Source organism: Oenanthe melanoleuca, chromosome Z, assembly GCF_029582105.1.
Source record: "Oenanthe melanoleuca isolate GR-GAL-2019-014 chromosome Z, OMel1.0, whole genome shotgun sequence".
NCBI classification, from domain to species: Eukaryota; Metazoa; Chordata; class Aves; order Passeriformes; family Muscicapidae; genus Oenanthe; species Oenanthe melanoleuca.
In genome coordinates this window covers 75,039,382-75,247,562 of record NC_079362.1, presented here as the reverse complement: position 1 = coordinate 75,247,562, position 208,181 = coordinate 75,039,382, and the positions used below count along the sequence as shown (strand labels likewise).

Sequence of the window (208,181 nt, the reverse complement as noted above, 5' to 3'; positions counted from 1 at the left end):
GGGGCTCCAGGAGAGCTGCACAGGGACTGGGGACAAGGCATGCAGGGACAGGACACAGGCAATGGCTCCCAGTGCCAGAGGGCAGGGCTGGATGGGATATTGGGAAGGAATTGCTGGTGGGAGGGTGGGCAGGCCCTGGCACAGGGTGCCCAGAGCAGCTGTGGCTGCCCCTGCATCCCTGGCAGTGTCCAGGGCCAGGCTAGATGGGAATTGGAGCAGCCTGGGACAGTGGAAGGTGTCCCTGCCATGGCAGGGGGTGGAATGTGATAAATTTCAAGGTCCATGGCAGGGGGTGAGGTGGGATGATCTTCAAGGTCTTTTCCAGCCCAAACCATTCTGACTCCATGAAAACAGCTGCTCCCAGCTGGGCAGTGGCACCATCTCCCCTGTGCAGCTGCAGACCTCCCAGGAGTTCTCTCTGGTTTGTGGGTGCCAAGGCAGAGATCCCCAAAACAAGCCAGTCTGGGCTGCAGTGCTTCCCTCTCCCATCCTCACCCCGTGTCCCCCTGGACCTCCCAGCTCCCTGGGCCCCTCCTGGGGCTGAGCAGGCTTCCCACATGGGTGCATCTCCCATGCTGAAGTGGGTGTCCAGGAAAAGGAATTGTACTCTGAAGGGGTTTTTCTCCTCTCTGAGACCCTCAGGAGACACTGAAAAATTTTAGACCAGAAATCTAGCTTTCTTCTGCCAAAACAGAGGTGAATGCCATCTAATGCACGGTCCAGCCAGGCAAGTGCCAATAGTGAAATAAATGTTTTCAATCAGTGTCAAATGGTGTATGAGGCTCTGAGTTTTTGCTGCCCAGCCTGGAGAGCAGAGCTGAAGTTCCTTGGCAGATGCTGGAACAGAAATCCACACTGCCCTCAGGGGTGCCTGTAATGGCATGGGATTTCTGTACATTACAGCATTCCTTTAACACCATGTCATCTAATGACAGACTTGCTTCTCTTTTTTGGGGGGTAGGGAGATAGAAATTAGGTTTCTTACATGGTTTCTTCCCTCTTAGCTGTTTCTCAGTTTAGTTTTCAGTTAGGCCATGGACTATGTGTTAACTGTGAATAAAAAAAATTAGTTCTGCCTGGCAGTAGGTGCCCTTTGGAGTGTGGGAGGAGCTGCACCCTCTGATTGCCAGTAGCTGAACTGCCCTAGAGTAATGACACAGAGAGGTAATAACCTGTGAGTGAGCACAGTTGTAGCTGGGTAAACTGAGGAACAGGGGTGGCACAGGTGAAAAAGAGTGTAGTGGAGCAGAGAGGGCACAGGAGGTGGCAGGGTGGGGCTGCCAAGGGTGAAGGGTGGCAGGAGGAGGAGGAGGAAGAGGAAGAAGCAGCAGGGAACCCCCAGCACCAGGGAGCCCAGGGAGGCTGAGACTGGCATGGTCTGAGCAGGGCAGCACCAAAGGCTGAGGAGTTACTGTGGTTATTGTGAGCCCTGAAATGTCCCCTGTGCTGGCACTGCTGGGACACCTCCAGTGCTGGGCACAGCTCTGGAACCCTCAGGACAAGAGAGACACCGAGGGGCTGGAGCGTGTCCAGGGCAGGGACAGAGCTGGGGAAGGGGCTGGAGCCCCAGGAGAGGCTGAGGGAGCTGGAAAGGGGCTGAGCCTGGAGAAAAGGAGGCTCAGGGGGGACCTTGTGGCTCTGCACAGCTCCCTGACAGGAGGGGACAGCCGGGGGGATTTGGGATCTTATCCCAGGGAGCAGGGACAGGAGGAGAGGGAACGGCCTCAGGCTGGGCCAGGGGAAATTTTTGTTGCAAACTGGGGAAAATTTCTTGCCTGTGAAGAGCTGTCCAGCCCCAGCACAGCTGCCCAGGGCAGTGGTGAGTCCCCATCCCTGGAGGGATTTCAAAGCTGTGTGGATGTGGCACTTGGGGACATGGGACACTGCCCTGGGCCGTGCTGGTGTCACAGTTGGACTCACTGGTCTTGGGGGGCTTTTGCACCTAAACAATTCTGTGATTTTATACCACATATTTTATATTAACACGTATTTCCCATTGTTCAACTGCAAGATGCTCTGGAGCTGTGGCATGGCTCACATCCTTTATCCCAGGGCTGCATCCCAGCCGGTGCTGATGGGGACAGTGGGTGTGAGCTGCAGCAGGACTCTGTAGGCAGGGAGGTAGCACTTAAAATAGTTCAGGTGTACAGAAAATGAGTCCTTTCTTCTGAGACTCTGAGTAGTTTTTCGTTCCCGGTAAGCCAAAGCAATTAAGAGAGCTTTACTTAATCTAATTTACCACATTTTTCTGTAATGAATATGTTGCAGAATAGTTTAACAGTCCGGACCGACTTTCAGAGCAGTACCCATTTGCTTGCCTGCTGCCCTGCAGACTGACCTGGGACAGAGGGAGACGAAGCGCTGAGAGCCACCAGAGGGATCGGGGCGATGTCACGGTGTTCCCAGCTGTGACCCAAGAGACCAGGACCTTGCTGCCTGTCCTTTTCATCACAGGAAGCGTCCAAGGCCAGCCTGGATGGGGCTTGGAGAAACCTGATCTAGTGGAAGGTGTCCCTGCCCATGGCAGGGGGTGGGACTGGATGGGCTTTAAAATCCCTTCCAGCCCGAGCCATCCCAGCATCCTGAGATCTTCCCAAAGCACCAGTGCTGGTGGAGAAGCCCTGAGAGCTCTGAATTCCCACTGACACACACCCTTCGGAGGTGAGAATACCCTTTGTAGGAGCCAGCGAGATCTTGAGAAACCCGAGTTGCTGACTTCCTAGCACATCACCATAAACAGAGAATAATTGTAATAATAATAATAGTACTTAGCCTGTAGGGACAATGGCTGTTGGGGCCGTGAATGGGATGGATCTCGCAAAGATCTGTTTATGGTGCCTGTGATATCAGAAAGCTTGGCAGGAGGTCTGCTGCTCGGATTTCTTAAGGGCTTTAGGAGGTGATAATTGTCTCACTTTTGCTTTAAATACCGTGTTAATTATGGTTTTAAACAATGGTTATAAAGTCATCCTTTAATTATTTGTGAAGTGCTCTTCTCTGTGATTTGGGAGGCAGGTGAGTGCTGGAAAGCTTTGGGAGGAGGTCACAATTAAGTACCCTCACAAGGACCAGCATGAAAATAAAAATCTTCCTAATTTTGCTGATTGTAATTGATACATTTTAAGGTATCTCTCTGAACCAGAAGGCACAGTGAGCGTAGGATCCATTACAATGAACTTTTTCTCTTTGCTGTAAATCAATTTTCTTCTCTATTCCATATGTGGTATTGGATGGTTTGACTTCATCATTAAATTATGTCAGCAAACCACCAAAAAAATCATAAAATGAAAAAAAAAAAAAGAAAAAAAGAGTGTTTCCAATGCATTTTGGGTGTTTCAGACCAAAAGTTACTTTTATATCTTTGAAAAAACCTCAAATATTAACACATATGGGAGATGGTGAGCCATGTTCTGCGATCTCTAGAAGAGCCACAGGTACCTCACTCAGTACAGCTGTTCTTACCTCCTCGCAGAGAATGTAAATTTTCCTCTTAAATGAAAAGAACAAGTCTGGGCCTCTTTTGGATTAATCATTGCTATCAGATGGCATGCCTTCTTCCCTCCAGATAAAAATGAATGTGCAGGTTTGGGTAATGTGCTTTTGAAAATCCAATCTTTAAATTACACTTTACTTCTAATACTTCTTATTTTTCTTCACTTTATGCAATTTGGATTGTGAAATCAGGTAAGCCCTGTAAGTTCCTGTCCAATCCTATATTTCTTGTTTACCTGAAACTGCCTCACTTGAGGTTGAAAGAAATTTTCTCATCCTGAAGGTAGTACTATCAGACAGAGTTTCAGTTTTATTTTTGTGCTAGCTACTCTCCCATTCTCAAGCAATTTCCATCACTTGGAAATTTCAGAGAAAAAAAAAATCAATTCCCAGCAGGTTGCTTTTCCTGGAACTAAGCCATGTGCAAGGCTGTGATGAAAACATTTCTGTTTGGTTTAATATTTGTAAAAAGTTATTAAAGAATCCCAACCCTACATTTAGACAAATGAGGACTTTTCAATTATCTGTTTTAATGCACTGGCTCTACTAATTCATAAATTGTCGGGTATGAAGAGCTGTTCCTACTGTCTAGACTACCCACCTGAGTAACTCGGGGCAGAAGGACTCCCTGCACCCGTACAGGTTTAAACCAGCTGCAGCTCATCTGCTGAATACCACCAAAACCTCATTTCACAATTATTATTGACAAAACATCCACCACAACCAGGGGTTAATTACTCCACCTGGATCATTACTGCTGAAAAACGATGCTTCACTTCTCAATTGTGTCCTCCTAGTACAGCAACTACCTTTTCTTTTTTTTTTTTTTTTTTCACCCATGCAGGTATATCATGACTAAGTCATTGCAGATAAAAGACATTACTTGCCTCAGCTGTCCTGATTTTGAAGCATCTTTTAATTATTTGCACGCTTCTTCTCCCTTCTCTCTCACACACCTCAAAAAGGTGTATCACATATAAATCCAAAATAATTTTATCTAGACCTATAATGCTCCCAGAGAGCTGGAATATAAAGAAACAACTAATAATTTTGTTATTGTGAGTATTTGTCTTGGGTTTGAGGACAAGAAATCCAGACTGTTCTTTGAAGCAGACAGTTGTGCAGTGTAACTGTGATACTCCACATGTAAAAGGTCAGGGCTTCATAAAGTCCTTGATTGCAGATGTCTGAGAGTTGGATTATTTTTTTTTTATGTCAAGCTGTAGGTCAGAAAGAGGAGCAGTGATGCTGAACAACTCACCATAAACATGGGAATTTTCTTTTTACAACAGGCCAGTCCTTGTCTCTGACTGGACAAAATTCCCATCAGCGTCACTGGGAATTTTTCTTGGTAAAGTCTGTGAAAAGCATAGGCTGTTACGTTGCCATCTGTGAGGACATGACTAATGTTTGAGGGAGAGAAATCAGCTCCACAGTGCATCTGGCCAGGCCACTGCAATAAATACAGAGAGACACATAAATGATGGTAAGGTTATGACCTATCCCATTAAAAAGGAAGGAACTCCAAAATTACACCCCTACCTGCCAGCAATAGGAAATACAGAAGCTGGAGTTTTTCCTCTTGCTTTGCTCGCTATTCTCCCATCCCTTTCACAACTATTTCCTTCTGCCAAAAAGGGTTTGGGGTGGTTTTGTTTGATTTTGTTGAGGGCGCTGTGGGCTCCTCCCGCTGGTAAACTGATCTGCGGGGCAGTGGCACCTCAGCCTCCTTTCCTGGGCAAGGGGACGGGCACATCCCTGCCTTGTGGCAGCCCATCTCTCAGGAGCTGATAAATGCCCCTAAAGACAGAATTCAGGGATTGGCTTGATAACATTAGGGCTGAAAAGCTGCTTTTAAGTGATGGACACCCCACCCTTCCCCAGTGCTCCTGGGCATTGGTGTTGCAATGTTGTTCATGCCAGAGTCCAGGAGGCAGTGGACCCTCACTTGGGATGCACCCTGAGGTCCTAGAATCGTGGAAACACAGAGTAGTTTGGGTTGGAAGGGATCTTAAAGATCCTCTGGTTCTAATCTCCCTGCCGTGGGTAGGTCTGCAGGCAAATGTGGCTGAGAGCAGAAAGTCTCTGTCTCCTCTGAGGTGTCAGGAGGAGCAATCATAGGGTAAGAAATACTCCTGTTTCTCGTGTCAGACCCAGCTCTTTCCATACATCCCGTTGTCTGGTCCAGAGATCCCCACAGGTAACTACAAATAAAACACTGCAGTTCATGCACATGTACTTGTTTGAAATAAAGAGGATTTTGATTAACACTACCAAAACTGAAATATTGAAAGAGGGACACCAGCTGTACTGTCCACATGTGCTTACCTTCAAAGCATTCCAGCAGAGCCACTTTGCTGTTACAGAAAGAAAAAATTCATTTTTTGAGAGCTTGCACACCAAAACAAATCTGACAACTTGTATTGCTAATTTGCACATCTGAAACATGGAAGTACAGGTACAACACAAATGAAGAGTTACAACTAATGCATTAACATTGCATATTTTATATTAATATTGTGTTGGACTCTTGGTAGATCCTAAGGAGCTAGGTGCAGGCAAATGCCAAAGGCACTGGGATTTCTTGGTTGGTCTGCTGAGGAAGGAGCCAGCCTTTTTCTCAGCATAGCATGTCCTAGCTAAAGGGATTTCCAAGCTTTCCTTTATCTGTAAAATCAAATATTGCAGCTGTCTCCATTCCTCCCTTTCACATCTTCCCTCCAACAGCCCTGTCTCTCCTCTGCCTGGCCTGTGGCTCCCAAATGACACTGTGTTCTCCTGCCCAGCTCCACCATCATCCCCTCCCAGACTGTCTGACCTAAATCCCTCTCACCTCCTGGTCATAAATCCCACTGGTGACATTCACCAGGAGCTGGGCTGACCCTTGGCCCCACTGGTGACCAAGCACTGCTCCCATGGGTTATCTGAGGGACAGAGGTGTGGCAGCTCTGTGGACACTGGGTATGCCAGTGAGTGACCAGCAGAGAGGCCACGGAGGGCAGGCAGTGCTCCTGTGGCCCACCTTGGCTTGTCATGGCCATGGGACACCAGCTCCTTTTTCCTTTTTGCCAGCAGCATTTTCTCTCTGGCAGCAGCCTGTGTTCACTCCTCCTTTCCCTGCAGCACAGTGGGTCCTGATCCCTGCACCATCCACACTCCTCTCTGATGGATGGAGTTACCCCAGCATCTTACATTGCAAACAGCAAATTCTCCTACTAGAACTAGAAAGACATACAGTTTTAATATCCACTTATATATATAATTTCCTTTATGTTTGCATAAGGGAGACTGCCCTGTGTTTAACCCCTTTCTAGCTACCAAACCTAAACACTACAACATCTGTGTGGTCAACTCATAAAGCTTAACAGAATGTGAGCCAGAAAACCATATAGTCAGAGTCAGGCATGTGTGAGTGCCCTGGTGAATCAAAATGTTCCCATGTTGGAATGACCCCACCAGGAACAGCCCTGGTGCCTGTCACAGATACTGGTGGACATTTGATTTGGATGGCCAAACCCCCAGGGCTCCAGAGAGGAATGGTTTTCCCCACAGCTGGTAAGCACTGGCAAGGATACATCTCATCCAACCAGGCTTTTTTCTCATTTTTCTCACAGAACAGTGTGGGCTGGAAGGGACCTTAAAATTCACCTCATTCCAACCCTTTCTTCCACGGGCAGGGACACCTTCCACTGTCCCAGGCTGCTCCAATTCCCATCCAGCCTGGCCTTGGGCACTGCCAGGGATCCAGGGGCAGCCACAGCTGCTCTGGGCACCCTGTGCCAGGGCCTGCCCACCCTCCCACCAGCAATTCCTTCCCAATATCCCATCCATTCCTGCCCTCTGGCACTGGGAGCCATTGCCTGTGTCCTGTCCCTGCATGCCTTGTCCCCAGTCCCTGTGCAGCTCTCCTGGAGCCCCTTCAGGCCCTGGCAGGGGCTCTGAGCTCTCCCTGGAGCTTCTCTTGTGCAGCTGAGCACCCCCAGCTCTGCCAGCCTGGCTCCAGAGCAGAGGGGCTCCAGCCCTGCAGCATCTCCGTGCCTCCTCTGCACTGGCTGCAGCAGCTCCACGTCCTTGTGCTGCTGGAGCCCAGGACTGGAGGCAGCTCTGCAGTGAATTTCCCTTGTATCCACTTTCACTAAATCTTTTCCAACAGTCCAGCCTTGGATTGGCCACCAGCAGCCAGGAGCCACCAGCACTGAAATGGTGATTTAACTCCCTGGGCTGTGTGACAGGAGTGAGCATGAGATCCTTGTCTCCCTGTGCCACTCACCACACAGAAAGGTTGCCTGAAGAACTCTTTTCTCTGCAGATCTTGGGTCTCATAGCTTGAATGTGCTCTCTTGACATGAGCTGCTGGAGTGGAAGGAGACTGGCTACGGCCAAAAGGGCTTCATAACCCAGACTTTGAACATTGCTTGAGAGCTGCTCTCAAAATAATGCATAAAAATAGAAGCAGGGCCACAAGCTTAGCTATTCCTAATGTGCACAAAAGGATGGGAGAGTGCCAGGAGCCAGCCTGTGCTGCCTCTGCCCTGCCTTCAGCCTGGCTTGTTCTCTCCTACCTCCCCTGACTGCCTTTTCACTGCCGTGAAAAGGAGACACATACCCCCAAAAGAGCAAAGTGTGTTTGTTATTGACCCTCGCCTGGAAAGTGTATGAAGAGGGATCAGCTCTGTTTGTTTGTACCCGGTAATGATGTCAGGAAAAAGGATTTTTTTTTCCCAAGTCTGGTTTTATCCCCTTTGTTGGAAGTGCCTTTGGTGAGTCTCACACCCTGGTGCTGTTAGCAAAACAATTAGGTTAACAGTGCCTTGGCTCCAACTGTCTGTCAAAGGCTGAATTGCAATGCAAATTAACTCGGCTTTAGCTCTTCAAAGCCAGCTGGGTTCAGGAAAGGTCCCCAGAAACCCCCATGAGAATGGGGGTCTGGGGCTGGGGAGGGTGGGCTCGGCAGGATTTTACATCCAGGACCTAATGTGTTGCAATGCGTTGTGCAAACACGTTGTACAAATGCAACACTTTTTATAAATCCTTTCGTATTCAAAAGGGGCTTAGAAGAGAGACTGGGAGAGAGTTTCTAGTAGGGCCTGAAGTGACAGGACAAGGGGTGATGGTTTTAAACTAAATTAGGGGAGATTAGGGAGACTATGGAGAAGGGAAAAAAATCGTTGTCTGTGAGGATGGTGAGGCTCTGGCACAGCTCTGAGCTGTGGCTGCCCCTGGATCCCTGGAAGTGTCCAAGGCCAGGTTGGACAGGGCTGGAGCAACCTGGTCTGGTGGAAGGTGTCCCAGCCCTGACAGACGAGGTGGAACGAAATGAGCTTTAAGGTCCCTTCCAGTCTAAACAATTCTTGAATTCTGTGACTCAAACATATTTTATTTCTCCCCAGAAATAAACAGTGCCCTTCATGCATTTCAGGACAGGTTTCTGGCCCAGGGTGACATTTGAGCAATGCATCCAGAGCAGGGCAGGCTGTGGGTATCACCCTGCTTTCCAGTGTCCCCTCAGCCCAGGTCCCATTCCCATGCTTATCAGATTCATTATGCTTATTTCTGTATTTTCCATATGGGCACACACATATGGTCTGTTTAAACAAGTTTGCAGGGTTAATTAGAAAGCAGTTCTTTATCAGTTATTTAATATTTAGCACTTCTGGGGCAATTTTCACCTGCAGAGATCACAAAACCAGGCAAGTGCTGATGGTCCTGCTGTACCTGTGGGAAACCAGAGGTGCCAAATCTCGGGTCCCTACCCACAGGAAAGGCAGGTGCCCAAGGTCGCCTGGAAAACCTATGGCAGGGTCGAAAAATTATATTAACTCCTGGACCTCTTTCCTGTCCTTCTCCTCCTCCAGCTCTTCACAGCATACACCACACTCTGCTTTTTTGTTGCTTCCTTCATGACAATAAAGTAATTGTCAGTGCTGAGGCAAGTGGAGCTACAAAGAGGGAAATAAAATGTATCATATACATCACAGGGTAAATAGATTGGGGTTCTCTGAGGAAGTGAGGAAATCAGCCTCAGTGTATGTGAAGTCACTCCAGAGCCCATATGACAAGATATTGAACCAAAAATACTACTCAAATTCCGTTTTTCAGGGAGCAGAAGGAATAATTTAAAAAGCAATGGGACTTGTTTGCGTGTGCAGAACCAAATGCTGATGCAGTTCTGATTTGGCCCCTGCTATAACCCAAAGACTGTAGGGTTGTGCCCTGGGCTTCCCTCCTGCTTTTTATTTGGAGGTGAAGCAAGGAGTCAATTGCCCTCCTCAGCCTCCAACTTCTTAGTGAGGCTTCCTAAATTATTCTTTCTGATACCAACAAATAACATTCTTCCCCTCCCCAGTGTTTTTCTAACTATTTATCTGGATTTTGAGCAGATTTTATACCTGGCCAGGTATGGTCTGCTTAGCATTTAATAAGCCTGCCCCCAAATCTACTCACTTTCTGCCTAGTTTAGATCCAGATTCTGCAGGTGCCAGGCCCATTTTGTAGCATGCCTGACCTGCTCATGTGAATACATGCACAACTGGGTACTTAAATGATCCCTGCCCTCCTGCCTGCCTCAAATTCAGGCATCCAGGACGAGCACCAGGGGGATGTGCCTGTTAGTTTTATGCGTGCTCTACCTGGTGTCACGTTTAGTCGGGTGCATTCGTTTCGGATTTGGCTTTGGCTTTGGATTTGAGCCGGACTTACTTGCAGCAACCACGATTTAAGAGTCCCGGCTCCTACTTCCGACGCGATAACTGCCTCGGAGAGTGACCTTAAAGCAACTCATCCGCCCGCAGTTATCCTGTGAAAAGGGAGCTGCTCCTCCGTGGGAGTGCGTGCAGGACGGGGACCCCTGGGGAGTTGCGCTGCCCTGCCAAGCCTGGCGCTAGGAAGTCTGGCCGGACTTCCCAGCTCGGCCGCAGAGCGCACCAAGGCTGGACGAGAGCGCAGCCTCTTGGTGGCTCAGTTTTCCTCACCCTCTGCAGGTCCAGAGTCGGAACGGGGGAATCTGCGGAGCGCCCAGGGTGCCAGGGGTTGTTACCGCTGGTGGTACCCGCGGCGAGAATACCGGAGCGCTACGTGCCTGTCATTTCTGCTCCGTGTTTGGAATCGGAGCGAGCCGAGCCTCCATGGTGTGTTTTCCTGTCCTTGGTGACAGGTGCTGTAAAAGCACAAATTATTATTATTATTATTATTACTATTAATATGATTATCATCATCATTACTACTGTTATGGCTTTTTTTTGGTGATGTGCCTTCTTTCCATGGGCAGACCCGCATCGATTTTTGAATTTTCACGCTGATTTGGTTTAATATTCTAATATTTACAGTGAGCCCCGGCACAGCGCAGCCCCGGGAGGAGCTCCCCACCCGGTGCCCCGCGGGGTGCGGGGTGGGGGGACACCCCATTCTACCCGCACCCCCCACCCAGAAACAGGTAGGAAAAGAGGCACCGAGAGGGGCGGGGGGATGAGAAGGGGACACACACACGCAGAGACCCACAACCTCTCGGCAACCCGAGCCGCCTCTTGCGCAAGGGCGGTTGGAGATAAATATAATATATAGATATATATATATATTTTTTTTTTTTTTTTTTTTCCCCGGAGCGACACGGTGTCTAGACGCCCACGTGACGGGGCCGGGGCCGGGCCGGGCCGCTGCGCACTGCGAAGCCGCCGCCGGTGCGGGGGGAGCCGGGGGAGGGCGCAGGCACCGCGCCGCCGCTCCCGCCCCGCCGCGCCCCGCGCCGCTCCCCCCGCACGGCCAGGCGGAGGTGCGGGGAGGAGGGCGGCTGACTGCGGAGAGCGGAGGGAGAGAGGGGAGGAGAGGCGGGGAGAGGAGGGGGGGGGGGTGAAAAAAAAAACACCACCACCCCACGAAAGGAGGAGGAGAAGTAGGAGGAGGAGGAGGAGGGGAAGGAAGGCAGGAAGGAGGAGTGAAGAGGAAAAAAAAGGCACCGCGGCAGAGGCGCCGGCAGCAGGGAGAGGGTCGGCGGCCGGCGGGCACCCCCGCACCCATGTAAGCTCCGCCGGGAGCGGCGGGCCCGGCTCGGCCCGGCGCGGCTGCTGGGGAAGGCAGGAAGGAAGGGACATAGCCCCACTTTTCTCCCTTTTTTTTTTTTTTTTTTTTTTTTTTTTTTTTCTTTATTTCCTTTCTTTCTCTTCGTAGCAGCCGGATCAAGACTCCGTGTGGATTAAACCTTTGGAAAGAAGGAGGGGGAAAAAAAATAAAAGCCCACCCCGAAACCCCCACATCAGGACGACCTGGGCTTTTAAAAAGGGATACAACACTCTGGATGCGCTCGTTCGCCTCTTTTGTGACAGATGCTTAAACCGACGTCCAAACCTTAGGGTTGGTGTTTTGGGGTTTTTATACCTTTTTTTTTTTTCTCTCTCTCTCTCTCTTTTTTTTTTTTTTTTTTTTTTTTTTTTTTTTTTTTTTACCCTTTTTAACAGACGCCTTTTTGGCTCGCTCTTTCTGTTTTTTTTGCCGGCTGGCTCTGCCCAGCGCCGCATCCCAGCCGCCGCGCCCGCTCCCCGGCGTGGCGGGTTGATGGGCGCCGCGGCCCCGGGGCGGCCGAGGCTCCCCCGCGGCTCGGGCCGCGCTCCGCACCCGCGCACGGCGGCGCGGCGCCGGCAGCCCCCGCCCGCCTGCCCCCGCCACGGGCGCCGCGGGCTCTAGACGGGGATTTTTTCCCTTTTTTTTCGCTTTTTCGGGCAAAGCCGGAGCGAGCGACGACTCTCTCCCTTCCCTTCCCCCCCCGCGTTTATTTTTTCCTTTTTTCCTTTTCTTGATTTTTTTGATTTTCTCGGTTTTGGTGTTTTTCTTCTCAATCCGGTTTTTCTGTAGATTGTCTCGCAGCGGGCGGAGGCGCGGCCGGCGCATCCCCCCGCGGGAGGCGGCGGGACCCGCGGCCCCAGCGCGGAGACTGGCGCATGCCACAGCCCGCCTCGGCTCCGCTGCCCCCCGCCGCTGCCCCCCGCCGCCGCCGCCGCCGCATCCCGCCTGCCGGCCCCTTCATGCTCGGCGGACGACATGCCCGTTTTGTAGCCGGGGGCCCCTCCTCTCGTCCCGCATGTTCAGGACCAAACGCTCGGTGCTCGTCCGGCGGCTCTGGCGGAGCCGCGCGCCCGGCGGCGAGGAGGAGGAGGAGGCGGCGGCGGGCGAGCCCGGCGCGGCGGCGGCGGTGGCCGAGCCCCGGGCGCACTTGGGCGGGGGGCGCGGGTGCTGCCCGGGCAAGGCGGGCCGCGGCGGGCGGGCGGCGGCGGGCGCGGAGGCGGAACTGAAGGCGCTGACCCACGCCGTGCTGAAGCGGCTGAAGGAGCGGCAGCTGGAGGGGCTGCTGCACGCCGTGGAGTCCCGCGGCGGGGCGCGGACCCCCTGCCTGCTGCTGCCCGCCAAGGCCGACTCGCGGCTGGGACAGCACTGGTACCCGCTGCCCGTGCTGCTCTGCAAGGTGTTCCGCTGGCCCGACCTCCGCCACTGCTCCGAAGTGAAGCGGTTATGTTGCTGTGAATCCTACGGCAAGGCTCACTCCGAGCTCGTCTGCTGCAACCCGCACCACCTCAGCCGGCTCTGCGAGCTAGGTACGGCGGCGGGGGATGGGGGGGATGGAGGGGAATGCGGGAGATGGAGGGGTTGGAGGTGTGCAGGGCTTGGAGAGATGTGGGAATGCAGGGGAATGGCGGGCACGCAGGGGTGCAGGGGATTCAGGGGTGCAGAGGCTGGAGAGCACGCGAGAGATGGAGGGGATGCAGCGGTTCGGGGGCTGAAGGTGTGCAGGGAATGGACGGGATACAGGGGTGTAGGGGATGGAGAGGATGCAGGGGTGCAGATGTTAGAGAGAATTCAGGGGCTGGAGTTGTGCAGGGGCGGAGGAGATGCAGGGAATGCTTGTATGAAGGGGATACAGGGATACGTGGATGCAGCCCCACTCACCCCCCGGCCCACAAAACTTTTTCTTTTTCCTGTCTGGAGGAAAAGAAAAAACCCAACAAAAACCCCAAACCAAAACAAAACCAGCCCACAACAAAACCCAAAACACGCACAAAAACTTTCCATTGCCGGGGTCTATATGTATTTCCTTCTGTATTTAGGGGAGGGGGCGACGCCCCCACCTCCGGGACCCCCTCCCCTGCCCTCCCGGGGGCCCCGGCGCTGCCTCCCCGCCGTCCCCGCGCGGTGCCGGGGGATTAAGGGCCGGGCGGCCCCGGCGCTGCCGCGGCTCCGCCGAGCCAAGGAGGCCCCGATCAGACAGCCCGAGCGGCAGATAGCAGGGAGACTGGCGCCAGACGGCCCCTTTTGTTTATCTGACAGCTAAATATCAAGGCAATCACCGCCTCGCTGCCCTGCCTCCAACCCCCAGAGCTAAGACAAACAGTTTTGCTAAAAGAATGCCACTGTTATCATAAGTTCCTATCTTTTTTCTTTTTTTTTTTTTTTTTTTTTCTTTCTCATGGCTCTGCCTTTATTTTCTCTGTACTTCTCTAATTCCAGAGTCTCCCCCTCCACCCTACTCCAGATATCCAATGGATTTTCTCAAACCAACTGGTAAGTAGACTTTTTTCAATGCAAGTGTAAGAGATAAAAAAATGGCAAAACAGCCCCTTTATCAGGGAAAACCGTCTCCTGCCTTTGTCATGCTTTTTGCTTTTGGGTTGCTTGTGTGCTTCTGTGCCTCCTCCTACCCCTCTAAGAATTAACATGTAATTTATCTGAGCCACCTTGTGCACAATGTAGGATTTTAAAACTCTGGCAGGAAACTTCAGGAGGGATTGCAGTGCAGCTCAGGCCTGTGCTGCTTGAGTCAGCCAGGAAAACCATAGGCTCCAGTTGGAAATGGCAGTGCTTCTGCACCCCTGGGTGAATTTTTAGGGACTTGGGTTGGGATCCAGCACAGCATCTCCCTGATGCCTGGGAATCCCTGTGAACTTTGACAGATGGACTGTTTGGTTAGAAATCTCTGAGTTTTATAGGAGCCTAATCCTACCTCATTAGGTCGAAAAAATAAAAATAAAAAAAAAAAAGGGAAAAGAGTTTGAAAAGTTATTTTTTAAACCTTTTCAAAATCTAAATTTCTTAACACCGCTGTGCATGCCTGTTGCTTGTAATTGAATGTCAGGGTGCCAGGGGAGAAGCCCATTTGAGGCTGGCACCAGCTCTTCTGCGGTTGTCTGCATAAACTCTTGGTTGGCAGGGAGCTCGCCGGGTGTGAGATAAATGAGGCTGGGAGAGGGAGCAGAGGTGGGGAGAGTCGGAAACGCGGGGAGCTAGGGAGGAGCAGCTCCTGCTTCCTGGGGATTAGTGGCTCTGGAGTGGGCTGGAGCACGGTGGTGTCTGTGGCACTGCAGGCTGGCCAAGGTAGATGTGCAGATATTCCTGAAGAACGCTATCAGGTTGTTCGGTTGGGTTTTTTTTTTTTTTTTGGCCAAAAGAAGGCTGTCTGTAAAATTACCTCTCTCCAGGGTGTCAGGGCTAAAAGAAACCCCAGCCTTGAGGCTGCTTTGGTGCACTGGTGGGGTCCCATCCTGCCAGCTGCTCCCTTGGAGGCTGGACTGTTGTTTTCTCCCTCTGCAAACTCTTTGGGAACACTAATAAGTCTTTTTTTTTTTTTGTCTTGCGGAAATAAACAAAGATATTTAACAAACAATTGGGTTGCAAAGCATGAGCTATCTTGCCTTGTGTGAAAAAAAACAGGAGATAAGGGCTCATGAATGAAAAAGGGACATCAGGAGTAGGTTCAGAGTAGGTTCAGCATCCTGAGCACGTGCTGGGAGGCAGAAGGGTTGTTCTGTAATAGACTCTGAGGGTCTGCTGGGTCATGAATTTTGTGGGTTTCGCATAATTTTTGCCGTGTGCTCCCCCAAAAGTTCCTATTTCTGCCTTTATGGCTTTTCTCTGAACTCATTGATGATCCTGGCATGGGATGCAAAGGGGTTTGGAGCTTCGGGAGAGAAGGGTTAACGCTTGGTTTTGGTTTCCTGTAAAGATGTTAGGATGAAATCTATTAGCAGGATTTAAACATCCAATCTGCCTCTGCCAGGATCTCGTTTTCAGTTAGCCGAATGATATATTTATTCATTAGCAAGTGTTGACATAAGGTAGCAAAATGTGTGTAAACAGCAAAGCCGCAGAGCACGAATGTGCCGTTTCGAAAGGAAAAGTTATTCCTATCGGCCAATAGGAAGTGATTAACACTGCCCATCGGAAATACAGCAACAACTGGGTTACTCACCAAAAAGCCCTCCTTTTTTTTCCTTTTTGAAAGAAAAATCCACTTGGCAGCTGAGCTCTGACTAACGGGGCTGTGGCAGGCACCAGAGGAGCCTGGAAGTCTGTGGTGGCAGGTGGGTTTTGCAAGCTCAGGGTTTCTCAGCATTTCCTCTGCAGGGGGACTGAGGGTTTCCCGTCCCAGCCTTGGTGTCATCTCCTGTTTTGAGAACTGTGGGAAGGTGTGAGGGTTTTTTACCTGGCTGATGCCCATCAACCATCTTCTCACCTGGGACCTTGGATGGGAACCTGTGTTTAGTCTCTGTGTTTAGGCTCTGCCAGTGGAGCTGGAAATGTGCATCCAGCAGGGAACTTCTGCTTTTCCATCAAGCATGGTAGTGGTGGTAGAAGTTTTTTAGGAGTTTAGTGCCATGTCTTGTAAGTGCTTCATATGGAGATACAGGCAGATAATAAACCTGGACTGGTGTAGGCTCTGGCAGAAGTTGCCAGGTCAGAGAATCAAAAACCAGTTTATTTTGGAAAGGACCCATAAGACTATCTAGTCCAACCCTTCTGCAATGAGCAGGAATATCTTAACTAAACCAGGGTGCTTCCAGCCCCATCCAGCCCATCCTTGAATGTTTCTGGGGTGAGGGATCTACCATCTCTCTGGGCACCCTGTGCCAGTGCCTTACCTGACCTGCCATCATTAACCATTTCTCTCTTCAATCTCATCTAAATCTCTCCTCTCTTTTTGTTTAAAACACTTAACTGGAGGGGATTAAATTGGTTTTTCTGGAGGTGATGGAGGCTGAGATGGGCTGGAGGAAAGCAGGGATGGACAAGGAGCTGGGAATCTGCTGCAGGCAGTGAAATGCCACAGCAGGCTGTGTTGGTAGGATAGATCTGGTATTTGTGTACTTGTCATAGAACAGAAAGATCTGCCCTCAATGCCTGAGTTACCTGAAGGAAGGCTGTGGGTCAGCCTGGCTTGGTCATTCATAGAATCACAGAATGGTTTGGGTTGGAACGACCTTAAAACTCATCTCACTCCAACCTCCTGCCTTGGGCAGAGACACTTTCCACTAGACCAGGGTTCTCCAAGCGACCTCCAGCATGATCTTGGACACTCCAGGAGTGGGCAGGACTTTTATCAAGGAGAGGATTTTCCCTCTTCCTCACAGGGGATGTTGGCGGGGATGGATGATGGAGGTGTGTGGGCACTCAGCTTTCCTGATGTCCCTGCTGGAGCTGCTACTAGCACTGTGCTGAAAGTGAGGTGGATAGCAGTGCCCTCAAATAACTCAGGGAGGTTTTTGACTAAGCTTTAAGTGGGATGAGGGGCTGCAAGTGGCTGCATTGTGCTCCTGCGTGGCTGGACCTGGTGCTGCTGGTGTGAGAGCGCAGGAAACGCACTGAGATGTGGCTGCGGGGCCGAATGCCCTCCTGTGGTGTCAGCTTTCAGGGGAGCTGGAGGTTTGGCAGCTCCCAGGAGCTATTTGACACCTTGCAAGGTTGGGCTGGTGGCCACAAGGAATAACTGTGTGTCCCCGCAATGGTTTTGTGCTGTGGGGAGGCAGCGCTGGGAGATTGATGTGAGCCAGGCTTGGACTAAGGTCTGATCCTGAGACCTCTCTGGGGCTGAAGGTAAAACCAGACCCAGTTTCCCCCACTAACGAGAGCCCTGGGCAGCTCTGTGGGCGGTAGGAAGAGTGCAACAATTAATCCAGCCACACACAGGGCAGAGACCCCCTGAGGGCTCTGCCTTTGGGCTCCTCACACCAGGCTGGTCCAGGGCTGAGCTGCACCACTCTGCATTTTGGAAAGGGAGTTTAGGGGGTGATTTGAGTTGGTCCAGGGCTGAGCTGCACCACTCTGCATTTTGGAAAGGGAGTTTAGGGGGTGATTTGAGTTGGTCTAGGGCTGAGCTGCACCACTCTGCATTTTGGAAAGGGAGTTTAGGGGGTGATTCGAGTTGGTCTAGGGCTGAGCTGCACCAGCTCTGCCTTTTGAAGATGAAGTTCAGGGGGTGGTTAATGGATGAAGGGAATTGTCTTTTGGGTGGTGAGACATGGGAAGGAAGCTGAGGAAGAAGTGTGGAAGCACATTCCCCCCATTGCTAGGGTTATGTATTTGAGGTTTGGATAGGATTCTGTCCTGCCTGATGTGGTGGCAGAGAACCTGGTCATGTAGGATCTCTAGAGCAAGGCAACAGGGAAGGGACCATGTATGTCCCTTTTCCAGAGGAACTCCTCAGAGAGCTGTAGCTGCAGGCACAGGGAGCCCATGGCAGGGTAGAGTGGTCCAGCCTGTGTTCAGAAAGCATCTGTAGCTCAAGCAGTTGAAGCCATCCCAGGGGAATGAGGGGGAAATATCTTCTCTGGACTAGAAAGGGTTAAAAAAAAGTAAAAACCCTATTTCTTTAAAGCATAGAAAGCACGACAAGGCATTTAGAGAGCGTATCATATACAGTATTTCACAAGTAAGTCTATTTCCTGTCTCCCCTATTGTTTTCAGTTTGATTAAGTATATCCTGTTAAACTGTATATTCCTGTTAGGGCTTTTACTTTACTCTGATAAAATGAGGTTATGCAGACAGGAATTTCTTATTCACTGGTATTTCAGGGGTGGGATCTGGCAGAATTGCTTTATCAGAAGGGAGAAAATCAGCTTGGCTCTCCTGGTGGTTGCCCTTGCTTTGGGATAGAGATGCAAGCGAAATGAGGGCCCAAAGTCTCTGAGGACCAGAAGTTTGTATGAAGGTTTTCTCAGGCTTGTTCTTCAGCTTTTTGTCCCACATGGTAGTGACCAAAAAGCTGGAGTTGGTCTGTAGGACCAGGAGATCAGTGTTGGCTTCTGACTGTTGTCACCTGGAGGAGAGCAGGCTTAGGACAGAGAGGTCCAAACCTTGATCTCCAGCACCTGCTTGCACTGGGGGAAACCTCTAATGGAGCAGCCTGTCTTACCCTGCCCATTGGTGGTGCACAGAGGGGTAGATCCAGCTGCCCAGCAGGCAGCAATAAGGTCTGCCAGCAGCTGGTGGTGACCAAAGTTGAGCAGGGCACCACAAACTCAGGCTGTTCACTCCAAAAGGGCAGCAATGAGACGTTTCCCTTTCAGTTCCCATTTTGGTGAGTTACAGGTTTTGGCTAAATTGGGTGCACAAAGCCACGATTTAAGCATTTTTGGAAGCTTGCTTACATCAGAACGGAGACAACCTAGATCTCCTTAGCCGGTGACTTGTCCAGAGAGGTGGCAGCCAGCCTGTAATTTCTGCTGGTCTATAATCAGCGCTGGCTGGCGATGAAGCGCAGCCTTGACTGAGACAACGAGTTAGGGTGGATGCTTCTTGATGAACTACCGTCTCTGCACGGACAATTAGTAATCGCTTCCTGCTAAGCCCTTTGGAATGTGTGCTCTGCTTGGGGCAATGCTGGGAGCCTGCAAAGAACCACCTATATACTGACTTTTTTTTATTTTTTTTCTTTTTTTTTTTTTTTCCTTCCCCTCTCTGTTCCAGCAGATTGTCCAGACTCTGTGCCTTCCTCCACTGAAACAGGGGGAACTAATTGTCTAGCCCCTGGGGGGCTCTCAGGTAAGACATCTCTCGTTGCCCTTGATCTTGGCCGTGGGTCGGATCGCGTTGGCGGAGGGTCCTGACAAAAGGCGAAGTGATGCTGGGGGAGTTTTGGGAATGCACATCCCTGAGAAGGGAGTGCTCAGAGGGGGAGTTGGGTTTCATTTCAGTAGCAGCCGTGTACCTCTTGTGCAGAGGATGTGTTGAAATCCCAGACAAGGTTCTCCATCCCTGAATGCTTGTATTTCCTTTGAAATCCAGCCTTATGCTTCATTCAGTTTTTTTGGGCTAAGGCAGGAAGAGTTAGAAGGACTGAGGCAGGGGAAGGCTAAGCAACATTGGTTTGCTGTTTGTTGAGGTCTGTGGGTTATGGGAGCAGGTGCACTCATACTTTAAAGAAGGATGTGGTGTTAAATCCTTGGCTTGGTGGTGGGGACATCTCATCTCTCTGGGATGAGGATTCTGCTCAAATTTTACTCCTGGTAAGATCACCATCCTCCCTCATCTGATGCTTAGGGTGCATGGGGAGGAAAGGTGGCCTGTTTTTTTGTAGAAGATGTTGCAGAGAGAGCTGATGATGTTTTTGTAAACCTTCCTGATATATTCAATGATTTCCATTGTTTTCCTATTTGCCATTTCCTTCAGCCTCCAGCTGCTGTTACAGGACGGAGGCTTGTAAGGTCTGGGCTGTAAAGGACCTTTGACGGTCACTTAGTCCAACTCCCAACCCCATTTCCAAGGTGTGATGTCTCCAGCACCTCATCTCCCACCCCAGACTGGCCACCTCAGTGTCTCTACCAGGATTAAAGTGTCTGAAGCCATGTACCTGCAGGTACTGGCTGATGTTTGAAGGTGCTTGCCTTTGTGGGGATGTCTCCTTGATTTATGATTTATTCATCGCCCTGAAACTGGAATTCAGAATTAGGTTGGCGGCGGCTGCACGCGCGTGCATCTGCCCCTGCCTCTCTCCAGGAATTGCGTTTGGTGTGGATGTGATGTCTTTAAGTGAGCCTTGTTTGTTTTTCTTTGGGTGTAATATATACCCTGTCTGTTATTTGAGAGGGGAGCATATTGTTTGTTTAAAGGCCCTAATGAGAATTAATCAAACGAAGGGGGAGAGGGAACAGGAAAACTTGTTGGTTTTTTGGTTTCTTTTTTTTTTTCTCAAGGCAGAAGGATTTGCATTTTTTAAAAAATTTTTTTACCATTGGAGCCTATAGCTTCAGGGAATTAAAAAAAAGGGTCTGTAGAAAGAAAAAAGACAAGAAGCAAAACAACACAATAAGGATGTTGTTAGATCTTTTTTCTTCTTTTTTTTTTTCCTTTTTCCTCCTGAAATACACCCTTTGCAGAGGGGAGGAGAGAGTTCAGCTCCACAGGATACCACATGAAATAAGCAGAGGAAGTACTCGCTTTTAAAAGGGGGCTTTCTGTAAGGTTCAGCCTATTGATAACATCTCGTCTGGCAGCTCTGCTCCCGAAGGGAAGGCAGGAGGTGGGGGCTTGGGCTGCAGGAAATAACATGGCTCGTTCCTGGTGCCTCCCAAAGGGCCGCGGGAAGGGGACCCCTAGCTCCTTAATTGAGCTTCTTCCCCAAATGAAAGCACATTTCCACCTGAAAGTACATTTTAACTTACTTTATTCCATTGTTACTATTTCATTGGATTTGATTTTTTTTTTTTTTTTTTTTGTCTCCCTTATCAAAGGTTTCCCCCCTCCCCAAGCCTGGAAACAGAACCTTTTTACGATCATTAACCACTCTTTTTTCCTCCCCAAATGTAATTGTAGCCATTTAGTTTAATGAGGAGCTGATAGGAGAGTTGATCTTGAAGGGATATGGTTAGCTACCCAAGCCCTGAAACAAAGCCGAATGCCTCCACATGAAAGAGCATTTGTTTTGAATTTGCTCTGATTTACTGGCATCTCCCTTCCGCGCGCAGAAGTGCAGTGCTGAAAATTCCCAACTGGAGAGACCCAGTCAAGAAAGGAAAATAAACGCACTTTGGAGAAACCCTCCAAAGCTCACTTTCTCCTCCTTTTTTTTCCCTACCCCCCTCCTGCATATTTTAGTTAGCAGAAGAGTGTGTTTGAAGAGGGATTTAATGGGTTATTGGCAGGGTACCTGGCCAGCGCTTTGGCTTGGTCTTATCTGTGTTTGGGCAGATAGGGACGGGTGATGCTGGGTGGAGAATCCAGCATCCCTTGTCCCCTCCAGACCTGTGCAGTGTTGGATTTGCAGCTCCTTGATAAAGGGATGGCTTAAGAAAAGGCGGGGTGGGAAAAGCAATTATTTTGGTAATTTGGAAACTGGAGTGGGTGCATGAGGAAAAAGACATCACAGGTGGATGTTGGTGGAGGTGGGATCCTGCAGCACTGCAGCCTTTGGTCATTAGTGACCTGTGGTGGGTGCTGGTGGAGCAGCAGGGTCACTAGACCTGCTCTGTCTTGAAGAGCAGGATTTGGCAAGAAAGATCACTCTCAGTGCTGAGAATTCGGGAATGGGGCCAGCTGGGGTTCACGACCACTGCGGCGGGGGAATGCACCGAGGGGTTGAGAGGATGGTGGAGCACTGAAGGGGCTCAGTGAGCGTCCCTGTGGCTCTCCCCGAGGAGCCTTTGATGAGGAGGAGTCTCAGATCAGCCACTGCTGGGCTCTGTCTCTTGCTGGGGCTGCAGGCAGTTGTGTTGATGGAAACCAGAGGCTCTGGAGGATGTGTGGCGGGGGGAGCGGCGCGGCCGGGGGATGCACGGGGAGTGTTTCCCCCTTGCAATAACTACTCTGAGCTGCTCTTTCCCTCCCTCCCTCTTCTTTCTGTTCTCCTTCATCACCCAGGAGTGCAATCCTGGGTAGCCCTCCACACCATGCTGGTTTCTTCCCCTCATCCCACCTCTGCTCTGCCTTCCCCAGCCACCCCATTCTCTGGCTGTTGTGCCCCTTGCTTCCCCCAAGGCACTGGCTCTCACTTCTGTATTCTTGGCTTTATTTATTTTCTTATATCACCTTTATTTTTATCAGTGGTCAGGCTGTGGGTAGGTCAGGACTCCTCGCTCACGTTTTCCCCCACTGGCATGGCTGTGCTCAGGTATAGCCAGATCCTTTCTGTCCTAAGTGTGGTTAAAGAGCAAAAATATCCCGTTGGAGATAAAAATAATTCCTGTAAATAGGAGACAGAGGGTGGTTTTCCTGTATTTTGAGCTGGCTTGTTCTCAGCAGATGTGTTTGGTTGTGACTTCTTTCAAACAAGCAAAGCCATGCTTGGAGAGCCTGTAGGTGGCTGGCCCCTGGTTTGGTGGTATGAGATTGGTGGGAGCCAATCCTCATGACCCTAGAGAAGCCCTGCTCCAAGGGTAGAAGTGAGCTAGCTGGTGGAGCTTGGTGGTGTTAGTGCTGGGTCTCCATGGGATGTGATCCACCACTCCTGGACATCTCTGTCCTGCTCTGTGTGAGGCTCAGGGCTGGTGGCAGGCTGTGGTATCCACAATGGGTGAGGAGGTGGCTCTCCAGCAGGACAGATGAACAGTGCTGGGATCTGCTGGCAAAGCAAAGCTCTCAAGAAGTCCAGAGCTTGTCCTCAGAGAGGGAGAGCAAGCTGAGCTGGCTTCTGTCCACTGCTATTTTATATAGGCTGCTCCTAAAATACCAAACCTGAGAGGTTGTCCAAATTTTGGTCCCATTCTGCTGATTTGCCCAAACTGGAAGCACCTCACGGTCTCCAAGAGCCAGTGGATGCTGAGTGATGATGCTTGATGGGTGCTGGATCAAGGTTTTGCAAGCCTTGAGTCTGGGAAACCAGCAAGGCCCTTTTGTAGCAAGCACAGACTCAGTTTCTCCCTCCCAGCTCCACACCAAAAACGCAGGGAAAAGTCTTCCCCAGGCTGGAAGAGCATTGGCATCATTCCCTACTCTGCCTCTCTGTGCTGTGGGACCTTGTCTGGTTTAAGGGACCTCTTGGCTGATTGACATTTCATTCCAAAATTGCGGGCAGGCCGGGAATGTTTCACTATGCCTCTGATCCCTGCTGGTATCTGCTCGCCAGGGAAGAAGCACCTTGTCCAAATCCGGAGATATTTGCCCCCCAAAGCGGCTTCCCGTTGCTCTCCCCTCGCCCATGTAAACAGGATCCTGTGCTGTTTCTCCGCCAGAGCCCTGCCTGTGTTTTCCCGTTCCCCCTACTTCCACCTCCCTCCCCTACGGAGTTTATAACCTCCTGTGAAATGCCTTTATTTACAAATTGGCATCCTATTATAATCTGAAATTGAGACATCTTCCTGTGGAACTAGGATTGTATATTTGTCCCAGGGATAAACAATTGCTTGGGAATTTTTTTTTTTTTATTTAAGTCACTTATTTTTGGTTTATTTTTGAGCTTACGTCGTTTTAACATTTTTTTAATTCGCTTTGAGCGCCCCAGGGCGTTGCACCCTTTCCTTCCCAGCCTCGCTGGGAGACGTGACCCCCTGCTCCTTGCTTACCTAAAAACCACAGTCCTGTCCTGGAAAGGACAAGGTTATCAGGGGTTAATGCCAGGATGACAGCACTGGAGCCTCTGGAGCAGAGCAGGCTGCCTGCCAGACTAGGAGCCTCCCGGCTCGCCTCGCACATCATCTGACCGTGGCCGACTGGGAGGAGGGAGCTGGTGCTTGGCACCGACCCCGGGCTCTTGGCTTGGCCACCCTCTCCGGTTCCTTCAAGCCCCGTGAGGGCTTTTTTTTTTTTTTTTTTTTTTTTTTTTTTTTTTTTTTCCTTTTTTTTTTTAAGGGCTTCTCACCCTATGGGGACCCCCCTGGGACACAGCTGGGATCCTCCTCCCGGCTCCGGGCGTTTCGCCGATTAAAATCCTTCCAAAGCAAATAGAATCCATTTAATAATTACTTTTAAGTGCTCTAGAGCCTCTTGAGCTTTTCCTAGATACTCTCCTACCATGTGTTTTTAAAAAGAAATGATAGCAGAGGTGCTGCCCCCATTAGATAGTTTCAATCCATACCTGTAGAGCTTCATTAAGCCCATTTTTCCAGACGCCAGTCGATTTTTCCCAGCCAAATGCTGCCTTTGGAACATCTGATGACAAAATGCAGGAGACCCCAGAACCAGCAAGTGGAGATGGTAGTGGGAACAGTGATGGGGTCACCTGCTTTTTAATCCCATAACCTGGCACTTTTTGGGGGAGAATGAGGGTAGGAAGGTGAATTTTGGGAGTTGAGTGTCGGTTCAAACCGCGCTCTGCTCGCGGTAGCTGTCCCGATGGGCAACTTGATCACTGGGGACATTTAAAACTCGGTGTGACAAAAACACTCGTAGCGAGGAGCAGCCCCAGGCTGGCAGGGATGCGGGCTGCATCGTTTCCATCCCCACTGTCTGCCAGCGGGTATCACTTACACTGAAGGAACCAGTAACATTAGCCACACGCATTTCCCTGCCACGGGCATGGGGGTTTGCCTGTTTCCAGCACCGTACAGCTCCCTGCTGGCTCACAACGGGGTGCAGCGCTTTTTAGGGTGCCCAGGAGAGCTTTGTGAGTAGGCACCCTGTCCCCAGCCCTAGCTGTGCCCCAGCAGGGGGTGACAGGCTGGGCGGCCAGTGGGTGCCAACCCCTCTGCCGTCCCCCGCCGGCGTGAATGACCCACGCCGCAGCCTGGCCGCCTGCCTACTGTCACAAAGGAGCTTCCTTCCCAGTTTATTTTCAGCGCTGGGATATTATTAACCGCCGAGGCGCAGTCTCTGCTCCAGCCACCCTCGCTTTTTGCCTAAATCGCTTTGTTTTCGCCCGCCGCCGGCGCGGCCGCGGTGCCGCCGCGGTACCGGCTGCGTCACGGCTGCTGTTGAGGAACAGAGGGCACGGAGGAGCCTGATCCTGCACGGGGCTGGGCAAGGGAAGGAGCTCGGCTCACAGGATTTCCGCCTGCTGGCTTTGGATTAGCCCCTGGGTTTTTTTTTTTTTCTTCTCCTCTATTCTTCAACTACTTTTAATAAGTGCAACATCTTGGGTGTTGCTGCCTGCCTCTTTCTATGCAAGTTATTTTACTTTATTTTATTTCTGTCTTTTTTTTTTTTTTTGGCCTTTTTCCTTCCATTTTCTTTTCCTGCTTTCCCTCTTTGATCTTCTGTTTTCCTTCTGCTTTTTCTTCTTTTTTTCTCTTCTTCTCCTTCTTTTTCCCCTTCTCCTTCATTTTCTCCTTCTTCTTCTTCTCCTTTTTCCACTTACCTTCTTTACTTTTTTCTTCTCTTTCTTCTTCTACTTGTTTTCTTTCTTCCTCCTGTTCTCCATCTCCTTGATGCCCTTCTTTTATTTTCCTTCTTAATGCAAGAAAAGAGCTTTTCTGGGCAAGCATTGCAGGGATTTTCCATCCCCATCCAGGGCAGGGTGGGGGCTTGGATCCCCTGTGCACAGACCTGCTGCCACTCTTCGGGGGGTCTTTGCCCATGGGCTCAAGTAATCAGCTCCAAAAAGTTTTTTCCAGGGTGTTTTGTGCTACTGGGGATGTTATGTGGTGTTTGCTAACAGACAGCAAACTCTTCCTTCTTTTTTCATTTCTTCTTTGTTTTTCCCCTAATTTTTTTTCCCCTCCCTTCTTTTGGGTTGCCATTTAAATACGTGATGATAACTTTCACCCTGTTAATTAACAGGAAACATTGGGACAAGACAGGAAATTACATCAGTCTTTTATGAGGAAAGAGCCAAGAAAAAAAAAAGCAAGAAAACATAGTTATTAGTGAAAGGAAAGAAAGTGCCAGGGGAGGGAAAAGAAAGAAAAGGAGGAAAAACCACCATCTCATAGGCCCTGCTTTTCCAAGGGAAGCTGCTCCAGTACTTGATTTTATTTTTATTATGTTGAAAAATATTTGACTAGCAGGGTCACCTTTGCTTGAGCGCGACGGTCCAGCTTCCCGAGGAATTTTTTTTTTTTTTATTTTCATGCTTTTTCTCAGCTTCCTTCCCCAAACTGTGAGGCCTAGGAAGCTCTTGGCCGGGAGACTAATTTTGGTTTGGCTGCTCAGCCCTTCAAATTGGTCCCCACCCAGTGTCATTATCTTGGTTTTAACTTGCAAGGGGAAAAAAAAAAAAAACAAAGCAACAAAAAACCCAGAAAAAAACCACCCTGTAAGAGCTGGCTCAGCCCTTCTCTACCCTTTTAACCTCACTACATAAAAAACCTACCAGATTCAGCCTCCCTGGCTGGGCTGTGCTGGCAGTGCTGAAGTTGCAGGGGGTCCTGGTGATGCTCTTGGTGATGCTCCCCTGTGTGTGATGACCTGTGCCTGGCTCTGTGGTCCTTCCTCATCCTCCCTCAGCCTGGGATTCCTGTTGGGGTCTGGGGTTTGGTGAGCCAGCTGTGGGGTGAAGTCCTGCCCCCTATGACTTTTCCCTGAGCATGTGGAAAGGCAAATTTTGCCATTAAAGGAATAATTCAGAACTGCTCAGGCTCTTAAACCTAGTTGCAAATATATATCTTGTAGATGTACCTAGTAAGTGTGACTGTGGATGGTTAAATGTTGAGCAGAATCTATTCCATCTCTATGTGTAAGCTGAGTACACATAAGTATGGATGTAAATAATTCAATATAGATATAATTATGTAAGATATAGTCAACATACAATGTTTATATTATATAGATATATAGGTTGAATATATTGAATATTGTCATTGTATACTGAGTATATTCCATATTTGTATAGAATTCTACATAGTAATTGCACAGTTAAGGAGATTTTGTTCATAGAAAGCAGAACTTCATCAATAAGAGGTGACTTTGTGGTGTTGAAACATGGCTGTTAGGAAGGTGGTGGAAATTCGGGTGTGTGTCACTTTTGCAGGTGGTGGGTTGGCTGTGGATCCAATGATTTTTGGTGATGGAAAGCTATGGGTGGAATTTATGTGTGATAAAAATTACCAGGCGTCCCTGCTGAGAGGAAACCCCCTGCATGGTGGGTAATCCAAAATAATTCCAGAGGAGTTGAGTGTCTGTTTGCACACTGGTGTGCAAGGTGAGGTTTTGAGTAGAAAAGCAGGGGAAATGGCAAAACAGTCAAGAAATTAAGCCATGGGATGAGGTTCTGCTCACCCACACAGGATGGCTGTCAGTGACCCCACGGCCAGGCTCCAGCAGCACCTTCCCAGGACAGAGTCAATAACTCCATAAAATCATTCTTCAGGCAGGAATCAAGTAACAGGAGTTTTATTTGGAAAAGGAGCTGGGAGCCTGAAGTTACATCACTGCATTTGAACTGATGAATTCATTTTCTTTGGAAGGCAGTCTGAGAGTTTTTAGCTCACGATAAGGAACAAACCCATAAATCATAAGCATGTAGTTTTACTGTTCTTTGTCACAGCCAAGCATGGAAAATGTATCCTGGGTGTCAAGAGCATAAAGCTTTGGCTCACCTGAGAGCTGCACTGCAGTTATTTTCTGGAGAAGCTGGTGTGGTGCTGGGCTTGCCAAGCCCCAGATTCCCTGGGCTTTATCCCTGTGTGAGGATGCTCCTGGGTCTTAGTGGTGCCCAAATCCCTCAGGTTTCAACCCCATGGGAGGATGCTGCTGCATCCCAGTGATGCCCAGTTCCCGTGGGCTTTGTCTCCATGTGAAGCTGCTGCTGGTTGTTGGTATCACCCCAAATCCCCTGAGTTTTGTCCCCATGTGAGGATGCTGCTGGTTGTTGGTGACACCCCAAATCCCCTGAGTTTTGTCCCCATGTGAGGATGCTGCTGGCTGTTAGTGACACCCCAAATCCCCTGAGTTTTGTCCCCTTGTGAGGATGCTGCTGGCTGTTGGTGACACCCCAAATCCCCTGAGTTTTGTCCCCTAGTGAGAATGCTGCTGGCTGTTAGTGACACCCCAAATCCCCTGAGTTTTGTCCCCATGTGAGGATGCTGCTGGCTGTTGGTGACACCCCAAATCCCCTGAGTTTTGTCCCCATGTGAGGATGCTGCTGGCTGTTGGTATCACCCCAAATCCCCTGAGTTTTGCCCCATGTGAGGATGCTGCTGGCTGTTGGTGATGCCACCCTTGTCATGGCAGTTCCCCACTCAGGACATGTCTCTGCTGTTGCCACGATGAGTTCTGGGGCTTTTTTTTAACCTGTGTGCTGCCGACCTGCCCTGTTTTATAGCCTGGGGCAAACCTCTGCTGGCCTCTGTCTGTGAAAAGGGGGTGCCAGCTCCGCCGGAGCGCCGGGAGGGTTAATTACTTAATGAATATAATATTCTCTATAATTGCTACGCATTATTAATCCAGAGCAAAGTGAGAGGCGAGGGGAGGGGGGTGTGTGTGTGTGTGTGCATGGCCAGGCTTGTGAACTCCTTCCCAACGCCATCCATCCTGTCTGTCTGTCCCGTGGTTGCCCCCTGCCCTGGCTGTGCTGTCCGTGTGTCCGTCTGTCCATCCCTGTGTACCTGTGTATCACACTGACATGTATAAATGTGTGTATCCCGTGCACGGCGTGCTCCGCCGCCCGCTCTCAGGAACAGGCGTGATTAGATTATGAAGGCAGACAGAAGTAATGATTAACTTTTTCAGTCTGCCTGCTGTCTCCAGTCTGGCGCTGGGTGTTTTTTTTTTCCCCCTAAGTAGGCCCTGGCCCCGCGTCGACAGGGTATTAGGTTGTAAAGAAAGCCAGGAGGAATGAAGGCAAGGGAGGGAGGGGAAAGGGGAGGGAGGGAGCCTTTTCCATCGGATCCGGGACTGGAATTTATTGGCAGGAATGCAGTAAATGCTCCAAATGCCAGCCCAGCTAAACAGTTTTCATAATTGTTACGGAGCGGGGCACGACGAACGTGAAAAGGACTTTTGTTCCTACTCTGCTTTTTCCATGGGTTTACATCCCTGCGAGGGAGATGCTGCTCTGGGAAAAGTCGCTGGGGGATGTGGGCTTTCTAAATTTTTTTGGTGTGGGAAGAGACATGTATACATTTATTTATGTCTGTTTTCAGTTTTTAGGGGAGAATTCTGGGTCAGCATGCTGCAGGAAGAGGTGGTTTTTTTTTCTTTTTTTTTTTTTTTCCCCCAGTATTGGAATAAGAACTGCAGTGATGTTGTGTTTGTGTAATGCACTTAGAGGGGGGAAAAAATCCTAACACGCATCTGTGTATCAGGTATCCATTTGGAAATTGTAGACTGCTCTACTTCAGCTTTTATTAAGGTTTTAACAAGGTTTAAATGTGTAAACCACATGGCTACATGTTGTCAGCGGAGGGCTGTGGCTGCCCGGGGAGCTGTACCCCTGGATGCTGGTGGCTGTATCCCTGCCTGGCAACAGTGAAGCTTTATTTTTCATTGAAAAAGCTTTATAAGGTCATCTAAACCCGCAGCTGGGTGATTGCACGGAGGAGGGCTGTGACCCCATGGCTGGCACGGCCCGGTGGCCTCTGGTGGCTTCAGCATGATTTATCCCAGAAAGGTGATGGGCAGGATGCTGCCACAGGAGCCTCCAGCACAGCCCAAGCCGGGAGAGAGATTTTTGGCAAGCTCATGCTCACATCTGATTTGCATTGCAGCAAGTCAGGAGCCCTTTGTGCGCTGGTTTCTCTTTCTCAGAAGGTTTCTGGTTGGGATCTGGGTTGGGCATGGGTGGGGAAGAGGTGTGTCCTGGTAGCTGCTGAGGCTGGAGCATGGAGGTGGCTGCTCCTCTCTGAGCTGGGCTGTACCAGCCCTGACTCACTCCGGGCTCCCAGCATCTCAGGCTGAGTTTTCCAGACAAGTCTCTCGGCTGATTTGTCACAAAAGTGAGATTATTGTTGGGCTGCCTCGAGGAAGGGGAGAAGGCTGGAGAGTGCACAGGGCAGTGGAGCACCTGCACCACCTCCTGAGCGAGTCCCCACCAGCACAGAACAGCAACGGGGATAAAACAGCAAAAATAGCATTTCTGGGGGGGTTTCCACATGGGTCTGCATGCCCTTGTGACTCTTTGGATGGCCTGGGAGTCTTATAAACCCCATGGATTTTGGCAGGGCTGCTCTGGAAGGGTCTCACCTCTTGCATCATCCCTTTGTCCCACCCAACTGTCGAGTTGGAGCTTGGGGAAGGGATTCCCGTCCTACTGCTTTTTTGAAACAAGGGAAAAGTTTTCCCACACCTTTGAGGGGTGCAGAAGGAGAGGCAGATAAAGAAGGTTCTTTAAATTAAAACTTCAAAAATAATTAGGCTGACTGTATACTAAACAACAGCAAAGAGGCCCATTTACTGTAAATATTATGAATGGATTTGGCTGGCTTCTTCATCCCCACCCTTCCTCTAAGGCTTTTCTCTGAGCTGAGTCGAAATTCGGCCTTCAGACAGCACTGTACTCTATAATTTGCATGGCTGATGAGGCCTGAAGCCTGGTATGGAGGAAACTGGAGTCAGCTGGCTCCTCTAACCACTGGAGACAGGCAGACAGGCATTTTTGGTGTGTGCCTGCATATTTTTTCCCCCCACACCCCACCACCTTGTAGCTCCAGCCTTGCTTGGCTTTTAAAGAGAATGGTCACAAGAAAAGGGTTCTTCTCTTCTAGAGTCTTTTTTAGCCAGGGTAATTGATTAATCACCGTAATTAGACAGTAGCAGTGACTAATAGGATGTTTATGAATCAAATTTCTGGTTTGGTGGACTCCGTGAACTTGCCAGTTTCACTTGGGTTCTTTCTCTGCTGCCCTGTAAATGCAGGGGACATGGATCACCCTATATTTTTTAATATGTGTTTTAATATTTTTGGAAATTACTGCAGGTCCAGCCTTGGCATCTGCCATAGTGGTGTTTGCTCTTGAGTCTCTGTAGCTCTGCAACAACATGCTTGCAGGGCTTGTCTCTTTCTATCTTTCTTTCTTTCTTTTTCACTTTTATGTTCTTGCTGAATCAACCCTCCAAAAGGTCAGGGCTGGGTTCCAGGCTGGGGGAAGGCTGACTCAGGGCAGCACCAAGCTGGGGTGGGAACCTGAGGGGATGTCCTCAGGGGTGAATCATCTCTGCCCACCATCTCACCTGACCTCATTTTTGTCCTGATTTCACAAGGGGGATTCCCAGCTGTGGGGAAGGTGATGGCAGTTTTTGGTTGGGTCACCTGGGGACTGAGCAAAGCCCTCCCAAATTTTCAGGTCACCCTTAATACTAACCTGAACCAAAGCCCAAGAAAAATGGGGAAATATGAGAACCCTTCCCCTGATGGCTTCTGCCATATTTTATCCTGCTTGACCTCATCAGACTCAATCTTAGTAAACATCAGCAAATTGAAATCTTGCGGTGAAACTTTAACATTTATTTTCATGCAAGGTTGACTGATTTTGCAAGGAACAAGGAGCCATTTGAGTGATTGATTGGACAACTCGCTAATAAATTAAAAAAGTAATCTTAAGGCTCTTTAGCCTGCATGACTACCATATATGCTGAGTAATAAGAGCCGTCTAATTAGACATAGACACAAATTTATGGTCTAGCCTGTCAATCCGCGGATTAAGGGCTGCATAAGTACCTACTGACACGATGGGCTGTAATGGCTCCTAAAGAGATGTTATGGTCTATCATGTCAATAATCCACAGATTAAAGGCTCCCTGAGTAGGTGTTGACGTGGCAGGCTGTCTCAGCTCTTGGGGGCTCTTGTGCTGGGGAGCTGGGGGGACCCCACGGCCCCCAGGGCAGTGACATCCCTGCAGAAGGTGGGAGTTTGTTTCTTCTGCTAACAGCAGGAGCTTAACACAGGGCTGTGCCTGAAGCTGGGCTTTCAGAAACCATCCCAGCCACCAGAAGCTGGGGTCCTGGGGCAGGTGAAGCCCTTATGTGCTGGGAGATACAAAAGGTTTGGGGCAAACCCTGCTATGGGTGGAGTCTCCAGGCTGCCCACAAACTTTGTTAAAGGCACAAAGCTCCTTTTCTACAGCAGTATATATCCTTTAATGTGGATTTATCCTTTAACTGGGACTTGTTTTTTTCCTTTGCTTTTCTGGAAATAGAGCTTTTAGGGATTTTTCTTTGTTTTGCTTGTTTGTTTATCTATTTGGTTGGTTTTGTTCTGTTCTGTTCTTACACCCTGAGAGACTAGAAAGGAAAGTGGGATTACCCTTTTGGGTGCCCATTTTCCTTTGTTTTGATGAGCACACTGCTCTGTGTTCTCCCCACCTTGATATAATGCCTTTCATTTCTCAACTCAGCGGTCAGGGGGATATTTTTCCTGAGACCCTACAAAATCAGCAAAATCCTGCCAGTAACAGGAGAGGCAAAACTGAAACTGGAGAAGTCCTGAGGACCCTCCAGAAGAGCATTTAAAACTCGTGAAAACCTCTGGGGTTTGTGTCTCCATCTCCTGCATCTCTAAGAGTAGGAGAAGATGAGGGTCATGGAACTGTCCTGGACACACAAATGCCACTTAAGGTCAGCCAAGAGAGATTATCAGGTGCTAGACATGCTGAGCTTGGTCTCAGCCCTGGCCCAGCCCAGCCAGACATGTTGTGCTGACACCAGTCCAGACAATTTTTTTTAAGCACAAATGCCCTCTGTGTGTGCTGGTGGATCAAGGAGGAAGAACTGCAGCGTGTTCACCTGCTCCTTGGCAGTGCCCATGGCTCTTATTTTCCAGCAGAAAGCTCTCTCCTAGGAAGCCAGGCAGGGTTCTGTCCAGGTCTTGGAGTCTCCCAGCAGCACAAGGACGTGGAGCTGCTGCAGCCAGAGCAGAGGAGGCACGGAGATGCTGCAGGGCTGGAGCCCCTCTGCTCTGGAGCCAGGCTGGCAGAGCTGGGGGTGCTCAGCTGCACAAGAGAAGCTCCAGGGAGAGCTCAGAGCCCCTGCCAGGGCCTGAAGGGGCTCCAGGAGAGCTGCACAGGGACTGGGGACAAGGCATGCAGGGACAGGACACAGGCAATGGCTCCCAGTGCCAGAGGGCAGGGCTGGATGGGATATTGGGAAGGAATTGCTGGTGGGAGGGTGGGCAGGCCCTGGCACAGGGTGCCCAGAGCAGCTGTGGCTGCCCCTGGATCCCTGGCAGTGCCCAAGGCCAGGCTGGATGGGAATTGGAGCAGCCTGGGACAGTGGAAGGTGTCCCTGCCCTGGCAGGGGTGGAACAAGAGGGTCTTTAAAGTCCCTTCCAACACAAACAATATTTAAAATGAGGAGACTTTTGTTAGCAGTTCAGGGTAAATGCTACTGTGGTGAGTATTGTGCCAGGGTTGATGTTTGATGGGAAATCCAGACCCTGGAATGAGGGAGAGGAGGGGTTGAGATGGTGAGAACGTTAGGAAGAGTGTGAGAAGATGCTCAGGATCAAAACTGCTTTTTGGAAAAATGAATGTATATGTACATGTATTACAAAAAGTGTACATACATAGTTTTGAACACTTCCACGTTTGGGTAGTTTAATTTGTCTCTAAACCTGATGTCATTGATGAAATATCCAGTTACAGGCATTTAAAATCCTCATCAGTAAGGCCATTTTATTCCCATTTTCAGCGCTGAGTTTTTGTCACAGACACTGGTAATAATAATTTTGACAGCCCTTGATGTGGTCAGCTGGGGGCAGTCCTGGTGGGTCAGATAGCTCAGTGTGTGCAAAACTTGCTCTTTTCTTTCAAGGTTGGTTGACTACAGGAAAACCTTTAGCTAAAAAAAAACCCAGAACAAAACTGAAAGATTCCCCAGCCTAGCTCCCCTTCACATTCATGAACCTGGCACAGGGACAAGGCTGAGATATGAAGGACAACAGAGATCTAAAACAACCCCAGGACAGGAGCTGTGTTGTTTTGGTTTATGATTATTGTTTTTAAAATTCAATTTTGATAAAATGCTTTGGTTCTCTGTGAATTAAAAAAAATAGAGAACTTCCCAAACTCTTAATAAAACTGCTGGAGCTTGGAATGACATGCTTTCATCAAATTAAAACTCACCTTGTGATGGAGAGAAAAGCCACACCAGAAATTTCCTGCCACTTCCAAAGGAGGTGAGATGTGAGTCCTTCTGCCATAGACTGGAAGAACCAAGTGTGGGACTCAATAAATTTGGGTGTTTCTGTGGTGTGAATGTCCCATACCCACTGCTGTTTCTGCAGCTGTCAAGTTTTTGGGGGTTACTGCTTTGGTATCCCATCCTCCTGGGTTTCTGTAGGATGGAGGATCAGCAGGAGCAGGATCATGCCCTGAGCCCACAGGCAGATGGGCAGCCCCAGTGTGGAGAAATCCTGACTGTGGTCTTTTATTGAGAAAGTTCAAGCAGGACTTGATGGTTTTGGGGGTCAAGGCAAGTGGTGGGGAACCTCAAAGCCTCTTGTGCTAAGACTTGACTGGGATGGTGCTTTTATTGAGGACATTGCCAAAACTGGGGCAGCCCCTCAGGAAAATCCAGGAAGGTGTGGAAAATATGGAAAGGAAAGGAGTTTTCCATTTGGAATGAGATATGGTGTGGGGCATCACTAGTGATGAACTAAAATTACCAAAAACATTATCCCAAGGGGCTTTGGGGTATTGCCTTGGTTTCTCCCCTCTGTGAGGAGCTGATGTGAATGGATGTTCTCTGTAGACCTGACTATGAGTGATCAATACAACTAATTCCCTGAATTCCTGAGGGCAAACTCGCTTTATTTTCAGTCATTTCCATACTATTATTTTTTCACAATGAGCTTGCACAATGTGCCGAGGGGAGCCTGCTGGAGCCTGCAACGGAAACCATGGAAAATCCTAAATAACCCAGTGATAGCAGCAAATGGAGGGACCCTTAATAACGAAATAATAGTGCAGATGTTTGTAGCATTAAACATTATCATTGTTTGCTGGGATATGGGAACGCTCCCAGTTTGCTGGGAGTTCTCCAGGCGTTTAGAAAGGGATCTGTTAGTACTGAGTAGCTCGTAAAAATGATGCTTTTAACTCAAAACAGGGATCCCAAGGGGTTTGCAGCCCTCTCTGGGCTGTCACACACGAGGATGTGGCTGTGGGTTTTCCTGGGTTTTTTTGTGTGTTTGCAGGGAGTTGGATGGTAGGTGCCTGCCATGACCCCAGGTTGCACAGGGTGAACCCAGCAGGGTGGTTTTTTTTTGAGCATAATACTTCTGTTTGCTTCGCTTGCACAGATCCGTGATTACTGCCACCAAAAAAAGCCTCTTGGCAGAAAAAAAGAAAAAAAAAAAAAGAGAAAAAAAAGAAAGTCTGTCACTGTAGGAAGCGTCTCCTGAGTCACTTTTTCCTTCTCTCCTGCCACCTCCTCTCCTGTCAGTGATGCCACTGGCTTTTCCCACCCCTTTTCCTGGCGGATGCCAGGAGCAGGGGGGTGGGTGGGGAGCAAGGGGGCTCCTCTGGGGTCCCAACAACTGCAAAAGGCAGCTTTGGTGGTGGCTGGCAGGGAGGCTGAGCCTGTTTGCCCGAGCCCAGCCCTCATATTCTCATGGATTTTTGACCAGACGTGCAGTCAACAGCCGAAGCCCGCAAACGGAAGAGGCTCTGGCATATTTATACTGTGTGCTGGCATCAGCTCCTTGAAAAAAAACTCAAACATCCCGGATTACCTAAGATTCGTCCTTGAGGTCTGGTCACCCCATGTCATTCAGATACCTAGTGGGATTCATTCATGAACTTCCAGCCCTCTATAAAGGTCTGTTCATTCATCGCCAAGGCAGTTTTCTATTTTTTCTTTTTTTTTTTTTCCTTTTTTTTTTTTTTTTTTTTTTGTAATTATTGGTAGGTTTGGGGTTTTTTTTTTTTCTTTTCCTTAAATGCTCTAGACATTAAATAGCCCTCTGTAAGGAGCAGTGAATTAGTTGTTACATGGTCTTCACTAATGCAGGCATAAATACCAGGTGAAAAAGTCCTTTATTTCCCCCTGCCACCTCCTGAAAGGGATGCTTTTATGTTCAAATCGATGAAAAACTATAGGAATTCCATCAGGGGTCTAGTGGATCCAAAATTCCCTCAACTGCTGCAAAACAAAGCCCAAAAGCCTCTGCACATTGCAGACTGACAGTGAGGAGAGAGTGGGTGGTCAACAGAGATCCCCTTTGGACTGAGGAGCATCCTTTCCCTGGGTCCAGAAGCATCCCTCCCAGATTCTTCTCCCTCCCAGGCAGGTGGTGGAAACTCCATCCTGGGGTTGTTTCTTGCCCCTCTGGATGCACTTTTGGATGGAGGGCAGTAACTCAGGGAGGAAGTAACGCAGACTGCCCTCCCTGCCCCTCCTCAGCCCCAGGTCCCAGCAGGACAAAAAATTACCCACAGCAAAGGCTTGGGACACACCCAGAAAAAGGAGTGGAAGCACAAACTGGGGTGCACCTCCACAGGTGCTGTCCCAGGAACCACCCCAGCATGACCAGAGCCCCCATCCCTGCTTTAACCCTTTTTTAAAGGGAATGAGGGTCCCTATTTTGAGACATACACAGTCAGGCCCATTTTTAGTAGCTGCCTCCAGCAACTGGAGAAATATTTTCCTCGCTGGCGTAGAAATGAGGAAATTAAAAGTGTGTGGCTGGGCTTTTTTTTTTTCTTTTCTTTTCTTTTTTTTTTTTTTCCTTTCTCTTCTCCTCTCTTAAAAGCACAGCGCAGGGCTTGAACAAGATGGGAGGAAAACTGGGAAAATGGGCTTATTAACAGCAAAAAATAGAGAGAGCAGGCAGCCAGCATGTTGCCCTGGGGAGGGAGGGGTTGGGAGGGGCTGCAGGAAGAGTTTTGGTTGCTGGGTCACCCACCATCCCAGCTCCAGCAGTTTCTCTCATAGTTCAGGGGATTATTTTGGTAGTGCTCACTAACTTGCACTCCCAGCTTGATTTTTTTTTTTTTTTTTTTAAATACTGTTATAGAGATGAATAGTTCCCAGGTCTTAACATGCCCAGTGAGGCTGGAAGGAATTACCCAGGGAGCAGAGCCAGGCTGTTTGGGATCCTCCTTCAGGAAAAGGGGCTTTCTCACATTTTTTCCCTTCTCCTGCCTTGCTTTTTCCTCCTGCATCATTGCCGTGCTGTATGGGGTAACTGTGGGAAAGGGAGTAGAAAGAAGGGCTACACTAATGAATTTCTATGTGTTTTTGCAAGTTTTCAGGCCAATTTTGTTAACACAATATTGTTCTTTTAATACAATTGTGTGAGGTGTTTTGGTTCTCTCTACCTTTTGGTGCTTCCCATAGGTTGGGGTGGCATCTCATGTCCTCATACTGTCTCTCACCCAGGCCCTGAGGGCAAGGAAAAGCCCTGTGGACCAAAGCAGTGAAGTTCTCATCCCCTGTGCTCCTGTGGGGTGACTTTCAATGTGGTTTTCTTAGCAGCACCTCATTTTTTTCAGTGTCTGTGCACAGTGGATTGTCGTTTATGTAAATAAATCCATCATTCAGTAGGGTGTAAGTCCGGGGGTTCAGGTGTTTGGTTGCAGGAGCATCTCACCTCTTGTGTTGGCGCTGGAGGTGGTCCTGGTGTTGGTCTGGGTGAGGTGGCTGTGTCATTGTCATTGACTTTGTTGTTCAGGACCTGTAGGACTAGAATTAGAACCAACTAGAACCAGGCACTGCAGCTACACAGGAGATGTTTTTTTGGAAATAGTAGATGAACTGTGGACATTAATGCATGCAGAAGACAAGGGCAGGCAAGGTGCTGCTGGTTTGTGTTCATTCCCTGGATGCTAAATCTCCCTTTTGTTGTTTTTCCTGCTGTTGTGCAGATTCTCAAGTTCTTCAGGAGCCAGGGGATAGATCACACTGGTGTGTGGTGGCATACTGGGAAGAGAAGACACGCGTGGGTCGGCTGTACTCTGTCCAAGAGCCCTCCCTGGATATCTTCTATGATCTACCTCAGGGGAATGGTTTCTGCCTCGGACAGCTCAACTCAGACAACAAAAGCCAGCTGGTGCAGAAGGTGCGCAGCAAGATCGGCTACGGCATCCAGCTCACCAAGGAGGTGGACGGCGTGTGGGTGTACAACCGCAGCAGCTACCCCATCTTCATCAAGTCAGCCACACTGGACAACCCCGACTCCAGGACGTTGCTGGTTCACAAAGTGTTCCCAGGGTTTTCCATCAAGGCTTTTGACTACGAGAAGGCGTACACCTTGCAGAGACCCAACGACCACGAGTTCACGCAGCAGCCGTGGACCGGATTTACTGTCCAGATCAGCTTTGTGAAGGGCTGGGGCCAGTGCTACACCAGACAGTTCATCAGCAGCTGCCCCTGCTGGCTGGAGGTTATCTTCAACAACCGGTGACTCGAGACAGAGCGAACTCACCACATCTATACTACTTTGCTGCTATTACTTCCTTCTGAGTGCTTGCTTTTCATGCAGACTTTTTTTTGTTTTTGTTTTTGTTTGTTTGTTCGTTTTTCGTTTCGTTTCGTTCGCCCTTCTTCGTTTTTTTTGAGAAATAGCTTATGAAAGATTTTGTTTGTTTGTTTGTTTTGTTGTTTTGTTTTTGTTTTTGTTTTTTTTTTTTTTTGCCTTTGGGGTATTTTGATAAATATATATCTATTTTTTAAAAGTGTGAATGACCAATAACTCTCAGAAGGGCGAGAGAAGGGTGCAGTGGGGATAGATCACACAAGATAATTACTTCACGCCTCTCGAAAGGATTATCCAATGGGGATCGACGGATTTGAAAGCCACTAGCTCTATGTTACAGCTCCTTCTCTTGGACAACACAAGGAGATGACTGTATTTTTGTAGCACCACCTTCCCAGCGACGGCGACACCCTGACCCCTTCCCCAGCAGTGCCGACCCCGCGTTGCCGCCGAAGGATGGTGCAGGACCTTCCCAGACAGGTCTCTTACCGACCTTTTGTGTTTCTCTTGTTGCTGGGTTCATGTCTTGTCACTGTGTTCATTGTTCCACTGCTTTTTTCTATGTTTTTTATGACCGTGGATTGGTGTGAGGGGAGAAATAAAACAACAGTGGAGGGACTTCGGGCGTGCGGCCCGTGCTTGAGATCGTTTGAGCTGAGAATGCCAAGTGACAGAATTTTAAACCTAAAGTAAAAGAAAATAAATTAAAAAAAAACAAAATTTAAAACAAAACTAAAGAAAAACAAATGGGGAAAACAAGAGAAAAATTGTCCACAACAGTCGGTGTGTCGTAACCTGCTTAGATCAGGTTATCCAGGTACCATCTTATCTGGAAATGCAGTTGTGCTTTCATTTCTTCTTGAATTCATACACGAGTATGATACTTTTACACTGTTCTTAGCTCAATGAGCATGTTTAGACCTTAACATAAGCTATTTTTCTAAATATAAAGGTTTAATTGAACAAGAGAGCATTCTTCTTGGAACTTTAGCATTGTAGTGCTTTGGAAAAACACCCACACAAAAGAAAGGACTCCTTAAAAAACCCTGAGATTTATTAAAGAAAAAAATGTATTTTATGTTATATATAAATATATTATTACTTGTAAATATAAAGACGTTTTATAAGCATCATTATTTATGTATTGTGCAATGTGTATAAACGAGAAAAAAGTAAGAAAAATGCACTTTGCTTTAATATAAATGCAGATAACAAATGCCAAATTAAAAAAAAAAAAAAAAAAAAAAAGAGAACACAAGATTGGTGTTTTTTCTATGGGTGTTATCATCCAGCTGAATGTTTCTTTTTCTAAAGGAGTCTATGTTCCATTAAAAAATAAAAATGTACACTTGATCCCAAACTGTGCCAAGTGGCTTTTTTTTGTGGTGTGGATGGGGCAGACTGGAGAGATGCTGGTCTGACTGGGTGCTGGGCTGGGGAGAACCTGGGGTGGGATCATCCTGAGCCTTGGGCTCTGCTGGCCTGGTTTGGCTCCATGGCTTTTGGCTCCCCAAATTGGATGCACCCTGAGGCTGGAGGGACTGGCTGCCCTAAATCCACTGGGTTTTTTTGTTGTTCCTATTTCTGCCAACTTCAGCCTGAAAGAGCCCAGTGCTGGGGACACAGCTCCCCTTTGACCCTGTCCCTGTCTCACAAATGCCTTGTGCTCTCTGCTGGGACACTGGTGGCCTGTGCCAGCAGGTGAGGAGGACAATATCAGGAGGAAGCCAGGTTTTCCTCAACTATTTCCTACCTTTTTTATCTCCTATGCCTCTGGAAATAAAGGTGGTTATTCCTTTTGCCCCCCTCACCCTGCTTTTGAGTCATTCCCTGCTCCTCATCCTCCTCGCTCGTGTGGTCTGCCAGGAACAGAGACCCTGTAAATGGTTCCTGCCTTCTGTGGAGCAGGACCTTGAGTGGAAACCACCAGAGACTGAAGAACATGGGCAAGAAGAACATCCAGATGGGCTTGTGAGCTCCCACTCTACCCTAGAAATGTGGTTTCAGCCTCTGCTGTGCTCCAGGGCTGGGCACATCAGCAGGTCAGTCTCTGTGAGCATCAGGTCACAGCACAGAGGGATTTACTGACACAGCATTTGGCTCCCTCCAAATGGACTGTTCCTCCAGCTGGACCATGGTGCTGAACACATGAACCAGCCCCAAAATGGGTGGGTTTCAGTTTCCAGGTTCTCTCCTCATCCTTCAGGTGGGGATGAGCATGGAAAGCTGAGGCAGGATGGATGCACCCATCCTGCCTGGCTTGATGTGCCTAAGACTCACCTGGGAGAACAGGAGTTGAAACAATCTCATCTGTGCTACAATTTGGCTCATTTCCATTCTGAGCTCCCAAATTTGAGCTGTCCAGTCACACCATTCCTGGGTGGTGCAGAGGCCAAGCTAGCAGTGGTGACATGCACCAGAAGCTCCAGGATCACCCTCAAAGGCACTGCAGGGGAAGGATGAAGCAGACAAGTGCCTCACAAAACCCCTTTGCTGTTTTGTAGCACTGGTCTGTGTGAGCAGGTCTCTGTGGGCAGAAAGATCACTCCAAGCCTAGGTACATATGGCCAGGTGTAGGGCCATGCTGGGGTTAAAGCCAGCTGCCTAAGAATCACAAAAATCAGAAAAATCATGGAATGATTTGGTTTGCAAGGGATCTCAAACTAGTTCCAGCCCCCTGCCCTTCCATTATCCCAGGGTGCTCCAAGCCCTGTCCAGCCTGGATCACTTCCAAGCATGGGGCAGCCACAGCTGGGTATGTTTTATTCTGGATTAACAATGATATAGGGAATATTTGGTTCACTTGTGCTTCTTCCAAATCCAAGCTGGGCTGCTGAATCTTAACCCGGAAGAGAAGAGATGAGAGCTTTGAATCTGAGGCATGGCACCAGCTGAGCCCCATGGACAGCCACAGAACTCTGCATTGCAGAGGTGTTTTCATGTGTTTCACCTTGTTCCATGAGGTACATACTGTATCCTGGTGGTCAAGGCCCTGAAAACAAATTGTAGCATACATTGCTTTGTCCCTTGAATTAAAATCTGATTTTAGTCCGTGAGATGTGACCAAATCATTTAACTTTCCTGTTTTCCAAGACTTCCACTTGTGAGGTACAGAGGTTATAAAAAGTTGTTCATCCTGAAAGCTGAAAGCAAAGGATGAAAGTACTGTACCCCTAAACAAACTTTTCACATTTCCAAAATATATCAGGTTACAAAAATACTCCCAGGGCTGGAGCCCCTCTGCTCTGGAGCCAGGCTGGCAGAGCTGGGGGTGCTCAGCTGCACAAGAGAAGCTCCAGGGAGAGCTCAGAGCCCCTGCCAGGGCCTGAAGGGGCTCCAGGAGAGCTGCACAGGGACTGGGGACAAGGCATGCAGGGACAGGACACAGGCAATGGCTCCCAGGGCCAGAGGGCAGGGCTGGATGGGATATTGGGAAGGAATTGCTGGTGGGAGGGTGGGCAGGCCCTGGCACAGGGTGCCCAGAGCAGCTGTGCCTGCCCCTGGATCCCTGGCAGTGTCCAGGGCCAGGCTGGATGGGAATTGGAGCAGCCTGGGACAGTGGAAGGTGTCCCTGCCCATGGCAGGGCTGGAACAAAATGAGCTTTAAACTGTTTCATTCTATGAAAATGCAAAGAAGAAAAATGATCCAACAAAGCCAGAGTGTGTTTGTGGAGATGTGCCCATCATGGGTGCAGTGCTGGGTGGCTTTTGGGTCATTTGCAGGGTGCAGTCAGGGTCTAGAATATCCTCCACACCCCTCGCTTTACACCCTGCCCTCTGTGACTCCCCCTGGCCATGGCTGGGACACACTGAGCTGTCTGGACCCTCAGCTGGACAGGACTTTCCAGGTAAATATTATATAATCTGGAGAATGACCTGAAAAGCCTGGCAGATCACTTTATTCTAAGAGATCATTGCTTGCATTCATCCATCAAAATACAAGGCCAGGCAATGCTGTTCACAGTAAGAAAGCTGAGAAATAATCAGCAAAACTATGGCTTTTCAATACTATGACAGTTTTAGCTGAAATGTTCCAGCCCTCACCTCCTGCTGAGCTAATTTTAGCCCTCATTCAACAAGAAAAAAAAATAAATTAAAACAAGACAGAAGGATGCTGAGCACCAGTTCATGTGTGACCCCATTCACTCGTTCAGCTCTGGGGCTGGTGGATGTGGGGAGAGTGGGAGGTTAAAATAGAGACTAGAGGTTAAGCAGGGAGGAATTTCCCCTTGTCAAGAGTTTTCCAATGCTGTAATTCCATCTGTAGGGCTCAGAAAAGCTGCAGCCACACAAAACAAAGTGCTGATCTGGTATAAACCTGGTCTGAGCAGAAGCAGAAGGAGCTGTGGACAAGGGCAAAGCCAGCTCCTTCCAGAATGAGAACACTGATGTCCAGCTGGCAACATGATGGGACAGCAACATGATGTCCTTCTTGCCTCGAGCCTCCAGCACCTAAATTCAGGCACTCTCCTGCTCCACATGCATCCTCCATCAAAGCAATGCTGGCCCTGGGACCCCACTTACCATCCTGCTCTGGACAGCTTATCTGTGGATTCCACTCTTCCCTCCCTGGCAATCATCTTAGAGAAATCTCATCTGCTTAAGAGGCTCAGACATGAGGTGGTTGAGACAGTCTGAAGTCCAGATTTCCCAGAGGATGGCGGGACATGTCTCCCTCCTCTCCTCCTTAGAAAATAATTTCTCTGGGAATTTGGGATGACTGAAACCTGTCTGTTCTTGCTAGCTGTATTTTTTTTGCTTTGGACCGTGGCTCCAGAACCATAAGTGCTCAATCTTCTGATGATATACTACAATATGTTGAATTGCAGCACAGTGGGGTCTTATTTCCCCAGTGCTGCTGAGCAGTAATTGAAGAGTTCAATAAAGAAGGGTCAAACGATGCAATTTTTGTCCTAAATCACACATGAAATATTGTCAAAGTGTCAGCTGCTGAAGTACTGCAAGGGTAGGTGGTAAAATTCCACCCTCTTCAGATCATGGTTTTCCACACAGGATTTGCAGGTGGTGCAGAGCCATGATCCCAGTGCCAGGTGATGCTCACACCTGGCTCACTCTTTAGGTACCTGCAAGCCCACAGGGGGAATGGGTTCTTCTGCCCATGCAGCCCTCAGCACAGTGTGGTGGTTATGGGCTGGCTGCTCCAGACAGTTCAGACCATGAATCCTTGGAAAAACTGAATCTTTGTGCTGGTTGTGGTTCCACTGGTGTAAAGCTGCCCCACTGGATTTTATCAGCTTGTAAATGGTAGCTCAGTTGGATATTTCTATCTATCTATCTATCTATCTATCTATCTATCTATCTATCTATCTATCTATCTATCTATCTATCTATGTATTCATGCCTTGGTCTGAAAGGTCTTATGGAGGCAAACTGGAGAAAAATTGGCTTAAGAGGAATAAACAAAACACATAAAGCATTTTCTTTGTGCTGTCTGCATGCATTTAAAAATTCAACTTACTTTATTGGGTGTATGCTGGAAAGAAGATGCCAGGGTGGGGGCACACCTCTGGTGGTTTGATGGAAGAGGTTAAAATGGGCTGGGAGAGCCAATTGTGAGAAATATTCAGAGCAAGAAGTGAAGATGGAGCTACTCCTGTGCCATTTATCTGCACAGTAGCACAGACTCTCACGGGTTTTTTTGACCAGACATTTTGTAGACCTTGTAACAAAGAGCAATGAGAGGTGATGTGCTGGGGGGTGGACAGCAAAGCCAGGACTGGCCCTGAACAGCTGTGGTTGAACAGCCAGCTCATGGCTGGGCAGGTTTGTCCCCTGTGACCTCACCAGACTTTGACAGGAGCCCTGCTCAGCCTTGCACAGAGGAGGCAGAGGAACATCACCAGCCCCTCCAGCAACTCATACAAATTTTTGTGTGGCTTACAGATGAAATGAGTAAAGCCCCAGAATGCTTGTGAGGCTCTGGTGGCTGTTGTGGTTAATGGGGAAGTTGCTGCTGTGCAATGTTTATCAGCCAAGGTCCCTGTCATCAGCTTCACTGGAAAAGCCCAGGATGCTTCCTCTTGTCATGCCACCATAAACTGCCAAAGTGATGAATTTGACCATCCTCTTGGGTTATTTTTCAGAGAATTTGGTTTCTGAAAACCAACAGGCTCTGGTGCTCACACACTACATCTGGCTGCCAGCTGCACACGTGGCTGGACTTGATGACCCTGGAGGCCTTTTCCAGCCTCGAGGATTCTATGACTCTAGATGTCTCCTGAACATGGTGACAAGGTTCAGGTCTGAAAATGTGGAGGGAATCTGAGAGTGCATTCAGTTCCCACGTCCAAAAACAACAAAGGCTGGGTGGAGGGAGGAGACCTGAATGAGCATCTGTCCTGTAGCAGAGGCAGCTTGAGTTGTGCTGTGCCTCATCCTCCTCAAGGGACCCTGTGGTGGGAGCAAGGGTGAGCTTTGTCTGGGCTTTGGTGCTTTGGTGTCTGGGCTTTTGGGATGCCCACTGAGCAAGGAAAAGCAATGCTGAGCAGGAGCACAGACCCACCTCAGTGGTGAGGACACCCTGTGCAGGGGGACCCTGGTGTTCCTGTCCCCACCCTGTGCGTGCCCAGCGCCATCTGCAATATGACAGAGTTATATTTGGGCTGAAAGAGGAGGATAGGGGCTTCCCTTCACCCTCCACACACTGCTCAGCCTGTAGGCACCGTGGGGAGGCTGTGGGAGCTCTGAGCTCCTTCAGCCAGGAGCTGTCAAGCCCCTTTGAGCTCAGGCAGTGCCCGATGTCGTGGGCAGCTGCTCGAGGCTCTTGGCTCCATCCCTTGGAGCAGGGTCAGGGCTGAAGGAGGGGGGAGGCTGAGGCCCACAGGGTTTTAGATCAGCTCTGAGAGTCAAATCTGGGTGGTTTCATTAGCTTTCAGCGTGGTGAAGTGTTTGCAGCCTTTTTTTGTACCAGACGGGAACAAAGCAGCGCGAGTCAGACGTCGTCGGTGCGGGCGCTGTCGGTTACCAGGGTTACAACACGCATGGGAAAAAGGGAAAAAAATCCCACATATTGCAAGGAACTAAGTACTAATTTTGCTGTCGAGGCGATACATAGGACTGGCATTACCATGGATGTATTTATATCCTCTGCCCTGTAGCAAATATGTAAGTTATTCCGAGGCATATCCGTACTCTGGGTTTGGAGCTGGACCACCAGACCTCCAGGGAGTTGTTGTGTGAGAGCTGAGGGGGGTCTCTTGTTGTTCCCTGCAGCTGCCCAGATGAGAATGTCAGCATGAATATGCTTAAAATAGGAAAAAAACCCCCACATTCTAACCCCAAAAATATCTGTTTTGCACAAGGCATGCTGCAAAGAAAGGAGCAGGACAGCTCTGGCTCCAACCTTCAGCCAGTGAAGGGACATAACTGGGCCCCAGTAGCCACAGCTACCAAAGCTTGTTAGCTCAGTTTAGAGCCCATCTCCAGTGGAAAATGGGTCAGAAAACAAAAACCAAAACCTGTCATCTGCAAGGTAAGCCAAGGCTGACTGGAGGAAACTACAAAATGAAGATGGTGGAAAAGGGGTCCAGTGAAAGAGAGTGGAAACCAGATCTGATGAAGGTGAGAGAAGGGAAACCAACCTTCTGTTGGGAGCTGTGTGGTGGAGTCCTGCAGAGCAGTGGGGGCAGTGCAGGAGCCACAGGGGAACACTGGCACAAACAAAGCCAAACTCCTGGAGATGGTCCAGCACCCCAAAATGCCCTGCTGGAAGTGGTATTTACTCCTTCCCTGGAAGCTCAGGCGCTGCGGTTTGGTTCTTCCAGCCCAGGAAGCTGGGATGAATTTCACGGTTGGAGAATTTTCTGGTTTTAATAACTGATCAAGAGCAAGCAGTGGGATGGAGAGGCCTCGTGCAGAGATGTGGGCTCACCAGCAGAACCACTTCCAGCCAGCAGCCAGCCTGGAGTGGGGAATTGCCTCCACCAGAGGGGCTGCTCAGGGCTCCCACCTCCCCAGCCGGGCAGGAGGGTTTGCTTTCATCTCCCTGCCTACAGCATCTGCAGCCTGGGCTCGTAAAGCTTTCAGTGATGTTTTAACCCTTCAGGGCTCTTCTTTCTTTTTCTTTTAGGGAGTTTTCTGGGGACAAAAGGCTGCAGTTGGAGCATTACAAAAGCCATGCAGCAGCACCCCGAGCTGGAGGAGCTGCCAGCTCCGTCTGCTGCCCGTGGAGAGAAGCACAGTGAGACCTCAACCCACAACTGGGATCATTCCCTGGGGTCCTCTGGCCTGAGAGAGACTGCTGGACTGGGACAGCATTGGTGGTTTAGTGTGCATACTGTAAAAATAACTTTTCTTGGGACTTTTTTTTTTTTTCAGAGGTGCATCACCACTCTTGGCAGCAGCAAGGCTCCAGGGTTGGATTGATTTTCAGCACAGTCAAGCTCAATGCTCCTAATCCAAAGTCTTTCAGCTCTTGGAGGTCACACTGAGTTCAGGAGGCAAATTTCTCACCTGGGGCATATTTTTGTTGCAGGAAAGCAGATCCCTAGATAGGGACTGGCTTTGTTAGAGGAAACTGATCTCAGATACAGAGCAGCTCGTAGCTTGGGAAACTCCAGGGAGATGGAGCCAGACTGATTCTGGTGTTCAGAGCTCAGCAGCTTCAAATACACCCATCCCCTTCCAGGGAACATGAACTGTCCAGTAAAACAGCCTCAGCTGGGGCAATAAGGAACACTGGATAAGGATAAAACAGAATTTGAGGAATGTCCAAAAGGGACCTGAAAGTGGAGGTGGTCAGCATGAAGAGCAGGAAACCACAAGGAACAGCAGCAGGTCTTGGTTATACATCCCAAAGTCTCATCTGGTTTTTGAGGCTCCATGAAAGGTTCTCACTTGTGGGCTCTGCTTGGTGTCTCCTGACTGGGTGCAAGAGCCTCACAAGCATCTTGTGAGCTCCAGGAGTTGTGTAAGAAAGTGGAAAGCACAACTTTCCAGTCCTCTGAGTGCAGGAAAATTTTGACAAGTGCAGTAAGAAGACTTGGAGCCTGGATAGGTGAGAGGGGAAAAAAAGGTTATTGGGAGTTATCATGGTTATCATGACCTTTAAGTCAGCTGAGGATGTACGTGATTAATTATTTTTTAATGGTTGGGTTGGCAGGGCTTCCTGGGCTCTGGGACTCCTGCAGGGAGTAGCTGAGGGACAGCCCCAGGTCTGACAAGCTCAAGAGTGTGCAAAAGCTCCTCCATCAGGCACTGAAACATCCAAACTCGAATAATGTGAGAGATTCAGCCAGTCCAAGCTATGTGAGGCTGAGCGTTGAGGGGAGATGGGTGATCTCACAGAGATCTCAGAGAAGTTGTGGAAATAAATAGAAATTTCCTCACATATCCATCATTTCCTGAAGCAACAGATTTCTGCCCCTCTCTGGCTTTGCTTTAAGCAGCATCTCAGGATCCAACCTAGAACCCTAAAAGCTGCACTTTAGGCTTGGGTTTTGGTGTGTGGCCCATGGGTGTCAGCTCTCTCCCTGCTGGCCTCTCTCTGCCACCTCCTCCAGCTCCTGCACCATTCCAGCTGCACCCCTGAATGGGGTTTACCTGGAGTTTAAGGTAAATTAATTGTGCTTTGACCTGAGCTTGACACGTCACAGAAACTGAATGACCTCAAGCAAACTGCTTCTGCCTCAGTTTCCCTTTCCTCCAGTTTTTCCTCCCAGTTACCAGCCCTGGTGCCTTTGGTGGCATCTGGAGTGACTTCCCCCCACCAGCAGGGTTTAGTTTAGAGGCTGGGGGTGGCTTCTCCACTCACACACCCGTTGCCCAAGCCAGTGCCAGAGAGGAAAGCTGAAGGAGAGCACAGCACTGGGAGGGGAGCTGCAGCTGGGACACGAGTGCTGGTGTTTGCAGCTCCTCCACGCCAGGAGACATCAAAGAGGGCATGGCACCCTCAGCTCCCAGGAGCAAAAACACCCTTCCAGTTCAGGCATGCCTCACTGTTTGCTAAAAAAAAAAAAAAAAAAAAAAAAAGCAACAAACCCAGTTCTTATTAATCTGCGATTGAAACTGTAATTATGTCATCGCTCTGAACAGCCCCATCGACAAGTTCAGGCAGGGGATGGGGCTGAGCTGCCGAGGCTGGGCTGCCTCTCCTGCACCTCTGCTGGCCTTGCCTGGGCCACTGAGTGCTCTGCAGAGGGGACAAAACCTGCAGTGCCCTCCTGGGAGGGCAAAGCTGCTGCTGTGTGTCCTCCTGCCCTGCTCCAGTCTGGGTGCCTGTCCCCAAGGCCAGACCCTTCCACTCCATCCCTTTGGGAATGCAGGGCTCAGCTGCTTCTCCAAGGTGTTTAATCCAGGCTGCAGCCCCTCAGTGCATCTCAGCTGGGGTTTTGTGTCACCAAAGAGCCTCAGCTCATGATGCTGCTGGTTTGTACCTCCCTAAATGTCACCTGGGTGTCCCTGCACAGGGCACAGCCCCAGGAGTCTCTCCCACCCCAGGGATGCTCAGCCCTGCTCCACCCTGCAATTGTCCCAAAACCACTTTTCTCATCCCAGAACCTTCCCCCTCTTCCTCATACCCCACACTGCACCCCCAGCCCCACACTTGCCTCTGTTTGCTCCGAAAATGCTGGTTTCAGCTCTCATTGCACTCAGATGATTTTTTGGGCCTTATTAAATAACACTGCAAATGTTGATGTTAATTAAAATTCCTCCTAGCCACTCCCTGCTCACCCTCCTCTTGTAACCCCTCCTTAAAACCTCATTCATTTTTGGGATCTTCCCAAACAGAGGCTCTCCAGGCCCAGCTTTTTCCGTGGAGTTTCTCCATGCCACATCCCTCCTCTGTAAAAAAGCTCTGGGGGTGCAAAGCACTGCTTGCTTTTTTCCTTCATTGCTGTTTTCCCATAATTTTGTCCATTCTTGGAGCTTAAGGAGGAAGTTCAAAAGGATTTATCATGTTTAGGCTGATCTTTGTGGCAGGGATGGTATCAACAGACTCAGCATCTCATGGGAACAATCTTCTCAAGGCTGGAACACCTGACTGGAAGATAACATTTTAGGAACTGAGCTCCCACCTGTCCAGCACTGCACCTTGAATATTTGGAGTAATGTCAAACACATCCCTGGGTTTTGCTGTTAGTGGTCCCTGCTCCAGGTTCATTGCCCCCCTTTGGATATTTGGTGTCCTTGCTGGAGGGGGACGAATCATCCCTGCAGGAGGACTGGTCTGAGGAAAATGCCAAAGTGCCAAATTTCAAAACAATCCAGCCAAGGAAGCAAAATAAACCCAATTTATAGAAAATGGTGCTGGAAGAGAGCACTCTAAAACAACTAACCCCCTGCCAATCCCAAGGGCAATCCAGACATCCTTAAACTACCTGCAATCACTGTTTTCCAGCCCATTCTTAAAAATCTTAAATGCAGCACTACTATGTTTTTTTTCTCAGGCAGTTTTCCCAGGCCTTTATTATCTGTCTGTCACCTTGGCTGTATCTTCCTTCCTGCAGGTTAAGCCACAACTTCTCAGCCCTTCTTTTGAAGGGTTTGTTTCCTTTCCCTCAGCAGCTGTGTTTTATGATTTACAATATCCCTTCGTCTTTTTTTTTTAATTCTTTGGACTAGATAGCACCAGGTCCTTCAAGCTTCCTTTTTAATTTTCTGAGCACTTTACACACCATCCTCCAGACTGTCTCTATTACTAGTTTACCACCTTTATTAGTAAGTCATTATCCAGGATTCATTAGACGCCACTTACTCGGCTAAATGCTGTTTATTAAAATACTTTTTTCTTCTCATTATTCCAGAATGTAATAGCTATCTGCCAGCTCTTCATGGCTTTGCAAAGGTGAGGGATGGGTGTGTAAGGGCAGATATTTTCAGCACCAGGCTGCAATAGGTGCACAGGGAGCTTGGGGCATTTGACAAGGACCAGCTCAACTTCCCAACCATCCCTTGGGTGTCTTTGAGGACCCCATTCCCAAAGAGATACAACACCCACCAGAAATCTGGGGTTCCTCTGAGGTCTGTATGGTTTGGGAAACCTGGACTGTCCAGTTCCAGCTCACAGGATTCCCTGGAAATTCAGAGTGAAGTCTCCAGGGTTGTGCTGGGCAGGGAGCAGCCTTTAAATGAAAATGGGTCAAGTACACCACAGTTTTATCCATTCTGAAATGATGGGTTTTTTCCACAAAGACATTTTGATGTGGGAAAGCATTTTGTGATATTTATTGTAATTATCTCTGATGATGCAGTTGACTCTGCTGAAGATAAGGAGGACCTTGGAATTCCAGGAACAGCATTACCAGTGAGATAAGCATCAGCCACAAGGGCACAGTGGCTTTCCCTTTCAGACAGAAGACATCAGACCCCCAAGCAGAGTAAAAATCTCCAGCCATACACAGCCAAACTAGGAATGTTTTTTCCAGTTGAAGACCTCACCCTGGGATCTGTGTGGCAAAGCAGTGAATTTTGAGCATGAACTCCATGTCTGCTGAGAGTGTTTTAAATGCAAGGATAAGACAGTGCACTTATTTTCTGCTTGAAAGTTCTGCACATATTGCAGACATTTTGGTCAAAGAGCTCTATTTACTCTCCTTTATTTTTTAATTCAGGCCATTTGAGAATAAAATACACACTGAAATACATTTAATTGTGTTTTCATGAGTGTTTAATGAAGTTTGCTTCATCAAGGGTGATGGTCAGAGAAACACAGAGTGGTTTGGGTTGGAAAGGGACCCTAAAGATGCTCTCATTCTTGCTCCAAGCCCTGTCCAGCCTGGCCTTGGGCACTGCCAGGGATCCAGGGGCAGCCACAGCTGCTCTGGGCACCCTGTGCCAGGGCCTCAGCACCCTCACAGACAGCAATTCCTTCCCAGCTTCTGATCTAAATTCTAAATGTTCTTGAATCCAACTTTCTGAGGCTCAGTTTCAAGCCCATCATGGCTTGAAGGAAGCAGTGGCAGAAGGTGAGGTGTGCAGGGAATGCAGGAACACTCTGGAGCCAAGACACCTCCACTGATGATGGGCAAGGCAGGGAGTTTCCCACAAAGCCTTGCTCTCTGCAGCAAACATTTTGGCTCTGGGGGAGGTGACCCTGGGGCAGTTTGGACATATGTGGTGCTGGATTGTGTCCTGTGAGCCCCTGACTTGTGAGGGAGAAGATGCTCTGGCATTAGGGAATAGAGGGGGAAATGTGGGGGTTAGAGGTGTGAACGTCCCTGGGGGATCCTGGGGGTGTTTTCACTCCTTGTTTCACTTTTCTATCTCTTTTTTCTCTCTTTTTATCCCCCTCAGGCCAGGACAAGGCTTTTTCCTTTCTAAGTTGCAGACACCTTTGTGAAGTGACCCTTAGACCAGGTTGTCTGAGGTGAGCAGAGCCCCTGCCAGCCACTGCTGATTAATTATTACATCCAACCTCCTGCTTCTCAGCCTTGGGAACTGCTCTGCATTGGGTAACTCCTCATTTTTCTCCACCCCCCCTCCCCTCAAGTGGGCAACAGTCAAAATACAACTTGCCCCAGCTTTAAAAAAACCCCACTTCCCACCAAAAGTGCAGGTCAGGGACAAGAGCCCCTTTTGGAAAGGAGCAGAAGGGTGCCCAGGGGGATGTCCCTCCTCAGAGGCACAGCAGCTCCAGGGAGTGAGAATGTCTGGGAGTGAGGTTCTGTGGCAATGGCAGAGCCCTGGCAAAGGGACAAGGTGGAGCCTGGCTGTTTCGACACCGAGCACTTCAGCCCTCGGCACGATTTCCATTGGCACCTGTGCCAGCACCGGCAGGGAGACCTTTGCTCAGCTTCCTATTAACCATTTAGTTTTAATTAAAGGCATTCAGCTGCCACTGACCAGCTGGGAGGACAAATGGGTGGTCCTAAACCATCACCTCTTTCTGTTTCTGTCGCTAATCTGGCAACATTTGGCATTGCAAGGAGGGGAGGAGATGGGTGCCAAGGGGAAAGGAGGTGTGAGATTGTGTTTTGGGGAGGAAAGGGAGGAACCCACAGGGATGAGAACAGAGTTATGCAAAGCCTCTCTTAGCCCTGAACTTGAAAATTCTCTGTGTGAACGCCCCAGAAGGAGGTGAATTCATCACCTCAGTCTGCCCCAAGTGCTTCAGCCCTGGTCCCCCTCAGCTGTCCCAAAAGCCTGGGGACCCCTGGGTGCCCATGCCACTCCTGCCACCAGTGCCAGGCCTGCTCTGACAGCGTCCCCCAGCGCTGGCACCTGTCCCCTGTGAGTCAGGGTGACCAGCCTGTGGCTGGCCCTTATCTCCTTTCCTTGTCTTATCTCCTTCCAGCAGAAATTGGATTGGGATCGGGCGCCCCGGGAGCTCCAAGTGGAGCAGACGATGCAGGCAGCTGATAATGGCATTTCCTGGAGGCAGAGCTCTTGGGCAAGGACTCCTAGGAATAGCTCACAGGGAGGGCAGGGCTGAGAGGGCTGACATTAAAAAAAAACCCTCTGCAGCACTGGGTTACTCATCTGCCCACCAAACAGCCAGTGCTGAGATCCCACTGGACACCCTGGGGGCAAAAAGAGCGACCTGGGGCCTGGGATGACCCCGGGAGGCTGAGCAGGATGGATGATGCTGGTGGCCAAGCTGCAGCTCATGTGAACTGGGGGTGAACAGAACATCCCCTGCACCTGGAGCAGCACAGGGAAGTGAGCCACAGCTGAAGATCCAGACTTGTCCCAAAAAAACCTCCCACCCCAAGGTATTTACCCCTGGGGTGAGCCTGGTGGATACAGCTCGTGGGCAATCACAGGAATGGTCCCTTGGGACACAGCTGGGATTCACTCAGGCTGCCCACTGCCATGTGGTGGGCTCAGCTCACCCCATCGAGGCTTTGGGCTGATGTGGGGCTGGGGTTTGCACGCACAAGGGTGACAGAAAGGGACAAAGGCCACCGGCTGTCCTCCGGGGACCCCGGCCGGGTGCCCTGGGCGGAAAGCACGGCGGTGCCCTGCCGTCTGGGCTTCCTTCCAGGCTCATCATGGGACTCCCAGCAAATCCCCTGGGGCAATCTGATCTCCTGGACGCCAGGCACCTATCCCTCCCTCTGGCACGTCGGGCTTTCCACGGTTTAAAGTGCCAAAGTTCATTGAGAGCGGCGGCTCGGGCACACCCACAGCCCGTGCCACCCTCCAGGGGACACGCAGGTCACCCTGCCAGGAGGAAAGAAAACCAGGTGCAGTAGGGAGAAAGTCACTTTGCTCCCAGATATAGAACCATGCAGGGAGGAAAGAAAAAACATCACCCCTGTGATATGTCCTATAAAAACCCCAGAAATTGTGGGGCTGCTGGTAGACATTAGCCAGTTTTATTTCACAGAACAGTCAGAATTGATGATGAAACTCTGTCTGAGGCCTCACAGAGAGAAATGACAAGCTTCTCAGTAGTCCTTGAATGGCTATCAAATGTGTCATAGTCAGAAGCCAGCCTGGAGGGACTTTTCCTCCAGTGGGTTCTATTCCAGGAAATCAGTCTGCCCTACGAATTCCCTAGATGTGTCTGTGATCTAGGAGGCATCTTTGTTAAAAAACTGCTGAAGTTTCTGCAAACTCTTGAGTAATTCAGGAGGTGAAAAACCATGTGGTAGGAGCCTCCTGCCTGTTCTGGGAAGGGATGGCTCATTGGGAAGCACACCTGGCCATGGAGGGATGCAGTGCCACTCTGCGATGGGTTTGGTGTGAAACCTCCACTCCCACGCCCTTGTGCTGCTGCTTTCATCACCCCCTGGCCCAGAGGGGACTGCTGTGTCCCCAGTGCCAGGTGCAGGGCCCTGTACGTGCTCCCTGCACCACCCACACAGCTCTGCACGGGGCCAGCAGCTTGCACAACCACGGGGTCAGGGACAGGGAGCACAGCTCTGGCTCGTGGGTCCCACAGCCTGTGCCCACGCCAGCAAACCCATCTCCACTCTGGGGTGGCCACAGGAGAAATGAAGATTAGGAGAAGTGCTGGCAGTGCTGGAAGGTTGTCTGGAAGCCCAGGGGGTTGGCATGGGACGAAAATGTGCCCAAAATCCCTTGAAGCATCTCCAGTGCAGACTGCTGGGGTCCTTCTGCAAGTCCAGATTTCCCCTTTGTCCTGTCACCCTGGGCTGGGGCAGACACAGAGCTGAGCTAGGGGAAGGCTTGGTCAGCCCTGCACCAAACTCCTGAAATGGATTAAATCACACCTGAAAAGGAATAAATCCTGTAGCAGTGTTTGAGCCACCACATCACCACCTTGGATTAGCAATACCACGAGAGAAGCCTTTCCCGTCTGAGGAGGCAGTCAAGCTAGAGTGAAACCACAGAAAGACCAAGTTAAAATAAAATAATCATAATAAAATAATCCTATGCCCCCCACTCGCCTCCCTCCTTGTGAACTCCACTGAACTTTGAAAAACTAAAACAAAACAGGGCTGAGTTCAGCCTCAGTTCAAGCCGTAGACAAAGTTCAACCTACTTCTAATTTCATCCTGACAATTCCCACCAGAAAAGAGGCTCCAGCACAGCACCCAGGGGTAAGGCAGCCCTGACCCTCACCAGCCCCTCTGGACGTCCCCAAAAACTCCTGCCCACCTGCAGGTGGGACAAGAAGCACGAGGCCAAGTGTCCCAAACACCCCAAGGGAGCATCCTCCATGGTGCATCCCTGTGCCACAAGGCTGGCTGTCCCCATCTGTGTCTGGGACAGGTCTCCAAGGGACAACTGCTTGTCAGACTGCTATTTATTTTTTATTTATTTATTTATTTATTTATTTATTTATTTTTTTTTTTTTATGGGTTTTAAAATTTTTTTTTTCCCCATTGCTTCCCTTAGGAATGTCACTTAAATCCAGCAGCACTGGAGGAATCAGAGCTGGAGAAGAGGGTAATTAGGGGAGAGAAGGGGCTGGAAGCACAAGAGGAGATGAGGCTCCCTGCAACCTCCTCCTGGCATTTACAGGGGAACACGAGTGGTGGTGATTCTTAGGGGGATTTTGGGATGCAAATCCAGTGCATCCCCAGGGAAAACTGAGGTTATGGTACTCCCCACTCCTGGAAGTGTTCCAGGCCAGGTTGGATGGGGCTTGGAGCAAACAAGGGTGGATAGTGGAAACCATGGAGTGAGAACAGGATAATCCTGAAGGTTCCAACCCAAACCATTCTGTGCTTCTGTGATTCTGTAGTGCTTGCAGAAAGTGTTAACAAAGGGAGAAAACCCTTGTGCAACGTTCTGGGGACCTAAATGTGAACTGCAGGGACCCGGGATGGTCACCTGTCCCCAAAAAGATGAGTGCAGGTGGTGACTGGCAGAAGGACAACGCATCTTTCCCAAGGAGGAGACATCCTCTGCTGTGGAAAGGGAGCTGAGGTGGCCAAATGTGACAGCACAGAGCTGGAAACCCGCCTGCAAACACAGAGGGAGCAAAGGGAAATATAAATTACAGGACAGACAGCAAATGGGGGAAAAAAAAAAAGTGTAAATTGAGCTGAAAAACAGAACTCAGGCAGCAGCGTTGGGTTATTTGGGTTTAGTCCTCTTGGGAGAGCAGTGAGCCCCTGCAGCACCCTTCAAGTACTCAAAAAACAATGGGAAAGCAGTTTTATATAAAGAACATATACAGCAGTTTGTGCCCAGGCAATTATTGTAAAAACTAATTGCAATCACCACATGCAACACAATCCCTGCCCCAAACTTCACCATCCCCCCAAAACAAGACATTTATCTCTAAGGGATCAGCACAAACCCATGGTTTCTGACAAATACCCTGCATTTTTTGTGCTTGAAAAGAAGAGCAGAGCAGCCCTGCTAGCTGGGGATTGGTTTCTTACACGAGTTGTAAAATCCAGCCCTGGGGAAAGAAGTTACCTTTGCTGTAAAACAATCTGCCGACTGGATTTCACAATCTTTGTCGTCTTTCTCTCCCCACAGCAATATTTTTACGGTGTTTGCCCTCAAACCAGTTTTTCATCAGCCAACATGTGTAATTACCAGCAGACAGGTTTTGGATAACCCATCCCCCGGTGCAGTTTTTCCTCCCACCCTAATCTACAGAATCTTCCAGCCTTGCTTTGAATACTGACCTCTTTTGGACCTCAAAATTTTAAATTATTTAAAAAAAAAAAAAAATTGCTTTCTGAGCCTGAAAGTTGCTAATCCCTGGAAATGTCCAGGGTGGATGGGGCTTGGAGCAACCTGGGATGATGGAAGGTGACCCTGCTCATGGAAGGGGGTGGAATGAGATATTTAAGGTCCCTTCCAACCCAAACCATTCTGAGATTCCATGATTCTGTGATCAAAGCAGGGAGTAGTAAATGCTGATCAGGATTTACTTTAGAGTTTTATCCCAGGAAGAAAAAGAAAAAAAAAAAAAAAAAAAAAAAAAAAAAAAAAAAGGTGGCAGTGACATAATTTGGCTGTGGTCACAGCTGGAAGCCCCAGCTCAGCTGACACCTGGCCATGGTGCTCTCATGACCCACCTGGGCACAGCACCCTGGCTCTGCACATTGGATGCCAGAGCACAGGATGCTGTGCCAAGAGAGCCCAGGCTCCTGCAGAGCTCTTTGTTGCTGGTTTTAAAGGTAAAAGAGCACTGCCTGCTGCCCACCTCCACCCACAGGACAGCAGCCAGAAGGAACTCCTCCCTGGTGCCTGTGTGGAGCAAGAGCAGGTAGGATTTGTCCCTTGGATTGGGAAACCTGGGTGCTCCATCTGTAAGCATGCTCCAAATAAAACCCAGGCTTGGTGCTGCCTGTACAGTGTGGAAATAACCACCTGGACTTCATAACCACTTGGACTTGGGACAGGTCCTAGATGCCACAAAATCTCACAGACCACTGTCCTGGCCTGCCCACGGCAGGGGGATGGAATGAGATGGTCTTTAAGGTCCCTTCCAGCACAAATCATTCTGTGATTCTGTGATTCCATTACCTCTCCTGCCCATGCAGACCCCCACTGCAGCCCAGCTCCTCACACAGCTGTTCCCACACTCCCACCAGTTGCAGGGATCTGCTCCAAGACCTGGTTTCTGCTCACAGCTTCACCACCAGCCACTGCTGCAGGGTCACCAGCAGGGTCTGTGCAGTCCTACCCATCCTCACAGCACCATTTACCTTGGGAAACCTTCCAAGATAATGAGTTCCACCTGTGATCAATCCCCACCTTGTTACCCAGCCAACAGTGGCATGTCCACTCATTCCTCTGACTCTTCCAGGGATGGATACTCCACCTCCTCCCAAGGCCTGACCACCCTTGCCATGGAGAAATTATTCCTAGTGTCCAACCTGAAGTCTTGGCTGCAAAGCCACATGTGTCAGGCATTGGGACATCAAGAATGACGGGGGGGACAGAAACCCTGATGCATTTTCCTCTGGCAGGGCTGGGAGGAGAGCAGCAGAGGCTGAAGCAAGCCCAGGACGATGGCAAAGGTGATTTCTCCCATCAGACCGTTGCCATCTCCTGGAATCATTTTCCCAAAGTGGAAACTTCTGATGAAAAAGCTCTGTGGGAAGTTATTGAAAAGGCCTGAGCTAATAAAAATCTAATTTGTTTAAATGTTGTTGCTACAGCAACACAACATACATTGAAACAAAACACTTTGGTGAAAAAATGGGATGATTTAGGACAGAATGCAATCCTGAAATTTTGGCATTTCTCTTGAGAGGGACTTGGCATTTTTTTCCCATTCATTCTGGGCAGACAAAGCCAAACATCCATTTCTGGGAACACCCACCCTTGAGACCCCACACTCACCTGTACCAGCAAGGATAACCACAGTGACCCCTCCAAGGGGTAGAGTCTGCATTCCTGAAAATGTTTACATCAGTAATTTACAGCCCAAGGATGCAAGGATTTATTCAAGAAATGTTTCTCTAGGAGTCCAGAGAAGAGCAGGACAGACATCAAGCTAGGCTCAGCAGTCACATTTATGTAGCCACACAAGTCTCCAGCTTTATAATTGGGGATCATAGTGTAGGATACAAAAGGCAGAGGCCACAGTCTTGTGCACTACTGTTTTAATATCACTGTTTTTCTTGCATCCCAAGCAATAATCACTTAAGCCACAGTTCAGAAGAGAAACATAGCCCCAGTGCAGTTACATTAAGGTTACTTATCTTTGTTCATTTTGCCACCAGCAGGAGCACTTAAAAACTCCCTTTAACACTCAGCAGAGATGCAGAGCTGCTGGAAGAGGAGAACATCCTGCATCCTGGCAATTTTCAGGCTTGCTATGTTTTAGGGAAGCCAAGCAATCTTACTCTGATCCATGGAGTCTGTTTGCTGCTGTCTGGGTTTTTGGCAGACATGAGGAATTCACAGAAATATTCCTGCATCTTGAAAGCTTTGGCTCTCTAGTGATGCCCATCCATCTGCTCCTAATCTTGTGTTACTGCAGGTTATTTTCTCATTTAATACATCTTGGTGGTCCCAGGGGCCCCAGGGATTGTCTCTGCTCTTGGCTTGCTTGCTCCTAGCCCAACTCCAGTTTTGATAAACTCTTCCCAGAGCTGGTCCAGATGCTCAAACCCCTGAGTACAAAGAGGCCAAACCCCAGCACACCCAGAGCTGTAGGGTCAGGCTGCAGGGTGGGACTCATGATGGGGATGTTTAGGGGTGGATCTTTGGAAAGGGTGGCACAAGGTCAGGTATGCTATTTCATAGGATTACAGAATGGTTTGGGTTAGAAGGGACCCTAAAGACCCCCTTGTTTCACCCCCTGCCATGGGCAGGGACACCTTCCACTGTCCCAGGCTGCTCCAATTCCCATCCAGCCTGGCCTTGGGCACTGCCAGGGATCCAGGGGCAGCCACAGCTGCTCTGGGCACCCTGTGCCAGGGCCTGCCCACCCTCCCACCAGCAATTCCTTCCCAGCTTCTGATCTAAATTCTAAATGTTCTTGAATCCAACTTTCTGAGGCTCAGTTTCAAGCCCATCATGGCTTGAAGGAAGCAGTGGCAGAAGGTTAGCTGTGCAGGGAATGCAGGAACACTCTGGAGCCAAGACACCTCCACTGATGATGGGCAAGGCAGGGAGTTTCCCACAAAGCCTTGCTCTCTGCAGCAAACATTTTGGCTCTGGGGGAGGTGACCCTGGGGCAGTTTGGACTTATGTGGTGCTGGATTGTGTCCTGTGAGCCCCTGACTTGAGAGGGAGAAGATGCTCTGGCATTAGGGAATGGAGGGGGAAATGTGGGGGTTAGAGGTGTGAATGTCCCTGGGGGATCCTGGGGGTGTTTTCACTCCTTGTTTCACCTTCCATCTCATTCTTCCCTCTCTTTTCATCTCCCTCAGGCCAAGAAAAGAGACAGGCACCTCTGTTAACCAAAAATTAATTGTCTTGGGCTAGAGAAGGGTTTTCCAGAGGAGACCTTGGAGGAAACCTGTTCTTTCTGAGATTGGCTCAGTTGGTTGAGAGCATGGTGCTGATTGTGACTTCACCCCAGTATGGGCCATTCACTGAAGAGCTGGACTTGATGGTCCTTGTGGGTCCCTTCCAAGTCAGAATATTCTGTGATTTTGTAATAAACACCATGAGTATCGTTTTCAAAGACTATTTTTAACAGGCAGCAGTGGTTAAGCCCTTGTTGCTGCAGCACTGGGTGGAATGTATGTGATTAATCAGGGGGATCCTCTAAAAGACCCCCAGGTAGGGAGGACACAAAGAGGTGGGAAATTGAATTTGGGCAGAGGATGGGGAGCAGGGGAGTGGCAGGCAGACCAGGAGAGGGGCTCAATCCATCACCCCTGGAGCTCTGAGCCCTTTGCACCATTCCCTCACCCTCACCCCTGTGAGCAGTGATAGGGAGAGGGACCAACCCCACAGGAGGAGCAGCAGGATGTGACCAGTGCCAGGAGCACTGAGGGGTCCCCCCAGAGCCCCCTGAGCTGCATTTCCACCACAAGGGATAGATATTCTGCTCCCACCACCTACACATTCCTTTCCTTCCATCCTGAACCAAAGCAGGGTCCCTCCCGGAGCAGGAGAAGCGACAGCGCGTACCCACAAAGAGATGGGGAAATGTCAAGCTTTAAACATTTATTACTCAGATGATGCATTTTATAGCATACAGTGGGTCTGGATGTTCTATAAACAAAGACTGAATCGCCACAAAGAGTTATGAGCTCCCTTGTTTTAACAGTCTCTGAAATGCTGAAAACGATGAGTTTGTGATTTCTCTAAGTATGAATATCTAGTCTTTACTCTCCCCAAAACCATTTTCCTTTTTTTTTTTTTAATTTTTAAATTTTTTTTAAAGCGCTTAGTTTAACAAATATGATTAAATTAAAAATGTCGCTTTTTCAAATGCAAATAAATACATTAAAAAAAAAAAAAAAACCAAAAATAATTTCTAGCATTAACTCTGTGTTCTGCAGGACACCACAGCTCCCTTGGCTAATGACAGTGGACTTTGCAACCTTTAGTATGATTTCTTCTGAAAAAATACTGAAAATATCACCAGGACTGCTTAATAGCTACCACCAAGAAGAGCAAAATTAGTGTAAAGCCATAAAATACCCAGCAGGGAAATTAAAAAAAAAAAAAAAAAAAATTAAGATTTTGAGAGATTTCCAAGTGAGGGGTGTTATAAAAATAAGCACGAAAATAAATCATAAGTTATTCTGACAAGTTTTCTTTCAAAGCCATCAATCATGCCAAGAATAGATACTAATTAATCTCCTTCAGGGGAAGAGGGGAACCAAGCAAATCACTTACTTTTCCTTTTTTTAACTCCCCATTTTTGTTTCACCTCCATATACACGAGACTTCTCTGAACAGCAGTGGAATCCCTCATGGGGAAACCAAGCAAGTCACTTTCTGTGTAGCAAAACCATCAGTTTGGAAAGATTTTTACCAGGAATGAGGCGAATAATAAGCTGGGGAGCCTGTCAGGGTGTCAGCAAACCTGCTCTGCATCCCAGGGAGATGGGCACAGAGGTGATGCTGCACATCCACACCACCCTGAGGTTTGGCCCCACACACATTTGGCCTGAGGGGGTTATTTTCCCCTTTGCTGATGTAGCTGTATGGGGACAACACAGTAAAACCCCACACAGATACTTTTATTGAGCAGCAAAGATGGAATCTGGCTGGTTTGGGGACACATACCTGGTGGCTTTCCACCTAAAAACGCTCGTTGGAGAATTACGCTCTTTGGCGACCGTTTGTAAAATAAACCAAAATATTAAAAAAAAAGAGAGAGAGAGAAGAAAACACTCCAGGATCCCCAGGTGCTCTCATCCCCAAAAATTCCCCAGCACTGTTGCCCATCCTGTCCATCAAATGTCCTCGTGGTGCCTCTTTCCCCAACACGGTACCCTGGTGAATGATGCCATGTGCCTGCCGGCTTCCTGCTGATGGACTTCAGAAAGATACCATTGGCAGCATGTAATTTTTGGGGAAAAAAACCCCATTTTTGGTCAACATTTCAATTCTCGGACATCAACAGAGTGACTGATGTATCAAAGCAGTTAATGGCTGGATGAATGTATGCTAATAGCAGAGATAAATGGCAACACATTAAAAACCGACGGAATTCTCACAAAAGTTCTTCATTTCCAGTGCTGGAAGGGAAAGTCATGGGCCAAGCCTGGTCAGTGGGGGTTGCAGGATTGCCCCACAATGAGAAAATTGAATAAGCTCTTACAGCAGGTAGGGGTAGGGAAATGCTTTAGGAGAAATTCTGCCCTGTGGCTTACACTTTGATTCTGAATGCCTCCTGATGCACTGATGGGTGAATATTCAAGTTTTTAGAAACAAAATCCCCAATTATCTGTGTTTTTCTTTTATTTTTTCTTCTTCCACTACATCCCAAGAAAAAATTCTGTGGGAAGTGAGAAGCTGCAGGGGCCAGAGTGGCAGTCTGGATCACTGCTGGCAGGACCCCTGGCACCCCAACCCATTAGGTTGCTGTCCCTGCTACAGGACTTTTCTGTTCTTAGAAAAAAATAAAGAAAAAAAAAACAAGACAAAACTGTTTTTCAGGCCTTCTCCCAGAAGACTGACACTCTGCCTGAGTGTACTGTGATAGGTGTTATATCCCCTTCTCCTCCACTCCTTGAGAATTCAGGGAGCAGAAAAAACAAAGAGCAATGGGCACAGCCCTGAGCCTTGTAATACTGATGGGCTTTGCCTCCTTAATGAAGTTCATCTGCTCATTAATACTATCAAACCACATTGCTACTAATGAAGCTGACCCAACGCAAGGCGCCGTCACTGTGCGAAGCTCCTGGGCTTGAGTAAGTGAAGCAAAAGTTAAATTTTTCCAGACAATTCTAATCAACTCCGCAATCATTTTGCTGCTCTCTAGGTAGACAGGAAAACTGAAGCTCCCGTTTCCAGGTCCTCTTGCTCCAAATGCAGAATGAAAACTGGATCAGCAGACAACCAGACGAAAATTCGGACAGTATTGAACTGCAGCATCACGACTTTCACCCCCTTGCAATGCATTTTCTGCTGAAAATTTCTGCCCCTTAAATTTTGCAGCAAAAGCTTCCTCCCCATCACAGACAGACCAGCACATTCATAAGGCACCCAAGAACATACTGCACATCCAAGGAGGTCAGGGTGAAATCTCTCTTCTCTACAGGCCACCAGAAACGCAACGTTTTGCTCAGAAAAATGGGTTTGAGCTGGTGAGTTCAGGCCCAGCCTGCCTGGTCTGGGGTCCGTGTGTTCCATCCTTGTGGCATAAATTCTCTTGTCGTCAAAGGAATAAATAGAACAGTGAGAAGAAACCAGGATGGGCTGACAGCATCATGCCTTCCTTGGCTCCTGCAGGCAGGATGGGGCAGCCTGCCCCCTCGCTAGGCTTCACTAGAAAAAGCACCTGGAGGGATTTCCTAAGTCAAAGTGTTGCTGGATCAGCAAATAAGGAGCCCACCGTGTTTTCATGATTCAGGTGTTGCCCTGGACCAACCTCTCAGCCCCCAGGTGGCACCTCCCCACTGTCCCCCACAGCTGTCCTCTCCCTCAGGATGCTCCAGCACGGAGCCATGAGGGGTTCCTGGAGCAACCTGGGGATCCCCAGGCACACTCTGCCTCTCTGAAGATGTCAGCATCCCTCGATGGCACTGTGCCACTGACACCGAGCGTGGGGCAGTGCTTACACTGAGTGCTGCCCCTGCACACTGCACACCTAGCAACGCTGGATAGCATATTCAGCTAGTTAGAAGCCAGGCTCAAAACTTCTATTTTTGGCTTTTTCTATTTTTCCCTCTTCTTTTTTTTTTTTTGCTATACGCTGCTTGTCTTCTCTTTACCAGTCTCCAAAGAACATCAAACCTTCATTTCTCCCTTGCCCTGTACATTATTAGGCCCAACTATAACAGGCCTGGATTTAAATGTATAATTACAACCATGACAGTAATAACAATAAAGCACTCCTTCAATGGAAAAAAAAAATTTTACAAAAAAAAGTTAAATGATTATAGTGGCTGAGGAATAACGGCGACTTGAACAGCAAGAGCCACAGAATCCCCTGTTTTTAGAGCCCCCAGCTCAAAGGACACGTTTCTCAATCCACCGAGGTTACTGGCAAGATGACGGTGGCTAGGTAACTTCTGCAGTGGCTTTAGGACTCCTTTAAAACACTCCTTCTGCTTCAGCATCTTCACATAAACCATCACCCAGCTCGAGGGAAGGCGCTGCTCTCCTCGCCCCGAGCTGATCACAGCTGTCCGTCCAACAACACAACAAGATAAGAAGAAATTACGAATGCTCGAGGGAAAGAAAACCCAGTGCAAATAAGAAAGTCGTCCTGCTCTCCAATCTGCCTCTGAAAGGGTGGTGGGTAGGTGGGGGAACACACAGAAAGTCGAAAACAAGAGAAGGAGGGGGGGGGACCTAACGCAAGCCCCGCTTGACAAAAGCCATCAATTATGAGCGTCTGGTGTAGTGTGTGCCTGGCTTTGTCCTCCCGAGACATCTGCTGCCTGCTGTCTCCTGCCAGTTGGCCAGGGCAAGGCAGGAGGACGGCGTGAAAACAATACTAGCCCCCACTTAGATTATTTTTTTTTTCTCTCCTCCTTTTCCAAATTCTCTCTCTTCTTTCGAAAGCCAAACAATAACCCGGCGGGATGCGCTGCTGCTGCTTGAGCAATGAGTTCAGAAAAAGAAACCCCTAAAACAAAACCACGGCAGGGAGGAGGGGTGGCACTTGGCGACGCGGCTGAAAAAGAAACATGCTGCTCCCTCCCCACCCCATATTCTCGAGCATGCTGGGGTTTGGTCTGCTGGGGGGATTTAAATCAGAAAAGCTCTTGCTGGGTCCCGTCAAAGCGCATGTCTTCTTCTCGTCCCTTACCACCCCACCTTGCCCTGCCCCCTCAAGCCGTCAGTTTTTGGATGGTCTTGTTGTAGTACTGAGTGATGGTGGGTGTCAGGGGGTTCCAGTTGTTGGCGTGCAGCTCGATGACCTCCAGCAGCAGGGACCTGGTCAGCATGGACTCGGAGGGACACAGCATCTTGTCGCGTGCTATCGCCAGCAGCTCCGTCATCATCTCGGGCAGCTGCTCCTCCAGCAGCCGGCCAGTGCTCTGCAGCTGTCGGGAGAAGAAGGGGTCAACCTTGGATTACTGATCCTTGTGGGTCCCTTCTAGCTTCAGACAGTCCAGGATTCTATCTTTCTATGATGTCAAAACACCCCTCCGGCTTTTTACAGACACCTCCCGTCCCTTCGGTTCTGCCCTGCCTGGTGCAGGCACGGTTAAAGGCGTTGTGGCTTTTGAAAACCAAAACCACCCAGCAGCAGGCTCCAAGAGCTGAACACGAAGGGCGAGGTTTTCAAAAGCATCCGCACCAGGCTGCTGGAGGAGTGAATGGTTCAGCTCCCACTGACTTCAAAGGTAGCAGCGACGGATTGCTTTTGGAAAAAAAAAAAGAAAAAAAAAATCCCACCTAAAAATCATGCTATTGTCAAAACAAAGTGCAGGCTGTGATGTGGTATTCCTGCCTTCTACCTGGCCCTTCATTTACTCGCTGATTCAGAGCTCCCAGTGACTCCCAGTCATTAGCTGGAATAAGCAAAACGCTCCTGTGTGCATAACAAATCCTGCCCTGCCGAGATCTGCATTTATACCTGTCATGCTGCTTTGCTGAAGACAGCCAAGGGCTTTTTCTAAAACAATTACCACCCCTTGGAGAGCCTCCATCGAGCAGCACAAGCTGTGTGGTTCCACAAAAAAGGTCCAGGTTTGGGGTGGACAGTGATGAGTCCACAGGAGGCTCCCCAAAGCAGAGCTCCCCAAAGACCTCACCTTAAAAATCAAATCCACCTTCTCATCTGCTTTGCTGAATATTAACTATTCAGGCTGTAACTTCAACTGCTCCCTGCAAGTAAAGCATCTGTCTCCACGGGCCCATCACTTCCCAAAAAAAGTAAGCAATAAAACTCTGCTGTATTTCACAGAATTGTAGGTTGGAAGAAACCTCCAAGGCCACTGAGTCCAACTTGTGCCTGATCACCACCTTGTCAATCAGACCAGAGCACTGAGACCATGTCCAGTCATTTGCTTCTCTGCAAAAATGCTGCTGAGCCCAACAAGTCATTGGGGCAGCTTTTGCTCCAATACTTTTGCTCCAAGCTGTTTCTGTGCTTAAAAACTTAATAGAGGGTGAGATTTGAAGGAACCAGGATAATATAATTTTGTGACAGGACTCCAGCTACCAAACTTCTTGCATCCATTTACACGCATCAGGAGCCCAGCCACAGTCTTAAGGGCCACCTCTTATCTCACAGTGGTCTTCTACCTAAACTGTTCTTCTGAGACCCCACCTGGGGTCCTGAATCCACCTCTGGAGTCCTCCAGGGGGAACAGTGATCTGCTGGAGTGAGTCCAGAGGAGGGTGACAAAAATGCTGCAGGGCTGGAGCCTCTCTGCTCTGGAGCCAGGCTGGCAGAGCTGGGGGTGCTCAGCTGCACAAGAGAAGCTCCAGGGAGAGCTCAGAGCCCCTGCCAGGGCCTGAAGGGGCTCCAGGAGAGCTGCACAGGGACTGGGGACAAGGCATGCAGGGACAGGACACAGGCAATGGCTCCCAGTGCCAGAGGGCAGGGCTGGATGGGATATTGGGAAGGAATTGCTGGTGGGAGGGTGGGCAGGCCCTGGCACAGGGTGCCCAGAGCAGCTGTGGCTGCCCCTGGATCCCTGGCAGTGCCCAAGGCCAGGCTGGATGGGAATTGGAGCAGCCTGGGACAGTGGAAAGTGATCATGATCATTGCAGACAGGTGTTGGGTTAAATGACCTTGAAAGGTCCCTTCCAACCCAAATAATTTGATCATTCCAAAATGCACAGAGGCCACACAGCTCTTGGGTCTGGAAACATCCAACATCCAGATGCTTGGGCAAGGATGGAAGGGGCAAAGCAGTGAGGATCAGGGCAGATGTAGAGATGCTTCCCTACCTCCATGGAGCAGCAAAGCACAGCATCTTCCTTCACATCCTGAGATTGCAACAACTGCAAAAGAGAGAAGAGACAAGCAGTGAGAAATGCGTGATCTTCTTCCTCCTCCCTTGGGACTTTCCTTCTATGTCTTTGTCCAGCTCAGCTTTTGACACTTCCAGGAGGAAAGGACACAAAATCAGGACAGGAGAAAACAGATTGTCCACACAAAAATTTAAAGTAAGCAGTGACAAAACATAGGGTAAAATTTAGATTAACAACTTTCCTAATAAATTTTGTTCAGGTTACATTGCTTTTTTTATCCCATGGCAGGTGGTGAGAAAACACTCATTTCACACACACACACACAGGGAATAAATGCAGCTGTTAGTCAACAAGACTGGAGCAGTACAGACCTAGGAGTGGCGGTTTGGAAAGGAAGGGATCTGCCACCCACCCCTGAACCTCTCCATCCCTGTGGGGACACTTCTGACAGCCACAAAACTGCCTGAGTTACATCCAATTCACTGTAATTAATACAGCTCCTTCTAGGCTGATTACACAGTGGTGCAAGGGCAAGGGGTACCAACGAAACTACAGAGTTCCAGGTGCACCAACTCCAACCCTGCTCTGCTCTCCATGAACTCTGTGTTACAAACACCAGCTTGCAAGCAGCAGCAGCTTTCAGAAACAACCCAAAACGTTGTTTTGGCACAGGAGGGTGCTGGAAGATTCAGACTCAGGGTGTGCAACAAGGGTCAACAGCTCCACCTGACAATGGCAAAATGTAGTAGCTCAGCATGTCTCACCCCACAAACACTAAGCAAGGACTCTCAAAACAGGACCAAAAATATGTATTTTTCTTTGTTCCCATATTTATGACAATTACAGGTGCTGGCAACACTTGAGGCTACAGCCACTTCCATCCCATCACTTTGGGATGAACAAGCCCTGATGGCCCTGAGCTAATCCCTGTGCATAGTAACCACTGAGCAAAGGGAGAAAAAATAGGAAAACTGGCTTCACTGTTATCTGAAATTCATTAGAGAGAAGCAGACTTTTTAAAAGCAGTTGAACTGATTAATACCGTCCATAACAAAATTGCTCACTGTAACTAAATGTTACTCCAAAGTCACACACGTTAGTTAAAATTTGAATTGTGACTCTAGGCCTTATCATCTCTCCTTTACACTCCTGATTTTCCATGTTTCCTCTCCCCTACAGATAAATATCTGTCTGTTTACCAGCTGCACACTGGTTGGAAAATAGGGGAAAGAAGAGGTAACACAAGGAATTATCACTCCCCTCAGAGTTTTGTCTTTTGTTTTTGGCAGACAGCAGATTCCTCTCTTTGAAGATGGTGTTCAGAGCATCTAAATGAGCACGTTGTCCATTGGTTTTATCTCCTGTTAGCCAAACTTCAGCCAGGGTTTTCAAATCATACAACTTTTTTTTTTCTCCCCCCACCCCTAGTTTATCTTTCTGTTAAGTTGTTTGGAAAATGTTAGTTAAGCCCAAGCTGAGTGCTCTGAGATAAGTTCTTACAAACACTTCAGATTATCCACAAGAAAACATGAGATTATTTTAAACCCAACACCAACAATGAAAAAAAAATATCAGTTAGGGAAAAATATAAACAAGCAGTAGTCCAGATATTCCCTCGTGGGTATTTTGCTCATGACCATGGCATGAAGCAGGGCTGCAAATAAAGTAACAGACAATTCCTTTTAACAGCACCTTTCTTATCTTTGATATTCTTTAGTAAAGAACACAACACAAAAATTAAAGCATGAAAGTAGAGTTAGGATTGACTCCAGCCTTTCCTCTGTCATGGTCTCTTCAGTGATCCTGCTCCCTGCCCAGGATATGTGGTCACAGAAAGGCTGCAACTTCACTTAGCCCCAGCCTCCCACACACAGGGTTGGGACATGCTTCCCTACCTCAAAAGGTGTTTGTGAGGATGAACATGTCCCTGTCAAGTGCTCAGATGCTTGGCTAATGAGGAACAGTCTCACTTACCTATGATGAAACAGAGAACATATCCTACCCAAGCCCTGGGCAGGCACCCTCCAGCTTGACCCTGCCCTCATGGACACCATCTGATGTGACTTGGCTGAACAAGGAGAATGTGTGTGCTCCAATGTGTCCATCAGGGTGCTATGTGCTCCATCTTGTCCATGGAGATACCATGTGCTCCACCTTGTCCATCCAGGTGGCATGTACTGCACTTCACCCATCCAGGATCCACCAACTCCATTGCTCCAGAGGCACCCTGTGCTCCACCATCCATCCATCCAAGGCACTATGTGCCCCACCCTGTTGACCCAAGTACCACTGCTCCATCAGGGTACCAAGAGATAGCAGTTTGAAGCACTACAGGTGAGCCTCTGCCTGAGACAGGCAGGCTGGGGAGGCCACAGCCTGCCCACCAAGCCAGGAATATCTCTGTGCAGGAGGGGACAGCCCAGCAGAGAGATCAGCTGGTGCTCTGGAAAACCAGAGTCCAAATCCATGGCCACAGATGGCTGCCAGCCATATGATCAGTGCAAGGAACTGAAGCCTGAAGGATCAGAACAATGTCACTGTTTCTCTGCATGTTGATGATCACATTTGTAGCATGTTGGGGTGTAGGCACTATCTGTTTCTGAACCCTGCATGACAGGAGGAGATCAGGAAGCCTGACATGGGCACTGGACCTTGCTGACTGCAAGTACTCTGCTGCCTGGGGTCCCACCAGGGATGTCCTCACCCATCAATGACAAGCTGCACATATTTCTCAAAGGGTACTTCATCCCCACTGATGGTGCCCCATGTGAGCACCAGGCACTCAAAGCACTGAGGTGGCTCCTTCAGTCAGAGCACAGTGCTTCCCAAATCTCTGTGACCCCTGAGTCAGACCTGACCACGGCTGCAACTAAAAAATAGTGAAAATGTTTTGAGAGCTCCAGGGAAATCACAGCCCTAAAGTCCCGGCGCTCGTGTGACCACCCAGCCAATTGCATTCACTGTTTGCAATCTAATTCATATTTACTTAAAATATTTTAAGGTAAACACTCTAAACCCATTAAATTAGCACTCCCACATTGGAATTATTATTTATTTAACTATTTATAGCTGCTCCTCCCCGCTGTGTGCCTCTGCCCAACTCCCACCACGGGCGCCATCCCACCCTTCTCCACCGGGTTCCCACAGGGTTCAAACCAGCTGGTGGACGTGGAGCAGGGATCTGAAAGAGGAGCACGAGGCAGACAAAAGGGCAGGTGAGCTGGGACTCAGGCTGCTCAGTTTAACCTGTAATCATCCCCCGGAGGCTGGGGCTGTCTGCGAGAAAAACTTCCCTTTGCTCTCCAGCCGGTTTCCCCTGTATCGGGCGAAGCCGGGCAATGAAAGCAGCAGTTCCTGCTGGAAAGCAGACAAAGAGTCTGCCTGATTTCCTAAGAGAGGAGGCTGCATGCCAGAATCTGCCCGGCCAGTCATATAATACCCAGCCTCAGTTGCGAAAGGCTTCTCTCTTTTGTTTCTGGCGCTGGACTCGCTGCCTTGCAGACGGGTGTGAGATATCAGGCACCTTCTCCTTCAGATTCCTGTGCCACTCCAAGACATGAGCACTGGGCAAGGTCCTCTGCAGCCAGTGTGCCCAGGTGGGCTCTGGGTGCCAGACGAATATCATAAGCAACCCAAACTAAGTTTTAGGGTCTGCTCCTGGAAGTGCTGTGTCTTGGTGAGTTGCAGTGCCTTGCAAGGTGGCTCTTGAGCACAACTGGTATCCATGGTGTGCTATTGGGACCCATCTCCCCTGGCCTCCATGGGCCCAGAACCTTCTCTGCACATCTCAGCAGAGATAAGCAATATGGGGTGGACATGCAGCCACGGCTGACGGGCCAAAGGAGCCCAAAAAGCACAGCTGTGCCTCATGGACAGAGCCAGCCTGGTCCTCCTGAACAGCAATGGGTGCATATGTATGGGGTGCAGACCACCAAGAGCAAACCAAAAAGTGAGGACAATGGGACTCGCCCCAAACATTTGGTTTTATTATCTGCTTTCTCAGATCACCTGGCTGCTGAGAAGCTGAAGTGCTTACTTGGTATTCTCAGGAGTGCCCACACCACGAGGAGGACAGGAGAACCCGCCCCACCTCCTCTTATCACCAAACCACACAGGTTTAATTGTGTTCTTCAGCAATTCTCGCCAGGAGATGGGGTGGGAGCAGCCCAACGCACACATCACCCCTTCCAGATGCAACGATACCTCTCCTGCAAGGCACAGTGCTAATTACTGTGCACGATATCGCTTGCAAAATGACACATAAGCAATGCTGGCCACTAACCACCCCTTAGCATGCAGTGTTTTATGACGCTTCGGTGATGACTCCAGTGTGAAAGCGCAAGAAACCTGGAAAATATCCACCCAGAGCCACGGAGAGGCTGGGGTGAGACCCAGGGAAAGCTGGGCTGACCGCAGTCCACGCGCCGCTCGCCCCGGCTCCCGACGGGCATCTCGGGTTCACGCAACACGCACGGACACACAGGCAGCCCGGGCCTCAGGCTGCCCACAGGTATGCTTTTCATCCACACCTGGGTCACGAGGAGGTGCCTCCCAGTGTTCCCCCCTCCCAGGGACTGTGGAGCATGACCTCAGGGGAACCAGAGTGCTGCAAATGCAGGCGCAGCAATCGGCTCGCTGCGGTGCAGCAAAGCCACGGGGGAAAATGGAGACACATTTCCGTGAGGAAGGGGAAGATCAGTTATTCGTGCTGGAGCTTAAGCAGAGTGGACATACTGAACTGGAAGTGTGGAGGAGATGTCCTGCTTTTAACCAGAAAGGGCCTTAGGAAGGGCCACGATGGCCCGGGTCCCCTGAGAGATGGATCTGTTCCAGCTCTGTGGTTGGGATCATCACAGAGACTCCCTTACGAAGGGAGCTTATAAGAAAGGTAAGTTTTTAGTAGGGACTATAGTGACAGGATAAGGGGTAATAGTTTTTATCTAAAAAAGGGAAGATACAGAGTAAATAGATGGAAGAATTTGTTTACAATGAGGATGGTGAGACTCTGGCACAGCAGCGAGGGAAGTCACATGAGACTGACTTTCTCTGGAGAAGAAACAACTGAGCACATGGAAACAGACTTCTAGAAGCTCACAGGCACAAGTGAAATATTTTCTGCTCACCCATTTGATGCTGAGGTTGCCCAAACACAAAGTTTTGGGGAAAACCTTTCCCTCACAGAGCTGGCTGGGCTGATCTCTGCACAAGGCACAGGCTCTGCCATGCTCCAAAATGTGATTTCTTGGGGTTTAAAAACACAGCTCAGCTGGGAGAGGCAGTCTGTGTCCAGCTGCTTCCACTAGCAAAGGTGCTTCTCTCCCCACTCCCTTCTGCTCACACCTCTCTGGGGATCTGGGAAGCTTTCCAGGCTACAGAATATGCACAAGGTGCCACCAGATCCTGTGTCTCCTGGAGGGAACCTTCTTCCCAGTTGCCTGACTGGGATGTTGTGGTCTCTGCCTGGGTGAGAATGTCTGACAGCAGCTCCTGCTGCTCCATTAGGAAGAGGCCACCAGCACAGGCCACTGTTGATCCCACAATAATCTGCCCAGATGAAATGGCACAGGGGCAAGGAGCTCTGTGCTGAGCTGCTTGTCCCTGCATGGCTGCATCAGAGCCATGTCCACAGCAGACACTTCAACATACTCTGGACAACCTAAATGGGTTTTGGTGGCACCAACTCCTTTTATATTGATATGCTCCTCTCAGCTCAGGAGGAGACTTCTGTTCTCTTATTACACAACCAGGACTCCCTGGGAGGATGGTAAGAAGAGATTAGTTTGTTTATTGCATTGAGTAAACCAAAATGTTGGTTATCCTTCTTGTCGGCCTCCTGAGGAACTCAGAGATACTTAACAGCAAATTGAATTAAGGTCAGAGGAACAAAATCCTGTACCCAGTCGTGGGAAACTCCTCCTACTCCTTTCCACTGCAAGACAAGGGAAACCATGAAACACGACACTCTCTCTCTCCCCGGATCTGGAACGGCAGAAGAAATTCCTGCGAAGATGGAAACCATTAAGAGGCAATTACTGGAGACAATGATGAAGAAAATTTGGTCACTCATCAGTCCAGACGCTGCAATCCAACAGTAGCCCGGTGGTTACACATCCCCTGGCTGGAGCTGGCCCTCCAGGACCTGAAGGTGAGCAGGACAGACAACCAGAGCCACCCAGTCTGGGTGCACAGGGAGTTCAAGCCACCCAGACGACTGGCTTCATCCTGCCCGTCCGAAGACATAATAACCCTGGGAGAGGAGGATGTGATCTCATCCCAAGGGTCCCGGGGAAACACAAAACATGGAAAGAAACAGTGGCGAGACCATGGTGCTTGATTGCAGCGGGCTCCACCCTGGCTGGCCGGAGGCTCTGCGCTTTCCTGGCTCTGCAGAGGCAGCGAGCGCGCAGCGGCAGACGCAAATAGTTGTGTTTACATCCCATTGAAAGGGTTTTTGGGAACTAACAATGCCTGGTACGGAGGGCGAGGGAGAAAAACAAAGCCACGCGAGGAGGAGGGACCATCCTGTGAGATGGTATCTGACTTCACTTCTTTATCTGCACAAATTGCTTCCTCTGCCTTCTCCACGGGTCCCAGAGAAATGAGGGTGGCATTTTCCCTCCACCGGTTTAGTGTTGGGACTAAATGAATCCTGTGGCTTTCCAAGAATATGTTCCTGCACATAAAATACTCAACAAGGCAGATGAGCTTATAGGCACTGGGCAGCCCTCTTTGGTTTGGCCTGACCTCATCTGCTCCCAAATAACACCTGACCTCCACCTTAACTATGCCCTTTGATCAACATGACCAAGATTAAAGGAAATCTGCTGTTTCCCAAACAAGCTGCATTCATAGGAGTGCATTTGCCAGCACAGCTATGGGGGTCTGGGAGGTTTTTGGTTGGCTAATTATTTTGTATGCATGGCAGACACAGAGGTTACAGGGACATCCACCCCTGCCCTGAGTAGTCCTATAGACAGGTGCCCACCCCCTTGCTCCTTGCAGACTCTGCTCCTGCACTCTGCCTCCTGCCATGGCTCTGGAAGTCCATATCCCCTTTATAGCCACATGCCCCACTTGCTCCAAATCCCAGACCTTCCTCCCGTGTCTTCAACCCACAACTCCTGGACTCCCAAGACAATTCCCCACTTGTTCTCCCCATTTCTCCTTCCTCCCGGTGTCCCTGACCCTCAGTCCCTCTTTTTCACCCCTTCTCTGAAATCCCTTCCCTCCCATGCCCACAGCCCTCATTCCTCTTCCATCCTTTCCCCAGACAAGCACTTCCCAGTTTGTCCCAGTCCCACCAGACTGGGGACCAAGTCTCTGATTTTTAGCAGAACCACACAGGGGGACCAGAAAGGGACTTCTGTGAGGATGTAAGGCCCCTTCTTCATAAAAGACTTATTTTCTCTGTTCAGATCTGGCCTCCTGGAGCTTCCTGAGTGGAAGTGTGGTGTGGGGTCAAGATCCAACCCCCTAGGTGCCTTTGCTCATTTGATAAAGCAAAAACTCTGTTTCATTCTCTGACTTGGCGAGTAATATAAAAAATCCCAGCATCTCATTACACTGTCAAACACCCTCCTCTCGACTAGAAAGGCTGATGTTTTTTAAAAAGTGAGAGTGATTAACAAAACCCAACACAGCCCACGTTAAAAGATGCAATTTTCTTTTCCAAGGAGCACCACCCTCCTCGCTCATCCGACTGCAGCCGGGAAGGTTTTCCTTTTTCTTCCTCTGAAGGAGACAGTGAAAAGGCAGTGCCCTCTTGAAGTTCAGACGTTAATTACCGTGCTAGAATATTTTGCTAAATTACGCAGCATGGCCCCAGGAGATAACAGGCACTAAGAGAAGGGAGGGGAGTGGATACCCGTCTACACGCTGCACCGCAGACTCAGACGTGGGGGGAAGGCAATTAGACAGGGAGTATTTATCCTCCCTGCACCACCACCCCGAGGCTTTCAGTTAGCAGCGTGTACCAAGGCAGGGAAGCCATGGGAGTGTGCCAAGATTTCAAACGATGCTGAAATGGGACTGTCTCTGCCAACCAGACTGGAGGTAGGAGACAACTCCTGCAGAGAAGCAACTGTCCTGCCTGGTGCCAGCCTGCTGGGTCTGATCCCTGCTGATTCACAGCGCCTGGGAGCTGCCCTCGGTCCCCAGGGTTGGTGTTAAGACCCTAAAATCATCTGTCTTGGGTCAGGCCAATGACTGCATCCCTCTTAAGGGGATACCCCTGGGGTACACAGCCAGCCTCACAAGCAATAACTCCCCCCCAAGCTGGAGGGATCTCTGTGAATTGGCCCTGCAGCCTCCTGCACAAAGCAGTTTTGCAGTTTAATTAGTCTTTCTGTGATGATCTTCCTGGGGTTTGCTCTGAACCTGCTCCAACAGCCCGTCCGAGGCTCAGAGTGGGATTGTGCCAAGGCAGCCCCCCTGTCACCCCTAATATCCAGCCCCTGTGCACCCAAGCCAGGACAACCAGATGGGTACAAAAATGGGTTGGATGGTTGGGCTTAGAGGGTTGTAGCCATTGGGTTCCAACCCAACTCTGCCTGAAGGCCAGGGATGATAACAACTACCAAGTTGTTATCCCAGGACCTGTCTTATTTAGCATCCTTATCCGTGGAGGTGAGGAGCACAATCTCATGAAGTTTGGGAGTTGACAGCAAGTTTGGGGTGTACTGAAATATATTCAAGGAGCTGCTAGTGAGAGGGAACTCAGTGGGGTGAAGCAAAATGTCAAGAGGAAGCTTGAAACTTTCATCAAAAGTTCATCCCTGTGCAGGAGAAGAGCACAGTGACATGGGTAAGGGATGGGATATTACTATGGGGTGAGAGAGGGGGCAGAGCCCTCCCTGTGTTGCCTGTCCCTGTGGGACACCAGCTGGTGAGGTGCCTTGAGGGACCACAGAGACATTACTGCCACATGGCATCACCTTGAGAATGAGTCTCTTGAGCCAGTTTTTCCACCTCCCTGCTCTGCTGCCTTAGACAACTGCTCAGGTAACCTAGCTGCTAAATGGCATTGTAAGAACAAACAAACACATCCAGAGCAGCACTTGGCACCAACTACCTGGGCTGGAAGTGGCAGGGGGCTGGCAGGGAGGTGACAGCTCCCAGCCCCAGGACATCTCCTGGGTTGGTGTCCCAACAACATCCACTGAGGATGAGACAGACACCAGAGGAGAAAAACCTCCCAGATCACACTGGCTGTGATCCCTCCTTCCCTGCAGACCTCAGATGTCACCTAGAACTGGGCTGGGCCCCTCAGGATCCATTCTTAATGCCCCCCATCCCCAGCAGCACCAGGGGATGAAACTGGGAGGGCACCAAGCTGGGGTGGCCCATGGCCACCCTGCTGACTCAGACACTGACACGGGAGCACAGAGCTGGATGAGGGACAGCCAGCTCCAACTGTGCCTGGGGAAGAGCTAGGGAAGGCAAAAGTGGTGACAATCAGTGAACAATAGATGGCAAATAATATTATTTATTATCTCTACATCTTCAGTAGCCACGGGGCACTTCTTGCATCGTGCACAGGGCTCTGATGGTGCAACTGACATTTGCTGCTCCCTTGCCTTAACCACCCATTTTCTCCATTTTGGTGACTTTGCCAAAGGCCACAGAAAGAAGAAACATGGCCAGGCTGCAAGAACCAAAGTCCCTTGCTTCTGGTTTTAGTTGGTTTGGGGGACATGCAACATGAAGCATTGTTGGAGCATGGCCCTTGGTGTTTGGACATGGGGCAGAGGCTTTGGAGCAGGAAATATGCCAGCATGTTCACTTCTCACCATCCTGGAAGAAGCTGTTCAGGGATTTTGAGAGGTTTTGTGAAATAAAATGAGACCAGAGTCCAGAGGACTTATAGAGTGGAAGGAGAGAGTAGAAAATCACTCTTGCTTAAGACCATCATGCACAGGAGACAGGACATGCTCCTAATGCTGCTAAAAGTATTTTCACCAGATGAAAGGCTCATGGAAGAATGTGGTCCTGCATGATGCCACCACTGGTCCCAAGTGAGAACAACCAGGTCTGGAAGCAGGCAAAGGTCAAACCCACAGTGCCCTGGCTGCAGCACAACCATCTCTGGGGAAAGCCTTTATCCCAGGAACAATGCCCTCTTCCAGCTCGCCCTCGATTCCCTGAAGCTCTGAGGGAAGAATAGGAGGAAAGTGCTTTTATTTCTATTTAACATCTCTGCTTTGTTATTCTTTTCCCAGGCTTCCCAGATCTGAGGGCTGCAGTAGCCCTCTTGTTCTCATCTGCAAAAGGCTCTCCTCCTTTCCCCAGTTGTCTACAGTCTGATCTTTGGGCCGACCTTGGGTATCCATTACCCTTCTCCAGCCTAAAATATGCACTGTTCCAAGCAGAAAAACATGTTTTTTTCCAAACCACCATCCAAACACACTGTGCTCCATTAAACCATTTTAACGAGAGCTGGACCCACCTTTTACTTCCCTTGGCAAACCCTCTCTTTGCCTAAAATCCCAATGCTGACCTCACCAGACCTTGCTGTGAGGACACACTCCCAGCCAGCACAAACCTCACCCCAAAACCCTCAAAACAGTTATGGAAATGAAACTTTTTTATTTATAGGGATTCCACTCCTGGGAGATGCTATCACATGGGTGTTCTCTCCTTCCTCATTTCAAGCTCAAGTGATGGAGGAGGATGCAGCAGAGCCCTCTGGGATGGGGATTTGCTATGGACTGTGCTTGAGCCAAGGGGCAAAGTTCCCAAAAGGCTGCCTGGGTGAGGTGGCAGCTCTGACCCAAATTTCTTTGCCACCTTAAACACCCACTGCCTCGTCTGACAGGAGGGCCTGCCTGCTTCCCTGAGGACAGCAATGGGTGCTGGGTTGATCTGCCAACAAATCCAGCATTTATCACTCCAGCCTCACCTGAAATGGTATTTTTTTTTTTTTTTCCCCCTTCCCAGCCCACAATACCAACCCATCCCCACTGGTCGACAAACAGCACTGGCATTGTCACTCAATGCCCCAGACATGTCCCCAGCTCCTCTCCAACCAGTAATGTTGTCCTCAAGGCCACCCTCACTCCCTCCCACCCAGCTAATGATGGTGTGAATAAGCTTTTATTTTATTTGGGGGGAAAGGAGCTGAAGAGGAAGCTTTGCAGGGGGAAGGGAAGAGACATTCCTGATTCAGTCATGAGGCAATTTTCCCCTTCCTCTTGCTCACTGCCTTGCTGACCTTTGGCTGAGTCTGCCAGAGCTATCAAGGAAAAGGGAAAAAGGAAAAAAAATAAAAAGAGAAACTAAAAAGCAAGTAAGCTGAAAGGACATGCAGAGGGAAAGATGTTATCTTGTCTCTGCTAATGATTTATGGTCTAAGGATGGGTGGATGAAGGCAGAAGGAGCTACACAGGACTGTGGGCAGCACAGAGGGAGATTGCTGGGGAATACTCAATATGAAAGGAGTTAGGGGTGAGGGACTGAGACTCTACTTGGTGATGTTCTGATCAGCAGAAGGAGAAAAAACCCATGGTGAGTGCTACTACACCTTGTGAACCTGTCCTGAGGCAAGTGGGAGTCCCAAACTTTATAGGCCATGGTGACACCCCCTTTTGTCATTGCCAATGACAAAAAAAGGCAGCAGAATGAAAATCCATACCAGAGCCATGGAAGAGGGATGCCCTGAAATGAGGTCAAAGCAGTGTGGAGAGAGCAGTCACAGAGCAAGCATTTTGGGCAGAGGAGACAGAAGAGCCAGGCTCACCCATGTCAGCTAAGAGTCTTCTTAGAATCACAGACCAGCTTGGTTTGGAAGGGACCTAAAGATCATCTCGCTATTAAAGATCGTCTAGTAAAGTCATCTGGGACAAACAACACCACAGGGACAGACCTGTCCTGCTAAGGAACAGAGATGTATTTTTAAGAGCAAATTTACGCATGACATCTTGATATAATTAGGGAATCTTTTTATGGAGCTGCCCTGTAGCAAAAAATATCCTTGATATAAGAAATTCACGTCCTTCCGCACACCTCCAGCTCACCACCGTGTCCCCACAGAGTAGAAAGGTGACAAGAGGGACAGTGACAGCACAGGGAGGGCAGACAGGAGTGGGCAGGGAACAACTCTGGCAGAATCAGGGCTGTGCTGTGTCACGATTACTCTGGGAAGCGGACGGGCACGGGGGCTCTGCTAGACGTCAAGATCCTCCCCAGAAGGTGACACATACCTCCGTGGGCACAGATTTTGGGGAAGTTCGGCTATTCTTAGCGTGCCTCTCCCATCTCCTCCTCTGGGTATGTCTGCCTCATCATGAGGCCTGCACTCCTCACTGCTCCAGTCACCATCTGTGAGCTCTGCCCACAGTGCTACCACCCAGACAAAATGTTTATGGTGTGTTTGCATTCAGAAGAAACTTCCCATGCGTGTAAAAAAAGTCATCACCGGCACTTTCTTTATCCTTCCCTTGCCTGAGGTTTAGCGGAGAACTTATTTTACAGTGAGTTATTTATGGCCTGACAGAAGCACCACTGACAATTTGAGATTCACAGCTCCAACCCTGGGCAACGAGGCGGGTTTTTCTGAGAAAGTCTTCTACAGGCACCAACAGGAGATAAAACAATCTTTAAAAGAGGATGGAGGGAAGCCCTCTCCTCCTCTCAGCACTTGAGCTGTCTTTTCTGTATGTACTCAATGAGGTTTCTGCCACCACTCTGAGCAGGACAATGACCTCGTCAGGACATCAGGTTCTGAAAAATCCCCAACCCTGGTGACAGGGCTGGGTTTCTGCTGCACTGGGTTGGGTCTAAGGACATTAGGGACTTCGTTTCCCTCCCTCCTTCCTCCCCTCAGTCTGTCTCATCTATTCAGGTAGCTTCACCTGCTTTAAGAAGCTGTTTAAGCTGCTTAGATGGGGATTTTCACAACACTGGGATTTGCAAACTCCAGTGCTTGGTTTGCCATTCCAACTGTTGGTCCTTTCTAACTGCTGGACAAGGGGAATATGTGCTTTAATTATTGTGCTTTAACAAGCAGAAAGACAATATTCAGGAAGAGCCAAGCATGCCTGCAGATATAGGAACTTTTGAAGTGCGAAATGTTGGCAGAGGCAAACCTCTAGGAATTATAAAACAAAGATGGAATCCCAGAATGGTTTGGGTTGGAAGGGTCTTAAAGGTACTTCATCTAGTTCTGACACTCTGCTGTGGGCAGATCTTCCACAATCCCAGGTTTCTCCAAACCCCATCCAGCCTGGCCTTGGGCACTTCCAGGGATGGGGCAGGCACAGCCTTTCCATGGACCATGGGCATCTCTGCAGAGCTTTGCAACAGCTTGGGAAGGACAAAGTGGGAAGGCATTTATTTACCTCCCTGAGGCAGGTATAGATGGGGCAGACCAGGACTCGGAAGGGCTCCCCGGTGCTGCTCCTCATGGTGCCGAAGACCTCGCAGAGGAAGGTGATGAACCCCAGCCAGCGCTCCACATCCCGCTGCTGCAGCTCCTCCCGCATGGAGAAATCCTTCTGCAAGAGGCACAGAGACAAGAGAACGCATCAGCAACACTGCACCCCCACGGCAGAGGCAACGGCTGCTGAGAGGGGGAATTAGGAGGAAACTGAAACTCGGGGTGGGGGCAGGACAGACAGACAGACTGACTCTTTAGTAACAGTGGGGAGATTACTCAACGCGCACGGAGCGGCTGCAATTTCAACAGAGCAAAGCCTCAGAAAGCAGCAACTGCAGGAATAGCACCAACTCCTGCAATAACTGCCACAGCTTGCACCAGAGATGGTGTCTGTCCTCTGTGCCCCACTGTCCCCCCCAACAGACATGGGGTCTCTTTTCCATATGCACCACTGAGTTGGGTTTGGATGGCTTGGTTTTTTGGAGGAGGGGAAAAAGCCTGCACCACCAGGACTGAATAAAAAGCAGCAACAGGGAGGTTAAGTAAAATGCAGAGGAAATGCTGGAGGCCATGCTGGGCTTGGTGGTCCAGGTTGACCTGCCCAGCCCATTCATTCCAGGATCTTCAGCAGACCCAGTGTCTGGCCAGCAGCATCCTAATGGTCTGGCTGCTCTCTGGTGTCTCACAAAATAATGGCAGAGACTGGCTCCCTGCCCGACCAGAAGATCAGGGCAGCCTGGGCTTGGCATTAAAAGGTCACCCTGCGCCTGAGCTGATGGTTGCTATGACTAAGGATTATCCCAGTGACGTGATTTATGGATCAGCATCAGGAGGAAGCACACAGGGAGATAGCTGCCTCTCCATCAGACCTCCAGCTGGGGAGAAAAAAGGAGTTTCAAAGGCAGGGTATGAAAAGAGATGTATGTGATGGAAGCACATGGCAAAGAGCACAAAGCAACACAGAGAAGCAAATAAAAACCCTTCTAGAGGATGCACAAGGGAGTGCACTGTGCTTGGAGTCAAGAAGGTTTTCCTGGGCTCTGAGAGATGCTGCAGAGGTTCTTGCATGACATCCCACGCGACTTTGCTTGTCTGTCTCCATAGTGACCTTTCCTTGGTACTAAAATTTAGCAGACACTAAGCAGGGGAGTACTGAAGAAGAGGACAAGTTTGTTCTCCACACTGCGTGCTCCCAGTGCAGGTTGCACAACCTTTGAAATCCAACAACTAAATAAATTACCTTCTATCTTTTTCATCTCAGTTTATTCCTACTGCCTGAGACAAAGGGCTTCACTGCTGCAAATAGTCTGACCTGCAGCTGCTCTCTGCAAAAGCTGGGGAGATATAAAAGCCACCACACCAAAGTTTGCTCTCTTGCCCTGGACAACACACAAGAGATCGTCCTTTTAGAACAAAGCTACGTGAAGCAGCTGCTAAAGAAAGCCAGGCAAAAGCACAATGATTATTTTCATGACACAACTGTATGCACAGAAGATCCAAGTCAGGAGCTATTTATATGTTTCATTACAAAAGGAAAAATAAAATATGTATTTGCATATGCAGGAAAAAAAGACTTGTAAAATAGCTGAGGCACTTATTAACCAAACAGTGATGACTAATTCCTCTCTACACCCATTTCCATAAGTCAGTTGCCCAACTGTGTCTGTGACTTCGAAGTCAACCCGCAGCCAAATCCTGTTGGGTCTCCCCAGACTCTCTGGGGGAGTTTGCAGAGTTCATCCTTTCATTAACCAGCCCTTCCCTGGGAAGTGATGGAGGAGTTATTTGCCAGCTCAGGTTATCACCCCAAGGTTACCCAATTACTTGTTCTGGAGTTTTCAACTGAACTGTAATGAGAAAAAAAACGGTCAAAAAGAAATTATATCTGGATTAATGAGAAATTAAAAATCCAGGAAAGAGCATCCTATGGCCCTCATCTGCCCCATCCACCGATACAGTGCACAGAGTTTCCCTTGAACCCTGGAGCTTTTCCTTAATTCCTCTCCACCTCCTGGCACTGTCTCCTGCATCTCATGCAGCATCCCAGCCAGCTCTAGACCCCAACCCATCCTGCCTCTCAGAGCCTGGATGCCCTCCAGCACCTCCTGTCCTGCCTGGGCCTGGAAGCTCTACACTCACGTACCTGGGGAGCTGTGCTGTATTTTGGGATCCCTGGGGCATGCTGTGAAATTCCTAGCAGCTTGGGATAACTGCACAGACTCTGCAGTCCAAGATTACTGGGAAAGAATAAAAACCACTGCAGGAAACTCTGCTCCTTCCTGCTCCTGCTTCAAACATGCCCTGCTCTGCACCCGTGCAAGAAAGAAAACTGACTCTTCAACATTTTCTTCTTAAAAAGATATTTTCTGTAAAAAAACCCCAAACCATCAAACCCACCAACCCCCTGGAAATTCCATAAACCAACCAGAAAACCAAACCAAACCAAACTCATGGGGCCTGGGATGGGAGCTGGGTAGGAAAGGATTCCACCACACATCACTCTCCTTTTTTCATCCTGTGGCTCTGAGTGGGTGATGCAGGGACATCAATGAACACTGCCCCATCCTTTGCAGCTGAACAAGACCCTTGTAAAAGAAAGGATCAGTCACAGAAAAACTTGTGCAGATTTTGAGGGACCCCCATGAAGGATGGGAGAGGGATGGAATGTGCGATGGATGCAGAAGGCACCATGGGAATAATTTTGCTCATTTGCAGATTCAGGTTGGGTCAAACTTTGCAGAAGGAGGTGATTGGCACATATTCTGCAAAAGGAGGGCAGTGATACTGAATTCCGCTGACAAAGTAGAAGGAGAATCTTGCCAGTGGGAGGAATTTCTTTTGACCATGCTTGCCTACAGGCCAGATTTGGGCTTGGCAGGAGCCTCCACGGCAGCTGGACTTGCAGTGCCAGGGGTATCCTGAAGCATCCTGAGAAACCCACCTGCCTCAGTGTCTCAGCAGGCACCAGGAAGGTGGTCCAGGGAGCTCTGTCCTTAAATCTGCCTTCATACTGCAGGTCTGACCTGCACCATGGTTTGCACCAAGTGCCACCTATGCAGAGGTGCCCCATCTGCCTTGGGGAGCTTGAGGAGACCACTGCTGCCACCAAGGCTCAGCTGGGCTGTTTGATTAATGAAGTTACACACCTGACTCACCTGCTACAGGTCAGCCATGCCCACAGTGGGCCCTGTGACCCTTTGAGAACACTGAGAGCAGCTCCCAAAGGGATGAGCCAGAGCCAGCTCGTGGGAGAGGGGAGGGACTGGCGGGCAGAGAACAAGCCCCATGTCCTGTGCCTGGGGCACATCCGATGGAGCTGGGCCCTGACCCACAGACCTCCACACGCTGATGACGAGCCTGGAGGGGGCTGAAAAGTTCTGGAACCAGACAGCCGGGTCACTGCCCTGCCCACTGAACTTTATTTGCTCTGGAAATGCCTCACGGAGTTATATAAAAATAACCTGTGGATTGGCTTGCCCCATGCTTAGGTGGTGATGTCAGGGCAGTAAGCAAATTATCTTTCATCAGTTTGGCTGTATTTTTAAACACGAATTGTATTACTAATTTGGGGGTGCTCTGGCCTGTAGATAATCTGGGTGTGTTTACTGGATGACCTTCCTTCAGTGCCTATAGTTTAAAATAAAATGTATTTATACCAGGTAGGGTTGGACTTCCTTCTCTGCCTGGTTTGGGAGAAGAATTCATTGGGAAACCATGTGGCAAATGGGAGGATGCCAATGGGACCTCTAAAGAGCTCTCATACAGGACAAGTTTAGGGCATAAATTGAAGGTTGAGCATGTTCATCACGTTGGGCCTCACCAAATCTCAAACTGTCTACCAAAACAACTACACTAATTCAGGGTGGCCTGTGTTCATACTCACCACAGAGATGGCCCAGGGCTCAGCAAAACCTCTGACATCCCCTGTTGGATCCTTTGTAAGCTTGGCTGAGGCTCCTGCTAGCAATGGAAATTCAAAATGCCTTTTTCCTGGGGGTGCCCACCCTTGCAGCCAAGTGAAAGCCACTCCTCACCCCAGTGTAGATGCAGTTCATGCAACACTGGTCTATGACAGAGGACATGAGACTCTTCCAAGACTAGGACCAAGCTACAAGGGCCAAGGGGATTGGCCATGCTGTGGGAGAGGAGACAAATCCATCCTCTAACATTTCTGGTGGGCAGCAGAGTCAAGTGGGATGAGAAGCAGCATTTTGCCATCGGATCTAAGCCCTCAGTCCAGCTCAGACAGCTGCAGCCGAAAATTCTTCCCTTGGGAGTTTGCCACACTTTTTTTAAGACACGTTCCAAATAACTCTTCCCCAGACCTGGGCCCACCAACCCATGGCTGACTCTGGTAGCAGCAAGTTCGAGGGCAAAAGTTTAGTGAGGCATAAAAATGAAGGTTAATTTAAGCATCGCCACCTTCTGATGGGAAAAAAAAAAAAAGGCACATTTGGGCTTGTTGCTCTGTAAACACAGGGTTCTTCCTCTGGCAGCTCTGCTGTTTACTCAGTCATTGTCAAGGAGGCAGGAAATACTGAGTCAGAAATGCTGCACAAAAAGAAATATATGATGCTTAGATATCCAGGCTAAGAGCTATATAAAAAGCTGAGATAGGCTGTGCTAAATAGTTCATCTTACTGGCAATGCTCTGCAAAATGCTGGAGCCCTAAATGGCTCTTTGGAAAGGGCTGAGACAAATCCAATAGGCTGGAGGAGAGGTTGGACAGCCTCTGTCCCTTACTGGAGAATAAAAGCAGCCTCTGCCTGCTCCTTTGCCAGACCTTCCTAGAAAGGGCTCCATAAATTACGTTTTGTCGCACAAAATTAACATCACTGCATTATTCTGAGCAGGGAATTTAAATACTATGTGTATTTAGGCCCTGGCTTGGAGGAGGTTCTGGTGTGCAGCTTTGCTTCCTGAGGAGTATAAACCAGTGAGATGAGTGGTTTGGAGCACTGGCATTTGGAAGGTGCTGGAGAACCCCATGACAGCACCAGGGAGAGATCAGACACCTCTGCCTATGGATTTCTGGGGTCTCACTGAGCTCCTCTGTACAACCCACAGCTTCATTGGGAAAGTCTCACTTCATGGACACCACTACAAAAACTCCTCTGCTGGAGGTGGTGGGACATGAAGTGGGACCATCCATGGGCTCTGCTCTTCTTCTAGCCACCCACTCCTGGCCTCTCTGCCTGCACCCAAGGACAGAACCTCACTGAGATCCCCTCAGACCATCCCTGCCCACGCTACTGCCAGCATGGAGACAAGACAGAGCAGAGTAAGGTGATGACAGAAAACCTGCTCTGAGCCTACAGCTTCCATGCAGAACCTGGAGAACAGCAGCACAGGAGACTGAGGCTTATTTCCAGCCCTGTGTGGGCTCAAATCACCTTTGTACCCTGATTTCCCATCCAGCAACAAATGGGAATGATTTGCTCATCTTAATCTGCAAAGTGCTCTGGGGCGTGTGACTGAGACATGCGAATCATGGCAATTATTATGACTCCAACAAAGGAGCTATTGACATTTAAAGCAGATAAAGCTTTTAAATTACAGATGACACCTTGTGCCCAGCCTTGCAGAGGCCCTGGCTTCACCCAGCCATGAGATACTTCACTCCCACAGGCTTTCATCACGTCGCTTCCTCCAGGCTGGATCTGCACCATTTGGACATCTTATCAGGATGTTTTGGCCGTTTTGGGAAAAGTAGGAAATCCTACCAGTGATCCTCAGTGCAGACCTGCTTTCATTATGGCCACAGTGAACGGTTTTAATCACAGAGGGCTCTGCAATGCACCACATGGTGAAGGTCCAGGTTCCAGGACTGTGACCACCACCCCACAGACACCTACCACACATCATCTGACCACTGGATCATTTGTAGCTTGCATTAGATGTCACTGACCAAGCCACAGGATGTTTAGGTTGGAAGGGGCCTTATAACTCATCTCTTTACAGGTGTCTCCACTGCCATGAGCAGGGACACCTTCCACTAGACCAGGCTGCTCCAAGCCCCATCCAATCTGCCTGGACAAATTCCACTTCACAAGAACAACTCGACAAAGATTCTGCAGCCATCAGGCAGACACACAGTGTTTACTCCTCAGAGAATGATTTGGGAATGAAGGATAAAATAAGGTCAGAAAACTAGTTTTTCTAAAGCAGAGACTAGGCAAACTCCCAGGACAAGAAACATAATCAATTTTACATTCCAGGTTTGGGTAACTGAGGCAGCCGATGACCAGAGCCAAGAGTAGCTGTGAATACTTTTCATGTCCACAAACACCTGGAGGTGACCAGTACAGTGGTCACCTGAACCTCCTGCCCCCTCATGCTGTTCTCTGTCTGGCTCCAAATCTGGGATCAGCAGCAATTACCCACACAACGTGGGTGTCTCATGGCTTCAGCCAGTGATGTCTGTGAGGTTCTTGAGGGGATGCAGAGGTGCAAGCAGTTAATTACTGATTTAGCTGAGGTTAAAATCACCCTGGTGGGAGCATGATGGATGTGCAAAAAGTTTTGCTGTTAACCTTGTAGTTGCTGGACATCTCAGAGCAGTGTCTGGGTGAAAGCTCTGAGAGGACCAGGAGGAATCAATTCAGTAGCCTGGTCTGCACACAACCAACAGCAATCACTATTTTGCCCTGGATGTTTGCCAGCACCTCCTCCAGCAATACCCAGGTGACAGAGTTGTCTTCCTTGTCACTTAATTTTTATTGCTGTCCTTCCTATCTCACACCTTTCTGCGCTCCCAAACACGTGCCAGGGTGTCAGCTCAGCTGGGTAACAGCAGTTTATCATCCCCTTAAAGACCTGTTATCCCAAGAACCCAGACAAAGCAAAACATCATTACTAGCCAGACCTTGAAGAGAGCAAGGGACAGACCTGCCATCTGCAGGACACACAGACACGGGGAGCTAATCACCTGTCTGAGAATCACAAATCTCTCAGTCCCACAGAGAGGGAGTGGAAAGGAGACAAGGGGCCACAAAGAAACCCAAATTAATTTCCTTGCTGGGTTGCCATCAGAGCAGCCAGTTTGACCCAGCCCTGCAGACACCCTGGGTAATGCCCAGAGGAAGCAGCTTCCCCTTGGCAGCCTTGCTCTTCTGCAGCAGTGCAGGAGTTCCCTGTTAAATTAATTTTATTCCTGCCTGTCCCAGTACTGTGGGAATCTTGAGACAGAGATGTGCCCTTTGCCTTTATGAGTGTGCACAGGAGACTCCGGGCTACCTTGGGAATTCTGGAGACACTGAGAGTCCTCCCCCTGAAACAGAGACAAAGAATCCACGTCCTCCAGAGCATCCCACCCCTAAGCCAGCAATCCCCTCCTCGCTAAATAGAGGTGGGTAGGAAGAGAGAGAATCAAGCACAGCGAATCCCTGCTCCTCCCAGCATCCACAGCAGTGCTGATACCCCCGACTCCATGGAAAAACGTGTTAGTAGGAATCTCCCATCCCACAGGCTGCATTTGCCATAGCACAAGCTCAGTGTAAAAGCATAATGATTTCAAGAAATCTCCCAAAATCCTATTTCGGGCTACTTCACATGGTTAGAGATTGTTTGGTGGGCAGTTTGCAAACCCTTCTCCACAATACAGCAGGGTCTGAGCCCCAGCACCATCCCCAAATCTGCACAGAGGTAATTTCTGTACCTGAGAAAATGCTCATAACCACTCCCAACACCAGGTTGAGGTGATAGCAGGAATTGTAGCTGATAGGTGAATCCTGCTTGCAAATGCCATGTCTGGAGATGCCCAGCCTTGCAGCCCAGGAAGGAGGATGCAGCAGGGATCAGCTGGATTTTGCCAGCAGGATGCATTCTTATTTTAAATTCTGCACATGCCATGTGCCCTCTTTACAAGGTGGAGGTGACAAGGGATCTCTGGGGACAGGCCAAATTTGGAAAGAGGGATATAAGATGAGGAAAACTGACTGTGGAGGAAGGTGCTCCTTTGTCCAGGCACCAGGGCTGGAGGAACTCCACTTGCAGTGGAAATGAAGCTGCGTCCACTGAAAGGCCAGCTTGAATCAATGAATGAAACTGGGCAGGGAAAGGCAGGCAGCTAATCCTGTTTGACATCAGGAGCTTTACTGAACAGGCACTCCTGGCTCACATCAGCTCACTCCACATAGGGTTTTTCCTGGGTGCCTGGTAGCTGGCAGCAGGATGCTCTCCTGTGGAATGCCAGGACTCTCCTAAGGAAGTGCCCCCTTGGTGGTGTTCACCATGAGGTGGAACTGGGACCACCTATCTACTGAGCTGGGCAAGATACTGAGGCTTGGCCTTTGCTTCTTTGTAAGCCAGGACCAAAGGATGAATGAGGCCTCAGGGACTTCTTCCATCCCCAAAACCTCTCCCTGAAGTGGAAGTCCCTGAGCTGGGTAGCTGAGCAGGGAAGTGGACAACCTTTGGATGGACATCAGTCACATGGGGGCTCCAAATAGGTCCAAGGGGCATGAGATATTATAGAGTCAGGGCTGGAAAGGACTTTTAAATGTTATCTAGTTCCAACCTAACCTGCCACCTTTCACTGTCCCAGGCTGCTCCAATTCCCATCCAGCCTGGCCTTGGGCACTGCCAGGGATCCAGGGGCAGCCACAGCTGCTCTGGGCACCCTGTGCCAGGGCCTGCCCACCCTCCCACCAGCAATTCCTTCCCAATATCCCATCCAGCCCTGCCCTCTGGCACTGGGAGCCATTGCCTGTGTCCTGTCCCTGCATGCCTTGTCCCCAGTCCCTGTGCAGCTCTCCTGGAGCCCCTTCAGGCCCTGGCAGGGGCTCTGAGCTCTCCCTGGAGCTTCTCTTGTGCAGCTGAGCACCCCCAGCTCTGCCAGCCTGGCTCCAGAGCAGAGGGGCTCCAGCCCTTTGAGAATCCTCCCCTAGACCTGCTCTAACACACCCACATCTTTCCAGACCTGGAGGACTCCACACCTCCATTATGGCCAGAGTTCATGTCTCACTCCTTTAGAAGAAAGCAAAAAAAACAAACCAAAAACCCAGAAAGATGGAGGCACAAAAACTCAGTGGGTGGGAGAGTAGGGAGGGGGCCTGCAGGCAGCTGGCCAGATCCATGGTGGGATGGGTCTTCCTTTCATCTGCCCTGGGACTGAACTGCACGGATGATCAAGGAACAGGAGGAGTTAACAGACTCCCGGCCAGAGATATTCGTGGCACCCAGAGTTCGTGTAAAGTTTCATACCGGGACCCTTCACTAAATTCTTTCGGTCATGGGAGAGAAAACACTGCAACTGTTTAGTCTGCAGGGAGGTGGTGGCTCTGGCCCAGCACTCAGCATTGCTGAGCAAACACGCTGGAGAGCAAAGGGGCTGCCACCCTCCTTATCTCCTCCGTCTGCTTTTCACCACGTCTCTCCCACCACCACGGGCATCCTGGACCAGGGCTGGATGGAAATGCAGCTCTGGGATGGGGGGGAAAACGACCACTTGAAAATCAAGACCTTAAGGTGAAGTGCCAGTCTGCTAAAAAAAAATGTTATTTACACAAAGAAGCTCAGAAAGTCTTTCTCAGAGGCTAATATTTACAAATTGTATGTAGCCAGGGAGCTTTTGCTGTCAGAAATGTTGTATTTGGCTGGTTTTTATTTTTTTAATGGATGTGAAAAATACATTAATATTTTTCACTCATCCCCTGAAGCATACAGGTATGGAACACCCTGCAATGCCTCCAAAGCTGCCTATCCATGCAGGGAAAGCTAAGGTTACAGAAAGGTGATGCAGAAAACAACATCAACCTGCAAAGCCCTCAATTCCTCCATCCTTTGTATCTCTAAAGGGACATCCATGACTACCATGATGTATTTTGCCACATGTTGGCAGACTTTGAGCATCACCATGTAAGACCACTGGACGACATGGGCTGGAATATTAGAAAGGCAAGGAAACACACCTTACTCTTATGAACAAAGAAGAAATGGAAAGGTTTTGTTTTTCCAGCCTGAAACTGTCTCTTAGCTGGTGGACATTTTGCTCTTGCTGTTCTCACTTTCAGTTCCTGCTGCTCCTGAACTGGAAGTGTTATCACAGAATCACAGAATGGTTTGGTTTGGAAAGGGTCTTAAAGACCATCTTGTTCCAACCTCCCTGGGATGGAAAAAGATGGCAGGAACACCTTCCACTACACCAGGTTGCTCCAAACCCTGTCCAACCTGGCTTTATCACTGAGTTTGGATTCCCAGCACTGCCAGAGATGTTTGTTTTATCCTCTGTTTAATAAAAAACAATATTTAGGGCAACAGTAATTTTAAAAAAAAAGAAGCAAGAAAAGTGGAGGAATTTATCACTGGGAGGGGAAAGGAAGCACTCTTTTGGGATGCTCAGCAAGGGGAGGAGAATGGGGGGACAGCCTATAGTTGGCAGCATTGCTGATGAGACCAGAGGATGTGTAAGAGGATGTGTCAAGGCAGGGCAACATCCTCCAGCCAAGCATTGTTTGCTGCTGTCTCCAGGACTTGGATGCTGTGTTTTGAATCACTATCAGGCCTGGCAAGCTGTAGGATAAGGACCTGAAACAATTCTCTAAGCCTCACTCCTCACCTTCTAGTAGTAGCTCCTCTGTTCCCAGGAACCACCAAAGCCACTTGCCACCATCATTTTGCATTTTCTTGTTTAAATGTGTGCAGCAGGAAAAGATGAGGCTGTGCAAAATGAACATGACAGGGGAGGCAAAGGGAATGGGGACTTGTTGGAAACATTCATTCTCCAAACCCAGATTCTGACATATAGCTACACACCAAAACACCCAGCATGATAAAATCCCGAGCCCAAGCATGCCTGGGGGATGCTGAGGGTGCTCAAACTGCAGGTCCCACGGGACCATCCCTCTGGGTGCCACCACAGCAGTCAGGCTCACTTGGCTGGAAACAATCTGGTACAGAGACTTGTGACTTAGCTAGAAAAACTTAAAACAAGAGATTTCCTGCTGGTGAGCACAAGAGCATCCTCTGTATGCTATGAGCCTGTGTCCAAATAAAGCCAGGGATGGGCAAAGCACATGTTATCTCTTTTCCCCCCTTTCCCAGGGAGTAAAAGGAGTGCTTCTCTCTCTATCCTTCTACCCAAATCCCATCTTTAGGCTGATGCTGGCACGTCCATCTGCCTTGGCACAGGAGGTGATGTCCCTGGCACCTGCTTCTCCAGGGTGCTCCTGTGTCAGCAGGATGCTTCACACCCTGATAAAATGACTGGGGAGTGTGGGGTTTGTGGGACGAGTCCCAGGCAGGGTGATGCATCACAGGGTCCCAATAAGCCTCCAAAATTCCTTTCCCCGGGAGAGGTGAAGGCAATCAGCTAAGAGCAGGGCTGGGTACAGCAGGGTGTCTGCACATATGGGGAGCAGAGATCGTCCAACCCCATAACATCCCAAAATCCCCACCCTGGGGTGGCTGTGGCAGCCTGAGCTGGACTTGGGCTGGAGCAGGCAGGAGCAGATGGTCTGTGAGGTGGGTGTTTGGGCCAGTTGAGCCCCTGGGCTGACAGGAACATACTCCCACATCCCGTGGGTTTGAGCCTTTTGGGAGCAAACAAGAGTAGGAGCTGATGCCAGTTCAGTCCAGTCTGGAGAGGTCTCAACACTGAAGTGTCCCCCTGCCCTTTCTCACCTCTCATCACTGGATAAATGGATTTGAGGCTTTGAAACAAAAATTATTTATGCTTTTTCTACCAGGACCCCCAGCATCCTCACCCACCAATGGCTGGGGGCAGCCAGGAGCCCACCCTAGCAGGAGGCTGCTGCCTGGCTCTGTCCCAGGGCTGCAGGCAGGATGAAGGCAGGCTGAGCAGTCTGCAGTCTCCACCTAGAGCCCAGAACAGCCTCTGCTCTGCACTTGAGCCCATGCACAGGGTGTGCACAGGGTCCTAACACCCCAACTTCCCACTCTGAACTCAGCTGTGATTTTAGCAGGCAGCAGCAGCTCGGCCAGGGATGCTCCTGACACTCTTCACCACAAACACGCAAAAATAAGAGGATGGAGCCTCTCTGATGGCCCCACCACCACTGGCAGATGCCCAGGGCATCCACTGCCTGGAGAGACAATAAGACACCAAGTAACATCCCTGTGGTCCCATCATGTGCTGGAGCACGGGCTGGTCCCCACCGTGGCTTTGAAATCCTGGGCCCTCCAAAGGTAGAAAGAAGCCAGGAGAAACCACACATATGTTTATGGACTAAAGGCAATGGCTATTTCTGCACAACACATCTGAGCATTGCAAAGTAAAAGGTACAAAACCTTACAGCACATTGAATTAAAATAAAATATGCCAATCTTTAAACTAGGATTTGTTTTAGAAAATTCATCCTGCTTCCCATCAAATTCTCAAATACATCATTTACTGATAGTCTGAACAAAACACCTTTCCTGTGCAGAGCCATGAGTGTGGCTGCATTGGGAAGACTCTGGACCCCAGAGACCTGCACAGCAGTTGGGGCAATCCTCTTAGCATACCCTCTGATGCCCACAGCTACATCAGTGGCCCTTTGGCCACCTGCAGCTGCAACTCAACACGATCCCCAAAACCCATGCCTGGGCTCAGCCTGAGGACTGATATGCAGTGCAAACCCACTGCTTGTTTCATTTAGGGTCTGGCTCAACTATTCCCAGCTCCCAGTGTGTGTTTGGCACCGCTCCTGTCCCATCCCCTCCTTCCTCTCAGTGCAGAAATGCCCTTTTTTTTGGAACTACGTTAAAACCTGACATCTTGGGCTCCATTAACCACTCCCTCACCTCACCACCACCCTCCAGGGAGGTGCTGCCGAGCACTCCCTGGCTCCCACCACATTCCCTGGCCATGGCAAGGCTGCAGAGGAGCCGGGTGTTTCCTACAGCCCCCGTTCCGCTCGGGAGAAGTGGCAAGCTGCAAGCACGCAGCCGGACATTCAATCCAGGGCTCTCCGGTGACTCCCAGCCCCGCACGGGACCTGTGTGCCAGCGGCTCCTGGAGCCTCCTGTGGCCGAGCCCAGCGCTGCTCCACGGCTTGGTGGGGCTGGGGGTAAAAGCAGGGCCAGCTCCAAGTGATGCCCAGCCCTGCCCTTCACCTGCCAGCTCCCCGGGCTCCCTCTCCTGCCTGCTGCCGACACTTGCACGGGCTGTGTTTGGCCCCGCATGACTATGCAAAAGAAGGAGGAAAAAAACCCCAAACCATAGCAAGAACTAAAACAAAACCAAACAAAACAAAACAAAAAACAAAACCAAAGCCAAACAAACAAAAAAAAACCCAAAAAACAAAACAACCCAAAAAAAAAAACCAAAAAAAACAAAAACAAAAACAAACAAAAAACCCCCCAAAATACCGAATCAAATCAAACCACACCAAACCAAAAAAAAACCCCACCAAAATTAACATTGTCTGTTATATAATGCTAATATATATCATTACCAAATATATATATAAATATTATAAATATGAATAACATCCACGCACTAAGAATATATATCAACGTATGAGCAAAATAAGAAGTGACTGAATACAAGAATCAAGTGATAAAAATCGTATGATAATAAATAATAAAAACAAAATAATAAATTCACTGGAAAAAATTGGAGGATGTCTGCAGAGACACAAGTGCTGGCAAAAAACAGGGAATGTGTCTCCTTTCCACTATTTTTCTCCCTGCTTGAGAGCAAGAGGATGCAGCAGCTGGGGATGCTCCTTGGAGCCACCCACGGGGCTGCATTCCCCATGCCCTTTCAAGCACTACATAGATATATGAGTGTGCATGAATTTAGAACTGCCTTTGAATTGCCTGGGCGTATAGAAAATAAATCTCTTCAAAGCTACACAGACCTTTTGCTGGGGAGTCCCAGAGTGATTTACAAAAGCAGGGCGGTTTGATGTTTATCAATATCAGAAATGTAAGGGAAGAAAGGTTTCCAAGCTCTGCAAGTTACTGCAAACACCTAAATGAAGGTGTCTACACAAGGGCAGCATAATTTGCTATTTCTGTACTTGTGAGGAGCTGGCATCCATTCTGAGGCTCACCACAAGATGCTCCTCATCTGCACAGATAGCCATGGAGAGCAGCTCGTGCCAAGGAGTTTTCCCCAGTGAATCTCCACCTCACTGGGGGAAGAGCTCATCACACTCCTCAGGAGGAGAAACCAAGGGCTACAATGCTGGCCCATGTGCAGATCTTAGAGATGGATGTAGTGCTGCTCTGTGGAGTTGAGCCCACTGCTGTGGAACATGAGCATAATCTTGTATGGCTTTAGAATACTCCAGGGGCATTGGGACCTTTTTTCCCACATCTCTCAGTGAAGCAACCTCTCTGATGTCTGCTGGGCAATGCCCTTTCAGGGACAAGTGGTACTACTCTGTTTTATGTGCACAGATTGGACCATCTGTAATTAAATGATGTTAAAAACAGCAACAGAAAGAGGACTGGTGGGTTTTTGCAGTCAGTGCTGGACATGGTGTACAGGTCAGATACTCTCCAGCCACACTTGGATCCTCCTGCCTCCACTTCTGCCAAACCACAAACTGTTCCTCACCAATAATCATGTTGAGAAGGGGAAAAAAAAATCTGCCTTTCAGCATTAACCATTAATATATTACTTAGAAAAACACAGAACATCATAGAACTGTTAGGGCTGGGAAAGACTTCTAAGATCATCGAGTCCAACCAAATTCCATGTCCCAGTTCCCACAGTATCCACCCAGTGTCTATCATTTCAACTTAAAGCCCTACAATGCTGAAAGGGCTGCTATCACTGGGAGGTTGTTTGCTCGGACTAAAAAGGCTACAGGACAGGAAGAACTTCAGCTCATTCCTCCCAAATCCTCACGCTCAGCTTGGCAAACCCTTCACACTGCACCCACATTTACTAAAGGGAATCATTCAGCTCTCCAGTACCTCATATCTACATCCCCAGAAATGCATCAACCTAAATCCTGCTCTTCCATCCCCCACCTGGGACGACAGTAACATGTTTTTGGCCACCTTCCTGGCTGAGCCCCTCTATAAATGGTCACACCAGTCATCTCAAACTCAACTAAAGCCACTGAGACTGAAGTAAAACCTCTGCCAAAACCCACACTATTTATCTCAAGGATCTGGAGGGGAAGCCATACAAGGAGGGGCTGAGGGCATTGGTTTGCTCAGCGTGGAGAGGAGACTGAGGGGAGACTCACTGTAGTTACAACTTCCTTGTAATGTGCAGAGAAGGATCAGGCACTTATCTCTGCTCAGTATGACCAGGGACAGGACACAGGAACGGCTGGAGCTATGCCAGGGAGGGTTAGCTTGTGTATCAGGAAAAGGCTCTTCCCCCAAAAGGTGCTGGGGCACAGCCCCAAAGCTGCCAGAGCTCCAGAAGCATTTGGACAGTGCTCTATTGGGATTTGTTGGGGTGTCTGTTCAGGGTTGGGGTTGGAATCCATGATCCTTGTGGGTCCCTTCAGGCTCAGAATGTGTTTCTATGAAATTTCTACATCCAGACCCAAGCACACACTGAACCAAGGAAGGGCCATTTCTGGGCCATCAAGAGGTTGCAGTAAGATGATGAAGAAACCCTGTGTGGGTGTGCAACTGGGTTTGCCGTTGGGAATGTATCAGGATGTGCAACAGTGCGTGCAATAGGGGTGCAATAGGGTAGGCAATAAGGCAAGCCATAGGGTATGCAGCTGGGTGTGCAATAGGGTATTCACTAGGGTATGCAATAGAGAATGCAATAGGATATACCATAGAGTATTCCTTAGGGCATGCCACAGGGCATCCCACAGAACATACAATAAGGTAAATCATAAGGTATGCATTTGGGTGTGCAACAGGGGAAGCATTAGGGTGTGCAATAGGATGTGTGTTAGGGAATGCATTAGGATATTCCACAGGGAATGCTTTAGCATATACTATAGGGTATGCCCTAGGGTATACCACAGGGTATGCCATGGGAAGTGCATTAGGGCATGTAATAGGGTGTGCATTAGGATGTACCACAGGATATACCATGGGAAGTGCATTAAGGTATGTAATAGGGTGTGCACTAGGATGTACCATAGGATATGCCATGGGAAGAGCATCAGGGTATGTAATAGGGTGTGCACTAGGATGTACCATAGGATATGCCATGGGAAGTGCATTAGGCTCTGCCACAAGATATTCACCAGGGAATGCCGCAGGGTATCCAACAGGATATGCACAAGGGTACACCACTGAGTATGCATTAGGATATAAATTTTGGGATGCATTAGGGTGTGCAGTAGGGCATGCCACAGAGTATCCTATGACGTACCAAATGCAGTGTGCCCTAGGGTGTGAAATGGGATATACATCAGGGTATGCCACAGGGCATCCAGCAGAACCAGCCCTGCTCCTCTGGCACCAAGGCAGTTCCATGTGCAGGGATGCACCAGGCACTGGCTCTGGCAGCAGGCCAGCGGGCTCTGCTGCTCTGTGTTGGGATGTTCATTGCGTGATTTTCGGGGTTTTTTTATTATTATTAAAAGAAGGTATCAGCCTTCTGTTTGATGTGCTGTTGGCTGTGGTTGCCAAGGGGAGCAGTGTACAATTACAGCCCCAGTGATGTCCACTCTAATAATACACTTGGCTCTGCATAGCTCAGATGCAGACACAGATCTGCTATAAAGAGCATAGCTGTTCCAGCAGAGGAGCACTCCAACTTATGTTACATATGAAGGGTTTGTGGCACATTGCTTAACACCCCCCACACTGGAAAAAAAAAAAAAAAAAAGCCTGGGCATGCCAGTGAGTGAAACTTTGACAAGCAAAAACCTCTCAAAGGAGAATTACTTTCAATGTATTAAGAAGGTATTTCTAAAGGCATGAAGAACTTGTGTATGTGTCCACTAAGATGTTCTTTCATGTTCCCAGACATCCAAGCTCCCTGGGCCCAGCTCACCCAGGTCCATCCCAAGGGCTCACACAGCTCAAAATTGTTCCTGCTACCAAAAGCCTAATGAGGAGAAAATCAAACCCAAATCACAGAACCATAGGTTTGTTTACGTTGGGAAGGCCTTCTAAGATCATTAAGTCCAACCATTCCCTCAGCACTGCCCAGGCCTCCACTGACCCACGTCCCCAGATGCCACATCCACACAGCTTTTAAATCCGTGCAGGAATGGTGCTTCATTCACTTGCTTGGGCAGCCTGTGCCAGGGCTGGACAGCTCAGATGCCAAATGATCCTCCCAGTACCAAGCTCCTGCATGGCAGCTCTACCAGCTGTCCATACCATGGCTCCCCTTTCCACATCTCTTTTCCTGAGAGGTTGGCAGCACCTAAATTCAAGACTTAGCCAAGATTCTGGACTAAAACATGGAGCAAAGCATAAATTCAAACCAGAGTTTTCCTGATGGACCCCCTTAGAGGATGAAGTGGACCATGTTGGCTTTAGGGAAGCACAACACTCCCATGCTGCAGCACTGACATCTCTTTTGGGATCAAAACAAGTGCCCTGAGAAAAGCATGTACAACCCTTGAGCATGAGCACCTTGTCAACAGTCGAAAATAGAAGAGGAGCCAGGTTAAAGAAACACTTTACTGCCAGTTTTGCAGGAAAAAAACCCCTTGCTGCTTATTTTAAGGTCCAGCAGGGTATAAGAATGCTCTCTACAGGTACAGGAATGCTGTCTGCAGGTACAACTCAGGCACCTCAACGGGTTCATGCACCAATTCCTGAGGTCCTCTGGTGGGGGTGAGCTGTTGCCATCGCAGTCCTGAGGGAAAGGGACAAACAAGCCCCTAGAAAACAGGAGCATCTGCCAGGAGCAGATGGGGGGGCGAGCGGTGCAGCCCCAGGCGCCAGCAGCACGGGGAGGGATCACGCTGATCCCGATTTATCACACCCCGGCACAGTAATTCCCCAGCTCGCCGGTGCCCAGCAAGCCGAGCTCCTTACGCCCGGGGATCAGATTAGTCTGAAAGGTGCTAGAGAGACACAAATCCTGCTCTGCAGAAAGCGTTTTATTAAAGGTTTGTTTTTCTTTTTTAATTAACGGTAAATTGTCTAAAAATGGCTGATGGAAAATATCTGATGGTAGAAGGACCAGACTGTAGCTGGGTAATGTCCTATCATGAATAATATAAAAATATTCTAACATATATATATATATATATATGGATATATAGTAATATATATCAATGTATTAATATATCATACATTAATAGGATACTCACATTACTCTGCAGCATGACATAATATTCAATATGCTTTATTAAAACTGATAATATATTGTATCAGTTCCAACATGCCATACTCATATTGATAATCAACCTCCTTATTTCACACTAATGCAGTTGCAATGACTCTTTTGTGCCTCATACCTGGCTCTGTCTCCAGCCAGGGCTATCAAACCTGAATACCTCAAGATATTCTCAGTTTGGGGCTTGATGGAAATATTTACGAATCAGTTTGAGTGGCTCTGATTGTTTCATTTGGAAAATGAAACAGTGCTTGAAGGAAGTCAAAACCCTTTGCTATCAGAAAGGAAATGTTAAGTTATTTAATTTCGCACAACACTTTGCTTTTGACCTGTAGTGATCTGTCACCTTTTGCCCCATCAAGACATTTATAAAAGATGTGCAGTTTGGGGCTGAACAAATCCCTTTTGCATATTTCTCTGCTCCTCAGCACATGAACTTGGTCACCCACACACCCTGCTCCCTCTTTGCACTTCATTGCTCCCCAGCTCTCCACAACACTCCCATCACACTGTGACTGGCTACACGCTCCTGGGAAGCACTTTGAGTCTCTCTGGAGATAGGAGATATATTATTTATTCTACATTCATGCTGTGAAGAGCTGAATGGGAAGCCACTCTGTCTTGCAACAGGATGCTGCAGTGTAAATCAGTTTACTGGGTCTGTTCGCATGGGTGGAATTGCTGGGGCAGGAGAATAAAGCAAACTGGAAGCATTCTCCCTAACCCAGGACTGCCATTAGAATCAACTGTGGGCTAACACCCTGCTGCTCCCTGGCCATCATTCCTGGGATTTATTCTGGATTCCTTAGTTCGCTCAGCCTAACAAGGAAGGATGCAAGAGTGACCTGCTATGGGAAGAATGGGATGCACAGCAGGTTTAGAGCCCCCTCCAGCCCCTTGATGCTAATTCTGTGACTGGTTCTGTCTGCAATTTCCATTCTGATTGATAATCTCTTTGGAAATAGTCACCTGGAAAGAATCACCACCTGGTGCAGGTAATGGGCAGATGTGAATGCTGGCCAAGGGCTTTGCAGGGGGGAGTGGGCACGGGGAGAAATGTTGTGTTTGACACACACACACAGAGCAATCAGAGAAACAAAGCTGGACTAGCCACTGTGCAGAACTACCAGATACAGATTTTCATTCTTTTATTTTACTCCTCATTTCCCTGCTTGCTGTGTTGCCCCAAAGCCAACTCAATGTACAGGCAGCCAGCCACAGCATCCAAGAGAGCATCTCCAACAAGAGCAGGAAGAAGAATAAGAAGATGAGTCAAAAACTGGAGTGGTGCTGAGCAACAGACTTGTGTGGAGAGCAGAGAAATTAAATGTGATCTCTGCATGTCCCACACATGAGACATTTGTGTGAGGGAACAGCCACATGAAAATGCACTTATATTAAGGATGGAAATTCGTGGTTTCAACTCTGTCTCCAAAGGCAGAAAATTGGAGGTGCATATGACAGCCTTCCAGAAAACAACTGCCCTCTCTGATGGTGGCACTGCAGTAAAACACTCTCCTCTCAGCAGACCATGGGCAGTTGAGGACAGCCCTTCTCATCATCCAACATTGTTATAGAGTCATCCAGATTGGAAAAGATCTCCAACCATTAACCTCACGGACCAGTTTTCCATGAAAGAGCTGCTGCTTTTTACTCTCCTCTGCAATTTTGCTGTCACTGATGGTTTTGGAGCAATAAACAAGTCACCCAGAATAGTGAGAAAATACACAATTATTTCAGTTTTGTTTGCAATCAGAAACCAGAATCAAGCCCTTCAGCCAGGTGATACAGCCAAAAGCCCGCTCAGGGACCACCTTTGTATCTAAGACCATCAGGGACTTGTCTTGGTGCTGTTGGTGCTGAGATGGACCCTCCACTCTAACAGCCTACACTGAAAGACTCTCCCAGTTCTTTTCTTTCCATGCTATGGAGATGCTGCCTCAAGCAGCTGACTCATTACTCTTGTGAAATGCTACACATCCATGTAGAGTTCATGGAATGAGAATGAAGAGGACCTTGATAATGCCCTCAGTGTCACATTATCTGTGGTAACCATTAAAAATGTGCACTCATCAACTGGGCTCAAAAGGAATTTGTTAACAGCTCAGCTCCAAATAAATGGTAAGACCAATTGAGATGATGCCACAGGTATCTGAGCAACTAACTTCATCTCATTACCTGCAACATGTTGAGGAGCAGACTCCTGAATTTGGTTCCTTCCACCATGAAGAGGGCCATTTTGTCACACAGCTTGGCTGCTGTGGAAGCAAAGCTGCGGTCCGTCACCGCTTTCTGGTAGATGGTCTTGACTATCTCCCCCAACATCTCCTCAGAGTTGGTGGAGTTCTGGGCCTCCTCCATGAAAGTGGTGAGCTTGGAGTCAACGTCACTGCTGTTGTTCCTCATGCTGTTGAGAATTTCAATTAATTTGTCCATTTTATTCTTTTCAGGGTCGGTGGTTTCCACCGTGACTTCGTCCTGGTCCGTGAAAAGGGAAAGACAAGGCGTCTGTTACACAAGGAAAAAACAGATATATATCAGCCCATGTCCTTGCACAAACAGCAAAGGGGGAAGGGGGATTGGGAGGACATAAACAGAGAGAAAAAAGACAAAGCATCTTTAAGTGGCACAATAGTATAACCTCAGCATTGGAAAGCACAAGCGCATGCATCTTGCCCCAGCAATGTTCCCTTTCTCCATTTCCCACACCCCTCAATCCCAAAGTCCTACCCCTCAGCTCATAGAGAAGATGTGCTTGAGGGTCCTGAGCCAGGATGCCAAAGTCTGACTACTTCCGACTGCCTTTGGCATCAGTTTCTGGTGTCTGTGACATCATGACAATGGACATTTTTTTGCTTCTTTTTAGAAAGTACACTGATGTTTGCAAAATCTTCAAACAGCAATCCCACAAAAAAAATCTCATATTTATACTTTAATATAAAATACTTAAATACAAATATATTTACATATATCTAAATACAAATAAGTATTTAAAATATATATATAATGATGTAAATTGAGATCAAAGAAGTAACATGATCTCAGCATTCAAAGAACTCTTGACTTTTCCATCTTTCGCCTGTTACGCTTTTCACTTCCCATCATTACCACAGAAATTATTGCTTCTTTTCAACATTTCATTATGCATTTGTTCCTTTTTCCCCAGGGTCAGGCATGCATCCTGCTAGTTCTGGTCTGCTCTCTTCTACCCCTCCAGCTCAATCTCATACAATATAAACCTGTAGCAATTTTTTTGACAAACCCAATCCCTGAGGGAGTTGTCCAAACCTCCCACAGGGAGGCTGGTTGTGTTAACAACACCCACCCAAGACTGGGTGCTGATGAGATTTTTATTCTTACAAGATTCTAAATTTCTGAGAAGAGCATTAAAATTAATACTCTGAAAGTCTCTACTATACTTCCATTGCTTTAAAGAACATAAAAATAACTAACAAAATCTCTTACTCCCCCTCATGCCACATCCAGAAATAGTAAATGCTCATGCATTCAAAGGTATACATTTCCAACATGCACTCCCATGGAATTGTATATGTTCAGGTTATTTTTGCTCTGTATTTTTGAAATCTCATTAGAGACAACCCCATGGATGCTTTTTACAGTCTGACAAAAGAATCTCAAGAGAAAGCATCTGAGTTTCATAGGGGGCAAATGGAGATATCATCTCCAAATTCCTCAGAAATCTGTGGCTGAATATTGTTTCCAAAAAGGATTTCTCCTCCGTCACTTGCATGCAATACTTTTGTTATTGTTGGGTTCTTGGAAGGAAGGGGGGAGATAAGGGCATTTCAATTCATTGCAAAGATAAATGGATATCAGCTTTAAAGCAGCAGAGTCCAACTATTCAGCACTCAGGAGTCAAAGTTTGGGATTTAGTTCTGCAATTGCAGAGAAAATTTCCCTATTTTAGATGTTTTTTTTGTGAAGTGACTGAGCTCTTCAGACCAAGAGGGAGCTCATATGTGCATCAGCCTTTCCCCAAGGAAAAGGTGAGAGTTCCCAGTTCTTGGAGAACTCAAGCTGGTAGCAATCTCAACCAAGAAGTCAAGCTCACTTATTTCAATAGAAGGCCTCCTGAAGAAGCACAAAGACACCTCAAGAGAAGTGCTGACACTGGGGGATTAAAGTAAACTGGGAGCATTGATGGAAATGCCCCTTGAGTCCACCCCACCCTTTGCACGGAGAATGACTCAGAAAAAAAAGAGCAACTCGAGGAATGACACCTTTTCTTTTAGCCTCCTCCTCAGCCTGTCCTTAGAAGACTGGAGCAGGTTGATCTTGGGCCTGTCCCCGGCGCTGTCCCTCCGCTTGCCCTCGGGCTCGGGGGTGCCCTGCTGGGGCTGCCTCTCGGCGGCCTCGGGGCCGCGCGGCGCCTCGGCGGGGACGTGCGCCGTGCCCGCCGAGCTCTCCTCGATTTTCAGACTCTCAGTCTCTTTGGCGTTTCTGTGCGTGTCTTTGTCGTTGGGAGAGTGCTTCTGGTTGTGGTGCCATCGCCGGTTCTGGCTGTAGCCGTGGTGGCCCGTCCTGCCCGAGGAGTGAGGGGCTTGGCCTCCTTGGTAGAGTTTCTGGTGGTCCCTGTTATGCTTGGTGCCGCCCTGCTGATGATCCGCGTGCTGCTGGGACTTGTTCCCGCTGGGAAGTCTCTGCTGTCGCCTGGAAAGTCAAAGAAAGTCACTGAGAAAGCCAGCAGGGCACAGAAAAAAAAGTTTTTAAACTCCTTTTAGCTGGAAACCAAACAGGTTTTTTGGTTTGGTTGTTTGTTTTTTTTTATTTTATTTTGCAAGGTGAATGACAAAGAATTAAAAAAAAAAAAAAAAAAAAAAAAAAAAAAAAAAAAAAGGTGGAAGAAAGTTAAAGAAAGTTCACCCATTCCTTCATGATTCTGTTGGGCCAACACATTTGTTCCACCAAACAGCTTGGCCCTTGGCAGGGGACCACAAAAGGGGAGGCAATTTCTTGTCATCTAACAACTCATGCTTCTTAATTTATTTCAGTGACAGTCATATTTCAGCTGGAAGTTTTTGTGAAGTTGGACAACTTGACTTTGGTTCCCAGGAAAAAATTTCCCAGGTTTCTGTGTTGAATTCTCTCAGGTTTCTTTGTTACTTTCACACTAACCAGGAAAGACAGCAGCAGCAAGTCAGGTAGGCAAGAAATACCAGGAGTTTTTTTTTTTCTGAAGGCTTTAGAGCTCTTGATACACCTGACCTACACCTTCTCCTCCTGCCTGCCAACATGGCACACTGCTGCATGGGTTTGCAGTGAGCTATTTTAAGTGTATCAGGAATTTCTAAATGGAAAAAAAAGTTAACTAAAAAGCAAGATACTCAGTAAACTGGTAATCTGCCCACACCAAATGGTTTTGTTGGTCTTATTCACACACATCCTTCAGCACTGCTACACCAGGACAGGACACACACATGGATGAAAAGAGGATCATACTTGGCTCTCCAGGACCCACAGCCTCCAGGCCTGTGTATACAGAGCTCCAAATGGGTAACATGGAAACCCAACAGCCACAAAGAGGAGGAATTGCCCCCTGAAGGGTTTACTTGAGAAACGACAACATCTCAGAAAGAGTGAGCGAGCCCCTGAGCGCCGGCCGTAACCGGTAGTCGAGATGGCAAATCCCCAAAAAAACAAGAGTTGAATGGAAGAAATGCTTTGGCAGTCTGAGGCATCTCAGATTTCCAAACATGCTGCAGCGTGGCTGTCCCCAGCGCAGAAGGCAGAGCTGGAATGCCATGATCCAGGATGTGCCTAAGATGGAGACAGTCCTGGCACTGGCTGCTTCCACCAGGGCTGGATTTTCACCAGGGTTGCCCTAAACATGCTGGCATCCCCTGCCTGTTGTCTCTTTGATATTCTTGGCTCTGAAAGCTCTTGGGATGTTTTTTTACAAGGCTGCTGGGAGCAGTGCTTGAGGGTGACACAGGACATCACCCCAGTATCAGCCCTAAAAACAAGGAAACAACTTTGAGTACTGTGGTGACCACAGTGGTTTGACTCTGGACTGGCTTTGTAGTCATGATACAAAACCTGGTCAGCCTCATCCTTCGTCCAAAACTCCCACCCCAATCTGAATGAATAGCAGTGTTTACTTTCAACCCATCCCACAGCAATTAGTTTTATTTTCATCACTGGCACTGCTCAGCTAAGAGAGCTCGGATGAAGGAAGCAGCCATTCACAAATACATTTCAATGGTCAGCAGTCTCCAACCCTGCCTGCCAAAGCCATCTGCCCAGGGAATCTGTATTCCTTGGCATCCCCAGGAGTCAAAACCTGTTTCTGAGGCCAACTGACTTTTAACCATAAAAAGAGAGGGCTCGTGTTAAACAAACTCAGGACGAAGAGGTTTGTTCATGGCACTGGAAGGAATTTGTGTTTACTTTCAGACCACCAGATCCGGTTTTCTGAGATATTCAGTGTGTGGTGTTTGCTTCTGTTTCTCCTTCTTCTTCTTTTTTTTTTTTTTTTTTTTTTTCTCACAAACTGAATAGCATGGAATTAAAAAAAAAAAAAAAAAAAAAGGAAAAGAAAAAAAAGGAGATGGGAAAAGCTATCCTGTTTGCTGGAGCCTACAAGCATTTTATGAGTACAGATTCTCCACATCAAGTTTTCCTGGCATTTCTTTGTTTCCTCTCAGTAATGCAATCACATAAACCGCTTTGTAAAGAGCAATGCTTATTAAAAGGGGAATGTCAAAATAAAAGTTAGTTAAAAACCTTATCTGGTACTAAGCCCCCACAGGCCCAAGTGTACAAGAGTTTTGCTTTCTGTGGTTTTGCTCTTCTCCCAGACATCTGAGTTTAACTGTTTGGTTGCACTTCAAGTCTCAGCTTATAAGCTAGTCAGACTGCAACTTTATTTAATTTGAAAATGTTGCACAGAAATTACAGAAGTTGCACAAAGACACGCTGTAATTTCAGAAGCAAGGGAAAATGCCTGGAAATGAGCTGGGAACCAAAGTTGGCCATAAATTCCTGCAAGAAATGTATGCAGGGGCAGTTTTTTTCTAAAGATATGATGATATTGTAAACCAAGCTCTTAATGTTTAAGGGCTATGAATGAAAAAAAGGTTTAAGATTAAAAAAACACCTAGTTAAGCCAATGTGGAATGTGCAAGATTGTTCATTTTGGGGCTGTTGCAATAGGATGGGGGAGATGGGATGGGATCTCCTCCACAGCACATCTAAAAGGTTATGCCTCCAGGGCAAGGGGCAAACACAGACCAAAGCTCTGCAATTACTGGCCAAAATAGTGGAAAATATCAGAATTAAACAAAAGTTTTGGGAAAAAAATTGCATGAAATAGAAGGCAAAGGAAGGAGAATAGCAAATAAGGAGCAATGTCTGTGACTTGGCAGCAGTCAGGGGTCTAGACAATCATCCAGCATTCAGGCAAAGACTCGTTGTGTGTTTTTATCTTCCCAACACCCCAGCAAAGAAGAACAGCCAAGAAGAAATAGGATCTGCAGGGAAGAAGAGCCAAAGCAGGGAGAACAGGGCTCAGATCTTAAAACTTTCTTGGCTTGCACAGCATCTCAAAGCCTGGGAGGTTGGGATGACCAATGCTTGCTCTCAGGTGTGACCAAGGTGCTGGGGACACAGAGAGCCCCAGGAAAGGACAAAATGAGGACCTGGGTGTCCTGCCACACTTCCACTGTGGTTGTTGGAAACAGCCTTGTGCTTCTTCAAGGGCAGCTCTGTAGGTGATGGCAGCTAAAGGTGATGTTCCAAGATGGTGCCTTGGGGTATGTGCCAAGTAAAGGGAACCAGGCCAGGGAAGCACCCAAATGCACCTCCCAACTCAGGCTTTTAGGTCTGACATGCTGAAGGGAGGAAGCTGAAGCTTGAATCACACCAATACCACCAATTAAAGCAAGAATTCACCCCAGAAAAATGCTGCAGTTACTGGGAAATCCTTCCTCTGTCCCCCTCTGCTCATCCTTAGCCTTAAGGATGCAGTGCCTTGTAGGGAACCATAATTTAGCTACAAGAAAAAGCATCTGGACAGTACAATGGTTTCTTATCTCTTGACTCCATTTAACATTAAATAACTATTTTCACTTCAAAGGCCAAATTCCAATTCAGTTCAAGACTCCCCCTGACTTCAGTGGGATTTGGCCACCAGACAAAATGGAAACTAAAGAGACATTGAGAGTCACAAAGAAATTGCAAAAGTACTGAAAACCAATGGGAGACAGTCAGGGCTGCCAAGCTGGAAATAGGATGGTATTGCTTCTGCTATTGTTTCTCCAACCATTTTTTTATTTAATTAACTAAATGAGATACCTTTCAACGGAATTTAGATCTGACAAATGTCTGTTCTGTCGGAGAAGCCTACGCAAACAAATCTAAGGCTTCAGCTGTCTTGGTGATTACCAGCCTACGTGCTCAGAAATACATGATTCCTGCAAGTTTTTACTACACCGTTTACTCCCAAAGAGAGCAGCAGGAAGGCACAAGTCTGGGGAAAATAGCTCTAGACACGTGGACAGCTGTGGTCTAAAACACAGTTGCTCTGTCCTGTCAGCCTTGCCCATATCCCCATGAGTAAGATGAGTCTTTGGAGAGCCCTCACCATTTGTCTGGCATGTGGGGAGCTGGAGGACAATGTGGGGCTGCATTCTCCTGGTGAGTGCACAGAGATCTGGGTAAACAAATCCTACAAACGCTGAGAGGTGAGGAGTCACATTAGAGCACTGGTCCTGTGAGGGGCAGTTGAGGGAGCTCAGGTGGCTCAGCCTTTAGAAAAGGAGGCTCAGGAGGGACCTGCTGGCTCTGACAGGAGGATGAAGCCAGGGGGATGTTGGGCTCTCTTCTCAGGGAATGAGAGGAAACAAGAGGAAATGGCCTCAAGCTGTGCCAGGTGAGGTTTAGAATGGATACTGGGAAAATTCCTTAATTGAAAGGGCTGTCACGCCCTGGCACAGCTGCCCAGGGCAGTGGTAGAGTCCCCATCCCTGGAGAGATTTGAAAGCTGTGTGGATGTAGCATCTGGGGACGTGGGTCAGTGGTGGCACTGGCAGTGCTGGGGGAATGGTTGACTAGGGGATGGTCTAAGAGGGCTTTTCCCATCTAAACTATTCTGAGATTCTATACATTGCCAGTGGCACTTAAGACATTTACCCCACAATGCAGAGCACCTTGTATGGCCAAACAGACTGAAATCCCATCCTGGGACTGAGAGACCAGGTCTCTGCACATGCTGGTTCCTGCCCTTGGAGAATCTGCCTGGATACTTGCCCTCAATCTCAGCCAGCTTCCCCATGGCACAAACTCTCCAGGACACCATACCTCCTTGCAGAGCAGAAATTCTGATTTAGTCCTGCTTTTGTGCAGAGCAGAATACCTGGTGGGCATAGCCAGGGCCACCCAGTAATTAACAACTAATACGGACCTGCAGACACTCAGTCAAGAGTTGAGAATGAAGAGTGATGCCAAGGTCAAGCATTCCCCATCCCTTGCATCCTTCTGGTGCTTGAATGAGCACATTCCTCACTGCATTTGACAATTTCTCTGCACCCTTCTGTCTGCTGGGGCAGGGTCTCATCTCTGTGTGAGGATCAGGAACATAATGCTAGGTCTTGGAAGCATCTCGTGATCAGCCTTGCTATCAACCTGCCTGTAACTAATTAGCAACTGTTGTTGCAAGGGATGGATTAAGATCACAGTCATAGAATGGTTTGGTTTGGAAGGGACTTTAAAGATCACTCAGTTCCACCTCCCTGCCACGGGCAAGGACACTTTCCACTACATCAGGGTGCTCCAATCCCCACCCAGGCTGGCCTTGAGCACTTCCAGGATCTGCACAGGAATGGACTCTGTGGGACCTTCCATGCCCATGATGACCCCAGATCCCTCTTATCCACAACACCCCTCAAGGCTGGGGGAGCAGAGCATCCTCAAGGAACTCAGCAGCTGCTCCTGCAAATAGAGGACTGGTGGGGCTCACCCTGTGGGATGTCAGGCCACCTCTCTCATCATCTTTCTGAAAATCTCAACACAATCTTCCATTGAGGGAGGGAAATTAAAAAGAAATCTCTTACAATCACCACCAAAAGAGTAAAATTCTCATGTGGATTATGGGGCATGTGGGTTATTCCTGGCTGTACTATCTAGCTGCCCAGGAAACTCAGCCTGAAGAGGGAAAGGGCAGGAAGAAGCAAAAACCTCTGAAACATCCCCTGAACAAACTCATGTCTTCAGGCCCAGTCTTTCTGAACTAAGCATATTCCAGCCAGACCACAAACAATTGGACTGGTATCCTGAAGCAGGCACTGCTGGAGAGGTTTGGGCATGGCAGTACTACTGTGGTCAGAAACATCCATCATCACTGGCTTTGACCAACTAAGAGCACTGTGGTCCAAACTGGAGGGACTGTAGCATCCCAGTTAGGACCTGGTGAATTTTATACCATCTGAAACTGGTACCAAGAGGTCTGGGGAATATTGTTATTATAATGAAGGAAAAGGTCTGAATTTCTATTCTAGAGGCCTGACTTTCACTGGAAGTACTCTACAGCAAGCCTGGCTCCATCAAAGGCACTCTGATGTTTCACATGCATGGATAATGGTAACTCAGTACTGCTTTGATGCAGGGTGCATCACAGCCCAGCCCCAGCCATTTTCTAACCTTGCTATGGCTGAGAATGGGAAACACTCAAATAAGCTTGACAGTTCCACACAATTTAATCAGAAACCTCAAAACCCCACAGAAAGCAATAACCACCAGTTTCAAGGATGAAGAACACAGGATTTGTGTTGTGTTTTCCCTTTGGCTTTCTCTCTCAAACTGGTTTCACTTGGCTCCAGTTTCATTTTTGTTTGCATTTTTCTCAGATGAGAAGGGAACAAGATGTCATGTTCACTCCTGAAAACAAAAATGAAATTATTCACACTTCTTTCATGCCTTTCTGTCACCAGGGATAGAGACCACCCCAACTGCTAGACTGAGCCCACGTCATCTGGACAGACACGGTATCTTGGAAGTGCAGAAAGTCCACCTGTCAAAATGGTGGTGATCAAGATTTAAAACCATCTTTGAACAGCTGAGATGAAGTGCATACTTCAAGTCTTACATGTATGCATCTTTAAAAACATACAGTGAACGCCAGAAGACAAGCACAGCCAACCAAAACAACACTGTGAGGGGAGAAAATGTTTGTGATGAGGCTCAGAGTCTCTGACTGCTGGGAAAAGCATTATGAAACCCTCGTGTGAGTTGCCTCCATGAGCACAATGCTCTTTGCCACCACCTTGGTCCTGAGGTACAACCACTGCTGACAACCCTTCCTTTGGGCCTGGACACCACATCTGCCTTTGTTTGCTAAAGATGATCTTGTTTGCTTCTCTGGAGCATAATTAGGCTCGCTACAAACCAACATGGTAGCAGTGGTTTTCATAATGATGGCTGTAAAACACCAGCACAGGTTGCTCAGAGAGCTGGTGGATGCCCTACCCCAAGAAACATTCAAGGCCAGGTTGGACAGGGCTGAGCAACCGTGTTCTAGTGGAAGATGTCCCTGACCATAGCAGGAGATGGGACTGCATGAGATTTAAAGGTCTCTTTGAACCCCAGCTATTGTATTAATGTGATTCTGCATCTTTACATCCAAAATTCCCACTGATTCACAAGGAAATGGATGAATGATGAGCTTCTCCCAGCCCATTCACAGGAGCACCAGCCAGCTCCTGTGCTGCAGGAGCAGAGACAGTGCTGCTGGGCTGAGGGGCCATGGCACAGCACCCCTTGGGATGGGCTAAAAGCACTGAAAAGCAAACCTCACTACTGCTGAAGCACAAGGAACAGGGAACAGCCCTCTCACTCTGCAACGCTTGGCTGCACCGCCTGCCTGAGTCAGCTATTTTCTTCCAAGCCTCATGGAAATGAATCTTCAGAAAGAATTTAAGGAGCTGTTTTGCAACACCAGCTTGGGAAAGACATCCCAAGTACAGATGGCATGTGAGATAGCTCTGAAACAGCTCCTTTATGCTTTGCTGGATCTCCCACAAATCAAGAGGGATGTCGAGACTGAGGCCCTTGCTGCACAGAGCAGGAAACCAGGGAAGGCACCTCCTGGACTTCAAGGCTGACTGCCCGGACCAGTGTAGAAATCACTGCTGTGATTTCTTGGAGAAATTGCTTGGAAATAGTTCTCTTCGTAAACTACATTACTTGGAATTACGTTGTTGGATTCTCAGGACTGTAAACAAGATAGCAAAAATTACATAAAAACCATCGGAAAACACAGTGACAAGGCACTGAGTCCAGTTTAGACAAAACAGTTTAAATTAAGACACGACCACAGTACACAATGTTTCCCAAACATAAACGGATCCTGGACTACTGGTAAGAATGTGGCTTGAATGAATATGGAATCATCTTTTACTACTTTGCAATAAAAGAGCTTATACTTCAGACTCCAGGCTGCCTCCTTTAAAAATACACCCAGGCTGATCAGTTAACCCGAGATCTGATAATCCCTCCAAGAGATATAAACTTTAAACCCATGCCAAGATGCACAGACACAGCCCACCACCATCCCCCTGTGGTCCTGTCCCCCAAGACACATCCTAAATAGTACAATGAGCCCCCACCTGCTGCCTTTGTGTTCAGCTGTCTTTCCTTAGACCCTTGTGCCTCTTTGACCTGAAGCAAGGAGACATCCTAGAGTTTTTTTCTTTTTTTTTCCATATCCTATTTATACCAGTGCTTTCTAGTGAAGAAATAAATGTCTTTCCTGTAGGAGCTGGGGCAAGATTTGACAGGATCTCCTGACAGCTGTCCAGACATATGAGATGACCCAAAGTCAATGGCAAGCAGTTACTTCCGAGACAGGGGTCCAGTAAAACATCAATCCAAGCTGCAGAGATGCTTTGGATTTAGGTGTGCCAGAATCCTTTCTCAAAAACATTAAACTGAATTCTATAAACAAGATGCAGCAGCGTATAGCATTTAATGTAGAGATTTAGGAGCCAGGATTGATCTGAAAATTGATTTATTACATCTCAGTGACAATCCTAAGCTGTTTCCCGAATGTTTACTTAACTCTGTCCTACTGTCAAAAGAAGAGTTCATAGAATTATAGATGGTTTGAGTTGGAAGGGGCCTTTTACAGGTCATTTAGCCAACCCCCCCACCCTGCAAAGAGCAGGGTCACCTTCAACAAGAGGAGTTCTCTGCTCCTGACCCCACTCCTGCCTCCTCTCTCATACTACCCCTAACACTCCCACAGAATCACTAAGCTGTGCCAGGGTCTGATTCACTCCCAAAATTTAATTTCTCTTGGATGAGTTTTCACTTGTCAGTTTGGATGGGAACACACTGCCTGGGGAAGGCACAGATCTGGGCCACCTTTCTGCAGCTCTGATGTCACAGAGCTGTTGGTCCTTGCTGCTTGGGGACCCGAACCCCCAGCTTTAATCAGGCAATTAGGAGGATCCACAGCATCTGCACAATGCTGGGAATGGCTGGAGCAATGTTAGTTTAAATGAAAGAAAGAAGCCTGTTGTCCACTCGTGCCCTGAGGCTGTCACGCTAAATAAAGACATTATCAGAGAAAGAGCAGAGACCCAGTGCCTTCATGCCTGTCAATGACCCTGACACCTTCTGAATCAATCTAGGGACACTCTCTCCCACAGATGGTCCCTTGGAGACAGACTGCTGTGGCTTTAGTAGGAATAAATGGAAACAAAACAGTTAACAAATACCCAAAAATAGACCACAGCTAACTTTTTTTTTTTCTTTTTTAATATGGAGATGAAAAATCCCCGGGTGATTTATGTGTCAGCAGAGATATTAGCTGCATATAATAGATGCAATATTTTTAATACTAATATTTTGGGCTGAGACAAGAGCCGGAATGGAAAGTATTTCCAGTGCCTTGACTTCTTTATTTTGCAAACATCAGTTGCTAACTGGGGTCAGACAGAAATATTGTTTCTGCAACAAGAGCCCAAACAACTTAAGCTGGCAACTTCTTCACACACTAACCATGCCAGGAGGCCCTGCAGAGCTTCAGCTTGTTGCTCCCTCCCAGGTCCCCAGGGCCAATGTCCCCAGCTTGGGCTTGCAGGGAGAAGGAGTGGGTGGAAGATGCTCTTCTGCTGAGAGGGTGACTACTTGCTGAGACCAAAAACTGGAAGTCACCACCCAAACCATGCAACCACACCACTGAAGTGCTGCTGGACTTCTTCAAATTTGGGCCAGTTTTCATTGAATGACATTGTATGAGACAGTGGGTGCCATAAAGCCTTTTACTCATACCCACTGAAAATGTCAACCTGTGCTTGCCCTTGTCTCTGAGCTCAGTTGCCAGATACTCTGGGGAGCAATTTAGCAGCAGGAAGCCCTGGGTGCTCACTCCAAGGCAGGGGCACATTTATATTTGAGGATGGAGAGCATGAGGAAGAAACAAGTTATTGCACTTCATATTCACTCCAGCAACAACGCCTCCATGAACTCACGGTGGAAAACAAGGTGTAGATGGATAAATCCACTTCCAGTGCTGAGGAGCCGTGCAGGAAACACTCCACCAAAGAGAAAGCCATTTCAATAACAGATCAGTTTCCTAGAGCAGAGGAACCTGACGCTTTATTTCCTTCCCTCAGTTCTGGCTGGCTGAAATAGCATCACGTAGTCAGGCGTGTTTGCACTGTGTGACACTGAGAGAAGCCCTGCAGGGGAGGCTCACGGGTGGCAGGGCTCACACACAGGAGGATCTGGTGGCCACAGGTTCACTGCAAGGTCTGTGGTGGGGGAAGGTCCAGACTCTTTCCATCTTCCCACCTCGGTTTCCTCACAGCCAAAGGGGAGATGCTGAGAGCAGTCCTCTGCCAAAAAGCACCTTGACCAACTTTGATGAGGTGTTCTGTTGTCCACCTCTCTGGCTGTCTGCCCTGGGGATGGCTCTTGCATTCCTTCCCTGTGACCCACCCTACACCCCATTGACCCAACAGCACCTCACACATACACACACAATGAAGATTTTCCTCACATGTTAGGTAAAAACAAATAAATCACACCATCTGCTACCAAAGCAACACCAATACAAGCAATACCAAAGACATGGACCTGCTGGGCTGAGTGCAGAAGAGGCCATGGATATGCTCTGAGGGCTGAGCCCCTCTGCTCTGGAGACAGGCTGGGGAAACTGGGGGTGTTCACCTGGAAAAAAGAGGCTCCAGGGAGATCTCACTGCTGCCTTCGAGTACTTAGAATGCTTATAAAAACAAGAGAGAGCAACTTTTTACACAGGCAGGTAGGGATAGGACAAGGGGGACCTGTTTTAAACTTAAAAAGGGGAGATTTAGATTAGATGTTAGGAAGAAATTCTTCCTGTGAGTGTGGTAAGGCCCTGGCACAGGGTGCCCAGAGCAGCTGTGGCTGCCCCTGGATCCCTGGCAGTATCCAAGGCCAAGGATGGGGCTTGGAGCAGCCTGGGATAGTGGAAGATGCCCCTACTCATGGCAGTGAGTGGAACAGGATGAGTTTTAAAGTCCCTCCCTAACCAAAACATTCTATAGGATTCTGTCAAGATGACCAAGGTGTCCCAGGAGGAGGACCAAAAATTGCTCAGAGAGTTCTGGAGCATCTCTCCTATGAGGAAAGGTTGAGAGAGCTGGGGTTGTTCAGCCTGGGCAAAGCTCTGTAGAGACGTTATTGCAGCCATTCAGTACTTACAGGGGTAAGAAACCTTAAGATCATCTAGTCCAACCATTAAAATGGGAAAGCACTGCTGGGAAGCAGCATTGCATGCACACCCTGCTCCTCTCACCCTCTTCCTGCTGTCCACTGCTGGTCACCAAACCAGCTGGTCTTGTGTGACCACAACTCTCCTCTTGCCCTTATGGCCATTCTGTCCATCTCCTAGCACACCAACAGCACATCCAACTGCAAGTTAAGAACCCTGCTGATGCAGGATGGTATGGCAACCACAAGATAAGGGGAGTGATGTCCCAGCTGGGAGGGGGTGGCAGGCACAGCCAGCGGCACACGTGGACAATTAGGTCCATAATTCATTAGGCTGTGGTAACACAATCACCCAGCTGAGCCCTGCAAGGAACAAACCACTGGGTTCCTATTGTCCTCCAGGGACCTGCAGCCTGGAGAATTAATTTAGTGTATTAACTCCCAGAAAATCAAACCAAAATGATGATTTGTCTCTAAACTGCCTTCTGCCAACCCCTTGGCTGGGGCCCTACCACCACCAGCTCTGCCTGGGCAGGGCAAGCATCCACTTCTGGGACTGTCATGACTATGAACACTTAAAGTCCTTGAGGAGTCTCACCACAAAGGACCAGCACTTCAATAAGGAACTCTGCTTCTTGTCCTCAAGGAGGTTCAGCTCCAGCTGGCACAGCTTTCTTGGCTGTGTGTTTCAGTTGCAGGTAGAACTGTGAGAAGAGTGAGTCGGACTTGATGATCTTTATGGGATCCTTCCATTTTGACGTATTCTACGATTAGGACAAGGGGTAATGGTTTTAAACTAAAGAAGAAGATATTTAAATTAGGTAATTACAAAGAAATTATTGACTGTGAGGGTGCTGAGGCACTTGCACAGGGATGCCCAGAGCAGCTGTGGCTGCCCCAACCCTGGAAGTGTCCAAGGCCAGGTTGGACAGGGCTTGGAGCAAACTGGGCTAGTGGAAGGTGTCCCTGCTCATGGCAGGGGGTTAGAATGAGGTGATTTTCAAGGCTTCTTCCAACCCAAACCATTCTATGATTTCTTTCAGAGATGCACCCTTACTGCAGTTGTTCCTGAAAATAGGCAGAACTGCACCTGTTATTTTAACATCTCTGCTTAGGTACTGTCAGCTACTTAGAAGAGTTTCTTGCACTGTTACATTCTAAACACTATGATTTATCTAGATGCAAGTATTGCTATTTTCTGTTGCAGGCAAGTGCACCACCAGACTCACTTTTGTCCTTAAAAAGAAAAATATCAGTCCTGCATTTGCTTCTCTTGGAGAAGAGGCAGTTTTTCACAGCCACCACTATGCTGGCTCAGCTCCCCCACAGCCTGCTCAGCATGGGTGGCTGTGACATCCCTGTTGGGCTTGGGGTTTTCCCTCTGCACCCCCAAAGTCCCCTCCAGTAAGCCTCATCAGCTCCCAGGAGGGCATGGAGAAGACAGGAGCATAAGGATGAGGATAAACCCCTGACTTCCAGATGCTGCTTCAAGGGTTCAGACTCACGTGCTGTTAAACCTAATTAACTTGATTTGGAAATCCTACTGAGAAGGAAAGGAGTGTTTCAACTTCTTCAATTCCTTCCCTTCCTCTCTCTTTCTTCTCTTCCAACAGAAGTTCAGCAATGTCTTGCAAATACTTTAGCTCAGTGCTAATTTTCAGTGAGTACTCAGTCCATATTAAGCATTTCGTTTTGATCCAGCTAGGAATGGCCCTTCAGACCTAAAATAACGTCTTGATATTCTTGTTTTTAATAAACATCCTCTCCTCTCACTGCAAAGCCCTCAGCAAACGGCCCTGAAAGAACAAAAGACCTTTCTGTATTGTTTTAAGTTCTCTTCCTTTCTGAAAAACCTCAATTAAAATGGTGAAAAAGCTACTATACTCTGTAATTATGAACTCATTTCTATTCACTCACTCAGCAGGAGAGCTTTGTCCTGTTGACCTCTGGGAACGAGTTTCTAAGGCTCTTCCAAAATTTCACAGCCTTAAAGCCGACACATTCATGCCAGCCGTAAAACACGTCCACCTTCGCCTTCACCCAATATAACTTGCAATCTTTAAACCCGGGGTGAGAGCTGCTCCTGTCACTATTTTTATTTGTGAGAGGAGCCTTAGCACTGGCCATGAATGGACTGGCTCTGGAAATAGTGCAATCCTTTCCAGACAGCATGAAAACTGCATGAATATGAGCTGTCAGCTGACTGTAAAGAGTTTTCACACAAATACCTTGCATGCCACATTCCTGAGTGATGGCTGGGATATTCTTTATCTTCCCAGTACAAGAACTACCTGGCCCAAAGAGGATGCACCCCAACCTCTTGACTTGCCAATGGAATGTCTGTGGGAAGAAGTGTGGAGACTTCTTTTGGTAAAGTTCCATAGGGGAAACAAGAGGGAAAGCAATTTTTTTCTAAGAAAGGAAACAGCAGAAAAGAAGATGGTGCCTAAGAACACAGAATTAGCCAAAAATGAATGCAGAGGAGCAGATTTTCACATAAAATAAATTAATAATGTCCCTCAAACACAAGCTAGAAAAATAGTTTTAAAATAAGTCCTTTAAATAGGACTACAGATTGCTCTGCTTTAGAGCCAGTTACCAATCCTCCCAAGATTTCATGTGTCCATAACACATCTTAAAACACACATTTATTTTGTCTTTACACTTAGGACCAAATCTAAGGGAACACATAAACATTCACAGCTTAGGCACAGCTCATCAAATAATTTCCCAGAATCCCACTCAACTCCAAAGGCTTGGGTCAGCTCATGCTTAGCCTGAAATGTGCAAAAAGCATCCCAGCTATGCACCTTCTGATAACCACTCCAGTATCTCCCCAAACCCCTCTCAGGAGGGGTAAAGCCTGTTTCTACCTTAGGACATATCAGATGAATCAAGTGGACCCACCAGCTCTCTGCCTGAAGAAAGAAGATGCCACCTCTTCTGGAAGAAGGTTTAAATTGATAATTGATGTGACATTGAGCTAGGGGTTGTAGCCTTTAAGGGGCTCAGGGCTAAATCCTTCCACCTGTGATGACAACAGTTCTGCTGACACCTGTTTATGAAAAGAAACAAGTGACTACAAGTAACTACACACCTCAGGCTGCTGAGAGACCAGTGACTGGTGTTGAATCCTGCTCATCAGCAGCACCAAGCCAGTCTGGCTGGTAAACCTCAGAAGTGTCACCACTCCCTCTCTCCTATCTCACCTGTCTCTTTTTAATCCACTGTATGCTTTGTGATTGGTGTGCTGAGTTATATTTGGTTTCAAAAAGAGGAAAGAAAAACAAGAACAGTGAAGGTACTTACTTTACCACATAACTTAGGGCTTGGGTTGGAAGGGACTTTACAGATAACCCCGTTCCAACCTCCCTGCCAAGGGCAGGGACACACCTTCCACTACCCCAGGGTGCTCCAAGCCCCATCCAACCTGGCCTTGGATGTTTCCAGGGATGGGGCAGCCACAGCTCCTCTGGCAGCCTGTGCCAGGAGCTCACCACCCTCACTGGGAACAATTCCTTGACAAATAGCCCAACCAACCCTGCCCTCTGGCAGTGGGAACTCATTCCTCTTTGGGCTACCACTACATGCCCTTCTCGTGAAAGTCTCAATCCCAATTGAGACTGGGATGCCCAGTCTGAAGTGTCTAAAGTTCTTGCTGAAGAGAACCCAGAAACAAATCCTAGTCCCAGCATTCCCTCCAATGTGAGGTGTTTTGGCTCAGCTCCTCCCACATCTCTTTGTTTTTCAGACTTCCTTGGTTCTGGTCAACATGGGAAGGCAAAATAAAGCAAGGAAATCTGTTCTCTGTAAGATGAACAGGCTAACTTTTCTTATGTGGGGGTGAAGCATCCTCCAAACTTCATTGAACACATCCCCTCTGAGCATAATGGAAAGTTGGGCCTCCAGTTCATATCTGGTCAAAGCAGTTATGGCACAAGCAGTGGGATCCAGATGTGACACTGGAGATGCCTTGCAGCATCTTGTTTGGCTTCCAGCCATTCTGCTGCTGGTGTCATAAGGTCTGGTGTCTGACAGCTCCTTGCATGGAGTTTGAGACAAGCTAGGGCACCTGATATAGCACCTGTGATCATGGGGGTGAAGCCCAGCAATCTCTGTAAAGGTGAGCACTGAATGAGGTCTCCCATGTTCCCCCCAAAGCCTTGGACTCAAAGAGTGGCTTCTCTCCTAACCTTCTCCACAGCTGCAGAGTCACCATGAGCTCTTGCTCCCATTCCAAAATACAAAAATTACAGAATCACACAGTGGTTTGGGTTGGAAGGAACTTTCAAGATGACACTCTTCCACTCCTGCCATGGGCAGGGACACCTTCCAGCAGACCAGACTGCTCTAAGCCTGGCCTGGAGTACTAGTAAAGTGACATCAGTGACAACTCCAGATCTCCAGACCAGCCCCTGATACCACACAGTAAAGAGTCCTACAAAATACTCAGTTTTCATAAAAACCACCTCCACCATAACCTCCACCACAGCCACACGCTGAAGTTCTGGATTTTTTTTGCTAGAGCAATTATTTTGCTTTCAGTGAAGCAACATCATAAGACACATTTCTATTGAGGTTTCATAACAGTAACGTGCTTTGCTAGTGGTACATAAAGTCTTTCAATCAGTGGCAGAGATGGATAAAAACAACCTGCAAAAGCCTCCTGATGCCATAAAGTCTACTGGCAGCTTGGCTATTTGGGTTAAATTTAGTCTGCAGGACAGGGGTCACTTCAGTCACCCAGACTGTGAAGAAAAAAAGAGTATAAAAGGTCTTGTGTTTTCGAGTTTTTATGTAATGACAAAGCCATTCTCAATAGAGAGGTGGCAACCCTGCAGCTGGGAAATGCACCCAGCTTGCTCCTGCCACTGCCTCCTGGCACCAGAAAAAAAGGAACAATGAAAGGAAAGGATAACATTTGCTTAGATGAGTATCTTTTAACCCTTCTGCATGGGTCTTTAGCTAGGCATATAAGGAGCCCAGAGCAGATATGGGGAACAGCAGTGGACATGCATCCCCTGACGTCCTGTCATGAGGACCTTGTCAAACTCACAGAGGTTTATCTTTCTACTGCCATTAGTGTTGAGCCCACAGAGCTTTCTGACTTTCACAGAAACGCTTTATACTTGCACATGCACAAAATGCAGAATCCTTTTGGCTGCTGCCAGCATCAGGAGAGGAGCTGTGAGCATGGCACCCCTCCCGTGGCATGCTCTGCCAGCAGGATCGTGGCCACACCACCTGCCATGGGTGGTGAAGTGTGGCTGGGCGTATTTTCACTGACACCCCCAAGCATGTAAGGCCTCAGTGCTGCCCATGATGCCAGAAACAAGAGCAGCTGGGTGGAGAAGGGACACCTTCCTCTGTCCCAGGCTGCTCCAAGCCCAGTCCAACACAGGACACTACCAGGGATGCAGGGGCAGCACAGCTGCTCTGGGCACCCTGTGCCAGGGCCTGCCCACCCTCCCAGCCAGCAATTCTTTCAACACCTAATCTCATTCTGCCCTCAGTCAATTTAAAGCCACTGTCCTTTGTCATGCTGTGTCCTGCTCATTGAGCCATGGTAAAAGGCAGCAAAAGGTGTTGATGGAGCCAAAGAAGCTCCAGACCTCACCTCCAAGTGCTCCCTCCTGACAAGAAGCTGCAGTGCTGCCCAGCAGCTCCACTCATGGCTGAGTCACACCAGCTGCACACCCACAGGGTGTCAGGGGGTGGCTTTTTGATCATTTGAGGACTGCTCCTTCAATGGGGAGCCTGGTGCAGGCTTTGTTCTCAACAACCTCCTCTCCCAGGAGTGGAGACTCCGTGCTGTGACCCCTGTCAGAGCCTTCCCCTCAACTCCTGGAAGGAAGGGCAGTGGGCAGGGTGATGCCACCATGTCTGGCCAGGTTTAAAGGGCTCCTGCTTGACCCTTCCCAACATAATCTCTGCCCTGCTGCATCATCACCTTACCTAAAGAGCAGCTGCTGGACCTACCAGATCCAAGTGACAACAGGTCCTACCCAACAGCCTCATGAGAGGGCATGGGAGTAACTACAAACACAGGGAGGAATGACTGTGTGTGGCTGCACTCCCTCCAGTTCCTTCTACCTGTAACTCCCCTGGTGTCAATCAGACTCTCCTCTGACTTCCAGTCTTAAATTAAATGGCCAGTTTTATCCACTTGCTCACAGCAGCATGTTTCTTCAGCAGAAACTGCTCTTCTTCCCCTGCATCTTTTACCCTTGGGTACCTTGAGAGCATCTGCATCCACCCCAGCCTCTGCCAGGCAAGGCTGAACCAGCTGTGTGAAGCAGCATTTCCTTCTCAAGTTTATTTATCCTTCACTTCCCTGGGTGACCCCGGGCCCTCTTATTAACAAACAGAAGGGGGGAAAAAAAGGCAGAAAACTTTTGTTTTCCATCTTATCTCATCTGAAATCCCCTTTGCTCATGGCTCCATCTCACTCCAGCACCACATGGTCCTGCAACTCCCAACCCTGTATCTTGTCCCTGAATGAGGAGATCTTGCCCTTGAAGGAACAAGCTGAGCCAAGCTGATTGCTGTGGTGTTTTACGACAGGGTGAAGCGGTAGAGTGCCCTTTATGGTGTTTTCAAAGGAAATTGTACAGGAACAATGTCCCGAGCAGCGTGGCTATTGAAAACCCTTCACAAAAGGAGTTTGTCACAAGAGGAAAAGCAGCTTAATCAGTCGAACTAATCACTGTAGGTGGTTGAGTGTCCCCGAGGGTCTGTAAAATTAAATATAATGGGAAAAGAAATATATCACAGCTTGCCTACGCTCCTCAGTGGAGCCGCCAGCGGATATGGGACGTTCCCTGCCTGGCCCTGAGCCCACCCTGACCATCTTTTGGGCTGTCCCTGGGCAGAACCATCTCCTTGAAACACCCAGGCCAGGGCCACATGGCTGGGCTGGGATGAGCCCCAGGAGGTTTCTCAGCAGTGCAGGCTTTGACTGGAGAGCTGGGACAGGGATGCCCGCTCTGTGTGCTCACCCCAGATAACCCAGAGCACGGCGTGGGCGCCAGCAGGAGGGTCAGTGGTGCTTACACAACCCTCCTGCTCCAGGAAGAGGAAACCGTCCCTGACAGCCACCCGGGGCTCTCCAGGGAAGGAGGATATTTCTGCCTCCCCCAGCTCTAATTAAATCCAGAAAACACACACACACACACACACACACACAAACACACACACACACAAATAATCCAGACTGTTTTTTCCTGATCATTTAAGTGCAAAGCCAAGTTAACACTAGGAAGTAAATAAAGTCAGACAATGCTAGAGAAAACTTGGGGACATTTCTGTAATTCTGTTCTTAAAATCTTTAAGTATCTGAGGCATGCTAAATGAGATGGGGAGGGCTCCTGAGCCTCTTTGCTCTCAACCTTTCCCTCCATGTATGAGCCAGGAGGAATTCTGCAGCCACAGATTTATGCAGGATGGACTTCCCAGGTGCAGAAACACCCCTCTCAAAATCTCATCCAACAGGAGGAGGAGAAGGGGAACACAAAGCTCAGTCACAGGTGAAGGTGATGGTCCTTCACCTGAGGCTGGCTGTGATCCCCAAGGACAGGCAGGGCAGCCTCTCATGGCCTTGGTCACCTCAAAGCCTGAAGACACACCAGCAGCACAGAAGAAGCACAAGAGATTCCCACTGCTTCTACCAAAAAGAGGGATTCAGAGGCCTTTTGCAAAGAGAGGATTGATTAACTCTTAGCCTTTTACTCCATCCTCTACAGGACATGGGGCTGCTCTTCTCCCTGCCATCATTTCCTGTTCTTGCCCCCAGACAAGGACCACCAAAAGCATCATGAGGTACCAGCCAGCATCTGTGCACACCCAAGGCTTTGCTTTCGATTTGTCTTGATTTGCAGCCTGATTTGTCTTTTGAATTCAACATAATGTTGAATCAATGTAATTTCAGTGGTGCAAACTTTTTAAGACTTTCCCAGCAACTCTTTCTTTCATCAGGAAAACTGTTCCCTTCCTCAAGTGACACAGAACCATTTCAGCACTGTTAACCAGAAGACCAAGGAGTAGGTACAACCCCACCTGTCTTAACCCACTGAAACTCCATATGTCCCCTGTAAATCCTGTCTGAACTGGCAATGATTTTTATTGTTCCTAAAAGGCTGGGGCAAGTCTTTGTCCATGTATTTCCATGCATTTCCAGGCTAAAGGATTTGGCCAGCTGGACCCCCTATCTCAAACACATCATACCAGGAGACCATGGGGGTTGGAAGAACCCTGTGCAACACAAAGTCAACTTGCAATGCAAGAAAAAAATGTGAGTTTTGGGAACTTTTTGAAAAACAAGGGGCCAAACTCAGAGCCCACCTGCTCAAGGAGATCACATCCCAGCACAGCTGGCTCTGCTAGCAGAGAAGCACTGAGTTAGGAAAGGTGAGAGGAGAGGAGTTGAAAATGGGTCTGTTGTGCCCCATATCCACAGTATCTTCTTGGAGGAGAGGTACTGCCACCACCCAGGAAAACTCACCCCTTCCCTGGGGGTGATTACCTTTGGGGGTAACTAAGTGGCCTTTGCGGTTTTAGGACATGGTATGAAAACACCTGCCTGTGCTGCTCTCCTTCCACAATCCCAGCAAGCAGTGATGCCCTGCACCATCCTCATCAGGAGGTGGCAGTCACACCTCCTGACTCCAAGCCAAGAGAAGACACTGGCTGAAGGATTTCTGCCAGGAGAGGTGGGGAGGTTGATACCTCTACTGCTCTGATCATGAGCTCTCTGCAGGAAGGACCTCACCACCTCCTGCAGGCTTTTACAGAACTGTGTGCTGTGTGCAAACCCTCCAGCAGATGTGTTGATTGCTGTTATGGAAAATGTGCTCAGTTTTTTTAATGACATCTAATTTGTTCTTCATACCTATCTTATGCAACAAATGAAGCATAGAAAAATCATAAGATCCCAGAATGATTTGGCTTGGAAGGGACCTTGAAGACCATTCAGCTTCAGAAGCAGGGACACCTTCCACTAGGCCAGGTTACTCAGAGCCTGATCCAACCAGGCTTTGAACATCTCCAAGGCATCCACAGAAACGGAAAAAAATGATTGGGGAACATAGAAATGTAGCACATATGCAAGGAGAGATCTATGGGTCACTCCCTTGGGGTTTCTGCTCCTGAAGGCAGTGAAAGGTGTGAGGCAGAGACCTCAGGGTAGGTGAGCTGTGCTCCTCCACAACACAGAGAGAGCATTTCCTGAGGAAAGGTGACGGGAAGGAAGCGGGGACAGGCTCTATTTATAGCAGGGCCGGACATCAGCGTTGTTCTGCATGAGAAACAAAAGGTGCTCCACTAGCCCAACACGTGTCCCCATTGGAATGTCACCGTCAGGGAGGCCAGAGAAGCCCACACACACTCTGGGAGGGAATTACTACCATTTGTAAGATCAGCTGGGAAAAACCAAGAGGCGGATTTCTGGGTACCAATGTGCTTCATCAGCTATTTTGTAGTAGGTGTGTTATATAAAGCTCTAGCCAGCCCAGAGGTGACCTACAACCAGGCAAGGCCAGCTGTACCTGTCCAGAGGTCAAACTGGTTGTTGACACCTCAACCCAAGCTGGATGGCCAAGCTGGGTGACTCCTGTACCTGGCAGGAGGATGCCCTCCATGGTCACCAGGGATTTGTCAGCTTGGATGAGGCAAGCCCTGGGCAAGGAGAACCTGCACACCCCATACAGGCATTATTGTGGGGCCCAGGTTGCTGCTTCAGGACCCACCAGCATCAGGAGAAGAGGAAAAGCTGCCCCATGAAAACCAGACAAAGGTGTGTCCAGGACTTTGGGGCCACACCTGCTTCTAACCAACTTAGCAGGACAACCTCTTCTCCTCTTGCAAATCCACTGCATGCCAGCCCTCCTCCCATCCTTGCCTGCTACCAATCCCTTTCTAGGAATCCAGACCTTCCTCCCCTGGGCCCAGGCATCCAGAGCTGTTTCCCAGCCCCTTCCTAACCCCTGCATCACCAAATGACCTTGGCTAGGCTTCTCCTAAGCCTCACTGCCTCTGATGCCCCATCCACACTCCTGCAATTTTGACTGTCTCCATATCCAGATGAGGTTTTAAACAAAAAGCCCATTACTCTAGACTGTTTTGCCTAACATAAAACTTCATCCTGAGGAATATTTTTATCACCTGTGTGGCTCCACCAGCTCCAGAATGGAGCTTTTCTGCCCCAGAATGATGCCTGGGACATTAAGATAATAGCACTGCAATAAAGTGTAAACAGCTTTGTAGTCTGTGTTCTGATACAATCTGCATTTTCTTCCAGTTCCTCTTTTCCTCCCCAATTCCTGCCCTTTTCTTCCCTTACTTCTGTCACGCTTTCCACATAAAATAAACATTCTGAGAGCTAACTTACTGCTAGAAATCAATTTTAAGGACCAAGTGCTCTTTTGCAGCAACTCAAGTGACACTAAAAGGACTAAATTTTCCCTCCTAGTCCCAAATGCACTACAGAGACAAGGGGATGCTGAAAACCTCCAGTAGCAAAACAAGTGGCTGGGGAAGGAGAGGCTGCTGAGGTTTCATGGTGAAGGAAGGGGATGGGAACCATGCCTTTTCCTTTCAAATAATTACTTAAAATCTGCTTTTTCACTCCAGCTCCCTCTTCTCAGGCTTTTTAGCTTTTTGAAATTGAAATAAATGTGATTTTCTGGCTAAGCTTTGACAACACTGTGGAAGACTTGGGCAGAAGTGCATACCCTCTGCTCTTTCCATTTTATTTCATTTGTGACTGCTTAGAGCTGAAATGACCCCGGTCTCCCCTGGAATGATGCTGGATCAATTAGATTTTAAGGCTTTTTTCTCTTCTCCTAGGACATTATCCCAGTGTTACTTGGCCAGGGCTGTATCTCACCCCATGATCTTCCAACCCTAGCCCAAGGCAGTTTCTTTTGCTATCTCTCCTTGCCATCTGTGCAGGAGGCAGGGGTGCCCTGAGGGGCTGAATGCTTCTGTCTGCTGATGGCTTATCTGAAGGGACCAGAAAGAGAAAAAGAAACAGAAATGCACATCTGGTGTGTTCCCTCCCATCCTTCCAACTAGTGAGTTTTTTTGAATGAGAGGGAAGAACCAACACAGGGCTCCATGGTTCATCACAGCCTTGGGCAGAAGACCTCTTGGCCCTTAGGGTCTCCTCTCCCAAAGCATCAAGGACTCTTTGTATGGCAGGGGAAGGGCAGAGATGGGAGCAGAACTCCCTAAAATCCACCATGGTTCCTCAGAGGAGCCCAGCCCAGTGCTCCAGTTAAGCCCACCCAGCTCAGTCTTGCAATACACCAGACTTGGTTATAACCATGTTTTGGTGGTCAGAGAGCTGCAACCCAGCTGAAATAAGACCTTTTACCACCCACCCCAAATCACAAGACTAGACTGGCTTCTGAATTGTGTACAGATAAAAACAAGAGTCCCCGAGAAGAAATGGAGTTTGCTGCTGACAAACCATCCTGCCCACAGAAGAATGTTTCTAGGTTGCCTGAGAAAACTCTCTTCAGCCCTTTTTTTGGTCCCTCAGTGAACTTTAGAGTTAACTACATCATAGCCATTCATGAGACAAGAAGTGATGGTGAGATTTGAGGACACACTCCAAGGTGTTTGCAGGACTTCTCCAAAAACGCCCCTTGTGACAGATCAGGCACTGACTACAGTCTATTCCAGGAGAAAGGACTGGCCACTTTTATTCCTGTTCAATCATCTCTCAAAGTCGTGGTTTTAGAGCTGCTTTATTGCCCTGGTGTGTTGTCTCCAGATGGAGTAGAACAAGTCAGCAGAAATAAAGCTGCATGTACAACTGACTTCCTTATTCTTCATTTCTTTTCACATTTAACCATAGTCATGATTCCCATCAAGGACTTTAGATGCCCTCATAAAACTTAATATGCATTTTACAATTAAATATCCAATCATTTTGATTAAATTAACTCAGTGGACTGAAATCACCAATGCCACAGGAATTTGGCTGCTTGCACAGCACATCCCCTCCCTCCCACAGACACCCAAGGCTGGCTGTGACCTCCTCTTAACCAAACCATACCCATTTTCCAGGCAACCCTGAAACTCAGCAAATTTTGATTTTTAATAGAAAAAGAGGAAGCAAATCCCAAGGACTCCAGCTTTTACACACAACAGTTTGCCAGCTGTCTCTTGGTCTACAAGTGGAGGGATCTGGCTACGAAGGAATAAAGAATAAGGAATAAGGAAAAGGGGAAGAGAAGGTTCTTAAGGTACTCCTGGATCAATGCAGGATGCATCCCGAAATATTTTCAGGATGCTAGTGCTGAAACAAGAGTTTATGCATTAACACTGCTGAACTGAAGAGCTGTCCAAAAACTCACCATGAGGCAGTTGAGAAAGATGTGCAATGAAGAAGAGGTTTCACCTACACCAAAGAGGTTTCACCCAAACACTAAAGAGGTTTCACCTACCTCCGGTCGTTTCTCCTCCTTCTGAACAGTTTTTTGGTGTGTGCGATTTCAGCTTCATGAGGCAATGGATGGTAACCCTGTAAAACAGAGGCAAAAGCAGTCATCAGCTCCAGGAGGCATCAACATGGAAGGACTGAGTTCTTTTACCAGCAAGTGAGCATGGTAGAAGAAACGGCTTGCCCCCAAACATCCTTACAACATCTCACACCCTACAAGAGTTGGCCTGAAAATCCACAGATTTTCCTCTCAGGGCTGTTGCAAAAGTTATCTGCAATTTCTATATGAGAAACCACTCAGGGCAAATGACTGGATCACGTATGTACAAATCCCATACACATGATGGACAAGGAATTCATCCACTTCACACATGACACACTGGTGCACCTAAGCCATCCAATATCCCTCGGCTGCTTCCTTTGCACATTTATCCAAAACCCTGCTGAAAAGATGTCTGTAAAGGAAGATGCTCAGCAGCATTTTGGGGATACTTGGGGAAACCAATAGGAGCCAAACTGGTAGGTGTGCTGGGGCTGTGCCCTCACCCCAGTAGGAAGAGAACAACCACATCAGGAGCACCCCACTGAGCCAGCCCACCACAAATTAGTCAGCTCATGCCACCCTGCAGCAAGGACAGGTGGAATCCACCTTACAGGAAAAAAACAAGGTGAAAAGGATGGTAAATTGTGTGCCCAAGCCCAAGATGAAGGAGGCAGATTTAGATGAGATACTAGGAAGAAATTTTCTAGTAGTAATTAGGAAGAAAGTCTTCCCTGTGAGGGTGCTGAGGCCCTGGCACAGGGTGCCCAGAGCAGCTGTGGCTGCCCCTGGATCCCTGGCAGTGCCCAAGGCCAGGCTGGATGGGAATTGGAGCAGCCTGGGACAGTGGAAGGTGTCCCTGCCCATGGCAGGGTGGTTGGAATGACATGACCCTAAATCCCTTCCAACCCAAACCAACCTAGGATTCTCTGATTCCAAGAGAAGGCAGTGGCAGAGATGTGTGTAATTCCAGCTGCTGCCTTTCCAGCACCCTCTTTCCACTGAAGGTGCCGACTCTGACGTGGTCTGTTCATCTGATAAGGGGGCTGCTGTATTTACCATCCTACTATGGGCATGATGAGGCTTTGTTAATGGTCACACAGAGCTCTGAGGTTCCTGGATGAAAGGCCCTACGTAAGTGCAAAGTATTATTTATTTTCCAGGGACCACAGAGCTGTCATAACCATAATGAATTTTATTTATGCAGTATTGTCATTCCCCAGCTGGCAATAAAAGCCCTGTAAAAGTTGCTCCTTTTATTTCCATCACCATTTATCTTAGCCTGGAGCTCCAGCACTGCTGGGAATCACCAGTGTGAGGGGCAATGAGGGAGCAGCCTGGGCAAGGGCTGGCTGGGTGGGGATGTGCCTCATCCAGCAGCAGCTTTGTGACATTGGCATGACAACATAACACACTGACTTCAGAAAAAAGTCCCTCTCTCTTTGTGTGAAGAGCCTTTGGAAATGACAGCTGATTTCAGCAGAAGTTACTGAGATAATAACATTTTGGGTTTCTCTGGTGGAAGATGTAATGGAGGAGAAAGGTTCCTGGGAATGATGATGAATTTAGGTCAGAGAGGGCACCACCAAGTTGAGGACAGACAAGGTTTATTTGATCATCCATCCTGACCACTGCAAAAAGCCTGGAGAAACTGCTGCTGCAGCAACCCTAGAGATCCCATGGCAGCTGGAGCATTCTCATTTGGAGAGCTCTGCTCCTCCAGACTTGCAGCCATAAGGAACTCACGAAGCCAAAATATAAAGCCGTTAGAAAAGGTCCAAAAGGAGAGCTGCAGGGATGGTGAGGGGTCTGGAGGGGCCCCACGAGAAAGTGTCTGAGGTGACTGTGCTTGCTTAACCCCAAGGAGAGGAGACTGAGGCCAGACCTCACTGGGGTCTGCTCCTCCCAGGGGACAGCTCTGATCTCTGATCCCTGTGGCAGGGACAGCACCCAGGGAGCAGCTGGAGCTGTGCCAGGGAGGGTTAGGTGGGATTTCAGGAAAGGATTTTCCCCCAGAGGTGCTGGCACTGCCCAGGCTCCCCAGGGAATGGGCACAGCCCCGAGGCTGCCAGAGCTCCAGGAGAGTTTGGACACTGCTCCAGGGATGCACAGGGTGGAATTGTTGGGGTGTCTGTGCAGGGACAGGAGCTGGGATGGATGATGTGGGCTGGCTTCCAACTCAGAATATTCTAGAATCCCATGATTCTGTGACAGCTTAGAATCACAGAATCCCAGAATGATTCAGGTTGGAAAGAACCTTAAAGATTATCCAGTTCCAACCCTCCTGCCCCAGGCAGGGACCTTCCACCAGACCAGGGTGCTCAGACTGAAACTTCTTCACTGCTGAGGGCTGTGGTTTGAGCATTCCTCATCACTCTCTTTCCCAACCATTTATTTTCACTGAATGCATAGGGGGAGCTCAATATCTCTGAGATCTCTGTTCCTTTGAAAAATCACTTGAAATTGGCCAACAGATACCAAACTGAATGAGAAAAGGAGGGGAAGGAGTAGACACATTCCAATCCCATCAGCAAAGCTAGTTTAGGAAATTAGGCTAAAAATAGTACAATAATCAGTGAGGCTGTTTCTAAATGTTGTACTACCACAGCAGGCTAATGCTTGGGGTGTTTTTAAGAATTTAAGCTGCATTACTGACACATGTGCAAATACAATTACCTTGAAAAAATGAAACTATCTCCACTCCACACAAGGACCAATTTCCTCTAGTGAGGACCTCATTAAAGCCTCAGGAGCTGCCTTTCTGCTCTTTCCAACTAGAAACCATATGTACAGTGGTGCATTCCTGCATGTCCTCCTTGCAGAGAATCCCTGAGCTTCCTCAGACCTCTACCCACTAGCAACTGACATCAACGGGATGAGAGATGAATTAATTACAGGGGAATAAGTTCCTAATCCAAGGAGCACTCCTGGATACTGCCTGTGCTTGAACAGAGGAGAACTTAGTGTCCCCATTTACGAAAATCAAACATCTCCTTTCTCCAGCCGAGCAGTTCCCTTCCTCAGTCCTGGTCGCGAGACAATGTTTTGGAAAAAAACAGTCACCAATCCCTACTCTTGTCTATTTTGGTGCCTAAACAAAGCTAAATTTGGAAGGGAGAAAAGTTGACTTTTTTTTTTTTTTTTTTTTTTTTTGTACATGCAGCGAGCTGATGTAAAAGGAAGTATCAGCAAATTGCAATTAGGGTGGAGTGGCTGGAGAAGACCAAAGGTGATGGGTGGGTGGGGATAGAATCCCAAGGGCATGGTGAGAGCTTTGATAACACAGCTCTTGTCTGAGGCTGCAGGACAGCCATGGAAGTGCCTTCAGAAGAGCCAGCTCACTGAGGACAACATGGATCTGAAATGCAGCTCTTCCATCTTTCAGCAGACAGGCTCCCTCTGAAGACAAACCCCTGAACAGAGAAACAGGAAAACATCTCTCAAGGCAGAAGACCACCTTCAGCTCTGCAGTGGGTCTACAAGAGAGATGGGCTTTTCTCCTGCTTTGGCCACAAATGCCTTCAAACTCAGGTGCTCATGGCTTTTATAGGTTTGCAACTCCTCTCAGTGGGCAGCAAAATCACATTTGGTCTCTTTCCCACATGGGTTTTATCTTGATATTTATTCACAGGTGGCTGGAGAAGGTAACAAACCAGTATTTCAGTGCTGCTGGTTCAGAAAGTGATGGGTGTAGGAAAAGCAAAGCACAAGGAGCCCATGGTCAGAGGAAGGACTGCTAATAGGGCTGATTTTCAGTTTTGGAGCTAAACATTCTGTGGTTTGCATGATGGGAAGCTTGGAGCAGAACCTGAGACACCCATGGGACTTCTAATGCACATATGTTCCAATTTAAATCATAAACATACATGCTCTAACAAGAAGGGCCAAAAGCACTGGAAAAGAAGGGCTGTTCAGGAATGGTCTGCCCTCTGGGCCGGTTCCCAAGAGATCAGCTGTGTTGTGACGTGCACACACATTTTTAGATTTTTTGGGGAAAACAACTCATGGAGAAGGTGATGTCTGGCAAGCTCAGGCAACTGTCATATGGTCAGCTAGGGAAATCTGTCATCTACTGGAATTGCTGCAAACAACAGAGGTCACAGGCAGAGCGTTTGAAGGCCATGTGTTCTCTTTTTGTGCTTTACCTTCCTAATGAAGGTGTCTGTCCAACCTTCATCCCTGTCCACCTGCCTGTGCAAATCCAAAAAGCTGCTCCCCAGACACATTTACTTCAAAGCTTAATGAAAGAACAAATAAAAAGCTTTCAAGATATCACTGGCATTCTGCAGCAACCCAAGAGCCTCCACCTCCTTCCCCACTGATACCTGCTCCTCCCCAGAAACATCCGTCTGCCGGTCCCACCCCACACCCCAGCCTAGTAACCTGCAGGATTCTGGCTTGGGAGGGACACGAGGAAGAAGGGCAGGAATAGGAGGGAAATGGCTGGGTTTATTGCTATCCTCCTAAAAAAAGACTTTGCTATGATTTTTCTCATGCCTTCTTTGCAGCAGGATCATCTGAAGAAGTTGGAGGAGGGCACCAGCTTTGTCTGTTTCGCTGGGGATGGTAAATTTTGGGTAGGAAGGGACCTTAAAGACCATCTAGTTCCACCTCTCTGCCAGGGATGCAGGGGCAGCCACAGCTGCTCTGGGCACCCTGTGCCAGGGCCTGCCCACCCTCCCACCAGCAATTCCTTCCCAATATCCCATCCAGCCCTGCCCTCTGGCACTGGGAGCCATTGCCTGTGTCCTGTCCCTGCATGCCTTGTCCCCAGTCCCTGTGCAGCTCTCCTGGAGCCCCTTCAGGCCCTGGCAGGGGCTCTGAGCTCTCCCTGGAGCTTCTCTTGTGCAGCTGAGCACCCCCAGCTCTGCCAGCCTGGCTCCAGAGCAGAGGGGCTCCAGCCCTGCAGCATCTCCGTGCCTCCTCTGCACTGGCTGCAGCAGCTCCACGTCCTTGTGCTGCTGGAGCCCAGGGCTGGAGGCAGCTCTGCAGGTGGGGTCTCACCTGAGCACAGGGGCACAGGGGCAGAATCCCCCCTGCCCTCTGCCCACGCTGGGGGTCAGCCCAGGGCAGGGGGGCTCAGGGCTGGGACAGGTCCAGCCTCTCTTCCACAAACACTCCCAAGTCACAATTTGATAAGCAGGAATGAGGCAGAGCTTTTGCTGCCACTGATTCTTCTGTGGCTACCCGGAGGCAGCAAATCACAGCAACTCCTCTGGCATCTGAAAACAACAGCCTTACAAAAGAGATAGTCCTATCTGGGACCAACCTGCACCCTCCCTCCCCTCTACTGCTGCATTCCCAAGTGCAGCTGCTGCCTGAGGTGGCTGAACTCGTGGGTGTTTCACAAAGATCCGAGGAGCTTGTAGGGGTTTGGGTTCATTGCTTCATCCGTGTGGTTTTACAGCCTGACCTTTAGATGTGAAACCTCAGCCCACAAAGCAACTGCCTTCACTCATAACAACTTATTCCACTTCTTTCACAGACATTCCCAGGCAGCAGAAACACCCCCAGCCTGTGATCACCGAGCAGGTGAAGACACCTGAATAGGAAACAGCAACACTGAAACCCTGAGTGTGAACAGAAGGCTGAGAAAAGCACTGGACTGATGGGAAAAAACAACACTCAGGTGATGAGAGAAGGAAGTGATCCAGCCACAGTGCGGGATCAGTCCCGCTGGAGCTTTATCTCAAGAGCCTTTTGTGCCCTCAAGAAACATCCGCCCTTGCTTATCTTAAACAAATGGCTGCAGAAGGCCTGAACTGAACAAACAGGTTATTAGGCCTGAGGTAGGAGCTGGGAGTTTCACTCAATTTTATTGCACACAAAGTTCAGGGTGGGATTTATTTTCTGGGTGAGTGGGAAGGGTGAGGTTGGGCTGGAATCACCAAGGACGCCCCATCTGCCCATGCAAAGGGAACAACAGAAATATCAAGGCTGGAGGGAGTGTAAAAACATAAATACACTGTGGTTCCAGAAATGATCAGCAGAAACCCACCCAGTGAACTGCAACACCCCACAACAAGGCTTTCATCTGACTATAGGATGGCAGCGAAGTCCAGAACAGCACAGAGCTGCAGATACATTTAACTTTTATTGTGCCAGTCCCATCATCATGGTGCCTATGGGGTTGAATCTGCCAATATATTCAGTACAACCACCCCAGACAGCCCCTTGCACATGAAAAACATGGCAAAAAGTGCCACTGGCAGAATCCCCATCACCTCTATCCACCCCAGGCTGGCACTTCTGCTGGAGGTGATTCTAATGGAACGTGCCCCAGCCCATGGCAGATGTCCCAGCCCACAGCAGGGGCTGGAAAGAGATGGTCCCTTCCAACCCAAATCATTCTGTGAGTCCATGATTCAGTGATACATGAATATCTCTTAGGCCCTGTGGGCATTTCCAGCAGAGCTCTATCCTCACTTGCCTCGTTCTCTTCCAGAAATTCCCATGGCTCTGGTCTGTTACCCACATGGGGAATTTTTCACATCTTGGAAGAAGAGAGCTGAGGCACAAACCAAAACCTTGACCTGGTCTGGAGGCCATGGAAGGACACCAAACACTGTCAGGAAGCCACACAGAAATTATTTCCTCTCTGTTAAAATGTAAGTGATAAATCTGTTCCTTTAAATTGCAAGCTATTCATATTTTCCTGTAAGATGCTAACAATAAGAGTTGCTTCTTAATAAGCAAGCAGTTGGTGCTCAACATCTAAGGAATAGAAAGTGCAACAATTTTGCAAAAATACTCCCTACAAGATAAAAGACAGACAAAACTTTGCAGTATTTGTTGGTTGTGGCTTTACCATCCTTCCCCTCACCCACAACACAGCACATGAGGGTCCTGGCAACATTCTTCTACCTCAATGATTGGAACCAGGGCTAAATTAAACTACAGGACTGACAAAGAAATTAATTTCCAGCCATCTAGGAAAAGGAGCAAAACTCTCTGAGTTTGCCACTACTGATCTAAGAAGTTCTGTGGTGGGGAAGAGATGCTCTGTGTAACTTTGACAGTAGGATGTGCTGGCCTGATGAATCATGGCATGGTGCAACATGCCCAGAGAGGGCTCCAGGAACATCTGGATAACATTGTCAGGAACAGGGTGGGATTCTTAGACCTGTCCTGAGCAGGGCCAGGAATTGGACTTCAATGATCCTTGTGCATCTCCTCCAGCTCAGGTCATTCTATGGTTCTGAGATCCTAAGTAATTACAATATTCTAGTTAATTCGTTCCAGTTTGGAGGATTTCCTGGTTAACTTCATCTTTGGGGTGTACTCCACAGACCACAGATTGCCAGCAAAGGCTGAATGTGTGGCTGCAGACACATACCACAGTGACAAGCACCGTGGAGGAGACATTTTCCAAAGAAAAGGGTGGGATGGCTGTGACTGTGATCAGGACTGTCTCAGCTGAACATCACTCTTGAGTTATTACTAAACCACCTGCAGTATTCCCTGTAGAGCTCTTCCCTCCCTGTTGGCCCCAAGGACACAAACTCCTGGATTCCATTTGCTGAGTGAGAATGCTCTGGTGTGCACCTCTCACAGAATAATGGATGTTTTCATGAACCACAGACTCTACACATGCAGCCCTAGACCCAAAGAAGTATCATTCTGACCCAAAGAAGTATCATTCACAAGGAACACAATTCAGAAGGGATACTTCATTCAGAAGGATACGAACTCCTGGATTCCCACTTGCTGAGTGTGAACGCTCTGGTGTGCACCTCTCACAGAATAATGGGTGTTTTCATGAACCACAGACTCTACACATGCAGCCCTAGACCCAAAGAAGCATCATCCACAAGGAACACAATTCAGAAGGGATACTTCATTCAGAAGGATACGAACTCCTGGATTCCCACTTGCTAAGTGAGAAATTCCCACTTGCTCTGCTGTGCACTTCTCACAGAATGATAGGTGTTTCATGAACCACAGATTGCACATGCAGTCCCAGACTCAAAGTATCATTCAGACACTTATTTCCCCATCACCTCTCCTTGGTGTTTGCTACTGGCTCCTGACAGGGAGCAGACACTCAGTTAGAGGCAAGACAGCATTGAAAATACTTGGTGGCACAAAATACTTGGTGGCAGGTAAGCTGTCCCACCTGATCCCTCTGCACTCAGCTCTGGGATGGCAAAAAGCACACAGAGACTGGCAGAACAACCTGGCATGAAACTCCCTGTGCAGGGTGAAGGATGCAAATGCAATTAAAGCATTAGAATAATTAGGCAAAGCATCCCAATTAAAACATGGCCTGAACTTTTCTTGACGCCTTCTGCTGATTACTGACAGTGTGTTTTCCGGGGTCTATTTTTAACTCTTGGCCCCTGAGCTCCTGAATTATACATAATTCAGAGATAATAAAACTTTAAAAACCAGGACAAAGTCTCCTAGGAGGAACTGCCTCTGCAAACACACAAGTTCACAGCAGCACAAGCAGGACAGGCAGGAGGAGAAGCCCAAGCAGGCCCTGCTAAGGCACAGGGATGGGGACAGGCTGGAGACACTGCTGCTCTGAGACAGGGTGCTCCAGACACGCTGACACGGACACACGGTGCCATAGGAAGAGTATAAATAACAGACAAAAGAAATCCCCTTTTGTTACCAGAATCCGCAAATCCCAAATCAGTTACAAGCTGACTTAGGAAATGGAGCTTTTTCCCATGTTGTAGCAAAATGGGAACAATACTTTGCGAGTGGAAGTAACTCTAATTGTTTTAACTGATGTTATTTTAGTGTTGTTTAGGTTTATTGTTTATTTGTATGTATTTCCTCTACCCTGGTCAGGCTTAAAAACAAACTGTACTGTCAGCAGTAAAGCATCCCATCCATAAATAAATACATTTATCCAGTAAGTATAGTTATAACCATACCATTGCTTGGAATCCTTAAATGCAGATTATTTAAAGAATCACTAAAATAAATTGCATTGATGACCTGGTTTGCTTTTCCCTGGAAAAAGGAGCCTTTTACAGCTAATATTGGGAATAATGCTGCCCATATCACTTGCGACCAGGAGGCACCACACATGCTGTTTGGTTTGCAGTCTGTCCAGGTAGCCCAAGCTCATCTTGAGAAAGGGCTGCACTACTCTGAAAAGCCTTTCTTACATTTTCCTTGGCTTGCACCAGCGTGGGAGTGAGGGAGGAATGGCTTTACCTGGGCCTTCAGAGTGTTATGAGGTTGCTATTGGAATATTGACAGTTTGAGCTAGTTCAGTGCCTCTAAGACCTCACTCTTCTTGAAAATATACATTTCTTCTACATTTGTCATGTTCCTCAGTCTGGTTTTTCCTGTTCCTTGTGCTCTTCAAAGCCCACCACCCCCATCTGTGCCCTTAGCATGCTGTTTGACATGTCTCTCCAGCTGTTCCATCATGGTGGGTGCTGTCACATGGAGGAGACCTACAGGCAGAACTGAGATAAATTCTTAACATACCTGATAGGGCCTTAAGGAGTTCAGGAACCTCTAAGCTGGAACCTTCCTGTGCTATCCCCACTGTTGGTACAGCCTCCTCTGGCCAGGCACACTTTAACTTCAATTTTGTTTCAATTGGTGATAAGGGCTACATCCAAGAATATTGTCATTTGACCATTACTATCGAAAAAAGATGTGTTTTCCATGTCCATCTGTGCAATCTCCCAGAACCAGGCCTCCTCTCACCTTCTTTTGGACAGACCAGGGCTTCAGCCTGAAGGAGCTTGAAGATCAGGCAAGCTCCTGGGATTCAGGGCAGTGCAACAGTTATGAAACCTCTTATTTACAAAGTGACAACTTCACAGCCTTTCACACAACAGGTGGCTTCTTTTTGCTTTCACCACAGGCAGATCCAGAGGAAACAGGAGAACTTTCTCATAGGTCAGTCCTTGGCATTTCCTACTGGACCTTCCGAGTACATTAGGTCTTCAACACCATAAGATTGCAAGCAATAGTTTACACTTCAGCAAGCTTTTACATTTTTTTAATATGATCCATATCCCTGTGATCCATACACTATCAAAGCAAAAGTGAATTTTGGCATCAGCTTGAGTATGGCCATGGTAGTGACAGCCCCTCTTGGCCCACCAATGGACATTTCTCACTGACCTTCACAGCTGAAGCATGGTCCTCTCCTTTCCCAAATCTCACGTGTTGTGCTGGAAACATTCTCACACAACAGATATTCCTGCCTGCAGCTGGCTGAAGACAGAGCCAACACACTTTCTTCAGGACTGTGCCACCAAGAGATGTCTCTTCTCCTCTCTGAAGTTGATGCTTAGTCTAGTTCAGCCCAGAGAGAGATCACATGAGGATCCCATGTCTCAGTCACCCTCGCCTGGAAAATATCCCAATGTGCACATGCCAACTTAATCCTATAAAAGCCCTACTCTTTCCTTTGAAAAGTCCCAGTCCTTGATGGGAGTGTGGCTGTGCAACACAAGGGTCTGATTTACTCCTTGCCAGTTTACTTGCAGTTTGTACCTGGGGAGAAGAAACGGCTCCTTGAGCATCTGTCTGACCCCTCCCAGGATTTTCCCATTATGCACTTAGGATCTAGTATTCCTCCTGCTATAATGGAGTTTAATGCAGGGAAAAGCTCACAAAACGTGGTGCACTTGACATAGAGTATCAGTAATGTCACACCACGTATTAATTATACTGGTGGTTTTTCAAAGACATCCTGCAGACCTCCGTGAGCCACAGGCTACTTTGAGCAGCAAAATGGGGATGAGTAAGAAAGGCATGTTTGCAGCTGCTTTACAGCAGTGTCCAAATGTAACAATGGAAATGGATCTGGCATCTCCATCCAGGAAAGAATCCTCAAAAACAATTGTCTATCCAAAGCTGATAGAGGATAGGCAGCAGGATGGCCTTGTCCTTTCTCCTGAGTCTTGTGAAGTCCAAATCTCAAACATGACATCTACAAAGACAGTGGCAGCATTCAAACATCAGCTTTCCTGCCAGAGAAAGCACAATTTACAGATGCTTTTGTGACTACTGGGTGTCCAGTGAAGCCTCTTCAATTCATTTCATATTGGCCACAAGGATGCACCTTCAGGTGTTTTATCAGATCCAAGCAGGGACAAAAACCCTTAAATTGAGGTTGGATATTAGTGAAAATTTCTGCATGAAAAGGGTTGCCAAACATGGAAGTGAGCTGCCCAGGGCAGTGGTGGATTCCTAATCCTTGGAGGGGTTTAAAAGCTGTGTGGATGTGGCACCTGGGGACATGGGTCAGTGGTGGCCTTGGCAATGCTGAGGGAATGGTTGGACTCAATGATCTTACAAGTTTTTTTTCAGCCTAAACCATTCTACGATTCAACAAGAATCAGCACCAAAACTCAAGAAACCACACAACTCCTGGATACGTTTTCACATGTCAGGTGACCAACACCAAAGACATTGCTCACTGCGATGCCTTTTCCCCTCCTCACTACAGTTTTTTCAGCTGCTTTCTAATCTCCTTGATGCCTTTGTAGCTGGCAGAATTGGGTCTGTGATGGGCTCAGCTCCAGAAGCTGGAAAGGGTCTGAGATAGTGGCCACCAAGACTGGAATGGGCAATGAGCAGGACGTGGCATGACAGGAAAACTGCAGATGCACTTAGTGATTATAAAGTCAGAAGGAGACATCAAACTGCTTGCCACCAGAGAGATGGCAATTTTGGTAACCAGCACATCCCCCATGTCCATTCAGCCAGCTCCCTTCTCTGCCCAGGACTCCTGCCCACCACCACCAGCACCACAGCCACAAGCATTCTACAGATACTCTGTCTCCAAAGTGGCTCTGAAATCACAGAGGGACCCTACAAGAGCCCTAGGATGCAAAATGAGGTCTCCCAAGCTACACTCCATGCCTACCTGAGGAGATCTCCTGTGGCCTTAAATCAGGTAGACAAGTATCTCACTGAAAGTGGTTTTAGGCATCCACACATAGCTGAAGAAGGGTGGATTTAAGTAAGACATTAGGAAGGATTTCTTCCTTTGTGAGGGTGGTGAGGTCCTAGCACAGGTTACTCAGAAATAAGTGGTGGCTGCCCCATCCCTGAAGTGTTCCAGGCCAGGCTGGATGGGGCTTGGAGCAAGTGGAAGTGTCCCTGCCCATGGCAGGAGGCTGGAACGAGATGGTGTACTAAGTCCCTTCCAACCCAAGCCATTCTATGATTCTGTGATATTGCTCTTTGCCCACTTCATTTACACCCGTGTATGAGATGCTAAAGGCACACGGGGTCCTTCCTCCTGCCTGCATCTCTGCTGGGATTGGAGACAACCCAGTGAGCCAGGATCTCTCAGGCCTGCCCTTCCCAAAACCAAGTCATCAGACATCTGTGACTCTGTGCTTGGCAGCCTCAACCTTTCTCTCCTTATCACTGCCAGAAATTATTCATTTAACATCCCTGGCCTTCTGCCAGCAAGAGCGTGGTGCAAGGAGCAGAACCATCTCCTCTGCTCCTCCTGTGAACCAAAGCAACAAAAGTGAGGCTCTTACTCAAGCAAATTAAAAAAGAAAAAAATTCCCAACAGCTAAGAAAAGCTGGAGGTTAATATAAATTCCATGGGTTTGAGGGGGAAACGGAGCTGCATTCAAAGACTCAATGGCTAACCACGCTTCCTCAGTCTGGCAACTGCCCGCTCCCCCGGCAGAGTTATTAAGGAAGTCAGACGAGTGCTGTATTTGTTCCAGCTGCAGATTTCCCTTAACCCCTGGTAGTGGTGTTTTTCAAAAAACACAGATCTTGTTTTCTTGATGGCGGTTTTTCATTTTTGTGCGTGCCACGGCTACAGTTATTAGCTTTAAGTGCTGTCATTTGTAGATTAAAACTGAAGAAAAAAGCCCTGTTGCCATTCTAAGAAGTCCAGGCTGGATGAGCAAAAATGGGGATTAGAAGAAGGCTTTCAGGAATTAGCTTGGAACAGGAAAGAAGAAGATAAAGCCATTATAAAAGCTTGTGCTAATACAGGAGTCCTTTTTGTTGTGTTAATGCAGCCACACAAATTCCTATGAAGATTTATTAGTCAGGTCATAGAATCTGCTCTCCTTCCTTCTTTGATGATAAAAATCAAAGATATTTTCCTCCACTAACATGCTCCTTTCTCTCAATGGAGAGGAAATAAATTATGTACTTTTCCAACACTGTGTCTGTGATATACAGAAGGCTACAGGTGAGGCTGATGTCTTCAGAACAGAGAAACAGATGCTGAGGTTCAAGTACCCATTTAGACACTGCACTGTTTGGATGCTTCCTGCAAGGTGTGCACAGCCTCAGGTCTGTGGTACCCAACAAGGAACAAGTTGATGGAACTGGGATACACAGCACTGTGCTCTACCAGCATCCCAGACCTGCCCAGCACACACTGTCCCATGGAACTTCAGTCCAGCCAAGCACTTACTTTATGCGATTCTGCTCCTAAGTCCACTATTTGCCTTGGCCTGCAGCCAGCCGAGCACTTAGGCACATGCTTAAACTTAAGCACAAGAGTAAACAGATTGAAGTCAGAGGGACTTAAAATTAAGCACATATTTCAAGGATTTTCTGGATAAGGGCCTTAACCCTGGTGTGCAGCATTTAACTGGGATGATTCCCAGCTGATTGGCTCCCCCTTTTCCCCAGCCTCCCCTCCACTGGACCGGGAAACAAATGGTTTCTGTTTTGCCACCACGCTAAAGGCCTGGCTTTAAAGAAACCTTGTCAAGCCTCCAGGCAAGCATGTCTTTCTTTAATTATACCTGCCTGTGAAATACCTTCCAGAAATCCCCACCCAAACAAAGCCTCAGGAAAGGAAATAACGGAAATTCTTGATGGTTTCCACGGGGGAAGCGATCCTAACCAGTGAGACGAGGCGCACGTAAGATGAGGCTGATGACTGTTCCTACTGTACACAGCTCCCAGCACAGGGAGACTCCTTAAAGCTCCAGCAGAAACTCCCAGCTACCTCAGCCCTCACTTCCCAGGGCAGGATACTCCCTGAACCTGTCCCCTGGACGTGTCTTTCTGCACGAGTTAAGATCTGAAAAGCTAATTGGTGACTATGCAAGGGAAGAAGAGAGATGTGGCAACACAAAATCCATAAAATCATCCCAGAGCACACTGCAGCACCCAATGGGGAATCTTTCAAGATGCCAAATAGCTTCCAAAGGGCTGGAGGTCACTTGCAGGACTGGGGTATGTTTTGCCATTCAACGCCCTTTCATATGAACTTCTAAACTTTGTTTCCATGGTAGGACTGTGGTGGCTGTGGGTAGGTGGACAGGTCTGGCAGAGTGAAAGCCCTCTTGGCAAACAGGTAGCTACTCCAAACAGGCATCACAGGCAAGTCTTTGACAGATCAAAAAAGTGAAAGATTAGAAACCTGGACAGAAAAGATGGAGACTTTCTGTATATTTCTTCAGAAACAGGACTGCCCTCATCAAGGAGCACCAACTTGCCTGGACTTGACAGTGGATTAAGGGACCATCATCAAGTCCCACTGTCATCCCTTACCTGTCCCCCTATAATTCACTTCTAACTATGCTCTCCTGCATTACTCTGCTCCTAAACAGTCAGTCCTTCCCACCAGGGCTTTAACCTCTGATTTACCTGTGTTAAACACAGCAAAGGCACCAAATAACTGAAATCCTTTGGATAAGCAAGATGTCTGTAAAAGATGCCTGGATTCCTCCATCCAAACTGCTAATCATTCTAGGTGACCACTAAATCAATAATTTTCACATACAAAAATACTTCTATGTTGTCTAAACACCTTGTCTTTTAATCCACCTATGTGTCAGGAAAATTATTTTAGATCTCCCGGAAGAGCCAGCCACCACCTGCTGCACTACGGCCTTGCCCTTCTTTAACCAACAACTCTCAGAAGCTGAGGACTTGCAGAATAAATTCAAGTTCTGCCTTGTATGCAAATCATTCCAGGAAAAGATGCAACCAGTAGAAGCCAAACAAGGTAGTTTTCTTCCCCAGACAGGAATGTCAGGATGGTCAAGTAGTCCCAGAACTCCACCTTTAACTCAGCAGGTTCCCAGCCTTACGTACTCTTGCAACCCTTGGAGCTACTTGAACTCTAATTTTGTGGCCTCGCTGGCCACGGGCTGTGGGTGCAGGTTCTCTGCATTATAAGCAAAGGAGATGTACTTTGGAGTTCTGTCATACTTCACCTGCCCTCCACCAACGTCAACAAAGCTAATATAATGATCACTCATACTTGGAAGCACCAGGAAAATCTTGGAGCTAGACTCTGTGTGCAGAGATCAGACAGCTGCTCCAGCACCAGGAGAGAAGGCTGGAAGAAGAATCTTTCTTGTTTTTACCATCAAACACGAGCATTTGTGAAAAATCAAAACTGTTTAAATAACAAATCTATTTGCCTAAGGACTTAAATATGGAACTACAAATGGTTTTCCTTTCAGCTAAAGGAAAGTGTGTAGCACGTGTAGTCCCAACACCACGGCACTGCAAGAGAGGTGGGGTGAGACCTGAATTCCACCCTGGCTCACCATTCCCTCAGAATTCCAGGCAAGACGAGGGACAACTCTCCCCCACCTCTGACGGGGTTTCATAACCATGTTTGGTGCCGCTTCAGCTCTCGCAGGAGAAGAGGAGTTTCCACCCGCCCGCCCTGAGGAGGGGACAGAGGAGCCGGCGCGGCGCTCCTCGGATCATGTCGGGTCGCACGTACGTTTGAAGTTCGGCCACCGCGTTCTCAGCAGCCAGGAGCGATCTCGCAGCGGCTGCTTCCTCCGCCGCTCGCAGAGCTGATCCTCAGGAAAGCTCTGCAGCGCGAGGAAATCCTGGCCATCGCCAGCGCGGCGTTATCGACACGGCGAGGAGATAATAACGGCAGGAACTGCCTCACGGCGAGGTGGCCACGGCGATCCACGCGGTGCCAAGGGCCAGCGAGCCGCCACCGGGTCACACATGCCGCTAGATGGTTAATTGTGTCCAAAAAAATAAACAAACGGTGGGTTCCTACAACTTGATGAGCATGACACGCTCTCCCTCTGGCAAATGCATCAGGTTTTTGGTGTATGATGTAGCTTCCTGTGTTGAACTTGACTTCTCTTAGAAGGCCACAGGTCCCACCTTCTCCTTTGGGAGGAGATACCATCTAGCCTGGCAGATAGCACCTGGAGAGAGAATCACCACTCATGGCGGCAGAACCTAGTGTGGGCTGCAAGTTTTCTGACTGCTCTGGAATCATGAGAAATATCACAGAAACCACAGCAGCCCTCTGACCAGTGTACGACCTTCCTGGAGAGATGGAGGTGGCCTTCATGACAGACAGGACTGGTGGGGACACCTGTGGCCCCACAGCACTTCTTGAAGACCTTTTACCCTAGGGATTGCTGGCTCAGACATTCATGGTTTGTGATATACATCTGAGGAGTAAGTCATTAAAAGTGTTGGCTTGAAAAACCGAGAGCAGGCAGGTGGTGGTGAATCCCTGGAACAAGCACAGCATGTCAAGCAGCTGGGCCTCCTTCAACCCCATCTTTGCTGGAGACTGCACACCTGCAGCACACAGGCCTTGCACCTGCACTACAGAAGCAGCAGAAATTCCCCCTTTTGGACAAGACAAAAAATGGAGGAGCTGCAGGGCTGGTGGGATGTGGGGGCTCACCCTCCCTGGGTGTGCATTTGGCCCCTTGTTGAGCAAGTGGGGAGGATGCTGCTGTGGCATCATGAAGAAGCACCTAGGCAGGGTAAGGGGACGGATTTCCCCCCACCATGAGAAACACCCACTAGTAACTTCTCCAGGCGTAACACTACACCAGAAATAGAGCTCCTCTGAGACTTCATTTTGTTTTCTCTTTCTTCTTTTTTTTCCTTTTCGCAGGATTACTGAGTTCACGGAGTCTCTCTTTAATGTCACATGTGCGGCTCAGGTCCCTCAGGCCCCAGCAGAAGCAGCCTGGGATATTTGCACAGACCCCTCACAATGGAAGGAAGAGGGTGTAGGAGGGAGGATCAGGCTGCTGACCCCTTTATTGTTCTTGGGCCAGAAGAAAGCTTCCTCCTGGCTTAAGAACCACGGCGCTGAAAAAGTTTTCCAGCCAAAACGAGTCAGATGGAGTCACTGGGTGGTGGTTTTTATTATTTTTTTTTTTCTTTCTCCTTCCCCTGCCTCCCCCTTCGGTCAAGCGACGGGGAGTCACAGGGTTGTGCTCCATTCACAAAATACCTGCTGCACATCACGTAGTCCTTCCCCCCGACGGTGGGGAAAGGCGCTGTAACCCAAGCAAACGAAAATAAACTTTTTTTTTTTTTCCTTTCTCTGCAGATTTGAAAAAAACAAAAAAAAAGAAAAAAAAAAAAAAAAAAAGAAAAAAAGAAGGGAAGAAAGGACCCTGCTCCCAGACTGACGCCTCCAGCGTGCGCCCGCCGGGGAAGGGGTAGGCGGAGGGGGGAAGCAAGACGACGATATGAAAGAAAACAAAAACAGCAAATTCTGCTCCAGAAGGATTAAATGGAGGTTTTCCAAAAAAACACCCCGCCATTATATAACGAGGCTTAGCTCGGAGTCACCGGGGTCACACGATGCAGCAGACTGGAAAAACCAAAGCGCAGTGCAGCCTTTTAATTGTTAAGCCAACCATAAAAAAAAATAAAACAGAAAACCGATATTGTGATCGCACGACACGAAGGTGGCCACTCACATACTGATGGGTAGGATACTTTTTTACCCTCTTTGCTCTTTCTGGCTGAAATACCATTTCAGTGTGAGCCTGACTCCTTGCCTTTGTGTTTATCGGGGTGGTGACCTGTTGTGCCGGGACACTGCCGGCTCAGGGAGCCTTGAGGCACACAGGGCTGGCTTTGCTCTGACAGCAAAATAAAGCACAAGTGGAAACCTTATCACAACAATCCACGTATCAAAAGACACCATCAAGCTTCCAGATCAAAATCCGCATGCAAGGAGATGATTTTTTAGCATGTTGGTTGCACAGCCACCTGCCTAGTCCCCAGGCTCTCCATCACCTTCAGGCTGAGTTGGTTGTTACAACCACAGGCAATCCTGAAGCTTCTTCATCCCTGATGCCTCCCTGCACTGTCTACTCCAGAGACAGACTAATACAATTATAAAATCATTTAGGTTGGAAAATATCTCTCTAAGATCATCAAGTCCAACCACTCCCTCAGCAGTATCCAGCCCATCACTAACCCCTGACCCCAAGTGCCACATCCACATGGCTTTTAAATCCCTCCAGGGATGGGGACTCCATCACTCCACTGGTCAACCCATTGCCATTTTTAACAACCCCTGCCATGAAGAAATTTTTCCCTAATATCCAACTAAACCTCCCTTGTTGCCACTTGAAGCTGTTTCCTCTTGTCCTGTTACTCCTTACCTGGGAGAAGAGACTCACTCTCCCCTGCAACATTCTCCTGTCAAGCAGCTGTAAGATCCTGCATGTAGGGCTGAACAAGCTCCATGGGCAAAAGGGATGGGAACAACCCAAACAAGAAGAAAACTTTGGAACACCAAACTTGCACTAACCACAGGCCCAGTGGCTAGAGCACAGTAGCCATTGTGGTCATTCTGTGGAGTGGCCAGGGTGTCCAGCAGCAGCAGTGGGATGGTACCATCAGGCTGGAAACCTGAAGATCATCTTGAACTAATGCTTTCTTCTGAATTACATGAGCACATCTGTGTTCCACACTTCAATCTTAAAAACTGCCTTTGGTCTGGATTATTGTTGTGGAACAATCATGGAACAACAAGACAGGGTGTCTCATCTCTCCTGCTGCTCCTCCAAACCATGTACTTTTAGCTACTGACCCCAAAACTTCTCATTCTCATCTAGAAAATGTGCAGCAACCTAAACTTAAGGGTTTTGTATTTTATTTGTGCAGAGCACCAAAAGGAAGGCTGGCCAGATGAAGGCACACACAGCCCACCAGCTTCAGGAAATAATGTTGCTCACAGATTAATGATGGAGCAAATGTCAGCAGTCCCTTCCCCAGAACTAACCAGCAGAAACAATCCATATCTTCTGTGATACCTGCTTATTCTGCCCAGCCAAGGGGTCTTATTTTTCCCAGCCAAAGGGAAACAAACAGCTCCCATAACCACATATTTTTACATATTTTCTTTCCGTTTGGACAGGGCGCCTCAGAAGAATATACAATGAGAAATGAAATAATGAAGTGGGTCACAAAAGCAGGAAGAAATGAAGCTTTATCATTCTCCTGTGGTTTCTCTGCTCATACATTACAAGAATTATTAAAAAAAAAAAAAAAAGAAAAAGAAAAATAAAGCAAGCCAACAATGAAGAGTTTCTCGACAACAGGAGGAACAGGAGGAGGATAAAGAGGAATAACCTTGGGACACATGGACCCAGGGGCAGTGCTGTGTGGCCAAAGGTGTGGAGACCACATTCTGCTCATTATTCCTTTTATGTCAAATGAAATCATTCAAGCCCACCACACCACAAAGGCATTTTGGGAAGGCCACAGAGTTTTCTTTCACCGACCATGCCAGCATGTGTACATTTGAGCCACTCCCAGAGCCAGCAGAGAAGTTAATGGAGTATCCCTGGAAGTGTCCCAAGGCCAAACTGGACGGGTCTTTGAGCAAACTGGTCTAGTGGAAGTTGCCCTTGACCATGGCATAGAAGTTGGAACACTTTTAAAAGTCTCTTCAACCCAAACCATTTCATGATCTTGGAAAAAACATAACCACCAAAAATATTTTTAAAGTCACAAAATGAGGGACAATACAAATGTAGGACTAAAAGGACCTCTGGGTTGCAGAGCTTGGTCTGCTACCACAGTGAAGACATCATTTAATCCCTTTCTAAACAGTCTTTATTTTCCCTGTGGAAGAGACATCCAGGCGTCGTGTGCAGCAATAAATTTCCCACTTAAATGACAATCTTTGACCAAACCACCCTGCATTGCAATAAACACTTACCCTGCCACTAAATACCTATATTTACACCCATAGCTATATATACATCTCTCCAAGCTGAATGGGTTTCACTTACCTGCTGCCTCCGGGCAGGAAATTCGCATTTTAAGAACTTCTGGTCTCATTTATTGTATTGCTTTCTATTCCCACAACATCAGAGGAAAGGCAGCAGAAAAGGGTGGGGGAGCATCTTCTGGTTAAGAAAAAATTTATAAATGTGGCAGGAAACATTAACCTCCTATTTTGTCGGACTAGGGACGAGGACATCCCCCATTAGCAGGATTTTCAGAGAGCGAGGTGTTTCTAGGCTCTCCAGGTCCCTCTGACAACAGGGATGTATGCACGTCTCCCTTCTCTGGTCCTGTGGTATGCCTACTTCTTTTTTTTTTTGAGAAAGAAAATTCCTTCCTTCCCTTCATTTTATTAAAATTCATCTCTTTTACAGAGAGCAGGGAAGGGGATTAGGATGTGGAAATAGCCAAGCCAGCAGAAATAGCTGCTTGACCAAAGTGACATTGAGTTTTTACTTGGGATCTTTAGAAATCTGGATTTTTTTTTTTTCCTGGCTAGTTTTAATAACACTTACAAAATTTAATAATTCCTCCACATTACTTCCACGTTGCAGGAAAATATTCAACAAATTCATGGGAGTGCAGCAAAAACCCTCTCAGTTTTCTAATGAATCCCCTGAGAAAACAAGGGAGAAGAAAACGTAACATTATTGAGCAGTTAAAGTTCAGGCAGGATTTAGGGGGTGTGTTTTGGAGTCTATAGAAATGACTGGGAAAAACCAAAACAGGTTTGCTTTGGATATTATACAGCTGCATAAAAGCAAACCTTTCTGAAAGGGAAGTCAGCTGTAAAGCTGGGAAAAATCCAAGTAGCTCCCTGGTGTGTTTAAGCCAGAGCATAATGTGGTGACATTTTTGAGCCTGAAATGCCCATTGAGCTGTTATTTATACCCCAGCACAATTGCCCTTGCCCAAATCAGTTAATTCCCCAGAAAACTGCAGTTCTCAGTACTAAAACCACTTGTGGACTCTCTAAAAGTAAAACAGAGCATCTTTCTTCACCATCTTCCCAGGAACAGCTCTCCCATACTCTTATTTCTTTGTGGTCCCTGGTCATGAACCCAAAACCCACCACTTCCTGTTGGTAAGCCCAGCCTAGTCCCAGCATCTCTTTGGTCCACCCCTCTGTCATCTCAGCCTGAGGAAAAGCTGCAAAGCCACCCACATTCCATTAGTGATCTTATTTGTGGTACAAACCAGTGACTGGAAAACTGGGGTCTAAGGAACAGAGATGGACCAGCAGTGGGCAGCCCATAGTACCCATTTCCCTCCTCCTGAGGCTGGCATGTCCTTAGCTTGGGGTGGGTACAACCAGGAAGGCAGGGGACAGGGACAGGTGGAAACGTGGGTATTCAGGTAAATATCCCACCCCTGACAGGGCAGCAGCACCTCCAGAGAAAGGGAGAACCCCTCAGCACATCTGGAACTGCTCTCGTGCGAGGAGCATTGTGCCAACTGAGCCCTGCTGGAGCATCCCATGGGAGATACACGGAATTGAGGACTGTGTGTATAAAGATGGGATTTCCAGAGAGTGGTGAGATATCTAACCCCTAAGAAAAGGCTCTCCTCAGGGCTTTGGTAACTGAGGGGGTCACAGACACCTTCAGTTTTAACCCCATTCTGCTCAGAGCCAAAATGCAGCTCACACCCAAATTCAGACCCAGGTACAAAAACCTGCAGGTTTCCCCAAGTTGGACACACACTCTCAGCCCGAGGTGGACACATCTGGATGCAGAGCAGAGTGAGCTCAGGTGGGTGACAGACACTGCAGAGTGGGGTTTCTGCTTGGAAAAAGCCTTTGGAGAAGCCTAATTGCCTCTGCCCAGAGCAGCGCTCCAGGGCCATGCAGCGAGGCCGCAGTGCCCTCTAGTGCTGCAAGGCTCCCCTCGGCCACCAAACCCTGCCAAGTGCAGAGCTGAGCATAAACCACCCTTGTCCCTTCCACCTTCCCTCCCTGCTCATCCCAAACCCAAACCAGTCAATCAACTGGGGTGTGAGAACATCTCAATGCCTCCTATCCTGGCAAGCACAGCAGCCTGGCTCTAATTCTGACCAGCTGGCCAGTAGCAGCACAGGAGCCACTAAAAAACAGGATCTCTGTACCCACTACAGAGCACAGAGATCCTGTTTTGTAGTGGGAAGCTTGGGAAGACATCCCCCAGAATTACAAATCAGCGTTGCAACGTCTGCCTGACAGCCAGAAGAGTAACAGCAACTCTGAGAAGGGAAAGCCCATCTCATTTTCCACAATCAGGAACCCACTCTGAGCCATAATAATGATAATAGTAACAACAACAAAAGCCATAATAGTGATAATAATAAAAACAACAATAACAATTGTAATAATGGTAACGATAAACAATTGTAACAATGTTAATGATAATGATAACGAGAAACATAACGATAATAATAAAGTCATAACGGAAACATTAAAATTCCTGACTATTTCTTCAGTGTTTCATTTATGCACTATACATACATACTACCATACAGTATTAGGAAACTGGAAATTAGGAAAAATTTCTTAATGGAAAAGGCTGTCAGACCCTGGCACAGGCTGCCCAGGGCAGTAGTGACATTCCCATCCCTGGAGCGAGTTAAATGCCATGTGGATGTGGCACTGTGGGCTAGTGGTGGCCTTGGCAGTGCTGGGGGAATGGTTGGACTCAGTGATCTTATGGGTCTTTCCCAACTTGAATATTTCTCTGATTCTGCGGTATGAAAGACCATAATAATCTGAAAAAACACTAGAAGATCTTCCCTTTCCTGCACATCTGATAAAACCCTCAGGGTTTATAACCTTCAGGGGGCACAGGGACCGTGCACAGAGCCCAGGCCCAGGTGATGACCTGCAAGGGACATTACAGTCTTGTCCAGATCTCCAGTGCACTGGAGCTCTCCATGGCCCCATCTGCCTTCCTTGGCAATGGTGGCCTTAACCCTGGCATGAGCGCGATGCTGGGGGCTACAGCTGACCACAGCAGTTTGCCCTCTCTGCCCCAGGTGATAGTCACTGTCAGCTGGGTTAAATGCAACAAAAAAGGGCCACATGTCTCACTGGAAGCCATGGCAAACCAAAGGCTTTTTACTCAGGAGCAGAACTCTGACTCCCAATATGTTGTGACCTATATTCATGTAAGTCTTGGCTCCTTGACAGGGACTTTCCACAGTGGTTTTAGCTGTTACTGTATTGGAAAGACCCTTGGGATATGGGCTTGTCAGGCAAGAAACCTTCCCTGAAGGCAATGCTGTGCCCACACTCTGGGCAGACTCCAGCAGGAAGTGCAGGCAGGAAGAAGTAATCACCCCCTTTTGGGGCTCCTAGGGAGGCACCCCAACCTTTTCATCATAAGTGGTGGACACATAAAGGACATCAGTTAACCCTGTGAGTGACAGCAGGGACACAGAGCACAAAGGGCACACACCATCAACCAGGCCACTCCCAGTGGGAGGAGATGCCAGGCAGAGGGATCAGCCCACCCCAGACCCACCAGAACAGAACAGCCTGCTAGGAGAGGGTCACATTACTATGGCCAAGGCTGTGAAAGAGGAATCTGGGTTGCCTGATGTGCTGGGTATAATGAGAACTGCCAAGCCTTGCAGGGTAGAGAGAGCAGGCAAGAAGAGGAGGTGGTGAAGTGACAACTCCGTATGGTGATAGTAAATAACACCACACCACCAAAGACTTGTCTGTGAGCTCCAGAGACCTGTTCTCCTGCTACCACCTCCCTGTGAGGATCAGTAATCTGCAGGATCCAGCAATAAATCCTCACACCAGTGTTGGACACCAATCTCCCCTCCTTGCCTGCAGAGTGACAGCAAAGGGGTTGCCTGCCCATCATCTATCCTCTCCCCCTGGACACCTTATCTGTCTTTAGGAACCTTCCATATCTGGCCAAATCCACATGTGAACTGCTCCAGCTTTGCACCCTACAGAGTTGACAGGGAAAGGACATGGGTACCTCAGATGGGAATCATCCAGCCCTTCCTAGACCTCTACACTTTGTTGAGTGCAGCAAACCATGCTCCAGGGAGTCCCACCTGGGGCAGGAATCCCAAGTGACTGGCCCATGCACAGGTCCCATCTTTACTCACATGTTCTCCACACTGAACTGTAAGGTTTGACTTGAAAAAACTTGTCAGTGAGAAGAGGCCCTATGGAAAATGGGCAGAGCTGCCTGTGTGTGCCTCAATTCAAGTGGTTTTCCAGCACCAGGAGAAAAGCAGCATAACATCAAGGCTGAAAGAATAACCTGGAGCTTGCTTGCTTTTGCTTTCAAACACAGGCATGTGTAAAAAAAGAAAAGAGTTTAAATAAGGAATGTATTTGCCTAAGCACCTGAGCTACAAACTGGATGAACTACAAACCGGATCAGGAATACTGGTGCTTCTAATCCTGTTTGGACAAAATCAGGAACAAAGTGGTGCTAAGAGGAATGTGAACAACTTAGAGAGTCTGCCTTTCTCCTAAGGAGCTACTCCCTTGTTTCTCTTCCAACAAGGAAGCTGGATGACGACTGCAGCCAGAAGAGAAACAAGCAGTTTATTGTAACTGCAAGCATATGACAAAAAGGGTCAAGAATCAGCAAGGAAACGGAAGGAGATGAGCTGAAGGCAGTAAGATGCCAAACCAAACGATATCAATGCCATCTTCCAAGTTTATCTCACTACAACAATGAAGCCCAATATGCCTTTCAGAAGTGCCACATTTCTACATCCTAAAACACAAGACAAGAGCAGCTGGGCAGTGAAGGCACATTCCCAGCACTCAAAGGAGGGCAAGCCCATCCCAAAGGCACGAGTCCAACAAACTCTGCAATACACAAGTCCAGAAACTACTGAAGACATGTCCCAAAACTCTCTGCTTCTGTCTAGCAGCATTCACAGCACACCCCTGTGACATGCAGCCTCCCGTGTCCTTTGTGAGTTACAGCAGTTCCACAGGAAGGAGCGGGGTGGATCTTGCCCAGAGCAGCTGTGGCTGCCCTATCCCTGCAAGTGTCCAAAACCAGGCTGGATGTGGCTTGGAGCAATCTGGGATAATGGAAGGTGTCCCTGCCCATGGCAGGGGGTTGGAAGGGGATGAGCCTATATGTCCCTTCCAACCCAAGCCATTCCATGATCCTGTGATCTTGCAGAACATGACCTTTTGGATTATTTTCTTGTTAGTGTAGATTTTGCCAAGAGCTCGCTTGCCAAGGACTCTGAAGACTAAATCTGGGACCAGAATACTTGGATGTGATACATCCAAGCCTTCCCAAGTGTTTGGCAAAGGGAGCAAAAGCAAAAGGCACTGACTCAGCCCTCCCTGTGACGTTTTCATGACGCCAAGGTGGTTATGTGGTCTCCATCAATAAAACAGCTGATGTGAAAATGGAGAGGATAAAAGAGATTCTTTCTGCACCTGAGCTGTGGCTCCCTATGCAGCAGATGCTCCCTGGTTTGCAGTAAAAGGCAGATCTTATGAATGGAGAACACTTACCTTCAAAAGAGTAATTTCTGGCAGCACTTTGGTGAATTAGTGCTCAAATCCTACTGCAGATTCTTATGAGTAAGGAGAGATGAAAAGGTTATGGCTCATTAGCTGAGCCAAGGCAATGACCTCATGAGCATCTAGCCATGAAGTTTTCGAAAATAAAAACCTATTCACCAGTAAAAACAAGCACCTCAGATGGATTTTGAAAGGATGGGACAAGAGAAAGCTTCAAATTACGAGTTGTGGTGAAGGAATTGTGAGGCCTGTGCATGTCCACGAGATGGCAGAGCACACCAACACTGAGAGAGAACACCCCATTGGTAGATGCTGTGAGAGATCCCCAAGGACTGGGATGCATGAATTCCAAACAAAAGAAAATGATCTGGGGAAAGGTCGCTTAGGCTTGTCTTGTTTTGTTTGTTTTCCCACCTTTTAATTGCCAAATAATCACAGGCTTTCCTTGCAATATTTTGTTAAAATACTATTGACAGATCCTAGCAGAGAAATTCCTTGATAGGGATATTAACATCCAGATATCCAGAACAGTCTGCTCAACCCACAGACAACCAGAAAATTCTGCTCAATTAGGGACATCTCTGTGTCTCTCTGTAGAGACTCATACTGACCTGGATGTACACTGGAGACCAGTTCTAGATTCATGTCCTGTGTCTATCACACCTTAACACCAAAGGCACCCAAATCTCCAAGCAGCCTGCAAGCAAGACTCCCTAACTCTCTCAAATGTAGAGCTTTTAATCTTTCTATGACTGCTGAAGATAAACATTTCCACCTGAGTTGTGCTAGAGGAGGCTTGGACCACCCCAGTTGTGCTGGAGGATGCTTGGACAGGTTCAGTAGCACTGGAGGATACTCAGACTACCTTAGAGGATGCTCAGATTGGCCTCTCCATCTCTGCATGCCTGCTGTAAGCAACCCATGAGCTCTCAAACACAGTCAGAACAGGAGTTTATATATCATCAACCTGAAAAGCTCTTCTTCAGGATGCAACACGAACATAACAATGTGGGACAACCCCACAGGGTGAAGGATTTTCCTTTCACAGACTCATATAATGGAAAACCTTCCCTTATGCCCCCCCATCACTGCTCCACAGAGCCATTTAAAAAAAAAAAGGGATAAAGAGCAGTAAAATCACTGTCAGCATTGCAGGATTGCATTCAAATCCAGTTAACAATGATATGTCAGGATTAAACCAGCTGTCTGCAAGTATTTCACTTGTCCACGTTGAACAAGATAAACCCTCACCCAGAGCCACCTGGGTCCTAGCTCCCACAGACACATAGGACTGGCTGTACATGCCAAGCTAACCATGTCTGCAAATTAACACTGCACTGCAAGAGTCTGCCCCAAGGCACAAACAAAACATCAAATCCAGCATTTCCACTAGGTCTCCCAATATAGAGATGTCACACCAACAATTAAACCAGATATTAATGTATATATTGGAATGAATTCATTGTATTCAATGTACTCTTAGGAAACGACGAAATGATAACCAGACCAGGAGGACTTGGCTTATTTAACAGCTGTTGATTAAAATTCCCTTGAAGGTAATCAGTTCTTCACACCAAAGATAGTTTGATTCTTCATTTCCAATTACTCCCCAGGGAAACTAACCTTATTTTGCAGAATTAATGGGGTTTGTATCAGCTGAACCTGATGTTTTTTTCCCCGTGACCTAAAGTCCAGACATACCAAACATGGAAGAGACTGAGCAGGAAGCAGCTGCAGGCAGTGCTTCTCCCTGCCAAAGTCAGCTGCCCTTCTCCACTCCTTCATGTATTCAGTGCCAAATAACTCACCCAAAAGAAACAGTAAGGCAGATTGTCACATGGTCTGCAGGATGAGCAAAGCTTTTCTCTGCATGACACGTGAGCAAGAAGCACAGCGAGCTCTTGGCTCAGCACTGAAAGGGGTAACACTAACACAGCACATGAGATGTTTTCAGCCTTGCCTCTGGAGGCAAAGAGGCTTCAGCTAAAACACTCTGAGCATCCTCTGAAACTTGCCTAGCTCAGGGAACCCAGTGCCTTTGAGGACTAGTGCTCTGTAAAATGGAAAACTATATTATGCTGACAAACTGACTTATTCAGCCTGACTTCTGAACTTTGGGGTCTATTCCTGCTCTTCCCCAACATCCAGACATCATTGCTCATTTAACCAGAACTACCAAAACTGTAAGGAGCGATCTGGGAAAAGAACAGGCTGGAGAAAACACTTATGTGGACTACCACTGCATATAAACGTGGGCACTGCCCCAAAGGGGTAATACCTGGGTCAGCACACAGGCACTGCTGGCTTCCTGACAGCAATTTATTTTGGGGCAGTCAGGAGTGGCTGATGCTTTTCAGAATCTCCAGTTCTTCAACATATGAGCCCCGTGTAGATCCACAGACATACATATATAGGTAAATACTGCCCTCAGTGCATCAGCTCCCAACAAAGTCTGCGTGGTAACTGCCCTTGGCCAGCACTAACACCTGAAACCACAGGCACAAATCTGCATCCCAACCCTCAAAGGATCCACACTCAGCTTTCCCACTGCTGAGGAGGGTTTCCTAAGGGAACACATGGCAGGGAAGGTGCTGCTGCTGGCCCCCATGGTGGCAGGGGCAGGTGTCCCCATCACCTACCTGCCACACTGGAAGGACCTTCTCTATGTCGTTCAAGTTGATGCTGTCACCATCCTCGTACTTCCCCTTTCCAAGCCTGTGGCAAGAGGAAAACAAAACAAAAGCACGTGAAAACTCTCTGGAGACACAGTTAATTTTCTATTACGGCACAAGGGGAATATCAGTTGTTACTGCAAAGGCCTCTCATGGAAACAAAGAGGCTCTCTCTGGAGCAAGTGTGCTGTGCCTCCAAAACACTCCCACGCAGGCGTAAAGCTGTTAATACAAAATTAAATGCACTGCTCAGTCCTCTCCACCTGCACCATCTGCCATAGCTTGCAAACACTTTGGTAGTAGCAGCAGTGAGAAAACCAAAGGCAGTCCTGAGCCCAGGGTTACTCAATTTCCAGACCAAGTAAAGCTGAAAGCACAGCCCACCTGGACAGCAGAAATGAGAGCACAAAAAGAGTAATGAGAAACGTTTCCTTTGAAGCACTGCTCATTTGCTGGTCTCCACAGGAGCTCCAGCTCCCCTGCTAAGAAAGGTGTTGAAAATCAGCAAACACACACCTCAGACAGGAAGCAGCAATCGATATAAATATTAACAAACAATTTGAAAGACAAAGAAATTGGGATGAGAAGCCAAGCACTCACACACCATACATAGAACTGGCAGCTGAAGGACTTTCTTGGAACAAGAAAGGAAAAAGCCAATTCAAAGATAATTACTAGGTGGATGCAAAGAGTTTGTGATGATACAGAAAAGGAAAAAAATAGCCAATAAATATCATCCTTCTACTTTCATAAACAACAGAGATGATATTTTTTTATTATGCAAGAATGATAAAATTCTTCTTGTCAGTAAGAAGCAAGATATTGTTAAGTAAGATACAGTACAGACTTTGGTAGCAGCAGACCCAGGTAATCAGTGCCCAGAAGTCAGAGAAAAACAGATCCTGGACTTAGAGGAAATGGGAGGAAACAATTCAGAAAAATGGTATGTGCTTAAGTATCAGGCTCAATAACCAGCAATCTGAAGGGAAGCAATTTAATTAACCTTAATCAACTTAAGCACCCTGGTTTAGTAAAAGGTGTCTCTGCCCATGGCAGGGGGGAAGGCCTAGGTGATCTTGAAGATCATTTAAACCATTCCAAATCAAACCTTTCTGTGATTCTATATTTACTGAAAGTCAGAAGTGTTCAACAACTGACTTTTAATCATAGATGAAATCCTAACAAAGGTAAAAATAAGTGTCATACATGTACAGAAACATACATCTGAAAAATATTTCCATATATGCATTTATATAGATGAGAAAAATCATGTCACACATCTGGGGACAAATAATGCCAGCTGCAGGTGCAGAACACAAATGTCTTGTAGACAAAAGTCATCTGAAAAGGGCGGGGACCATCCCAGACTGAATTTCTGATGCTGAACTGTGGCAAAAAGGCAGGGAATGAAGAGGAGGCAGGGATTAGGGGGATGAAGGCAGCTTTCCTTCAGAGACAGAATGGCTGAGCCCCAGCTACAGGACCACAGGCAGCACTGCCCATCATATTTCAGAGGTGGTAGAGAAATTCCTTAGAGTACCTGAAAAACTAAAGTGATACATGTGCTTGGGAGACACCTGGAAAGAAGAGAAAATACCAGCTACAAAAGGGTGTTTGATCTGGAAAAGCACAAGCAGAGCGAGAGCTAGCACTGGAAATTAAAGCCAATGAAAGATGAATTCAGGTCAGAAACACAGTACAGTTCCCCACTTTTTCTTAACAGCTCCACTTTTGATGATTCAGCAAGCCACCAAACAGCATCTTCCAATAAAAGCAGGTGTCTTCCTGGAAGAAAATGCTTCACCCAACCAAAAGCCACTTGAGGTCACACAACTGGATGCAACTATATGGCCAGCCTTAGGTAACTGATCAGATTGAGGAATAAAATGTTTCTTTTAGTGCCTGAAACATACACTGAACAGCATACTCCTTTTTTTTTTTTTTTTTTTTACTTCTATTTATTGTTTTTCACTGCACAGCTAGTTTGTTAAAAAAAGCTTCCCATTGAAGCAAGAGGAGAAAATGCCTAGCTAGCAAGTGGAGATTCATGGAGGCTCAGCAAGCTTCAGATTCACCACAGAGAGTTGATGAATGCACAATACAGTCAGCTTTAGAAGTTAAAAAGTAAGAACAATTTTGTCTTTCGTTGTGCTTCTTTGGTTCTAGCCAGCTTACTTACATGGCATGCATTTTGGGACATGCTATGTTTTGTGCTAATAGCATCTTCTTAACTTTTCTGCAGATACACTAATTCTTACTCCGCTTTTACAGCTGTAATATTTAGGGGTGATTAAATATCTCACCTCCACACTACCTCCTTTACCTGTTTGCAATGTGGGCATTCACAATACAGCAGGAACCAGAGGAAAACCATAACATCAACCCTGTTCCACCCTCCCTGCACACAGCAGGGGTCACTGACATGATCACCTGGCAAGTGACATCAACCATTGAGCATATTATATCTTCTGTTATAGAGGAAGCACATTATATCATATTTTACAAAGGGTCCCTTCATCTCATTGTTCAAATTTGTTTGAAAAAAATGGGATTGAATTTAAGAGATTTAGTGCCTTAGAAATTTAGTGTTACATTGTTTCAAATGTTCTGAAAATTGCTCTTTATAAACCTGCAGTATACCTTACTAATGGAGCAGAAAAAAGTCTCAGTCTTCTTGTCCCTTTATGGCACAGGAGCCTACTACAGATACTGAGCCTGGGCTGGTATGGGATTTCTGGCCTGGCTGGGTATTTCTAATTGTTTCCAACCAACTGCTCTAAAAACAATTCCAAACTCGTCTTCTTAAAAAGATGTGCAGACCAGGCATATGGCACTGGCCAGTACTTTGGCAAAACCAAATTATCAGCAGAAAAATGTCTCCAAGAGAAGATCTCCATCCCTGCAAACAACATGGCAGTGATGGAACATCAGCTGCACCCCTATCTTTTATACCTGTTCTAACTTTCTGCTTCCTCCACGCTGTGAGTGACAGTGTGAAGAAAACCTGACCTGAACCTGAAACATGATAACAGAATCATGGAATTGTTATGGCTGGAAAAGACCTCTAAGAGCACCAAGTCCAAGCATTCCCCTGGCACTGCCAAGGCTACCACTGAGCCATGTCCCCAAGTGCCACATCCACACGGATTTTGAATCTCTCCAGGGATGGGGACTCTATCTCTGCCCTGGGCAGCTGGCCAGGGCTGGACAGTTCTCTCTGTGAAGAAACTGTTCTTAACATCCGATCTACACCTTCCCTGATGCAATGCGAGGCCTTTACCTCTTATCCTGCCATTTGTCAGAGGACAAGAGAAGAGCCTGACCCTTGCCTGGCTGCGGGGAGTGATTGTTTCTCCATCTGCAGAGAACCTGCAGGGAAATGGTGATAAATATCCAAGCAACACTGGTGAGCCACTTGGTGCCAGCACATTTATTTGGTTTGACCAACCAACAACCAGTAATGAATCCAGAAATACTAAGGAAGCCTGTGGAGGCTGTCACAACCAAATGAAGCTGTTGAATGTTTTCACAGTTTTATGGAACACGTTGATGCTCTCTCCTTCCCTGAGCTCTTGCTGGGAAGAAGAGTGGAAGCCCTGTCTCTCACAGGTACTGTAACCAGGTCAGCACTAAGCCAGGATGTTTCCTCCAACATCCAGAGATCTTTAAATTTAGAACACTGGGATCTAGACTTGGATCCAGAGTTATTTAAACACTGAGATCTATCAGGCAATGCAAAAATACAGAGAAAAACTCCACTCCAGCCTAGAACTGGATGACAGAGGAGCCAGACAGACTCCTGGCATGATCATGGCATTCTCAAACTCTGTAAATAGTCCAGTGCTTCTTCCCATGTCTTCTACCTGAGGTGTGCCACCAAGCCAGAGCTCCTAGAGCAAGGGAGAAGTTAAAGACCTCCCTGGAGAGCAGAGTATTGCAGACACAGCACTCACCCTTCTCTGTCTATGTGAGGCAATGGGTGTTTGGAGGTGTTTCGCAGCTTTCTGTGAAACTGGGTGAAATCTAGTTTTTCAGGCTGCAAGTCCCACGTTGCACCACTAGGAGAGAAAAACAGGGAAAAACAGAGAAAGGAAGTTCCACCACTAATTAAACACCACTGATCTGAAGAGCAGAGGACACATCTGCAGGAGCCTGCAGAAAAGGAAAGCTGGCATTTCTGAGAGCACCACTCCCCACTCCCTGTTGCAGAGCACTGGATGTGAGCCTCCAGCCTTCACACTGATGCATCTCTTTTCAATTTTTGTTTTTTAGGTACACTGTGCTCTAGTGGCTTGATCTAAGCCTCTAATTTTGATACACAAGACACTCTGCAAGATATACTTGCTCTCTGTACCAAGAGAGTATCACAGCAGGTCCATGAAATGATGTTGTCTCTGGTCCTGCAAAACCTGTCTGTTCCAGAAACTCAACACCTGCAGATTATGCATAAAACTGGACAGAAAGGATATTTCACTGCTTTCCCCACACTGTGACAGCAGCTGAAGAGTTCTTCCCAGCAGCTAAGAAGCCAACACATGATGGTACCTCTAACTAATAGGAGAGTAAAATCCCAGAGCAGCAGCTCAGAGCTGACTCAAATCTTGCCCGTGCAGCTCTGGGGTGACTACAAGTAATTGTACTGGTACTGGTTTCAGGTGTTTGTACTGCAAGCCCACCCAGTGGCCTCTCCAAAGCACACAGGATGCTTTAAATAGATTATGCTTGATGCCACAGGCTAAATGGGGATGGGAAGGAGGAGGAGCAGTGATGTCACTACTGCCAGGGTACTCTCTGGTGCCTGGTGGTCCATCAGCAGGATGGACACACTGGTGAGAGCTAAAAAAAGGCACAGTCCATCTTAAGAGTCCATCTTTCTCTTAAAGCATTTTAAATCCAGCTTACCTGAAGGAGTCAAAGGTGTTGGCAGCCCAGATGTCTGTGCCCAGCATGTCAAGGTTGCTGTCCTTGTTGCCATTCTAGGAGAGATGGAAAGGTGGTTACTTGCCAGGAGGCACATGGAGCTATCCTGACCAGGGCACAGCCTCTCCCACCAGCCACGGAGCAGTCTTGGCTGTGCACAAGGGATCCTGTGCTCCTGTGTGAACCCATGCAATGAAGAGACCCCTCACCTGATGCAAAAGTGCACTGTGAAGGCAAGGAGTGACAGTTTCAGCCTTGGGGACACAGAGCTGTGCACAATAAGGACCAGACAATGCACAAGCTCAGCTCTGACTCCAGCCCTGTCCTCCTGCCCCATGTTCACAACCATGATCCACCAAGGTCCAGGGGGCAAGCTGAGATTCACAAAATCACAGAACCATCTAGGTTGGAAAAGACTTCAAAGACTGAGTTCAACCTGTGCCTGATCCCCCTTTGTCATCCAGCTCAGGGCAGTGAGTGCCACATCCAGGCATTCCTTGAACATTTTCAGGGATGGGGACTCCACCAACACCCTGGACAGCCCCTTCCAATGTTCAACATTTCCTTCTGTGACAAAGTTCCTGATGTTCACTCTGACCACTGGCACTACTTGAGGCTGTTCCCTCTCCTCCTGTCCCTGTTCCCTGGGATAAGATCCCAAATCCCCCCGGCTGTCCCCTCCTGTCAGGGAGTTGTGCAGAGCCACAAGGTCCCCCCTGAGCCTCCTTTTCTCCAGGCTCAGCCCCTTTCCAGCTCCCTCAGCCTCTCCTGGGGCTCCAGCCCCTTCCCCAGCTCCGTCCCTGCCCTGGACACGCTCCAGCCCCTCGGTGTCTCTCTTGTCCTGAGGGTTCCAGAGCTGTCCCCAGCACTGGAGGTGTCCCAGCAGTGCCAGCACAGGGGACAGGCACTGCCCTGGGCTGTGTCACACCCTGGCTGGGACAGCCCAGGGGTCACTGGCCTCTTGCCCACCTGGGCACCTGTCCAGCTGCTGACACCAGCACCCCCAGGATCTTTCCCCATGGGCATTATAAGAAACTTCCAGCCATCTGTGAAACACCTTGAATTTTCCTGTACAGCTGTTTTTGTCAAAGTGCATAACCTGAAGCACGAGCATCTAAAGCCAAGACCTCACATGTTATTCAGAGCTCCTTCACAATCATCAGCCCTCACATGTCTTCCCTGCACAAAGAGGGCTGCCCTCTCCACACTTTTACACTTGAAGTAAAGCTGCTTGGATTTTGCCATTCAAGACCATTCAGGAAAAATCAGACTTGACTCAGTCTACATGGATTGAATGCACTGCACATAGGGAATTCCATATTAACCAATTTTTCCCATAACATTTCTTATTCAGATTACTCATAATCTTTCACATAGTCAGATTATTTAAGTATCTCAGTCCAAAAGGTCCCACTCTGGCAAAACATGTTAAGGAAGATGAATTCCATCTATTCCTTGTCATACGACTTCTGTTATTTTCAAGTATTAATATTATTATTAACCAAGACATTAGAAACTAATAAAAAATGTGACCAATTCTTAATGAAGTCCCAGACCTCAATCTGCTCACAAAGTGAGCAACACTTCCCCAACCAATGTCAGGGACACATGTCCTCGGTGAACAGATGGTTACACTTCACAGCCATTTCCAGCATAACCAATTTAGACACCAGAAACTCCAAACACAGACACATTGCTCTGTTTTAAGTCTCCTCCAAGGGGTTTATGGATCATGATTTTAACCCCTGGGGATCTGCAAGTTGGCACTTCTCTGCTCAGAAACAAACTACCAGAAATACATAATAACTCCCGTGATAAGTTACAGAAGATGAGCTTTTTATTTTAGGCAAATGTAAGCACGCTTTTCTCGCACCAAGGAGAGGAGTTAGTTTTTTAAATCCTTACAAGCATCCAAATGCACTATAATGGGAGCACACATGTGCAGGTTATCATGGCTATCACACAGAGAAGAGAAACCTCTTCCTGCAGACAAATCCATTGCAGGTCCAAGGCAGCAGCTGGATGCTCTCACCCAAACCTGGTCCTCCTGGAAGATGTCCCCATAACCTCTTGGAGACACTCCAAGCATCAGCCAGACTCCACAAAGACAGTGTCAGGGCCCAGTGATAACACCCTTGTCATTAAGTTATGAGTCACTGTGGCCATTTCAAGACACCATTTTGGTCTTCTATGACCTCTCTTTAGAACCAGCCTCTGTGTCAGCTCACAGGACAGGGATCAGCCTTGCAGCCCTGTGCTGCAGGGAGCTTGCTAAAATGCTCACAGCGCAGTGCCAAGGCTTAATAGTAAGACTTCAAAAAGCTAATTCTCAAATCCAGGTACAAAAAAAGATTAAAAATTGCATGTATTTAAGAAAAGCAGTGACTTGCTGACAGTCCCTCCAGGACTGCAATTATAACCATCAGCAATTTTAACATGAAGCTCCTAGTGACCCAACCCTCAGCTTTAGATAATCTTTTTCACTGAGAAGGAGTTAGTACTACTGAAAATTAATTAATTCACTTGGAATGATAATTGAGAGAGATGCTTTGAAGAGTAACACCAGTACTGAGAGATGAGACATCTAGTAAAACAGATCCTGCACACAGTGTGGTTTAAATGCACGTCCACAACCTCTGTCCTCCTGCCCCTGTGAGCACAAATGACCTCCATCCACTGCTGCCCAGCCTCTGGAGCTGCCCACACAAACAGGGACAGGCCCACGTGGACTCTGGCTGTTTACCATGCATGCAGCTTCAGCAAATTCCCCACAGAGTCAGCATTTGCATGCAGGCAGCAGCTTTCCAAAGCCCAGCTCAGCGTCCCACCTCTCGCCTCATTCCCATCCTCCAGAAAACAAATACGAAATCATGCCCTTTATTGCACAACTGCAACCAGGTTAAATCATCACTGCAACACCAAGTGGCCACCTGGGTCCCTGCTATAATTCAGGGAATATCCTGTGTCATGTATGACTTAAACATTTTTCATTTCTGAGCTTGAAGAACTTCCCCCACTCTTTCTCCTTCTCAACTGCCTACAACCCCTGGCTGCACTTTGATAGAAAATAAAAAATGATGAGATAGATACTGAACTGTCTGAAAAGGCTCCAATTTGTGGCTTCCATGTTGAAAACTGCAGGTTTTCATATGAAAAATACAGAAATTTTGAGGAAGACTGTATTATCCCTGCTGAAAGAGGAAAAGATATGTTGAATCTCATTCTCACCAGAAAGAATCATCATTTTCTAGATACAGCCTAGTTCTGTGGGAAGGAAAAGCTCCTTCCTGAAGATGTTCAGGAGGATGAATAGATGAATGGATGAGGACTTTGACCACTGGCTCCAAACCTCAGTCTGCCATCCACTTCTGGCATAATTGGTGCTCTTGTGTGTGTAAAGGAGAGCGACTCCAAGAGAAGACAGGAGAACACAGGCTGACTGAAACTAGCAGGAATGGTCCTTACTCCTGAGTCCAAGGATGGACCTAAAACCTTATAAAAGGTTAATTCTTGCAGTGTTTTAATGGGTAGGAAGGTAACTCCCCATCTAGCCCTGCAGACAGCACACACAGAAATCAGCTGGACTCAAGGTCACCATTTAACACCATCTATGCACTGTCCACTCAGCTTTCAACTTGTAATGAAGACCTGCCAGCAAATAACTACTGACATCTCTTGATTTCCCAAAACTGGAATACTCCAAGACTTAAAATACTGAAAAACCCCTGATTTCCTTTGCACTTAACCAGCTGGCTAGGGAGTTCTTTGCCAATGCTAAGGCACTCAGCACACCTCAGCAGGTCACACATCCTGGGTGAATTAAACAGGTCTTTGCAGTGTCCTTCACAGCTGGCATGCACCCACAACTACGTGTGACACACACCACAAACATGTTGTGAGGGGGATGTCTCCAAGAAGCAGCAAGCACAGGACACAGCTTCAGCATGTCACTACCAGGTATACCTTGGTTGATTGCCTGAACTGGCTGCTTCTCCTGTGGCTGCCAGACCTGGATCCAGAGCCCTGCCTGGAACCTGACCCCGGCCGGGATCCTGTGCTCCCACTGCTGCTGTGATCCCACTCTTCCTGAAAACAACAAACAGGTTGCTTTAGTCAAGGGCAGCTCTGTCCCACACACTCCAAAATCACTGACCTGGTGGAACAGGAGAGCTCCAGCTCCCAGGCCACTTGTGCCTGCACCTACCATACAAAACCACACTCAGCATCCTGACTGTGGGGCTTCCTCTGAGTCCTTTAACATGTTCTATTTGCACATTGCAAAGGGATGGCACTGTGGGAGGCTCTGTGAAGATAAGATTTGGCCCTCCTGCTCTAGTGTATGCTTGGGGAAGAATAATACTTACCTTCTCTATCTTGATGCGGATTAATTATGCATATTCATCAACCCCACATCCTCTAAAGCTGCTGAAGGTTATTTGGACAAAGCCCTTAATGACATGCTTTAATAACTTTTGGTCAGCCCTGAACTGAGCAGGCAGTTGGACTGGATGATGGCTGGTACCTTCTAACTGAAATATTCCATTCCATTCCACTCCACTCCACTCCACTCCACTCCACTCCACTCCACTCCACTCCACTCCACTCCACTCCACTCCACTCCATTCCATTCCATTCCATTCCATTCCATTCCATTCCATTCCATTCCATTCCATTCCATTCCATTCCATTCCAGTCCATTCCATTCCATTCCTTTAATTCCCCCCCCAGGCCCAAATAAACTCAGTTTTCCCACTGCTCAGCCCACTGTTGGGGTGCAGTTATTCACATAGCTGAGGACTATTGTAGTTCACCAGGAAACACATTTACAAATAGCTAGTTTTGCTTCTTAAGGAGCTGTGCCTGATGTTCTCCTTTATTCTCTCACTTGTTGTGCTGTCAGTCAAACTGCAGGTTTCTTGTTCAGCCCTCAAGGCATAATGACTCATCTGAAAACCAGAATAACTCACCTGACCAGCTCTACCAAAATACCCCACAAGGTCCTTGGGGAGAAAGGTGGATATTGTCAAGGTAATTGCTCCAAAAGCTTTGTTCAGAGGCTTGGGAAAGGCTTTTGAAGTGATGTAAAGTGATTAAAATCTCACGATATCACAAAGTGCAGAATACCCAACTCTTCCAAGTACTCTGAAAATCTGGGAAATACAAAGGGAAGCCTATATGTTAGGGCTGACAGCTTCAAGAGGGTTTCTCATGTCTCAGATGTTCTCATGGGGCTACATGAGGTCCTGAAGTCACTGCCATGGGCTATGGCAAGGGCAGAGCCACCTTGGCCCTCAAAGCCAAAGGGATTCACCACTCAAACTGCTTTTGAACACAACAGCCAAGTCATGGCCACTAATTTCAGGGCACAGACCAGGTCCCAGCTCCAGCACTGCCACCTGCCTTTGATGAGGCAGGAAGACAGCTGCACAGCAGAACCTAAACCACCTAAGGTGATGCTACTCAGTAGTCCAGAATTAACCTTGATGCACATGAATCATGGAAGTATTCACCCAACACAAGGAACTGGAAGCAAAACACTCCAGTGCTGGTTTCTGCATCACTCCAGCTGGACATTCTCCACCCTAAAACCTAGTAAGTTTCAGGCAAGTTCAAATTGCAGTACTGACTTCAAAAGAGGCGGTTATCTGGTTTTCAAGTTGTATATAAATGAAATTGGAAAGGTTGTGGTTATTCCCATTGACAGTTAAAGCACCTTCTTCCCTTCTTATCACACCCCAACCCAAATCTCCCAATGGCTGACAAATACCAAATGGCACAAAAGGAGTTGTTCAAATGGCAAGAAGGGAAAAAAAAAACATTATGGATGTCAGGCAGGCAACTTTAGGAAGGCCTGGAGAAGAGCTGACCTTGCAGGCATCCTGAGAAGTGAGAAATGCATCCTTTGACTTAGGAATGATGTGCACCAGCTGAAAAAGTGGTTGGGAGATAGGCACCTTGACTGCTCAACGTCTGAAGGATTAATTGTATCCTACACACCGAACATCTTGTTCACACACACACACAAAATTTCTATGCCAAATGCTACAGTGGGACTAGGTCAGTACGTGCTTTGCTTCAAAAGGCACACTAAAAATAAAAACTGTTCACTTATATTCAGTAGACCCATCTTTTAGGCGTAGTTTTCTGCAGACAATCCAAGATGTTGCAAATTCCAGAAATGCAGCTGGCCACAATAAAACTGCTGTGAGAAACGAGAATATTGGTATCACGTGCACCAATGTCCACCAAGAAGAGCCAGTGGATACACAAACCAGTTAGATCACAATCACAGGTGATTTTAATAAACCAGCTTGTCTCCTGGCTCTAACTCACGGCCTGGAGATTTCACCCACTTTACCTTCCTTACCTTTGTCAAGGTACTGATACTAATATTGAAAACCAAATTGCTTTTAAAATGAAATTGCTTCACTAAAAACTGTTGAAAAGTCTGCTAAAGATGCAAATGCTCCAAACTGAGCATGGCCTGAATACATTGATGTTCAAACTCACCAGCTCAGCCAAGATCAGTAATTCCCCCAAATTTGTGACTAATTGCCATAGATGAACAACTTTTTAGTGATACTTTACTGAAGGGGATTGAAATCTCCAGAATGGAAATACCACCCTCAGAAACAATCCCAGACATTTCTGGTGGCTTTGTGTCCTGTAATAAAGCTGTTTCATGCTAAAATGGACCCTCTTTGCAGACCTTCTGTGGGAGTTTGGCTGCCCACACCAACCTCATGGGTGATGCTCAGGGAGTGGCTGAGAGCATGCAGGTAATGATTGTTCCTTAAAAAAACCACCCAAGCAGCAAAACCCCTCCACCAGCATCATTGCAAAGCCCACAGAAACCCATTTCCAGACTCCAGAGGTGGCTGGAGTCCAGCAGAAAGCCATGGCTTGGCACTGGTGAGATGTGGCACTCCTCCTCCTCCACCCTGCACCACTACCTGCATATATCACACACTGAGCTCCTGCCAAACAAACCCAGCATGCTGCAGGAGCAGAATGACTGCCAAAGCTGATAAACACAGGAAACAGCTGTAATGATACAAAACTTTCCACCCCTTGCCTCCTCCTGACCCAATTCCCCATCACCTGGTCCTGTTACTGTGTTGTGCCCTCAGAAAAACCAAGGCTCTCCCAGTCTCTCCTAATACCCCAAACAGTCTTGAACTCTTGCTCACAGATCTTATTTGGGCTCCTCCACCTACCATCTGTGGTCTACACTCACCAGCAGGAGATGGGACCTCTGAGCCACACTTTGGGACTGGGAGGGAAAACGCCTCCCATCCAGAGACTGATTCCCAGAAGCTGCTCACACCCATGCCAATCCTTCTGGCCAAGCTCTGCACCTTCTCAGGAACAGCCAGGCTCATGCACAATTACCACTGCCAGCAGCCCTCCTTCGGAAACTAGTTTTCAAATCTAACATTTGCATTTTAATTAGCAATAATCATATGTTTCACTTACACTGCAATTTTCACCTTTGCAGCGAGCTCTTTGAGGCATGAACTAATTAATCCTGCTGCCTTTGCCAGCTCAAGAGTTAATATTTTCTGCTGCTTCAGTGCAAGTTTGAAAATCCTATTTGCAGAAAAAGAAGATAAGTTTCCCCAGTGCAGAAGCCATATATGGAAACACAGTGATCACCTACGTGGTTGCTCTCAGTGAAGATAAGTATGGGTGAAGTGGGCTGTGCTGGTGGAGATGTAGATCAGCCCTGGCAGCAGCACAAGTTTTAAGTGTCCTGAAGATATTAGTGGATTCTGGATGGGATTCATGTTCAGTCGTATGTAAAAATTTCAATATTCAATGTACAGCATTCATAGGTGGGCCACAGGAAAAACAGGAAGCTGAGGGAGTTCTCAGGCCCCCAAAAACCTCTAAGATATTCCCCAGCACAACAACAGTCTGACATCTGCACCTAGGAGATCCCTAGTCTTTCAAATGGTTCCTCACCTTTGATCTTATTCCTGGTCAGAACAGAAAACAGATACTGTGTAAAAGGCCCTTTTTGAGGTTTTTCTGCAGTGGAGGTTTTCACACACCCAATTTGTGCTGCTGCCAAATCTTCCTGTTATGCAGAATTTTTGTACTGTACTCCAAGTATCTCCCTAGACCTATTCTAGAAAGACCACTCTAATTTTAATAAGGAAAACCAAAGGCTTAATTATTCTAATAACTCAATATACCTCTTAAAAAAAAAAAAAACAACCAAGAACCAACCATATGATTACTGTAAATATCTTAATAAACTTTCTAGCTTCTTTCTTCTCGAAGTATTACATAAAGCTGTAAGAACATCAGAAACTGTTATAAAAATGTCATGCAGAAACCCCAACACTTCTGACTCTCTTCCTTCCCTTCCCAGGTCTATGTCCACCTTCCCCACCCTTCTCCAATCTGCAGAAGGGACACCAAACATCACTTTGAGCTCTTCTTCCACCAGAGAAAGGGAGGTTTTATCTATACTTGAGTCACAATACAGGACCAAAGGACCTGATGGACTTGGAAGTAGGAGGTGAAGCTTACAAGATCTTTCTGGACTACCTGGGAAAGGACCAAGCCTCTGTGGCTGCATTTTTTGGACAACACTGGGAGACCCATGCTAGCCATGGATGTGCTAGATAACTTGTTTACACACAAGGATGAAGAGGAGAAACGCTGAGGGCACTCAGATTGGCACTGAGAACTCCACACATGCTATGGAAACCCAGCAGCAAGGCCTTGTCCCAGCCTCAGAGGAAATCACTCATGTCATCCCTCCAGCACTGACTGACCTATCCATCCAAACCTGGAAAGATGGAGACCTCAAAGGTAAATCAAGTCTCACAAAAATAAGAGTGTGGGAAGCTCTACAACGGGCAGACAGGCATCACCCAGATGGGAAATGAGGGTGGCAGGATGTCCTCCCATATGAGTCACTGGTTTGACACCTGCCCCCACCCTCAGTAAGCAGCAACAGTTCTCCAAAGCAGGCAGCAAAGCAGTGAAGCATCTCCTTCCCAGACCTCCTGACACCCAAGCAGGTGTCTGCTTCACACGAGGCACTGCTGCTTCATGAGGCCAAGCCCAAACACCAGTCGCAGAGAAAGTTACACCTATATATTAGCTAAATGAATTTATTTCTTTCTCAGCAGTCCTCTCCAACCATAATTGAGCAGGGCTGCATTCACTATACAAGGAAGTGTCACCCAACAATTACAGGCAGAAAAGTGACTGGTTTTCTCAGAGCTGCTCTTTGTTCACAGGCAGGTCACCCCACTTTGAGGTCTACTTTCTTCCTTCATCATGCAGGCATATATTAACATACTCACTGCCAAGACCAGCATCTGTCTCTTGCTTTCTCTTTTGGAAACACAAAAACAGTGTCTGCAGCATCATCCAGCACCCACCTGTCCCAACAGATCCTCAGCATGGTGGACAACCTCAGCCAAATTCAGCGTACAAACTGGCCCTGGGCTATGCCATGAGCAGGCCAATGAGATGAAGAACACCAAACATATTCCCCACAAAAAGAACTGTTGGAGCAAGTCCAGAAGAGGCCTTAAGGTTGATAAAAGGACTGGAGCACCCCACCTGTAAAGACAGGCTGAGGAAGTTGGGGCTGTTCAGCCTGGAGAAGAGAAAGTTGTGTGAAGATCTCACAGCACCTTTCAGTAGCTGAAGGGAACCTAAAGGGAAGGGAGAGGGGACTCTGCATCAAGAACTATAGTGACAACACAGGAGTAATGGAAAATTGAAATTTTCTACAAATTGAAAGAGGGGAAATTTAGACTGGTTATCAGGAAGAAGGTTTTTACTGTGAGGGTGGTGAGATACTGGCCCAGGGAGGCCGTGGCTGCCCCAGCCTTGGCAGTGCTTATAGCACATAAGGCCCTGACCAACCTGTTCAAGTGAAAGGTGTCCCTGCCTATGGCAGGTGGGTGATTTTTAACATCCATTCCACCCCCTTAACATTCTATAATTTATAAAAGTCCTTCCAGACTTATTTCTCTTGTTTTCTTTCAGATCTGGACCCAAGGATGGGCAACTCAAGTGAAACACAGGCTGTCCACCAGCACAGGAAAATGCATTCTAAATTTAGTTAAGAGATCCTGCCAATCCACTGTCTCTCCAGCCCTATCTGGTTAGCCAAGAATTTGGGGCATTACAAGCTGCCTGCTGATGTAATTGGACTTAAGCCAGGGGACAATTTCACTGCTAACTTCAGTTATCTGGACCCAGTGACATGGCCCCTGTCCAAAATCATGATCCCTTCCCACCTGCTTCTGCAGCATCCACCAGGGAGGATCTCCTGGTGGCTGATCCCAGGAAGTCAAGAAGTACTGATGCCTCTGGAATTGCAAGAGAAATCTGCACAGGTAATTTAATTTTTCCACTCTCCATTAAAACTGAGTTCCTCTGTGCATTGAAATCTGCTGTTACCCAAGAGACAGCCTTCACACATTGCCCCACAGCTCCTATTGCCTCTGCTTTGGCAACATGGCAGCTTTTCCAGACACAACTACAAGACATGGACATGGAATGACAAGACCTTAAAGCTCGTCTCATTCCATCCCCTGCCATGGGCAGGGACACCTTCCACTATCCCAGGTTGCTCCAAGCCCTGTCCAACCTTCTAGGGATGGAAGAAAGTCCTATTTATTGCCAACAACACAGGTTTTTGCTTGGTGATGATGGGTGACAGCCAGCCACCACGGGGGAAGGCAGGGACTTGGCCAGGAAGGAGGATTTTCAACTCTCCCCCTCTCACTGCCTGGAGAAATGGCACAAACTTGCAGAGTTCTGGTTTTTGTTACTCCCCTTTACATAAGGGAGCCTGGGATGGAGCTCCTGCCAGGCCTTTCATGTACCAAGAGCTCTGCTGGCTCCTTCAATATGCACCATACCAGAATTCTTTTACTTAATGAATTGTTCTCAGAAATATATCAAAGAGCTTCCTACTCGCCACAGCCTCACAAGGGGAATGCAAATAAAGTATTATATAAAAACTTCCCACTGGCTCTTTTTGGGGAAGAAAAATCCAAACATAAAAGAGTTTAAAATTATTCCATTATCTAAACCTTCCTCATTTATAGAGGCAGTAAGGTGTTCAAATAATATTTTGAGTACCTGGTCTTCATCCCAAAGGCTCACACGTGGTAAGACCCGGCAAATTTCCTGGCAGTTTAGTGAAACATGGCCATGCCATGCAGCAAACAGAGAGATCCCAGTAGGAAACAAGAATTACAGATGAGCTGAATATAATTGTGAGACCAGGATTTTCTCAGCACATGAGTTCACAAAATGTACCTCAGGAGATTCCCCCATGGGCAGAACATCTTCTAACAGCCACCCACCCACAAATCTGGGAAGACCAGGAGGTTTCAGGGAATTTTCTCTGTTTTTAAGCCACTGCTTTGTATGGGATGCCTATCTGCCTATCCATGGGAACTGACATTCATCTAAATCCCATACAGCTGCTAATACATGTCTCACCCAGTAGTGCAAGAGCAGGGCAAGTCTGGGGTGCTCTTTTCCAGAGATACCCAACAACATCAGAAACCAGCAATTTAAGAATATCCTGAACTGCAGGTTGCATCAAGACACTTTATTTTTACCCTTATTTTGTATTTTATTCAGAAATTGTTCTCAGCCCCACACTGTACAACAACCAGTTGATGCTTATATACACACACATATTAAAAAAAAAATAAATCTTTATTTTATTTTTCCTAATGTTGCTGGATCGTACAGCCTAGAATTTCAAAGGCATCAAGTACCCAGGGATGCATGGGGGATTTTCAGGTATGGGAAAGTCATCTTCTCTCTAGACTTCCCTATAACCTTTAGGAAGCCAATTACTTCTGAAAAAGCAAGTCTGGACTACTCTGCCTTCACAAAAAATGAAACACATGCTGAATATATTTCCAGGACTAACCCAGATTTCCATATAAATGCCCTTTGTGATGGCCAGGTTAGAACCACGTGAGGCATACCATGGTCACTGATACATAACCCACATTTTCACATTAGCTAAAGCCAGCAGAAATCTCACATCCAAGTATTTTTCAGCTAAGACTTGGCAATGCAGAGATTTCAGCTGGAAACACAATAGGAAAACTAGGAATTCCATTTTCTGCCCAAACCCCTCAAATACATAAAAAACTGCAACAAAAAACTCCCCATCAAAACAAAACCAAAAAATAAACAAAAACAAAAACCTCTGAACAAAACCAAAACCAAACGAAACCGAACAAACTCTAAACAAAATAAAAAACCATCCCCAAAACCCAACCCCTTCTTTCACTGGGAAATAATTAGCTGGCTTCCTCCTTAGCAGGTTTGAAAAATGATTGATAATTTTAATTCAAGGCAAATATCTCAGTAAAGATTTTTTCTTTTTTTTTTTTTTTTTTTAATATTGAAAGATGATAGTGAAAACAGCCAGGAATGGTAATAAACTGCACTTGGTCCTCACCAGCAGCGTTTCACTCATATATCAGTGACAGTGAGAGAAATGCTTGCCATGACAGGAACAATAGCTTGCAGCTCCTCTCCAGTGCCAAGGAAAATTTGTTACTCACAGTTAAAGGAAGCCAAACATGGAGAGAGATAATTACTAGCTCTGCTGCAGGCTGGGAGAGAGCCCAAACACAGGGTATGCAGCTTGGGCACCAGCAAATGGTGTTTGTGTGTAGGAAAGGAGCTCCCTGTAGGAGGAGATCAAATACATTTAACTGCCAGGGGGGGAAAAAGGGGAAAAAAAAAAAAGAAAAAACCCAAGAAAACAGAAAAATTCCATGTAAGCTGAAACAAAAGAATGCATGGCACCAGGCAGATAGAGGATGTTAGGAAAGTAACAGCCATGCATGACTCCTGCATCCTCCTGTGGTCCCCACCAGCCACTGGCACGTCAGCAGAGCCCTTGGTGAAGAGCCAGGGAGCTTCTTCCCCAGGGAAAGCCCCTGATCCACCCAAGGAAGCCCGATGGAAATGGCCAGCCTCACAGCTGAGCATCAGCCGTGCTGGGAGGGAGCCTGGATGAGGCTTTGCTGCTGACTACTCTGAAGCAGATCAAAGCTGTAATAAATTAAATCCACAATTCCGTCTGGCACCTTCAGGAGCTCATCCAAAGCAGTGCCTCTGTTCAGCACACACCCTCCTACAAAACCATACCCTGCCTTTGTTGGGTGCAGGTGTTGGTAGAGGTGCTACCAGCATCCTGGGACCATGGCAGGGAGGGGATGCCTGAGCCCCCATCCCTCAGCCAAGAAATTCCAGCATGGCTCCATGTGGGAGGAAGCTGTGCCCAAAACAAGAGCTGCAACACACCCTGCTCAGACTGGCACAGCCTCTTGTACACCCTGCAAGGGGCTCCCAAGTTCCCCTTCATGAACATCAAACATGAGATGAATCTAGTGGACATCAAGAAGAGGAAGAACATGAAAGCCACCAACCTGAAGCCACTTAGAGAAGTGACTGGGACATCCATCAGCCACAGCATATGGAAATGCTGTTTCCCCTTCTCTCACACACCCCAGTTTCACATCTCCTCAGGCAAGTGCTGTTGCCACAGAGCTGATGGTCTCATGGTGACACAGCAGCTCACCAACCAGATGACAATAATGAAACACAAACCCCCACCCTACCCAAACCTCTTCCATGGGGGTACTCATACCAGGAGGGACAGCCACCTGCAGCAGTGCTTGTAAACACTCCTCACTCGTGTTCACACCATGTCCAAGCACCAAAACTGACTCACACCTGTCACTGCATGACCAACACAGGCTCTCAGCACGTGCAGCTCTGCTTCTTCTGCCAGCTCACCCTCTCAGCTGTTTCATGCTCTTCCCTGTAACATCATCCTTGTGCTGCATACAACAGAGAAGCCCAGCTACACAAAGATCCTTCATTCCAGCTCCATCTCAAGCTTCCAAGTCAGCTCTGATGCACCTAACAGCTTTCCCGCACAGGTGGCAATAAGAAAATCTTCTGGAATAAACGTGACACTCTTTATTCTTTCCCCTTTAAGCTCCAGGTCAAAGCATCCACATATCAGGATGTTGCCCACCTCCCGTGGTTCAGGCAGGAACAAGCTCTTCGATGGCAAGCAGAGGGATACATCCCCCCTTCCATGGGAAGGGAAAGGCAAGGCAGTGCAAGAAATAAAAGGCAAAGGTCTGAGGAGGAGAAGCTCAACACAAACCCTACCTGGTTATGTTCGTGAGACGACGAGCCCTTCCCTCGGGATGGGGAACAGCTGCCATCAAGCTGCTCGCTACAATCCGCCGTCCACTGCAAAAGGGATAAAAAAAGGGATTGTGTAAAATAATAGCTGGGCTGGGCAAAACTGCTGCGTCAGTCCACAGCACACAGAAAACACCGTCCAGCCGCAGGCACGGCTGCACACGTGTGGCACCCCCTCCTTTTTGAGGATGATCCCAAAGGCTTTGGCTTGGAAATGCTCCACCCGCTGATGGAGCGCAGAGGAAGATGCAGGAACAACTCTAGGAAAGCATTTGATATGGTGCTTTGCAGTAAAATCCAGCCCCAACAGCTCCTCGCTGACCCTGGCAGTGTTTCAAATCCCAGGTGTGTGATGCACACTAGGGTGACTTGATTCTATCACTCATGGAATTCCTCCACGGAAAGTTGGAAAATTTCTGCTTTTCCCAACTCTTGTTTCCAACCCTGTTTGCTTTGGGGACAGATACATGTCCTGAGCAGTCAACACCCTGTGTTTTCATTTTAAACAAAACAGAAGATGAGCATGGAAGCTGTGGGTTTGGCCACCACCATACATGGCCATAAGGGATCAGAAGATTCCTAGGCCAGCTTGCCCCAAGGCTGGGCAGCAAGGTGCCTCCATCAAAATAATTGCATTTGATGTCACTTGCTGCCCTTTTTTTTTAGTCTCTTAAAGAAATGTAGGGCTGCATCATACTGGTGAAAAACAAAAAAAAAACCAAACAAAAAAAAACCCACAACAAAAAACAACCAAAAAACCCAAACAAACAACAAAAAATCAATTTTCACTAGACAAGCCTGAAAGATGCTGCTTCATTCTAAAGTCATTTTGTCACTCCTTCAACTGACCACCCCCACCTCTGAGGTCTTCCCTGCTGGAAGCATTTGGCTACTCCAGAGACATTCACTGCTTGGTACCACCACCAAGAATGATGTGCCAAGAAAATTAAAAGCAATTTCCGTACAAACAACCACCTGAGAGCCCCTGACAAGTATGGACGAGGCCACAAAATAAGAGTCTTCACTACAACTGCCCATGATCTCTGCCCTCATGAGAGAGCCTGTTCTAGCTCACAGATGGAGGGATTTCAGTCTCCCCTCATTAAAGAGCTGCCCATCACTCTCCTGCCACTTCTGCTGACCCCCTAGGACAGGCTCATGATGCCATCACTCTTGAGAGCCTTTTATCAGATGTATCCCTATCTCCTTTAACAATTTTGAGTGCAACCACATGTCTGGAAAGGTCTCTCAAGGTACAAGCTCACTCCTTAGTATCTCCATAGCAAAATAAAATCGCCTTTCCCTGATTATCCTCTTTTTTCCTGGTGGGAGCAAGACTGGGGACATCCCCATCAGGGGAACATCCACATTTTGGGATCCTCTGAAGTGGTGATGGATTCAGCTTCCCTGGGAGCAATGTGGAGGATGTGCCTTTCCTTCCTTCCCCCAGCAAGGATAGCAGTCCAGGGATGTGGTACCATCCAAGCAACTCACACACACATGGCTGAATGGATTTATCCACTCTCAGGCAGAGAAAACAACACAGCCATAAGGAAACAAACTGCAGAGAGATTAAGTAACTTGCCCAGCATTAAAGATTTAGTTGCTGGCAGAGCCTTGCAGTTAAAAACAATTTCCTAGGTCTCAGCCCAGTGCCTTTCCCCTAAATCCATCTTTCTCCCTCTAGCTCTCATTAAGAGGGAACGTGCCGCCTTCCATCAGGCTGGCTTCCACCAGGGTTACTCCAGACAGCTGCAGAATATGTGCCTGATTATTCCTTGCAAAGAACTGATCAGGAAGAGAAAACCAGAAATAAAAATTCCTGATTATTTCTTATAGGTGGAAAAACAACAAAAAAAAAAACCAACTTTGTGAGACAAGAGAGGATTCCTTCTTAGTGTATCCATTAAGTCATGGCTTGATAAATGCAAGTGACCTAGAGTAAAAGCCCAGACTCACTTTTTGTCCAATACACAGCCTTAGAAATACAAAATGGTGCATTTTGATGGAGTTTCACAATAAATCCTAATTAAACTTCAGCATCAACGGTCTGGGGTATAACCTCATTTAGTGCTTCATTTGAGGTGCCTCTATAAGTGGTTTAATTACAAGGTCCAATGTTCAAATCTTTCATTATTAGGAGTTTTTCTTTTAAAGTAAAACCCAGCCATCTTGAAAGAGAACATCCTCAGAACTGAAATTAAAAACCCAGCAGCTCCTTTTTTCCAGGGCAGGCCAGGAAGGAAAGTTAAAATGCCATTCCCACAACTGGAAGATGGATTTGGTTGTTGCAATCAAATCTTAATGCAAAAAATGTACACAGGCTGCCATGAGAATCAGAAATTTTTGTCCTTAAGATGCAGAGGGAGACTGGGCTTATTGGCAGAGCAGTGGACAGGCTGGAAGAGGTTGTAGAACTTTTTCTATTCATTTTTTTCTAATTCAATACTACTTTTGAAATTGACAGATTAATAAGCAGAACTTGTATGTTTGACCTAAGCCCCTCCAAAGTGTCACTTCAAACACAGACATCTTCCAGCCTTGGGTTAAAAAAATACACTTTGGATCATTAGATTTTTAAATATATTTTCTCCCACTTCTAAGGGCTTTGAGCCTCAAATTGTAAAAGACCTCTTCACCAAAATCTATTCTTAAAATGGTTCCTTTGTTTGGTAATTTCTTTACATTGAAATGATATAAAATAGGTCTAGAGCTCTGGGTCAGATCCTCAGGTCCTGTAGAGCTCAGACAGATCAGATCAAACACTGCTGACACCAGATAAAGATGGGATCCTTCACATACAGAGTCATGGATTTGTGTTGGAAGGGACCTTAAACTCCATTGCATTCCACCCCCTGCCACGGGCAGGGACACCTTCCACTATCCCAGCCTGCTCCAAGCCCCATCCAACCTGGCCTGGAACTCTTTCAGTAATGCACCTTGAGACCCCAAAAAACCAAACCCAGCATCAGGAGACTGCTACCAGCAGGCTGGACACCTCAAATACATCCCCGAACAAACGAGCTGCCCCAAACCCAGCGTTTTATCACACCCTGCTTCGCATCCAAACCCTGGGAAAAGCTACTTCAGCTGAGAACCCAGCCCTCAGCCCCTCTCCCACCCTTCAGTGAGCCTCCCTCCCACCTGTGAGACGTGGGACTGCGTCTTCTCGCTCTCGCCGTCGCCCTCGGTCTTGTCTGTGAGCAGCCCCTGGACCTGGTACTCCAGGACGTAGCTGTCGATGAAGCGCTCCAGCTCCTCGATCTCCTGGGAGCGGCTGCTCCCCGCCTCCGAGGAGGCTGATGCCACTGAGGAGCTCTCCATCCCTTCAGGGGACACGCCGGGAACACAGGGGGCCTGAGGGAGATAGGCAAAAAAAAAAAACACAGCGAGGAATTATTCCCTGGTAATTATAAAAAAGAATAAAAAACCCAGCAGACAAAAGTCTATCGGCTACCACGGGCAGGATGTTTTTTGCTGTGCATCTGCATTTCTAATAGAATTTATAATCGTCCTAGGTGGTTGCATTTAGAGCTTCCAGGAATGCAAAAAATGCTCAATTTCTGTAATATTCCTGCATTTAAGGGCAACAGACGTATTTCCTGGCCTCCTGCTTAAAACCCAAGCTACTGAAAAACCTCCAGACATTCGCACAGGAGAAAAAAAATCTCACACTAAAATGCTTAATTTAATATATCCAAAGCACTGGTTGTGCCGGATAAGGGGTAATGGACAGGGGTGAGGAAGAGGATGATAATTGAAAAGCTTCTCTAGGGCAGTGGCAGTAAATAACACTGAGCTAACAGTGCGACTGCCAACAGTTCAGTGAGGAGGTGAAACAGAGATCACAACAGAATTCACTTTTCCTCTCGCTGCAGAAAACTGCCTCTATAGAAGACAAAGGGGATTTATAATTCTCTTCTCTTCCCTGTTTCTCCAGGGCTCAATGCCAGTAACACTGTAAAGAAAGGAAACCACCAGCCCCTGGACCTGGGCTGGGCATGGTGCTGATCTCCCAGTGGTGACAGGGAACAGCTGGAGCTGTGCCATGGAGGTTTAGGTTGGATTTCAGGAAAGGTTCTTCCCCCAGAGGGTGCTGGCACTGCCCAGGCTCCCCAGGGAATGGGCACAGCCTTGAGGCTGCCAGAGCTCCAGGAGAGTTTGGACACTGCTCCAGGGATGCACAGGGTGGGATTTGGGGGTGTCTGTGCAGGGACAGGGGCTGGGCTGCATGATCCCTGTGGGTCCCTTCCAGCTCAGGATATTTTATAACTCTACATTCAGAAAGAACTAGGCCTTGGCCCAGTGTCTTGTGGTAAATCTCATATTCCTCCCTCCCTGCAGCTGGGAGGGAGAAGATATGGGAGCTGCCAGCACACTGTAGGACACAACAACTTCATTCCTCACCTCTCCTTCACCAGGAACGGGTATTTACAATCTGCTTTGAGACAGGCATAAAATTGCTAAGCAAATTCGGAGTTAGTCACATGCCATCCAGAAGGGAAGGGGGAAAAAAATTCTGTTCCCAGCTCATGTAGTTTCCAGCTCCTCAACTATTTTCTCCTCTGTCACTTCTGAACAATTGTGGCTTCATTTGGAAACTGCCGAGAATGAGCAGTTCTGGCCTAAGGATTTCATCTGCTCAAGGAATTATTCCCTAATGTGCCCAGACTGTCAAAAAGGCTCATTATGTAGACCAATATCGCACATTAGCTCCTGAACAAAAATCATATGCCACATTAAAAAGGACAAAGAAAAAAGAAGAAAGTCAAGAAATTAAAAAGAAGGAGCCCCAGAGAGTGTGGAGCCCTAGAGGAGGGCATGCTTCTCCCCTTTTCACTAATTAGTGCCAATTATCAAATGGAAAGCACCAATTATCAAACAGGAAGTGCTAAAGAAAGAGCTGGGAGAATAGGAGGCTCCTACTGAGTCCTGTGATGGCATGGAGAGATGGCACGAGGCAGGGGACAGATGATACAGGTGACATCACTCAGGATGGAGTGAGCAGGGTCAGAGGTTATCCTCCATCTCACTGGGCCACACATTACCCAAGCCCTAAGTTTACCTGCCTATTACAGGGTTTTTTAAGAGTAGCATTGGAGGAAATCAAGCCCAGGACACTGCCCTAGAGATGCTCCCCCTTGAATATCCATGGTAAAATGTGAAGCAGAGGAAGAAGTACCACATGCCTCACTTTTGGGGTGCTCACCACAGTGCACAACCAGCATTTTGTCAAGCAGCAACAGGAGAGGTGGCAAACTGAAAGGAAATATGTTCATCAGAAGTCACCAAGTCCAGCAAACAAACACAAGCCATATATCCGAGGTATTTGTGCATCTCTAGTGGGAAACCCAAAAATCAGTTTATCTTGTGGTGCCTTCACCTCTCCCTAAAGGAAACTATCACTCAAGAGGAAGAAAACTCCTGCTCTTCCTGGCTTCTCACCTCGCCCTCAAAACACGTACAAAAAAGAGATTTTCAAACCCAAACCCACACTTGAGCATCAAAGCATTTACTATCCTCCCACACAAAGCAAACAAATGTTGGTGAGAGCTCTTAATGAAGCAGTGATCCCTTAGCTCTGTGTTAGCTCAGCACCTACCACAAAGGATTCCCAGACACCAAGTACATTTTTTAATCATAACAAATAGATATCAATCTTAAATTTGCTTTTTTTTTTTTTTTTTTCCACTTCTCCCTTCTCTCCCCTCTTACTTTGTCAAAGCACAAAGTTTGTAAGTTAGAGGATCTGAAAATTACCTTCCAAATCATTCCTATCTCTGGAAGTGTTCAAGGCCAGGTTGGATGAGACTTGGATCAACCTGGTGCAGTGGAATACATGCCTATCCATGGCAAGGGGGTAGAACTAGAGGATCTTGAAGGTCCCTTCTAACTTAAATCATTGTAGAATACTATGATTTTACAGAGTCCATGTTGTGCTCATTATTGTGATCATTAAAGAAGGAATCATTGGCAGAAAAAGTCAATAGATGTGCAAACTGCTTATTATAGCTTAGTAATTATCAGCATTACTGTAATACATAATTATTAACAGCTGTTATTAAGGGTGATCTAAATGGGGTTCTTGCTCTAGCACGATTATTCAGTTTTTTTTGGCAATTATACAATTTTACCCTTCATCAGCAGATAATAAGAACAAGTATGACAATTGTAGGCTCACTCCCTTTCTCCCAAAGGTGCTCCAGGCTTGTTAAACTTGTGGAAACAAGTGGTTACTTTGATAGGGGAAGAACAGCAATGGAAAAGGAACCCAATTTAGGTTGGGAGGCAACAGGAGAGCGGAACTTGCAACTAAAATTATTTAAGAAGTGGTGAATCCATGATGAGAAGACCACAGACAGGCAGGACAGTGATGCATTTCCATCAGCTCAGTGGAGGCTGGGTAACCATACATGTCCCCCCACACATGTCTAGAGGAGGCTCCAAACATTCCCTCCACACCTAAAGCTCTCCAAAATCTGGACTGCAGCAGCCTGGCAGTGCAAGACAGCACAGCAGGGCATCTTCACACAGATCATCCCCTGGGATGAGACACATCTGTGTCCCCGCCACGCCAAGCAACTCCAGCCCCCAAAACAAGCTTCTGGGCAAAAACATGCTGGCACAGCAATATTGCACCAAAACTGCTACCCATAAAGAGATCTTCCTAAAAAGATTCTTACAGAATCACTGAATCATGGAACTGTTTAGATTGGAAAGCCCTCCAAGACCATCAAGTCCAAGCATTCCCCTGGCAGTGCCAAGGCCACCACTGATTCATGTCCCACACATCCCCAAGGCTTTGAAATCCCTCCAGGAATGGGGATCCACCCCTGCACAGGGCAGCTGTGCCAGGGCTGGACAGCTCTTCTCAGGCAAGAAATTCTCCCCAGTTTGCAACTAGAACTTCCCCTGGCCCAGCCTGAGGCCGTTCCCTCTCCTCCTGTCCTTGTTCCCTGGGATAAGATCCCAAATCCCCCCGGCTGTCCCCTCCTGTCAGGGAGCTGTGCAGAGCCACAAGGTCCCCCCTGAGCCTCCTTTTCTCCAGGCTCAGCCCCTTTCCAGCTCCCTCAGCCTCTCCTGGGGCTCCAGCCCCTTCCCCAGCTCCGTCCCTGCCCTGGACACGCTCCAGCCCCTCGGTGTCTCTCTTGTCCTGAGGGTTCCAGAGCTGTGCCCAGCACTGGAGGTGTCTCCAGGACCTTTCCCAGATTTCCAGCCCCTCTGCACCAGCCCAGAGCTGCAGGGGGCTGGGGTGACCCAAGAGCAAGCCAGTTCTTGCTCTATTTCATCCAGACAAACCCATATTCTTACCTGCTATTAGGACAACAAGAGCACATCTTGCTCCTACGCAAGGTTCAACGTGATTGAGCACCAACAAAGGGAAGAAAACAAAGATTGATTTTCCCAGTGTTTTGCTTCCCCTGGATGGATGCTAAGAGCTTAAAATAATTTTGCACACATAATGAGTTTCTTTGATGACTGTGGCTTCCAAAGGCAAGAGAAAACAGGAACACCACACTGTCACACACAACCAAAATGGTGAAAGTTGGAAGTGTGTTTTCCTGACAACTACACAGACAGGAGCTAATACCCAATGCCAACTCCTAGGTAAGGTCATTGGGAGAGATCTCTAAAATAAAGAGTTGAGGCAGAACTACTTCATGCATCAGTCTTCTCACCGGAACTGAAATTCAATTATTGAAAAGTGTAACTACCACCAAAGCCCAATAAAGGACAAGTGCCCAACCCACCCTTCCAACAACATGGCCTCAGCTATTTAGGCTTGACTAACTGACTTACAGCATTTAATTGGAAAACTTACCTCTCTTCCTTACTTATCCTTCAGTTAAACACTGAGAAAATCCCAGGCCAATCCTCCATTCCTCCATGACTCCAAAGTGCACTCAGGAGGAATGCAGAGCATCCTTCGTGCATAGAATATTTATTTCTCAGAAATGCCATCACAGGCCAGCTGCTGCAGAGACAAGTTGTGACAGGCTACAGAGCTATCCTGGCAGATCCCTGGAAGCCTTTGTCTTGCCACATGGGATTTATCATCCCAGAGTTTTCTAGGAACAAGAGATGCTTCCTATAAAAGGCAGCTGCAGTGCAAATTCTTCACGTAGCAATGCAGCCACCTGCTTCCAGAATGTTCTGTGATAAGACAGCTAGCATTCCTCTTGTGTAAGTTCTCCCTTGGGTGTTTGTAACAGACTGTGATCCAGCAGGTCCCTTCTGCTCTGAGACACCTGGGATATGAACTGAGGAACAGCTCAGCAGCCCAGATTTGTCTGTGCCTGAATGGGACAATGGTAAAAAACAAAAAAAAAATCCTGATCTTCAGGGAGACAGAGGGAAATGCCTCAGCCCAGACCCAGACATCACATCCTCTCTCAGGAGCAACCAACAACTTCCACATCTCTTGTGCAGGCTCCAAAACCCACCCCATGGCTCTCCCACCTCTGCCCCTAGAGCAACACTGGACATCACCTTGTGCAGGTGGGGATGGATATCCAGGTGAGGTGACACCCTCTTCTGCTCAGTGCCTCTCTGGCTCATGGTCAAACCCTCCATCATCACCTGCCTCACATTTCCTGCTCACTGAGACTCCAGGCTTCCCAAAGCTGTGCTGGAGCACACACTGAAGAATTAAGTACCTGCAGCACCAGACAAGAGAGATGCTTTGACCACACAGACCAGGGAAGAGCAGATAGTGCAGAACAACGCTTCAACTTCTTATCTGCTTCTTATCAGCCCCTCTGGGACAGGTGAAGCCCTCTGAGAGTCTCGACTCTGCAAACAACCACACACCAGCTAATGCTCTGACAGCAGCACGGGCACAAGGACCTTTGACTGTCTGCATCTTGGGCTGGAATTCCTGGCCATCAGCACGGCTCGATTCCCAGCGTCTCCTTTTAATGAGCCCCTTCTGCAGCAATATTTTCCCTCTCCTCATCCAGCCCATTTCCAACAACAAGCAATTAGCAATGTGTCTTTCTCGAGTGGTGAGAGCATCTCAGAGAATGAGACGAGCAGTTTATCTTTATTGCTGGCAGGCAGCTCTCGTACGCAGCCGCCTGCAGGAACAGTTACTATGGAAAATAAAAGCAACAGAGATGAACCATGACTCCCTATACCCAGGTACTGCTGCATCTCCACAAAGCATCATGTGGATTTGCTGCTCAAAAACCACTACCTTTCCAGACGTCAAAACATCAAGCACAGAAATGGAAATTATTATACCCCAGATCTGACCCTTTTCTAATTAAAATGTAAACACCTCTGAAAACCACATGAGTGTTTACTAGGGGAGGCAGCCTTGGGCTTTTCAGACACTGATGCATCCACAGCTGGCTGAGCATTTAATGTATTTCATCATCCCTCCAGTCTCAGGTCTGGTTTCTGGTACCTGGTGATGCAGAAAAGCCCCAGTGACAGGACAGGAGCCCACCAGCTGCCACACTGCAGTGCTGCTCACGAGCCTGGCACAGAACACAGCAGGCAAACACCATGGTGCATTGAAACAGAGCCATCAAAACAAACACAGAAATTAATGGGGGAAAAAAAGAGAGGGACAGACAAGTGCTGCAGAATCCAACCCAAAACAGCCAGCATGATCCAGCAGGGAAGGGAGAGGAGTAATCAGAAAGCCAGAAATCTCTCATTCTCACCCAGACAATCATTTATTATGTAGCTTGCTTCCCTGCAATAAGCAACTCTTTGTGGTTGGAAAGTGAACCTTTTCTTCTTCTCCGTAAAAAAAACCAAACCCACATCACCTTTAGAGACATAAAGTCTTTTAGTGTGTCAAATCTGTGCATGAGGTTGGAGTGGTTTTCCACCAGATGGGTTTCCTTGCCTGGGGGAAGACATTACCTTTGGCTCGTGATAGATATTATCAAAAAAGGAAAGGAAAAAACAGAACACAACTAAGAAAACTACTGTCTGAACATCAGGTGAGTGGAGGTGGGTTTATGGGCTCACCCTGTGGGAGGATGCTCCACTGCAGGGGATGTCAGGGCAAGGAGACTGCTGGAGCATCACTCCGGCTGCAGCAGCAACAGCAAGCAACACTCACAGATTTTGATACAAATTCAATACAGGCAATGGATCAGCATTTCTAGATATAAAATCTGAAACAGGCCATAAAAAGCCTGCAACCACAAGCCCCTGAGCTGTGAACAGCCTGAGTTTTATAACCTATTTTACACTGGTTCATGCTACAAACTGTGACTTAAACCAGACATAATCAATTTCCACATTCCCCTGCTTCTACTGTAAGCTACTCGAACAAGAGCCCACATTACGTCTTACCCTTGTTATTTTTCACCTTTACAAGGAAAATGTTGCCAGGTAAAGATATTGAACAATTATTATGAATATCTGAAGAAACAGCATTTCACACGTGCTCTCCTCTTCAGAGCTGCACTGTTTCTCCTTGGAGAGCACACAGCATCACCCTGGAGCTGGGCAGGACGTGCTGGCTGCAGAGACTGTGCTGGAAGACATGAACCAAGGATGATCTCCTGCCAGATGAGCTTGCACATGTGCACCATGCACCTGTGTGTGTTCCTCTGTGATTCACCTGGCAGGCTACAATCCTCAGGCAACCAACACCTGTTTTTTTGGTTTTTTGCCCAGCTCTTCTGGCACCCCAAGGGATGAGCCATGATCCTATGGAAGCAGCAGCCAGGGTGCAAAGCTCCCTGTGCAGGAAGCGCTCTGCAGGCAGAGAGCACAGCCCACACCCTAAATAAAAGCATCACAACCACAAGCTCATCCATACACTGTCGCTCACACACCCGTGCTGGCCGCCACGCGTGGTCCTTTGTAATAAAAAGAAGGGAAACCATTAATGGGACAAAATCTTTTCTTTCCAGGCACCCAGGCAATATAATGGGCACTTGGGCAGTGAAAAGCTCTGTAATCCTAAAAGACACATCCAACTCTAAGTTGAGATGTCAACCTGCTGAAGTAATCCATCCTGCTGGCGGCTGCTGATGGGAGGGGCCAGGCGGGAGCAGCACACCCCGGTCAGCAGCAGGGCAGGCATGGAGGGCTTAATCCCTATTAAATCATGCCCGTGGTTCACTGGCAAAAAGCATTTTTGTGCCTGTACACCAACTTGTAGCAGCAATCAAAGAAGCATAGCTTGGCCACCAGCCAAAACGCTGGAGCTGCCATTCTGGGATGGATATTATGCTAGGAGGAGCCAGCCAGTCCTCTCCTCTTGGGAATCATAGGATCACAGAATGGTCTGGGTTGGAACAAACCTTTAAAAGGTCATCCTGTCAAACCCTGTCCACCGACAGGGACACCTTCCACTTGATGAGGCTGTTGCAAGTCCCATCCAACTGGTTCTGGACACCGCCAGGGATCCAGGGGCAGCCACAGCTGCTCTGGGCACCCTGTGCCAGGGCCTGCCCACCCTCCCACCAGCAATTCCTTCCCAATATCCCATCCAGCCCTGCCCTCTGGCACTGGGAGCCATTGCCTGTGTCCTGTCCCTGCATGCCTTGTCCCCAGTCCCTGTGCAGCTCTCCTGGAGCCCCTTCAGGCCCTGGCAGGGGCTCTGAGCTCTCCCTGGAGCTTCTCTTGTGCAGCTGAGCACCCCCAGCTCTGCCAGCCTGGCTCCAGAGCAGAGGGGCTCCAGCCCTGCAGCATCTCCGTGCCTCCTCTGCACTGGCTGCAGCAGCTCCACGTCCTTGTGCTGCTGGAGCCCAGGGCTGGAGGCAGCTCTGCAGGTGGGGTCTCACCTGAGCACAGGGGCACAGGGGCAGAATCCCCCCTGCCCTCTGCCCACGCTGGGGGCTCAGCCCAGGGCAGGGGGGCTCAGGCTGGGCAGGTCCAGCTCTCACCCACAGCACCCCCAGCTCCTTCTCCCAGAGCTGCTCCCTCTGCTCATCCCCAGCCTGGACTGATCCTGGGGCTGCCCTGACCCAGTGCAGCTCCAGCACTTGGCCTTGTTAAACCTCATGAGGTTCCAATCCTTCAGGATTCTCACCTCCACCCCCACCAACTGCTTCCCTTCATCACAGCATTCCCCTTTTTCGGAAATGAAGTTCTTCTGTGCAACAAGGCTAGAGACAGGAGAGACTCTGGTGCATCCTCAATTCAACATTTCTTGAAGATGAGATAGGAATGAGGAAGCAAGATGCCTTTAAGGATATAATCCATCTTCTGCACCATTAAAAGCAAATCTTGTGTGGGTTCCTGCTGCTAAAACCAAAGAGAACAATCCTTCCCAGCCTTAGGTATGCTGCTGGCTGGGATGCGGTTACATGAGGAAGAGTTGAAGGAGAGACAATTCCCTCTGACCTGCAGCTGGCTCACTCACAGGGATCTCTGTGCATTCTGCCTAACATGAGTTGCTCAGCTGGAACTGGAAAGATAAATCAAGTAAACTTGTGCCACATTGCAGGGGAAAGTGGAAAATAACTTACCAAGTCTTCTCTGAGCTAGTTAAGCTCTACAGAAAAATTCCATGCACAAGTGAGTATATTCAGAGATTTTCTGAATCTTTAATTACCTTCAGTTCTGAAAAAAACCCAAAAAACCCAAAAAAATCCCACTCAACTACACCCACAAACAAATGAAATTTCCTAAACCTGCCTCTGGACCCCTATTATTCCACCATGTTCTAATGTTTAAGTTATAAAAGAAGCAGCAGATTGTTTTTTACATCACAGCCACCCCAGGACCATGAGCCATTGACCTTATCAGTTCCCATATAGACAGTAGCCATGAGATGAGATACTCTAAATATTCTAGTGGAAAAGAACAGGATTTGGGGAAAGTACAGCTCCTTCTGCAATTCTGTACATGGAGAAGGAAAAGCAGATGCTTCCTTACACTACCTCTGGTAAGAATAAGAATAAGAATAAGAATAAGAATAAGAATAAGAATAAGAATAAGAATAAGAATAAGAATAAGAATAAGAATAAGAATAAGAATAAGAATAATAAATTAATAGTCAGAAAACCAAACAAAAGGCCTGAAGAAGCACATGGGGAAAGGGAATCCTGTGGGGTCAGTGTCTAACACCACATGAACAAGTTCACCGTGACAAAGGTGGCCATGGCCAGCATCCCCAATGCTCTTCCCACCTTTTGGAAGCCTCTGCTTGGCAGAGAAAAGCACAGCCTGAAAAAGACCCCAGCAAGGCACTTGACTCTCTTATTTTTGACCCCAGACTGAGACAGTGACCAAAGCTTTACCTCCACCTGGGGTTGGACACAGTGCCCCCTCTTAGCTCCTGCTCCTGGAGACATGGACTGGATGTGATCAAGACAGTCAGCTTTCATCCAGCAAAGAGACTGCATATTGGAAAAGTGACTCCCACTTCAATCAGAGGGACCATCTGAATTTAACTGAGATCCCTGTGACTGAGGTGGGCAAAGAGCATCATCTAAGGCAGCTCCTACAGCTTGAGAAGATCACAGAATTACAGACTGGTTTGAGTTGGAAGAGACCTTAAACCTCATTTCATTCCAACCCCTGCTGTGGGCAGGGACACCTCCCACTAGCCCAGGTTGCTCCAAGATCTGTGCAATCTGGCCTTGGACACTTCCAAGGATGGGGCAGCCACAGCTGCTCTGGGAAACCTGTACCAGGGCTTCACCAGCATTGCAGGGAAGAATTTCTCGGGTTTCTTCCTAGATGCCCCTGCAGACTCTAAATCCACTTGTCAGCCTATAGGGATCTCATGCTGTATTCTCCCACATAATTTCCACTGAACTTAGGAAAACAAATGTGATATGCAGATGGACCCAGGTTTTTCATTGGGCTCCCAGCAGCTGTCTCAGGAAGGAAAACAATGCAGCCACGAAAGTTCCCACCAAAAGTCTCACCAAGCTCAAGGATGCTGCTGTGTGGCAGGGCTGGGCTCCCTGTGAACCCACCACACTGACAAAAGTCACAGCAGCAGGAATGCCCAGCCTGGGGCAGGGGGAAACCAGACCCTCCAAGCTTTGCTTTGTACAAGCAGCATGAACCAAGCCCACGAGTTCAACCCTTCTCTGAAATCCATCCCCAGCTTTTAGCTCCTTCCAACAGCTGATGAGGCAGCTTGAATCAATTCGCCTGCCTTGGGGAACCAGCCCAAAAATACCAAGCACCTCCCCAGACAGGAATTTTTGGGAGCTACTGGCCAGCCACCAGCCTCCTTTTTGAGGCTTGAAGTGCATTTTTTTGCAATCACTCATAGACTATCACTCTGTTGGGCAATGCTGCTGCAGATCTCCAAAAATTCCCCTCCCAGGTGGACTCACTCCTCCTGTGGCAATCCTCTCCTAAACTGCAGTGAGTGAGGGATGACAAGAAGCCAGCAATGAGGGTGGGAAGAGCAGTCTGCTGACCCCCAGGGTGAAAAGATGCTGCAACCCAACCACTTGCACAGCTACATTTATCACCCAGAGAACCTGGCTGAGCCCCAGAAGGCAGAAACAGGACAGGGAGGAGCTTGTTATTATAAAGCAAACAGAGAGACAGGTACTTTCAGGACATGACAAGTAAACTGCTCTGAAATGAACACGAGCTTGGGGAGTGTCAATTTACCTCCACCAGCAACAAGGACAGCTGGGACTGGCCCTAATCAAGACAGCTTTGGGACTCACCAACCCTGTGTTCTCATCTTCCCTGCTGTCAGCGACCTTGACACCAGTCACTTCTGCCAACTCCAGGTCTTGGACCACAGAATCAAAGAATGCTTTGGGCTAGAAGGAATCTTCCAGTGCCGCCCCCTGCCATGGGAAGGGACACCTTCAACTATCCCAGGTTGCTCCAAACCTCATCCAACCTGGCCTTGGACACTTCCAGGGATGGGCTAGACACAAATTCCCTGTGCAACCTGTACCAGGACCTCACCACCTACTTCCTTCCTAATATCTAATCTCAGTCTACTCTCTGTCAGCTTGAAGCCATCCCTCTGCATCCTGTCACTCCAATAGTCTCTCTCCATCTTTCCTGTAGTCTCCCTCCATGCACTGGAAGAAAGCCTTGTTGAGTCCCAGTGTTGCTGCTGGTGTACTAGGGAGAAGAACATAAAATTAGTCCCAAAATACCCTTGAGCTGTTCTTTGTGTCCATCTGTTGCATGCACCGTGGACCCAAATGTGCCATACACTACAGGTGTGACTGGAGTTTCACCAGCTCCTCCACCCTGTTCTTTTCTTTCATGGTACACTAAATTTCCACATCTCTCCATTATAGTGCAAAAAAATTTAAGACATTTCATTTGGGATTGAAATGGGACTTGATATTGTTTCCTGTTTCAACAAAATATCTGCCCTCATTGAACCCAGCTAAAAATACTCTTATCTCCCACAACTATCATTGGCATCACAGATTTCTCTACAAGCTAATTATGAAAAAAAGCTAGAGTTACCAATAATTGTTTGTTGAGGACAATTCACAGGATCTGAGGATAACTAAGGGTACCTGCCCAAAGGATGCAGCAGTGCAATGGGATCGTGGAGGGCTGCAGGTGCAGCACAGGAGAGCAGCATCAGCAGCTTCAGGTGAAACATCACAGCAGGACATCTGCTATTCACATACCTTTGACTTCAGAGATTAAATAGAGAGCCCAAACTATAGTGCTTTCCAGGAAAAAAAGAAAAAAAGGGAAGAAAAGAGGTAAGAAGTGATTTGATTAATCAAGAGACTGCTTAGTGATATAAACCCAGACGGTGTCTCACATGAAAGGGTCTTGAAGGTAGAGCCCCACCATTCCCAGAACGTGGCTGCCAGCACAGGGCAGGGATGTCCATCTGAGGGGTCTCTGCTACCCAACAATTCTGCAGCAGAATTTAACATGGGACTGGAAAAGGCACTTCTGCAATAAATTATACAGTATGAGTGATAAAGAAAATAAATCTCACTCCTAGTGCTGAGGCAGTGCAGGACTTGGAGGCTTCAGAGGAAGATGCAAAGAATGCCAAGATAAAAACACAACTCTGGGGCTTGGGGCAGGTTCTTCCCACTCCCTCTAGAGCTTTCACAGAACCATGGAATGGTTTGAGTTGGATGGGATTTTCAAAGCCATCCAGTGTATCCCAGGGTGCTCCAAGCCCTGTCCAGCCCAGCCTCAGACACTGCCAGGGATGGAACAGTCACATCTGCCCTGGGAAACTCTGTGCCAGTGCTTCCTGAGGACCTGGGCCATGAGAACACCCTGCTGCTGGTGAGCATTCCCATATATCCATGACATCCAAAGGCCTTCCAGCATCAGGAACCACAGGGGACACCTGGCACTCAAGCCACATGTCCCCTCTATCAGTGTGGGACAAGGGTCATGTTTCTCCTCCATCACAGTCTCCAGAAGAAACAGGATTCACCCTTGAATAAACAAATGTCTGAACCTATCACATCAAAACAATAAGAATTTTTAAAATTACTTGTTTGCCAGCAGCTCAGATTTGGCTTGATGAATTTTAAATAGTTTTAGTCAAGTCACTGCAGCCAAACCACCATGAAAAAACACTGAAAAAACTGTTCCATTTTTTTTCAGAGTTCTGTATTTTGAAACAAAGACTTCTGTACTTTGTTATTTTGTGGTGATGTACACTGAATTTCCACAACTCTCCCTTATAGTGTAAAATAATTAAAACCACATTTCATTTTGGATTGAAATGGGACTTGACATTATTCTGTTTCCTGTTTCAACAAAATAAAAATATCTATTCCATTGAACACAGCTAAAAACACTCTTATCCCCCACAACTATCCTTAGCACTATGATTTTTCTATACGGCTAATTAAGGAAAAAAATTGAGTTAGCATTAACTATCTGTTTTATGGCCTGGTGTTGAGGAGTATTCACTAAGAATCTGAGGATAACTTGGGGTATCCACCCAAAGGATGCAGCAGTGCTTCAGGAAAGAAGATGAAACTTAAAGTGTTACTGTAATTCACTTGAAATTTAGAAAGACAGGACCCTCAGGAAAGTTCATACAAACCTTTTTTTCCTAAAGAGGGAGATAAGGAAAATAGGAAACCACATTCCCCCAAAAAGAACAGGCGCTGGCACAGCCCTAATTCTGCTGGCAAGGTGGAACACGAGGCACAAGCCCAGTGCCAGCCTTTTCAGGCTTTAACCTCCCAGCAATGCCTCTGCTCTGGCTTGTTCCCAGCTCCTCCATGGGCTGCTCTGCCACAGGAGAAAATATTTACTCTCCAGAGACTATCAGGCACTGCGCAAGATAACACCCAGGGCTGCAGAAACCTCGACGCAGATAAAGCCTCGCGTGATGCCCCGCTCCATCCTCTCCCATTCCCTTTCAGGTACAACTGGATCTCATGTGGGGCGAGGGGATAAAACAAACAAACAAACAAACAAACAAAACAGGTTTCCAGGGCAGTGCTGCTGACTTGTTGTTTTCCAAGCCCTCTGCCACCAAGCCCCTGCGGTGCTGCTAACCTCTGCTGATCCCATCAGGTGGTTTAACTGGAAGCTTAGCAGTAAGCCCTGCTCCTGCAAGGAAGGCACCGTGTTACGTGGGTTATTCTCTGCACAACCCTGGAGCTCTTGGCTCCAAAATCCTGGCTATAGCCTTCAGGAAGAAAATTAAGTGCATGAATGGAGGAAATTCATCAGGTTGTAATGTTTTACTGTTGGGCTGGATTTAGAGGTTTTTTCTGTCCTATGCTTTATTTTTTTAATGTTGAAGTATATGTTAAACCCTGTTAACACGTTGCAAATCCCTGTCTTGTGAGGGGAGAAAAAAAGAATTTGGCACCTCTAAAAGGCACCTGGCCTATACCTGTAGCCAAATAAACATGTTGTAAACAGGAAAAGGAGCAGGTAGAGAAGGGAGAAACCACAGCAGGAAGGGCAAAAGGAATTAAAAATGGGAGAGCAAATAAAAAAAATCATAATAGTCACCAAAACAAAAACAAAAACAAAACAACAAAAAACCAAACACAAAACAAACAACAAAAACAAGGATCAGGAAAAAAAAATACAAATGAGATGGGGGATAAGGAACATAAAAATGGGATAGGCAACATAAAATAAGGGGTAGAAAAGAAAAAAAATGGGACAGGCAACAAAAAGATAGGATAGGTTACAAACAGAAAGGGATGGGCAGATAAAGAAAAAGGGTCAGGCAACAACTCTGCATCAAAGAGCTGGGCAGAAAGTGGCACTGAACAGTTTTCACCTGTTAACTAGAGGATTTCTGCAGTAAGAGGATGCACATGTACAATCAGGGCAGGGGGAAGAGGAGGGAGCTGTGATGAAGAGCATGGCTGCAAAGAAATCCCTGCGGGGGGATGCCTAGAAAGTCTGACAGGCTGGGACCACCAAGCCCAGCAGGATGGCCATTGGGGCAGGAGAGGCAGTTCACAACTATTACGCTCTTCCTGGCTACAGTCCTCGTTCTCAGGCTTCATCTAGCCTGAGTGAAAGAAGAATATTATTAAGAGATGGACAATAAATCAAAGAACAGCTTGGAAGAAGGCGTGAAGCCTCCTGAGAGCCAAGGAAACCTGCACTATCTAGGGAAGAGTGAGATTACAATAATTAGGTCAGTTGGCGATAAGCCTCCCCAGTACACACAGACACACACACGCTGCCGCTCGGCCATGGAGCAGTGACATCCCCCCAGGAGCTGAGAAACCCAGCAGCAGAACACCAGGGCACGGGAAACACCAGGAGCAGAAAGCCTTTGCCAGCAGCAAACAGCTGCAGCTGCTCAGCTCCAGATGTCTGGGGATCGGTAGGTGAAGCTTGGGAAATTCCGATGGGATACTGGAAAATTCCTCTGCTTTGATTCCTTTGGTTCTGCAGCCAGCATGTAACTTGGGTGTGAGATCTGGGTGTCCAGCTTGGAAACATCAGCAGGACTCAGCTGGAGGAAGCCCTGAGCAGGTTTGATGTAGAAGCTGGCTCTGCACTGAGCAGAAGGCTGGACCAGAGGAGCTTACTTCCATCCAGGATCTTAGCTAGGGAGACCTTCACTGAGCCCAGACTTCTAGGACAAAGTGAGAAAGATGCACTTCAAACTTAATCAAAACCAAAAGAAACTTCTTAACACAGCAAGGGATCAGGCTGACCTTTAGGAGAGAAAACAGGCTGACATGAAATTGAAGTACATGACAATCCCACTGAGCAAAGTTGCCTGCTGTGAGAGACAGAGAATGGTCCCATGCAGCGAGTGCTGAACAGGGTATGCACATACTTTTCCCTGTAGAAAGGGAGGAAGAAGCTTTTTATTACTCATGTCCTCCTTCCTGGATGGTTTGCCATCAGCTCTAGCCATGCTGGCAGCCTCAGGACTAGAGGATTTGAAAGAGCCACAGCTGCAGGCCCAGAGTGCAGAATGGACTGAGATCACATCCAGATGTTTGACTCCAGATCAAGCAAACAGGAAGGGCAGATCAAAGAGGAGGATGTGCTCACTGCCCTGACCTGCTCTTGGCTCTTCCTCCTCACCTGTGCCATCATCTGCCTGTCTCAGATTTGGCCATCTATTACTAGGGCCCAGCCTCCAGCCCAGAACACAGAAACCAGTCACCTATTGCTTGGGTTTCCAGTCTCCCTCCTGGCCCTGATTTGAATCAAACAACTATCTTCAAAAAGACATTTGCTTTTCTTAACAGAGGAGGTCAACACACCCTCACTGGAGCCTACACACTATTTTCTAAGCTGCTTCTTTCTGAACACCTTATCAATACTCCCACCTGCCCCTACAACCCACAACAGATCCTCAGAACAGCGCAAACAACAAACAGCACAGGATGGTTTTGTGAAGCTTCCTGCTTGCAGTCCACACAGCTGTGTCGATACCAGCAAGCTTATCCCACCTGCCAGCTGAGGAATAGCCAGCCTCTACCCCTGTGCTCAGGTGAGACCCCACCTGCAGAGCTGCCTCCAGCCCTGGGCTCCAGCAGCACAAGGACGTGGAGCTGCTGCAGCCAGTGCAGAGGAGGCACGGAGATGCTGCAGGGCTGGAGCCCCTCTGCTCTGGAGCCAGGCTGGCAGAGCTGGGGGTGCTCAGCTGCACAAGAGAAGCTCCAGGGAGAGCTCAGAGCCCCTGCCAGGGCCTGAAGGGGCTCCAGGAGAGCTGCACAGGGACTGGGGACAAGGCATGCAGGGACAGGACACAGGCAATGGCTCCCAGTGCCAGAGGGCAGAGCTGGATGGGATATTGGGAAGGAATTGCTGGTGGGAGGGTGGGCAGGCCCTGGCACAGGGTGCCCAGAGCAGCTGTGGCTGCCCCTGCATCCCTGGCAGTGCCCAAGGCCAGGCTGGACAGGGCTTGGAACAACCTGGGAAGGTGTCCCTGTACATGGAATATTGAAGTTCCTTCCCACCTAAACCACACCAGGATTCTATGATTCTCTGAATTCATTAAGTACTTCAGGATGTAATTACTCCACTGACTGACTAATCCACACAGGAATAGCATCCTAAAAACTCAACTGTTTTCTGTGTCTGTGTGCTTCATGCAACCATGAAGTTCCTACACTCACTACAGCTCACTAGCCGAAAACCAGCAGCCCCCATTAAACACACGCAAGTGACTTTCCATATTCCTAGGTCATACAGAAGATGTCATGCACAATGTTTACCTTTAGCCTCCAAACTCTCCTCATTAGCATCCTGACCAATGCTCTCATTTGGTTACGTTCTCTGACCTCCCTTCCAGCACATTAAAACACAGTTACTATAGCTCCCTCTTTTAATTAAAGTTCATCTCTTTTTTTGTTAAAATAATTAGCTAATCAAACCTATTGCTTCCAAGCTGACATTCGTCCTAATGCTTTAATCAATAGGTAGAGTTGTTCAGAGGGTAGCTAATATGGCTTGAGCAGACATAGGTGTGAGGACAGGTCCATCATGTGGCTGAATTTCTTAAAATAGGAGAAAAAAGAATACAAATGAATACAAGCAAGTCTAAACCCACGAGAGGTTACTGGAGTATTTCTAGGTGATGACCAACTTTGTGCTTCCCAGAACTTCCTTCATCACCATGCAAATATTCATTTTGGCTGCCAAACTACTTTGTGTTTTAAAGCAAAGCATGTATGCTTTGGAATTCCCTCAGCAGATCAAAATTGCTTTTAGGGTTTGAGTATCAGATTTGGGATCAGAGAGGAAAGATTAGGGGGCTTGGGAGCTTCATATTCTTTTTATCTATTCTTCTTCCCTTTAGAGAGAAACAGAGCTATGCTGGCTTCCAGGGTAGGAGAATAATTAAGCCAAATTTAATGCACTTGTTTTTCACACAGAACATGGGACACTGAATGCCTGGTATCACTCAGAGTGGCAGATGATTTATTGGCTTCCTTGCTGAGCAGCAGTGTCTGAAAGCCCCGTGGAGAGCAGAGCAGGCAGTGTGTCCTCCCTGGTATTCAGCAGCCCTGCCATGAAAGGCAAGCTGGCAGTGGTCCTGCACAGAGATGGTGTCACCATCCATCCATCACCCACACCCACCTCTCCCAACACCACCCAGGCGAGCAGGGCATCCTCCAGCAGAGCCAGCAGCACAAGCTGAGCTGCTTCCCCTCCTGGGAGAGCCCATGACATCATATTCCATCATTTTTTTACAGTATGACCAGGCCATCCCTCGAAATTCCATTTGGCTGGCCCTTCCTCCACAGATGTCTGTACGGGCAAGGAGCAGAAGGAGACCTGGAGCTGCCACAGGTCTGGCAGCACGGCCTGCTCACTGCTTCACTCTCCTCCTGGCACAGGGAAAAGTCCTGCTGAGGGCTCATCCTTCGCCCCTGCTGGAACGTGCGGCGAGGAGGTGGGAATGCTCTTGCTGAATGAAGTGAGAGTAACTAGAGGTGCTCAAGGAAAAAACTCGGCAAAGGCAGCAAGGGATGACTGTGCAAATCAGAGTGGGGGGAAAGGCTGAGTCATTTCCTCCCCCACAGCCCTAAATAGAGAAGAGCGTAAGGAAAATCATTCTCCGAGCTGACAAAAAAGGAAGAGAATCCCCGGTGTAAAAAAAAAAAAAAAAAAAAAAATCAAAGTGCACATAGTGACAGCAGAAGGGAAAGGGACAGAAAAGGCAGCCTCCTGCTGCAGCTGTAATGGGAACAAGAGCAGAGAGGGGCAGAGCATCATCCCCAGCTCCTCTGGGAACTGGAGGCTCACTAATCACTTTTAACAGCAGCTCCAGCTCCCAGGCAAGTTCATGGACCATGGCTGATGTTGAAAAGCCACTGCAATGCTGCCTCATCTTCTCCAGGTGATGCTGCCAGCCGTGACCTCAGTCCTGATGGGAAATGCAGTGAGCCTGGGAATTGTCCGAGCAAGCTTTTGGGGACAGAATATACCCACAACTTAGTGTGCAAAGACTGTCTGAGCTTGTAGGTGTCAACACATGGAACAACACTATCAAGAGCAACCATAGCATAACTTGATTATCCATCCCAGCAAACATGTGGCAAGGCTAAAATCAAGGCTGGAAACCCCTACTGAACTGCAGGATACTAGTACAGACAGGAGACTCTGGAGAGAGATCAGCCACCAGCTTTCCACGGCAAGCTCAGTGGTCATGGACAAGCACAAAATCTGGGGATAAGAGGAGGAGAGGAGAGGAGAGGAGAGGAGAGGAGAGGAGAGGAGAGGAGAGGAGAGGAGAGGAGAGGAGAGGAGAGGAGAGGAGAGGAGAGGAGAGGAGAGGAGAGGAGAGGAGAGGAGAGGAGAGGAGAGGAGAGGAGAGGAGAGGAGAGGAGAGGAGAGGAGAGGAGAGGAGAGGAGAGGAGAGGAGAGGAGAGGAGAGGAGAGGAGAGGAGAGGAGAGGAGAGGAGAGGAGAGGAGAGGAGAGGAGAGGAGAGGAGAGGAGAGGAGAGGAGAGGAGAGGAGAGGAGAGGAGAGGAGAGGAGAGGAGAGGAGAGGAGAGGAGAGGAGAGGAGAGGAGAGGAGAGGAGAGGAGAGGAGAGGAGAGGAGAGGAGAGGAGAGGAACCTTTAAAAGTTATCTATCATCATCCCAACACACCTTTCCTGGCAGCATCCCTACAGCCAGCTCCTCCTTCCCTGTGTTCAAAATGGTTTGGGTTATTTCCTTAAATAAATTGTAGTGAATTACTAAAGTAATTTACTTAAGAATTAACCGACCTGCTTGCACCTAGACAGATATTATTTAAGTTCACGACTGATGCAGCCTCTCCTTGCAGACAAGAAGGAATTTACATTTCCCTTTTCCACCTTCTTTCTTACAGCCTGTAAGTTCTGATCTCCAAGATCTCCTCTGTCAAATTTGGCTGATACTAGTCCCTGGGTTAAAAAAGGTTCTGGAGGAATAGCAAGTGACAGTCAGTCTGAGTGCATAAGCCTTATTTCATTGGGGAAAAAAAAAAAAAAAGCAGCACAAAAACAGGGGAGAAGCTTCAAAGTGACTGCAGTCGATAAATGAATCTTTCACCCTATGTGACAAAAATATATCCATCAAAAAAATGTGAAGCAAGTGCTTTTTCTCAGAATCAATTTTGAGAAAAACAATGTGTGCTCTGCAGATGCTCCAAAATGCAGGAGCGGGGGGAGGACCAGTGCCCCGAGGTGAATCTTGGCACTGAAGGCATTCTGGCAGGGAGGGATGCTGCAGCTCTGCTGACAACCAAGCACTCCACAGGGCTGTGATGTCCTGCCCATGACTGATGCAGCTCTGACCACCTGCAAAAGCAGGAAAAACGCTCATCTAACTGTGCCTGGCTGGCACTGGGATGGACAGAGCAGGGATGCAGGGAGAGACAGAAAACTCAGCATCCACCACAAGAGCTTTCCAGAAGTGTGTGTTTCATTGCAGAGCTGCTGTCAGGGTGTGAGAAACTGCTGATCTCAAAAGAAGGGGGAAAAGCTGGGAGAGAAAACCATCCAGAGCACCAGCACAGCCCTTCACCCACACTCGTGGCCTCCTCTTCCTTTAGAGGCCTCTGCAGACATCCCAATCAGGACAGACATCCCAACCAGGACCCTGAAAACTTCATCTGATTCATCTACTCACTCACAAAGATGAAACATGCACGTGGCAAGGCAAATACAGAAATCATTTCCCAAAGCATTCCCCGAGTCTCCACATCCTCCTATAAAACCTCCTGCTGCAAAAATTACTGCTGCAAGTTTCAGGATCATCAGCCCAGCTTCCTGAGCCAAAGAAAAATACAATCAAAGACGCCTCCAAGGTGATCGTCTGGCTGGGAAGACACATTCCTTGGATCAACGATATGCCCTGATTTAAGGGAATACAATTCCTGTGGGTTCAGGCATACACTCCTCTCTCCTCTCTCTGTGCAAAGCAAACACCTTCTTAAACATAAAACATTGTTATTAACCTCCAGCTGACAATCACAGTACAACCACAACCCTTCCTGCTTCCTTTTCTTCCCTTGCCCAGACACACAGCATGGTATTTCTGATGACATGTTATTAAATGCTCCCTGGCTTCACTGCAGTTGCACACGGCGCCCAGGAGTCCTCCAGCCCCAGGGGATTTGGGATTTGCTTCTGGATGGGCAACACAGGGAAATGCAGCACCCAAAACCAAACCAGCATTTTAGCCTGGAGAAAAGGAGCCTCAGAAGGGACATTCTCACTCTCTACAATTCCCTGACAGCCAGGTGGGGTGAGACTTTTCTTCTAGGTAACAAGTGACATGATGAGAGGAAACGGCTGAAGCTGCACCAGGGAAAGTTGAGATTGGGTACTGGGAAAAAAATTCTCCTCTGAAAGGGTTGTCAGGCACTGGCACAAGGTGCCCAGGGCAGTGGTGGACTCTCCATGCCTGAAAGTGGTCAAAAAGCATGTGGACGTGACACTTGAGGATGTGGTTTAGATGTGAACACTGTGCTGGTACTGGATTTGGTGCTTTTAGAAGTATCTTCCAAACTTAATGATTCTGATCCCATGATTTGCAGACTACTGCTTTGGGCTGGCTGGCTGGCTGGTCCTAGACTACACCACACTCCTGCCAATGACTGGAGCACACACCTCCATGCAGGATGAAAAAATCCTTTAAAATTCACTCCAGGTTGACTCCTGCAAGATCCCGGACTAACAAACACTAAGGAGTGTTTCCACAGACAGTGACATCCTTCAAGGCCACCTGCAAAAGCTGGTAGCCCCAAAATGACATGCCCATGGAGCACGTGTGAGAAGGAGCAGCTCACAGCCACAGGTGAGCCCAGCTCTGTAAAGCTGCCCCAGCCCCAATCCCACCCAAGGCTGTCCCACCCAAAAACTGCTCCATGTTGCTCACAAAGCTTTGGCTTCACAAGAGAGGTGCTCAATGCTGGTGACAGCCAAGACATCTGAAACATCTGCAGTGCATTTCTGTTGTAGCTCAAAAGCACTGTGGTAGCACAGACAGACTTATGAGATTTAATCAAATTATGTGAAACACTCAGGGTTGCAACTGCTTATTTCACAGAAACACAAAATCACAGAATGGTTTGGGTTGGAAGGAACCTTAAAGGAAGGAACCATCTGGTTCCACTACCTGCCAAGAGCAGGGACACCTTCCATTGTCCCAGGTCGCTCCAAGCCCCATCCAGCTTAGCCTTGGACACTTCCAGGGATCCAAGAGCAGATGCAGCTTCTCTGGGAAACCTGTGCCAGCGCCTGAGCACCCTCACAGGGAATAACTTTCTCCTAACATCCAAATTTACCATCTTTCAGCTTAAAGCCATTCCCCCTGGCCCTATCACTGCTCGACCTTGCAGCAGACCCTCTCAACACCAATTTGGGGGTGCATGGGGTGTGATCCCCAACATGGGGCACAGCAGAGCTGATGTCACAGATCTGGGCTGCTGCAGTGTGACACCCTCCTGTGCCACCCCTCCCATGCCAACCCAACTACTTGCATCCCAAGCTAGAAGCTCCCCAACACCACTGGAAACAGCTCAGTTGTGAACACCAGCTTCTCCCAAGGTGCTGGTGAATGCCAGCCAAGCTACACAGCTCCTCCAGGATTTCACAAGTTCAAAAGCATTTTTCAGAATTAATTATAAACCCAGCTAGCAGCTCCATGTTGCAGGTGCCTGGGCAAGCAAGCTGGTAGCAGCTGTGTGTCTCCCAGCAGCTTCTGCTCTGGTGCAGGGTAGGCTCTGGTGGTGGTGAAGCCTCTCCAGGGTGGAACAGCCTGTACAAACCAGTCTCTGAGCTGAGCCTGCTCCAGAGGGAGGGAGAAGTTGGGTTGTTGTGTGTGGTTTTTTTGGTTTTTTTTTTTTGTTTTGTTTTGTTTTCTTTTCTTTTTTTTAAATTAAGGCCAATTGCAGTGGATTGACCCTGGCTGGAATCCAGGCAATCACCCAAGCAGCTCTCTCACTCCCCTCCACAGCTGGACAGGGGAGAGAAAATGGAGCAAAAGGGTCACGAGTTGAGACAAGGACCATGAGAGATCCCTCACCAAATACCATCGTGTCCAAAACAGAGTTGAATTTTTAATATTAATTGAATGTTTAAACAGCACAATCAGAGCAGGATAATGAGAAATAAAATAAATCTTAGAAACACCTTCCCCTCATCCCTCCCTCCTTCCCAGCTCTACTTCTTCCCAGTGGTGCAGGGAAATGGGAATGAGGGTTATGACCAGTTCAGAACAAGATGTTCCTGCTACTGCTCAGGGAGAGGAATCAGAGTTCTTCCCCTGACACAGTGTGGGGTCCCTCCCACAGGAGACAGTTTTACATGGACTTCTCCAGTGTGAATCCATCCCATGGGCAACAATTGCCCATGAACTTCTGCAGCGTGGGTCACTCTTCCACGGGGTGCAGTCCTTCAAGGACAGGCTGCTCCAGCACGGGTCCCCCCATGGGGTCACAGGTCTTACCAGGACACCTGCCCCATCATGGGCTCCTGTTTCCACAGATCAGCATATCCCTGCCAGGACCCTGCTCCAGCACAGCCTCTCTCAGGCATCCCTCTGCTCTGGTGTGGGCTCTTCCAGGGGCTGCAGCTGCATCTCTGCATCCCCATGCCCTCCACTGCCTTCCCAACGGACGAATCTCACCTCTGCTATCTGGAGCAGCTCCTGCCCCTTCTCCTGGCCTGCCCTTGGTGTCTGCAGAGCTGTTCCTCTCACATCTTCTCACCCTGCTCTTTTCTAGCCACAATAACAACTGCCAGTGACTGGCAACCATTTTATCTTCTTCTTAAATCCATTATGGCAGAGACATCACCATCATTCCTGATGGCCTTGGTCTCTGTCCTGGAGCTGGCTGGCATCAGCTCTGCTGAATATGGGGGAAGCTCCTGGCAGCTTCTCACAGAAGCCACCCTGGTAGCCCCCCTTTTACTAAAACTTGGCCACACAAACCCAATACACTCAATTCTAACCACTGGTGATAAATAAGAAGCTGTGGGAATCCTCAGGTCACCCAGGCACGATGGGTGACAGTGACACCAGGGGAGCGAGGACACCACACAGCCACCCACCCCTGCTCTCCATCCCAGGGACAGCCCCACCACATCCATGTTACCCCAGCCACATCCCTTCCCATCCATCTGGAAATGCAGGTGTTTTCCTCCACCACCACCCCCTGCAAGGATGCAACCACGCTGGGGAAGGAGATGAAGCTGAGCCAGCTGCCACAGAGGAGACGCCCTGGATAAGAGTCTGCACGTTATGAAATACACCTGCAGCAGGTTCCTGGCCGACAGGTGTAGCAGGATTTGGTGCTGCAGAGATAGCAGAGGCAGAAGTTTGGTTCTGTCATCACAGAAACCAAGTTCTTCTTCTTCTGGACCATGCCTGGGGGGACAGGGAGGCTGAGGGTTGTTTCTGCAGGACAGGAGATGGGAGCAGTGTCCTTTCTAGAGTGAGAACAAGACTACTCCCAGCCAACCTGGGGTACCTAAAATCTCAGTTGCCCATAGACTGCCTGAGAGGACTCTCCAAGAGCTATCTCAAAGAAGAAAAATCCTAAATCTATTTATTTTCCCTCATAAATTTTCTGCAATCCATCCATGATAGAGACACCACCTCCCATTCCTGGCCACTGGTGAGGTATTTCTACATTTCAGAAGACAATGACAAAGCAAAATCCAGCAAGTCGAGAGTGACCATAGCACAGCTCAAGGCACACGTGAAAGAAACAAAACCTCTCATTTTAGCAGGGAAGCTTAAATGCACAAAAGTTTTAAGAACATCCAGTGTTGCTCCCATTTTAGTCTGATATGAGCAGGAAACACACTTCTCAGAGATGCAAGGCACCTATGTTGTAAGTGAATATATATATATATATATATATATATATATATATATAATATATATACATATATATATATACACACATATATATATATATATGCAAAAAAATGTAAATAAATAAATGAAAATAAAATAGCCAGGGTGTCAAACAAACAGAAGATGATTGGTTGGCTTACGGTAGCCCTTCATTTCAGATGACACAGTAATCTGCTAATTATCCCCAAGTGGCAGAACTGCCCCTTCTCCGAGGAGTTTCACAACAACATCCTAAGGCATTTATGGAGATTACTCAACCAGAAGCCTCAATGCCTCAAATCTTCTGTTGTCCTTTCCCCAACTTGATGCGACCCCAAAGAGCAGCAAACTGTCAACTCTGAAACTTAACGCTGGTGTAACATTAATGTCTTAACACTTCTGCCAAACCAAAGAACAGTTAAATCATTAATGATATTTAATTACTTCACCAAAACAGAAAGGAAAAGTGTTAAATGTGTCCCAAACAGCTCCTGAAAATGCAGTCACCAGCTTCCACAGTAAACAGAGGGTCTTGCTGTACTTTTAGCTACAGCTCCTCACAAACAAACGAACAGGACCCCAAAGACTCAACTGAGCAGCAAAAACATTAAATTAAATTAGGTCTGGGAGGGTTTTCTTGCTGCTTTGCAGAGACCTGTGGGCAAAATCTCAACCAGAGACAACGACCACAATTTCACACCTTTCCTGCCGGGAAAAGACCAAGCAGCAGCAAGGATGGCTGCAAGGAGAAACAGGAGAGAGAGACACAAAATGAGAAAGAAGGGGCAACACAGCAAAATTTGTCCTCACCAGCAAGTCAAGCAGAGTGAACTCAACCATGTACCCCCATGTGAGGATACTCCAGAGAGCAAAAAAAAAGGAGTATTATCCTTATTCACAATCAAGTGCTGAAGACGAGACTGCTGGAGATAAAATGCCCAGCACTCCACCATCTTCCCTTCCACAGTTTGGATCCAGGATTAAAATCCATCAAGGATGTTTCCACGCTTTGCATTCTCCTTTTCATGGCTCGCAGGTACCCTCCACAGATCATTCCCATCCCATCTGTGGATCAGGCTGACTCAGCTATGGGAACAAATGTGCTAAACCCAGTAAAGCCCCTCAGGTACCTCAGTCCTCTCCCAAACTGCATCAGAAAGGCAGAGCTGGTGTTCAGTTATCTCCACAAACAGTCTCATTCAGCTTGGTGCTGGACCTCATCCCCCAGCTCTCACCTGAGACAAGTCACTTCCCTGCATCACCTTCACCTGCAGCAGAATCCAACTGCTGCTCCTCTGCTTTAAAAGCAGTCTGAGATCTTTTAAATGATAATTAAAAAATGCACAGCCTGAGCTTCCCAAAACAGCCACTGCTCATCTGTGCCAAAGATAACACAGTGCAGTGCAACCACAGCCTACAAATCTTACCCAAGGCTTGAGGGGATAAAATGCAGCACAAGGTTTTGCTCTTGGACCTTGGGTTCAGCAAAGGCAGAGCAAAGCCTTTATGATTCTCAGAGGGAAAAATTATGTTGGTGGATACAATAAAATGGCTTTTTCCACTCACTGGAGACAAAGTGTGAATATTTGCTTGTCAGGGTCACATAAATCATAGACAGAGTGGGAGGTTTCTTTCTCCATCCCTTGTGGCACTCCCCTGGCAGAATCTGGATGCTCAGAGGATGGTCCACAGTAAAAAGCCTTCTTAGGTTTTGCAGAGAAGGGACTAATAAATGATCTGGTCTTATTCTGGCATCTTTGCATTGAAAGAAATAACCTGGAAGCTCAAACTATCTTCTATTTTTCCCCAGATCTCTTCATTTTCTGCTAACAAGGCTGTGATTTCAGGCTTCATCCCATACCTGCCTGAGTGGTGGAGAAAGCAGCGTGGATTATTGGAGAAGGAACGTGGAAATGGGTCCATTTGAGAGAAGCACCCACGTTCTGGGACAGTGGGAAACAGCATCTGCCCCTTTCCAATCTAATAGAATTGCAGCTCCACACACTGTGGGATCTCACTGGTGGGAATCTCACCCTCTGCAGAGCAGCCTGACCCAGGGAACGGCCCCAGAGGTGAACCTTAGTCTCATGCTATGGAAAAACAACTCGAAGGACTGAGTTTTGAGGCGCGGGGAGGCCAGTGACACCCAACAACTGTGCCCCCATCGCTCAGCATTGCTGGGGGCAGCTGCCGCAAAAAAAACCACCCCACGACTGCCGGCTGCTCCGCTGCCACAGCATCTGTTGTCCCCTACTGTCACCCACCACGGCCCCCGACACCACGTGCAGCCAGAGTGACTCTGCAGGAAAACGATAACCACGAAACGACAACAAAACCGGGTCTCCGGCCAGCCCTCGCTCGCTACAGCCGAACCCAGCCCGGGGGCCGCAGCTCCGGCGGGGTGGGCGCTGCTCCAGCCGGGACCACCCGGCACCGCACGGGGCCGCGTTCCCCTCAGCGGGGACGCTCCGCTGGCACCTTTGTGCCGCCGGCTCTGCCGCACCGGGGCCGGCGATGGCCGCGGCTCCTTCTGCCCGCGGGGGGCTCGCCGCGGGCGGGGCCGGCTGGGGGGCAGCCCTGCCCTCCGCCAGCCGAACCGGGAAGCTTCCAGCGGCGCGGAGCACACCCGAACGCAGCCCCGGAGCTCGCCGCATCCCGGGGGGGGCCCCACGGCCACGGACGGGCTGTCACCGGGCGGGGGGGACACCCGCGGGGCGAGGCCGCCGCGACACCGCCAGCGCCCGGACCTGCCAGAAACCGGCTCCATCGGCGGCACGACCCCCGCTCCCTCGCGGGGGTTCGCGTCTTTCCAAGGGAGACAAAAGCCTCGGGATGCGCTCCCCCCGCTGCCCCCCTTCGCTCCCCCCCGGCCGCTGCTGTGTCACGTCCCCCCCGCGCCGCGCTTACCGTGCGGGGCCGGGCGCGGTCAGTGCCCCGCTGAGGGGGTCATGGGCGCGGCGAGGGGCGCGGGGGGCGCGGGGGGCTCCGGGGGCGCCGCCCGGGAGGACGCTCCGGCTGCGGCTCGGGCTCGGCAGAGGGACGGGCCGGGGCGGCGGGCAGTGACGCGCCGGGCCCCGCCCGCGGCCCGCGCCGGCCCTGACGGGAGATGTAGTGCGGGGCTGCGGCCTGCCCGCGGCGGGGGGGCCGCACGGCGGGGATGGAGCTGGGGCAGCCCGGGAGCCGCACCTCGGGCCTCTGACAGGAACACACAACCCCGGGGGGTGCGGCAGGGAGCCCCAGAATCTGACAGGAACCCCCGCGATCTGACAGGAACCCCCGCGATCTGACGGGCACCTGCCGCCTCTGGCGGGGCTCTGAGGGAGGCATCCCTCATCCGGCAGCCTGGGCGCTGACCGGGACCCCGCAATCCCGGGATGTGACAGGGATCCGGGAGTCCCGCACCCTGGGAATCTGACAGGGATGCCAGCTCCGAGCAGGGATCCGGATTCTGACAGGGGCCCCGCACTCCGCGGGGATCTGATACGGATCTGCTGCTCCCGCAGATGGGGTTTCACAGAGATCCCCTCATCCCGCCCCTTCAGGGGCCTGGCAGGTTTCTCTGGATCCCACAATCCGGGGATGTGACAAGATCCTGCACTCCGGGCACCTGACAGATGGCCAAACCCTGGGAGCCCCAGCCCGAGAGCCCCCAATCCTCCAGCGCAGGTGAGAGAGCACCTCAGAGCAGCCTTTTGGGAGGTGTAAACCCCTCCAACACACAGCACAAGGGAAACTCTGATTGTAATGTCCTCATCTGCATCCATCGGGATTCAGTTCAGAGCTGCAATCGTCTCCTCACGACAAAGCAGCATCCAGCTGGGCTTTATGGAGAGGCGGGGTGGGGGGGGTGGGGTTAAACTGCGCTGAAGAGAAGGTGACTGCAGGTGTTTCACAGAATCACGGAATGCTTTGGATGGGAAGGGACCTTAATTTAATTCAGTCCCACCCCCTGACATGGGCAGGGACACCTTCCACTGTCCCAGGCTGCTCCAATTCCCATCCAGCCTGTCCAGATCTTGGGCACTGCCAGGGATGCAGGGGCAGCCACAGCTGCTCTGGGCACCCTGTGCCAGGGCCTGCCCACCCTCCCACCAGCAATTCCTTCCCAATATCCCATCCAGCCCTGCCCTCTGGCACTGGGAGCCATTGCCTGTGTCCTGTCCCTGCATGCCTTGTCCCCAGTCCCTGTGCAGCTCTCCTGGAGCCCCTTCAGGCCCTGGCAGGGGCTCTGAGCTCTCCCTGGAGCTTCTCTTGTGCAGCTGAGCACCCCCAGCTCTGCCAGCCTGGCTCCAGAGCAGAGGGGCTCCAGCCCTGCAGCATCTCCGTGCCTCCTCTGCACTGGCTGCAGCAGCTCCACGTCCTTGTGCTGCTGGAGCCCAGGGCTGGAGGCAGCTCTGCAGGTGGGGTCTCACCTGAGCACAGGGGCACAGGGGCAGAATCCCCCCTGCCCTCTGCCCACGCTGGGGGATCAGCCCAGGGCAGGGGGGCTCGGGCTGGGGCAGGTCCAGTTCTCATCCACAGCATCCCCAGCTCCTTCTCCCAGGACTGCTTTCAATCCCTTCTCCAGCCAGTTTGTGTTTGTGCCTGGGATTACTATAACCCACATGTAGGACCTTGCATTTGGCCATGTTGAATTTCATGAGGTTTGCACGGGTCCAGTTCTCAAGCTTGCCAAGGTCCCTGTGCATGGCAGATAAACCAAGTGTTTCTATATAAACACACAAAATTCTGAGACAAGAAATGTAAAACCCAGAATTTAAGCACCTTTTATACTCATGTCTAGCTCACTGGATCCCTTCAGCTCTGGTGCTCAAAGCCACCCAGAAATGTTGCTATAAGCAATTTAAACCGCTTTTTACTTACCACACCAGACTCTCAAAAACCCCCACCCAAAAATCATCCCCCTTTTTTTGTGGTTTGGGCTGTATTCAAGAGGTTAACTTTATTTCTAACCATGGTTTCTTTGTTGCTCCCTGTCTGGTTCTACCGTCACACTCATCTGGATAAATGGATCACGTTAACGAACATCAACAGAAGGGCTGCAGCCATAAATTCACCAGAATTGCTGGCCTCTGAAGAAACCTTAATTCTACTTTGACAGCAAAATCGGATTCCAAAGATCTCTCTCCCTGCTGTGCTTTATTTTGGGCCTTATCGTTTGCTGGGCAGGTTGTCATGACAACCTGATATTCACCGGAGGGTGGCTGTAATTGGGAGAGCACATTGTTAATTTAGCTCCAGATTCTTTTTATTTTGTTGTATTTTAAGCAAAGAGGGACTGCCTAGATTTTCATATTTTTATCTATGATTGTACTATGGTTTAATTATTAATCTGTGTGCCAATAGCATTTCTCCAGTGATGGCTGAGCTGCAGAGCTCATGAGGGCAGAAAACGGCTCTGCCCACATTTTCCCTGCTCATCTCCTCATGCAGCCTCCCCTACATCCCTTCCAGCCCTCAAGCCCCTAAACCAAGAACCTCCAGGCCCAGGATTTCACAGGGATGCTCCTGCTGTATGAGAGCAGGTTGGGGGAGAAAAAAGGTGGGGCCCATTCTTGTGTTAATGACAATTTTTTGGAATTCCAGTGTCAGCTTTAACCTGAAAACAATACATCTCAGATATTTAGAGCAACTTGTTCTCTGTGGAGAGCACCAGCCCATAATATTAACATGTGAGCACACTGGCATGTGGAAATCCAGTTCCTGGGTGGGAACAGCAGGTCCTGGCCCCACATGCTGGGACGTCTCTGTGCATCCCACTCCTGCCCCAACATGCTCAAGGCATCCTTGGCTTAGCAACATCACAAAATGTAACAAAATGCCACCGAGCACTCGCCTGAATTCCTGCTGGAAGCTGAAAGGTATTAGGACTGGGGGCTCTGGATCAGGAACTCAGATGGATGCTGGATCAGGACACATGACTTCCAGTCTGAGATTTTCAGGAAGTGACCCATCCTGCAGAGCACAGTGTCTGTGGGAGTGTGAGAGTGAGCTGGGTTTGTGTAGTGTAGGGTGGCAGCAGGGTGGCAGCAGGGTGGCAGCAGGGTGGCTAAAGGCAAACCCACAGATGGGTGGGTGTCAGGCTCCAGAGAAGGAGCCGTGTCTGTCGCCTCCCTGCAGCGCTCCCACCCTCGCGTGGGTCGGCAGC

General features: G+C 48.2%; 2 protein-coding genes and 1 long non-coding RNA gene across 7 annotated transcripts; 2 read left to right on the top strand and 1 right to left on the bottom strand.

The window, feature by feature from the left end:
- Positions 1-11,407: 11,407 nt before the first annotated feature.
- Positions 11,408-39,829, top strand: SMAD7 (SMAD family member 7). 3 transcript variants are annotated; one of them, XM_056514206.1, is made up of 5 exons: positions 11,408-11,838; positions 12,337-13,073; positions 13,984-14,037; positions 19,217-19,291; positions 37,859-39,829. In XM_056514206.1, the coding sequence occupies exons 2-5, from the start codon at positions 12,563-12,565 to the stop codon at positions 38,395-38,397; spliced, it is 1,179 nt and encodes a 392-aa protein (XP_056370181.1). In that variant the 5' UTR covers positions 11,408-11,838; positions 12,337-12,562; the 3' UTR covers positions 38,398-39,829. The 3 variants fall into 3 exon arrangements, with proteins under 3 accessions (XP_056370181.1, XP_056370182.1, XP_056370180.1); XM_056514207.1 differs by lacking the exon at positions 11,408-11,838 and having other exon boundaries at positions 11,919-13,073; positions 19,220-19,291; XM_056514205.1 differs by lacking the exon at positions 11,408-11,838 and having other exon boundaries at positions 11,919-13,073.
- Positions 39,830-60,420: 20,591 nt separating this feature from the next.
- Positions 60,421-205,068, bottom strand: CTIF (cap binding complex dependent translation initiation factor). Of its 3 annotated transcripts, none has more exons than XM_056514025.1 (13): positions 204,941-205,068; positions 177,003-177,215; positions 173,823-173,906; positions 163,584-163,706; positions 159,603-159,676; positions 158,654-158,758; positions 154,668-154,743; positions 126,537-126,613; positions 102,615-103,044; positions 100,552-100,881; positions 80,157-80,312; positions 66,799-66,852; positions 60,421-64,940 (listed from the first exon to the last, which is right to left on the bottom strand). In XM_056514025.1, exons 2-13 carry the CDS (start codon positions 177,180-177,182, stop codon positions 64,725-64,727), a joined length of 1,905 nt encoding a protein of 634 aa, XP_056370000.1. In that variant the 5' UTR covers positions 177,183-177,215; positions 204,941-205,068; the 3' UTR covers positions 60,421-64,724. The 3 variants fall into 3 exon arrangements, with proteins under 3 accessions (XP_056370000.1, XP_056370001.1, XP_056370002.1); XM_056514026.1 differs by having other exon boundaries at positions 100,552-100,851; XM_056514027.1 differs by lacking the exons at positions 163,584-163,706; positions 204,941-205,068 and having other exon boundaries at positions 177,003-177,210.
- LOC130265159 (uncharacterized) lies at positions 129,202-137,363 on the top strand. The gene is made up of 4 exons (XR_008842559.1): positions 129,202-130,103; positions 132,058-132,361; positions 133,018-133,180; positions 137,240-137,363. It is a non-coding gene; the product is annotated as an uncharacterized LOC130265159 (long non-coding RNA).
- Positions 205,069-208,181: the final 3,113 nt, after the last annotated feature.

Coding starts and splice junctions, on each gene's coding strand:
- SMAD7 (XM_056514206.1), top strand. CDS start 12,563: ATGTTCAGGACCAAACGCTCGGTGCTCGTCCGGCGGCTCTGGCGGAGC. Junction 13,074..13,983: donor CAGCCGGCTCTGCGAGCTAG/GTACGGCGGCGG, acceptor CTCTAATTCCAG/AGTCTCCCCCTCCACCCTAC. Junction 19,292..37,858: donor AGCCCCTGGGGGGCTCTCAG/GTAAGACATCTC, acceptor GCTGTTGTGCAG/ATTCTCAAGTTCTTCAGGAG.
- CTIF (XM_056514025.1), bottom strand. CDS start 177,182: ATGGAGAGCTCCTCAGTGGCATCAGCCTCCTCGGAGGCGGGGAGCAGC. Junction 126,614..154,667: donor AGGTCCTTCCAGTGTGGCAG/GTAGGTGATGGG, acceptor TCTGTTTTACAG/GGTTACCATCCATTGCCTCA. Junction 64,941..66,798: donor TGCTTTGCTGCTCCATGGAG/GTAGGGAAGCAT, acceptor TTCTCCCGACAG/CTGCAGAGCACTGGCCGGCT.